At 44.0% G+C, this 288358-nt stretch overlaps 6 protein-coding genes and 2 pseudogenes across 10 annotated transcripts; 5 read left to right on the forward strand and 3 right to left on the reverse strand.

Moving 5' to 3' along the window:
• The first annotated feature begins 7320 nt into the window (after positions 1-7320).
• On the forward strand, positions 7321-22581 carry COX18 (cytochrome c oxidase assembly factor COX18). Its single transcript, XM_084857461.1, has 6 exons — positions 7321-7680; positions 12945-13045; positions 14790-14953; positions 17607-17728; positions 19228-19335; positions 20613-22581. Exons 1-6 carry the CDS (start codon positions 7327-7329, stop codon positions 20781-20783), a joined length of 1020 nt encoding a protein of 339 aa, XP_084713587.1. The 5' UTR covers positions 7321-7326; the 3' UTR covers positions 20784-22581.
• A 1449-nt stretch (positions 22582-24030) lies between these two features.
• RPIA (ribose 5-phosphate isomerase A) lies at positions 24031-55469 on the reverse strand. Of its 3 annotated transcripts, XM_084857462.1 has the most exons (9): positions 55153-55469; positions 54231-54291; positions 52308-52363; positions 45670-45729; positions 40055-40119; positions 37049-37117; positions 34767-34908; positions 28270-28369; positions 24031-25425 (listed from the first exon to the last, which is right to left on the reverse strand). In XM_084857462.1, the coding sequence occupies exons 1-9, from the start codon at positions 55336-55338 to the stop codon at positions 25328-25330; spliced, it is 837 nt and encodes a 278-aa protein (XP_084713588.1). In that variant the 5' UTR covers positions 55339-55469; the 3' UTR covers positions 24031-25327. The 3 variants fall into 3 exon arrangements, with proteins under 3 accessions (XP_084713588.1, XP_084713589.1, XP_084713590.1); XM_084857464.1 differs by lacking the exons at positions 24031-25425; positions 28270-28369 and adding an exon at positions 33138-34589; XM_084857463.1 differs by lacking the exons at positions 52308-52363; positions 54231-54291 and having other exon boundaries at positions 24116-25425.
• On the forward strand, positions 32372-33113 carry LOC146344480 (uncharacterized; annotated as a pseudogene).
• Positions 55470-63724: 8255 nt separating the features above from the next.
• EIF2AK3 (eukaryotic translation initiation factor 2 alpha kinase 3) lies at positions 63725-145838 on the forward strand. 3 transcript variants are annotated; one of them, XM_084857467.1, is made up of 17 exons: positions 63725-63793; positions 75245-75374; positions 90173-90367; positions 93796-93926; positions 99360-99594; positions 99832-99994; positions 106939-107076; positions 111394-111516; positions 112068-112288; positions 113176-113288; positions 119306-119428; positions 120753-120902; positions 132632-133406; positions 137819-137986; positions 139816-139917; positions 141187-141249; positions 144401-145443. In XM_084857467.1, the coding sequence occupies exons 1-17, from the start codon at positions 63741-63743 to the stop codon at positions 144563-144565; spliced, it is 3048 nt and encodes a 1015-aa protein (XP_084713593.1). In that variant the 5' UTR covers positions 63725-63740; the 3' UTR covers positions 144566-145443. The 3 variants fall into 3 exon arrangements, with proteins under 3 accessions (XP_084713593.1, XP_084713592.1, XP_084713591.1); XM_084857466.1 differs by lacking the exon at positions 63725-63793 and adding an exon at positions 63865-64310 and having other exon boundaries at positions 113179-113288; positions 144401-145838; XM_084857465.1 differs by lacking the exon at positions 63725-63793 and adding an exon at positions 63865-64310.
• LOC146344482 (NFU1 iron-sulfur cluster scaffold homolog, mitochondrial pseudogene) lies at positions 77186-81616 on the forward strand (annotated as a pseudogene).
• A 2568-nt stretch (positions 145839-148406) lies between the features above and the next one.
• Positions 148407-151618, reverse strand: LOC146344483 (histamine H2 receptor-like). Its single transcript, XM_084857470.1, has 3 exons — positions 151283-151618; positions 150439-150615; positions 148407-149176 (listed from the first exon to the last, which is right to left on the reverse strand). Exons 1-3 carry the CDS (start codon positions 151558-151560, stop codon positions 148504-148506), a joined length of 1128 nt encoding a protein of 375 aa, XP_084713596.1. The 5' UTR covers positions 151561-151618; the 3' UTR covers positions 148407-148503.
• A 31323-nt stretch (positions 151619-182941) lies between these two features.
• Positions 182942-211576, reverse strand: LOC146344484 (uncharacterized). Its single transcript, XM_084857471.1, has 6 exons — positions 211484-211576; positions 206158-206431; positions 187860-188006; positions 187523-187652; positions 185153-185358; positions 182942-183238 (listed from the first exon to the last, which is right to left on the reverse strand). The coding sequence occupies exons 1-5, from the start codon at positions 211562-211564 to the stop codon at positions 185190-185192; spliced, it is 801 nt and encodes a 266-aa protein (XP_084713597.1). The 5' UTR covers positions 211565-211576; the 3' UTR covers positions 182942-183238; positions 185153-185189.
• Positions 211577-249345: 37769 nt separating this feature from the next.
• Positions 249346-260408, forward strand: FOXI3 (forkhead box I3). Its single transcript, XM_084860376.1, has 2 exons — positions 249346-250332; positions 258328-260408. Exons 1-2 carry the CDS (start codon positions 249624-249626, stop codon positions 258885-258887), a joined length of 1269 nt encoding a protein of 422 aa, XP_084716502.1. The 5' UTR covers positions 249346-249623; the 3' UTR covers positions 258888-260408.
• The last annotated feature ends 27950 nt before the right edge of the window (positions 260409-288358 follow it).

Genomic DNA, 288358 nt, shown 5'->3' on the forward strand with positions numbered 1-288358 from the left:
AAAAGTGCTATTCAAATAATGGGCAGAATTGAAACAGTTACTTTAGGTACACCTAAGGACTTGGGTGACTACATTCTTTCTAGTCATGCCAAAGAGTGTTAATGTTCTTTCTTTTGAATGGCAGACCTCCTACATCATACCACAAACTGCTTATACCACTCCTGTCCTGCCTGTTTCAAAAGAGGTTTGAATGGGGGTTGGAAGATTGCTATTCAAGAAACACAAATCCAAAACTCTTTGGGGCATTTCAAATTACTTGTGCAGCTCTTTTCAGCCAAGCTGTTTACTTTGTTTTTAATGTTTCCACTTGTGTATGTCACTTCTTATTCCATTAGTAACCAGTGCTTAATGGAATTCATGCCAGAAGAGTCAGCACCACATGAATCAGTTTTATTATTATTATAAATAATAAATTGCTATTTATATAGCACAGTTCAAGTGTTCATATTACCTACTTTATCTGAAATCCACAGTTGGCCAATACCTTTATTAGGGCCAACATGCCAGCCACAAAAGGGTGTGCATGCTTTCATGTTCTCCAGAACTCTTCATCAGGCTAGATGGTCCAAAAAGGTGGCGGGGACTGGGGGGAGTACAAAGACTTGCCCTGTTTATAGTCCTGAGGACTGCAGCTTAGACTCTGTCTCAAGGTGGGGACTATAAATGGAATGAATTAGTCACTGGTAGGTGCTGCAGGCAGCATTCTGGGACAAAGAAGCAATGGCTGACTCCCATTTCTGAAAATCTAAAGGCCAGCTGTAACTCAGGTCTGTCTCTTCCCTTGATCAAAACACAGAGGTTCCTGGGCAGGCAGAGAGCAGATGTAAAGAGAAACATGCCAGTTTTTATATTTTGAAAGCCCGAGATTAATTTTAGGTGATGCACTATATAGAAAATGTCAACTGAAGCCAAATTGTGTAGTATTAACTAGTGGTTGGAGGGAATGGAACCTTCAAAAGCAAAGGCTCTTTTCAGGTGGTAGAAAATAATCTTCTGGTGGTACATTCCACCCTGAATGGCTGAATATGATATTCTTCAAGGCACATAAAAAATTCAGCCTGCAGTTTCTAGCTTGAGACTGCTTAAATTCTGCTAATCTCATGGCTACAACATCTGCGCTAATCTTTATTTTGTCTCCCCACCCCAGTTTTTTGTACTATTTAGCTTAATGAACTGTTTTAGAGAACTGAAATGCTTGCATATGCTTTTGTGGCATTTGGATTGGTCCTAATAAAGGTATGACCCAATTTTGGATATTTTTTCTAATGGATTAGCACAGCTACAATCTCACTTTTTAATGTACGTTATCTGAGTAACTCTTGCAAAGGTCCTACTTCAAGATCAGCTAGCATTATTCAGATGGTAAACTGTTAAGACAATAGGTACCTAGTGAATTTGTGGCTGAGATGCGAGGTAAGATTTGAACCAGCAACTTCCCAACTCTCACTCCTAACCATTACACTACACCAGTACTTCATAACATCAACCCTAATCCTTCACTACCTATTCATTGGAAAAATGCTGCGTATCAGATAACTATTAATGCCCAGGAGGTGAGAAACAAGGAATATATGGATGGGAATCAAAGCAAGAATAAAGAAACCGCAATTTCATTGCACAGAAGCAAAGCGGGCAAATGCTGTTGCGGAAGCAGTTCCACATGATAAGCCACGTTTAAAGAACCAGTGGTTTTTGTCAACAAATTGACCTGTACTCAACTACTGCTGTTCCTCAGCTCTTGAGCTTACATACAAAACGGGTCCATCTACATGAAGCCATACTGGGCCCCCATTAAGCAGCCTTGCAGCTAGGCTGTTCTAGCATTCCTGATAGCCAGCTGGGTGACGGGTGCACCATACCAGCTCAATAGCAATTGCTCTTATTAGCTGGCCAGGCTGCAATGGTGTGCCATGAGCCATGCCAGGGCCCCAGTTGGTCACTCAGGCAACTAGATGTACTTGCCCCTGCTGCAGATAGGGTGGGAACACCCAGGAATTCCTGCTGGGTCTTCACCCATTTCTGCTTTTTGGATTTTGTCGGTATAAGCATGATGTCAAAGCCTAGACAGAACTCTGAAACTTCCAAAGCACTAGGGGATGCTACTTTCCCTTCCATGAAGATGCAGAGCTTCCCTGAGGACCAGCATGAAACCAGGCAAGAGCCCTGTGCAGGGTCCCCTGTGGATGCACCAACTCTGCCAGGGGACACACAATCCAATTTCTGACACATGGGGGCTGAACCTCTGATCCTTGGGCAATAGCATCTTTGGTACTAGAGTTCAGACTCCTGCATTCCTGCCTCCAATGCACATCTTCCCACAGGGAGCTGCCCTGCTCTGGAACAGAGAGGTGACAGCTTGGCCTCTTGGGTGACAGCACCTCACAGGCTCAAAATGACAGGAGCGGAACCTAGTTTCCAGCCAGGATGAGTATTCCTGGACAGCCACAAGGGAAAATTTAAAACCGTCAAATGAAAAATTATGGTGGCAGCAGCAGCAAATACTAATCCAGTCCAAAAGCTCTCTTGAATCCGTAATTTATGTGCTCACTAAAAGGCAAACAAAGCGGTAGCTGCACAAGCTCTGTTGAGGAGGCCATTCCAGTCTAGGCATTGCAACTGGAAACGCCCCATCTCATGTCCCAGCCCACCAAATTTCAGACCGGAATGGGGTGAGAGACCCATCAGTAGGGCCTCATACAAAATAAGGCAATCCGGAACACAGGTGCATTGGGAGCACCTGATCGAATCGGAGACTACCAAACTGGCATTTCCCCACTTTGACTTTCATCCAACTCAGTTCTCTACCCTTGCACTCAACTGCAACTGCTCTAACAAAAATCACTGAGGATCTCACCGCAAAATCTAAATCCCTTTATTCTGCTCCCATTCTTCTTGACCTGCCGCCTTTGATACAACTGATCACCCAACTACTTGATTCCCTTTATGCCCTAGGTCCTACCTGCCTAATTATTATTTCAGTGTTTCCATAGGAGGAAGCTCTTCCTAATCCTCTCCTATTTCTGTTGGGAGTCCCTCAGGGCTCTGTTCTTGGCCTTCTGCTCTTTCTGCATGCTGTCCTTGGGTGACTTCAACACCACCTGTATACAGGTAACACCCAGTTCTATCTCTGTACACCCCATAACTGTCCCCCTCATCCCAATCCCACATCCTCAACCTGGCCAAAAGAACCCGGCCTTGTGTTTTCCAGGGACCCTGGTGCCCAACCCACACATGGCTATGGACTGCCTCTAACACCTGTGGTCTACAGAATATCAGTAATTGGTGTCCCAGGTCTCTTTCCCTGGGATCCTTGGGTAATCCATCATCATGCCGATATGTTTCTTCACCCCCGGGAGTTCTACCTGCTCACCTCATATCTTACACATCCCTTTTGCTCCCTGCCACTTCTTGCTGTTGCTGCTCCAAGGATCAGTCTACTTGTCACTTTTCAGTCCATGGTGCCAATGAGAGGGCCAGGGTGGTCTCCCTGCTTGGCCTTCCCATGCATCCAATTTAAAATGCTAGTTTGTTTCTGTGGTCCAACTGCAAATGCTGGTCTAATTGCCAACCTCTTAGAAGTTTGAGGCATCCCACTCCAGCAGGACCAGGTGTAAGCGCTCATCTACTTTTATTAAACTTTTTGCATCTAACCCTCAAGTGGGGGGGGGGAGTAACCAGTTGGGGGCCTTTTAAAGGAATTTTTACCATCCAAATGCTCCAACTTTACATGGGGGGCAGCATTGTGGAGGAAGCTGTGCAGTTGAAAAAGCAGAACCGGAAAAACAGGTGTGATTAACTTTTCCCTTGCTGGACATTTTTGTCATCATAATTCTTCCCCCACTGCTTTTGCGCGAACACGTGTGTGTAGAACAGGACTAGAAAAACATCCATGGGGTAGTGATTCCCCAAAACGACCTGCATGGAAAGAGTCAATTGCCTCCTCCTCTAACACTGCTGCTGTCCATTTTGCAGCACCTTCCCTCTCATGGCATTTTCTTCAAACAAACATAAGTTCCCCAATCTGCAGGTTACTGGACAATAACACCAAACTATACTGCAGGTTTGTCACAAATACTCTTCAGATCTCTCTCTCTCTCTCTCTCTCTCACACACACACACACACACACACACACTTTCCACAAAACATATGTATCATAACACCACAGTACTTCGCAGTTTTGAAGGGCTGGCGGAGTAAGCCACACTCTCTCAGCCACAACTCCCAGTCTATTACATCAGGATAATAACGATCGGTTGTATTAGCATTGACCTGGCAATTTCTAAATATTTAGAAAATAAAAATCTAAAAGACCTGTGGGTCTTTTCCTTGTGGGTCATGGTTCCAGATGCAGGGAAACTCCCGTGGCATTGCAATCTTAGTCGAAAGAAAGGGGACATTGTAAACGCCAGAATGGAATGGCCCCTTTATATTAAAAAAAAATGCCAAAAATAGTGGCATGTTAGAAACACTTTAGAACAATATTTTAGGCCTAAAGCCCTTGCAATATTGTATTATTATTAACCCTACAATGCCTAGAACACATATGGAACGGCCAATTCCGAATGAGCCAAATCAACCAAAGTTGCCAATCACACATTACTACATGGGACAGATATAATAAGCTCCAAAACTACCACAGAACCCACGTTTCAATAGCCATTCCAAGCCACAGTCCGTATTCTGCAAAACAGGCCAGAATGGCAACTTCATAGAATCACAGAATCATAGAATAGTAGGGTTGGAAGGGGCCTAATCAAATTTGATTAGGTTGGTTGGTCAAATCAACCAAACGTACCAGTCACACTTAAGTGCACGAGACTGATACAATAAGCCACAAAATGTCCACAGAAACCACGTTCTGATACCCCTTCCAAACATTAGTCCATATTTTACAAAATGGCCCAGAACAACAACTTCCAAGTGAGCAAAATAAGCCACAAACTCTTGTGGGGGAATAGCCCAGAATGGCAACGTCTGAGTGAGTGAAACTAACCAAATACACCGCTGTCATTTTACTAGATGGAACTGATGCAGTTAATCATGAAACATGGTTTCCATGGATGCTTTGTGGCTTATTATATCAATCCCATCTAGACCGGGGTGACTGGTGAGTTTGGTTGAGTTGGCTCACGTGGAAGTTGCCATTCCAGCCTGTTTTGCGGAATATGAACTCTGGCCTGGAACAGGTATCAGGATGTGGTTTCTGTGGATGTTTTGTGGCTGATTGCATCACAACTTGGAAGTAATGTGTGACCGGTGAGTTTGGTTGAGCTGGCTCATTTCAAAGTTGCCACTCCAGCCTCTTTGGAGGCATATGGACTATGGCCTGGAACCGCTATTGAAACATGGAATTTCTGTGGAAATTTTAGAACTTATTTTATCAATCCCATCTAGTCTGGTGTGACTGGTGAGTTTGGTTGAGCTGGCTCACTCAGAAGTTGCTGTTCTAGACCATCTGTCCTCAGTACAGACTACTGCAGGTATTGGAACATGGCTTCTGTCGATGTTTTGTGGCTTACTGCATCCCTGCCATGGAGTTATGTGTGACTAGTGAGTTTGGTTGATTTCATTAATTTGGAAGTTGCTATTCTGCTATTCAGATGTGTTCCAGGCATTATGGGGTTAATACTAATATAACATAAAAGGGCCGTTCCGTTCTAGCTTTTACACCAGGGGTCCCCAACTCCCGGGCTGCGGACCGGTACCGGTCCGTGGCCTGTTAGGGACCGGGCTGCAGTAGGGGTGTGGGAATCCCCCTCTTACCTTGGGTCCACGGGGGGGGGAGGCGATCCGTCCCCACCCCACCCCAGATTCCTCGCTGGCCCTGGCTGGCTCAGCCCTGTTCTTTGCAGAAATAGCCTATTACTGCAAAGAACAGGGACGTAAATGGCGTCCGCTACGCCATTTGCGTCCCAGCAGCCGGACGTCCTCCCCCGGCCGGAGCCGGCCAGCAGCTCCACGGTGAGCCCAGGGCCAACAAGGATTCCTGGTGGGGGGGAGAGATTGCCCCCCCGTGGACCCAAGGTAAGGGGGGTTCCCACACCCCTACTGCGGCCCACTCCCATCCCCCCCCCGGTCTGTGGAAAAATTGTCTTCTACAGACAGGTCCCTGGTCCCAAAAAGGTTGGGGACCGCTGTTTTACACCATCCGAAAAAAACAGGAGTAGAGTTAATCACGCCTCCCCTACATTTTGCTCTTAGAGAAAAACAGTCAACTGTTTGGGCCTTGGTGCTTTGAAATGTTGCAAAAAGGCATTATGTGCCTTGTCCAGCTCCAAAATGTGGTCAATTTCTGTTGGTGGCTACCAGGTGCTTTAGATTACTAGTTCAAAGTCCCTCACACAAAATACACAGAGCTGGCCCAATACATTTTGGTGCATGAATCAGAGCAGTAAATACTCCTTCCCACCCCAAGTATCCAGGGCAAGTCATTTTGGCACCCGAGGCATAACTTTCCACAAGCGCCTCTCCCCCTTCCAGCCAGAATGCCCCCTCCCCCCAATAATAACACATTTAGGGCGCAACCCTAAGCAAGTCGTACAGCTATGCTCACCGAGGAATGCTGGGAGTTTTAGGGCTTGGTTCTGTCTTAACAGAACTAAGTCCTACAAATTCAGTGTTGTCTCTGTGTAAACTGTCTGTGTGTTTTTTAAATTTTGCGTATTGTATTTTCAGGGTGCAATCCTCTGCGTGTTTAGACAGAACCAAGTCCTGCAACTCCCAGCATGCCCCAGCCAGGCACCTGGTTGGGGCATGCTGGGAGTTGCAGGACTTGGTTCTGTCTAAACACGCAGATTGTGCCCGTAATTTTTTTAACCTTTGTAAACCGCCCAGAGAGCTTCAGCTATGGGGCGATATAGAAATGTAATTAACAGTAATAATAAACATGCATAGGATTGCGCCTTAAATATCTTAACACTTTACTACCCTTTCATGACACCTCAGATCAGCTACCTGGGGCAGCCACTTTGCTCTGTGTGCCCCAGACCAGCCTTGCTCAACCTGGTGGCCCTACAACTCCCAGTAGGCCCAGCCATGAGTTGTAGTAGCCCAACACATCTGGAGGGCGCGAGGTTGAGGCAGTCTGTCTTATTATTTATTACCTTTCTATACTGCCCCATAGCCAAAGCTCTCCGGCCCGTTTACAGAAGTGAACGTCAAGGTGGGTCCCAGGAGGGCAGGGAGCTCCCGTCCACCCAGACCCTGCCTTCTATTGTGTGCGAAAGCCTCGCGCTTCACTGACTGGCACGAAGCCACGCTGCTCTTCAGCCCGCGGCCGGCGGGACCCGGGGAGCGGAGCGCGCTCGAAGGCGGCGCCTGGGCGCATGCGCGCTTTGCTGAGCAAGATGGCGCCTGGAGGTGTTTCCGCTCTCTTGGCGGTTTCTTCGGCCGCGCGCGGGCTGCGCGGCCCCTGCCGCCTCCCGCTGCGCTGCGCGGGCGCTCGTGCCCTGAGTGCGCCCGCGCCCGGCGGGGGCGGCCTCGGAGACCCCTCCGCGGGCTGGGCCTGGTACGAGGCGCTGTCGTCGTCGGTGCCCGTCGCGTGGGCGGAGTCGGGCTTGGTAGCGATGCAGGCCGCGTCGGGGCTGCCGTGGTGGGCCACCGTGGTAGCCGCCAGCGCCGTCCTCCGCACCGCCCTCACCCTGCCCCTCGCCGCCCAGCAGAGCCGCGTCCTTGCCAAGGTGGGTCCCAGGAGGAGGGCAGGGAGCGCCTGAGCATGGGCAGAGTTCCTCAGGCGCTCCCTGCCCTCCTCCACAGCGGTGGTACAAGGCGCTCCGCCTTTTGACTCTGCAGTCGCGGTAGAGTTTTCCAGTGAGAGGAAACTCTCACTGGAGCGAAGGAAAGAAAGAAATCTGATGCGGCCTTAATGAACTTCATAGTAGTGGATTTTTTACTGCGTGATCTTAGACCGTAGCAGCATGAATGTGGTAGGAAGTCTGGGATATTCCTTAGGGCTCAATCCTACGCATGTTTAGACAGAAAAAAGGCCTATAGCTCCCAGCATTCCCCAGCCAGCAGGGTTGGCTGGGGAATGCTGGGAATTGTAGGACTTTTTTTTTGTCTAAACACGCGTAGTATTTCACCTTAGCTGAATTCATCAGTGCCCGTTACTTCCCACAGGATTGGAATATTGCTCGCTTGGATTGTTTGGTGCACTTCTGCTGCTGCTTCTCTCCCTTTTTTTGGCCAGTTTGTAAAACTTCCTTAGTATACCCGTCATATCAAATTATCCTAGCTTGTCATCTTCCAGACCTTTTCACACATCCATTCAGACATTGCTCCGCACCCTGATCTTTCACAGCCTGCAACTTGCATACTTTTAGGAACCATGTATAACAGGGATGGAGAGCCAGAATGGGGTGGGGGATGAAACCACACACACACACACCACCCTCTGGATGGCATCAGTGAGTGTGGCTACAGATGTGAAAGCCCGGGAAAATTCGGGAAAAAGCCATTTTTTCCAAGGACCATTTTTGTTTTTTTTTTCTAAAAAATGGAACAGCTTTGGATGAGGAAATATCTTCTTCTTGAATTTAAGACAAAGTATTTATATATTTTTACCCATCTTTTACTCCCCCCTCCCCCGATTTCTAAAAACTATGTAATAATACTTTGTATGTCTTGAAATAATGTCTGGAAATAATAAAACCATGGGGGGGATTTATTTATTTATTTATTTCATTTCTATATCACCCAATAGCCGAAGCTCTCTCGGCAGAGAATTCCTCTCTTTAAGATTCCCAGCATAGTTATTTCTTTCATTCCTTATTAAAATTATTGATCTAAATTATATTTTACTGATATATGTTTATGCTCAGTTTCCCAGCATGTGAGTAGAGTCATCATTGTGCATTCTTGACAATAAATGTGCATGACAGCTTGGGTTTTGTTCTATAGAGTCCTGTGTTTTTGATGCTGTAGCAGTCTTTTAATGTAGGGCTAATCTATTCAGACAATAATTACAAATTTACTAACTGAGTTTACTTTTAAAAGTTTTAAAATATAATGGTAATTTTATAAGCAAACTAAGTCATACATCCCCATTATGGATCACTGCCTTGTTGTGGCAAAGGGGCTTGCGTAACTCAGTGAAGCCATAAGCTATGCTGTGCAGGGCCACCCAAGACGGACAGGTCATGGCAGAGAGTTCTGACAAAATGTGGTCCACTGGAGAAGGAAATGGCAACCCACTCCAGGATTCTTGCCAAGAAAACCCCATGGAACGTATCACAAGGCTAAAAGAGATGACGCCGGAAGATGAGCCCCTCAGGTCGGAAGGTGTCCAATATACTACTGGGGAAGAGCAGAGGGTATTTCCAAGTAGCGCCAGAAAGAATGAAGTGGCTGGGCCAAAGCCAAAAGGACACTCAGCTGTGGATGTGTCTGGTGGTGAAAAGAAAATCCGATGCTGTAAAGAACAATATTGTTTAGGAACCTGGAATGTCAGATCAATGAATCAAGGTAAGCTGGAGGTGGTCAAACATGAGATAGCAAAATTGAACATCGACATCTTGGGAATCAGCAAACTAAAATGGACAGGCATGGGTGAATTTAATTCAGGTGACCATCATATCTACTATTGTGGGCAAGAATCCCTTAGAAGAAATGGAGTAGCACTCATAGTCAATAAAAGGGTGGGAAAAGCAGTAGTCGGGTACAATCTCAAAAACAATAGAATGATCTCAGTACGAATCCAAGGCAAACCATTCAACATCACAGTAATTCAAGTCTATGCCCCAACCACTGATGCCGAAGAAGCTGAGGTTGATTGGTTCTATGAAGACCTACAACACCTTCTAGAACTAACACCCAAAAAAGATGTCCTCTTCATCATAGGGGATTGGAATGCTAAAGTAGGAAGTCAAGAAATCACTGGGATAACAGGCAGGCATGGCCTTGGTGTACAAAATGAAGCAGGACAAAAGCTAATAGAGTTTTGCCAAGAGAACACGCTGATCATAGCAAACATGCTTTTCCAACTACACAAGAGGCAACTCTACACATGGACATCACCAGATGGTCACTATCGAAATCAGATTGATTATGTCCTTTGCAGCCAATGATGGAGAAGCCCCATACAGTCAGTAAAAACAAGACCTGGAGCTGACTGTGGCTCAGATCATGAGCTGCTTCTTGCAAAATTTTGGCTTCAATTGAAGAACGTAGGGAAAACCACTAAACCATTCAGGTATGACCTAAATCATATCCCTGATGAATATACAGTGGAGGTGAGGAATAGATTTCAGGGATTAGACCTGATAGACAGAGTGCCAGAGGAACTATGGACGGAGGTCCGTAACATTGTTCAGGAGGCAGCAACTCAATCCATCCCAAAGAAAAAGAAATGCAAGAAAGCCAAGTGGCTGTCTGATATGGCTTTACAAGTAGCTGAGGAAAGAAGGGAAGCGAAAAGCAAGGGAGAAAGGGGAAGATATATCCAACTGAATGCAGAGTTCCAGAGAATAGCAAGGAGAGACAAGAAGGCCTTTTTAAATGAACAATGCAAAGAAATCAAGGAAAACAACAGAATGGGAAAGACTAGAGATCTCTTCAAGAAAATCGGAGATCTCAAGGGAACGTTTTGTGCAAAGACGGGCATGATAAAGGACAAAGAAGGCAGGGACCTAACAGAAGCAGATGAGATTAAGAAGAGGTGGCAAGAATACACAGAAGAACTATACAGGAAAGATCTGAATGTCCCTGATAGCCATGATAGTGCGGTCACTGAACTTGAGCCGGACATCCTTGAGAGTGAAGTCAAATGGGCCTTAGGAAGCATTAGTAACAACAAAGCTAGCGGAGATGACAGTATTCCAGCTGAGCTATTTAAAATCCTAAAAGATGCTGTTAAAGTGCTGCATTCAATATGCCAACAAATTTGGAATACTCAACAATGGCCGCAAGACTGGAAAAGGTCAGTTTACATTCCAATTCCAAAGAAGGGCAATGCCAAAGAGTGTTCAAACTACCGCACAATTGCGCTCATTTCACATGCCAGCAAGGTGATGCTCAAAATCCTACAAAATCCTAGGCTTCAGCAGTATGCGAACCGAGAACTACCGGAAGTACAAGCTGGGTTTCGAAGAGGCAGAGGAACTAGAGATCAAATCGCCAACATTCGCTGGATCATGGAGAAAGCAAGAGAATTCCAGAAAAATGTCTATTTCTGCTTCATTGACTACGCTAAAGCCTTTGATTGTGTGGATCACAACAAACTGTGGCAAATTCTGAAAGTGATGGGAGTACCAGACCACCTTACCTGTCTCCTGAGAAACCTGTACGAGGGTCAAGAAGCAACAGTAAGAACCAGACATGGAACAACTGAGTGGTTCAAAATTGGGAAAGGAGTACGACAAGGCTGCATATTGTCACCCTGCTTATTTAACTTATATGCAGAGTACATCATGAGAAATGCCGGGTTGGATGAATCAGAGGTCGGAATTAAGATTGCCGGCAGAATTATCAACAACCTCCGATATGCAGACGATACCACCCTAATGGCAGAAAGCGAAGAGGATCTCAAGAGCCTCTTGTTGAGGGTGAAAGAGGAGAGTGCAAAAGCTGGTTTGAAACTCAACATTAAGAAAACTAAGATCATGGCATCTGGCCCCATCACTTCCTGGCATATGGAAGGGGAAGAAATGGAAGCAGTGACAGATTTTACTTTCTTGGGCTCTAGGATCACCGCAGACGGTGACTGTAGCCATGAAATTAAAAGATGCTTGCTCCTTGGGAAGAAAGCTATGGCAAACCTAGACAGCATAGTAAGAAGCAGAGACATCACCTTGCCGACAAAGGTCCATCTAATCAAAGCTATGGTTTTCCCAGTAGTAATGTATGGCTGTGAGAGCTGGACTATAAGGAAGGCTGAGTGCCGAAGAATTGATGCTTTTGAACTGTGGTGCTGGAGAAGACTCTTACGAGTTCCCTGGACTGCAAGCAGGTCCAATCAGTCCATCCTAAAGGAAATCAACCCTGAGTGCTCATTGGAAGGACAGATCCTGAAGATGAAATATTTTGGCCACCTAATGCGAAGAGAAAACTCCCTGGAAAAGACCCTGATTCTGGGAAAGACTGAAGGCAAAAGGAGAAGGGGACGGCAGAGGATGAGATGGCTAGATAGCATCACCGATGCAATGAATATGAACTTGAGCACGCTCCGGGAGAGAGCGCAGGACAGGAAGGCCTGGCGTGCTATGGTCCATGGGGTTACGAAGAGTCCGACACGACTGAACAACAACAACAACAAGTCATACATAAAAAAAATGTTAGGAACGGTAAGGCTGCTTTATGTTCCTAAAGCCGGCCTCCTCAACCTGGTCCTCTCCAGTAGTTTTGGATGGACTGTGGTGCCCAGCATTCCTGACCATTGGCCATGCTGTCTGAGGCTGATGGGAGCTGAAGTCCAAAATATCTGGAGGGCACCAGGTTGGGGAAGGCTGTCTTAAAGCAACAAAGTGACTTCAGATCTGTGAAGAGCACTAAAAAATAAATATTGCTTATTTTTCCATTTCTCCCCAAATTCCAATTTTCCCCTGAAAAAACAGAGGAAATTGGGGGTTTTTTCCATGATCTCAAAATTTCTGGACATTTTACATCTCTAGGGGTGGCCACCCTGGCCATTTTGCCTTTCTCTGTGCTCTCAGCACAGAGAAAGTGACTCGGCCAGCACGGCTCCAATCCAAGATCAGAGGTAACAGCAGGATTCCTCCAGAGGTCAGGACATCATCCCTCATCTATGGCAACTGCACAATTTGTGTTTCTTCAGTAGTCTACTAATGTAGTGATGCTAAAAAGCACAAGTCCCACATTTTTTATGGTACTCAAGATGTCCAGGGCTAAATCAGCATTAAAGTTAAGATATGACTCTTTAGGGAAGAGCACCTGAAGAAAGCAGTACTTTATTGGTTTATAACTAAGTCTCCTGTGTCCTTTCAGCTAGTTGGAAAACTTGCAGCCTGAAATTCAAAGCCTAGCCAAGCATCTTCGCTATGAAGTTTCAGTTTGTGCAAAACAACGGGGTTGGTCTGAAAAGTTATCCAGGTAAGAGCATTTGAACAGTATCCTAATTAATCCAGCTAGAATAATTATGAAAGTTCTTTAGTATTTAACATTTGGATTAGTCATGATCACTGCAAACCACATACTGATGTGCCTGAAAGATTCCCATGTGAATGGTGGTTGTGTAGTGGGGCACCCATGAAATGTATAATTGTTCTGTGTTTTGTATTCCAGCTTAGACTTCCACTGTTCTCTGTGCTGCCCACAGACGCATCTCCAGGATATGCTCTTCCCTTTCTGTACTTTCTATCAAACCTTTGTACATACTCTAGTCACCCCTTTTAGAAATCAATGTAACCTCCTCCTTACTGTCTACTCTCCTGTTTTTGTTCAGAATGTTTTTGTTAAACTACCTTGTTTCCCCATTACTATGACCACATAATGTTTATATTTTATTTATTAATATTTATTATTTTATTTAAAGCCAAAATGGTTCCCAGAGTGGCTTACAGAACAATAAAAAACAAGACAGTCCCTGCCCTCAGGTGTACAGTTTAAAAGACATGACACAGAAGAAAAAGGGGATGGGAAGGAAGGGAGGGAGGAAAAAGGCAAGCTCAGGCACCAATTCCTAAAGTTACTGTTCTCCTCTGTCCTGTCCCTAGTATTCATCTTCAAACCTCTGTATTATTTGTCTGAGCATGATTTACAGCACCTAGCTAGGGTAGTCTTCTATGCATTGCAGTTGCCTGAAAGGGTCTTACAGCCCAGTATTATGCACATTTACTCAGAAGTAAGTCCCACTGAATTCAGTGGTGCTTATACCCAAGTAAATATGCATAAGATCCAGGATTAGGAAATGGCCCATTGGGTCAGGAACGCAAAGGCTGCAATTCTAATCAAGCATACTGGGGACTCTTTGAAAGTCAGTGAAAATTACTTCTGAGTAAAAATGTTTAGGCTGCAATCTTATGCATACATGCTATGAAATAAGTACCATTGAATTTAGTGGGGGTTTACTTCTGAGGGGATCCTGTCCTTAGGATTTGGCTGTTTGTTTTCAGTTTACAAAACTGACTTTTCTCCTGCTGGCTCCACACCAGCTCAGTGAAAAATAATGCTGTGGGAAAAAATGGGGTGAAAGAGAGAAGAGAAGGGGTTAGATGTTTGCTAATCTATCTCCTGGTTCTGCTGCTTTTCAGATCTGCCAGTGCCTTTTCTTCTCCATAATACATGTAAACTGTGCTGTGCAAAACAAAATACTTCTCCCCCCCCCCCTTAAAAATCCATGGATTTGCATGATTCTGCTCACAGTGATGAGCAGAATTATATATTTTTTCCAGTGTGGATTTGATTCTGGAACATTTAGAATGTAGTGGAGTTGAGTAGACTGGCAAATAAAACCAGTAGATTAATGTATAAAAAATAATACTATTGTGTGGGGATTGTGGGGTTAAATATAGGAATGTTACATAAAAGAAAAATACTTGAACCATGAGTAACAGGCATTGTTGCACAAAAAGTGAAAAATAGTTTTGCCAATAGGTTCCTGATTTAATTTGAATGTAGTGTCCAGTGTCTTATTTAAGAAAAGCTGTATGAGATTTACACACCAATCCTAAGCATGGGTAATGTCCATGATACTTCCGCTACCTATAAAGTCTGTATAAGACTGTAATCCTGTACTCTCAAATGTGTACATTCCACTGGACTTACTTCTTAGTGTACATATATAGGGTTGTACTTTTAGTCTACGGAATTGTGTTTTGCTTGTCTTTTCAACCAGGTTCTATTTCAAGAAGAATCTGAAAAGGATTGTTTCAGAGCTGTACGTTCGAGATAATTGCCACCCTTTCAAGGCCAGCCTGCTCATATGGATACAGATTCCAGTATGGGTCTTTGTTTCTATAGCTTTGCGTAACCTCAGTGTTGGTAGGGGAGTGTCTGAAGGTAATAATTTTAAACTTGTTTTGTAAAATAAATGTGTTTTGTCCCAAATCCCTTTTCTTAACCAGTAGTTTAACAAAAGTGACTCATTTCAAGTTTAAGACACCTTGTTAGCTATTTAACAACCTAGTGTAAAATAGTATTAATCCTGCACTAGAATAGCCTTTTCTTTGCGATGCAGAAGCTAGCAATCTGCTAAAAGGAGCTGTCATTCTATGTAAAGATACTAAATTCCGAATATAACAAATGTGATGAACTCTTGAGAATTAACCGTTTGAAAATATAATGTACAAAGTAGTCCAACACTGTGAGATGTTGACTTCGTACCCCGCAATAGATGAAATGCTTAGTCTAATCACAGAACAGCTAAGTTGTGGAAGACCAATAATGTAACACGTTGAAGTCAAGATTGGGGGTGGTATTTAAGTGGGAACATTATTCAAGTCGAAACAGTAGTTTCTTCTCCCTGTAGCAAAACAATAGAGTTGTAACAGGCTAGTGGTGGAAACTGTCTCCATAGTGAGCATGTTCCTCTTTAGACATAATGCTCTCATTCTCTTGTGTTGCAGAAGTGAGTTGTCCGAAGCTCATTGGGGACTTGGTGCCTCTTCCTTTGACCCTATGACCAGTTTTGCATATAACGGCAACCCACTGGTTCAACAATCAATGGGTTGTCATGCATGAGCAGAGATGAGTGAGCACACTGCCACCTGCATGGCCACCACTTCTGCTTTTACTGCACAACGCATGATTGGCTCCTATGTAGGTTGTGTAGTGTGGGGCTAAACAACCCAGCGGTTAACCCATGGTTTGTTGTTGTTTTAACCCCTGGGTTGTTTAGCCCCTAAACAATCAGTCCGGGTTTGCATGTTCACAACTTACCAAGGTTGTGGTTCACAGCGCCTTGCTCCCCTGTATACTTGCTATATCCCCGTCAAACTAGAGCTTCACATCCATATTGGTCTTCTCCTCTTGACCATGAATAGGAAAAGGACAGTGGTGAAATTGGCGTTTGCTACTAATCTTGGTTGTGTTCTCAATTTAATTCAACTTAATTAAATATTCATTTCTTATGAATGAACTTGATGTAGGCCTGACAGATTACTATACACAGAAACATGTAATTTCAGTGTGCATGAGGTTTTGTGGGGAAAATATAAATAATTGTGCCAACTGATGATGATGATGGGTATCTGCTTCTGTATATCGATATTATTACATGAACAATATATGATTAGCCTTGAAAACAACTTCCTGCTGACCAGTAGCCTTAATGGTAGGCTTAACACAGGGGTGGGCAACTTGTGGCCCTCTTGATGTTTGGGCCTACAACTCGCATCAGCCCTAGCCAGCATAGCCAGTGTTGAGGGATGATGGGAGTTGTGGCTCTCCAGATGTTTGGGCTTACAAGTTGCCCATCTTTGTTTTAACAGAAGGAATTATTCTGGTTGCATTCAGAGATAATACTAAATCCTGGTTTAGCATGAACAAGAATTAGCCACAGCAGGCCTCACACATTCCTCCTGCCCTTCCTCCCCAGCAGAGAGTGGGAGGGATGGGGGCTGGTTTGTAAAAAATGTCTTCCAGAAGCAGTTTGTAACAACCTTTGTTTTTCCCCTCGTATGTGAAGTAGAGCACTTCCTCGCAACACTAAATCATGATTTAATGTTACAAGTGAACATAGCCAGTGGGCTGGCTTGCACATTATAACAGCAAATCATGGTTAATTAACCTGCGATTTGCCGTGGTACAAGTTGGTTACAGTTTCAGTATGCAGCCTCTGATCAGCCTGATTGTTAGTTGCTCCATGACATGCAAACCCGGACACTTTGGATGGTGTGTGGGTTAAACAACCCAGAATTAACCTAAGAACTGATCAGAGGTCAACTTTGGATTGTTTAACTCACAAACAACCCAAAGTGTCTGGGTTCACATGTCACAGAGCAACCTATGATCCGGCCAACTGGAGGCTGCATATTCAAATTAGAAGTGGCTCACGCCCAGCACATACCACAGGAAATCATAGGTTAATTAACCCATATTTGCTACCATTATATGCAAACTGGATCAGTGTCTGTCTCTTGAACATGCAGCTTTGAATTTTGGGTGTTGGGCTTTGAATTTTCAGTGTCATACAGTTAGGAGCAGCCTCTCAGTTGGTCTTAATGGTCATGAGGGAGCATAGATAAGGGAGATGGTGTCTAAGCAAGCCAATAAAAAGCTATTCACAGGAGACTGCAGGCAACCAGTTTAATCTCTGATGCATTGCTGTACTGTGCATTCAGAAGCCCAGACATATCTGGTGTCTAGCACATTCTGCATTGGTTGAAGCGGCTGACAGAGTTTTAAGAACAGCACCAATTTCGAGCACACTGCAGGAACCTTTGCTGAGGTTATGTAGTTTATCCAAGAAGAAAGGTTGGAGCTTGTTTCACCAGCATGCGTTCTTAGCCACAGCTGTAGCCTGACTTTCCAGGTGCAATGATGGATTGCAGGGGCTGCAAATCAGAAGCTGCCAATCATTTCTCCATGAGCTGCCAATGATCTTTCCCTGTCTGGATTCAGACTAACTGCTCAGCCCTATCCCTGCCAAACAATAGCCAGATTCTATATAGTTAACAGAAATATGCCAGTTATGTGTGTGTGTCTTCAACAGGGTTTTCCATTCAGGAACAGCTTTCCACAGGAGGTATACTCTGGTTTATGGACCTCACTGTACCTGACTCAACTTGGATTTTGCCGATCACTCTTGGAATTCTCAATCTGCTGATAGTGGAGGTATTGAAGGATAGAGTTGAGACTATTATAAAATCATATCTACTACAGTTCTTTAGCTGGCTTGTAATTAACTGCATTAACTTGAGCATGCTCCGGGAGAGAGCGCAGGACAGGAAGGCCTGGCGTGTGGTCCTTGGGGTCACGAAGAGTCAGACACGACTGAACAACAATTAACTGCATTGCAAGTAGCACAGCAGTTTCTCAGTAGAAAGAGAGGACAACAAACAATTGTATATCTACACTCTTACATTTGAGGCAAAATATTGCAGTTGCCAAGATGGTGTTTAGTAACCATGCCAGTATTTTAATTTCAGTTTGGAAATTTTATGGCTTTGCTAGTGAGCACAATAGATTTTACAGATTTACTGGCACAGTTGCAGATGATGTGCCAAGATCCAAATAGCCTCGATAGGCACAACGTAAGTTTGTTCTTTTCTGGTGGAGATTATCCAGAAGTGGGTTACTCCTCTCACTTGTTTCAGAGGCAGAATTATAGAAATGTCTTCACGCTTGTTCCCTTTTCAGTTGGAGGCGATTCCCCTATTTCCAGTCCTGCCTGCTTCAAAGTAACAGGGCTTTCACAGAGCTCCAATTCTGTGAACTTCCTTTGTCATAATAGCAGCCAGCTGCAATATTTTTTTTTACCTGACAGTTTATCCACCCCTAACAAGGGAAACAACTGCCACATGTCTGCTGTATGCCCCATGGAGGAGAGAATTAAAATAGGCTGCAAATAGGGGTGGAATGAGCTCCTGATAACTGTTTGTCTCTGGAAGGCTTGATCCTGGTTTGTACAGGCCTGGTTAGTCCAGGTTGTTCCACCACTAAGTGAACTTCGCACATTCACCATCACCCCTCCCAATTTTCCTTCCCCACATTGGTGTTTGTTGTTTTGCTGTCAGTATATTTAGGATTCCAAGGGAATACATAGCCTCATGCCCCATTTAAGTTATTCATCAAGAAGGCTCAAAATGCATAAAGTAAAAGGATCTGCTGGGGCTTCATTGGCCTCCAGTTCCCCATCACAGATTTGCAGAAGGGTAGAAGGCAGCTTCCTAGTCTGCAGGACTCAACCCCATTCATAAAAGATAAGCCCTTTTCTCTCCTGCTCTGGAATATGTTACATTTGTGCTCTAATTCGCTTTCTATCCCTAATTATTTCTGTAATAAAAAGTGTATTTGATTATTCTAATCTCTGGTTCTTCTCTTGTTGCTAACTCCCCATTGGAGAGAGACCAGTTTTAGCTCCATTATTTTTCCCCACCTGGGTGCCCTGATCCTTGCCATATTGCCATGTGGCTATTCTAACAGATCCAAATATATGTTCTTGTGGTACAAGTGTATGCAGGTGCACACATGTATATGAGGACAAGTGACGGCACATAAAAAATTAGCTCATTTGACCTGAACATCCCAATTATTGAGCTTCATATTTGCATTATCATCCCAGGTGACACTTGTTTCCTTATACTTACTGAAAGTGCCATTTGTCCTTCTAGATTTTTGCCTTGCGAAAAACGGAACCATCCAAAGTTCAGAAGTATGCCACTAACTTCTTTCGAGGAGTGTCTGTACTTATGATCCCAGTTGCTGCAACTGTACCTTCAGTAAGTAATTTAGAGCAGTAGTATTGGGTGGGTAATGTCCTTTCTTCCAAGCCCCGGTGTGCTTTGAGAAACACATTGCTGATGAGCCCCTAGTTTTCCTGTATGGAGCTTGGAAATGCTTTTGTGCAGTGGCTTCCTTTTAAGATGGAATGCCACATGCAGAATAATAATCTGCAGCATAGTGTATAAATGTTGAATATTGAAGATACCCTGTGCCGTTCCTGTTGGGGAGGGGCCATGGCTCCCCATTTGAGTACATGCCTTATGTGCAGAAGGTCTCTGGTTCAGTCCCTGGCGTTCTCAATTTAAAAGGAGCAGATAGCGGGTAACGTAAAGATCTGAGGCCCTGGGCAGTTTGTGCCCGTCAGAGTAAACAGCAGTGCGCTAGATGCACAAGTCTTGCTTAGTGTAAGGCAGCTCCCTATGTTTGGATTCATTTTTTAAGCTGTGTGTATGTAAAAGTGTAACACACTACTTCCAAATGTTCTTTGCTTCCAAGACTGAACGACTTGCTCCGGAAACCTCTTACAGCAGAAAACCATGAGAATATGCCTGTTTTTCCTTTGGAAAACATGTAGGCCACATTATTATTTAATATTATAATACTACATTTGTATCCCACAAATTTGCATCAAGGAGTTCAGCGACACAATACTGGGGTGTTGTGTGACTGGGCCAAGGTCTCTCAATAAGCATGATGGCTTACCAGGGATGTGAACTCAAGTCTTCCCTGTCCCAGTCCAGGTTTGTCTGCTAGGCTGCTCTACTCTGCTCATAAAGAAAAATTTGTGCTTTCATCTGAGACGTTAAAAGTCATTGAATTGTATCCAATGGTACCAGTCCCTAGTGCAAAGCTACTATCACAGTTTTTATTCTTGCACAAGTGTGAAATTCAGTTCTTGGATTCTACTTGTGCAAGCTGTTGCAAATTACGACTTTATTAGACTAGGCGTTGCTAGCATAATGTTGGCTATAACCCATTAATCTTAAATGATCCTGTGTAAAATGTTGCTTCTAAGAGGCTTTTTTTAAGGCTTCATAAATTGTAAGAGCCAGATGTAGTAGTCTGAGTATCTGACTAAGACCAGGACGATCCAGGTTCAAAATGGAGGGAGAGTGCCTTGGATGCCATATTGAGCTCCTAAAATCTAATTAAATAAATCTAGTTTTTCATTTCTGGATATTCCTAAAACAATGGTAACATGTGTTCACTTGGAATTGTAATACCTGTACTGCACCTTTGCTTAGCTGAAAGTAGTATTTCTTTTTTATTGTAGTCCATGGCTTTGTACTGGATGTCCTCAAGTTTCATGGGTCTTTCGCACAACCTTCTCCTGCGTTCTCCTGGTTTCCGTAGACTGTGCTACATACCTCAGACCAAGTCTGATTCAGACACTCCTTACAGAGATATTGTTGCTACATTCTATGTAAAATATTTCTTGAAGTGATATATTTGTACTTTGGGAAGACCTCTGCTACAGCCTGAAGTGATTGAAATTGAGTAATGCTCCATTGAAAGATTCATATTTAATGTGGCCCCTTCATTGAAGTAATGGTAACTGGCATTATGTTTATTTTGGTAATAAAGAAGTTCGTATCACTAAGATGTGTTGGGCAGGCTGCTGACGTGTTGGCAGAGTAGGGAAATGTGTGCATCTCTGCCCTGGTAATTATTTTGTGAGTGACTACTTCAGAATCTCCAGAATGGTATGCATCTTCTAAAAGATGTTGCCCTTATGGGTGCAGTGAAGGTCTTGGATGCATAAATGTGTCGTGTCGTAAAAGCTCAAGCCTGAATAAAAATAACTCTGTGCTTAAGTAATCACAAGGAGGAATCAGTCTGCTGCTAGACTGCTAAGCATAATCCCTTCTGTAGAATGGGTACCTGAGTTGTGGAACAGTGAAGATGAGGCTGTCCTGTTTTATACTGCAAATTAGAAAGGGAATAGAGAGCAACAGGACTTTTCCCCCACCCCTCACATTCTATCCCATCTACTGTAGTCGCGTTCGGTCACCACAGTTAAAACTCTGTATGAAGAGGGAAAACTGTCAGTTGCCCATTGGTTTTTAAGAGATTCCTACCTTTGCTGGTTCTTTTGAAAGTAATATCTTAGGATTGAGATTTTATGTGGACTTTTGAGGTGGTTGTATTTATTCAGCTTGTTTAATGCACTGGCTGAAATGGTTAAATTGAGAGGGACTAGGACTAATCCCACACTTACATAGGAGCAAACCCCACTGAAGTTAGGAGGACTTGTTCTGCCAATGCACAGGGTCAGGCTGCAAATCTACTAGTACAGTAATGACACACAGCCATCAGTTAGTTTACCAGTTCAGGAGATATTAGTTACACCACTACTAAAGATTTATTTAGATTTTAAACAGTTCATATACATTATCTTCTACTTCTCAGAATAATCTTATAAGGTTGGTCAGTATTCTCCCCATATTGCAGTTTGGAAGCTGAGAGAGTGAGTAGCTTGGCTTACACTTCCTTATGAATCTATGGCACAGATGTAAGGCAAAGCACAGCCTTCTTCATTCATACCTCAGTCTCAGTCACTATGCTACATCAGCTCTTACGAAAATATTTTTAGCCTGCCTTTCTATTGAAAGTACTTAACAGTGGCTTACAAAAAATTAAAATGCAATCAACAGCAGATACAAAGGATATTTTGTATTAGGATATAGTCCAGATTAAAATGCCAGGAAAATTAAAAATGTTCAGTCTTACAATGTTTTTCTATGCAGCTTATTTGATTTGTAACCTGCCTTTCTACCAAAAATGATACTCAAGGTGGCTTACAGCCATAACTAAAATTGCCTAAAAGTACAAATAAAACAATTACAGAATTCTTTTAAAAGCACCCAACCCAACAGATTCACTTACAGGCCCAAGGCCTTGAATAAAGAGGTCTTTTCTTGACAGTGCCTCTGTATAACCTGCCAGTGGAATAGAGAAGGAGCCATCTTGCCCTTCCTGGGCAGAGAGTTAACTTGCGGGAAAGGTAAATGGCAAGGTAAGGTTACAACACTTACTAGGAACAAGGTATCAGGATGAACTCCCACGGCTAAGTATTGTAGGATTTGCAATTCCCACTAAAAATATTATACTTATTTAAAGTCCCCTCTTGTGGTCTTTTGAAGTCATCAAAGGATCAGGAGCCATGCTAATAGACAACCCAGGGGGAAAATATCTATGGCAAACAAACGGTATAAACATCCGCAGCCAGAAAATAAAGTTTTAACAAAATCAATCTGTGACCAGACCATCACTAATCCCAAAGCAAATATAGATAAGGCTTAAGGAAAGTGGCTATTGGTGCATTAGGCAAATCACTGCAGAAATGTGGAGCCTCACTTGGCCATTCATTGCTCCCTGTCACCATCTTGATAGGAGTGCTGCGTTGTTAATTATGCATAAAGCAAGCCCTCTTGCAAAGGAGCACCAGTGACTGGGCTATGCAGTGTGGGCTAAAGGCCACCTTTTACTAATACTTTAATAAGTCACATTTTTCACATTAGGGAATTGATGACTTGGGGCTATTTTAGTTAGCACTAAAATGTGGGGTTAGATCCAGGATCTGCCGTCCTTGAGAGGAAGGGCTCCACTTGATTTTTGAAGATCCCCTACCCTAACACCACAGTTTACCCTCCGGAACTGTGTGGCACATTTGGTCCCCACCTGCACATGGTGACCAATCCCTACAAGGTGTTTTGGGCAGCATCAAGTGCAATGTAACAGAGCAATCCCAAACGTGTTTACTCACTGAAAAGTCCTACCGTTCAATGTGGCTTACTATGCATAGGCTTGCACTCGAAGTGCACAAACCATATAATGTGCCTCAGATTCCTGTGCAAAATAGGGATGCTGTGGCAAACACAGGTGCTCCTAAGCAGACAGAAAAATGGCAAATACTCCTTGATTGAAAGTATATCCGTTGCCTTTCTTTTGGAAATAGGATTTAAAAGTTTATGACTCACATTTATTACTGAATTCACTGTTAAATCTTACCTCAATTTTTGAAAGCAGTAAACTTCACTTTTCTCAGGATGAAGATAGGTTTCCATTTAGCTTGTAATATGCACTGCAGTTTTGTAATGTTACCATTGAGTTTCCATTGTTTTGAAATGCCAAAAAAGAAACGTCTTTGGAAAAAAGGAGAGTGCCTTTCACTTGAGCAGCTTGTTGGTGAACACAAGCCACCCCTAAGTTTCAAACTCGCCGATTATTCAGATGTGTACATTAACGGAAGCAAAATAAATAGGGCATATTTAGATCATCCCAGAGAGTATCAAATGTAACTATTGGATTTTGTGTGAAATTCAATTCTGCTAAGACAAAAAATTGAATATTTTAAGAGGCTGCTTTGGTATGTCCCCTTAATTTGTAATTTTTTTTACAGAAAGAACCCCCCCCCCCCCAACAACTGTCAGGTCATGCATACTAAAAAGAGATTAAAAGTATAAGATGTGGTAATGGCCTTTTGCTTGGATGGGTTAAAAAAAAATTCAAGGAAGATATATCTATCCGTGGCTATATTTAGCTACCATGGCTAATATTCTCCAAAGGTAAGGTACTGATGAATACCAGATGCTGGGAATAAGCAACTGGGGATGCCAACCACCTTTATGCCTTAGTTGTGAGCTTCCAAATGTATACGGCAAGATGATAGATGAGACAGACCATGGGCTGATACAGGAAGGCATTTTTTAAAAAATGAAGTCAACTAGGAAGGTATTGTAACACACATGCACAAACAAAACAAGTACACAAAAAGGCTGACATTAGAGCTCTTTATTTCAGTGTCTAAAACAGGTAAAGCAATGAGTCATATTTCTGACTTAAAGTACCATGCAAAAAACACGTTGAAATAGAGTATGACACATTTTGAATGTGCCTTGCTCTTGCTACATTAATATATCCATCCAGGAAGACTCAATTCTTGTTTGCATTTAGATATAACATTCTGTGAATAATACAAAGAACCAGCTATGCTCAACATGAATTGGGCTCTAAATTTTGTTCAACAGTTCAGGTGGCTTGACAGAAGTGACTCTCTATGCAAATCAACTGGAATGTAAACTCTCTCACTCATTGGAAAGGGCCAACAAAAGGGTTAAAACATGTCTTAAGTACCAAACATCTGACCAAATCATACATTACCTACAGTTGTCTGGGAGACACTGTGGCAAGGCTTCTTCTGTGCCACTTAGGAAACAATTGAAAGTGGCTTGTGCACATGGGGCTGGTGCCATAGTTAACCGCCACTGTTGGCTTGGGCCAATGGTAATGGTCAAGGATGCAACAATGGTGCCGGCCCAATGCACCTGATCCCCTTCTTTCAGACATTTACCAGAGCAATGGGAATAGCTACAGTGCTGCAGAAAATGACTAGTCAGTTCTAAAAAGAACTCAACGTTCCATTCTTATTATCAATATCAACTGCACAAATATCAGCTGCACTATCTGCTGGGACAAGCTAAACATCCTCTGTTACTAAAAAGAGTTATGGTAAAATTATTAAAAGGCATAAATTATAGAACCAAAAAGATTCCAATAAGGCATTTGTGAGTACCAACTGGATGCTGGATACCCTTTCATGTAAATGCACCTTGGTTTTTTGGGTTTAAACACCACACCACAAGCTGCATTTACTATCTTCCTCCCAGCAGACACATTCTAAGCAGCCAGATGGTTCAAGTTTTGTATAAAATATTCTTTTTGTTAAATGTTTTGTATAAAAACGAAGTGAAAACAATTTAAAATGCTCAGAATGTTTGATCACTTAAAAATAGATTACATTAAAAGTAAAAAATAGATTTTAAGGTAACATTCACTTTCAGTATTACTGAAAATCTGCTGGACCTTCTACTTAATGCACTGAGATCTGTACAGACACATTTTAAGGCAACATGTCAGGTTGGCACCATGATGATAAACTGTATGCAATGGGCTGAAGGCGAAGTGGATTTGGGGAGCTGAATGTGGTCAGTGGACTGGCTTCTCACGTACACTGACAGAGCCATCTTCCATGCCAAAATAAACTCGCTCTGCCATGTTGATAAAGAGCCCTGTTTCTACCACCCCTAGAAGAGAAAAGACAAATTACTTTTAATTGCCATTCAACTACTCTGCGTAGTAAGTGCTGGTCTACCTTACAGGGTTGATATAAAAACAACTGAGATTAGTTTTCAAAGCTCTCTGTAAAATCAGGTAAAACTCCTTCCCACCTCCTTGTCCCTTCTTGAGGCAGAAACTACACATTACATTGATTGTGTAGCATGTAGCTGAGCATTACTTTAGTATAACTGCACAAAGCCCCAATTTGGCTCAGGACCACCATACACCAGGAGGGGCAGATTAAACCTCCCCCAACTCATTTGCTTCTTGAAATTTCACTCCGACGCACTGGGATTAAAAAAAAATGGGGATGGATAGATTAGATGGCATATATGGGATAAAAGGGGAGGCAGAAGATAGGTTAGGATCTACTGGTAGATCTGAGTGATTTGCAGTAGATCTCCAAGGGTTTCTAACTCGCAACAGTTTAAAAGTTGCACATAAAACTGTACGTAAAAATATCATAAGCCATATCTGAACCTTGTGCTAATCCCTTCATCCTTTGCCTCAGCATTTCTCACCTGTTCTACAACCAACAGTCAATAACTGAGGCCTACAGTTACATCCCTGGACTGCACAGCTAGACACATTTAAAATAACGTACCTTCATGGAACATCTTACAATTTGACTCCCCTCCATTTTATTTTATTGCTTAGAGACTAACTTTAAATCATTTATTCATGTGGATGCATTCCTCCCCACTTTTCCCTTCAATGTTAAATACACCCTAGTTCTTGTTTTATAAGTTTGTTTTATAACCCAGGTCCCATCAGTCCCTCCAGACCTTCCCTACCAGCAACACTGTGGAGCAATGGAAACCATGGGACCTGGGTTCATACATACAGAAATGGAGGAAGGAGAAAGATGCTGACCCCAAACTAGCATGCAGTGCCTCCAGCCTACCAGGACCCCTGTTCCCTAAAGCAGGAGGGAAAAACCAATAAGCAACTTCTAAAACAAGAACTAGGATGTATTTAACAGCGAAGGGAAAAGTGGGGAGAAAGCAAACAAAGACCCAAATGAATCAACAAGGGTAGGTGCCTGGACTGTTTAGGATAGAAGACGTCAATTATATTTGCCTTCAAGAAGTCAGTATTATTTTGAAGATGGTATTTTAAACCCCAAAACTGATTCTGAGGAGACTCTGAGGAGAGAAAAGGAGACAGAGATCCGGAAGAGAGGTTCTGAGGAAACTCTGAAAAGGGAAAGACAGAGACAGAAAAGGGAGGTCCTGGGGAGGCTGTGTAAAGACCAGGAAAGAGAGCAGCAACAGCAGCCGCTGCCTGCCCTTCTCCCAGTTACCAGACAGCAGCGGCTCTATAACCAATGGTCAATAACTGAGGCCTACAATTTCTTCCGAGTCCTGGACTGCACAGCTATGGACAGGTTTTAAGAAATAATCTTTATGGAACATATCACCACTTTATTGTTTAGAGACGAAATTGTTTATTCATTTGAGTGTTTGTTTGCTTCCTCCCCACTTTTCTCTGTCCGATACACCCTTAAGAGATGTATTATTTAGGCAATATACATATCGTATGGTATTCCATGCATGATAGTTTCAGTTGTGTAGACTCCATGTGTGTATCCCAGTGATCCGACAAATCTGGGACTACAGTCCACCATTCTGCCACTGACAGCCATCCAGCTCCAAGGTAGCGGTGACGCGTAAGATACCATACCATATGCACACAGTGTCTAAACAAGTGTTAAGAGCGTAACCCTTAGCTGCAATTTCTTGGCATTCTGGAGCTCGTGTGAACCTGGAAAGCCCTTAACACATATTAAACTGAGAAGTTTTTTGTGTATTGAATATGAGCATCAATTGGTTACCTTTTACCAGGTCTTTGTGCAACTCTCCTGGCCACTTTTAGAGTTGGTGTTAGAATCTCTGGTCTTTAGGAACTCAGATGTAGATTTGTACTTGTACATGCAGGGTCATGGGTGGGTGGGTGGGTGGGGGGGGGGTGCAGTAGGTAATTGCTTCCACCCCAAGTCACCATTTTGAATCCAGCTCTCCCCCCTCAGCCACTATTTTATACTTGTCTCTGGTTGGTAGGCCCGAGTTCTAGTAAAAAACCAAATAGATCCCACAAGCCTGAAGTCTGCCCACCTGTGATAATAGAGCAAGCAGGCACAGTTTTTTTATGCCACAGCAGTATCCAGGCCACTTAGATGCTAGATTATGTTCCAAGCTGCTGTTTAGGTTTGTAGTTGGTTTAGGCATAATAATTTCTTCTGTTAATACCCCAGGTCCCATTAGTTCCCAAAATACTCATTCACAAAATAAAATAAACAAATATTTTAGATAGTATGTAGTTCATATCATATGGAGCCAATGTCCATGCTCGCATCCTATTAAGAGTTCAAATGTAACTGCTACCAAGAAAAAAGGGGAAGCGTTTTGAACTTGTGCATTGCTCCACCAAGTCTTGCTTTGAAGAACACACTGAAATATTGCCACCTGCTGCATCCTCTAACATTTGCAAATACAGATTAACACTCTCCCCACACCACCCCAGTAAAAGGAATAATTTAAGAATTCACAAATATGTTAATTTTGTTCCTGTGTTATTCAGACATTAAGCATACTTTTATACTCATTTGCAAAGAAAATGACTAAACTCTTAAATTAATAACTTTGGAATTCCACCCTACACAATTTGAAAGCTATTAATACAACTGACAGAAGAGGCAAAAACATTGCAAATAAGTACATGTTTCTGTTAGCCTGTAACTGATAACTCAGAGACCACCATATGAACCCCTTGCAAAATTAAAATATAGGAAAATGGCATGTGAAAACTACCTGGTATCATCTTGATTGCCATGTTCACTTCATTCCAATTATGGACTTTATCAAATTTCCAGTCTAATAAAAAGTTCCCATTGTCTGTCACCACAGGTCCCTAACAAGGAAAAGGAGAAACAATCCTATTGGACACATCTCTTCCTTTAAAACCCCAGATCAAATTACACACACACACACACACCCTTGCAGATGAAAACTAAGTGACCCCAAAGTAAGCTATCATACAAACCATATATAGAATGATGGAATGCTTGATTGAAGAGGATGCCATCACATTTACATTTGATGATACATAAATACAGTGAACACATAGATAACATTACACACGCCGTGTCTGTATATCACGAAGTTGTGCCAAACTGATTCAATACAGCAACACTCAGAGCCATTTAATGAAAGATATTTAATAAAACATGTGGAAAGTTGGCAATAAGGTGCGGAAAGATCTGGAGTAACCTTTTCCACCCAATTGCTGTTTGTTTACGGAATACACATAATATTAAGTAAACTACCAAGGTCCCATTAACTGTCAGTGGTTAACACAATGTATATTGATTATCCCAATTCATTTCACATGATAAAATGTTCTCTTGGTATTACAGTTGCTTAAACAGCAGTGATGGGCTCAAGATATGCTATGTTATATCTGTGACGGAAACACTTAAGTTTTAATGATCCTCTACAGCTGGTGGTTCTGAATTTCCCACAAGCCCACAGGTAGAATAAAAATCAGGGTTTGTAACATTAAAATTTAAACATGTTAAGGTATACAGATATTAAACAGACTGAATCTTTAATTTTCTGGCTTTCATACAAGCCATGACCAATGATGACATTTTCTAAATAGAATAGTTACAGCTAAGAATCTGATGGATAGTATTGTAAAAGCAGACCAGAGGACGCACCTTCTAGCATTACAATATCTGTAGGTAAATGTTGTGTTTATTAGAAAAGCAGTAGCCAGCTCTAATCAGTCTATGATGCCTTCGTAATAAATACAAAAGAAGAGCAGTAAACCTAAGAGTGTGGATTTTTCCAGGATGAAATGGACAGCAAAGCCCTGGGGTCCAGTGCGGCATGGCAGGAGCTAGGACATTATGTCCCTTCAACAAAGACCCCAGCATAAGCAGCCTGCCTCCTGAAGCCAATTTATACTTGTGTCTTGGGCAGTCTGTGACCTCATCTATGCACTGCATAGGAACAATGGTGCTGGTGGGCCCTTTCTACTCAAAGGCCCTCTCCCTACTAGGAATGTTCCAGTGGGAAAGAGGCATGTTCTTGACTAGAGATGTAAAGTTTCTTGGAAATTTTGAGGCCATGGGGGAGGGGACGGGTTTTCAGGGGGGGGGTGGAAAAATTGGAAATTTGGGGAAAATTGAAAAATAAGCAATATTTCTTTTAGTGCTCTTTACAGACCTAAGGTCACTTTGTTGCTTTAAGATGGCCTTCCTCAACCTGGTGCCCTCCAGATATTTTGGATATCAGCTCCCATATGCCCTAGGCAGCATGTCCAGTCAGGAATGTTGGGCACCGTAGTCCAAAACATCCAGAGCGCAACAGGTTGAGGAGAGCTGCTTAAGGAACATAAAGCAGCCTTTCAGTTCCTAACGTTATTTTTAAGGAACATAAAGCAGCCTTTCAGTTCCTAACGTAATTTTACGTATGACTTAGTTTGCTCATAAAATTATCATTATATTTTAAAACCTTTAAAAGTAAACTCAGTTAGTAAATTTGTAATTATTGTCTGAATAGATTAGAACTACGTTAAATGATTGTTACAGCATCGCTGGGAATCTTACAGAGAGGAATAGTTCAATAGCTCCAATAGTTCTTAAGGCCGTTACTTTAGTTGCTTCTGCATGAGCTTTCCAGGAAAGATTTTCTGTAAAATGAATGCCAAGGTATTTAAATTCCTGGCACTAATCAATATGATGGCCATCACTGGACCATCGGAAGCGGGAATGTCTCTTTCCAAACACCATCACCTTTGTTTTAGCATAATTAATATTTAACTTTTCTTTAGTGCAATATTCACTGAGACAGCAGCCTACTTAAACCTATACAAGTGGGTGATAATAAAATGGTATCGTCAGCATATAGGAGAATAGAAACTTTTTTTGACCCAATTGCAGGAGGGAAAAATACTGGCCCAGATAATTTTAAAACTATATCATTTAAATATAAATTAAATTTTAATATAAATATAATATAAATTAAAAAGCAGTGGAGCCAGAAGACACCCTTGTTTAACCCCTCTGTTGGTGGGGATGAGATCAGTTAATGAACCAGAGATCCCCACCCTTATTCTGGCAGTTGTATTGGAATAGAGTTCCTTAGTTAAAAACAAGAGACTTTTATCAATATTAGTGTTGGCCAATTTATGCCACAACTGCTCTCAGTCAATTGAGTCAAAGGCCGCAGCTAAGTCAACAAAGGCAACGTGAAGATGCTTAGTAGGTCCTGCAATGCCTTGCTGGGCTAAAAAATAAAGAGTCAGGCAATGATCAATAGCACTTTGGCCTTTTCTGAAACTGGCCTGTTCCGATTAGATAATGCCATTATAAGACTCCCAATCCTCCAGCTTGTTTAATAACATTTTACAGTATCGCTTAGAGTCAATGTCCAAAAGACTTATTGGTCAATAATTATTGGGATCCTGCTATCACCCTTCAGCCTTACTCCCATCTCCTGACCCTAAACAACTTAAAATTGATGACTTATTTGCTCCAACTAATACTTGCTCATGCACCAGAGAGTATGCGATATCAGTGTCTAACAGTTTTGTCTAAATATAGAAGAGGCACCTTTGTATGAGCTTGACAATAATATGCCACCTCTCTTAGGAGGCCCTGCTGGTAAACCTGATGTTGTGGATTCTTCCCTCGATCTTGGAAATATTTTGGCTGACCAGTTTTGTTTGAACTTCAAAAACGGTTCACCTCAATGATATTAATGATAAGTTAGACAATCTTTTGTCTTTTAAGAAAAGTGGTAAACTTCATAATTTTCTATTTGATTCTACTCCAGGGAAGGGGCTACCCCAAGCGATGGTTAAGGGCAAGCAGAATCTCGTTGCCACTCAAATTAGCAGCAACTTGGAGGCAGGTGTTCTTCCTGGGGCCATGTACCCAGTGCAAGCCAGGGGTCAGCCCCCTAAGAGTTCCTTGGTTTACTCACAGGAGCACAAGGAAAGTCTTTTGAAACACCACAGTTCCTCAGAAAAGGTTTGCTCCCAGCTGGTGCTCAACCCGTCAGATTAGTTTGGCAGTTTTGGCAAATAGATATCATCCTCCTTGGAATGTAAAATAAAAAATAACATACTTTTTACACTCTTTTAAAATGCAACCTTTATTGATTTACTGAGTGTTCAGACCCTCTATAGCACCCTTAAAAAAAAAAAAAGATACTTGTTTACCTTTGCTATACCCACTACTCCTTCTTTGATTATGAAAATAGAGAAGTTGCTAAAGGAGAGGGGGGTAGCCTCCACCTGGGTATTTTGCAATACTGACCAACTCCCCCTTGTTGAATTTTCTCGGAAAGCAGGCTTCAGATTCAAATACAACTGTTATAACAAGACTGCCCAGGAAGTCAGAAGATCCCACCCACGACCTAAGTAGTTGGGATGAACCTGAAGTAGTACAGCTGCCCAAAAGTTCAGCTTTACCAATAGGGTGCTTTGAGGATTCCTCAGAAGAAAGGTTGATTCCTTTGCTGTTCTCCCTGTTACTGAGCAAACATCTATTGTAGATAGGCTGAGTATTTTAAGAAGCACTCTTTTGACTTTAAGAAGCTCTAGATTTATCTCTTCAGCTACAGTCGCGTCAAATCCTCATTCAAGTGATGGTCCAGCTCAGTTCCCAATAAATCAGTCCCAAACAGCTGATTCTCCTGTTACTCCTGGGGACACTGATAAATTTCAGTCCCAAGGAATATTAAGCAGTTTTCTCATGATTATACACTAGCACAAGAATGGACAGCCCAAAGCTTCTTGGAATCATTTGAGCACAGCACAGAATTACCATGTAAAAGCCCTAGTTCTTTGGCTCCGGTACAACCTTTCCTTTCTGGTAACAGGTCCATACGTAGTAATGAAGATATAGATACAATTACACCAACCTGACAATTACATATACTTCCTTGGAATATCATGGGCTGGGAAAACAAGTTTTATGGTGCAGGTTCTGCAATTTATCTACAAAAATGTAAGATTCTTTGTTTACAGGAAACATGGGCTCATGGAACTAATTTACCAACCCTTCAAGGATTTCGTTCACTTTCTTTCCCAACTGTAAAAACTAGTGTAAAAAGCCGTGGTAGTGGTGGTCTTACTATATTTATTTCAGTTGATTTGCAAGCTGATATACATTGAATAGCATTTCTCAGCAGTACATACAGGTCCTTTTTATTAAGGGAAAGGATATACATTCTTTTATCTGTATAACTGTCTATTTTCCACCTACCCTGTCTAGAGATTTAGGTCCTAATAGCATTTGGAACAGCTGATCTGAAACCCTGACCCGTCTGGAGTTCCAGTATCCCAATATAAGATTTCTGCTATGTGAGGATTTTAATGCAAGAATTGGGGTTGGCCCATTTAAACAAGTGGATGACACTAACTATGGAGGAAGCTTCCAACATTTACTTATAGAGTTTCCCAGGATAAAACTATAAATAAGTTAGGCTTGAAGTTCCTAGACATTTTATTTTTGCATAACCTACAATGCTTGCATGGAACCTGTTATGATAAGACTGTGGGTAACAATATATAAATCCTTTGTCTTAAATTCTAAAATAAAATGTTTCATAATCCAAAGCTGTTCAATCCCCCCTCCCCCCCAAAAAAACAGTTCTTAGGAAAATACCGTTTTTCCTGGAGTTTGAGTTTTTTCCAGGCCTTCACATCTCTATTTCTGGCTCTATCTACAGGTAACCCAGACCACTGGGGGATCCCAGCATTGGGAAGAAGCTCCCATACTGCTGTAGACAAATATCAATCAGCCTTTATTTATTTAGGATATTTAATATCCTTCTCTTACTTTCCAGGGAACTCCTAAAACAGTAAACATCAAAACGAAAAATATTTATTAAACAGATACAAGAAACAGTAGGGCACCAAGTAAGCCTTCTTGGTGAGAACGGGCACCACAAACAAAAAGGCTTTAACCCTGGGGGACACCACCCACCTCACCTCTGAATCTGAGAAGGTCCTCAGAGGATGATCTTAATAACCAGGAAAGTTCATGCTGAAGAAAGTTATCTTTAAGTAACCAGATCTGAGGCAGTTCAAAGCTTGAAAAGACTGAAACTAATTTTAATTACTGAATTACAATCCTATAGCCACGTAACATTGAGTAAGCTCCACTGAACTTAATGGGACTTACTTCTGAATAGACATGTATAGGATTGTGCTGTTAAAGTGTGATTCTATCCAGATTCATTCAAGTCTATGGTCTCCTGTCCCACCAGAGGTGTCATTTAGCAATGCAAGGACAATTGTGTTATCACTAGTTACAGCTGTTATCAACACTCAACAGTGACTTTGCTTACCTTAACCGTTACACAGAACTGTCACAGACTATGCTTTTCCCACGAAAGCGTATTTGTTAGACTTTAAGGTGCTAGAAGCCTCTTGGTTGGTCTTGCTTCTACAGTCTAATGCACACAGCTACCTCTCTGGAAGTTTAAAACTATGGCCAAGCCAGAAATTCACTATAGCAAACTTTCAGTTATCAGGGGGAGAGAGAGAAGTGCCCCCAAACTGCCACCACAGGTTCACCTGTGTTCCGTCACTTATTTCACAGCAGCAGTGCTCCTGCACATGTCCTTCTGAGGGAAAATAATGGCAGAAGTGAAGATGAAAAGCGCACCATGAATGACAGTGAAGAAGGGAGAGACAAACTCTGGTGCTTGAGGAAGCAGAATTTATTGTGCAATGAATTCTGTTTTCTCGAGCACCAGAGCTTGCCTCTCCGTTCCTCACCAGAAAATAATGACAACCAAGAGGAGCACTGCCTGCAGCCGGTTCCATCAGCTTTTGCCTCCCACTCACCAAGGTGGCAACATTCCACCCCCTGCAAACGGGGGCAGGGGGAGAGAGAAATGTAATCTCAGACTCAGTTAAAAGCAGCACCTTTATGGGAGCCAGTGGCATGTTTTCTGAGTCATTGCCAAGTGCTGGCACATGTAAAGTTTCAAGAATGGCCAGCAGTTTTAGTATTCTAGATGACTTCCAACAACTCCTGGCAACCAGCTGCCTTGTTGCGTCAGGCAAGGACAGTCAGCAGCAAGCACAATGTTTCTTTCTTTGGCACTTCCTGAAATGGAACCAATGTTGGAATCTCAGAAATGCTGGTTTAATAGATTAACAACAAAGGCTTGCAAAAACAGGAACTGTTCCCACACCAGTATCTTCCAGCTTATCAACACTCCTCTGCACAGGGCACTGAAGTACCATTTTCAGCACTGCAGATTTGCTCCCTCACCATACTTACAGCTTTACTGACAGCCATCCTCAGCTCTGCAATGCCCCCAAACTGCTTGGCCAAAGCCCTGGTGATGGGCACATGGGCCATTGGGATGACTTCAATAGGAATCCCTTTCTTCCACTGCTCTCCAAGGCATTTAGACTTTTTCCTACAGGAACATAGTTTAAAACATATACATCAAAATTATGGCAAATGCAACCTTACCTTAATCCTGGCAACCAAAACCTAAATAGCATGTGTGGAGCAGCAGAGAGAAGCCTGGTGGCAGATGCAGCATTTCATGTCTGTCTATCTGCCCATTCAGTCTCCTAACTAAGCGGCAGGAGGGGGGGGCTTATAAGCTGCCCAAACATCCAAGTCCTTTAGAGCATCTAAGCCATTCGGTGCAAGGCATAGAGCTGCCTCCCCCAACCTGGTCCCTCCAGATGTTATGGACTTCCACTCCCATCAGCCCCAGCCAGCATAGCCAATGGTCAGGAATCCCAGGAGTTGAAGTCCAAGTCATTTGGAGGGTGCCAGGCTGGGGAAGGCTGGCAGAGTGTGTAGGAGGCTCAGAGGAGTGAACAAGTCAGCAAAGACAGCAACAAGGCTTGGGCAGGTTTTCACGAGCGAAAGCAGCTGGACGAGTCACCGTGTTGGGGAACGCTTCGCCAGTTTCTTTTAATCTGCTAATCAGAGCTAGCAAGGATTCCAGACCGCCACCCCAGAAGGGGAGCTTTACACCATATTGAGCATGATTTCCCCACACACACAAAACTTTTTTTGGTGATGGAGAAGAGACCCACTTCCATACCTAACTCAAACTAACAGTTTACGATATTAGCAAAACTGAGCAAACACTTTCCATTCTGGTGCTTCAAACTGCTAGCCCAAGCTGGAAGGGATTGGGCAGTCAAGAAAGGAGGGAAGGAAAAAAAAAATCCTCCAGGTCAGGCACAGCACTTCCTTTCTTCGAGCCTGGAGAGGGCTGCTAGCTCAGACTAGCGATTTAAAAACTTCAGAATACTGAGATTTCTCCTCTCTTGTTTGAACAGAGACCTTGACTCATTTTAAAATGTATTTACGTATATCAGTATGAACTTTCAAACAAGAGGTTGTGGATTCTCGTTATATGGTGGCAGAGTAACCACACACTCAGCAATGTCCCACACAAAGGATCCACTCGTTCGGCAGTGCACACAGAGTCGCTATTTTGAGGCCCCTTTTCAGGATTTCACTTGGTGGGATAGTGTATCATTCTGGACCATAAGCAGGGAAAAAGTAGATGACAGCATGCATTCTCTCCTCTCCCGCATTTCCGCTGGGGCTCAGGTCCCGAGTCAGCTCCCTAACCACCACCTTCCAAATCCATTCTTGAAGTTATGGGTGGAAGGGCTGCCCATCAATAGCAGGGGAAGGCAGGCACCTTCATCCTCTCCTTACAGGCCATGTTTGTGCTATCCTACCTTGCGCCTTTGGCTGAGGCCAGTATGGTGCTGCCCTAAGGTGTATTTTAGGGTCACTGCACCACTGGTGGCCTCTAGAACATGCAGTAGTTGCAACAAGGGAGGCACCCCCCACAATGAAAGATCATTCCTGCCACTGGCACCAGGGCTGGGGAAGATTCCTTCCCTACAGCCTGCCGCTCTGCCTTGCTCCTCCTCCAAAAAAACACCTAAGCACCTTGCAGAGCTTGGCTGTTGTGTGGAAGAAGAACATTGTGATGGGCATGATCAACAGCATCTTGCCAAAAACTCTCCCCATCAGGAGAAACTGTAATAGAATCAGAGCTGGAGGGAGCTTTGTTCTCTCTCTCTCTCTCCTACTTATAAATCGCTTGATATCATAAGGTATCGTATCTCTCTTCTAACCCCCTGCTTGATGCAGGTAATTTAGAGCTAGACCATCCCCAACAGGTGGCTGTCCGACCTCTGCTTGAAAACCTCTGCAAAGTCTAGATGGCTTGGAGCAGTCTGGACTGGAACTGGCAGGGCGCCTTCCATTTGAGGGGCCAAAGCAAAACTAATCGGAATGGCCCTGCCAGCCACAGTGCGCGCAAAGAGTAACCCCACACAAGGACACCCTCCTTCTCCTAAGGAGAAACAGTCAACAGCAGCAAGTAGGTGAAGAAAAGAGGCTTGAGCAACTAGCAATTCTCACACATGTAACAAAGAAAATTAGACAAATAATTACAAGTTACATATAGGATCATCTGATTCAAGAAAGAACCGACTACTTATGGCTGAATGGAGTCCTTTTTTCTCTCCACCTTTTGGATAAAACAAGGAACAACTGCCAGCAAACTTTACCTATAATCAGCTATGACTATGAAGCTTTTGGCAAACCCAGCAACTATCTTCTCCTGAGTCAGGCAGCCCCTGGAGGGAAAAAAGAGCAGAACCTAAGCCCAATTGCACAGACTGATCAGCAGGCTGGATGCCCAACAGCTCCAATGTTGTAACAGCATGCATGTTACAAATGCATATTTAATCCATCTGAATTAATCCAATTGTAGTCAAGGACAGGGTTCGGACAATCACAGCGGGGGAAGAAGCCATGATGGCTGCTCCCACCGCCCCTGCGCGCGCTGTGGATGCGACAGCCGTTTGCATTATTCCCTGAGCTGCAGTGCGGTTGGCATTTCATCTGAACCTGGCACACGGTGCGGCAGGCAAGAGGGCTCGTTCCTACCCAACAACCCATGATGTGCCTAGAGTTGTAGGGTGGGTACGATGCCCCCCCCACACTGTGCGCCAGGTTCGAATGCCACACCAACCTGCGCTGTAGCGCAGGGAATAATGCAAAAGGCAGGGGGAGCCTGCCACAATGATTTCTTCCCCCACTGTGATTGTCTGAATGCGGCCAAAGAGCCACAAATAAAGGAGAGCATTTGCCATCAACTTCATAAAATCTGTGCACCCAGGAGGGCTTAGTACAGGCACATACAAAATAAGGTGGTGTCAACAGGGGGGACATAATTGACAGCCTCACAGGAAAGAGCAAGGGTATCTTTACTTCTCCAAAGAAATTTGGCTGCAGTCCTGCACCGACAGGGCACTTAGCTCCCACTGAAGTCAAGGGCATCCCAGTGGGCTGTACACAGGATTGCAGCCAGTACCTCCCAGACAGCCTCCCACAACTTCCTGCCCTCCAGATGTTTGGACTACAACTCCCAGAAATCCTACCCATTAGTTATGGTAGTTGGGGCTGATGGGAGCTGAAGTTCAAACATCTGGAGGGCACCAGGCTGGAGAAGACTGCTGTAGGAGCTGCAGTGAGATACTTTTCACATATTCATAGAAATTCCTAAAATCCTGTTCCTAACTAAAGACATTTAGTAAAGAAATCACTTGTAGAAGCCCGTCTCTTTCAGTTTAAAGCAAAAAGCAGCAATATTCTGTAGTAGTTTCCATTTGCCAATGGGTGAAAAAAAATAGAGATTTCAGAATTTTAAAAGCATGGCAATTTTTGTAAATATCAAAATGAAAAGTGTGGGGGGGATTTCACAGGTTTCTTTTTTGTTAAGGCCAGCTGGTCTTTTCCAACTAGCTCCACTGTTTCATAGGTCTGTGGGAAAGGGACCGCTTCCCCCACAAGAAGACCCAACACACATTAAAAGCAGCCTTAACTCACACCTAACTTTGGGTTGGGCCTCTGCTTGAGGCTCTGGAAAGCTGCCACAAGTCGTGAGTACATTGGGCTAAATGGGCCAGTGGCCCAAGTCAGTATAAGGCACCTTTGTGTATTCATATGTAAGCTCCAGGGGGGGCCACAGCTCAGGTGGGGAGCACATGCCTTACACGTCCCAGGTTCTATCCTTGAGGATCAGATTCTTTCATCTGCCTTTGAGCCAATTAGAGAGTAATCCTATGCCCACCAGACAGCATCGGGGGGGGGGGGGAATAGGACCATTCGGTTTTCTGGTTCCAAGATCAGAACCAGGGCTCCGACCTCGTAGCCAGGAAACCGCACTCCAGCCAGTGCGGAGAGAATCGTGCCGGCTACCTCTCCATGCTCAGAAAACGGAGAGTGGAGATGGGGGAAAGGGGGGTGTTTCTGGGGGCATAAATCCTATGGGCGCCCCAGCCTCCTTCCCTCTCCCTCCCTAAAGCCTCTGCTAGATGGGTAAAAACACCTGTCTAGCTTAAATGCAGAGCAGGAGGCACAAGGTACCTCCCTCTCTGCACAGGATGCTCATAAGCCTCCAAGTTCAGAGACTTACGAGTACCCAGGGCAGAGACTTACGAGTACCCAGGCAGTACTGCCTTTAAGGTGCAGTCCTTTTAAGATAGATGTCAGCCTCCGAACTCAGAGGCTGATGCCTATCCAATGGGCAGAGCACAGAGGGGATCCTCTCCTCCGCACTCTGCTCGCCCTGCATTCTTGGCTAGACGTGCGATTTCAGGAGGGGGGCAGGAAAGGGCCTGGAGATCCCATAGGAAGTAACATGAAGGGGCTTCTGTGGTCTCCCCTCCCTGCCCCTGGGAACACCCCCTTTTCACCCTCTCTGTGCTCCGTTTTACAAGCACAGAGAGGCAGCTGCCATGGTTTTCCCCATACAGGCTACAAGGCGGCAGGGAGCGTCGTTTCCTGGCTCTGAGCACTGTCTACAACCTCGGAGCCAGTAAACCGAAAAATACTATGGCCCTCTAGACAGTGCCTAGTAGCCATAGGATTGTTATCTTTTAATACATCTGCATATTCCCCCAAACTTCAATAGAGGTACCTTTGAGATAAAGACTAGAGGTACCTTACAATTTAAATAAGCACATCTTGCACACATTAGAAGGAAAAGTCTATCTTCCAGCTTCCCTTTTCATTCACTACGAATGAACACAACAGAGCCAAAGTAAGTTCAAAAAACAAAACAAATGTTTGCCTTCAACTTGCAGCACCAATTAAAATTGGTCCTCACCAATGTAGGCTGGATCCAGGATCTGCCTTCCTTGGATGGAAGGGCTCCGCTTGTGGAAGGTAACTGCCCAGTTGGGGGGGGGGGGGAATCCCCACTCCTCCCCCAACCACAGCTAACCGCATTCAGCAGGATCCCCCAACCCTCTTCGGAGCATTTTCAGGGAACAGGATGGGCTGCCTTAGGGATGAGGGGATAGGCAAGTCCCCTTGTGCCAGCCCAGTTGCACGCGCCTAAATCTGGATCCAACCCTTTAAATGTCTAATTTATAAGCTTACAGATTGCATCTTGCAGCCCTCAAAGTGTTTGCACTACTGGATATCAAGGACTGAATTTTATCTAGTCTTTCCACTTTGCCCTCAGTACTTGACATGTAAGTACAGAACTAGATGTTATTTCTTACCCTCCTCCTTTGATAAGATTGAGGTCCAGGTCAACTTCGTCAGCCCCATCAATGGCAACATTCAACTACAAAAGAAGAAAAGGAGGTTTATAGTATTTATATCCCACACTCCTGGCGTGCTATGGTCCATGGGTCACGAAGAGTCGGACATGACTGAACGACTGAACAACAATCCCACTCTTTGAGCACAAAATTCTTTTAGGAAGGTAGTCACAAACCTATCAAAAACAATTTAGTAATGAAAGCCAAAAAATACAGTGAAAACAGCTGAAGTATTATGGTGGACAACAATACCAGAACACTGGTTAAAACAACTCAGCTGCATTAAACCAGTATCATGTGAAAAAATGAGCAGAGATGGTGACTGGGTTCACACAACATGATAACTCACACTTAGTGGTTGTGTATGGGTTGAGTGCAGATTGTCATTGAACTGTGGGGGTTATTGTGTTGTCTGACCCCAGCAACATTTTCACCTTGTCTGACCCCAGCACAAAGAGCTTCAGCTATGGGGAGGTATAGAAATGTAATAAATACTAATAATACATAATATTTTTCCACAGGGTGGCTTATTTTTCTCAAACAAGCTACCGTGAGAACCCATGATTTGTTGTTGGGTTGTGAACAGTGGGGCTGTTCAAACAACACACTAACCACACTCGGTGGTTGTGTGTGTTGCTGTTGAACTGTGGGTTAATGTGTTGTCTGAACCCAGAACACTTTTCAAGGATAGCTTGTTAACCATGCACTGTGGCTTGTTAACCACCCTGAACAACCCAACAACAAACCATAGGTTCTCGAGGTGGCTTGTCTGAGGAAAAATAAGGCACCCTTGCATGGTTAACAAGCCACCCTGCAGAAAATATCCTGAGTTCAGAAAACGTACTAACTCACGGTTCAACAAACAACCCACCACTGAACAACAACCCACAGTTCAACCACTAAGTGTGGCTTAGTGTGCTGTGCAAACCCAGTCAGTGAGTTGTTTGTGGTTAACAAGCATGATTTGTTAGCATGGCTGAGTTCAGACAACACTATAACCCATGATTCAACAACAACCGACAGTTCAATGACAACCCACGCTCAGCCACTGAGTGTGGGTTATCGTGTTGTGTTAGTACTTTAAATCCATCTTCCCCAGACAGGCGCCCTCCAGATGTGTTGGACTACAACTCCCATCACCCCCAGCCAGCACAACCATGTTGCTTGGGAACAATGGGAGCTGTACTCCCAATGGGTTGGGGAAGGCCTGACTACACGGATCACGTCACCACTGTTGGAACAGTTTCATCATTTTCCCAGGCACTTGAGCCCAATTCTAGGGATGTATGAAACTCACCCTTTCGTGGAATTTTTCCCAGTGGAGGGGGAGACGCTCCGTCCCTCCTCCCAGAATCCTCGACGGGGGGGAGGTGATCCAGTCCTCCCCCCCGGAATCCTGCCCTGCCAGCTCCACTCCGTGGCAAGGCTGCAGAGCAGCTGGCCAGGCCCGTCTGCAGCCGGAGTCGGGCTGCTGCGGCCGCCATTTGCGTCCAGCCAGGTTGCCGTGATAGGCTACGTAAGTATTTACGTAGCCTATCACGGCAAGCCAATCCAAAAAAAAAAAACAGCGTACGCAAATGGCAGTGGCTACGGCAGCCGCCATTTACGTTCCCTACTTTTAGATGTTTTAGTCTACGTAAATATTTACGCATTTTGAAGCCCTCGCTCGCTCATTTTTTTCTTTTTCTTTCTTTCCCAGAGAGAAACAGCAACTTGAAATTGTCTTGAAAGTATTTCTCTTCGTCTCTCTCTCTTTGTATCAATAATAAATTTCATTTTAGAGCCTCTCTCTCTCCCTCTGCAGCGTGTGTGTGTGTGTGTGTGTGTGTGTGAGACAGAGGGGGGGGCGGGAGGGAGAGAGAGAGGAGTGTGCGGGCGGCAGGTGTGTGTGTTTGCTGCTGGGCACTCCTGGCTCTGGCACAGCGGTTGCGCAGCCAGCCATGGCTGGGCAAAGGTCCTCACAGGGGAGAGCGCGACGCGGAGAGTTGGCCCGCGTGAGAGTGCCCAGAGAGAGCCGCTGCGCGCCTGCCTAGCCGAGCCCAGGACTAGGGAAAGGGGCCGAGGCGGCAGCCAGCCTGCGCGCCCGCCTTGGTGTGGGAGAGGCTGCAGTGCCCCTAAACTCTGCCGTGTGGGCAAGAGAAGAAATCTGGAACTGTAAGTGTGCCTCTAACTTTGGGAGGGGGTGGGTGGGTCACCCTATGGGGCGGGGAGGGAGGAAAAAGGGGGAGGGAGATGGGCTCCACCAGGAGTTTCCTGAGGGGAGGCGGGCTTCCAACTTTCAACAAGTGGCTAGAAAGAACTTTTCGTAGCTGCTTTATCGACTGGGATGCATGTGGAGATGTGTGACGAACAGGAGGGAGCAGGGTGTCTTGCTACATAAATATTTTGCTACGTAAAATACTTGCAGGGAGGGCAGAGACGAGTTCGGTGGGGGGGGTTGAGCGAGCGGGCGTACGCAAATGGCTGCGGCTACGGCGGCAGCCATTTGCGTTTCCTATTTTTCACTGTTTTAGTCTACGTAAATATTTACGTAGCAAATATTTACATAGCAAGACACCCTGCTCCCTCCTGTTCGTCACACATCTCCACGTGCATCCCAGTCGATAATGCAGCCATGCCACTTGTCGAAAGTTGGAAGCCCTCTCCCTCTCTCTCTCTCTCTCTCTCTCTCTCTCTCAGAGAGACGAAGAGAAAGACTTTCAAGACAATTCAAGTTATTGTTTCTCTCTGGGAAAGAAAGAAAAAGAAAAAACAGCGAGCAAGGGCTTCCCTCCCTCCCTCCCTCCTCCCACTCCCCTCCCCTGTCCAATCCCAGAACATAATGAAACGCTTTTGTGTGGCACTGAAGAATACCAAACAAGTATTCTAATAAACAGCCACGTTTCCCCCCTCGTTCTGTCTCGGTGGTGAATAGAACTGATCAGTTGGTTTGAGAGCAGCTGGGACGCTGCTTGGAAGAGGGAGGTGGAGCTCTGTCCTTCTCTCTCTGTCTCTCTCCCCCCGCCCGCCCCTGGAAGAAATGCACTTTCTCCTCAGACCTGATCGGTCCCCTTTCTCTCTCCGGCTGTCCCACTTTCTGTGCTTGCGCCTCTGTCCTCCTAGGCTCCTGCCATCGGGTTCAGAAAGCCATCTACCTGTGTTGCAGGTAGACAGACCTCCTTGGTTATTCTTATTTTATGCTGTTTAGGATCGCAGCTTAGGTTCCCTTCAGACATCCCCTCCTCCCCACACCCAGCATTGTCCTGGCCTGGGAGGAGCGGATCACCTCGCATTCCTTAGCGCAACCTTGTGCGTAAAAGGCGACTGCACGGCTAGAGGAAAGGAGGTGTTCTGCTCACTTTTCCTGCCTCCGCCGTTTTCTCCTGCTCATACTGGTCTACAAGAGGCTTCGTTCGCCTTTCTTCCCTTTCTTTCATTAATTCCTTTTATTATTAAGGAGGGAGGCTGTCTTCCGGTGCCCTCCTACCTTTTCACTCTTTTCTGGAAGCCTCACTAATGCCTTTGGCGCTGTTTGTAATAACGTCATTGTGTGTGTGTGTCTATACACACAGAGAGATTCATATACACATACAAAATCTGGGGACTCCCTCTCCAAGACAGGTTCATAAAATGGACACCTATAGAACTGCAGGTAAAGATAAGAGCACCCGCTTTTGCTTTTCTGCTCTGTGTCACGTAATAGCTTACGTAAATATTTACATAGGTTATTACGGCGAAAAAAACACAAATAGCACCCACTATGCTATTTGGGTTCCCCTTTTTTTTGCCGTTATACCTTATGTAAATATTTACATAAGCTAAAACTGCGAAAAAAAAGGGAACAGAAATGGCAGCCACCGTAGCCGCCACCATTTGCGTACACAGTTTTGTTTTGTTTTTTGCTTGCTGTGATAGGCTACGTAAATACTTACGTAGCCTATCACGGCCTCTGCAGGGACACAAAAGGCGTCCCTGCATTAGCCGTGATAGGCTACGTAAGTATTTACATAGCCTATCACGGCTATGAAGAAGAAGCGAATGGCGGCAGCAAGTTGGCCGCCATTCACATATCAGTGCGGACGGCAGCAATTAAGTGCTCCGTTTCGCGCACCTTTCGGGGGTTGGGAGGGCGGGGGCTTCGTTCCGCCATGGATTTCGGGGGGCTGAATGCACTGGCATTCGGTCTCACCGAGATCTGTGGTGGAATTCTCTGACATGCCTACACAATTCAAGGTGCTGGTGCTAAGCTTAAAAGCCCTGGACTTGGGACCTTAAAGTATCTTAAGGGCCACCTGCTCCTGTCAAGCCAGCCCATGTTTAAGATTATTCTGGTGATGCCTTTCTCAGGGTTCTCCCGCCCACTATGTCAGGTGTGCGGTGACTAGGGTACAGGCCTTTTCAGTTCAGTGTAAATTTCTGTGCTGCTTTTCCAGAGTGGACTGTGCCCAAAGTGGCCCACAATCATCAGGATATAGCCTTACATCTGAAACAAGTCACAAAATAAATCAGCAAGTCAATGAATAGATCAAAGCATAAATTACAACTAAATGACACAACCTGCTAACCAGCTGATACTTAACTTACACCCAAGCGCAGGTCAAACGCTTTCAGTGGTGGCACACACCCTGCACAACGCCCTCCTAGGGCTGCATATGTGGCTTCTACGCTTAGAACCGTTCATTACCAGGAGATGTCTTTATTCATGGAGACATTTGAATCTCAAGATATTGTACTTTATTGCTGCTGCTTTGAACTGTTATTTCAGGCAACAGGATTTTTACCCAGACTTGTTAATCTGCTGCTTTAGTTCGTGTAGTTTTTATTTAACCATTTACCGATACGTTTACTTTTGTTTTCCTCTTGCTAGCTGCCACAAACAATTTTGGGAGGGGCACGATACAAATATATTACATAACATGAGTCAAGGGCACCGAAACCAAGCAATGTACATACACATGCGAAACAGCCGAGAGCAGCTACTAAAGAAACCCTAGGAATCTCTACAGCAACATTTCATAAGCCTCCAATTCTGGAGGAGTTTGAAGAGGCAAGCTCTGTTTATACCTGGAAGAGAGTTTATTTTTAGACTGTGTAAGAGCAAGAATTACTCCACCCTTAGAGGAGCCCACATGCTGTCTTTCTGCTTCCTGACTGGAACTAGGCCAGCTCAGGTCAGTGACTCATGCAGATACACAACGGGCACCCTCTGCTAAAGGCAGGGACTTTGGGCTAACAGGAGTCTCATTAATTTCTCATGGCAAACTAGTTGTTCTCTCACAGCACAGCACAGCACACCATACTATTGGGAATTACTGTCCTATGGGTTGGCGGATTGGGGGTGGGAGTTCACACACAATTTGTGTGTGAACTCCTAGGAGCATCAGATACAGAGCAGCTACTACAATCATATCTTTGGATGCAGGTTACTCATCCATCATGCTAATCCATCATGTATAGCCCATTGCTAGATCAGGTATGTATGCACTGGTCTTTAACTGCTACCTGCATAACAGAGGCAGACCTATCCCAACTCAAAAAGCAGAGAGAGAGAGAGAGAGAGAGAGAGAGAGAGAGAGTACACCCAACAATCTTACCTCAGGGTGTCTATCAAGGTCACTTAAGATTAAGCCATTCTGCAGAATCAACTGACGTGCCTACAGGGAAAATGAAAAGCAAGACTATTGCTCAAGGTTAAGGGGGAGAAGAACACATTAATTTCAATATTTTATTTAGGAGCTGGACCCAGTAATATAAATCTAAATTTAAGAAACTACACTGTATTGGAGTGAATGTTCTGAAAAATGGCCGTGTTCTGAAAAATATTTATCTGGTTAACAGAATATCAATTAGTTGATATTATCTTTCAACAGCAGCACATTTTTCTGATCCAAGGAAAGAAGGAAATCGGCGAGAGGACAGCATGAAAAATTCCTCTTCCCCCACGATGTGAGAAGTGTTGAAGTTTTGGCATCCTCAAGGTCGTACTTTCCTTATCAAGCCAGGCAGATATAGCACCACAAAATTCAGAGAAGGCTGCAATCCTAAACATGGTTACTTAGGAGCAGGTGTATAACCCGCTATGCAAATAATCACATTCCATGAGGATTAGAAAACAATGGAATTGCTTTAGATGCTCTGCCAGTCTCTTACACTGACCATGTTCTGAAAAATATTTATCTGGTTAACAGAATATCGATTAGTTCCAGGGCCCCCACATGCAACTACTTTGCTCCTCCCTTTGGACAAACCAAACACAAGCCAGGAAGTCTTCTGAACCTATGGTCAACAGCTTTCAAAGAAGTCAGGATATGGAGCTAAATTTAAATGCTCCCTTCATATCTCAACTTATTTGGAAGCCTTTAACCATGGTTTCTCAATTCGGAAGTAAAGACGTGCCGGCTTGTTTTTGTCGTGTGCGAGAAGGGAGGAATGAAGCGGCTGACATCTAAAGGCTTGTTCGTATCTCCGCTTCTCATCTGAACGAGATCAGTAATTCGGAATATAACCTATGACTGTGACTTTGCAAGCCAATTGCACAATTTGAATGATATGAGCAACTGATTTGGAAACTTTGGGATTCTCAATAGCACACACCTTAGTGACAGATGCACTGTGTTTACCAAGACAACATAGGCACCACCTAACTCAAGAACTTTTCATTGCCCACTGTGGGCTCCCAGCTGTTGTGGCTGATAACCTGAGAATGGGATTCTGGTCCCAGGAACCACACCTGCAGAATCAAGGCCTAGTTAAAAAAGGAGATATTTCAGGCCGCCTTGCAAATAATGAATTGATGCAGCAGACACATCAAAGCATTATTTTTTTTTCTCACCCCTGACCCCTTCCAGCCCCAAATCCTTTCTGCATGCCAGACAATTTGGGGGGGGGGGGTGTCTCTCAAATTGCTCTGGGGTTTGAAGCTGGCAGACAGAAGCAGCAGCGAACACCAGCTCCAAAGCTCAGCTGTGCAATATGAGAAACCCCTCCTAATGCTCCCCCAACTATGCTCTGAACAGGGGCCTTCACCCTAAGGCCCATTTCCCAAATTTGTGGAAGCTCCCACATAAAAATAAAGTACAATAATATTTAAAGTGATCCAAAACAGAGCATACAGGCAGAGTTCTGCTGAAACGGTATCTCTAATTATTGTTATCAATAGAAAACAATAAATACAAGTTAGTAAAACATACACAGCTGAATTTTTAAAATGTTATAAGCTTGATAAATTCATTCATTTTTAAACAAATGATAGAAGGAAGGCAATAAAACAGCTTGGTGGGCTTTCCAGAGAAGGCTACTTCAGAAAAGAGGTTATCACCACCAGAAAGGTTCTTCTCAATGCCTTAGCATGAACAGAAGGGCAGAGGAGCAAAGTCTCACCAAGGGACCTAAGGGAGGAAAAGGATAATACAGGGACTTCATACAGGAGGTTTGAAAATGTTGATCAACAGCATTTGAGGACTCCCCTTTTCTTGGTATATTAAGTCAATGAATCTAACAGGGCACCCAGCTGGGCCTTTCAATTCTACAAGCATTATGCAAGGGCTTTATTTCCATACTAGCAAATGGACCCGGTTTTGTGAGGGTTGGAATAGCTCTTAGTACGATACAGCAAACCTTCAAAGTTACATAGCTGTCAGAGTTGGACATATTGTGCCCACCCCTTCTGAGTAAAGCCACGCCTGTTGGCATCCCTAGGCATGGGCCCTGCCATGGCGCACCCCTATAGCCCCCTGAGGGAGGGGTCTATTTCCCTGAGGGAGTGCTGCCCCACAGCAAGGGGGAGGCATATAACTCTGTCCTTCAGCCTACTAATCTTCCATGGCTTCAAACTGTAGATGGCAAAGCTATGACCTGGTTAGGGAAGTCCGCCCCTAGTGGCTGAAAATGATACTGTAGGCTTCAACCACATAGCCACATTTAAATTTTAAGTGTGTCCATATGGCTGAAGCTTGCAGTAACAGTTCTGCAGTCCATACAGTTTGAATTAAAATTAATGTATTTAAAAAACAAAATAACCCCAGGGTTGTTGTTGTTCAGTCATTCAGTCATGTCCGACTCTTTGTGACCCCATGGACCATAGCATAGCACGCCAGGCCTTCCTGTCCTGCGCTCTCTCCCAGAGCGTGCTCAAGTTCATGTTCATTGCATCCGTGATGCTATCTAGCCATCTCATCCTCTGCCGTCCCCATCTCCTTTTGCCTTCAGTCTTTCCCAGCATCAGGGTCTTTTCCAGAGAGTTTTCTCTTCGCATTAGGTGGCCAAAATATTTCAGCTTCAGCTTCATTATCTGTCCTTCCAATGAGCACTCAGGGTTGATTTCCTTTAGGATGGACTGATTGGACCTCCTTGCAGTCCAGGGGACTCGTAAGAGTCTTCTCCAGCACCACAGTTCGAAAGCATCAATTCTTCGGCGCTCAGCCTTCCTTATAGTCCAGCTCTCACAGCCATACATTACTACTGGGAAAACCATAGCTTTGATTAGACGGACCTTTGTCGGCAAGGTGATGTCTCTGCTTCTTACTATGCTGTCAACGTTTGCCATAGCTTTCCTCCCAAGGAGCAAGCGTCATTTAATTTCATGGCTACAGTCACTGTCTGCGATGATCTTGAAGCCCAAGAAAGTAAAATGTCACTGCTTCCATTTCTTCCCCTTCTATATGCCAGGAAGTGATGGGGCCAGATGCCATCGTCTTAGTTGTTTTAATGCTGAGTTTCAAACGAGCTTTTGCACTCTCCTCTTTCACCCTCAACAAGAGGCTCTTTAGATCCTCTTCGCTTTCTGCCATTAGGGTGGTGTCATCTGCATATCGGAGGTTGTTGATAATTCTCCCAGCAATCTTAACCCCAGGGTACAAACCCCTAAAGTCCCCTTGGTACACATGCCAAGTTTCAGGTGGCTGGGTTTCACAGTCTTGGCATTATGGTGCAGACGGACACACAGACACACATCCTCGTTTATTACAGATGCCAAATAGATTTAGAGAGATGTGTTGCTTTGAACCAGTATCAGAATATCCCTTACATTTTGCCATTTCTACCCAACCGCACTGTGGCATTCCTGCCCAGGGTTCCACCTTTCTCCCAGCCTCTACCTCTGAAACTGAGAACCAGACACCCTAAGAACGCCTGCTTTCTGTCTTAATTCTGCTTCTTTTAACTGCATCTCTGCCCTCAGTTTCTGCCTTTCAAATTCTAAGTACTGAAGTAATATTTCTATATGTGCATGTCTTAGCGAAGTTACCTCAGCCTCTCCAGCAACTCTGCCTCTGAGGTGATCTATTAACATCCATTTTAATTCATCTACTGACTTCCCTTCATAAGGGATATTCAAACTCTTAAATTTATCTAAGAGTCCTTCTTTTCTCATGCTCAAAAACTCAATTTTCTCCTCAGTTTTCTCTTTCCCCAAACAATGTTAATACATGGGTTTTCTTGAGATAGGTGTAAGGATCACTGTTTTGTTTCCTTAGCGCACTCCTTCTTCCTTAGTGCACTCTTTCTTCCTTGTCACCTCTCGTGACTAAAAATGTCTGTCACTTTATTATTCTGTGGTTTATGAGGAAATAAGACCTCTTTATTTCTGATCCCTTTATTTCGTATCCTGCCAACGCTTGTGACCACTTCTGACATAAAACATGTTTTTCGTGTCCCACCCTGCCACCACTTGTGGCATTCCTGCCTGAGGTTCCACCTTTCCCCAGCCTTGACCCCCAGTTCATTTCGGAGGTTTAAATAGGAAAGGTGGTAAAAGGAGTCCTTTCAATAAAATTGTCCATCAGTTGAACTCACCATTTCACCTGTAAAAAAGAACCACCACCACCCCACCATCAATCAATGCCCACCCCTTTCCCCCAGTCAGGAAAAGAAAAGTATTGCTCCGAATTTTACTGAAAGGACTCCTTCACCACCTTTCCTATTTAAACCTCTGAAACGAACTGGGGTGTGTGTCAAATTCTTTCCTCCGGTTTGAAATTGGGAGCTGTAACATATGCTTGTTATATTAATGTATGTGTTTCCATTACTAAATGTGACCCAGGTAAGATAGGGTTAATAGTATGCCAGAGAGTGAACGGAAAGGTGAGAGGGGCCTGATTGTGTGTGGGGATTCTGAGGTTATTCTGTCTAAACTGACAGAAGTCAGATAGGGTTTAAGGAATGAAGATGCAACAGCTAAGTAGTGGGTTTTGTGTGGGGGATTTTAGGAGGGTTGAGGAGGTACAAGCTAGGAACAATCTAGGAGGTACAAGCTAGGAACAAGCACTGATTAGTAATAACAACTTACAACTTTTCATGTTTTAAATAAATCTTCATTTGTTTTGAAAAATTCAAATTCCCATGCATTGTTTGATTTTATACTACCTTTATTATATCTGTTTCCTGGTTACTTCTCCTGTAGTGGTTTGAGAGAACCAATTGGGCATACTGAGTTTCTCTGGAACCTAGAGAGAGTAAAAGGGCTGAAGCTTGTGGGCAGCAGGTGTTTCGGGGGGGAGTTGTTTCTCCGTTTCAGAGGAGGAGGTTGGGAAGAGGTGGAACGTCAGGCAAGAATGCCACACAAATTGACTCCAGTTATGCAATGCCTTTGACGTTTCATGTATACGAATGCTTTCCATTCATCACAACCAACAGTTATGCCACAGCTTTCTAGAGGGTTATGCCACAGTTCAAATGACAAAATAATCAACTGATATTATTGACTGATTATTTACAATTACAGTCAATACCCAATAAAACTAAGAATGCATCTGTATAATACCTATACCTAGGTGATGATCCTTGCGCACATATTTATAACACCGTTAATGTAGGAGAAGTCATTCCTTCCTCTGAACTATAACCACATCTACATTTCAAAATTGACTTTTGTCTTGTATAGGTGTCATGTATTTTTTCTTGGTTTAATTCAAATTTAAGATGATATTTGTAACTGTTTGAGTTTCTGTGGGGTCCTGGGATAAAAGCTTAGAATATCTGCATGAACAGAATTCAAGATTTTCTGTTTGTATAACATCGTTGGATATAAACAAACAATGACAATCCTGGACTTTTGCATATATGTGCAGAACAAAAATTTGTTACCATTCTAGAAAATTAATACTTTTAAGCATTGGACCAATATCTGACCGGCGAAATTGTCGAATCTACATTTTAACAGGAAACATTCTCAGACTTTAGAACTGACCTTATATTATCAAGATGCAGCATTCTGTATGACCATATGTTTATATCTCCTTTTGAAGGATAACAAAACAAGTGTATTTATGTGAGGTCTTTCAAGTAAATATGAGCACCATCCTATGGGTTGTGCCCTGGGTACCTGTAAGCCCCTGAACCCGGAGGCTTACAAGTATCCTATGCCAAGAGAGGTGCTTCACACCTCCTGCACTGCATTTCAGCTAGACAGGCAATTTTGCCTGTCTAGTGGAGGCTTCAGGGAGAGGGTGGGAAGAAGGCTGGGTGGCAATAGGAATAACCCAGCCGCCCCCGCCTCTTCTCCAGGAATTCCTCCTTTCCCCCGTCTCTGTGCTCCATTTACTGAGTAAGGAGAGGCAGCCAGCACAGTTCTCTCCCTGCCAGCTATGAGGGTGAGGGGAGCGCAGTTTCCTGGCTTCGAGCGTGGAGCTAGGAAACAGAAAAATCCTATGTTCCCCAGACACTGTCTAAGGGACACCAGGAAAATCCTATGTTCCCCAGATACTGTCTAAGGGACACCAGGATTGCTCCCTAAACAATTTTTATTTAAGAACATAACACAGCCTGATCCAGCATGGCTCTTCCTGTGTCCATCACTACATCTGGTGGTAGTGAATTCCATAGTTTAACTGTGCATTTTGTGAAGTACTTCCTTTTATTTATACCCCCACCTTCCAATCCTAAAAGGAGCCCACAAGGTGATTATTTAAGCATCCTATTCACACATCAGAATGAAAAATGCATTAGACTGTTAGTGGATAGTCTAATAATCTGGACAGTATTAGGTTGTGACTTTGGATGGGTTCTACACACAATTTAAAGATGGTCAAGAGTACTGCTGGGGTACTGTTAATACCTGTTTAATAAGGTATAGAGTTTACCAAGAAACTAAGATCTGGAGTGAATTGAATGCTGAGTCAGGTCAGGAACATATCCTGCAAATAAGCTATCTTAATTTAATTGCTGACAAATTGGCAACTACCCTGTAATCATCAAGAGATTGTTAAGAAGTGGGGATGCAAGGGGAAGACTTTACCTGAAAAGACGTAGGCACACAAATTACGTTGAGATTCTCTTGCTTCACTCTCTCAGCTATGGGAGGAAATTACTGGGTTTAATATATACTCAAGCCAGTAAGAATCATGCAAGGAAAAACACATACTAAAATATCCCTTCTCAAAATAGTCCATTTAAAATATTGCAATTACTAAGACTTAATTCGGCTTGCAAAGAGGAAAGACACCTTTAAAAAATGGTGCTACTGGTGCTTGTCAATTCATCATTTCTGTTCTGTGGAAACAGTTTCTCTGTCTCAGTCTTTAATGAAAAGTCTAATTTGAATTTTGTATCATTTCTAAGCAGCAAATGAAACAAGAATTGTGTCCAGTACAGCACACAATCTGCAAAATTTAGTAAGTGTGACAATTTTGGAGTGCCTACCTTAAAACACATTGCAAGAGGAATTATTTTTGTACTGGCATATCCAGGAAAAAAACCTTCAACAATGTATCAGAGGTTGAGAAATCTACCTTGCAGCAAAGTGACCATGATGACATAAGTGCCAATGATTGCCAATAACAAATAGTTAGAACATCTGGCTTTATGGTCAGAAGCCACCCTGGAAAAGCTAGAATATATTGTCTTTCTTCTCATGACAGACCTTTCTTCAACATTATGTTTTATCAAAGTGAACGTTTATCATGGATCAAGTAAAGAACAAGATTTTACACTCCAGATTACAAAGAGAGTCTCTTTGATGGAAAAGCATTAAAATAACTGCTACTGAAAATTGTCTTTTAACAATCGCACTGACATTTCAGAAGGTTTCATACCGTAAGGTTTTTTTTGAGATACAGTGGAAATATCCTGGATGGCACATGTTTCAGAGAACTTTTGGCCATGCAATGCCAATAATTCCCAAAAGAGAGCTTTCGGGTGCAATCCTATGCATGTTTAGACTGGAAAAAAGTGCAACAACTCCCCACATTCCTCCAGCCATACTGGCTGGGAGAATGCTGAGAGATGTTGCAATTTTTTTCTATCTAATCATGCATAGGATTACACCCTTTAGAACAGATATATGCTCCTAATAGATCCTTAGTTACTCTGCCAAAGGCATTTTCAAGGGGAGTTTTGAGGAATCAGCAGGGGTTAATTTTTCTAATTTTAAAATTGTTCAAAATGTTTTGAAAAACCTTTACACTAACTCTGCAAGTCAGTGGAGTGGTTGCCACCATTATGTTATCCTGCAGTTTTGAGGCATCTTTAGAAACCACCTTTCAGTAATTTTATAAGGTCATGGTGAGAATATACTTTAGAATATTTAACACCTCACCCTGAAATGTATTTACAGTTGGGACTTTAACCCTTTATAATTGGTCTTCACATGGAAATAGTGTCAGTGGAACCCAAATTTTTAATTAGTTTTTATGAGAATTGGTCAACAAAACTTAAAAGGATTTAAAAAAAACAAACTTGCAAATCCTCTAAAACCCAATTTGGATTAACCATGTACTTGTTATGTACGGGGGGGGGGGGGGGGGGGGAATAGAATCATGCCCTTCCACTCCTCTCAACTGCATGAACCTACTCCCACCTCTAGGCTCACCACACATCCACATGTTACTCACACAGGCCCTATACAAGTGCATCCATGATCAGCTGCATGGCTCCAGGCATTGTTTAATCCACATGAGAAATAACTGCATGGTTTGGACTACATGTGTTCAATTTTACATATATAGGCCCTAAACAAATATTATGTCCAAAACATAGATGACCAGAAGGCCTGGTCCTACACAGGCTCCACACACAGCCTCTACACGTACAGACATTAACCTGCGCTAAGTTTTGCTGTCTGGCAGATAGACAAGACTAGGCATGCTTGCACAAAGCAGACTGACCCAACAGTTTGAATAATGGTATAACCACCAGCAGAAGGAACAGTGAAAACACATACCCAACTTATGTACAGCATGAACGATTGTAGAGCCACTTCCAATTCCAAGGACTTGATTAGTCTACAAACAAGGGACCACAAATATTTTGTTCTCACAATGAACACAAAAATTACACCATGCAATTTCTACAAAGCATATCTAAAATATATTAAAAGAATAACTTTAAAAAAACATGCATATCTATACCATAAATTCGATGGTCTAATTTTTAAGGAAGCAGAAACACATTTCATGTAAAATTGTGCCCAGTGCTTCCGAAAAATTAAACGAATGTGCTTTGTTCCAAAAGCTAAACACATCTCTTTTAAAATATTAAGGATGAGAAGAGATAGGTATGAATACTCACTGGACTTTTTGTTGCGAGTAAAAACAGTATCGACATGTGAAGTTAAATACTATACTTATTACGAATAGTACAATATTCAGCTGTAGTACAATTTGATGAGTATAGGAAAGCCACGCGTTTTCAAATCTCCTCATTACTCACACTTTATGTTTCATATATGCACTTTGAAATCTCAGGTAAACCCCTGAAAAACCGACTTGTGAAGCGTTCAGTGGGACCCAGTATGACTGAAACTCTGAGCACGTTTCTGCTTTAACGAGTGGTCCAAGCTACTAACTGGACGCTTTGGGGAGTTCCAAATGAGGACTACCTGTTTAAATACCCGCCCAAGCCGCTTCAGAAGTACTACAATCGCCAGCTTTGGAGCTTTCTAAATTATTGTACAGAACCACGTACAACAACATGCACGCCAGACTTTACGTGGGATCAAGAGCAACGCCCCTACATTTCTGGCGAAAACACGCCTAGCTCCCCAGCCTGCAGCAAGCTTCAGAAGGCGCACAGAACTTTGCAAGAGAGCAAAACCCCAAATCCACAGCTGGGGCGTAGTTTTATCTGCAACAAGAGGTTCCCACCTGCACGTGGTTGTTTACTGCAGCCCAGGCGGCCAGCTTTTTCGCCCCTTCGGCCATAGTAGCGTTGCTGCTGCTGAGCTGCCTACGCTTTTGCACGTGTTCTCTACGAGGGACTCCAGGCCGAACTCTCCCTTCCGCTACCAGCGTCCTGCAGAGAAGCGCGACAGGCTCTCCCCTGTGCCGCATGCCGACGTCCCCGCCCGCCGGCCTGCCCCCTTTCGCCTCCGCCGGGCTCCTGCTGGCGCTCCAGAGAATCGCTTAGGAAGTCAGGTAATGATTAAGCCGCCCTCTCCCCACGGAGCGCGCCTTCTTCCTCTATGGTCAGGCGGGACTTGTAGCGTCACCTCCGAGGTTATGAGCACCGAGTGCACCTGCGCGACACCGCCAGAAAACTGCAACATCCACAATGCACTCCGGTAGCTCTGCTGCACCGGACGCCAGGGTATAGCTGCCGCCGCTGTAATAAAAGGCCGTTTGCTCACGTTGGCAATAAATAACGCCGGAGTAATTGCCGCCATAGGCTCAGCGGGGTTGGCTCACATAGCAATGCACGTGCTGCTTGCTTCCTGATCACTGCGCGCTGCCTAAAGCAGAGGTAGGCAACCTACTGACTTCCAGATGTTCTGGACTTCAACTCCCATAAGCCCCAGCCACCGTGTCCGATGGTCAGGGATTATGGGAATTGTTACCACAGAGAGGCGAGGCTCTTCAGTGGAGGTAGTTCCAATAATCAAGGGTATTCAAGACACTCGAGTGATGTGTGTCCGCGTGTGAATTGGGTGTTGGATAAAGCTGTGGGTGGAAATCAGGGCAGACTCTCAAATTCTGAATTGTTCAAAGTGCGAAATCTTTAATGGATAAAATCGGGTGTTCTTTGTGTTGCAAATACGAACCAGTGAACGAAAAATTCCTTTTAAAAATGTGTTAACCTTTTTCTTAAAAACACACACCCTACAATATATTAGCTGTGTTAATCTGTAGAAGTAAAAATGCAAACATAATTTTAGAACAGCACTGATGTAATGATTATTCAGGATTAAGCTATTATAACAGCCCTCCTGCAAGGCAGATAGTAATAGCATTCCCGTATGACTGCTCATTGGAAGGACAGATACTGAAGCTGAAGCTCAAATATTTTGGCCACTTAATGTGAAAACTCTCTGGAAAAGACCCTGATGCTGGGAAAGACTGAAGGCAAAAGGAGAAGAGGACTGCAGAGGATGAGATGGCTAGATAGCATCACTGATGCAATGAATACGGACTAAAGCACACTCCCGGAGAGAATGCAGGACAGGAAGGCCTGGCGTGCTATGGTCCATGGGGTCACGAAAAGTCGGACACGACTGAACAACAATTCATATGGTGGGCTGTGCTGGAAGAACAGTGATTTTGGTTGAAGGACCAAACTTTATTTGAAGTATTTTTATCTCAGCCAAAAAGGGTCCTGGAGCAGCTTACATGGAATCCTTGAAACAAGATAGCCCTACCCTCAGGCTTACAATCTAAAAATACATGACACACAAGGAAAAATGGGAAGGGAAGAGGAAAGAATTAAATCATCTTTCAGCAGGGCTGGTGAAATTCCCTGGCTTCTCCTCACATCTCCCATTGTACAGCCTGATGGAATGGCTGCTGGTGACCATATTTGTTTATCCACCTCTGTCACAGTGAAGTATACAGCATTTTTACAACAAAAGCTGTATGCTGCAGGTAGAGGGAGGTGACCACTTCCTCTTCACTGCCTTAACCCAGAATCAGCTGGGCTGTGAGGAAAAGTGCTTCAAGCCACTGTTAAGGTGGGGAAGGCTTTGGTTCCCCTTTCCGAACACCTCTTGATGTAAACCCTAGTTCTATTCCCCGCTTTAATCCTAAACAACAAATCTGGCTATACCCACCATGTCTAGTTTGACCCTCATGAGCTCAAGGCTAAGGGGAATTTTTGAACTGGAGGACATCCTTGTTCATACTCAGCAACCACGCTGCACCAGCTCTGTGGCTCCTTAAAGATTTACTGTCAGATCCATGGCCTGCTCATGCAGAAGTCTTACTGAAGTGAATGGGTACTTACTTCCAAGCAAGTGTGCTTTGGACTGAAATCTAAATGTCTGTTGTAGCATGAACTTTATTTGCTGTTTCTTTTTAGAGGTCTCTCACCTTTTACTCAAAAAGGCACCCAATTGACTCATAAACATTTAAACAAGATTAGCTATTAAAATATATGCAAACAAATTAAATTGACTATTGTGATGGTAATTATTTTATTTCAAAGGCTTGATGACTTATATGTTGTAATTCTTTCTGTGATAAGCAATTCCATACATGGCAGTTAAAATAATTCTGGGTGGGTTACAGTTGGCATTTTTATAACTACTGGAGAGTCATCCTTGTTCTGCTAACGTAGAGAGCATGAGCACAATCCACCAGAAAAGTCTCCTGCATATGTCCTGTTGAAATGTATGGGAGGTAGATGATTCCCTTCAGGCTACAGTCCTATATGCACTTTCCTGGGAACAAGCACCATTGAACACAGTGGGACTTGCTTCTGAGTAAACATGCAGAAGATTGTGATACCAGTAGGGCTTATGCAGGAAAATCTTTCTGTGGGATTGTACCCCAAATGTAGAATTAAGATGCTCACCTGTTTCTGAAAATTGCGCTAACATCTTCATTCTACATTTGATTACAAATTTATTACAAATAAATCAAAGTGAGCAATGTATGTTTAGTGTTCCTCACAATAGCCCTTTGTCTTTTTTATCTGATTGACTTTATAGAATTAACATTCTCCAACAGTAGAGACAAGGAGTTCTACCAATAATAGTGCCACTTTAAACAGTTAGAAATAATTTAATTTTTCACAGCTCAGTTGTCAGTTTCAGAATACAGAGCCTTCAAACAATGGGGTGTTCTATTTTTCAGTGCATCCTTTATTCTGGAAAGAATTCATATATCAAGCTACTCAAGCCTGTCTTCATTTATACAATATGATTTATGCTGCAACCGTATACACTTACCTGGGAGTAAGTCCCAGTCAATTGGGCTTACTTCTGAGTAGAGATATATACAGTTGCACTGTTAGATTTGCTAGATGACAAGACTTTTGTGCTGATCAGGTTTCAGTGCTTTTCTAGCTTTTCATAACAGTGGATCACTGTCCATGGTAATGCTGGTATCCACAGACATTTGGTAAAAGTATGTGACCTACACATGCTTACTCAAAAGGAAGTCCTACTCATTCAAATGGTCTTCCTCCTAAAGAAGTATGCATAAGACCACATCTTTATGTATGTTGGACTGAGACTTCTCAAGTGAATTATCAATTCCTGCACAGAATTCCTATGAATTGTATGATACATTGTGAGATGGTGCAGAGATCGCACTGCAGTCATCATCAAATCAGTAGCATCACATGGTTCTTATTTGTGATAATTTACATAATATTGATCCCATCTACTGTAATATACATTGTTAGTGCTATGATGCTATATGAATAATAAAATAGTAGTTGTAGTAGTAGCTGAATGAGAAGCTGAAATGGAATTCTTGGTACTAGTTAAAGAACATAGATTGGCACTGGGCAGAATAAAAGTGAGTTTGTTTCAGGAGCCACTCCCTATTTTTTGTTTTTCTTTGCCTGAGCTCCCTGGTTGTTCAGTCTTTTTTCTCTGACAATTGAGTTACAGAAACAACTATAATTTCAGTTGCAAACTTATACCTGCTAACTAAAAGTAAACCTCATTGCACACAATGGGACTTACTTCTGAGTAGACACGTATAGGGTTGCACTGTTAGGCTTATATAATTAGAGCCAAAACAGATGTGACAGTGGCAGACTGAGACCCACGTGCAGATTTGGACCCACTGCCGAATCCCTATACAGTGGTGGGATATGTGTGTTAAAACACAAAATGGGTGGGAAGAACCTGCATTTATTTTTTTTAGCCTTCCTTTCCCCTTTGGCGTGGCTCTATAATTTGGTTGGACAGAATTTTCATCCTGAGGGGAATATGTGAGGCTCTGGCCCAGTTCACATTTACCGGCAACCCATGAAGTCTTTAAACCATGGGTTGTCAGGCAGAGCAGCAGCAAGCACTGCCTCCCACATGCTCATTGCTCCTGCTTTCAATTAACAACCCAGGAACACCCTGTCATTGATAGCCTTTCCTCCCTGAATTTGTCTAACACCCCCACCCCCTGCTTTAAAAATGTAATGCTGGGCAGAGGGTATTGTGCTGAGGCAACGACATCGGGAGAGGGGAAGGCGATTGAGACACTTGCATGCTTTATCCCCTTCCAGTCCGCCTTCCAACCTCAGTAATTCTGGTGGCTTGCCTGCAGTCCCCTCTAGCCAGAAGGTGCCACTGATGAATGGCAGGTCGACTACTCAAAAAGGTAACATCATTTCCGAGCTTATAGCTGAAGAACATGCCGACTTGGTTTGTGTTACCGAAATCTGGTTCGATAAACTGAGAGGGGTCAGTCTCTCCCAGATGTGTCCGCCAGGATTTCTTGTGCAGCACCAAGCTTGACGAGAGGGGTGGGGGCAGGGTAACCTTGAACTATAGGGACTCTCTCCCCCTGGTCAGATTCCCTATCCAACAGTCAGCTAGTTTTGAGTGTCTGTACCTGGTGTTGGGCACCCAAGACAGGATAGGTATTCTGTTGGTGTACCGCCCACCCCACTGCCCAACAGCCTCTGTGCCTGAGCTGACTGAAGTGGTCTCGAACATGATGTTGAGGACCCCAAAGCTTATGGTCTTGGGGGACTTTAATATTCATGCCAAGGCTACTTTGTCAGGAGCAGCTCAGGATTTCATGGCTGCCATGTCAACCGCCTGTCTCAAAGCCTGTCATGCCTGCCTGTCTCAAAGCATATCTTGCCCAACACATGTGGCAGGACACACTTTGGGCCTGTTTTTCTGTGCTGGATTGGGAGAAACTGATCTGCGGGTGGGGGAGCCGTAGTGACTCCTTTGGCATGGACAGATCATTATCTGATCAGGTTTGACCTTCAGGCCACCTGTAACCTCCGCAGGGGTGGGGGACCAAATCTGATGGTCAGCCCCCGGAGACGAATGAATCTGGATGGATTTTTGAGGTCTCTGGGGGATTTTCCTGCAGGCTTAGCCAGCATTCTTGCCAAGGTCCTGGTCACCGCTTGGAATGAGATGACCTGGGCTATTGATATGATTGCTCCCAAACATCGACCTCGTTGTAGAACCGTGTCAGCTCCTTGGTATTCTGAGGAGCTGAGGACAATCAAAGACTGTGTCGATGATTAGAGCACAAATGGCAGAAGACTCTGAACGAATACGATCTAACACAGGTAAGAATCTACTTGTGATCTTATTCTGTGGTGGTGATGGCAGAGAAGAAATCCTACTTCTCTGCCACCATTGCATCTGCTCAGCATCGTCCAGCAGAGCTCTTTTGTGTGGTTAAAGGCCTCTTGGGCGTAGGCCTTGCAACACAAGAACTCAAACCCTCAAAGGCCCACTGAACCATTTCCCAGACACTTTGCAGATAAAATCGCTTGTACTTGTGCTGACTTGGATGCCATTGTTTTGATAAGAGTCTGATATGGACGGGGCTGGTGCATCATCTAGTCATGTTATGGACACCTTTCGGTTTGTGCAACCTGAGGATCTGGGCAAACTGCTTGGAGGACTGAGGCCTACTACTTGCCCTTTAGATCCTTGCCCATCCTGGCTTGTGAAATCTGCTAGAGCTGGGCTGGATATATGGACCTCTGAGGTGGTAAATGCCTCCTTGAGGGACAGTGAGGTCCCCGCAGCTTTGAAAGAAGCTGTGGTGAGGCCCTTACTGAAGAAACCAAATTTAGATCCTATGGTTCCAGATAATTGTCACCCTGTGTCAAATTCCCATTCTTGGGCAAGGTGTTGGAGCATGTGGTGGCCTCACAACTCAAAGCCATTTTAGATGAAACTGATTATTTAGATCCTTTCCAATCAGTTTTCGGGCCTGGTTATGGGACGGAAACAGCCTTGGTCGCCCTGGTTGATGACTTACACAGGGGAATGGATGCGGGGACTGCAGTCCTGCTGGTTCTCCTGGGCCTCTCAGCAGCTTTCGATACTATCAACCACAGTATCCTTCTGGATCATTTATCTGGATTGGGCTCGGGAAGCACAGTTTTAAAGCAGTTCCAGTCCTTTTTGGAGGAGCAGTCTCAGAAGGTGGTGCTGGGGGACTTTGGTTCCACTCCTTGGCCATTAGCCTGTGGGATGCCGCGAGGTTCCAGCTTGTCCCCCATGCTTTTTAACATCTACATGAAACCGCTAGGGGAAGTCATTAGGAGGTTTGGGCTGAAATGTCATCAATATGTGAATGATACTCAGCTCTACCTCTTGTTTCCATCTGCATATCCCAGGGGGGCTATGGAATTCTTGAACCAGTGTCTGGAGGCTGTTTTGGGATGGATGAGGGTGAACAAGCTGAAAATTAATCCAGACAAGACGGAGGTACTGTGGGTTGTGAAACCAACTACTTTGGATGGAGGTTTGCACTCCCCCTGAAAGACCAAGTGTGCAGTCTGGGAGTCCTCCTGGACTCTGAGCTAACTGGAGAAGCCTAGGTGGCTGCACTGTCCAGGAGTACTTTTTACCAGCTTAGGCTGGTACGCCAACTGCAGCCCTATCTGGAGAGGACAGACCTTGTCTCAGTTATCCATGCACTAGTCATGTCCAGGCTGGACTACTATAATGCGCTATACATGGGACTGTCTTTGAAGATGGTTCAGAAACTCCAGCTTGTGCAGAATGCAGCCACTGGGGTATTGGTGGGGGCGAGGTGATTCGATCACATAATGCCTATACTGCGCCAGCAGCATTGGTTACCGGTGCATTTCCAAGCCCAATTCAAAGTACTGTTTTTGACCTTTAAAGCCTTAAACGGTTTGGGACAAAGTTACTTGAAGGACTGCCTTCACCCATATCGGCCTGTCTGCACTTTAAGATCAGAAAGAGAGGCTCTTCTCATTTGCCCACCCGTGAGAGCAGTCACGTGGGTGATCACAAAGGAGATGGCCTTCACTGCAGTGGCCCCACACCTTTAGAACAAGCTGCCATTGGAGGTCCGCCATGCTCCATCATTGCAGACTTTTAAGAAGGCCTTGAAAATATATTATTTTACCTTGGCCCTCTTGATATGACTGCTATTATTGCTATTACTGCTGCTAACATTGTTGCTGGTTTTACTGTTGGCTTCTGTTGTTGGTTTTATCACTTTTAATATTTTAACTGTTTTTATGTATTTTATTGCTGTAAGCTGCCTTGGGAAGGCTTCTGCCCTGAAATGTGACCTAGAAATATTTTAAATAAATAAATAAATTAAAGCCATCCAAGTTGGTGGCCATCACTACATCTTGTGAAAGGGAATTCCATGGTTTAACTGCACTGTGTGAAGACGTCCTTCCTTTTATCTGTCCGGAATCTCCCACCAATCAGCTTCACGGGCTGACCCTGGGCTCTAGTATTATAAGGGAGCAATCCTATATCCACTAGACTGTTACTAAGGGACATAGGATTTTTCACTTTGGGGGCTCCGACCTCATAGCCCAGAAACCCCGCTCCCCACCTCCCCTCGTAGCCAGCGCAGTTATCTTCACACTGGCTACATCTCTGCTCTTCCAAACGGGGCACGGAGATAGGGAAAATGACCCTGGGTTCTAGAGGGGGTGAAAAATGCCTCCCTAGCCACATGCATCATTTTGTACACCTCTACCATGTCTCCCCTCACTTGCCTTTTCTCTAAGCTAAACAGCCGTTGTAACCTTCCCTCATAGGGGAGTCACAGAATCATAGAATAGTAGGGTTGGAAGGGGCCTATAAGACCATCGAGTGTTCCAGCCCCTTGATAATTTCAGTTGCCCTTTTCTGCGCCTTCTCCCGTAGTATTCCAAGATGTGGCCCCATCCCGCTCCTGCCTGAAGCGGGACCGGTCGTGCACCACCACCGCCTTTTCCATCCTGTCGCCTCGGGACTCTCACATCTCACCCTGCTGCATGCCGGAATCAGGTCTAGTTGCCCTAACCCAGCCGTGCTCTTCTTATATTTTGAGCTAAAATGCACACGGCGATGCGGCAAATCCTCAGCTGCTCCCTGGTGGCGCGTGGAAGAGCGAGCAGACTGTACCAGGCGCGTTCTCGACACTTCCCCCTCTTGCCAACGCACGAGCAGGGCTTCCCCGCTGCGGCCCCTTTAAGGCTCTAGGCAGCGGACGCTCTCCGCACTGGGGAACGCTTTCGACACTCAGAAGCGGCCACGTAGGAAGCATTGGCGTTGCCCAATCACGAAGGGGCGGGAAAGGACAGCAGCCAATCGCTCCACTCCAACAACCGCTTCCAAACTCTCCAATCAAAGAGCGGAAATTAATTACTACTTAACCCAATCCTACGGAAACTTGGAGACACGAGCTTTTTTATTGGCGAGAGAAATTTAGAAGCGTCCCTGTCATTGGCTGGGTCTGCGTGTTGACAAACATCACGCGTTGCTCTCTTTTCCTGAATAGGGGTGGGAACGTGGGGGAGGGGGCTCAGCCTGAGTTCTGAGATTGGACAGACACGTAAGATGACACAACGTCCATTAAAGACAAGCGGGTTCGGTTGCGAACGAATGCACCGGTACGTGGCCAAAAGGGGGCGGGATTCGTAAATCATTCGCGAGTTAGGTTGTAGTGTGTCAGCGCGCGTGCGCAGTGGAGCGCTCGGGCTGCTGAGGAGAACCGACCGAGCCCTTTTCGGAGGCCGATTGACAGGTGCGGCGCGTGAGCCCGGCGGGTTCGTATGCCCCAACGACGTGGCTGAGGCGACGCGAGTGGAGGGAGGGCCGCTTCATGCCAGGGCCGCGAGGCCCGAGCGTTCGGCCCGCTCCTTCCGCCGCCGCCCTTCCCGCCGCCGCCGCCCTGGTGCTCCTCTGGCTGCTCCTGCCGCTCTGCGTCTCCCTGAGGGAGGCGGCGGCGTTTTCGGATGGGGACAGCCAGCCCGGACTAGGACTCGCCGGCGCTGCAGCTGCCGCACTTCCGGTGATAGCCGACGTGACTGTCGAGGACGATGAGGCCGGCGGGGTGGCTCAGGCGGCGTCGTCCGGGGAGCAGGAGGAGGAAGCGGTGGAAGCCCCCGCCCGGAGTAGCAGCTGCAGGTGAGGCGGGCGGGCGTCGGGCTGTTGGGGGTTAAAGGGCGCTCCAGCATCCTGCTCCCCCCCATCCCCTTCCTGCACGGGTGGTCTGATGTGCGTGTTTGGAACAATCGCAGGCGTCTCTCGCGTGACAAAACTGCCTTGCGTGAGGGGCAGGGTGCAGAAACTTAGCTACCCGGTGGAGAAGAGTTTGGGGCTTCACTACGTTTTTCAGCCTTCCTTCCCAAACGTTGCGTGCGTAGAATATATTGCTCTTCTCTTTCCCCTGTTTTATCTCAACAACCCGGTGAGGTGGGTTAGGTTGGAGAGGAAACTGGCCCAAGGTTCCCCAGCGACCTTACTGCTTACCCCGGTTTGAGTTAAAGGCCATCCAACGCTAACCGCCACACCATACCCGCTAGATTTTAACTTCCCCGTCTCTCAGCATTGGTAGCTGTCTCGTTGATCCAAGCTTGGTCATACGTGGTATTTTGTTGATGTTCAGTCGTGTCCGACTCTTCGTGACCCCATGGACCACAGCACGCCAGGCCTTCCTGTCCTGCACTCTCTTTTGGAGTGTGCTGAAATTCATATTCGTTGCATCGGTGATGCTATCCAGCCATCTTATCCTCTGCCGTCCCCTTCTCCTTTTGCCTTCAATCTTTCCCAGCATCAGGGTCTTTTCCAGTGATTTTTCTCTTCACATTAGGGGGCCAAAATATTTGAGCTTCAGTATCTGCCCTTCCAATGAGCAGTCAGGGTTGATTTCCTTTAGGATGGACTGATTGGACCTCCTTGCAGTCCAGGGGACTCTTAAGAGTCTTGTCCAGCATCACAGTTCAAAGGCATCAATTCTTCTGCGCTCAGCCTTCCTTATACGCCAGCTCTCACAGCCATACGTTGCTACTGGGAAAACCATAGCTTTGATTATACGAAACTTTGTCGGCAAGGTGATGTCTTTGGTTCTTACTATGCTGTCTTGGTTTGCCATAGCTTTCCTCCCAAGGAGCAAGTGTCTTTTAATTTCATGGCTACAGTCACCGTCTGCGGTGATCTTGGAGCCCAAGAAAGTAAAATCTGTCACTGCTTCCATTTCTTCCCCTTCTATATGCCAGGAAGTGATGGGGCCAGATGCCACGATCTTAGTTTTTTTTAATGTCGAGTTTCAAACCAGCTTTTGCACTCTCCACTTTCATTCAGTCCTATTAATTTCAATGGGTATCTGACGTCTGGAAAACTATATGGAGGCAGAATATTTGTTTATTCTATTCTCACCCTATTTTCGTGCTCTTAGAGATCTTATATGGTGTAACGGGATGGTACCTTCCTTCTTTGGTATATTCTTTAGGGATCAGTTCTTTATGTTTTGGTAAACCTTATATATTTGGTCATTCCAGTAAAGATTCATTGAGCTAGTTAATTCAGTAATGGATCTGTTGGCAGTGATGGTGGCAGCAAATGAGTGTGTTGTTGCCTTGGAGAGAACATGAGAGCCAATCTAGGCATTACTTCACCCACATGCTGAATGTGGAAAGGCCATACTGAAACTTAAGAGGGATTATAATTTTTAAACCAGAATCAGGTTCTTTGGTGACTGTAGCATTTGCATTCCTCTGGTAGTGCTGGTGATGTGAAGGTGCTGCATATGCAAGGCACTGCACAACCAATAAAGAGTCCCTAAAGCTGCAGTTCTATGTGAACTTTTTTTGGAGCAAGTACCATTAAATTCCAGGGGACTTGAGTCTAGAATATGCATGTATAGGGTTAGGCTGTCTGTATACTCATTTCAATATATGCCAGAAGCAAAAGGATTTTTCTTCAGCTTGTATATGGTGTGGGTAACTCCTAAGCTGACTCTTAAATGCAGAGTGGGGAATGATACAGCAGTAAAAATACATGATTAAAAATGAGTCTTAGGGCACAGTCCTATATATTATGCCCTCACTGATCAGAAGCCCCCAAACTTGGAGGCTTTCGATCATCCAATGTAGGCCAGGAGGAATGGCAGAGGTGATCTTCGCCTCCCTATCCCCCTGCCCTGCATATTTGGCTAGATGGGTTTTTTAGCCTGTGGAGCAGTGGCGTTTCGGGGGGGGGGGAAGGAGGCCGGCAGAGGCACAGGATAACTCATACCCTGGCCTCTCTGGTCTCCTCCCCTCCCTGCCCACCGGAATGCCCCTTTTCCCTCTCTCCTAGGTCAATGTTCCGACCTTGGAGGTCAGCTAGCATGGTTTTTCTATACTGGCCGGGGTGGTGGTGTTCAGATCTCTGGTGTCAGGGTGGACACTGAGCCCATAGAATCCCAGAATAGTTCTGATGCTGAGGAAGAGCAGTCGCTCCTTCTGGAGAAGAGCATGCTCCTTTTTTCCCAGGACCAACAGTTGACAGAGATTCCTCCCACCCACATCCCTAGTTTAGAAAGCAGTCCAGGGAGTGACTCAGCACAGATAGCAGACTGGGGGGGATGTGCGGCACAGACGCAGAGAGTGGCGCCAAATGGTTCGCGCTCAAAGAACAGTTGCGCCCAGAAGATCCAAAGGAAAAGGGGAGGGATTCTCCCTAGTCCTTATATTCAGGAGCCTGCCAGTAATTGCCTTTCAAATGGGGACCAACTGTTCCAACTTAGGGCATAGGGATGCTACTGCTCAAAGCTAGTTGCTACCTATAAAGTTGTTAAGTTATAAAAAAAAAATAAAGCTTTGAAAAAAATCCCTTTGTCTGCGTCTGAACTTGGCTACTAGATTAGACTGAGAGAGCCTTCCAAAGAGCCCTTGACTTCTGGCTCCCTCTTCTGAGGTTGGAGTGCTGTCTCCAGTGTTGGAAGAAGGGGGATCCCCACTATCCTATGGTCCCTCAGACAGTGTCTAGGCACCATAAGATTACTCCCTCCTTCACTTACAGGAAAAGACTGAATTGCTCCTAAGACGCTAGTCGCTGCAGAAGCGTTCATAATACAAGAAGTGGGCTTCTTGTATTAAGAACATAAGAGCCATGCTGGATCAGACCAAGGTCCATCTAGTCCAGCATTCTGTTCACACAGTGGTCAACCAGCTGTCGCCTGGGAACCCACAAGCAGGACATGAGTGCAACAGCACCCTCCCACCCATGTTCCCCAGCAACTGGTGTACATAGGCTCACTGCCTTTAGTACTGGAGGTAGCACATAGCTAGCAGTACTAGTAGCTTTTGATAACTTTTTCCTCCAGGAATTTTCTAACCCCCTTTTAAGCCATCCAAATTGGTGGCCATCACTACATCCTGTGGTAGCAAATTCTGTAGTTTATTATGCCCTATGTGAAGAAGTATTTCCTTTTAATTATCCTGAATCTCCCACCAATCAGCTTCATAGGATGACCCCGGGTTCTAGTATTTTGAGAGAGGGAGAAAAATGTCTCCCTATCCATTCTCCACACTTGCATAATTTTGTAGAAAAAAGTCCACTTTCTCCACACCATGCATAGGTTTGTACACCTCTATCATGTCTCCCCTTACCCTCCTTTTTTCCAAGCTGAACAATCCCAGCTGTTGTAACCTTCTCTCATAGGGGAGATGCTCCAGCCCCTTGATCATTTTAGTTGCCCTTTTCCAGCTCTACAATATCTTTTTTAGGTGTGGTGACCAGAACTGGACACAGTATTCCAAGTGTGGCCGCACCATAAATTTGTATAGGGGCAGTATGAGATTGGCAGTTTTATTCTCAATTCCTTTTCTAATTATGCCTAACATGGAGTTTGCCTTTTTTACAGTGGCCACACACTGGGTTGACATTTTCATCAAGCTGTCCACCACAACCCCAAGATTTCTTTCTTGGTCAGTCACTGCTAGCTCAGATCCCATCGGGTTATACTTGAAGTTGGGATTTTTTGCTCCAATGTGCATCACTTCATTCTGTGCTTCTTTGCTCCATTTATTTAGATAAGAGACTTTATAGCATTTAATTTGAATTTCTGTGGAAGGGCTAATCCATTATTTGGACGCAATATCCTGTTTAGAATCTAAGTTAGGGTTGGCCCTAAGACTGCATGCGGCCCTTGTGAGAGAAAAGAAGTGGCCCTGCCAGCATGCGGCCACTGACTCCTGGGGGAATGTGGCCCTCAACAGAAGAAAAGGTTCCCCAAACCTGATCTAAGGTTTCTGAATTCCACGTTTGTGGAGTCTATATCTTTATCTGCTGCCACTTGAGCTGATAGCTTTCTATCAAATGAATAAGGAGATAATCTAATTGTGTTTTTCTTTCCTGTGTTTGTGAAATGTTCTGAAACTGGCAAGATCTGGATAAGAAACACTGGTTTTCCCCAGTTCATTTTATTGTTTTTGAAAACATGACTGAAGGTACACAAGTAGGAAGGCAATTTTCCATTGTTAACAACACAGTCCTGTTCATATTTACCCATAAGTAAATCCCACCATGTTTAATGGGGCTTATTTCCTAGTAAGTGTGTTTAGGATTGCAGTTTAAAACTTGCATCAATAAGTCTAATGCTCCTCAGTAAAGCCACTTAAGTTTGATTGTCTGTTCTTTTAGTATAAAACGAAATTGCTATTACAGTCTGGGTTTAGTGATCAATGAACAATTGCTGAGATTTGGCCCTTTTTGCTGGGAGAAGATGAATGTACTACCATAGTACATTATGCAAACCAGGTTCAAACCATGGTTTGCAATCCTGGTTTGGAGGGCAAGTACAAACAGTACTTTACCGCAGTGGTCTCCAGACTTTTTTCATCATGCATCCACCCCATCAGTGAAAAAATTTTGAGCATGTATCCCCAATATATATATGTGTATATATTTATAAATTATATACATGTACTACTGTACTAATATATTGTGTACATTATAAAACATGCACAAAATAATAAAAAGATGAGATAAAGATGAAATAAACAATATTTTTAAAATATTTTTTATTTTATTAACGGTACAAAACCCTTTTTGCTCTCACTTAAGTATCATTAGTAATATTAGTCACTATTCTTTTAGTGAGAGCAGTGTGATTGAATATGCTTCATTATTTTTGAAAATCTTAGTTTAACACTTTGATACAGCGATTCGAATGTCTGGTTCAAAGTTCAGTTTATTTCAGTACTTGGTTTTAATGGCTTTCATAGCTGAAAAACACAAAGATACGTAGATCCAAATGGAAGACATGCATTGTTGGCTGCGCTTACTGAATCATGATACTCATTTTTCAATCCCATCCACCAATTATAAAAATGTTTTTGTTGAAATTCAGCTAGTAAATTTCCATCTTCCCTGATGTCAATCAGCTGTTCTTGAAAACTAATCAGAAGGTGTTGCATTTTTATATCTTTAACAAATGGGTTCAAAACCCACTGAAATTCTTCATTTGGAATATTTTTAAACAGGTTAGGAAGGTTTCTTTACCTTGTAATGTGGCTGACGAAGAACTCATACTAGGAGAAGGAGAAATGTCAGCTCTGCCATATTCGTGTCGCTCACATTAATATTATATTCAATCCATGGTTTCTTTTCAGGAATCTTTTAAAGCCACTAGGACATTTTGTGAGGGTTAGTTTAGTTAAAACTAGATAATATAATCTGTAAATACACTTAAATGAGCACATGTCACTGTGATACACTGATGATTGAGCGAGGGCACCGCTGTCAACTTGCAAGGAGAGGAAAGGTCTCCTTGCAAGGAGGGGGAAGGCATGCTTGGCCAGGCTCCTGCTGTAGCCAGGAGTCCTGGTCACCAGCCCCACACCTTGCACAGAGTTGACATATGATACCTGTGTATGCAAAACAGTATTTAACAACAGCTTCATATTCTGAGAAAAAATAAAGCTGTTAATGTGCCACAGCATGCTATCTGTGTGAAATTGTCCACAAGAAACAAATGTACATGTAATATTTAACTCCTGCGCGAGATAATTATTTTGTTCCTGCTCTAAATATATGTCCCTTCAGCCTTGGACACGTTACAGCGCTGTCTTGTACTACTTGGTTTGAACAATTATAGTCACATTTTGGCTCTGGAAGGAATTGTCTGCTTATGAGTATGGTTTATGAAACATATTGTACTATTAGTAGTATTGGGGGTCATTTTTTAAAGAAATGAGCTGTCAAAGATTAAGAGCATTGAGAGAACACATTGGAGTGTAAGGCTAGAATTCAAAGTTATTGTCAAAAATAAGAGATCATATCTAAAACTTCAAAATTTAACTGGAACAAATTAAAATAACTCCAATTATGAGTAGGGCAGTGGTTTGGCACATTTGTTGGAGGAACTTGGTGCAGCAGTGAGATCCAGGAGGAACTAGGGGATGAAGGTGCAAATGTTTCCAATTGCCCAAATGGATTCAGGGAGTGAATAGGCCATGAGCATATGGTGAAACATAATAGCCAGTCAAAGCAGCCTAAGGGCCATAGCAGAAGATGCACACACCAGAGATGTCTGGGGAGGGACTGTGTATAGGTGTTGTGCTAATGCTAGAAGCCTCCAAGCCCGGACGGGAGAATTGGAGTGCCTGGTTATAAAGGGGAACTTAGATATAGTGGTGCTTTCGAACTGTGGTGCTGGAGAAGACTCTTACGAGTCCCCTGGACTGCAAGGAGGTCCAATCAGTCCATCCTAAAGGAAATCAACCCTGACTGCTCATTGGAAGGACAGATAATGAAGCTGAAGCTCCAATATTTTGGCCACCTAATGCGAAGAGAAAACTCCCTGGAAAAGACCCTGATGCTGGGAAAGACTGAAGGCAAAAGGAGAAGGGGACGGCAGAGGATGAGATGGCTAGATAGCATCACGGACGCAATGAATATGAACTTGAGCACGCTCCGGGAGAGAGCGCAGGACAGGAAGGCCTGGCGTGCTATGGTCCATGGGGTCACGAAGAGTCGGACACGACTGAACAACAACGAGATATAGTGGGCTTAATGGAAGCCTGGTGAAATGGACAGAACCAGTGGGATACAGTCATAGAATCATAGAACAGTAGGGTTGGAGGGGGCCTATAAGACCATCGAGTCCAACCCCTATCTATAGATATAAACTCCATAGTAGTATTTCTCAAAGTGTGGGTCGGGATCAACCAGTGGGTCTCAACCAATCTTCAGGTGGGTCTCAGTGCTGCAGTCTGCCCAGTGCCATGGCCACACCATTCACACTGCATAGGCGGGTGTGGCAGCAGGCTAATATTTATAATAATTTAAAAAAGGAATAAAGAGGAAGAGGATAAGAGAGGGAAGCTGTTAAGGGAGGAAGTGAATGTAAAAGCAACAGGAGGGAGGAATGAAAGAAACTGGCAATTGGGGATAGGGTACAAGTAGCAAAGGAGAAGGGGAAAAGAAATAACAGGTGTTGGGTAAGAAGACATTGAGAGGCATGTTGGGGGGAGAACCAATATAAAATAGTTTTCTTTACTTAAAGCATAAGTTCCTAACCTTTTTGAGTTAGTGGGTGTATTTGGAGTTTTGAGTATCATGGGTACTCATGGAGAGGCTTGCATGTTCATAAAATGACTGCCATAATGGGCATGGCCAGTCACAAAACTCTCATTTCCCATAAGGCAAACTGGTGAGAACGCTACAAAAATAACTAGCTCAAGAACTGAAGTACAAGGCAGAGATGGGTGTCTGAACTCCAAACTACAAAACCACCCTTTTCAACCCAAACAAAGGGTAGCACTTTGCTTTGCAGCATGGTAGTCTCTCAATTAAAAAAATAATTTAAAAGAATCTTAAGAAATCAAATTAAAATCAGGAGAGGAGGGAGTCTGGTGGACACCAAGAGCTGTGTCTGTGAATGCATTGGTGCCAGTGGGAACTATATTGGTAACCCAGACTTGGAGTCTCTGGATCAGTAAATTCTTCCCAAAATGGAGAGGCCCAAATGAGAAGAACAGAAAGGAGCACAAACTTGCACAAAGGAAGAGCAAGCAGACAATAAGAGATGCAAAAAAGGCATTTTGAGGAGCGCATCGCTGACAACATGAATGCCAACAATAAAGAATTAATCACACGCAGGAAATGAGCTAGGGAGGCAGTGGGACCCATTGCATGACAACAGAGTTAAAGGAGTACTAAAGCACTTTTAAGAATTCAAATTAAGCAGACCTTTGCAGGAGGAACTTTGAGAACTGCAGGGGGGCAGTTGGACTGTTGGATGACAACAGAGTAAAAGGAGTACTAAAGGAGGATAAGGAGATTGCAGGAAAGGTCAATTAATTCTTTTCATTTGTCTTCGCTGCAGAAGTTTCAGGACCGATACCTGTGCCTGAACTGATGTTTTCAGGAAGGGAGATTGAAGAACTGAGGCGAATAGCAGTGAGAGAAAATGAAGTTCCCAGACTTACTTACAAATTGAAAATGAATAAATCAGCCAGATGATATCCATGCTAGAGTTCTTAAAGAACTCAATATGAAATTGCTGATTTAATAAAAATATGTAGCATGTCTCTAAGATCAGCCTTCCTACCAGAAGATGGGAGAATTTTTTCAAAAGGAGCCAGTAGGATGCAGGAAATTTCGGGCCAGTTAGCTTAATGTCTGTTCTGGGTAAATTGGGTGAAAGCGTTATTAAAAGCTAAAATTGGTAAGCACATAGAGGGACAAGCCCTGCTGAAAAATAATCAACATGGCTTCTGCAAAGGTAAGTCCTGTCCCTCTAACCTTTCAGAGTCCTTTGAGAGTGTTGATAAACATGTGTGCAGGGGTGGTTTTGTACATATTGTTTACTTGGACTCCCAAAATACTTTTGACAATGTCCCTCGCCAAAGGCTCCTGAGCTAACTTAGCGATTGTGGAATAAGATGAGTGGTCCTCTTGTAGATCAGCAACTGGTTAAAAAACAGAAAGAGTAGGAATAAATGATAAATTCTCCCAATGGAGGGATATAAGCAGTGGGGTCTATAGAGATCTGTATTGGGACCAGTGTTTTCTAACTTGTTCATAAATGATGTGGAATTAGGAGTGAGCTGGGAGATGGCCAGTTGTACTGATGATACCAAATTGTTTGGGGAGGTTAAAACAAAAAGGGATTGCAAACTGGGGGAATGAGGATCGAAATGGCAAAAACAGTTCAATGTAAGCAAGTGTGAAGTGATGTATTGGGGGGCAAAAAAACGCAACTTCACAGATAAGCTGATGGGATCTGAGCTAGCAGTGACTGACCAAGAAAAAGAACTTGGGGTTGTGCTGGATTGCTCAGTGAAAATCTTGACCCAGTGTGTAGTTATTCTGAAAAAGGCAAATTCCATATTAGGCATAATTAGGAAAGTAATCTAAAATAAAATTGCCAATATCATGCAGCCCTTATACAAATATATGGTATGACCACACTTGGAATACTGTACACAATTCTGGTCACCTCACCTTTAAAAGGGGTATTGTTGAGTTGGAAAAATTGCAGAAAAGGGCAACTAAAATGATCAGGGGACTGAAGCAGCTCCCTATGAGGGAAGGTTACAACAGCTGGGATTGTTTAGCTTGGAAAAATGGAGAGTAAGGGGAGACATGATAGAGGTGTACAAACCTATGCATGGTGTGGAGAAAGTGGACTTTTTTCCATCTCTTAGGGCACAGTCTTATGGAGATAGTCATTGGCCTCCAAACTTGGAGGCTGATGGCTATCCAATGTGGGGCAGCCAGAGCATGGAGTCGATCCTCTCCTCTGTGCTCTGGCCACCCTGCATTTTTGGCTAAACAGGCAAACTCGCCTGTCTAGTCATGGAGCTTTGGAGCAGGACATGGTAAGGCCACACAGCGCATAGAAAGCTGCATAATGCAGCTTCCGTGGTCCCTGCCTTGCCTCGGGACCACCCCATTTTCCTTATCTCCGCACTCCGTTTCCGAGTGCAGGGATGTGGCTGGTGCAGAAAGAATCATGATGGCTACGAAGGGAGGAAGTGGGGAGCATGCTTTCTGGGCTGCAAGGTCAGAGCCCAGAAACCGAAAAATCCTATGTCCTACAGTAACTGTCAAGGGGACATAGGATTGCTCCCTTATAATACTAGATCCCAGGGTCATCCCATGAAGCTGATTGATGGCAGATTCTGGACAGATAAAAGGAAGTACTACTTCACACAGCCCATAGTTAAACAATAGAATTTGCTACCACAAGATGTAGCAATGGTCACCAATTTGGATGGGTTTAAAAGGGGATTAGACAAATTCATGAAGTATAAGGCTATTGATGGCTACTAGTCTTGATGGCTATATGCTACCTCCAGTATCAGAGGCAGTATGCCTATGTATATAAGTTGTTGGGGAATATGAGAGGGAGGGTGCTATTACACTGATGTCCTACTTGTGTGTTTCCCCCAGACAACTGGTTGGCTATTGTGAACAGGATCCTGGAATAGATGGACCTTTGGTCTGATCCAGCATGGTTTTTCTTATGTTTTTAGCTTTTCTGGAGCTTTGCATTAAGGCACAATACAACTACCTCATTAAAAATGTGTGGATCTGGGTCTAGTAATTAATCCTAGTCATATTGTGCCATAAAAGTATATCATACTCTGGTTGCAGCCCTGCCAGTCTTAACCTTCTTGCCCCCCCCCCCAAAAAAAAAGGTTTGGAAGGACAAAGCAATATTTGATATTGGCTTTGGAATAAAGTGTGAGAAATTAGGAAGAAAGGAACGTTCCCACAATGATACATGCATTATTTTATTATGGATTTCTTATAATTGCCATGTAGAAATTTCTGTGTTGCAGAATGGTTTCAAATTAGTTTAGATAATTGGTCTTCACCTTGTTAGTTGGGACCCACAAGTTGTATTGCTCCTTGATCTAGGTGGTTACATTAGTAGTACCACTAGTTCTTTGTCCAGGATTTGTTTAGACAAGGAGAAAAATGGTGGGGGAAGGAATTAGAATAGAGCTAGAAAATGCAGTTGTATAGAGTAACAAATCCAATGTGGGTTCCACTTTTCATGTTGGTGTTAGGTGGTTCTTAGTAGTGTTATTCTCACTTGTGGGCATATCTTTTCTTTGCAGATCATTAGTCATTATAAGTACTTTGGATGGCCGAATTGCTGCTCTAGACCCAGAGAACAGTGGTAGAAAACAGTGGGATCTGGATGTGGGATCAGGTGCTCTCGTCTCATCAAGCCTCAGTAAACCAGAGGTAAGATTATTGTGTGTAGTCACCAGATTTGAGAATTTGTAATTTTCTTTACTACATCTTTGCTTCTGTGCACGCTAAATAGCAGTAAGAATGGTAGGAAGCTTTCAAGAGACTCTTCTACCTCAGTCATAAAGATGCTTACTCGGAAAATGTTGTCAGTTTCAGTAGAACTTATTTAAACATTAGTATTTTAAGCAGGGCTCCTCTAATTGTGGCTGGGCTTGGTATCCAAAAAACAGCAGGAAGGAAAAGATCCCAAAGTGCCACTATAACGTCAACATATATTTTGGTTAGTTATTGCGGATCGAAACAAAGGAGTCAAACAAGGTGATCATATAAACAAAACTTCCCTTCTTGTTGCAGCCTAAAGAACAAATTGTAATATTTCCCCTTGTAATATGTTTCATCCTTAAGTAAAAGGTGTATCGCCTGCAAGTTGATTTGATCATAATAAGTCAGAAGGAAACTTTGTTCAAGACATTCTGAAGTTTGTACAGTTTACGGAACAAATGATGAGCTAACTCTTCCATTTTTCCTGAATTGCAGATACATAGCTTATTATCATAGCTAATATTATTCAGTCTCCCATAAAGCACCATAGTATTCATAGATTACAATCTAAAAGATATAAAAGTATTTTGAAACCTATGTCCAAGCAGACATGCTAAATACTCAGGCCTATGACCCACTCATTGAGCAAGTTGCATGGCAGATTTTGAGTTGTTGGCTATGGATTGGGTCCACATTGAGTTATCTACATTTGGTTCCCATTAAAATCATTGGGACTTAATTCTAGGTCATCACAAACTTATCCCATTGATTTCAGTGGCCATGTTCACATATAACAATAAGCCCGGATTCCTGTCTTACTTTGAACAAGCAGGATGCTGATCTACACACCTTATTTGTTCTCCCCTTTGTGCAAGCAGGTAAAACTAACTAGGAAGGGATAACTTTTTGTGACATCTAAACTTGGAATCCTGGTTTGTTGCTCCCAGAAAAGCCAGGATTCATAAGCCAGAAACGTATTTGTTTCTGGCTAATGAATTCTGGCTTGTTTGGGAGCAACAACCCAGGAACCTAAGTTTGGACATCCCAGTTAGTTAGACTACTCTAATCTGGTAATTAAAAAAACTCGTGGCTTATTTAGAATAGAACAGAGGGTAAACCAGTTTCTGTGTGGACCATAGTTGCCAATGTGTATAGATGCATAGCTAATAAGCCTCCAAATAACTAATCTTGAAATCGTTTCAATAGTGCCATTAAATGTAGGCTCCATACTTGGGCATTGTGATGAACCAAACTCTTCCCTTCATCTCAACAAAGATCTCACCAGGGTGCCATAGACCCTAAAATCTTCATTTTGTATACCTTCAACTTCCATCTGGCCGATGGTCAGAAATGCTGGGAGTTGTCGTCCAAAATATCTGGAGAGCACCAGACTGGGGAAGGCTGAACTAGTTCATGGGTAACTGGAGCCAGGTGCTGCCACTCCAGATGGAGCCACAGCTGGCATACACATCTCAGCTGATGGAAATAATTCCTGACCACTGCTATTACCTGTGCTTCTCCAGAGAGTGATAAGTTCAAGAGCCTTCCCCCCCCAAGCTGTGTCCCTAGCCCCTCAGGGGGAATACAAGCTCATCCAGAACAAGACTATCATCTCTGTCCTGATTGGCAGACCTCCCTACCCACAAGACCTCAGTTTATCTTGGGTTCAGCTAGTTTCCTCAAACAAGGATTTGTTTTAAGAGCAGCTGGAACCCCTCTCTCCACTCTTCAATCCCCCCTGGCTGCTTTTGTAAACCATGATGGGCAAGGATCCAGAGATTAAGTGTTGGGTCACAGACTTCCAGGTAGCTTGTCCACATCAGATTGCAGAAGCTGAAAGGTATCCATGACAGTCTGACTAGATGGTGCTCTAGTTATCTCTGTCTTCTACCCTGATATAACAATAGCATTCAACTCTATGTGAATCTGACTGGTGTTAAGACTGAAACAGCCTTCGTTATTCTGGTGGATGAGCTATGCTGGGAGCTAGACAGGAAGAGTGCATCCCTGTCGTTTTTGCTGCGCCTCTCAGTGGCTTTTGATAGCATCAGCTGTGGTATTCTTTTGGATTGCTTGGCCAGGATGGGGCTTGTATGCTTTGTTTTGCGGTGGTTCTGGTCCTGTTTGGAAGGCAGCTCCAAGAAGGTGGTGTTGGGGAACTGCCGGTCAGCCCCTTGGTCTTTGGCTTATGGGACATGGGGATCCACTCATAGGGGCAACTGCCCCCTCTAAATTCCAGTCATTGCATCATTATGAGAGGTGACAGTGCCTTGCCTATCACTGCTTTCAGCTTCCAGCCACACGGGCAAAGCTCAGGATAGGACAGGAGGTCAGTAAGTTAAACATGGAATTTGGGGATGCCCTTGAGTTTAATCAGTACCATGAGTGTGCCGCCTTGTGAGGCAAAGAGATAATAGCAGGCAGCAGCATGACCAGTCTCCTCCACACTGAAGTAGCTACATTCTGAGAGTAGCAACAGCACCTCATGCTACGCATGGCTGCCCCATCTATCTCAATTCTCCAGTTCCCTGCAACACAGGCAGGGGAGGTCAGTAAATTAAACTTGGAGGTGGGAATCCATCGAGCTCAGTTGAGAGTGGCTGCGATATAAATGGTAGCATGTAGACCAGGAAGGGGCAGTGAGGCTGGCTTACTGGCAGACTCAGCCAGGCAGCACTGCAGCCTGTTAGGCCCTTGGTTTAGTAGCCTGTGGGAATGCCTGCCTTGTAAAGCAAACAGGCAGTAGTATGTTCTTCCCATCCTGTTCCATCTCACATGGGACCTTGGCTGAGTTCACTTTAATTTAAATGGAACCAGTGAGTTGTTTTCCAGCCCACAGGTGACGTGAGAAAAAACACAGGAATGTTGCCAATCTGCGAAGTGTTGGCCGGATGTTGCTTGTAAGGACAATCACTGCCCAGTCCCACAATCACAAGAGAAGATTCACCCTTTATGTACACTGGCTTTTTGTAGCTTAACACCCCCCCCCCCCAATAAACATGCATAGGATTGGGCCGTTAATGTTGGTATGTGAAAGCACCTTAAAGCCCTATGCTTTCACCCACAAAGACTGGGGAAGTGCTGAAATAGAACATAAGGGAAAGGGAGAGATGGCTAACTGTCACATTATCAGGATAGCCATTCCAAATGTCATCTGTGCTCATAGGCATCTGCAGGAAGGGGCAAGGAGGGGTAATTGACCCCCTGGAGATGAGCCATAATTTCCAGATTCCAGACTTCCATTTTTTTAAAAACTGTTTTGAGCCCTTATAGAATCTGAGGTATGAGGCAGCCACTATTCTTCCTATTTTGTGAGAAGCTAGCCTCCTCCCACCTTTTAGTGTTTTTAGCCAGTGAATGAGTCACAGCAATGATTAACGCACCCACTATCTGAGTGTGTTAAGCCTTTTGGGGTTTTCCCTGTTAGGAAGTAATTGAAGACCCCATAAAAAACAATTTAGAAATCCAGAAGTTTCGTGTAGCGAGGTTTGGGCCAGTAGTGTCTCTACCAAAAAACAAAAGGTAGCAGCAAAGACAGGACTTCATGATCTTTCTAGTTCAGGTGGTGGTAACATTTTTTTCTGGGTTTATAAACATTTTAAAAAATGTCTTGACAATGTTGGAGATAAAGTTCATCATTATTATACCCATATTGCAGGAGGAAGAGCTGTGGCTGAGAAACTCTGGTTTACACAAATCCTGCAAAGTAGCCCAGTGTTTCCATTTTGCGGAGGGATATCCATATGACAACACCGCAGCGTAGTCCAGCGTTGTTGGTGTTCTAAGGAAATGCAGATGGGGCTGTGAAATTGAGTGCAATTTATACATACACTCTCTCTCTCTCTCTCTCTCTCTCTCTCTCTCGCACGCATGCACGCACGCTATGGTGCAGCTCTCCCCCCACCCCCCAGAAAAATTCTAAAGGATTCTATCTTTTCCTCAATTACATTGTGATATTACTGATTTTATTGTGTATGCTTTTCGTACATATCGTAAGCCACCTTGGCAGCTCTTGTAGCCAAAGCATGGGGTATAAATCTTATAAGTAAATAATGGCCCTCAGAATGGTGAAGATTGATTTTTTTCTTCAGCAACATGCATGACACATGATATACCAAAACATTATTGCAAGCTGATACCATTTTGCTCTTAATGTCTCCTGGGTGAATCCATAATTTGGGAAATTGTAGAGCTAATTTACATGGGTTATCAGCAGGGTTTAATTCATCCAGAAGCCCCACATTTTTATTTTTTAAAAATTGGGTAGAAGTCTCCATTCAAAAGAGGATGAAAATCTGCTGTGCTGTATTCCAGTGATAAAACCCTTCAAACTGTTCCCAGCTGCAAACATCTACTCGGAAGCATATTTTTCTAAGCCTGCAGTCCTATGCATTTTTACCTGGGAGTAAGCTTAATTGACCTCTGTGGTATTTACTTCTGAGCAAACATACATAGGTCCAACATAAGTGAGCATTTGCTTAACAGGCTGTTCAGCCAGCTGAAATGCAAGCTTTGTTTAGCATTCAATTAACAATTTAAAACTGGAATATAATTTTAGGGCACGATCCTATCTTTGCCTCCCTAACCTCCTGTACGACATATTTCAGTAGACAGGCTTTTTAGCCCATCTAGTCACTGTGCTTCGGAGGGGGAGGGAGGGAGGCAGGAAGAGGCTAAGGATAGCTCATACCCTGGCTTTTCCTGTCTCCTCCCCTCCCACTGGAACTCCACTTTGTCCCCCTCTCTTAGGTCAATTTTCCGACCTCGAAGGGCAGCTGGTGCAGTTCTTTCCTCGCCACCTATGAGGGTGGTGGGGATTGGATCTCTGACACCTCCTTCTGAGTCGTTGTGCTGTCTCTGACCTTGGAGGGGGAATCCCTAGTATCCTATGGCCCTTCAGACAGTGTTTAGGAGCTATAAGATTGCTCCTTCCTCATTTCAAAATAATTGCTCTTCTTTTCTAAAGATTATAGCTACTGATCTGAACTAGGAGCCCCATCAAAGAAAGGGAAATAAGCATCCCCCTCTGTTTGGTATACAGATTTCTGAGAAGCCAAGTCTCTGAGATGTGCACAAGAAAAAAAAGTAAAGTACTTCTCTTCCCCTCCCCCACCCCCAAATATAGGTAGTTGTTCTGGGGGAAGGGGAAGGACAGGGAAAGTGTCTAATAGAACCATGGTATTTCATCTCCTGGCAGTCGTGTGAGTTACTCATACTTTTTAAAATCTCTGTAAGCTTAAACTGCCATCAACATTCTTGAAAGCTCACCAGTCTTTGTTGGACAATTTTGGTTGTTGTTGTTTTTTAAAGGCTTTAAATGTATAAACTCATTTACTTCTGGCAAGGGCAGCCCAGCAGGAAAGGTCCTTCCTTCCCTGCCCCTCCAAAATGGAAAGGAGTTAAGATAGCAGTTGCAAAACAGTTGCTGCAGGGCTTGGTGGTTATTTCTTTCACTTGGGATTAAAAGACATTAATGTAGCAGCAAAATAATGCTACATTTTGCTGCACAATGGAAGCTGCTCCTTCATCCTGAAGTACTACAGATGACAGTGAGGTCTGTGTTTATTCAGACACAGGACTCTCCAAATTTATTCCAGAGAAACCAGTCCTGGAGTCTAGAACTACAGAATTCACCTCTCCAGCTTCCACATATTGGTCGCCCTTAGTAAGACAGCTCTTCAAGACTGAAGGAGTTGAAAACAACTTGTTTGGGACAAATTTCATTACTGTCAGAAAGGAATGTGAGGCTATGCACTGCAACTTAATGAAATCAGATATTTATGTGGCTATTATGAATTTCTGTGCTTCTGGTTTACCTATCATTACTAAATAGGCACCTTGTACAGAAACAGCTCCATCTGAAGATGATGTTGCTTTAGTGATAAAAAGCCAACAGACCAGGAAGATGGTGGCAATGTCACATTTAAGGGCATTGAAGTTGGGATTGTGCAGTTAAAACTGCAAGGGTCATACTCAAGTTGTCAGAGTTCCATCATAATGCAGAGAAATGGGATACAAACTTGCTGTGGTTCTATGTGCTAGAAGTTGAAGATGTGAAACAGGTGGTTGATAGTAATGATAAAGAAGAAAAAGAAGCAGACTCAACCTCAATCAAGAAAAGCTAAATTAGCTGTTCACTGTAGGGGAAAAAAACACCTCAGCTGTCATCACCAGTTTTTTCAGATGCTTCTCAGTTGGCTTGCTTTCATCTCTACTTTATGATTGTAATGAAACAAGTGAAAAGTATAAAGAGTAATTGTCAATCTTTTTTGAAACAAAAGGAAGAAAATGTACAGGTTTGGACAGAATGTGACATTATAAAATATTTTCTTTCTCCCTTAGATTTAGGCAACTTCTGCAGTGACCTAAATATTCTGCAGAACAATCCAGTAATATTGATACAAATTACTGATTATGTAGAGATCTTCCTGTTACTCAGGCTATGAGCTAATCAAGTTAACCTTCACTGTAGTTGTTTAGAGTCCTATACTCAATGCATATGTATTTTGCCGCTACTTAATGAGAAACACTGTAGTGAACGGAATTACCAGATTGAATCTTTTAATTGTGCCCCGGGATCACGACTTTGTGTTTTGGCTATACAGTTTCCCTTTTTTAAAACTTCTGTTGATCCAATAAAACATCATCACTATATATCTGTGTACATAAGGAGTCCCTAGCATGTATAGAAACCACTACTTTATTTTTTCAGTGATCTCATTTCTCTTCCAAACTCAGCTGCCTGAGTTTGGTATTAGAAGGAATCATGATGATTTCTGCTCAGTGAAGTTGAACAAACGGCTCTTTACATTGACAGTTCATGAGGCATGTGTAAGTACCGTGTGGGTAACCTACATTCTGTGTATCGACATAATTGCAGATGACTGCCTGGATGACTCATTCTTGTATTAGAAGGTGAGGTAATGGTTTAGCAGAAAGGCAAAGGGTGATGTCATTCCTTTAACTAACTTGCATGCATTTGCCAATTCTTATTGCCTCCAGTGAAGTCTCCTCCTACTTCTTCATGGTAGGAGACATTGTTTGCATCTTTTGCTAATTCCAGAGGGAACATATGCCCCCAATTTTTCTGGAGTCTGTAGTGATCTCATCACTTAAGTATTTTTTTAATCTTCCCATGGGCAATGTGGAAAATCAAATTGGATCAAATAATGGGATTCTCCTAGCCTTTATCGCCCCCCAAAAGTCTGTTTTTTAACTTCTCGTTTCTTCTGGATCTCTAAAATGTCTCCAATGGCATTGATTTCGCCTAACCACAAGCAATTGTATAATCCCTCCAGTTTATAGTCTGGGTTGAGATATGCTCTGGATGACAGGAATATCCCCATTAAAAAGTTCTAAAGCAATATAATCAATTATTTTTCAGAATACTTGCATTCTTATTTTCCCAGAAATTTACTACATAGATTAAAAGTTTGGAGTGTTTATAAAATGATTTCTTTGGCTTGCTTTTGCAAAATATAATTTTACATTAAGCTCCGTGTAAACTTCGTAACAGTGATCTTGGTGCCGTCTTTTTCTGTCTCCCATCTGGGTGTGTGCCTAGATACAGTAACTGTACACTTCTATCTTCACACTCCCAGCACACAAGCCATGTATCCCATCATTCATTTCTCATCAGGATCACTCCCACCCCCCAAACACATGCATTCATAGTCTCTGACTTACACTCTCTCACTCACTCTTCGGCTTTCTCCATTCCTGTTGGGTTGCCCCACAGTCCTCTCTTAACTCTTCCCATTGCTCTTCGCAGCCCTGATCTTCCAACTACTTCTTCCCTCTCCATTGAGTCACCCAGCTGTCCTCTGGTTCACAACTGGTTAACCCACTGTGATCACCAAGCTTCCTCCTTTACTGGACAGAGGTAATGGGGCCCACCCCTTTCTTCCTTCTGGAGGGGTGGTGGTGGCCAGGAGTGCTTCAAAGTGAAGTACTGACCTGTAGTCACCCACCATCTCTTTAACTAGTAAGAATGACTCGGGGTCAACATGGGCCCCCCAGATGTTTTATTTAATTAAAAATGTGAATTAAAAAAAAACAGGTATCAGCAGGGCACTTGGTAGATGCAGGGGAAATGTCCACAGACAGCATGTTCCCTACCTCCAGCCTGAGTTGGTTAGTGTGCAGTTGTTGCTCACGTCTCAGTGTCCCAAAATATGTTTCAAGTAACAAAGAAGCAGATCTCATGATAGCTGGTTTACAAATGCACCTGAAAATAAACAGTTAAAAAACAGAAACAAACCTGTATTAACTTAAGTGTTTAAAAACTTTGCCCCTTATTTAGTCTACAAGTGTTTCGGCATGGCTCTACCTCTCTCCTTTTGCTGCACTACACCTCTGAATGCGGAGACTGATTCCTTCCCTCAGCAAGGTTGGTCATTCACCTCTAGACAGGCTGGGATTTGCTCAGTAGAAAATCTTGCTACTTTGAATGTCCCCCAGTGCAAGAATATGGAACAATCCTTTCTACAAGGTGGATATTTCCTTCCTAATTTGCTCTATAGATATGTCTGCTTCAGACTTTCAGACCACTATCCGAATTCTGTGTTATGCCTACCTGTTAGATCCTATTATCCATGACCATAAGGTTGCCCAGTGGTGTAGTGGAGCAAGAACATGGGGAGCAGAGCTCCGGCACTTTTTTCAGGTGATCCTAATAAATAGAGCATTATGCTGTTGTTAGTGCTGGTCTTTGTGGCGAGTGTATGATCAGTGCAGCTCACAGCTGCCTACATTTATTGACTCTCCTTCAGGGCATGTGTGTGGCTGTTAGCTTGTGGGGTGCCGCAAGGCTTCATTCTGTCCCCCATGCCTTTTAACATTTACATGAAACCCATGGAGAAAATCATCAGGAGGTTTGGCTGTGTCATCAGTGTGTGGATGATATGCAACTCTACCTCTTGTTTCCATCTACACATCCCAGGAAGGCTGTGGAACTCTTGAACCAGTGTCTGGAGGCTGTCTTGGGGTGGATGAGGGTAAACAAGTTCAGACTTAATCCAGACAAGGTAGAGGTACTGTGGGTTGGGAAACCAGCTACTCTGGATGGAGGTTTACAACTGGTCTTAGATGGGGTTGCACTGCCCCTACAAAACCAAATACAGAGTCTTCCTGGACTCTGCACTAACTGGGGAAGCCCAGGTGGCTGCAGTCTCCAGGAGTACGTTTTACCAGCTTAGGGCAACAGCTGACGTATAAGTCTATCTGGAAAGGATGGACCTTGCCTCGGTCCATGCACTAGTGATGCTCAGGCAGGACTACTGTAATGCGCTATATGTGGGGCTCTCTTTGAAGATGGTTCAGAAACTTCAGCCAGTGCAGAATTCTTCTTCCCAAGTGTTGGTGGAGGCGAGGCAATTTGATCAGATAACGCCTATACTGGGCATTTACCCTCATTGGCGGAATAGGCTGCTACTCCCGCAGTAAGTACACCTGTCTTCCCCAGCAGTAATTACGCCAGCCCCAATCACTTTGTTCTGAGCTTTCAGAGTTTGGGGTCAAGGGAAGTGCCAAAAGTGGGGAGGAGACTGGCAAGTGTCAGTTCAAGACATAATAGGGAGAGGATGAAGTTGACAAGTGGGAGTTATCCCCCCCCCCTTCACAACTCCCTTTTGAAGCATTTACTTTGCAACCTCTCTTTTTTTATTTGGTGGTTCTGAATTGCACAAATGGGTTCATATTTTCTTTTATTATCATTTTTTCTCAGTCCTTAGCAAGTGTATGCAGATTTGCCAGTCCACTATGTGCTGTCAGTAGCAGTACAGCCATCTTGTCAATTTCCTTGTAAATTACCTATTCCTCTCCCATGCTTCCTTTGACAGAGGAAAGAGGAAACTTCTCTAAAATGAGGGAACTGGTTAAAAGGGGGAGAGTCAAGAGGATTAAATCCCTTCAGAATGCTTGGAGATTACTCAAAACCACAATAATAGAAGCCCAGCTGAAATGTATACCACAGCTTAGGAAAGGTAGCACCAAGTCCAAGAGGTCACTGGCATGGTTAACGAGCAGTGTTAAGGGAGCTATTAGAGAAAAGAGGGCTTCCTTCAGAAAACGGAAGTCTTGCCCAAGTGAGGAAAACAGAAGGCAGCACAAGCTTGCACAAAGGCGATGCAAGCAGACAATAAGAGTTCAAAAAAGCATTTTGAAGAGCATATCATTAACATCAAGGCCAACAATAAAGAATTCTTTAAATATATCAGAAGCGGAAAACCAGCTAGGGAGGCAGTTGGACCATTGGATGACAATGGAGTTAAAGGAGTACTGAAGGAGGACAAGGAGATTGCAGAGAAGCTGAATGAAGTCTTTTTATCTGACTTCACTGTAGAAGATATAGGACAGATACCTGTACCTGAACTGATGTTTTCAGGAGTCCAGGGAACTGAGGCAAATAGTGGCAACAAAAGATGAGGTTCTCAACCTTATTGATAATCTGAAAGCAAATAAATCACTGGGCCCAGATGGTATCCATCCTAGAGTTCTCAAAGAACTCAAATATGAAGTTGCTGATCTTTGAAGCAAAATATGCAACATGTCCCTAAGATCAGCCTCTATACCAGAGGACTGGAAGATGGCCAATGTAACACCAATTTTCAGGAGGGGATCCAGGGGGGATCCGGGAAATTACAGGCCTGTTAGCATAACATCTGTTCCAGGTAAATTGGTTGAAGGCATTATTGAAGATAAAATTAGTAAGCATATAGAAGGACAAGCCCTGCTGAAAAAGAATCAACATGGCTTCCACAAAGGTAAGTCCTGTCTCACTAACCTTTTAGAGTTCTTTGAGAGTGTCCATAAACATGTAGATGGGGTGATCTGGTAGACATTGTTTTCTTGGACTTCCAAAAGGCTTTTGACAAAGTCCTTAACCAAAGACTCCTGAGCAAACTTAGCAGTCATGGAATAAGAGGACAAGTTCTCTTATGGATCAGTAACTAGTGAAAGAACACAAAGCAGATAGTAGGAATAAATGGTAAATTGTCCCACTGGAGGGATGCAAATAGTGGAGTCCCACAGGGGTCTGTATTAGGACCAGTGCTTTTCAACCCATTAATAAATTATCTTGAATTTGGAGTGAGCAGTGAAGTGGCCAAGTTTGCAGATGACCCCAAATTATTTAGGATGGTTAAAACAAAAGGGGATTGAGAAGAGCTCCAAAAGGATCTCTCCAAACTGGGAGAATGGGCATCTAAATGGCAAATGCAGTTCAATGTAAGCAAGTGTAAAGTGATGCACATTGGGGCAAAATATCCCAACTTCAAGTATAGCCCGATGGGATCTGAGCTAGCAGTGACCAACCAGGAAAGAGATCTTGGGGTTGTGGCGGACAGCTCAATGAAGATGTCAACCCAGTGTGCAGCCGCTGTTAAAAAAAAAAGCGAACTCCATATTAGGCATAATTAGAAAAGGAATTGAGAATAAAACTGCCATTATCATACTGCCCCTATACAAATTTATGGTGCAGCCACAGTTGGAATACTGTGTCCAGTTCTGGTCACCACACCTAAAAAAAGATATTGTAGAGCTGGAAAAGGGCAACTAAAATGGTCAAGGGGCTGGAGCATCTTCCCTATGAGAGAAAGTTACAACAGCTGGGATTGTTCAGCTTGGAAAAGAGGAGGGTAAGGTCTACAAAATAATGCATGGTGTGGAGAATGTGGATAGGGAGACATTTTTTTCCCTCTCTCAAAATACTAGAACCCAGGGTCATCCTATGAAGTTGATTGGTGGGAATTCAGGACAGATAAAAGGAAGTACTTCACACAGTGCATAGTTAAACTATGGAATTCGCTACCACAAGATGAAATGATGGCCACCAATTTGGATGGCTTTAAAGGGGGTTGGACAAATTCATGGAGGAGAAGGCTATCAATGGCTACTAGTCCTGATGGCTATGTGCTACCTCCAGAACCAGAGACAGTGAGCCTATGTACACCAGTTGCTGGAGAACATGGGTGGGAGGGTGCTGTTGCACGCATGCCCTGCTTGTAGGTTCCTGGTCAGCAGCTGGTTGGCCACTGTGTGAACAGAATGCTGGACTAGATGGACCTTTGGTCTGATCCAGCATGTCTGTTCTTATGTTGTTACGACAGTTTTGGGAATTTGGTATCAAGGGAAGTATGGAAGTGGGGTAGGTAATTCACAGGGAAACTGAGAAGGTGACTGGCTGCAGTCCATATGTAACAGACAGGTGAATCTGCATACTTGTGAAGGACTGGGGAGAAAAAATGTGAGTAGCACACTTCAGAAGCACCAAATAAATAAATACATATTATGGACATTCCAAAGTGCCATTTTGGTGTCAGTGGAGATGCAGATGTGACCTGGAGGTGGCACTGAGGAGGTCGTGAGGAACAGCCTGTATTTGTCTCCGCTCTTGCCAGGAGGTTCTAAAACCACTTGGGACAAGCCACACTGCTAGGTTCACTCTTGTCAACAAGTCACCCTCAACAACCCAACAATAAGACATAGGTTCTTGTGGTGGCTTCTGCATGGTTAACAAATCATGCTGAATCATCCACAGCGGGTTCATATGTCATATAAGCCATGCTGACAAAAAAAAAGGCTCACAACCCGCCATGGCTTATCGTATTATACTAACCCAGTCAGAGTGCTGCTGCTTGTCTTCACTCTACTTGTGTATTTGTAACTACAGAGATATGATATTTTTGTAAGAAGTCTCCCGTGTGCTCTTCTCCAAAGGAAATCAAAAACTCAGGATGTACTGCCACTTGAAATTTTGGACTGCTTGAAGTGGAGAGCTTACAGCAATAATGAAAATTCAATAAAATGAGCGATTGGAATGTTAGTCCTTTATCAGGTTTCATCCGGCCTGCTAATTAATCCCCTTCCTCCAGATATTCCAGCTGCTGCTAAATCTCTGGACTACAGCTTGCCTCATAGCAAATAACTGGCCCCAGAAATGGTTGCCTCAGCAGCCAAATATTTTGACTCCTTTGCAGGGCAAGGGCTTTCTCACCCAGATTGTTAATGAGTGTTCCTGCTCCTGGCCTTGGATGAAGAGGGAAGAGGGGAGCAGAAGGTGTTTGCAAGCCTTCCCTCACCTCAATTTCTCTTTAAACTGATCATGTACCACACAATACGTCTTTCAAAGCAGTTGATGAAAGAAAGGTGGGTATTCTGTGAGTCTCCTGCAGGAGTATGTCCCCCCAACTCACAAGAACATTAATTTGGCTTGTGCACCTTTTACTAGACTTGCATAGGTGTGGGAGTTCTCTCCTTTTGACTGACTTAGTTGTAGCAGGAGTTGCTGATGCTGCAGTACAGAAGGCAAAATTCCCGGTGATCAGTAGACTTGACTCTGCCTCACTTGTACTGCTCTATCTCTTACCACCCTTCATCCAGGGCATTTTTCCTGTCTTATAATCTGGGTAGGTAGGATAAACTAAGAGTAATTGGACAAAGTTCACTTAGTTCACTTCCTGGCTAGACATGGATTTGAACCTAGTCTGTTGACTGTGATGATAGTTGAACTCTTTCAGAAAGAAAAGCTTGTCTCTCCACTCATTTCCTTCCTCTCCTCCTTTTCCCAGCCACCTTTTTCTAACTTCACTTCAGTCAGCCATTATTGAATTAGTTTGAGTATTGTCCTTGAGTAATCTGCACTGATGTTCTTGATATGTTTGGATGAGAAACTTATTCCATTCAAAATATATAACTTCTGCATTGTCTGATGCCAAGAATAAGTTTCTGGAATTAAGGAACATATTTATTAGAATACTGTTTGGCATCCACTTAAAAAAAAAAGCTAATAGAGATAATGGACAAAATACAAAATATTATAATTCAAATTATTCTATTAAAGGACTGACTTTAATAGATTATACAAAATTATAATACAAAAGATTATAATTCAAATTATTCTATTAAAGGACTGACTGACCGATGTTGCACAAAGGGACTTCTCATCACACATGTTATGGCCCCAGGCCTGTAAACAAGTCACCAGTAGTTTTAGAGGGGCCTAGAGATCCAGAATGCTTTCTGCTTTGGTTCATTATTAGGGCAATTCTCTTGCAAGGTGGGTCTCTTGGCTGGTAAGATGAGTCAAAGGTCGATATCGCCGCCTCAGCACATTCCATGCTAATGAGCTCTGGTATCTTATCAGAGTCTTGGATGTGCCAGGAAGTGAAGCTACAGGTGTCTGTGCTGGGAAAGTTCTGATTGTTTTCCTTCTGAGCAAGCACTGTTAGTCTGTGCTGGGAAAGTGGCAGATGAACACTAATTAACGCTTGCTTCTGTCATCTTGCCTCACTGCTAACATGTATGGTATAAAACCCATTTTACCCCTTGGCTCTGGGCTCAGAGAAGCTGTCTGATCCAACCATTGGGTACGCCTGTGCATTGTAAGTACTCAATAAAGTATCCTTGTAAGCAAACCTGGATCTGGCTTATTATCTCGGCACCTCTAAATTCTGGAAGCCCACTGCAGGGGCATACAGCGCAGTGGGAGTTTCCCTTCCCCTCCTTCTCCCTGCACAGCCAAATCTCAAATCTGATCCAGAGGACCACCAACCATTCAGAGAAGATTTGGAGGTTGTACAGGGAGGAGGGGTAATGTCAATCCACTAGTGGTGTCTATTCTCTTGGCAGAAGAACACTGTTGGATACAACCCATTGTGCTCCATATTTGAAATGATTTCTAAAGCCTGGTTGGCATTGTATCCTTTTCCCCCAAAATGTTACAACATTTCCATTTTAATTCTTTGTAGGTATTTGGAAATAAGATGATAATTCCCTCCTTGGATGGAGACCTTTTCCAATGGGATCGTGATAGAGAAAGCATGGAAGCCGTTCCTTTCACTGTTGAATCTCTTCTGGAATCATCCTACAGATTTGGAGATGATGTTGTTCTGGTTGGGGGAAAGTCTTTGACAACATATGGGCTGAGCATATATTCAGGAAAGGTATGGAGTTTGACATGTTTCAATAGACTTTTTGTTTGTTTTTGTTTGTTTTCTGAAAATTAAAGTTTTTTTAATTTGAGAGAGCCCCAAAGTACAGCAGACACCATATAGGGCACAAATTGCTGAAAGAAGCTATATGCATATGGAAATTTGTATAACCCCCAGAGACACTGTCATACAGACCAAATGGATCAGGTAAGTCTCGCCAAGATCATGGAGACTATTTATGGATAAATTTGCTTAGTTGCATCTAGTTAATGAAAGACCTTAAGCTATTTACCAAACATATCTTCCAAAGAACCTTTGGTGCATAGGGTAGGCAAGTCCCATCGCTAATAGCACTATTTTCACAGGTGGCAGGGGTGGAGAACCTTTTCATTCCAAAAGCTACGAAGTGACCATGTCTGGAGGAACGTGTGCCCATGAAGGCGCACCCACCCACCCCTCAGTGCGTAGCAGTTAGGGTTGAAAAAAGCCTTCCACTGGCAGCTATGGAAATCTTTCTTGAAGCCTACTAGCATTGCAGTTGAATGTTAATCCCACCCCATGCACTGCAGTTAGGTTTGAATAAAGCCTCCTATTGTTAATTGCCACAGGAAATTTGGGGGAGGTTTTAGCATGTGGGAAAAGGAGGGTTAATCTTTTCTTCCCCAGCTTTGTGCCCCCTGAATTCATCCCTCCCCTGTTGCATTTAGGCTTGAGAGGTGGGACAAAGAGGTTCCCCATTCCTGGTGAATTGTATAGCAGCTACCCTCTTCAAAATATACCCTCAACATTGTGAGAATTAAAAAACCTGAGATGAACACAAGAAATTGTGTCATGCAGATTCATTTCATTGACGAGGATTTCTGGGGCTAAGAGCTGAGATTTGGAATTATAAGCAAATTTGACAAGATGCTATAATTTGAAAGCAGGACATGCACACTGATAACTGGTCCCCACAGAGTTTGCCAAGAACTGTTCTCCATATTTGGGATTTTACCTCTATGTACTTCTAATTTCCATAAAGAATTCCACATAACAGCATTTGTGATAATTTTCTTCTGAGGAAACTGCCACTGTATGTGCGTGTGCACGTGTGTGTGTGTGGGGGGGGGACAAAAGTGAGTGCTAGTGCATGCACTAGTTTTCTTTGGCTCCTTCTTCACAGAAGATGCATTTGGAGGCATCAACAGAACCAATCTAAAATAACTTGTTGAATTTTTCCCAGAACTTTAAGAAATAAAGTTGGTTGAGAGGTTGTATTTACTCATGTAGGAGATCTCCATAATGCAATGTGCAGTGCCTGGAGAAATAATGCCATCAGTGATAAATCAGTAAAGATTCTTGACATTATCTTTAACTTTCCCAAGTCTGAGTGCTTTCTCTAAGCTTCTGCACTACAGGTCTCTTCATACATCTGATGTAAAAAAGCTCATGCTGCAACAAATACATTGGTTTTTGAAGTGCCACACGACTCTCTGTTGTGTGACTATTGTGCTAGACTTGCGCTTTGATCCAGACACATTTATTTCATTATCTGCAGCATTTTTTCCTATGAAATAGCCATTATTGTGGCTGATGTCATTATTTCTAGATCAGAGGTGGCTCTGACATGATTTGCTTCTTAACTGAACATGATTTGCAGCCCCTGCCAAGGAAAGAATAATTTGGATTTGAAATATAATCCTGGAGATGACACAGATTTTGTTTTCTAAATCAAAGAACTAACCTGATCCTTTTTATGTTATGAATGAAAGTTAAGAGATTCTAAAATTACCTTTATGTTCGCTCTTTTTTCATCTTCTGCTGATGTATTTATTCTTATGATATCTTGTGTTCAGCTTTTTCCATGTCCACGGCTTAGACATACTATGGAAGCAGTACATAAGAAATGAAGTAATTTTAATCAGAGCTTACTGCTCACCAGAACTGGGAAACAAAATTCTTAAAGTAGTTTCCTTCCACATATATCTAATTGGAAAGATTGGATGCAAGAAGAGGAAGAGCTACTAGAAAGCAGTTGGAAAGAAGGCACACCTTTGGGTCTTTGTCTAAATTGCCTTGGAACAGCTTCATATGTGGACACAAAACCTACCATGGCTGGCTGTGAGCTATGTTAAAATACTCCTTCGTGCATTGCAATTCTCCAAAGTCGCTAGAGAACAGTAAGACAGAAAATAGTTACACCAGTTCTGTTTCACTTACCACTTTAATTTAAAATAAAATAATAACTTTGATTTTTAGCAAATGTTCTGTAGTGAGCTGTGAGCCAGGCAGTCCCCAGTTCAAATGTTACTTCAGCCACAAAGTTGGGTGGATTTAGGCAAGCCATTGACCTGGTTTGCACATAACGGCCTACCATGGGTTATTTAACCCGTGGTTGATCAGGGCTGCGTGTTGATTGGGACCAACAACAAACCATCAGTTAAAACTCTTCAGTTGTTTCTCCCTGAACAACCCAGTGTTCAGAGTTTGCACATCTCAGAGCACAACCCAGGAATGGAGCGTTCCTGGGTTGTTTTGTAAGCTGGAAAGGAAATGGAAGCATCAAGCGGGCAGGAGGCAATGCGCTCACTCCTGTGTGGCCCTGACAACCCATGAGTTGTCAGTACATATGAACTGGGTCTCTCTCTCTCTCTCTCTCTCTCTCTCTCACACACACAATTTCAGCCTGCTCTCTGATATGAGGTAATAACATTAACCTACCTTGTAAGGTTTTGTAAAACTTACCAAAGTTGAAAATTTCTATCCTGCTTTCAAGCTGTATTTTTATTTATTTAAACTTCTTTATAGCCCTTCAATTCAGTAACTTTGAGGCTGGGTTTGGACAATCCCCTCCCTGCATGTGATGCTTGCACGCACTCCATTTCCCTAATTACCCGCAGCTCAGGTTGTCATGTCATCCAAACCCAGCGAGGAATGGTGCGGTGACTTCCAGACCACCCTGTAACCCTTACAACAAGCCATGGGTTGCGGCGTTGTTTGGAAGCTATCTCCGCCACATGCCTCACCAGGTTTGGAGACCCCACACCATGGATAATTAGGGAAATGGCAGGCGAGCGAGTGACACACGTGGGGTGGGGAAAAGAAGCCATGGTGGCTTCTTTTCCCCACTGATTGTCCAAACCCAGCCTGAGGGGGGTTGCAGTAAAAGCACAATTGTAATTTTACAGTGGTAATTCTAAAAGCATCTTGCAGTAAAAATACATCAGCATAACAGCATACTTAAAGCACACTGGATACTTTAAAACTGACTTTTTAATGGATTTTTTTATTCATGACTTTTCTTTAGTACCATTTTTATATGACTTGTGGGTACAAATATAGAAATTGGGGGTAAGTACAATGGAGGAGAGTCACCATTTCTGCATAATTAGTGAATAGAAGGCTTTACTAAAAAACCAGAGAGACGTTCTTCAGATGTAAGACTTCCCTTCTTGCCCCAGGTGAAGTACGTATGTTCAGCAATGGGCTGCCGCCGCTGGGATGAAGACGAGATAGAACAGGAAGATATTCTTCTTCTGCATCGAACGCAGAAAACGGTCCGTGCTGTTGGGCCCCGCAGCGGCAATGAGAAGTATGTACACAAATACTATATCTCGTGTCTTCAAACATAAGCAAGTAGTTTCTACACGTAGAGGCGTGCTGTCAGATTATTAGTGTTTGGAATTTTCATATTTTTTATCTTCATTAATTAAAAAGTCTGAAATTCGATAGGTTTAGGTTTTTTCTGAGGATACCTGAATTTGGTGTGTCTTCTTGAGATAGTCCTATCACACCTGCTCCATCTACCTAACTAATTTTTGACACCTGAGACAGGTGCATCCTGTGCATGACCAGGATTGAAATTGTGATTATATGGATGGTCCCCAGTCAGATACAGATTTATATATCATATTAAATTGTTCTGGGTATCAAAATATAATAAAAATGAAACAAAACACAAAAAGTTGGTACCAAAGAATATATTTATTGCTCAAACAAATTTTAGAAAATAACATACTTTTATCACAGTGAGGAAGATCACAAACATCCCTAAATACATGCAGGTTATAGTCACTAAATATAATCACTAAATAGAAGTAGTAGTAAGCATATTCTTAATGAAGTAAAATCTAAATTCATCTCAATCCAATAATATCAAAAGTTCTTATTCACCTAAATAGAAGGCATGACTGACATAGTTAACATAAGCATTTTTGATGGGCTTCTCATTCTTCCATGATCTTTCTGCTCAACCATGCCAAACACGTACTATTTATAATATTCTGCCTATCATTAGCCCCTTCATAGATCACTGCCTTGTTGTGGCGAAGGGGCTTGCATAACTCAGTGAAGCCATAAGCTGTGCTGTGCAGGGCCACCCAAGACAGACAGGTCATGGCGGAGAGTTCTGACAAAATGTGGTCCACTAGAGAAGGAAATGGCAACCCACTCCAGTATTCTTGCCAAGAAAACCCCATGGAACGTATCACAAGGCTAAAAGATATGACGCTGGAAGATGAGCCCCTCAGGTCGGAAGGTGTCCAATATACTACTAGGGAAGAGCAGAGGGAATTTCCAAGTAGCGCCAGAAAGAGTGAAGCGGCTGGGCCAAAGCCGAAAGGACACTCAGCTGTGGATTTGTCTGGTGGTAAAAAGAAAATCCGATGCTGTAAAGAACAATATTGTTTAGGAACCTGGAATGTAAGCTCAGTGACTCAAGGTAAGCTGGAGGTGGTCAAACATGAGATGGCAAGATTGAACATCGACATCTTGGGAATCAGCGAACTAAAACGGACAGGCATGGGCGAATTTAATTCAGGTGACCATTATATCTACTACTGTGGGCAAGAATCCCTTAGAAGAAATGGAGTAGCACTCATAGTCAATAAAAGGGTGGGAAAAGCAGTCCTGGGGTACAATCTCAAAAACGATAGAATGATCTCAGGACGAATCCAAGGCAAACCATTCAACATCACAGTAATTCAAGTCTATGCCCCAACCACTGAGGCCGAAGAAGCTGAGGTTGATTGGTTCTTTGAAGACCTACAACACCTTCTAGAACTAACACCAAAAAAAGATGTCCTCTTCATCATAGGGGATTGGAATGCTAAAGTAGGAAGTCAAGAAATCACCAGGATAACAGGCCAGCATGGCCTTGGTGTACAAAATGAAGCAGGACAAAGGCTAATCGAGTTTTGCCAAGAGAACATGCTGATCATAGCAAACACGCTTTTCCAACAGCACAAGAGGCGACTCTACACATGGACATCACCAGATGGTCAATATCGAAATCAGATTGATTATGTCCTTTGCAGCCAAAGATGGAGAAGCTCTATACAGTCAGAGATTAGACCTGATAGACAAGAGTGCCTGAGGAACTATGGACGGAGGTCCATAACATTGTTCATGAGGCAGCAACTAAATCCATCCCAAATAAAAAGAAATGCAAGAAAGCCAAGTGGCTGTCTGATATGGCTTTACAAGTAGCTCACGAAAGAAGGGAAGCGAAAAGCAAGGGAGAAAGGAGAAGATATATCCAACTGAATGCAGAGTTCCAGAGAATAGCAAGGAGAGACAAGAAGGCCTTCTTAAATGAACAATGCAAAGAAATCGAGGAAAACAACAGAATGGGAAAGACTAGAGATCTCTTCAAGAAAATCGGAGATATCAAGGGAATGTTTTGTGCAAAGACGGGCATGGTAAAGGACAAAGAAGGCAGGGACCTAAGAGAAGCAGATGAGATTAAGAAGAGGTGGCAAGAATACACAGAAGAACTATACAGGAAAGATCTGAATGTCCCTGATAGCCATGATAGTGCGGTCACTGAACTTGAGCCGGACATCCTAGAGAATGAAGTCAAGTGGGCCTTAGGAAGCATTAGTAACAACAAAGTTAGCGGAGGTGACAGTATTCCAGCTGAGCTATTTAAGATCCTAAAAGATGATGCTGTTAAAGTGCTGCACTCAATATGCCAACAAATTTGGAACACTCAGCAGTGGCCACAAGACTGGAAAAGGTAAGTTTACATTCCAATTCCAAAAAAGGGCAATGCCAAAGAGTGTTCGAACTACCATACAATTGCGCTCATTTCACATGCCAGCAAGGTTATGCTCAAAATCCTACAAGCTAGGCTTCAGCAGTATGTGAAGCGAGAACTACCGGAAGTACAAGCGGGGTTTCGAAGAGGCAGAGGAACTAGAGATCAAATCGCCAACATTCGCTGGATCATGGAGAAAGCAAGAGAATTCCAGAAGAACGTCTATTTCTGCTTCACTGACTACGCTAAAGCCTTTGATTGTGTGCATCACAACAAACTCTGACAAATCCTTAAAGAGATGGGAGTACCAGACCACCTTACCTGTCTCCTGAGAAACCTGTACGAGGGTCAAGAAGCAACAGTAAGAACCAGACATGGAACAACCGATTGGTTCAAAATTGGGAAAGGAGTACGACAAGGCTGTATATTGTCGCCCTCCTTATTTAATTTATATGCAGAGTACATCATGAGAAACGCTGGGTTGGATGAATCACAGGTTGGAATTAAGATTGCTGGGAGAATTATCAACATCCTCAGATACTCAGACGATACCACCCTAATGGCAGAAAGCGAAGAGGATCTAAAGAGCCTCTTGTTGAGGGAGAGTGCAAAAGCTGGTTTGAAACTCAGCATTAAAAAAACTAAGATCATGGCATCTGGCCCCATCACTTCCTGGCATATAGAAGGGGAAGAAATGGAAGCAGTGACAGATTTTACTTTCTTGGGCTCCAAGATCACCGCAGACGGTGACTGTAGCCATGAAATTAAAAGTCGCTCACTCCTTGGGAGGAAAGCTATGGCACACCTAGACAGCATAGTAAGAAGCAGAGACATCACCTTGCCGACAGAGGTTCGTATAATCAAAGCTATGGTTTTCCCAGTAGCAACGTATGGCTGTGAGAGCTGGACTATAAGGAAGGCTGAGCACCGAAGAATCGATGCTTTTGAACTGTGGTGCTGGAGAAGACTCTTACGAGTCCCCTGGACTGCCAGGAGGTCAAATCAGTCAATCCTAAAGGAAATCAACCCTGAGTGCTCATTGGAAGGACAGATACTGAAGCTGAAGCTCAAATATTTTGACCACCTAATGCGAAGAGAAAACTCCCTGGAAAAGACCCTGATGCTGGGAAAGATTGAAGGCAAAAGGTGAAGGGGACGGCAGAGGATGAGATGGCTAGATAGCATCACCGATGCAATGAATATGAACTTGAGCACACTCTGGGAGAGAGCGCAGGACAGGAAGGCCTGGCATGCTATGGTCCATGGGGTCATGAAGAGTCGGACACTACTGAATGACTGAACAACAACAATCTACCATTAGTTATAGTTCCTTATCTTAACAAACATCTATGTAGCTTGACTGAAACAGGAGCCCCAGACCCGCTTATAGACATAACCTTAAGAGGGCTTCCCCCTAATGCAGCCAGGCTTATAGCTACCTTCAGAAGCACCCTTGTGAAGGTTCATCCCCTCCTGAGTTAAGGAGGTTTTATTTTTTTTTATTTTATTTCATTTCTATATCGCCCAAGAGCCAAAGGCTTTTACTTCCAAGGATTAACCAAGCCACCTGTGGCAAGCTCCCTTGCCCCAGTTGCAAAAGCATATTTTTGCATTCAACCAATCACCTGTACAAAATACAATAAATTCTTGCCAACCCCACATTTTACAATGCATATTCCATCACATTCTCTTATACTCAAAAGACATTGGACTCTTATAAATGCTACTGTTTTGGTCATTGTGCAGAAATTAGGGAGAGCTTTTCCTAGCATACAGATGAATTCTGCAGGTACAGAGGAAGGGAAAACTGGAGGATATACAGCTTGGTAATTCCCAGCATTGATTGCCACAGGGCAATCTGTAAGAACCAGCAGCAGATCGTAAATGCTGTTGAACTTAAGGAAAAGTGGTTGCTTTTAAAACACATTATTGGTTTTGTCTTTCACTGGAATAATTACTATAGTAATAGTAAAGTGTGTCAGTTCATAATGCTGAATTATTCGTGTTCATTGGGGGGGGGGTGCTAGAATTAACCTCTGGGGCCACTAATCCAGCTTTTTAGTATATCTTAAGATCAGTGGTTGGACACAAATGCCATCTCTCCTAAATATGTATATGCCTTGCTTTTAGAATCTGTAAATAGGTCAGTAAATCTGTTCAGTGACCAACTTCTCCATCTCGGAAAAAGTCTGCAGATAACGGGAAAAGCTGGACATAACATGTTTTTGGCACAGGACACTTTTCCCTTTATAACGGAGCAATCCTATGGCCCCTAGATGTTGTCTGAGGGACCATAGAATAGTGGGGATTCCCCCCTCCCGAGGTCAAAGGCAGCTGTCTGACCTCAGAAGAGGGAGTCGGAGATCTGACCCTCCCCCCCACCCCTTTGCAACCAGCATGGAAAGAACCACACTGGCTGGCCTCTGAGATCGGAAAATGGATCTCAGAGAGGGGGAAAGGGGGTGTACCAGTGGGCAAGGAGGAGAGGAGACCTGAAAGGCCAGGATATGAGCTGTCCTGAGTCTATTCCAGCCTCCTTTCCTCTCCCTGTGAAGTGTTGTCGCTAGATGGGCAAAAAAGCCCATCTATTGAAAAATGCAACAATCAAAGGACAGGGAGGCGAAGATCATCTCTGCTGCTTCTCCCACCCTACCAGCTTCAGCACAGCAGGGCACTGGATACATGGAAGCTTCTGAGTTCAGAGGCTTCTGTTTCACGAGGTCGCAACTCATAGTATTGCACCCTAAATCATTTAGCCCGTGGAAGAATTACGTGTTAACTTAAAAACTTGCATACTACATTAGAAGATCAGTTGGTTCTAATAAATGCTAGTGCCTTACTCTTTTTAGTACAGTCCAGGATATTAGGCTTGCATTACTTCAGAAATGGCATGACATCTTCTGTTCTGTTTTTTAAAAATGAGATTGATTTGGAGTCACAATCTTGAATTATTTATTTGCTTTGTTGTGTGCTTTTTTGCTTTTAAAGGTGGAATTTTAGTGTTGGCCACTTTGAACTGCGCTATGTTCCAGACACTGAAACGAGAGTAGGATTTATTGAAGGCAATTTAAAACCAAATCTAAACAAAGAAGATTCTAAAATAATTTCAGATGTGGAAGAGCAGGAGGCTGTAATGAAGGATACACTGATAAAAGTCTCAGTAGCTGACTGGAAGGTTATGGCATTCAATAAGAAGGGAGGACACCTGGAATGGGAATATCAGGTACTGAAGATGGAAACATGTTAACACTCTTTGGAAATATTACAGCATTACCAAAAAAATCTTTCATTTTGTATTAGAGATCATTGTGGAATTTGTGATTTGTCTTTTTAATAATGACTATCTTCTCTTATAAATTCCTTTTTGAATTCTTGAAAAGCTGTGCACAAAAAAGATCTTCAGTATTACAGAAAACATGCATTGAATTGATTTTAAAATACCCTATTTACTTATCTGCAGTTCTGCACTCCAGTTGCTTCTGCCTGGCTGGTTAAAGATGGCAAAGTAATTCCAATTAGTCTCTTTGATGATACAAGCTACGCCTCAAGTAACGATATCTTAGAAGATGAAGAGGACCTTGTGGAAGCTGCCCGAGGAGCCACAGAGTCCAGTGTCTATTTAGGTGCAGTGTCTACTTCAATATATAACATAAACTTTGCCTTGCCCAACCCTCTGTACACAAATTCTAGATTTTGTATTTTCAGGATGATGGTAATTAAGTTCAGAGTTTCTGCCCCACCCCAAAAGGACAAATACAATGCATGGGGTGTGTATGTTTTGCTTTGGCAGTTAAATGTTTGTTGTTTCAAACCCTCACAAAAGGTTTGTGCATTGCTATGAACAACGCATTTTCATCCTAATCTAATAAGTGGTTACTCAGAAGTAAATCTCATTGAGTTTAGTGGGAGCTCATTTCTAGCAAGTGTGCTTAGAGGGCAGGGGTCGGGGGAGGGGAGGCCAGGTTGCAGCCTTTGCATTATTAGCACAGTTATACATAAAGAGAGTGTAGTTTTGACTAGAGATGTGAAGGCCCAGAAAAATCCAGGGGGGAAAACCATTTTTTCCCAAGGACTGTTTTTGTTTTTATCCGAAAATTTGGAAAAATTGAACAGCTTTGGATTGTGAAATACTTTCTTTTAGAATTTAAGACAACGTATTTATATATTGTTACCCAGCCTTTACTCCCCCAAAACGATTTCTGAAAACTATGTAATAAGCATAGTTCTTTCATTCCTTATTAAAATTATTGATCTAAAGTATACTTTACTGATAGACATTTATGCTCAGTTTCCCAGCATGTGAGTAGAGTCCCCACTGTGCATTCTTGACAGTAAATGTGCATTCTTGACAGTTTGGGTTTTGTTCTATAGAGTCCTGTGTTTCTAATGCTGAAGCAATCATTTAATGGAGTTCTGATCTATTCAGACAATAATTACAGATTTACTAACTGAGTTTACTGTTAAAATTATGATTATATTTCAAAACTTTTATGAGCAAACTAAGCCATACATGGCATAACTTTAGGAACAGAAAGGTTGCTCTGTGCTCCTAAAGCAGCCGTCCCCAGCCTGGTGCCTTCCAGATGTTTTGGACTACAGTGCCCAGCATTCCTGACCATTGGCCATGCTGCCTGAGGCTGATGGGAGCGGAAGTCCAAGCTGGTGGGCACCACATTGGGGAAGGCTGTGTTAAAGCAACAAAGTGACTTTAGATCTGTAAAGAGTGCTAAAAAAAAGAAAAGTATTGCTTCAGTTTATTCAACATTTCAGAGGGAAGGGGGGGACTGGGTTTTTCCATGGCCTCAAAATTTCCAGAAATTTTACATCTCTAATTTTGACTATCCCTGGAGGAGGCCCTAAGACTTAATTAGTATGACATAGTCATATTGTTTGATAGGCTTGAAAAGTTATAAAGTCTCTGTCCTTCTCTGACTCTTTCCAGAGTTTCTCCTGCTACTATAGTGGGAGGTTTTCAAAGGGTTTTTCTCCCCTTTTGTGAGTTCTGGTATTTTGAGATACATATGGATCCAGACACAAGATGTGGACTCACACCTTGTTCCTATTCAAAAGCATTTGTCTGATTTCAGCCTTCCACTACTGTGTATACATTTCTAGACGTTAATAAATAAGTCTGCTGGTTTTGTTTTTTACTGTCTTTGCCATCTGTCAAAATAATGTATTCACTCTTCTGGCTGAAACATGGAACATTGTACCGCTGCTGAGATTCTTCTTAGTGTGCTCTTAACTAATGATTACCAACCCTCAGAACTCATGAGCCATAAAGTTGTAAGCTCGCTGATAACTGGTCTTTGGAGGACGAGATCCTAGATAGGATGATTCCTCTTAGTGGACTCCAGAATCAGGACTTACTTTCAACTTATCATTTGAGTAGGGAGAACCCCAAACAATTTTTTCCCTCAGCGATAGGAGAGCATTCAAATTTGGCTTAGGTTTCACTTCTGGGACTGCCCTCTTTTAGATAGGGAACTTCCCAACAATCCCTAGATGATTATACTATGTACAAGGATGACATATCTGCAAGAAGGAAAAAACCTAAAAGATTCAGATGTTCTCTACCCACCCCCACCCCCCACTGCATATGGAAGGCAAGCTTCAGGTCTTATAGGCACCTCAAGAATAATTACTGCGGAAAAGTGGGTTTTGCAAACCATTCAAGGAAACTACTCCAGATGATTTCATTCCCTCCCACATATCGGCAATCTGGAACAGCGTGCCAGAATCTCCAAGGCCATCCAGCATCTTTTGGAGATCACACCCCCAAGAGCATTCTGCAGCAGTGTTTTCAAGTGCTATGCAAAGGCAATTTTAGACCTGACAAGGGTGAACACTTTCACTGAAATGAAGCTTTTTAGAGTGGAAACCTTGCATTCCATTCTGGCAAGGCTGAAATTGTGTACATCTTAGCCTAAATAAAAAGTATTGGAAGTTTATTTGCATATGCCAGTTCAGCTCAGTCATTGCTGCTTCTTGAGATTCAATTTTGGGATTGGCTGGTAGTGGATTCTTCCCTTTTGGTGTCACCTCAGCTCCCAGGGTCTTTGCAAAAGTCCTGGTAACCTTGGTAACACTCTTCTATTCACTAGGGATGCATTTATAATTGTATCTGGATAACCTGATTAGGTTTCCAACCTGTCGCAGGAAATCTGAGATGTAGCAGGACTTGGACTACCACAGTCCAAGTCCTGCAGTATCACAACTCTTTAATCAACAAAGTGAAGAATACCTGCCATTCTTCAGATAATCCATTATTTGGGGGTCCTGTTGGATACCAGCAAGGACACAGTTTTCTCTCTGAGGAGAGAATTTCAGTTCTGTCATCCATGGTACTGAAAGTCAGAAAAAAGATTTATCTGCCTTCAGTTACTAATCCATCTATCCAGGCTCCTTCAGACAGTGCTGCTTCCTTCCAGGACTAGAACTCCTCATGGTTGCACCCATAATGTTTGTCTTCCTTTATCTGTTTGCAAGTCCCTGAGATGGTAGTCTAGGAAGGATGCATTTCTTCAAGAATTCCATCTAGTAGCTCCAAACAGGAATGTGGTGACAAGATGCCAGCCTGTCCAATTAGGTCACCCTTCCCCAACCTGGTGCTCTCCAGATGATTTGGATTGTATTTCCCAACATTCCTGATGATGTTGGCTGGGGCTGATGGGAATTGAAGTCTAAAATATCTGGAGGGCACCAGATTGGGGATGTTTGCATTAGTAGGCTTCCTACAAGGAGGCCATTGTTCAGGGGACTTGGACCCACCTGATACCTTTTTTCAGCATACACTTCTTGAAGCTCTGAGTTATAAACACCATCCTCAAGGCTTTCACCTCAAAGCTAGAAGGAAGAGATGTTCTAGTTAGCACCAACAACATAAGGCCAATCTGAATAGACATGGAGAGACTTGCTGTCACCAAGTACTCATGAAGACAACCTCTCCTCTATTGGGCAGGGTCATGTTTCACCTTAATAATGAAACATCTAAAAGGGGAGTTGAGCATCCAAGCCAACTGGCTCAACCAAGCATCAGTAGGCCAGTCCAAATGGGTCCCAAGCCAGAATGCTTTTCAGCAAATATCCAGATTTCCAGCTGCTTTAGTGAATTTTACAAGCAAACTACAAGTGGCAAAGGCCACCTTAGTGAATGTGATGCACTGCAGGTAAATTGGTCTCTTTATCCTTTCCTTTCCCTTCCATTGATCCCCAGAATAATTAAGAGGATCAGGGAACTGACATAATTTTGGTTGTGCCTAGTAACTCAAGCACCCCTGATCCCCTGATATCTTTACGCTTTCCATCCAAACTGCTCTTCCAAAATCGTCCTCAAACATTCCATCTACTTGGAGGTTGAAAGCTAGTTCCTCCTAAGCATCAGTTGTTATCTCAGGGTGAGATGTAATCTGTCATGGTGTAATCACTCAGAAGTCAGTCCTCAGAGCTGGTCTGCATCCTGACACCTTGAGAAGACAGGTGTCAGCATTTTATTAGCAGCATAGTGGAGTCACCTCATTTCTTCTCATCTCCTCAGGGAGTTGCTTTGGGATATCTCCTTGATCCCTGCGCTTTTAGTCATGTAGCCTCAATCTGGTCTTGACAGCATTTCTTTGGAGACAGTCTGAGCCAGAAAATTTTCCTTGAAACACCATTCCTGGTTGCAATGATTCTTCACACAGAGTTCTCAAAATCAGAGGCTATTGAGCAGGAACTTTGTGTTATTCAAGGCCAGTTTTGCGTCTGAGGATTTGTTATCCTCAAACCTTACCTGCCCTTTATTCCCAACATAAATTCTGCCTTTCATTATGTAGAATAGAGATTCTGATCCTAAAGTGTCTACTTACTAGTATTCTTACAGAGCAATCCTACAGATGTCTATACAGAGTAAATCCCATTGATTTAAATGGGGCATACTTCCAGGAGAGTGGGTATAGGATTGCAGCCTTAGTGTATGTATTTGTATATAGATATTCTACTAATGAACTGCTGAGTGGGGCTTAATGTATGCTTATCTGGGTGTGGGAAACTGCATTTTAGTTTTACTTTTTTAATGCTTATGCTGAAGGGAAGACTAAACATGCTTACTTGTAGGAAATCTGTTTTGCTCATTTTCAGACATATCAATACCCTGGTATATTTGCTCTTTTAAGAGGAGTTCTATACCATTTTAAGCTGTTGGCATAAGGGTTATCAATAACAAGGTATTTTAAAGAATCTTTTTGTTCTACTTTATTAAATTTATTTCCGGAATGCTTTAAATTCCTGCTCAGCTTTCCATTCATTGGATGCATTTAGAGGACAATAGCGAGAATGAATTATGTCCTTGACACTTAAACCGTGCTGTAGAAAGAATAATAAATCATGTGTATCAGTAGGTTGATTTATTAAGTATCTCCAGTAAAATCTTCCTTGCTGATCATAAATTTGACTTTTGTAATATGATGGTCGCTGCATGCGTCTTAAAAAATGAGGAATGCATAACACTAGCTATTGCCATGTGGACGCATCCTGTTTTAGCAGCATGGCCCATGTTGGTGGGTGATGTTACCAACTCCTACTGCTGAAGTTGATTTTTTACTGATTACTTAGCAAGGCTGCATATTAGCCCCCCTGTTATTTAATTTTTATATAGATTCACTAGTTAGAGTCCTTAACCATCCTGATTTTCATCCACCTAAGTTTACTAACAGGCACATAACTGTGTTATTATATGCAGATGATGTAGTAATTCTCTCACAGTCACCTGTTGGCCTGAAGAGCATCACAGACTTTGGCACAACATTGCTATAATGAACATCTTCACATTAATTATCAAAAAACAAAAGTAATGATGTTTGCCAAAAGACCAAAGCTATACAAGTGATCTATCAACAATCACAAAATAGAGCAGGTAAAGTTCTTTAAATATCTAGGAGTTGTCTTCCAAGCCAACAGAGGACAGAAGGCACATGCAGACTTTGTCAGCCAGTCAGCCCTAGGAGTGCTCATGCTATATTTAAAAAAAATTGCATTAGAGGCAACCACTACGTTCCGGTGGCAATAAAGCTTTTTAAGGCCAAAGTGATAACCCAACTTTTGTACGGTGTACAAATTGGACTATACTCCACTTTTTCCACCCTCAAAGTAGTTCAATCCACATTATTGAGGGCCATCCTCCACGCACCACGGTGCCTTTCCAATGCAATTTTGCGCTTGGAGGCTGGGCTTCAAAAGGTTGAAACCAGGACCTGGCTCGCAATTTTTAACATCTGGCTGAAGTTTATTTTTTTCCCTGTGGGCCTAGCCCCACTAATTCATTATGATAGTTTTCAATCCACATGGTCCAGTAAACTATATCAAAAGCTACTGTCCTACAGCTTTCCCCCTGACACCCCCATCCCGATGGGATACTAAGTAGGGAGCTACTTAGACAACGTCTCACCAACATACACCATCAACACGATTTAGGATCAATCCCCAATCCCAGCCTTTATGACAGAATGCTCTGGCCTTCTAAGCCAGCAAAATATCTTGTTACACTCCCAGTTCAAAGATATCATAGAGCGTTCACATTAGCACAAGGTAACTCACTTCCCTCAGCTGTCCTTGAATGCAGATATAGAAAAGTTCTTTATCATGAACGCAAGTGCTCATGTGGATCAGGGGAGATCGAAACAGTCTCATGTTCTCCTATATTGTTCTTTTTATTGGGATGCACATAAAAGTATTATTGAACCATTTTTAGTTAAATCACCAGGACGTCCAGACACTTAATATTTATTTACTTCTTTCTGATGTAAAAGCACATATCACTCTTAATGTTGCCAAATTCTGTGCAGTAGCAATTAAAATACGCCAGGCCTTAATTTGAGGTTTTATCATGCATAACTTGTGCTATGTGCTCTTCCTCGGTTTAATAATGGTTATTTTCTATGGACTTTGTATAATGTTGTAAATCTATTTTGCTGGTCAATTGACCATAAGAAATTATTACTACTACTGCTGATTACTTTGAAAGGTGTGTGTTCTTACTACTACAGTTACATATTCACCTAAGTCAACAGTTTGCTGTAGGAAAGACAAAAATTAGACGCTGGCCAAAAGGCTTACAATGTAATAAGTTGGAGAAAAGCAGTTTGGGAGATTGACAATTAGGGGATACAGAATATCCTGAAGGCTCTCAAATGTTATTCTTCTAAAATTTATGTTGTGTAAAAAATACATGTTGCAAGAATGCTGAATAGTTGAAAGGGGATGTAAATGATGTTTTCTTGCATAGTTTAATATATAGTATGTGTTTTCAGATTCCTAGCTAGGTAGATGTACTAATGCCACCACTTAAGACAATGCATCTTTTGCATTGCTCTAGCAGTCTCTGCTTATATATCTGTAATATCTTCCTCTCTGTTCCTGAGAGTATAAAATAGTACACATTTTAACTAGTTCATTTTTGCAGTGATTTTTAAAACATGTGAAGTGCCAGTTTTGTCCTTTGGGAAAACTAAAGGTTTCTGAAATACCTCTGTGTTGCTTAGAGGAGTAAACTAATCAATTCTAAGATAAATATATTTGATATATTATGCAGGAATGTTCAGAGGCCAGCTGTACCTTCAGTCCTCAGTCAGAATTTCTGATAAGTTCCCCACTAACCCTAAGGCCTTGGAGTCCAGAAGTGATAGTGCAGTTATACCTTTGCCCATGATCAAGTGGAAACCTTTGATTCGTAAGTACCTGTTCTTGAGATTTTTTTTTTCCAAGTTGGAAGATGATGGAGCGTAACTTTTGATAGGAAATCGTATTACTGTTGTTTGATTAGAACAGCCTTCCCCAGCCTAGTGCCCATCAGATGCTGTGGACGACAACTCCTTTCAGCCCCCAAAAGCCAGTGGTCATGGATGATGTGAGTTGTAGTCCAAAACATCTGGAGGGCACCAGATTTGGGAAGGCTGAACTAGAAGTTTGCGTTAACATATTGATACTTCTGTGCGTTTTATATTTCTTAAGTTTGCACCAATGAATTTTGGGTATCGCATCAGATTTTCAAAGAGTGGTAGTCCTGACCCCTATCAGGAAAAGAAGAAATGGTTTGCCTGCCACTTATGGAGCAATATGATGCAGGGTTTTTATACTGCAGCAGTAACTAATTTGTTTAATAAATAAATGAGGGTTTTCTGGAAATCTTTGAGTTGGAAAACTTACTGGGATTATATCCATTCGTTATGTTTCTAATTTTAGTAAACAGTACATTTTTTAAAATGGATTTTTTTCCATAGAAGACCATCACTGCTTATTGGCATTTCCCACTGATATTAATGGAGCCATTTTAACATTTAGTGAGTGTTGAGTTTTGCAGGGATAGTATGTTTTATATCTTTAGAGTTATAAACAACATCTTAGGGGGAGCTGTGAGTTTTAGGACACAAGAGGGGACAAAAGGGCAACTTCTCCAACCTGTTACTCTCCAGATGTTTGGGACTTCAACTCAAAGTTTGGGACTTCAACCATCAACCCCAGAAGAGCCAACTGCCAGGAATGCTGAGGATTGCCGTCAAAAACATCTGGAGGGCACCATTTTGGATAAAGCTGCACGAGAGGTTTTACCAGGAACAACTGCATACCATTTCATAGTTTTGGTAATAACAATGGTGACCAGACCCTGAGTGTCTCCCCTCCCCCCCCCCCCGGACAATTCCTTCTATGTAGCCCATTATCTTAACAAAGGACAGACAAAAGTAACACCACTTCCATTGCTTTGGTGCTTTTGGAAAGAGGCAACAATGGTGAGCAACAGAATGTTAGATATTTTATCAACCTGACCATCAGTGGATTGTTGTTCAGTCATTAAGCCGTGTCCGACTCTTCGTGACCCCATGGACCATAGCACGCCAGGCCTTCCTGTCCTCCGCTCTCTCCCAGAGTGTGCTCAAGTTCATATTCATTGCATCGGTGATGCTATCTAGCCATCTCATCCTCTGCCGTCCCCTTCTCCTTTTGCCTTCAGTCTTTCCCAGCATCAGGGTCATTTCCAGGGAGTTTTCTCTTCTTATTAGGTGGCCAGAATATTTGAGCTTCAGCTTCAGTATCTGTCCTTCCAATGAGCACTCAGGGTTGATTTCCTTTAGGATTGACTGATTTGACCTCCTGGCAGTCCAGGGGACTCGTAAGAGTCTTCTCCAGCACCACAGTTCAAAAGCATCAATTCTTCGGCGCTCAGCCTTCCTTATAGTCCAGCTCTCACAGCCATACGTTGCTACTGGGAAAACCATAGCTTTGATTATACGAACCTTTGTCGGCAAGGTGATGTCTCTGCTTCTTACTATGCTGTCTAGGTTTGCCATAGCTTTCCTCCCAAGGAGCAAGCATCTTTTAATTTCATGGCTACAGTCACCGTCTGCAGTGATCTTGGAGCCCAAGAAAGTAAAATCTGTCACTGCTTCCATTTCTTCCCTTTCTATGTGCCAGGAAGTGATGGGGCCAGATGCCATGATCTTAGTTTTTTTAATGTTGAGTTTCAAACCAGCTTTTGCACTCTCCACTTTCACCCTCAACAAGAGGCTCTTTAGATCCTCTTCGCTTTCTGCCATTAGGGTGGTATCGTCTGCATATCTGCGGTTGTTGATAATTCTCCCGGCAATCCTAATTCCGACCTGTGATTCATCCAACCTGGCGTTTCTCATGATGTACTCTGCATATAAATTAAATAAGCAGGGCGACAATATACAGCTTTGTCGTACTCCTTTCCCAACTTCGAACCAATCGGTTGTTCCATGTCCGGTTCTTACTGTTGCTTCTTGACCCTCGTACAGGTTTCTCAGGAGACAGGTAAAGTGGTCTGGTACTCCCATCACTTTAAGAATTTGCCACAGTTTGTTGTGATGCACACAATCAAAGGCTTTAGCGTAGTCAGTGAAGCAGAAATAGACGTTCTTCTGGAATTCTCTTGCTTTCTCCATGATCCAGCGAATGTTGGCGATTTGGTCTCTAGTTCCTCTGCCTCTTCGAAACCCCGCTTGTACTTCCGGTAGTTCTCGGTTCACATGCTGCTGAAGCCTAGCTTGTAGGATTTTGAGCATAACCTTGCTGGCATGTGAAATGAGCGCAATTGTGCAGTAGTTTGAACACTCTTTGGCATTGCCCTTCTTTGGAATTGGAATGTAAACTGACCTTTTCCAGTCTTGTGGCCACTGTTGAGTGTTCCAAATTTGTTGGCATATTGAGTGCAGCACTTTAACAGCACCATCTTTTAGGATCTTAAATAGCTCAGCTGGAATACTGTCATCTCGGCTAGCTTTGTTGTTACTAATGCTTCCTAAGGCCCACTTGACTTCACTCTCTAGGATGTCCGGCTCAAGTTCAATGACCGCACTATCATGGCTATCAGGGACATTCAGATCTTTCCTGTATAGTTCTTCTGTGTATTCTTGCCACCTCTTCTTAATCTCATCTGCTTCTCTTGGGTCCCATTCTATTGTTTTCCTCGATTTCTTTGCATTGTTCATTTAAGAAGGCCTTCTTCTCTCCTTGCTGTTCTCTGGGACTCTGCATTCAGTTGGATATATCTTCCCCTTTCGCCCTTGCTTTTCACTTCCCTTCTTTCCTCAGCTACTTGTAAAGCCATATCAGACAGCCACTTTGCTTTCTTGCATTTCTTTTTCTTTGGGATGGATTTAGTTGCTGCCTCTTGAACAATGTTACAGACCTCCATCCATAGTTCCTCAGGCGCTCTGCCTATCAGGTCTAATCCCTTAAATCTATCCCTCAACTCCGCTGTATATTCATAAGGGATATGATTTAGGTCATACCTGAATGGTTTAGTGGTTTTCCCTACGTTCTTCAATTGAAGCCGAAATTTTGCAATAAGAAGCTCATGATCTGAGCCACAGTCAGCTCCGGGTCTTGTTTTTACTGACTGTATAGAGCTTCTCCATCTTTGGCTACAAAGTGCATAATCAATCTGATTTCGATATTGACCATCTGGTGACGTCCATGTGTTAGAGTCGCCTCTTGTGCTGTTGGAAAAGAGTGTTTGCTATGATCAGCGTGTTCTTGACAGAATTCTATTAGCCTTTGTCCTGCTTCATTTTGTACACCAAGGCCATGCTGGCCTGTTATCCTGGTGATTTCTTGACTTCCTACTTTAGCATTCCAATCCCCTATGATGAAGAGGACATCTTTTTTTGGTGTTAGTTCTAGAAGGTGTTGTAAGTCTTCATAGAACCGATCAACCTCAGCTTCTTCGGCCTCAGTGGTTGGGGCATAGACTTGAATTACTGTGATGTTGAATGGTTTGCCTTGGATTCGTCCTGAGATCATTCTATCATTTTTGAGATTGTATCCCAGGACTGCTTTTCCCACCCTTTTATTGACTATGAGTGCTACTCCATTTCTTCTAAGGGATTCTTGCCCACAGTAGTAGATATAATGGTCACTTGAATTAAATTCACCCATGCCTGTCCATTTTAGTTTGCTGATTCCCAAGATGTCGATGTTCAATCTTGCCATCTCATGTTTGACCACCTCCAGCTTACCTTGAGTCATTGATCTTACATTCCAGGTTCCTAAACAATATTGTTCTTTACAACATCGGACTTTCTTTTCACCACCAGACACATCCACAGCTGAGTGTCCTTTCAGCTTTGGCCCAGCCGCTTCACTCTTTCTGGCACTACTTGGACATTCCCTCTGCTCTTCCCCAGTAGTATATTGGACACCTTCAGACCTGAGGGGCTCATCTTCCAGCATCATCTCTTTTGGCCTTGTGATACGTTCCATGGGGTTTTCTTGGCAAGAATACTGGAGTGGGTTGCCATTTCCTTCTCCAGTGGACCACATTTTGTCAGAACTCTCCACCATGACCTGTCCGTCTTGGGTGGCCCTGCACAGCATAACTTATGTCTTCACTGAGTTACGCAAGCCCCTTCGCCACAACAAGGCAGTGATCCATGAAGGGGATCAGTGGATTAGTACTGATAAAACTAGGAAAGTGTATTAATGAATAGCTTTAACATCCTCAGCTTGGAAATTTTTGCTTTCTTTCTAGATTCCCCTTCTAGAACTCCTGTGCTGGTGGGATCTGATGAGTTCGATAAATGCCTCAGCAATGACAAGTTTTCTCATGAAGAATACAGTAATGGTGCCCTTTCAGTCCTGCAGTATCCCTACGGTGTGTGTGAGCTATGCTTTGTTTTCAACTGTTGCTTGAATAGGTTATTGTATGTATGTGTGTGTGTGTGTGTGTGTGTGTGTATATATAGCAAGGGTTTTCACCTACTAAAATATGTATTTGTATGCTTAAATCTGTGGAACCCTAATTATTAATCTCTACATAAACTGACGAGGTTGCGTTCTCAATACGGAGGACTGTGTCTCTCCGGTGGAAAACTTGAGTCATGGAGGCTTTCTGTGTCATTTTGATAGAGCAGCTCCCATGCCACAAGGCAAAAGCACTGTTGAAAAGAAGGAGGTTTCCAAAATCTGTTTCTAGGATGGCTTGGAAGTGTGTTGTTCAGAGAGGAAAAGTCAAAAGTCTCACTGGATGTGCCTAAAGCTGGGCAAATTCTTTGGACTCCAGCCAATGTCTTTGATCACTTGGTTTGCTTTTTAATATGTAGCTATTTGGAAAAGACAAACTTATTTATCCAAAAAGAAGTGCTCGATAAGTGGCAAATATAAGAAAACAATCTTGTAACATTAATTCTTTTCTTTTAAACATAGATAATGGCTATTTTTTGCCTTACTACACACGAGAAAGGAACAGACGAAGCACTCAGATCACTGTCAGGTTTTCTGACAACATGAACTACAAGAATATCCGTAAAAAAGATCCAGTTCTTCTTCTGCACTGGTGGAAAGAAATAGTTAGCACCATCTTATTCTGCATTGTGGCCACAACTTTTATCGTGCGCAGACTTTTCCATCCTCATGCTCGCAATCGAGTAAGTAGAGTGACTTGAATCTTGAAGTGTAATTCCCTTTGAGGACTTTTTTTGTTATGGGTAATGTGTTTTTTTGTTATGGGTAATGTTTTTGCAGGTTTCTTAATGAAATGTAAGTTTGGTTTTCTAGAATCAGTAGGTTGTCGTAGGAACTTTTTAGTGACCGCTAAAGAAAAATAGATCTTCTCAGAGTCTGGCCAAATGATCACCTTTAACACAAGAAACGCATAACCCAGTTATGTGTAAAGCAAGAATTTCCCCTTTTTAATTATAAGCCTGCTGGTAGGGCTAAATTGATAACAACAAACTGTTGTACAGTGCCTAGAGTATAAAGTACTTTATAAATAAATAATATATTGTTACCTCATACTGCCCTGATACTGTGAATGGTGACGCCACTCCTTCCCTCCATACCCATACCATCTTGCAAATTCTTAATTTTATTTTTAATGTTTTCAAGGTTGAGCAGTCCTGTGCAGGCTCATTGCAGGCTCAGAGAGCTCATCCTTTAATAGAAAAGGGTGAAAAAGTTGCATAGGCAGGCCTATTTTTTCTCCCCACGCGATGTTCTGTTATGTTGTGAACTTTTTGCTTTTAAAAATATATACCCTTTATCTTTTTTTTGAAGGTCATGCCCTTGTTCTCTCTTCTCCCCCACCTCCGGCCCCTGACTTTGTGTGGTAGCCTGGATGTAACCCTGTTGCTCTGGAATGGGGACTTGTGGGGCTATCGCACAGAGTGTAAGATACAGCTAGGGCCCAGATACCCTTACCTGGACAAGTCCTTAGACAGCATTAGCTTTATGAAAATGACTTTCTTCCATACTTGTGAATATAAGCTGGTCTCAGCCTTGCTTAGTTGTGAATGAAATGTTCTTTATCTATCAGCAGCGGAAGGAGTCTGAAACCCAGTGTCAGACAGACAGTAAATATGAACCTCTATCTGGACAGACTAAAGATAACAGCTTGGTTGACTTAAAGAACTCTGGATATGTGTCAAGGTAAAAGCAACCCCATTGGATTTCTTTCTCAATTTTTTATTGTGAATTTTAACCAAACAAAACAAACAAAATACATTAAAAACAAAAACATTAAAAATATAAGAACATATTCTAAAAATCCTCAGTTTCAAATATTACAATACTCTAAGGAGAGAAGAAGAGGAAAAGAGTGTTTATACATAAACTTCGGTAAAAGCAGACCAGATATCCAAATATAAGTCCATTTGAAAGTTACACCTACATATGACTCTTTGAAATGTTGCTAGCGTTGTTAAGTCTTCAGTCCATTGCATTATAGGCGGTGAGCTTTTATCCTTCCAGTATCATAATATCAGTCTTTTAGCAACCACAAGGGTACGAAAGATCCATTTATGCTGACTATGTGTCACATTCCAAAGAACAGGTAAGTAATTTAAGAGAACATTTACATCAGTAAATATTAAAGAACTTTCCAATACAAAATTTATCTGTATAATAACTTCCTCCCAAAAGGAGGTGACTATTGGGCATTTCCAAAACATAGGCGTTGATTACATCACACCTCCAACAGTTAGCCAAATTCATAGATTCATAGAATAGTAGGGTTGGAAGGGGCCTACAAGGCCATCGAGTCCAACCCCCTGCTTAATGCAGGAATCCAAGTCAGAGCATCCCTGACAGATGGCTGTCAAGCCTCGTCTTGAATGCCTGCAGTGTGGGAGAGCCCACCACCTCCCTAGGTAATTGGTTCCATTGCAATATCAGTCAGGAAGTTTTTCCTGATGATCAGCTGGAATCTGGCTTCCTGTAACTTGAGCCCATTCTTCCATGTCCTGCATTCTGGGATGATCGAGAAGAGATCCTGGCCTTCCTCTCTGTGACAACCTTTCAGATACTTGCAGAGCACTATCATATCTCCCCTCAGTCTTCTCTTCTCAAGGTTAAACATGCCCAGTTCTTTCAGTCTCTCTTCATAGGGCTTTGTTTCCAGTCCCCTGATCATCGTTGTTGCCCTCCTCTGAACCCTCTCCAGCTTGTCTGCATCCTTCTTAAAGTGTGGTGCCCAGAACTGGACACAGTACTCCAGATGAAACCTAACCAGTGCTGAGTAGAAGGGAACTAGTAGTTCCCGGGATTTGGAAGCTAATGCAGCCCAAAAGAGCATTTCCCTTTTTTGCAGCCACATCACATTGTTGGCCATATTCAGCTTGTGATCGACAACAATTCCAAGATTCTTCTCGCTTGTAGTGTTGTTGAGCCAAGTATCCCCCATCTTGTGGATTTGGTTTCTTTTTCCTAGGTGCAGAACTTGGCATTTATCCCTATTAAATTTCATTCTGTTGTTTTCAGCCCAGCGCTCAAATTTGACAAGCCTTTGTTAAAGAGACATTGTGGCATCCAATAGACCCGTAACAAATGTTTTTGCTGAATAAGGCATAACCGAAGATTGAAAATAGACCTCCACCCTCATCCGCGCTGCCTCAGAGGCAGCACAGAGAAGCTCCATCCTCCATGCTCGTAAGAGGAGCGCGGAGCAACTGAAAACGGGCGTTCCAGGGGGGCGTTCCGGGGCGGGTAGAGCGAAGCTGCACGTAAGACACATCCAATGTGTCGTACACCAGCTTCCTCTCCCGGTCAGGCCCCCTGCCACTAGACAGCTGAAAACAGTTGTCTGGCGAAAAAGGGCAAGGCGGGAGAGGCGCGGAGGGAACAATCCCCCCCTCAATGCCTCTCCTGCCTTGCTTTGGATAGGCGGTCGCCTCCAAGTTTGGAGGCAGCTGCCTATCTAGTTAGGATTGTGCCCTAAATCAACGACTAATCTAAGATTATCAGCCCCCTGTCTATTTTTAATCAATCCCACCTGGACTGGTCTAACCAATATGGCCATAACTTGTTGCAATCTATCCGCCAAGATTGCTGTTAATGTGTTGATATCGACATTAATTAATGATATAGATCAACAGTTAGCCCAATAAGTATGATCCATGCCTGGCTTAGGAATCACGGTAATATAAGCGTCATTTAACAATGAAGAAAGGGAGCCCACCTGCCTCAGAAATATGGTTATAGAGGCTATACAACTTTGGGGCTAAAATACTGGAAAATGTTTTATACCATTCCATTGGGAATCCGTCCAGACCGGGTGATTTCCCAGTACTCATTTTCATTATTGCATTAATAATTTCCTTTAAACACAGAGGAGCTAAAAGGAACTGTTGTTGTGAAGAATCTAAACATGGAAGATTCATCTGAGAAAAAAAAATGCTTCCATATCTTGCTCTGGTAGCTTGTTAACAGTAGTATAAAGATCAGAATAAAACTTTAAAAATTTTGAGTTTATGTCTGTAGGAGAGGTATATACTTTGCCACTCTCATCTTGGATAGCTGAAATGACATTTTGATGTTGATGCTGTTTATGACGATGTACAAGAATCTTACAAGGATGTTCACCATTTTCCCAATATTTCTGTCATAGACAGGTCAGAGGAAATTCCGCCTGCTGTGAAAGAATATTAGTCAGCTCTTGCTTAGTATTCTGTAGCTCTTGATAAAGTTGTGCTGTAGGGGAAATGACAAACTGAGTTATAAGAGATTTCAGCTTCTTGTTTAAAAACATCTGTTGAGTTTTTTAAAGTTTCTTTTAATAAGAAGCATAAGAAATAATTCTGCCCCTTATAAAAGCTTTACTGACTTCCCACTCAGTGGCACACGAACCCGCCGTACCCTTATTAGTATTAAAATGTTCTCTTAGTTCAGCTAACATCTGAGTTTTAAACTTCTCATCATTAAGAAGAGAAACATTTAAACACCTAGGAATATCAGAAAATTGTATACTAGGGCATGATCTGACACTACTAATGTGTCAATCTTGCAGTCTTTAGTTTGACATGCCAAAGGTGTAGAAATAAAAAAATAGTCTAATCTAAAGCAGTTATGGTGAACTGCTGAAATAAAAGTATACTGTCTGTCAGCAGGATGTAAAATCTCCAAGCATCAATTAAACCATATTCCATCATATAAGCCTGGAGTGCCAATCTCACAGCAGATTGGGTTTTAGGAGAAGGTATACTCCTATCTAACAAAGAATCTAAGACCTTGTTAAAGTCCCCACCCACAATCAAATAACTGTAAGCAGTATCAATCAATTTAGCAAAACAATCATGAAACAACTGGAGAATCAATATTTGGCCCATATACATTGATCATAGCAATTAATTTACCCATATACTTCCCTACCAGAATAAAAAAAACACCCCTCAGTATCAATAATCACCTGTTGAACTAAAATAGAAAGTCGCTTATGTATTAAAATCACAACCCCTTTACACTGTGTTGAAGTATCTGTTATGTAAGCCTCACCAACCCAGTCCTTTCGCAACATCTGTTGAATTGCAGCCATCAAATGAGTTTCTTGTAAAAAAAAAAAAAAAAAGCCATGTCAACATTAAGCTCTTTTAACTTAGTAACAACTCTTTTCTGTTTGTTTACATTTCTCAGCCCCTTGACATTCCATGAAATCACATTAGGCATTAAAAAAGCAAAAATACATTATTTGCCCCTCCACCCAAACACATCTTTCCAAATTTACAAAAAAAACTAAATTTATATAACATAAGTGGTATAACAAATACATCCTTAGTTTACATTTAGGACTAACCATTTCAGACATTATTAGAATAGTTCTTATTGCATAGAAACTGAGAAAAAAATAAACATTATTAAAAAATATAAACAATAATTGAAAATGTAAAAAAAAAATAAAAATCAAATCTAATTTGTGTCCCCATCTTTTACCTGATACCAAAAAAGTGCCGCCACCCCCCAACAAACCAAACCAAACCAAAAAAACCTCTTAACAAAAACAAAAAATAAAACTTTTGCCTGTCATTTGGATCGACGTGCAACCATAATGCTCAGCTAGGCCCCTCCCACTTATTGAATACATACACAGAGAAAAATTACAAACAAGCAAATTTAACCAGCAAGAAATAATAACTTTAAAAAAAGAATAAAACAAACAAACAGGTATTTTAAGTAATATTTTATCTGGAGACATATGCATATATATATATATATATATATATATATATACACACACACACACACACATATGTACACACATAGCATTAATGTGATAGTTACATATAACCTATGTTTAATCAAAATCTGTAAACAGACACACTCGAGAACATAAATTATATATACATGGTTATGGTTATACATATGCAAAAAGAAAAGGGGGGGCAAGAATAGAAAAAGAAATCTATTTTCTAAGGCGGGAAAAGAAGCAATGGAATGCGATACAATTACGTTTGTCATGTCACCCAGACTTGATATCAGTGGACGCCAATATGAAAACAAAACAAAACATGATGCTGATAAGCAACTAAAGAAAAAAGAAGGTGGCTGAATTCCAAATTCAGAGAGCTGAAGAAGACAAATCCTTAGTTTTAATTTTAATGCCAGTGAGACATGATTCTGTAGCATCAGAACTTAAAAACTTCATCCGGCCTTCAAAAAAAAATGCAAAATGTAGCAGGATATTTGATGTGGTATTGCAAATTAATTTGCTTTGCCAGATTTCTTTCCTTGGTAAATGTTCTTCTATCAGTGATTTCTTTAGTATAATCAGGAAAGAGCATAATCTTGTTGTTGGCTGGCCCCCACCGGAGCTCTCCTCTCTTGCGCGCTGTACACTGCAGATACTCTTTAGCGGAGGCCTGTAGAAACTGAATGATAACTGGCCCCGCTCTAGAATCTCGTGTAGAACCAGGAACATGATAAGCCTGCTCAATACCAAGTGGAAAATCAGAAGGCAAAGCCAATAACTCACGCAGAAATTTATCCATAAACTCAGCAAGACGGAGATCTGTAGCCAGCTCTCTGAGGCAAAGAATATGCAAACCCCATTGGATTTTGACAAAACGCATATAGTGCCCTGGCCGTTAATAACTCAATCAGGGTTAGTTTTCATGAAACAGTACTGTGGAGATTTTATCATTTTTGAGTTTCTCTTTCCAAACATAATTCTCCCTACCACCCAACAAGCCATGCCCAGAACTCTCAGGAGTTTCAAAAGCAGCTTCTTAGAGAGCACAAGGAGCTGCAATTGGGAGAGAAGAAGTGGAAAACATCTTCTGTATGCTTCAAGTGCTTTCTGGATTGTAGTCCTCAAATCAAGAGACGGTCTTGACATTTTAAGGTGATAAATACAATGGGGGAAATTAACTTATTTAAAATGTGCCATGTCTAATACAGAATGTATCATTAGCATGATTTGTACGTGACTTTCATGGGAAGTGTTTTCTTAGGGAGAAAATGCCTTAATTGCTAAAAGGCGTTGCATTGGGATGCAAATGGTGAAGGGCCATAGCCCAGTGCCTGCAAAAGGTCCCAGTTTCATTCCTTGTCATTTCCCTGTAGGGCTGGGAAAGACTCCTGTCTGCAACTGCTTCCAGTTAGAAGTGCTGCCAGTTAAGGTTGACAGTACTGAGCTAGGCGGACCAGTGGTCTGACTTGGTAAAAGGCAGCTTCCTACATTCTCAAGTTTCAAAAGTTAAAAGGGAACGTGGTCTAAATGTGTTAAACCAGCCTTATAAATACGCCCACGGAAGTTACTAGTCTGCAAAATATTTTACTAGCCTGCTAAGAGGCTAGTAGCCTGTATTTCCATGTCCCCTCCTCTGAACCCAGCGTGGAAATGCTTGCTAGTTTAAATAAATGCCTTCTACTAAGGGGACTAGGAGAGGAGGGACAGAGCGATCCATGCCACCTCCACCAGCCCTGCTACGTTTCTACAGTCACAGAAGAAGGGGCTTTCTTCTGTGGCTAGCATGGAAACCAAGCAGGCTGGCAGAGGAGGGACAGAGCAATTTGTGCCTCCCTTGCCAGCCCACCCATTTACCTGCATTGAATTCCTGGTCAGGTGTGGTTAGTAGGTGAGTTGTTAAATGCAAAGCTGTGTTAAGCCAGTGTGTGCAAAAATAACATTTCTTTGAGCAGGTTATCAGATTGTAATTGTGTGTTTTTTCTTGCAGATATCTAACAGATTTTGAACCAATCCAGTGTCTAGGTCGTGGAGGATTTGGAGTAGTGTTTGAAGCCAGAAACAAAGTAGATGATTGTAACTATGCTATTAAAAGAATTCGTCTACCAAATAGGTAAATAAATAGCTTTCTAGTTACCTTCACTCAATGCACCTCTAGGTGGCACTGTGGTTCACTTTTTGGTTATCATTATTTATCCCCTCTTTGTCCAGTGGCCTTCAAAATTGTAAATAGCACAATATCAGACATAATAAACAGTTAAAATTACTAATATAAACCATCAATTTCAATATCAGTAACCAATATCATACTTAAGTAAATCTGTAAACCTTCTCCAAAGCTTTCTGTAAATGGAAAAGTTTTGGGTTGCTTTTTTAAAGATTGCAGAGTCACTGCTTCCTTTGGCCAGGTCCTAAAAAGGCTCATGCTGAAAGTATTTATGTGTATACACGGGGAAGAGAGTAGGGGCTGGTTTTTCCTTCCAACGGCAACCCTTTGTGGGATGCCGCTCTTTAAGGTTAATTGAAATGGGAGCGGGGGCATCAGCACAAGCGGTATTTTTGGTTTGCTGAACAGGTTTAATTCCAACCTGTGCTGTCTCCTTTTCAGCCAATTTGTGGATGTTCCATAGTTGTTTCTACTGAACATGAGCTTCCATTCTGTGTTTGAATCAGATCCATTATGTCCCATTTGGATAAAGTTCCACTTTTATTTTTTATTTTATTTTTTTTATTTCATTTCTATACCGCCCAATAGCCGAAGCTCTCTTTTCCACTTCTTTTCTACCCTACTTTACACTTACTTGTTCCTCCTTCCAGTTTTTCTCTCCTGGTTATCACTTTGTTCCATTGTTTTGCTTCCACAAATTCCACTTTTCTTTCAACCTTAGGTGATCATAATAAACTGCTGGACTGTTCTAAACAGAATATGCAGCTCTTCCTTTTAATATGTCAACGATAGAGATTGCTTCTAGAAATTGTTCTCTATAACATGTACAGGCAGGCCAAACTCTGTTAGGGCTGACTATTCCTTACATATATTGAACTGGTGGACAAAACTAAAGTACTAGATGATTTAGCCATTCCAAATGCATACTTCATTTTACCTACAAGGTGCTTGTGATATTGATGTCTTCGGTACTTTTCCCCTTTCCAAGGAAGCAGAAAATTGTTTATCTTGGTAATAGCTTGTTGCACTTAAGTATTGATTTGGAAGTGTGTAAGCAGGCCCTATGTGCTAGAGCATGACACTTAAAGGAGAATTTTCTCTTCTACAAAGTGAAATGACCATGCCAGGTAGAATCATAGAATCACAGAATAGTAGGGTTGGAAGGTGCCTACAAGGCCATCGAGTCCAACCCCTTGCCATAGTTATCCTACTTTATTGCTCACAGAACTGCCTTTAATGGCTTTTACTTTGTTACTCTCTCAAATTTTAGGGAGCAGGCTCGTGAAAAAGTGATGCGTGAAGTTAAAGCATTAGCGAAACTTGAACACCCTTGTATTGTTCGTTATTTCAATGCTTGGCTGGAAGCACCACCTGAGAGCTGGCAGGAAAGAATGGACAAACTGTGGCTAAAAGATGAAAGGTATGTTTCAGTTCCTGGAAAGTTTGTGTTTACTAAAAGGCTCTGGAGATACTGTCTTGTATTGCAGAAGACCTAGCAACTCTATGTTTCTACACTGTAACTTCTGGTTTCTATATTAATGGTGTATGATTTTATGAGTTATATGGTACCTTGAAGACTGTCAAATTTATTCTGGCATAAGCTTTTGTGAACACTGTCCACTTCATTGGATACAAGTGTTATCCTCAATTGGCAAATGTATATATATATATGCATGGTTGGGCAGGTGGGTTGTAAACAGCGAGGGTCAGAGGGAATTGAAATCAGAAAGCACAGACAACAATAATTTAACAATGGCCATTCACGAAACAGTTGTTGGATGATAATACAGCTGTCCTTGCATTGGTGGATGCCCTTGCATTATCACATGTAGTGTGATAAAAAGCCTTTACCCCTGTTTAGGCCACAGGAAATGGAACTGAATTTCTTGATTTTTTGTAGCTCAACAGTTTCATGTTTAAATGTGTCTTTGAAGTTCCTTTGTTCAAGAATGGTCACCTTAAGGTCATTGGCAGAGTGTCCTTATTTGCTGTTCAAAAAATAATTTTTGAATATTGCCATTTCTGATGTCAGATTTGTGTCCATCTATTTTTTGTCCATTTATTGTTTTGTGTAGAAACTGGCTTGTTTGTCTTAATGTATAATACAATAGAGCAGGATTGGGGAGAAGGTAGATCTAGATCTACTGGTAGTTCTCAGGGTGATTTGCAATAGATCAGCAAGGATTTCTGACTCCCACTTGTTTAACAATAGCAGCAATAGAATGTTCTCCCACCCTATATTATATTGCTGAAATGAGGAAAGGTTAGGATAACAAGGAATGCATTTTTGTGTGGAAATTCTGTGAGCTCCATTCAGTTCTGGTACTCAAATTCCTGGGCTCTAAATTCCTTAATTCTAAGACCTGGTTCACATGTGGACAACCTAGCCTGTGGGTTGAGTATTGTTGTTGTTGAATCGTGGGTTGTCGTTACATGTGAACCCTGCACTACGACTTAACTATAGGGGTTTTTTTTATTTCTGTGCCACCCAGTAGCCAAAGCTATTGTAAACAGCGACAAGGAGAAATAGAGCTGAGTATCATCAGCATACTAGTGACACCCTACCCCAAAACTCCTAATGACCTCACCCAACAGCTTCATATAGATGTTGAACAGCATGGGAGATAGAATAGAACCCTTTGGCACCCCACAGTTTAATAGCCATGGGGTAGAACAGGAATCCCCCGATTCCAGTGTCTGGAATTGGCCCTACAGGTAGGAGCGGAACCACTGTAACACAGTGCCCCAAACTTCCATCCTGCACAGCCAATCCAGTAAGATACCATGATCAGTGGTATCAAAATCAGTGCGAGATCCAGGAAGATCAACTGTACTCTGGCCTGAAACCAGACTGAAATGGGTCCAGATAATCAGTTTCCTCCAAGAACGTCTGACACTGCCCAGCCACCACACACTCAAGCACTTTGCCAAAAAAGGAGATATTAGTGATGGGGCGATAGTTCTCACATACCTCTGGGTCCAGGGAGATCCTCTTCAGGAGAGGGTGCACTACAGCCTTTTTCAAGGTGTCAGGCACCACCCCCTGACAGAGTGAAGCATTTACCATGACCAATCAATCCACTCCTGCTAGATTGTATCAGCTAAGATGAGCAAGGGTCAAGCTTACATGTGGTGGGATGGACTGATTTAAGCGTCTTGCCCACATCAGGCTGCCGCAACTGAAACTGATCCCAGGAAACACAACCAGACAGAACACTGGGACCTCCCGAGACTCTGCCATGACTGTGGCGTCAAGTTCTGAGCGAATATGAGCAACTTTATCCTCAAAGTTCCTGGCAAATGTATTACAGCATATGACCGAGGGTTTCAATCCCAGTTTCTCTGAGCCTGAGCCAGATCCCAAGAGGGTCTTCACCACTTGGAACAATTCTCCTGTGTGGCATTTTGAGGATGCAATAATAGATGTGTAATAAGATTCCTCACTGCCGCTTAATAGGCACAACAGAGAGTCTCTGCTAATCTTTGATTGTACTCACTCTGAGACCTGCACCACCATGATTCTAGCTGTTATCCGGCCTGTTTCATTGCCGGCAGATCTTCTGTAAACCAAGCTGAATTACAGGCTGCACAGCACCAGAGCAGGCACTTGAGAACGATTGTATTGATGGCTTTTCCCGTCTCACCATTCCATAGTGAGACCAAGGCCTTGACCAAATCACCAGCCCTATCAGCCAGAAAATCCCCCAGAGCATTCAGGAATCCATTGGATCCCATAAGTCTCCATGGGCGGACCATCTTAATCAGTCCCCCACCCCTGCAGGGAGGACCTGCTACCGCCAAACCAAACTTCACAAGGAAATGATCTGACCATGACAACGGGGTTGTTGAAAACCTCCTCAAAACCAGATAGTCCCTCATCTACCCAGCATCAAAACCAGGTCTAGGGTATGCCCCGCCACATGTGTCAGGCCAGTGATATACTGAGACAGCCCCATGGTTGTCGTGGTTGCCATGAAGTTCCAAGCGGATCCTGTCAGGATAGCCTTGGGGTGGGTGTTGAAGTCCCCCAGAACCACAGTCCTAGGGTTCTCCAGCACCACCTCTGAGACCACCTGAGCCAGCTCAGGCAGGGAAATTGCTGGGCAGCAGGGTGGGCAGTACACCAGTAGCATACCTGTTCTGTCTCTTTGCCTCAACACAAGGTAGAGATCCTCAAAACTCATGCTAGGATGGATGGGTTTCCTCATGAGGGAGATGGAATCCTAATGGATGACGGCAACTCCCCCGCCCCTCCAACCTAGGTTGGTGCTGCACAGAGTACCCAAGTGGACAAAGCTGAGACAGATCCACCCCGTCCAGGTCATCCACCCAGGTCCCAGTAATGGATGATATTTTAAGTTCCTGTAATAGTGTTGCCAAAGTGGATATGGGAACAGCTAGCATCTGGGTCTGGCACAGGATCTGGTTCCTATGTTTGTATCTCTGTTATATGGTTTGTTGCTGGTAGGTAGCTGTTTTAGGTGACTATCTGCAAACAAGCAGAGGCCTGTGAGATGGAAGTGTCATTGGCCAGGATGGGCTAGAGATCATTGTAGATACACTTGAATGGTTTTAGCTGGGACCTGTGGGTGACAACAAGTAGTGTTCTCTTGTTTTTTTCTTTTGGGTCTGTCCTGTAGTAGAGTATTTCTGGGTACCAACCAGTCTGGCCCTGTTCATCTGCTTGTTGTTGATTTTTTTCACTTCAGTGGGTTGGTATTAGAGCCTGAAAATGTCTGGTTTTACTCCATAAATTGTGAGTCCTTGTCTGAGTTTGAGCAGATACGGTTGTGTTGTAGAGATTGCCTTTTGACAGTGGATTTTGTGGTACGTTCTGGATGGAAGTTGGAGGCCTATAAGTATGTGTAGCAGTCAATAGGTTTCCAATGTAAAGTGGTACTTATATGTGTATTATGTAGTTGCATAGTAGTGTCCAGAATGTGAACCTGTTTCATGGAGTGGTCTAGGCTCAGGTTAATGGTGGAGTGAAAGTTATTGAAGTCTTTGTGGAACTTTGCCAGGGCCTCCTAGCCATGAATCCAGATTATAAGATATTATCAATGTAGCTCAGGTAGAGGAGAGAGAGGCTTTGGGGACAGATACAGAAGAAGTGTTGTTCTAAGTCAGTCATGAAGATGTTAACATACTGTGAGGCCATGCAAACCCCATGGCAGTGCATTTGATCTCAAGGCATCTGTTCTCCCCAAAGCTGAAGCAATTGTGGGTAAGTGCAGTGGCAGAGTCTGTTGTTGTAGCACCATCAGGGATGATATTTCTAATAGTCCGTCTTTGTGCAGGATGTTGGTGTAAAGGGCTTCAACGTCCATCGTAGATAGGATGGTGTTTTCTGAGAGATTGTCAAGGATTGGAGTTTTCTCAAGAAGTCATTGGAGTATTTGGTGCCACAAGACTGTTTTTACTCAAACAGACTAACATTACTCCTCTGGAAATTGTTTTTTGAGTATTTGTTTAGTAGAATTTGTCTACAGGTTTTGTTCTGTAGTAGCTATTAAAATATAAAATGTATACTTGGAAAGTCTCTTATTCTGGCTAATCTTACTCCTTTACTTTGTTTCCAAACTTCTGTTTCTTCTTTATGGTTTCTATGCATGTGCACGTGTGGAAACTGCATCTGTGCAGAGCAACATCTGCACAGGAACTGGTGCATGGCTCCAGGCACATGATCTAGCCACCTTCCTCAAGCTGAGCAAGCCTGGGTCTGGTTAGTGCCTGGATGGGAGACTATTTGGGAACCCCATGTATGCTGCATTGAGTTCCATAATGGAAGAGAGGCTGAATATAAATGTACTAAATAAATAAACATCTCAGAAACATGTAGAGTTAAAAAAGGTGCACACTCCTCTCTCAGGAGAAGCCAGTGCACACTCCTCTCTCAGGAGAAGTCTTTGCATTATGCAAGGGCTTGATCCCTGCCTGAGCAGCATTGTGGAGAACTTTCTCTTGAGTTTTGGGGAGCCTTTTTCCTGTAGTTAGTTGTTCCTTAGTTAGGTCTTCTGCTCATCTGCCCCATCCATTATTGCAAGTATTTCTCAGGCTTCAATAGCCACGAGGGTTGTTTGGTCTCGTATGGCACTATGGCTTTTTTTTTTTAATGCCTTGGCTTCAAGGGAAAGATCCTCATCTCCAGACATGAAAACGCATCTCCTCTGTTTGGGAAAGTAGCACAAGTCATGCATTTTCTGTCTTAGATTTAACGAACAGGCTAGAAGATGTCATATGTTGCACCTTAGACCATCTCTCTGGGAACAGGCTTTAGAAATCTGTGATGGGATATATACTGACAAGTAGATGGCTTTGGTAGAGGGTTTGTCTCATGCTGCCCCCAGGTGCTGGAATTTTGCTTCTTTGGGTTCAAGGACTTAATTTCCTATGACCACTTTAGTACTGTCTTCAGTTTCAAGGTTGGATCATCTAATAGCACCATTGACTCTGAAGTTCTCCACACATTCATTGGGCTTGAAGGAATTTTCAAAGAGCCATAAGTCAAAGCCTAGGGACTTGACTATGTTATGACTCAGACTACCAGCAGTGATTTGGATACTGACTTGGAAGGAAAGGGGCTGCTGAGTCAACAACGCCACCCACAGAAGCACCAGATCTGGGCTGTGCCACTGAACCTGAGTCCAGCAATTTGTGAGTGCCAGCATCCAAGACCCCCAAACATCAAACCCCTTAACCAGGACCCCAGGGGTTGCAACCCATGAGCCCGAGGAACAGCACCTTTGCCCCCCAAAGCCCCACATGTCAAATCTGCTTAGTGCCATAGGAAGCAAGAGGCAATGGAGAGCTGATGGAGTGCCAGGCTCCAGGCCAGAGACCTGTTCCTTTAAGGATCTCCATTCTCCAGCAAGGGGTGGAGCCTGGAACAGGCAGTCAAGGTGAAGGATTATATAAGAGCTCAGTCAGCAACCAGTCCTTTTTCAGAATAAGTTACCTTTACCTGGGACCTGTCCAGGTTACTGAAAGACCTGTCTCTGACTACTCTTGTTTTCTGGTCTTCAAGTGGATACAAACCCCTTGCCTGTGAGTCCCCTCTTCCAAACCCCTGCCTTACCTGCTTCCTCAAGACTCCACCATAAGCTTATCCTTGCCAGGACTTGGAGGTTGAGACCTCCATAAAACTGAAAAGGAAGAAAACCAACATTCAGCCAAGACAGTGCCTCTTCCTTCTACCCAGACAATATGGTAGAGCAGGGGTAGGCAGAAAATAGATTTCCAGATGTTTTGGATTTCATTTCCCACCATTTCTGAAAACTGGCCATCTTGGCAGGGACTTCTGGATGTTGAAGTCCAAAAAATCTGGAGATCTACTTTCTGACCACGCCACCTGTGATGTTAGCTAAGCAGCAGATAAATATCACCTACCACTTGGTTGGTCTAAGTCTGTTTCTAGTTAAGTTGCATAGTGAAAGTATACCTGGCTTCAGTCTGCTGCCCTAGCCCCAGATACTAATTCATGAACTAAAACACTTCTGGTACCCAACAGAATGATGTGCTGTAATGAGTGAGAGAGATAAAATCTACCAGTCAGGCCTTGTTTTTTTTAAAAAATATATATTTTTATTTATTTTATTTTTATAAATGAAATAAACAATACCAAAATTACCAACAACCTAATCAATACTTCAATTTCCCAACAGTACAATATTCTGATGAGGACACCACAATAACAGAGAGAGAAGAAAAAAGAGGGGGAAAAGGAGAAAAAAGGGGGAAAGGGAGGAGGAAAGGAAGAAAAAAAAAATTCCCTCCCCTTTGCTCTCCCTCCCCCTCCCCCTTAAAGAATTGAGTTTAAACTCCAGCATCCCCCAGCCTCCGATGCCATTCTATTTTAAAAACTATATAACCTTAACAATCTTACAGTTTAATAAACAACCTTACGTTTCTATATCATATCATCAATCTTATATCAAAGAAACAGGTCTACAATTCATTCCCAAAAGCCTATATTAGTAGTAGTAGTAATAAAAATAAAATATAGTATTATATAATAATAAAACTTAATATAAACCTTCAACCATCAGTAATCTATTTTATACTAGATATATTATCTATTTTGAAATTAAAAATATAAAGAAAAGCAAGAAAAAATAAAAGATGTAAGATAAATATAATCATTTATCTTCTGAATTAGCCTGGATCATGTAGACTAAACACAAACAGTTAACAAAGCTTGTTTAAAGATTCCAGTTCATGGGGTTGTAACAGAATTCTCATGCATTTTTACATTAAGTCATGCCTCCACCATTTCATGATTTAGAAACTTCTTCATCTGACCTTCAGACACAATACAAAGTGTAGCAGGATATTTTAAGTAATATTGTAAGTTCATTTGTTTTGCCATATTCTTTGCTTTGATAAATTGCCTTCTTTCATTCGCCACCTCTTTGATGTAGTCTGGAAATAACATAACTTTATCTTGTTTCCAGGAAAGGCTTCCAGCCTCCCTTGCCAAACGCAGGATATAATTCTTTGTGGAGACTTTTGCAAATTGAGCTATGATCGTGTAATCACTCCTTTTAGCATTTGGCACACGAAATGCCTGCTGAATATCAAGTAAATAATCAGATGGAATAGGGAGCATCTCATGCAAAAGTTTATCCACAAAAATAGGCAATTTTACATCATTAGGCAGATTTTTAATCCCAATCATACGTACATTGGATCTTTTCATGAAGGTCTCCGGTTGAGAGAGTCTATCAGAGATATTTTTAAAACAAATTTGTGTCGTGGTTTCATTTCCTGCCACTCGGTCTTCAAGCTCATTAATTTTATCTCCATTTTTTGCCATGACGCATTAATTAAATCTACAACTCCTTGCAGGGCGGTTATGGAATTTTGGACTAAATCCAACTTTTTGACTTGTTCCGTAAATTGCGAAGATAAAGTCTTTATCAGCATAAATAATTCCCTTATATCTTCTGTTTTCGACACTTTTGACACAGAGGATGCGGGGGGAGTAGATGCCGGCTCCCTTCTTCTCCTTGGCACAGACATGTTTCTCTCAAACAGATCTTACAGGTCCTCAGATGTTCTCAGATATTGTTAAGGTTTCTTAAATCATCCCTCAGAGGTTGTTGATATTTCTTAAAGCATTTATTATTATGGAACACGTCAGCCCTGTTTTCTTCTATAAAATAGGAGTCTCCGTACAGCTTTTTGCGTTCGTAAAGCTCTGGGAAGATAATCCTGGAATCCAGCCCCCCCACTATCTCGTGGGGGTTACTTTTCTCCAAGATGTTGTCCAGAGCATGCCTTGCCCTCCTCTTTCAATTCCAAGGGGGAGATTAAAAAGTTTTTCAACCTTTTAAAAAGCTGTTTGAGAAAGCTCCCACGGAGATCCGTGGGAAGCTGCCAGAGCGACATTGGTCGCAGCCGGAAGTTCCAATCCTTGTTTCCTAAGAAAATAAGAAGAGCCATCTAGGTCCATCTAAGAAAGGGCCATCTAGTCCACCATTCTGTTCATGCAGTGGCCAGCCAGCTGTCTGTGGGAAAGGCACAAATAGGACATGAGTGAAATAGCACCTTCCTGCTCATGTCCCTCAGCAACTGGCGTACATAGGGATTTTGCCCCTAATACTGGAGGCAGCATATAGCCATCAGGTCTAGTAGCACTTATCCTCCATGAATTTTCTGATCCCCTTTTAAAGCCATCCAAATTGGTGGCCATCATTTCATTTTGTTGCAGTGAATTCCATAGTTTAACTATGCGCTCACTGTGTGAAGAAGTACTTCTTGTATATGTCCTGAATCTTCCAATAATCAGCTTCATTAGATGGCCCCAGGTTCTAGTATTATGAGAGGAGGGAAAAAATCTCTCTCTATCCACTTTCTCCACACCATGCATAATTTTGTACACCTCTATCATGTCTCTCCTTACTTACCTTTTCTCTAAGCTAAACTGTCTCAGATGTTGTAACTTTCCTCGTAGGAGAGTTGCTCTAGCCCATTGATCATTGTAGTTGCCCTTTTCTGCAAATTTTCCAACTCAACAATATGTTTTTTAGGTGCACTGACCAGAATTGTACACAGTATTCCAAATGTGTTCATACTATACATTTGTAGAAGAGCGATATGATATTGGCGGTTTTATTTTCAATTCCTTTCCTAATTATGGCTAACATTGGATTTGCCCTTTTGACAGCAGCCACATATTGAGTAAACATTTTCACTGACTATTCACCACAACACCAAAATCTCTTTCTTAGTCAGTCACTGTTAGCTCAGGTCCCATCAGCATATATGTGAAGTTGGGATTTTTTTGTCCCAACATGCATGACTTTACATTTGCTTACATTGAGCCGCATTTGCCATTTTGATGCCCATTCTCCCTGTTTTGAGAGATCCTTTTGGAGCTCTTAGCAATCCCTTTTTATTTTAACCACCCTAAATAATTTGGTGTCATCAGCAAACCTGGCCACCTCAAAGCTCACTCCTGATTCTAATTCCACATCATTTATGAACAAATTGAAAAGCATTGGTCCTAATACAGATCCCTGTGGGACTTCACAGTATACATCCCTCCATTGGGAGAATTTACCATGTATTCGTACTCTCTACTTTCTGTTCTTTAATCAGTTATTGATCCATAAGAGGACCTCTCCACTTATTCCATGACTGCTAAGTTTGCTCAGGAGCCTTTGGTGAGGGACTTTGTCAAAAGCATTTTGGAAGTCCAGGTAAACACTATGTACAGGCTCACCCCTGCACACATTTTTATCAACACTCTCAAAGGACTCTAAAAGGTTAGAGGGACAGGACTTACCTTTGCAGAAGCCATGTTGATTCTGTTTCATCAGGGTTTGTCCTTCTATGTGCTTACGAATTTAAGCTTTTAATAATTTGAGGCAACCCTCAAATAATAGGCCATGGGTTGTTTGGGGGTTGTTTCCCCCTTATGTGGGCTGTGCTGCCCATGTTTGGGTGACATTGTGTGCCACGCCCGGCAGGATGATTGGGTGGACTATGCCCTGCACACACCGAGGACTGAACAAGCCACGGTGGCTTGTCTGACCCTCAGGGATGGAATGAACCAGCCTGTTGTCCATTTCTTTAAAGCTACAATCATCCTTGACCAGAATATCTAGTATCCATAGCCAACTTGGAATACTACACATCTTTCCCAAAGCTTCCAGATCCACAAAACAGGAAGGTTTTTGATCTATCAAGTCTGCCAAAGATAGCCAAAGCCATCTCCTTTTTAATTAACACTTTTCTAGCCTCATGTCTTAGCCCAAAAGATGATAAAAGGTTTTTCTCTAGTCCATCTCCCAGACCCAAAAAGGTGAGAAGGTGGTCTTCCTGCATGCATGTCACTCCCCTGTTTGGTGAAACTCTGGCCACATAATAAAATGGAATATAGTTCTTTATTCTTTTGTCACTCTGGCATCCTCTGACCATCAAAAGATGGTATGCATGCTGAAACTCCCCAGGTGACCCTTGCGTTGTATGTACTTCCAAGTGTTAGCATAGATTAGCATTTAGCATAGATTAGCAAGCTTTTACTCTTTGGGTACTTAAAAATATTCTGCTTTCCATTTTTGTTCCTTATTATTTTCCTTTAATAACTATCTTATTTCAATCTGGACCAGATATTTGTGCATGAGTTTTTGACATTCCCCAAAGAGTCTTCTCACCTGCCTAGCCACTCTGATTCACCTATTTGGAGATACTTGTGCCTAAGGGGAAATAAGGGGTAGTATCCAATGTTGGTAGAATAAATAATAATGCATTCAACCAATTTACCCAGAACAAATGTTAAGCTAACTGGTCCGTAAGTTCCCGGATCCCCCTGGATCCCTTTTTAAAAATTGGCGTTACATTGTCCATTTTTCAGTCCTCTGGTAGAGAGGCTGATCTTAGGGACTTGTTACATATTTTTATTAGATCAGCAACTTCACATTTGACTTCTTTAAGAGCTTTACAATGGATACCATCTGAATGATTTATTAGCTTTCAGTTTGTTAATAAGTTTGAGAACTTCATCTTTTGTCACCACAACATCTTCTGCAGTGAAGACAAGTAAAAAGAATTCATTTGGCTACTCCTACTCCTCCTTTAGTACTCCTTTAACTCTGTCATCCAACAGTCCAACTGCCTCATACATTCAGTCCCTTGCCTTTTACCTGGCAAGACAGCACCTTTTTGGTCTATTCTGCATGCCTGTATTATGATGGTCCATCATAATAGTCAGTCATCTCCCACAGACCTTATCAGTTGATGACCTTGGCAGTTGTACTCTCCTAAATGCCATACCAGGACACTTCACCAGGGCCATTTCTGTTTCTGCCTAGAACAACATTTAATTCCAGATCTGTATCTTGGCAATCAAGAAGAAACTGAGTGGGAAGGCAGTCATCTACCCTTCAAAGCATGGGCATAGTGTAGGGACTTCCCCCTCAAGGGGAGAGGCAGGCATTACTTCCCACTTTTTTTAGCCATTTCTGATATGTTGCTCTATGTAAGCACAGATCCTATTATGTGCAACAGCACAGAAGATCACTTGAAGAATGTAAGTTACAGATAAGTACCCTGGCCTTATTTCAAATAATCCTGAATGATTTGGGGAAGAAAGTAAATATAGAACATTGTAGTCCTTTAAAAATGGCATATAAAGAACTAAGTGGCTTATAATGAATCATATATAGAATGGTTTAATGGCTAAGGTTAAGCAGTTATGAGGTATCTCCAACTTGTTTTAGCATAGTTAAATTTGGCATTTATTGGATTACGGTGGGTTGTAAATTATGTTACCCACTCTAGGCCCATTAAAGCAAGAGATTAGAAATGGGCTTGGGAGAGGGGACAAGATCTGATGTTCTGTCTTGCCCATTCAAGGATGTGGGTTTTCTGGAAAATTTGGTGGTAGGAATGCCATCTCATAGGAAACCTTGAGATGTTCCTGTTAAAATGTTCAGAGGGATATTCCTTATAAGGGGACTTTGTAGACTGAAAAAATATTTGGTGGATATTAGTAGGTAATAAAAATTTGTGTTACTTGAATTAGTCTGTCTTAGCTATGGATTTTCAGTAGGAAAATCCAAAGCTATGCAGATATTGTTCTGTAGACAGTGCATTTTAAGATGACCTAAAGTTTTATAATATCCTGTTCTGCTTTTTTGTTTAAAGTATTGATTGGCCACTCAGTTCTCCCAGTCCAGTGGAAGTGCCATCATTTAAAATTAGAACTGAACCATTCTCTGCAAAGGAACACATTGAAGTTATTGCTACATCTGTAGAAAGGAAGACCTTGCTTTCTGTTGGGATACCTTGTGGCCAATCGGATTCATCAGAGAGCCAGTTTTCCCCACTGGAATTCTCTGCCATTGATAATGGAGACCTGAGCCAGTTGGCAGATCCTGTGTCACACATGCAAGACAGTTTCCTCACCGACTGTGATATAGATGGTAGTACTGTTGATGAAAATGATCCTGGACACTCCTTTGAACTTTGTCTTCCAGCCATGCCAACAGTAAGGGTGAGGGAGAGGACCTCTTCATCTATTGTTTTTGAAGACTCTGGTTGTGATAATACTTCTAGTAAAGAGGATAACACCAATGATTCACTTCATGATGGCCACTGTGAGGATAAAGCAACAAGCACAAAAGGATCGAATAACAGGATGTCATCTTCAGCAAGCCCTTTGTCCGCTTCTCCACCAAGACCAACAAGCTTAAGTTTGGACTTTTCTAAGAACTCTGTACAAAAAGCCATACCTACCACACCAAAAGTGTACCTTTACATCCAGATGCAACTCTGTAGGAAGGAAAACCTTAAAGACTGGATGAACAGAAGATGTTCAATAGAGGAGAGGGAAAGAACAGAGTGCCTGCTGATATTCCTACAGATAGCTGAAGCAGTTCAGTTCCTGCATAGTAAAGGGCTAATGCATCGGGATCTCAAGGTTTGTATTGTAAATAACACTATAAAATGATCCTTCAGCTCCCTGGTGCAAGCTGTTAGACTGCATGTACATACTTGGAAATACCATGAATATTTTGTTTATTTAAAACATTTATATCCCACCCTATATACAGGATTTTGGGTTGTCGTTACATGCGAACCCTGCGCTATGGTTTAACTATAGGTTTTTTTATTTATTTCTATGCCACCCAATAGCCAAAGCTGTCTGGGCAGTTCACAAAAACCACAAATAACCCAGAGTTCACAACCCAACAATAAACTATAGGTTCTCTTCCTGGGTTCTTAACAACCCATAGTTAAACCATAGTGCAGGGTTTGCACGTAACAACAACCCATGATTCAACAACAACCCAAACTGGGTTGTTACGTGCGAAGCAGATCATATTCAACTTGTACTCTGGGTCTCAGTGTATATCTTTTGTACCAGGCTCCAGTTGTTGGATCTCAGGCTTTGGGGAAAAACAAAGGTGACCCCTTAGGCCTGAAGTCAGCAATGTCCTACTGTAGGAGTTGGCAGACCAGTGATGAAATATATCATATTGGAAGATGAGCACATGTATGAACCTCTGATGTTGTGGATTTATTTTTATTTTATTTTACTTGGAACATTTGTATTACTTGAAACATTTGTATCATTAAGATCTCAGGGTGCCATACAGATGAAATCACTTTAAACAGTATAAAACAATAAATAATTTAAACAGCTAAAAACATATTAAACAAGCTAATACCAATTAAAATCTAAAACAATAAAACAGTGTGATACTTTAGGGAATGCATTTAGCCCTCAAAGGCTAAATCCATGTTTTTACTTGTCACCAAAATGAAACCAATGTACACACCAATCAGGCCTCCAAGGGGAGGGCATTCCACAACCGGGGTGCCTCAGCAGAGAAGGCCCTCTCCCACATCCCACCATAGTGTATGTCTCGCACTGGTGGGATGCAGAGGAGGGCCTCTCCATCAGATCTCAGTCCTCAGGCAGGCATATATACAGAGAGGCGCTCCCTCAAATATCAAGGTCCCAAGCCACTTAGGGCTTTAAATGTCATCACCAGAACCTTGAATTCCAACTGGAAGTGTATTGGCAGCCAGTGCAATTCCTTTAAAAATGATATTATGATTTTTATGAGATGTTCCGGTCAGCAGTCTAGCTGCTGCATTTTGCACTAGCTGCACCTTCCGAGTCATCTACAAGGGCAGTCCGATGTAAGGTGCATTGCAGCAGTCTAGTCAGGAAGTTACCAGTGCATGTACCACTGTGGCTAGGTTATCCCTGTCCAGGAAAGGCCGTAGCTGGCAGATCAGCTGAAGCTGGCCCCAAGTACTCCAGGCCACGGAGTCCACCTGGGGCTCCAGTGACAAGGATGGATCTAGGAGTACTCCCAAACTATGCACCTGCTCCTTCAGGGGGAGTGCAACCCTGTTCATGACAGGTTGCTTACCCAATTCCAGGGCTCGGGAACCGCCAGTCCACAGAGCTTCCATCTTGTCAGGATATAACTTCAGTTCATTGGCCCTCATCCAGCCCATTATAGCCTCCAGGCACTGGTTCAGCACCATCACCACCCTGGCTAACTCCGACAACAAGAAAAAATAGAGCTGAATATCACAAGCATACTGGTGACACCCCACCCCAAAACTCCTAATGACCTTAGGAGCTTCATATAGATATTGAACAGCATGGGGGATAGCATAGAACCCTTTGGCACCCCACAGCTTAATAGCCATTGGGTAGAACAGGAATCCCCCAATGCCACTTTCTGGAATTGACCCTGCAGGTAGGAGCGGAACCACTAACACAGTGCCCCCAACTCTCACCTCGCAGAGCTGATCCAGTAAGGTACCATGATCAGTGGTATCAAAAGCCACTGAGATCCAAGAGGATCAACAGGGTAGTGCTTCCCTGTCTTTCACCCAGAGTAGGTTGTCAGTCAGAGCAACCAAGGCCGTTTCAGTGCCGTACCCTGGCCTGGAACCATACTGAAATGGGTCCAGATAATCAGTTTCTTCCAAGAACGTCTGAGCTGCCCAGCCACCACACGCTCAAGCACTTTGCCAAAAAAGGGGATATTAGCGATGGGGCGATAGTTTTCACATACCTCTGGGTCCAGGGAGATCCTCTTCAGGAGAGGGTGAACTACAGCCTTTTTCAGGGTGGCAGGCACCACCCCCTGACAGAGTGAAGCATTTACCACCCCCTGACAGAGTGAAGCATTTACCACCCCCTGGACCAATCAATCCACCCCTGCTAGATCGTATTAGCCAAGATGGGCAAGGGTCAAGTTTACATGTGGTGAGATGGATTGATTCAAGTGTCTTATCCACTTCATCAGGCTGCTGCAACTGAAACTGATCCCAGGAAACACAACCAGAGGGAACACTGGACACCTCCCCAGATTCTGCCATAACTGGCGTCAAGTTCTGAGCAAATATGAGCGACTTTTTCCTCAAAGTGCCTAGCAAATTTTTTACAGCAATTGTCTGAGGTTCCAATCCAGTTTCTCTGAGCCTGAGCCAGATCCCAAGAGGCTCTTCACCACCCAGAACAATTCTGCTGGGCAACATTTTGAGGATGAGATAATAGAGGTGTAATAAGATCTTTTTGCCATCCTCACTGCTACATAATAGGCACAGTGAAGAGTCTTTGCTACACTTCGATTGTACTCGCTCCAAGATCTGCGCCACCTGCACTCTAGCCATTGTCCGGCCTGTTTCATTGCCCGTAGATCTTCTGTAAACCAAGCTGAATTACAGGCTCCACAGTACTGGAGTGAGCACTTCAGAGCGATTGTATCTATGGCCTTTCCCATCTCACTGTTCCATAGTGAGACCAAGGCCTCAACCGAATCACCAGCCCTATCAGCCAGAAAATCCCTCAGAGCATTCAGGAATCCATTGGATTCCATAAGTCTCCGTGGGCAGACCATCTTAATCGGTCCCCCACCCCTGCAGGGAGGACCTGCTACTTCCAAACCAAACTTCACAAGGTAATGATCTGACCATGCATGACAATGAGGTTTTTGAAACCCCTGCCAAAACCAGATCATTCCTCATCCACCCGGCAGCAAAAACCAGGTCCAGGGTATGTCCTGTCACATGTGTCATGCCAGTGATGTACTGACACAGCCTCATGGTTGCTATGAAGTCTCGAGTGGGCCCTGTCAGGACTCAGCGTGGGTGTTGAAGTCCCCCAGAACCACAGTCCTAGGGTTCTCCAGCACCACCTCTGAGACCACCTCAGGCACGAAGACTGCTGGGCAGCGGGGTGGGCAGTACACCAGCAGCATACCTGTTTTGTCTCTTTGGCCCAACACAAGGTAGAGATCCTCAAAACTGATGCTAGGATGGATGGGTTTCCTCGTGAGGGAGATGGAATCCTTATGGATGATGGCACCTCCTCCCCCTGACCTTCCAATCTAGATTGGTGCTGCACCAAATACCCAGGTGGACAAAGCTAGGACAGATCCCCCCTGCCCAGCTCATCCACCCAGGTCTCAGTAATACACACCAGGTCAGCCCTTTCATCCACAATTAGATAATAGTAATCACTGCTTTGTATCCTTAAGCAGAGCTTCATATGATTAAGGATTAGGATGGTACCAGATGGGAAGGTATTGAAGGTGTCATGGGGGATTTGTGTGGGTGATTCAAAATCCAGTTTGGCAGAGGTAGTACAGTACTCCCACACTAATTGATACTGTGGTGTGATTTCCCCACTTTTGGTTTAGGATACAGCTTTTAAAGGAAATTGCTGTTCTGATGCAGCCCTAACAAACCATTGTTCTCTTTGAAATGTATTAGATAGGATGTTAAGCTCTTGGTCACAGCATTCTCTATCATAAAAATGTTCCTTCTGGCACCATTCACTGTGTTTCTTTTTTCCTTGTGTGTGTGTGTTAGTTCTAGATGTGTTACACGTACGAATTAATCCTTTGCTTGTTAAACTTATATATTTTCAGCTCCCTTCACTGTCCAGGTTAGCATGCTTATCTTCCTGCCACCATCCAGATGTGTTGGATTGCAACTTCCATTATGGGAGTTGCAGTCAAACACATCTGGGGGCAGCACGTTGGGGAAGGGTGTTCTAACATGTCTGCAAACTGAAAAGAACTTGAGGATTAATATCAGTATCCTCTTTGGGGCAGTCTGATTTAAGAGTGAGTTTGATGGCTTTCAGGATGTTTTTCAGATTTGTATATGTGTATTTACATTTTGGGAAAGAGTGGAAGCAGGGATTCCTTCCACAAGTGTTGTGAAGCTTGACAGATTTGGAAAAGGTAATGCTACAATTGTATAGCCATTGTGAACTAGGAGATTCAGACAATATCCTATCTACTTTAATCTCTTGATCATAATCCTCTTCGTGTTCATCTGATTGGTTTTTTCTAGCCTTCCAACATATTTTTCACAATGGATGACATAGTAAAAGTTGGGGATTTCGGGCTAGTGACTGCAATGGACCAAGATGAAGAGGACGAATCTGTTCTAACACCAATGCCAGCTTATGACAGGCACACAGGGCAAGTTGGGACCAAGCTCTACATGAGCCCAGAACAGGTGCGCTCTATTCCTCATCTTAATCATCGTTCTTATATCCGTCACTCTAGCTTTTAAAGCCTAGATGCTAGTGTAATGAATTGGCTGTGAGTATGAACTGTGAGCCTGTTTCAAATCTTGCCTTAGCTACAAGCTGACTGGGTGACATTGGCAAATCACGATCTTTCAGTCTCAGCCCCCATCTGTAATATAGGGATAGTACTTCTAACCTGTCTTACAGGGTGATGGTAAGGAATATTGAGAAAAATGCATGTAATGTGTTTTTAACACATGGGGAGAGCAATCCTATCCTATGACCCCTAGACAGCTTCTGAGGGGCCATAGGATAGTTCAGATTCCTGGATCCAAGGTCAGAGTCGGCACTCAGAATCCAGGATTCTGACCTCCCCTCCCTCAGCAGCCGTTACAGAGAGTACTGCACCGGCTTCCTCTCCAAAGGCGACGTCGGAGGGAAGATAATGGGGGTGTTCCTATGGGCGGGGAGGGACCTGGAGAGGCCAGCTTATGAGGAATCCTCCAGCCTTCCCAGCCTACTTTTCTCCCCATCCCTGGCGCCTCAGCTAGACAGGCAAAAAAGCCCATCTAGCTGAAATGCAGAGCGGGAGGAGTGTGGAGGCAAAGATCGCCTCTGCTGCACCTCCCGCTCTGCATTGGATGGCTGGAGGCCTCCGAGTTCAGAGGCTTACGGCCATCTCCATCGGTTTGCAGCCTGAAGTGCCTTAATCATGATGTGTGTTTGTTATTAAACTATGCTTTAAGTGGCATTGTTAAAGTTCAGGGTGGTTTTTTAATCCAGAGCACTGGAGAATGAAATGGCATCAATCTTTTGTAGAAGGTGAGTATTTAGACTGAAGAATGTTAAAAAAATATTTCTGAATGTGTTCAGATATTAGAGTAGCCCTCCCCAGCTTTGTGTCCCCTAGATGTTTTTAACTTCAACTCCAGTGAGTCCCAGCCAGGAATGCTGGGAGTTGTCATCCAATACATCTGGCGAGCACCAGGTTGGGGAAGCCTACAGTATCGTGTATGAAGAGTAGATATTTCCAAGTGAGCATGCAAATGTTGAAGTGTTGAGTGCTTCTTGTCAGTGTGGAGGCCATCCAGCCATCCCTGCTTCCAGGATACTCCATTCCATCCCCCCACCTCCTGGCTTACTGTTATCCTTCCCCAACAGATGCTTGGCATTCTGTGGTCACTGAGTATAAACAGCCCTCGCTGAGCTGTTTTGGGGAGGGTTTGCTTCCTTGGGTTTTTCTTCCCTAAATTCTTTTAGTACTTCTGCAAACCTTGGGGTTTCCCCAAGCATACAGATACCTCCCTGTTCCTCAGTGACCCCATTTCAGCTGCAGTCCTGTCAGCATTTACCACCTATTTCACTATTAGAGGAAGTGACTAGTGTTGTGAATGATGTTTTAATAGGAAATACTCACTCTCCCTTCCCCCCCCCTTTCATTCTTAGGCTAGTTCACTGTGTGAAGGGGGGTTCCCACATCCTTCCGTTTTGTCACATGTAGTACTGGCTGCTGTGATGAGGTTGACATTTGAGTTAGAGACATAAGCATGTACCATTTTCAGACTCTTCCAGTAATTGGGGTGCCTTGGACTTGAATTTTTTTCTAAATTTCATTTCTTTTGATACCCAAGTTCCAAACATTTTGCTATAAAGTTGCATGAATGTTTAATAAACCCAATTAAAAAAATTGTTTTGACCTTAGTTGAGACAGAATTTTCTCTTATGGGCTTGGGCAGAAATAAGAGTAAGAAGGAGTAAGCGTAGCTTGTATGAACTCTGAAGAGTTGTTCAGTACTTTTTATCTTGAATTTTCTAGGTCTATGGAAATGCTTATTCACACAAAGTGGATATCTTCTCTTTGGGGCTGATCTTGTTTGAGCTCCTTTACCCTTTCAGCACTCAGATGGAGAGAGTCAGGGTAGGTATTCTGCTAGAAACTATACTTCTTCCTCTGCCATTGAGAAAATGATTTACAACTTAGTAATAAGATGAAAGTTGAATATACACCATTGAGGTGCAAGCAACGTGTAGGCCGTCACCGACAGAACAGTTGGCATGAACACCATGGCATGGAGTTGTGGGTCTATAACCTCCCTGGAGAAGCTTTGATGTTAACTAAATACTTCTCAAGAGTTCTAGGGACCCCACGAGTACACACTAAAAAGTTGTTGCTATGTAAAATGGAAGTTATCCCAAATTATTCTAACATGCTGAAACTGAGCACGAACTGGGGCAGAGTTTCATATTGGTTTGTGGGGGGTTTATATGTTAAGATGTGTACATACAAAAGCTAATTCATTTTAATTTAATTATATAGTGAGTGGTAGTGAAAATACCTGTTTGGTCCCAATGCACATGTTGTGAAGCTTTCTTGTCTTGTATCAGCTCCAAAACAGATGCTTGCATAATTATTCTCACATTATATTATAAATACCTTTTGCCCATGAATGAGTATCTCTACACCCTCCAAAAAGGAACATAACAATTTACATTTCTCCTGGTAATCATTGGCTTTGATTTTGTAAATGCTTCTTTTAAGGTATGTTCTTCCTGTCAATCAGCTGTTTTAGAAATCACCAATGGAGACACAATGTGTTATAAACTGAATGCTAGCTTCCATTGAGCCTGCAGTGTGTAATAAACCCAGAAGTATTAAACAAAGTTCTTAGTGGACATTCAGTTGCTGGGATTTTCTACACTCAAGGCATCAAAGCTGAAATATTCATAGCAAAGTATCTTATTTGCTATTTTGTTTGCAGGGAATCAAAAAGTTTTACCTTAGAGCTAGGGACTAATAGATCTTACAGAATTTTTAACTTTGCCATAACTAGGCAGGTGAAAGTGTTGGTAATTTTTCATCACTTCTCCATATTCTGGAAGATTCCAAAAAGCATTGCAGTGGCAGGTTGGACTCTGTTACCCAAGGAACGACAACATTCTGACAGTCCCTGCTCCTATGGTTTGCAGTCTAAAAATCAAGCTGTGGTGGGATAATAGAAGTATAACTTCAACATACATAGTATCAGATGTTAAAAGAAGAAACTGAAGCTTATTCATTGTGAGGCTGCGGTATAATCTGTACATTGTGGAAAGGGTTGAGTTCTGCCTCTGCATCTGAAGGAGTACAATTTAGTGTGATTCATGGAGGACACTGTTTCAAGTTACAGCAAATATCTTTTTATTACAGACACTGAGTGAAGTCAGGACCTTGACTTTTCCCCCACTGTTCATTCAGAAATATAAACAGGAGGTAAGTATACATTTAGATTCTCAGTCTAGAGTTGAGAGTCATCAGCTTTTCTTAGACTAGGATTTCATTTACTTTACTGTTGAAAATCATCTTTTCGTTGTCATGTTTTAGATTCCCAGTGGTTGCTTGCTACATAGATAGAAGGAATATCTATCTATATACACCTATTCCTTCTCCAACACCAACCTGATCTTTTCCTTTTTAAAAAGATTCAGTGGAGAATGTCCAGAGAGAGAGATGGCAATAGGAATTGGACTTCCTGGGGGATGGGGCAGCGGCAGGGTAGGCACTGTCCAGTTTTCTAGTCTTCCAGCTGCAGCCATCCAAGCTGTCCTGCCAACCTGACTGCTGTTTGATGCCAGATTAGTCACTGAAAGAAGAACATCCTTATTTCACAGTTTTGACAGTGGATAAGAAGGCTAACCTGGCTTCTCTTACCAAGACATGATCAGATGAGCTGAAGGAAGAGTGGTTCCCTCTCGGCTATGTCCATCTGGGTACATGGTACAGCACCAGCTCAAGGTTGGGGGGGCGGGGGGTGAAGTTGCCTTAGTCTATAAGGATTCCATTTTCCTCTCTAGGCTTCTAGTCTAGATAGGTTCCAGTTTTGAGTATTTGTCCTTGTTGGGTTCATGGGACAGATTGGGGATTTTGTTAATATACCAACCGCCCTGCTGCCTAACAGCCTCCCTAACTGAACTGACTGAGGTGGTCTCAGAGTTGGCATTGAGAACCCCACACACTTTGTTCTGAGGGATTTCAACATTGTGCCAATCCTTCTCTAGCACAGGATGTCACGTACACCGTGACAACCATGGGACTGTCCTAACATGTCGTTGGCCCGTCATATGTAGGAGGTCACACTTTTGCCTGATTTTCTCAGCTGGTCTAAAGGAGAGTGGTGGGGTGGGGATATTTTCTCAACCCCATTGTTATTTGGATCACTTCACCTTGAGGTTTAGGCTGGAAGCCATTCCCCTCCACAGGGGTGACTTATCCACCCCCAGAGGCAAATGGAGTCTTAAGGGATTCTTAAGGGCTCTTGACGACTTTACAGGTGGCATAGCTGGTGCCCTCTCAATGCCCTGGTCTGTGACTGGGATACATAGATGATTCGGGCTGCCCTAGCATTGTTTTTACATTGGAAGGCAGGATAGAAATACATTAAATCTATAAAAGGGACACTGTTTCTCCTATATACCCTCTCCTGCCAGACAGAGCTCAGTTCACCCCTTGATTTACCAGGGAGTTGAGGGTGATAAAGTAGGAAGGGAGATGGGGACTAATAGAACATAGGTGGCAGAAAACTTGGAGTCTTATTGAACACAGGTAAGAAAGAGCTCATTATTGAGCCTAATGTCCCACCATTGCATCCATGCAGTGCCATCCAGCAGTCCAAGTGACTCAGGGTCTGTTGCAACCTGATACCTCCGGGAATGTTAAGGAACCTTCTGAGTCACATTGTGTCATGTTTGCTAAATGCTTGGAGGGTAAAATCCCTAATATTCACCTTAATGGGTTGCCTTTCTTTTTATAGTTCAGTCTGGTAGAGTTCAGAATGACATCAGGTCTGGTTTGTTAGATGGTTTTCAGGTAGTGTGCTGTAAGGGCATGGAGAAGGTGCTTGGTGAATTCTGGCCTAACACCTCTATGTTTGATCCTTGCCACTAATGGCTTCTAATGGTGAGTGAGGAAAGACTGAATAGCTGACTCCAGGAGGTAGTGAATGTCTCCTTGTGGGCAGGAGTGGGCCTGGCTTCCTTAAAGAAGGTGGTTGTGAGACTGCTCTTGAAAAAACTCTTCTTGCACCAGAAGGATTGTAGCAGCTGTTGGCTCATTGCTAATATTCTCTTCCTGGGCATTGTTAGTTGGGTCAACTGTCTTGGGAGGCAGTGGCTGGCCAGTTCTAGATACTTGTGCTCCCCCTAAAGGAGGAAGGATGCTCCTGTATCTAAATTGGTCACTGGAGGCCCTAGTGGCCTCCATGGCATAGAACATGTTTTGCCAGCTGACGCTGGTGCACCAGCTGCAATCCCTCCTAGACAGAGACAGCCTGACCGCTGTTATCAATGCATTAGCAATGTTCAGGTTAGACAGCAATACTGTATTGTACATGGAGCTGTCTTTAAAGACTGTTAAAAAAAACCTGCATCTGTTTAAAAAACAAAACCCCAGCTCTTAGGTTGCTAACAGGGACCAGACAATGGTAACATATCTCACCAGAACTTAAATAACTGCATTGGCTGTCAGTCTATTTCCAGGCACAATTCAAAGTACATGGTGCTTGCCTTTTAAATGTGTAAATGGCTTGAGGCCTGAGCACCCGAAAGATATTTTCCAACACAAGCGTGCCAATACATTGAGTTCCTCTTAGGAGGCCCTCCTCTGGCTGTCACTGCCACCTGACATGGGTGGTACCTTTTGGGTTGTGGTGCCCTACTGATGGCACTGGGCTGGTGCCTACTATGACCTCCTTTCAGTGCCATGGAAGACCTTATTTTTTCATGCCTTTTAACTCAGTTTTATTTAAGTTGCTGCTTTTATCTGCTATCTTTTGATTTCATTATGTATTTTACTTAGTATTTTACTTTGAAATTGCCCTGAAAATACATTTATTGAAAATATGAATTCTTAAGATTAAATAAATAAATTAGCTACCCTGGGCTCTTTATGAGGAAGAGTGGGATATAAATCAAATAAATAAAAAGAAATAAAGAATCTCACCATGGTATTTCAAATTAGTTATACCTGCATCTCCCCTTAATTCTGCTTAGAGTGGCATATGTGATTTTCACAGGCAGTCTCTTGTCCAGTAATAGGTTAGCTTCAGTGAAAGAACAAGATCAGACACCTTTAAACTATGCTCTAAGGCTAAACCTGTGTTAACCATAATTTATTCCAAGGGAAATTATATTTTTAATACATTTTTAAAAAATCTTTAAACAGGTTACAGTGAGCCAAACAGGAGTTACAATGAGCCAAAATGTCTACACTCAGCTGGTGGACAGAGAAATACTTTGCAATTGGCTGAGATTTCCATTTCCTTTGTAGTAAGGAAATAGTGCCTAGGCTATTATTATACAATTATAAAGAGAATAATTGTAAACGTTTTCACTGTCTGAAATCACATAGTGCATTATTTTCAATTTAGTATGCAATGGTAAAGTACATGCTCTCTCCAAGTCCCACGGAAAGACCAGAAGCTGCAGACATTATAGAAAACCCTTTATTTGAAGACTTGGAATTCCCATCAACACCAGTGCTCAGGCAGAGGTCACGGACAATGAGTTCATCTGGAATGAAGCATTCAAGATAGCTCAGGAAATAATTTGGCACAACTATTATGAGCACACTAACAGGACTTAAGAGTGGCCATTCAGCAGGAAAATCTTAACATCAAGCAACATCTCTGGAATAGTAACATTCTGCGCTTCATTTTCTCATGTGAGATTCATGCACAAAATTATCATTGGATGAAGCTAAGGGTGTAATTATTTTCTGTCCTTTTGAAGCGAATGACTTTCACATCATAACTTGGCCTATTTTAGTTCTCAAACGTTTTTGTGTTTGAATCTTGTAAATATTTTCTGGGAAATTGGAAAGGATGCCTATTATGTAAATAGAATTAAAATCTGTATTTTTATAGACCCAGTCTCTAACCCTGATACATAGGTCCTGAGTACATTAATTTAACATATGAAGATGATCTTAAAAGGAAGCTAAAATAAAAAAACCTCTCTTTATTTTGTCCCTGGAGGATAACTTGCACAATAAGAATACTGTCATTAGCCACTTTTAGAGCAAATTGTGATATGTTTCTACACAGTACGGGGTTATTGAAAACTGTTAGATGAAGATGGAAGAAGATTTGGCAATTCAAAAAATGGTTGGATAGAGGCCTGAATTGCCACAGTAACAAATGAAGCATTTATTCAATTTTTTGTAATTCCTGGAATGTAGTCTCTAATATGATCTTCCAAGCTTGTAGTAATCAAGTCTTACGCATTTCTTTGATAGGATGTTATTGCTTAATAACACCTTTTCTCACTGTAAATATGTTAATTTTTATTTATAAAATTGCAAGATCAATCCTTTTGGGTTGGTGATGTACAGTATGCACTTGGAACAATTGTTAGGTGCATTTAATTACTGTGACTTCTTTCAAGTCTGATTTAATAAAATCTTTTTATTTAGATGTGGTGGTTCTTTCTTAAAGTTATAAACTGCATAACAGCTTTAGTTTTGCTCTCTCTCAGTGCCTGAGATCCAAAGAGCCATATTTCTGGATGAGTGTGGGGGGGGATTACCGATTTCCCCCATACACAGAAATGTACACACAGGTCGTATCCCCATCATCACATGGCACACAGCTTGTGCAAAGTCCTCTGCCCCTTAGGAGTAGCTTCTGGGTAGACACAAAGGAACGCAGTGGGAAGGAGGGCTGAAAAAATCCCAGTGCACATATGGCCCTTTGTATACCAGCTAATATATTCTGTTTTTTGCTGCTGTGTACTAAGTATAATGCATATGATGTCTGTTGAATGCCACATGAAAGGAAATCTATCCATTAAAACGGAGGGTCTGAATGGAAAAGTCTTCATCTTGTGGTTAATTCTCAACCACTGATTCCCAAAATGTACTGCACTTTTCCCTTTGGAGCTGTAGGCAGATGACAAGTGAGGGTTGCGGGGGCAGGGGGTTGGAGACAGGCTGTACTCTGTTTTTGTTCATCTATCTGCTCCCTACCTACTCATCTAAATGTCCATTTAAACTGGAAACAATATATGAGGTAGCAGTTGAGAAACAGTGGCAATATAGCGATAACATTGATTGGGGGAAAGCAAGGGTGAAGGGTTCCAAGGCTATAAGGAGGAGGTGCTGCCCAAGCAATGTGATAGGTTGCAATACGATAGGTTGCAATACTTGTGACTAGGGATGTACAAAAGGGACTTACCTTGCCCCGCAGCTTTTTTCGCAGTGGGGGGGAGGCGCTTCGCTTCTCCCCCCAAAGTTCAGGCCGGGGGGGGGAGGCTTCCCGCCTCGCCCGGCCGAAATTCAGGCTGGGGGAGAGGCTTCCCGCCTCGCCTGGCCGAAATTCAGGCCGGGGAGAAGCGCCCCGTCTCCCCAGCCGCGAACTTCAAAAGTTAAAAAAAAAAAAACGCCCCGTGATAGGCTACGTAACGATTTACGTAGCCTATCACGGCCAGATCTGCAAAGTCACCCATGATAGGCTATGTTAATCGTCACGTAGCCTATCACGGGTGACTTTAAAAAAAAAATGCGTACGCAAATGGCAGCCCCCATAGGGAGCCGCCATTCACGTTCCTTATTTGGTCCCTGTAGTCTACGTAAAGATTTACGTAGACTATGGCGAAAATAAGGGCAACGCTATTACGTTAATCGTTACGTAGCCTATCACAGGGGCGTTTGTTTGTTTTTTTACTTTTCTTGTAATGGCGGCGGCGGCAGCCGGTCAAAAGACCGGCTGCCGCCCCTGACGAAGACCTGCCGAACCGACGCCGGGAGCAACATTCGTAAAAGGTAAATCCCATCCCGGGGGCGGGGGGGCGGAGAATTTCTCCCCGAACAACCTTCGTAGGACCAAATGCGTTGGCACTCAGCCCCCCGAAGTTTCGGGGAGAAATTCTCCCCCATCCCTACTTGTGACAGGGATGTCTTGTTGGAAGACTTAATATGTTGAAGCATGCCTCGAGGGGAGTAGAGAAGTGTTCTACACAAACTGCACTGGCTGCCAGTAAATTTCCAGGCAAACATCAGGACTTACCTTTAAGGCCCAACACACACACACACACACAGCCACTCTTCATATGATCCCAGAGGCCCTATTGAAAATATATTTCAGTACAGATGCCACTTCTGTGATGGGACAAAGCAGAGCCTTTATAGTTGTAACATCAGTTCTGTGAAACCTGCAGCCTAGGATGCAGGGAAGGAATTGTGAGAGGGAAGAGACCAACTGGAGCAATTCTTTACTGTAAAAGCTAAACTGTCTCAACTCTTCCGTTAACAAGTTCATGCCCTTATAACATAAGGATTTTAGGTATTTTACATCAAGAATAGAGGAACAGATAAAATTTGAAGTATCTCTAAAAATGCAAATGATAACATTTGACTCTAGCCGCCCCTCCCTTGTATTTATGCCAGCACAGAGACAGAGGAGCCTTTGCTGGGAACGTCTTAAATTGCCCAAAATACTTCCTTGCCTGAACTTCTTGTGAATCCTGTACTGCTGAGATCCTGACTTGAAATCTGGAAGTGAACTCTGACTTCATGTGAATTCTAGCCTTGGAGCTTTCTGTTGAACAAAGCAATGTGCCAATAGCCTCTGCTAGGCTATTTGATCTATAAACACTAAGTTTTGCCATGAGCTCTGGAAAGCTGGTCTGTGTAACCTGATCTTCTGCAATAAAGAGTTTTGCTGTTACTTGTGTCCTGTGCCAGATTGCCAGAGGATGATAGAAAGCCAGACCTGATCATTTTCCCAGCTCTACAATATCCTTTTCAGGTTCAGCAACCAGAACTGCACACTGTATTCCAAGGATCATGCAGCAATTGATGTGAAACACCTCTGCCTGAGACCCTGCAAAGCTTCTGCCAGTCAGTGTTAGTGGACCAAATACATTTGGATCAGGGGGAGGAGGATGAACATTTGGCCCCTGTGCCAATTCCCCAATGCAACTCCCACACGCACACAAACTGTTGTTAGCCACTGGGGGGGGGGGAAATAGCACAAAATAGTAGCATGTATGCTTTCTTCTCTGTGGCTAATAGACGCGGGGTAGAGTTGTGTAGTGTAATCGGTGCAGGGGGAGATGCTATTCCTCCCTCCATATCCGAATTGCCACCTGTCCAAATTGCTATTCTCACCACCACCACCCAAAATGTCAGAAGATGCATACAGACATGTATAACTTCATTCTAGTTTGGTCTGTACCGAAATGGTCATGTGCTCTTCATTTGTAGGTAAAACCCCTGTTACCATGAAATATCTCCTGTTACAGATAACCTATCAGAATGGTTGGGTATTGTAGAAATGACCAATGGCCTCGTCTTTGCATATTCTAGCTATTTGGCTAGAAAATCTTCCCTATACATGTATCTTGTAATACAACTACATCAAAACATGCATTTTATAACCATACTGCATGGGGAAAGTGTTCAGTGAATCTGGTTTTTATCTGCTTATGTGAGGTGCCTGGGGTGCCATAGGAACTGCAAACATGCCTTTCATGTTTATGTTTGCTCTTCAGGGGTGCAGAAGATAGCTGTTCTTTCACATTGTACTCTGGGGTCTTGAGCAGTCTTTGTAAAAGTGGCAATTGAAACTATGTCCTCACACATGTCCACCTGAGACCTGTGCCTGCAAGCAAGCAGTTTCTTCAGCGCTCGTTGGAAGTCACGATTGAGGAAAGCATAGAGCATAGGGTTGATTGTAGAATTGCAGTAACCTAGCCATGTGATGATCTTGAAAGTGTCGACCAAAACTTTGCTGGTAGAATTAGCACCTTTGGTGGCCAGCCATACATTGAAGACGAAATATGGCAGCCAACACAATATGAAGACAGAAATGAGGATGCTTATTGTGCGAGTGGCCTTGTTCTCCAGCTGCAGGTTGTTCTGCCGTTTGCTGTGTGGGTGGTAGTGAAGGTCAAGGGCCTGAGAAGCAACCCGAGAGGATTTGAGCCGCGATGCACGATAGATGAAGAAGTACATGCTGCACATGACTGTGAAGGGGATGAAAAATGCCAGGGCTGAAGCTATAATGGCAAAAATCCAGTTGGTTACAAAGATGCATTCTTTGCTGGCATCAAAATCTATGCCAGGTATCTCATTCCAGCCTTTCATGACAGGTAGAAAGGAGATCAGGGAGGAATATACCCAGACAATGCAGGTCATTATGATACACCTGTGAATGAAAGGAGATGAATACTGGGACACCTGTTTTTGTGACCCACTTGCTATAACTTGTGTGAAGGTGCTGAAGATGTGCCAGATGCATTTTGATCATACCTCAGATGGAAGACAGGTAGAGATCAGGGGTGGGTGCTCGCAACTAAACATTTTCGGATTTATGCTTCAGCCCTATGTCTATTTGTGTGTTCCAGAACTGGTTAGATTACCAAAAAGAATATAATGTTTATAATTAGGTTTGGCATTATCTGAGTGTGCTTCCAGACAGATGGCTCCTACTACCAATTAGTTGGATCCAGGACCTGCCTTCTGTTGACAGAAGAGCTCCACTGCCTCTGCCCAATTTGAGGGGATCCCCCTCCTCCCCAAACCACAGCTCACCCCGTTCAGCAGGGTCCCCCAACCCTCTTTGTAGCATTTTCATGGGGCTGTTGAGGGGAGAACAGCCCAGATATTCAGGGGGCTGCTAAGGGGAGAACAGGTTCCACCAGCCCAGTTGCACACAGCTAAATCTGGACCTAACCCAAAAGGCACTGTGCAGCTATTCTGTCTTTCCCTTGTTATTGGACATTTTATAGTAAGGGGGGGAAAATGGAAGAAGCATTGGAAAACACGATGGTTACAAGTGGAAGATGATGTCTGGATCCCCTGTAAAATTTCATGAATGAGGCAAGGATATTTACAATACAAACCTCAACTAGAGGTACCCTTAGTGAAGTTTCTATTACAACTGATAAATACTATTATCCATATATTGCAGATAGGAGAGCAAGGCTTAGTTGGTTGTCTAAAGCCATCTACTGATTTCTTGGCAGAAGTTAAATTTGAAGAACAAATGACCTGCAACCCAGGAAAGTCTCTTGGCCCCACTACTCTGGCATTAGGATTCACGTTTTTATAAGATTTTGAAGCTTTTGTACCCATTCCAGCTGTGACCTGCAGCCCATTTCTTAGCCATATTTCAGTTTTAACGTAATAACTGAAGGGCTATACCAGCTACTGTAGTATGCTGGTGGTGAAAGTAAATTGTATTCTATTCACTTTCGAATGCAAGAATGCTGCCTGCTCCAGCACTTAGGCTGAAAGATATTAATGAAATAGCTCTTAGCTTCTTGCGTCCTTTTGTGCTGCAAAAGTAACAGTGAGATTACTATGTCTGTGAATTAAGTTTCAAACCCCCAAAAAAGATTTTATAATGGAAGGTCTGTGAATAGGCTGCCAGAGCAATGCTCCAACAAGAAGACAAACTACACTTACCTTTGCCATGACATCCTCTTAGAATAATAATAGGGGGTTACTACAGAACAGTATCTGTCAAGGCTGATAAAACACAAGGTGACAATAGAGGCGGTGCAAAACATGACATCAAATGAGATCCAGACTTTGCAGAACTCTCTCCCAAACAGCCACATGCCCGTCACTTCATAAACGATACTGAAAGAAGAGATCAAAATATGCAACTTAGCTAGAAGACCGATTCCCCCCCACCCCCCATGTTTGGATCCCAGTTCATCCATAGATAAGTTCATCTATGATAAGTCCCATTGATTGCAGTGAGTCTGCTCTTAAGGATGACTCAGTCTGGATCCAAGCTAATAGTACTGGCACCAGCATTTTCCAATGGCACTGTTCTAGAGCCAATCCAGTCTTCCAGCATGCTGTTACACCCAATTTATCATGTTTTCCAATTAGCTAAATATTGAGTTGCTCTTTTTAAGGCAATACTTGTCAAGCCTTCTACCTTGAAGGAACAGATTCCACCTTGATTTGTCTGCTGGAAAAATGCCTGCATACCGCAGAATATTTTGGGGCATGCATTATGGCACACTGGGGTGCTGGCTGGACCTTTTGTTGCCCTACATGAATGCAGGATATGCCCAAACCATCCCATCCCATGTCCACTAGGATATGCCCAAACCATCCCATGCCCAGCTGCAAGGTGTTAACAGCTGCTTTCTTACAAATCTGTATTTCCTGCTTTTTGTGTCATTGGCATAGGTTATACCTTTCTATAGAGTAGCAATAGCAATAGTGACTAGTTTTTGATTGAACATAAAAAATGTACACCACAGGAGCTGCTCACCTTTAGCAGATTCCTTACCTAAATGGCATCACCAGACAAGCCACAAGAAGATCTGCCATCGCTAAGGACATGATAAACATATAGGTGATGGTCCGGAGCCTCTTCTCCATCAAAGGGCAGATAAACACCACTGTATTTCCCAGAAGGGTCACTAAGTCTATAAATGTGAGTACCAGTCCAACTGCCACCTCCTGGAATCCAATCCCTGCTTCTGTCTGGTTCCTGCCTCCTTTTACCAAGGACAAGGTTGCTGAACAGACATTGAACACCAAAGATATATTCATATCCACTGTCATCTTCACTACTAAGGCTTAAAGCAGAGGAAATATGAGAGTGAAAGCAAATTAATCTAATTCTGTGAAAAGGGGGGAAAGAAGTAGTAAGATACTGTTAGGAACATAGGAAGAGCCATGCTGGATCAGACCAAGGGTCCATCTAGTCCAGCATTCTGTTCACACACTGGCCAATCAGCTGTCGACCAGGAACCCACAAGCAGAGCATGAGCACAACAGCACCCTCCCACCCATGTTCCCCAGCAACTGGTGTACATAGGCTCACTGCCTCTGGTACTGGAGGTAGCACATAGCCATCAAGACTAGTAGCCACTGATAGCCTTTTCCTCCAGGAATTTCTCCAACCCCGCTTATAAAGCCATCCAAATTGGTGGCCATCACTGCATCCTGTGGTAGCAAATTCCATAGTTTATGTGCTGTGTGAAGAAGTACATCCTTTTATCTGTCCTGAATCTCCCATCAATCAGCTTCACAGGATGACCCTGGAGTCTAGTATTTTGAGAGAGGGGAAAAATGTCTCCCTATCTGCATTCTCCACACCACGCATAATTTTGTAGACCTCTCTCATGCCTCCCCTGACCCTCCTTTTTTCCAAGCTAAACAGTCCCAGCTGTTGTAACCTTGTCTCTTAGGGGAGATGCTCCAGGCCATTGATCATTTTAGTTACCCTTTTCTGCACTTTTTCCAGCTCTACAATATCCATCTCAAGGTCACTCTGAACATTCTGGTCTGGGGGACAATAGCATGTTCCCAGTACTAAATTAGTTTTGGAGCCTGGTATTGTCACCCACAGAGCTTCTGTGGAAGAGACTACCCCTTTTAGGTGTTCTAGCCCGCTCGACACTATGCTGTCTTTGATGTTCAGGGCAACACCTCCCTCAGTATGCCCTTCCCTGTCCTTCCTATGAAGCTTATATTCAGAAATGACCGTATCCCACTGGTTCTCTCCACTCCACTGTTGTTTGTTCATTAACCGAGGTGACTAACTTTACTGTTAGTTAAACTTTACTGCCATCATTACGTCATTGTTATCTGTTAATATTGAGTCTGCAATTCTGGAGGTATGAGAAAAAGAACTCTGGGACATAGCAATAAATGAAAAGTTGACACAGAAGCTAATAGTGCACAGAGGAATAAAGAAAAGAGACACCTTCAAGCAGGATTGGGAAAAAAATGTATAGATTTTATGAAAAAAGTTGAATGGAACAACTTTGATAGAAGCTTATAGAAATCTATGGGACTCATGAAAAGAAAAAGATAATAAAGGAATGAAATAGGATGAATTAATATATTACCCTGGAACAAAGAAAATAAAGGAGGGGAGAAGAGGAATCCTGAAACTGTTTGAGCTGGGGGAGGGATTGGGGAGGGATTTTGAATTAATAAGAATGTGGGGGTGGGGTTGTAATTTCTTTTGAAAAATAAATAAAAAATTTATTAACATTCTGGAGGTATGAGGAAACTGCTTCAGGATTTGTTTCAAATGAGAAGTGGTATACAAACATTGTTAATAAATAAGGAGCAAATGCTGAATGATGTTCCTTGTGAATGAGGCATTTCATTCATTAGGTAAAAGGGTGAAAGAGCACTGAAAACAGCATAGTAATAATAAAACCAACTAACAGAAAATTACAGCACATCTACTCAATGGGAACCAGTCATCTCATCTGTTGGGCAAGGAAACATTTGTTTTCCCATCCGTCAACGTCAATGTGGATGAGATGGAATACCTATGTTTCTGAGTGCTTGATGTCCCACATTCAGAGGACACATTATCCAGAATGGGACAACAGGCACGACATTCAAGGAAAAATAACACTTAGAAATAAGATACATCGTAACCATATCAAAGAGGGAAAAATCAACTCAAAATATGGCTATCACAACTAGAGCTAACTAAACTGAGACTGTTGCCAGGTAGTAGACGGGGGGGGGGGGGATTCTGGCAAGTCCACAACCCCCTGCCCCAATTACTGGACATCCTGGTTCATATTGAAGGGTGGTGTGATGGATGGCTTCCACACTAGCTGCTTCCTTTGGCATTTACATAATTTGTTCACTTAGTCATTTTATCAGTAGTTCAGAAATTCAGCAGCAGTCATCATGCTGAGTAGTCAAGAAGAGATCCACATGCATGTGTGAACCAGCCCAAAGGCATTTGATCATTCTTTATATTCCAGACAGGGGGCAAATTAACCCCAAGATTTTAAGGATTAAAAGAGAAACACATACATGATTCTGCCTTTGGAATGACATTCCCCTGGCTGTGCTAGTGAGAGGCTCATGAAAAAATCAAATGAACAAAACCCCTGGACTCAAGTATGTATGCTTCTAGTTTTGCTTTTATACTTCTTTCTGTCTTTATGTGCCTGCTTTAGAAGTTATATGTTTACCCAATCCATGAAATGCAGCCTTTTTTACACTGACATTCTTTTCAGGTAGCTAAAATGTCCAATATTTTGCAATATCCATTTTAAAATGTACAGTGCTGTCCATCTTCCATTTTACATTTTCAATATGTAAATCTATGTTGGTATTATATACATTTATTTCTGTATTATATTGCATTCCTGCTATTAACCATTGGCTAGTTTTCTTCTCTGCAATAAATCAAATGGAATTTGAAAGAAATGCAGGATTGAAGTCAACACACATCAGGATAAAATCAGTACGGAACAGAAAAAATACAGTGACACAACTACAATGAAGGAAGCTAATGCAAGTGCACTCACCTTGTTTCTTTTTGCTGTTTAGTAAGGTATTGTTTTTTACTTATTTCAGCACTGGGCTGACATTGAACTTGCCAGAGAAATCAGAATCTCCCTCAGGCTGGTGAGCATGCTGGATTAATCCACCTCCTCCCTTCTGCAACAGATTTCTAAACTGATATCTTTCTCTGAGGCCTCATTTAAAAAAAAGAGGAAAAAAAAGCATCCTCTGCCTACACTTCCTATTCTGACAGCAGGATCCCAGAGACCACGAAAAGGATGCCTGGTGGGTATAAATACAGGCATCTCTGTCAAGTTAAAAATGCAGCACCTTGCATCAGATCACCTTGCCAGGGCCTGCTTTGGTCAGCGGAATGAGGGGAAAGTTTCCCTGAATACATTTTCTGTTGCTAACCATAGGACTGCTAGTGTGTTGCTGCTACCCGATCATGCTGAGCCGAATTGCTTTCCAGCTTTTTCACAAACTTGCTCTCCCCAACCCTTGCATCACCTTTTCCACCACTGCTGTGTTTAGTCTTGGTGCAGGAGGCAGTGATGGTGCTCCCAGGAGTCCCAGCAGGCCCCATTTTTATTTCCCAGTAGTGCCTTGAGTGAAGGCAGCAGGCAGGATTGCTCTCACCCCAATTGGCTTCAAGTTGATGTTGTGTGATGACCCATGGAGCTTGCTATTAAATTTTGGCAGTGGCTGAGGTAACAAAGGCAGGAGAGTGGAGTATTTTTTATAGATATACCACCTTTCTGCCAAAGTAGGCAGGTGATAGGGTTTTTTTAATGGCTTACACTCTTAGAGCCATGATACCAAAGGAATGAAGCAGACATTATGCAAATTCAAGTACTCTTTCCTATTGATTCCCAAGACCTCTCCTCAGGGCTGTTTCCCTTCCACCTGGGAGCAATCACTGGTTAGTTCTAAAGTGCTACAGAGTTCAATCTAAGGCACAGTAAAAACAAAACAAAAAAACAAAACAAAAACTGAGGTAAATGCAAGATCAATCAGGTGACAAGACATGAAGTCAAATGGCCCAGTCTGATAAACGAAATACTGCAGAAAAATGAAAAAAGGCGGCCAAGGCTGGCCCTCCCAGGAGACAGGGTGAATTCCTTGCTCAAGTGGCAGTTCAGGAGGTGTGGCAGATTGTGCCCCATCCCAGCTGCTGGGGAGGGCCCCCTTGGGCACTTCCATCCCCACCCTGGCCCTGCTCCCCCACTGTGGCAAATGCCACAGTAGGAGCATGGCAAGCAAGCAGGGCTCCTTGAGGAGCAGCCCCCCAGTCTCTCACTGTGAGCCCTCTCCCAAAGGGAGAGACCAGGCAAGAGGGCTCAGAGCAAGAGATCGGGCAGGCAGCCTCTTCGGAGAGCACAAAGTGGCTAATACTGCTCTCTGGGGAGACTGACCGCCTGATCTCTCATTCAGGGGACTCTCCCAGACTGAGAGAATGGGCGGGCAGGTGGCCTTTCCTGCTAAAGAAGCCACGTATCTCAGGAGGCCACCAGCTCCAGGAAGCTCAGGAGAGTAGCTAGAGATGACGGCAGGGGCAAGGGAGAAAAACCTGGGGGCCCCTCGACACCAGGAGGCTTTCTCTGATGCTGCTATGGCATAAAGTCATTAGGGACACATGACATCGTGGCCACCCCAGAGTTTGCCTGTGGGGAAGCTGCATTTTTGCAGAGTACCTTTACTCCATCGTTTTTCTTTAATTTGGCTCCTCTGCGGTTGTGCTGCTGTGTGCCCATCCCTCCACTTTAAATTCCGTATGATCGGGGCATTCTGAGGGGTGTGTCTTTCACCTGGCCAGTGTGTCTTTCAGTAACCTAGGTAACTGGAGCAACTTGTCTTCCTTTTCAGTGCATCAAAGCCCTAGAGTGCTATTGCAAGCCTTCAGAATTGCCCTGCTGTGTCCTTTCACCAGTGGGAGTAATTAGCCTCAGTGATTATGCACTTCTCTGATGTTTGCGTTACTTCTCTTCCCCGATGTTGTGTTAAATTGCCCCTCCAATGTTGCATTAAGTTGCTTCTCTGATGCATCAGAGCTTTATTGGAGTAGTGATCTGGCACGATCTCAGGATTACTGGAGCCTGTCATTGTGAGCAGGGAGAAAGTGCCCAGAGAAGGAGAAACAGGGGGAGGGAGCTATAACTCCACGACAGTTTGCTGGAATGGGGCAAAATTGGGGTGGTGGGATACTCTCATGGGAAGCCTTCAGATGCTGCACTGGATAATCAGGGGTTTTGGCTTTTGCAAGGAAATCTGTGCATATTGGCAAAAATGGGGTGGGAGAAATAACTACATAACAGTTTGCTGGAATGAGGCGAAATTGGGATGGAGGGCTGCTCTCATAGGGAGCCTTCAGATGCTGTACTGGATAACTGGGGTGTTTCTAGAGAATTGTGAATTAGTTACTCTCCATTCATAATAATGTAGTAGCAGGGGGGAGCCTGGACATAGGCTGGGAAACAAGCATCTCTCATGGGTTGAGCAGCTCCTGCACGGTTGATAACATTCAGTTCTACTCCTCCCACCTAGGGATGGCGGAGAATTTCTCCCCGAAACTTCGGGGGGCCGAGCGCCAACGTGTTCGGCCCCCCGAACAAGTTTCGGGGAGAAATCCTCCACACACACCCCGCACCCCCCCCCCGGGACGGGACTTACCTTTGCCGAATGTCCCTCCCGGCGGCGGGTCCGGCCGGCGGTTCGGCGGGTGTTCGTGTGGGGCAGGAGCGGCAGCCGGTCTTTCGACCGGCTGCCGCCGCCGCCGCCACCATTCCAATAAAAGAAAAAGAAAAACGCCCCCGTGATAGGCTACGTGACGATTAACGTAGCCTATCACGGCTAGATTTGCAAAGTCAGCCGTGATAGGCTACGTAAATCGTCACGTAGCCTATCACGGGTGACTTTAAAAAAATTTTTAAAAGCACGTACAGATAATGGCGGCCCCCATAGGGAGCCGCCATTCCCGTTCCTTATTTGGTCGCTGTAATCTACGTAAAGATTTACGTATACTACGGCGAAAATAAGGGCAACGCTATTTGCATTGCCCTTATTTTCGCCGTAGTCTACGTAAATCTTTACGTAGACTACAGCGACCAAATAAGGAACGCGAATGGCGGCTCCCTATGGGGGCTGCCATTAGCGTACGCACTTTTTTAAATTTTTTTTAAAGTCACCCGTGATAGGCTACGTGATGATTAACGTAGCCTATCACGGCTGACTTTGCAGATCTAGCCGTGATAGGCTACATTAATCGTCACGTAGCCTATCACGGGGGCGTTTAAAAAAAAAAAAAAAAACTTTCAAGTTCGCAGCCAGGCGAGGCGGGAAGCCTCCTCCCCGGCCTGAATTTCGGTCGGGGCGAGGAGGGAAGCCTCCCCCCCCCGGCCTGAACTTCGCGGGGGGAGCAGCGAAGAGCCTCCCCCCCACCGTGAACAAGCTTCGACGACAGGTAAGTGACTTTCGTCCACCCCTACTCCCACCAAACCTGGAAATATGGTCCTTTCAAGCACCACGTGACCTGTGAAAACTAGATGTTAAAGTTACGGTACTCTCGACTTTTCTTGCTTCTTGTGTCCCTGATGGATGAAAGCCAATTCCATGAAAATCTGGATAATACTCCAATGCACTTCTCATTCTATTGTCATGAAGACCCCTTCCATCCGTCTTTCCACATCTGCTGCCTCCTCTCCCACTGATTAATGTAAAGCTAGAGTGGTGAACTGGGCTTCTAGGTGCTGACAAATGGAATAAAAAGGACGCCCCCTCTCTGCTTGAAAGAATAGGGGGTGGGAGTGCTCTGAGACTTTTATAAGCAGGGAGGGAGGTTTGCTTGATGCAGAGTTGCACACTTGCTTAGAGACTGGAGTTCTGGTGTTGTGAGGGCTTTACAAGCAGGTTTTATAGTTTGCACCAAGCGCTATTCTAATGTGTGTGTGTGTGTGTGTGTGTATGCATTGCTCTCTGTGTGTGACACAGACACACAACATACTCAACAAATAACACTGCTTATTTCCTAGGGCTGTGCAGGGTCCCCCCCGATCTGACTCGGAAGTCGCTTCATGGCTTCTGAGGTGGGCCTGATCTGGCTCTGGCAGATTCGGGGGGTCCCTGACCCACCTCAGCCCCAAACCCAAAGGGGGTCCCCCCATGACGCCCCCACGCAACCCCCCAGCTCCTTACCTGGGCCGCCACCTCCTCTGCCACCGCTGCCTTCTCTGTTGCGTCGCCTTTGCCGCTGTCACCTTCACCACCGACCGCTGCTGCTGTCTTCGCCGCCTCTACTGCCACCACCACCACTTCCTCCTGAGGCCTCGACGTGCGGTGACTCTTCTTCCAGGGAGTCACCATTTTTTAAATGGCAACTTCCTGGAAGTTCACTCATCTAGACCTCAGGAGATGGTGGCAGGCTGCTCTTGCTTTCGCCGCCGCTGGTGCCACCATCTCCTGAGGCCTAGATACGCAGCAACTCTTTTTGCAGGGAGTCGCCATTTTTAAAATGGCAACTTCCTGGAACTTCCAGGAGGTTGCCATTTTAAAAATGGCGACTCCCTGGAAAAATAGTCGCTGTGCATCCAGGCCTCAGGAGGCAGCATGGTGGCGCAGCAGCAGAGGCGGCGGCAGTGTGGTGGCAGAGGCAGCGGTGGTGAGGAGAAGGTGGCTCAGGTAAGGACCTGGAGGCACCGGGGCGGGGGGGCTGAGCCAGGGGCCAAATTGCACCAAGCCCCCGGGCCACTTCGTGCCCCCTCTGCTTTGCCTCGGAGGGGGCACAAAGTGGCCCAAAGCAGCCCACTTCAACTCTGGGTTCAGGCCTCGGGCCAAAGTGGTGCACAGCCCTCATATTTCCTTCCTTCCTCATAACTCCCTAACTGCTGTACCTATCCTTCTGAAATTTTGCAGGGAACTTACCTTGGGGTACCTCTACATTGTACATCATGTTCATAAGTAATTGAGCATGGAACCACAGCAAGGGGGAATGGGGCCCCTTAAAAAAAAACCTTTTTAAAGACTCTTCTGTGTGCACACACGCACAATGCTCTGCCCCTGTATTTGGCAGATTTCATCCCCTCAGAAGGGGCTACTATGCTTGCAATTTCATTCAGTTATATTTTCTGCCCGGAAATAAAAGAGTTATAGGTATTTGTGATTTCCCCTTTATAGTCAATGGGGAGACATTTGAAGGTTTTAGATTTTCTGAAATAGGCTGTGCTTTGGAGCCAACCCCAAAAGAGATGTCAGCCTGAAGCACCAATCCAAAGTGACCTGCTATCCAAAGCTGGTTCTGGAGTGATTTTGTTCCTCTGCACATCCCTATTATACAGGAACAGTTGTGCCTATATAGTCATGATGAGTCAAATACCATTCTACCATTGCGTGGCACAACATCTAATTGCGTCCATGCCGTGGATGAAAGGAACAAACCAAAGACACCAACTTAAATGGGTTATTAACTTGGCCACAACTTTCTTAATTTTTTAATATGATTGGCGGAGGCATAAGGCATGGATCCCCCATTGGGCAGCCCAACTGCTGTCCAATTTTCCTTCCTGGCCCACCTGCCAGGACCGTGGGTGGTGGGTGGAAGGGTCAGAGGCCCACCATGGCGCAGTCCGCTAATGTGAACCCCTTCCCTCCACCCTGGCTGTGGCACGCTTGCAGCCTCCATGCTGGCCTGGTCTTGGTGCCACACTCACCCAGATCCCTTAAGGGGATCCCACCTCAGGGAAGTGGTGGGATCCCCGATCCTGCTCTCCCCCCCAAATTGATCCAGCCCAATGCTATTCATGCCACAAGAGGTGGCTGTGTCTTACCATTCCCCTGCCTCCCCACCAACCTATTCCAGTCATCGCCAATTTTTGATGCCATATCGGGTATCATCTAACCAGAGCTGATTGCCCATGTTGGAGAGGTGCCCGCCATCTGGCCCGTACAGCTCTTCCCAGCTAAATGTGATGCTGTGGTACCTAATGACCCGCCCACCTCAGGCTCCCATGAAACGCCGCATGGCCTTGTTCATTTTCCTTCTGGCCACATCTACTTTTGTCGGGTCTTCAGCCCACCTCCTGATGAGCCTTCCCAGGAGTTCTCACCATATGGTTACACCTGGCAGATGATGCTGCGCCTCCAGAATATCTCTCAGAGCTGCATTGATAAAATCAAGCCCTTTACATGCCCTCAGATCATTCTCACCCAATTGTATGGGGATGGCATTGGGGTGGCATTGCATTGTGGCATGTCCTACACCATTGGTTTCAGTTCGTCCCAGACCATGCCCCTCCTGCACAGCCAGGTAAGCTTTATCCCTTGATGTAGGCTTAAGCTCCCCTTCATGGATCACTGCCTTGTTGTGGCGAAGGGGCTTGCGTAACTCAGTGAAGCCATAAGCTATGCCGTGCAGGGCCACCCAAGACGGACAGGTCATGGTGGAGAGTTCTGACAAAATGTGGTCCACTGGAGAAGGAAATGGCAACCCACTCCAGTATTCTTGCCAAGAAAACCCCATGGAACGTATCACAAGGCTAAAAGAGCTGACGCCGGAAGATGAGCCCCTCAGGTCGGAAGGTGTCCAATATGCTACTGGGGAAGAGGAGAGGGAATTTCCAAGTAGCGCCAGAAAGAGTGAAGCGGTTGGGCTAAGGCCGAAAGGACACTCAGCTGTGGATGTGTCTGGTGGTGAAAAGAAAGTCCGATGCTGTAAGAATAATATTGTTTAGGAACCTGGAATGTCAGATCAATGAATCAAGGTAAGCTGGAGGTGGTCAAACATGAGATGGCAAGATTGAACATCGACATCTTGGGAATCAGTGAACTAAAATGGACAAGCATGGGTGAATTTAATTCAGGTGACCATTATATCTACTACTGTGGGCAAGAATCCCTTAGAAGAAATGGAGTAGCACTCATAGTCAACAAAAGGGTGGGAAAAGCCGTACTGGGGTACAATCTCAAAAACGATAGAATGATCTCAGGACGAATCCAAGGCAAACCATTCAACATCACAGTAATTCAAGTCTATGCCCCAACCACTGAGGCCAAAGAAGCTGAGGTTGATCGGTTCTATGAAGACCTACAACACCTTCTAGAACTAACACCAAAAAAAGATGTCCTCTTCATCATAGGGGATTGGAATGCTAAAGTAGGAAGTCAAGAAATCACCGGGATAACAGGCAAGCATGGCCTTGGTGTACAAAATGAAGCAGGACAAAGGCTAATAGAGTTTTGCAAAGAGAACACACTGATCATAGCAAACACTCTTTTCCAACAGCACAAGAGGCAACTCTACACATGGACATAATGGAGAAAGCAAGAGAATTCCAGAAAGCAAGAGAATTCCAGAAAAACGTCTATTTCTGCTTCATTGACTACGCTAAAGCCTTTGATTGTGTGGATCACAACAAACTCTGGCAAATTCTTAAAGAGATGGGAGTACCAGACCACCTTACCTGTCTCCTGAGTAACCTGTATGAGGGTCAAGAAGCAAAAGTAAGAACCAGACATGGAACAACCAATTGGTTCAAAATTGGGAAAGGAGTACAACAAGGTTGTATATTGTCGCCCTGCTTATTTAATTTATATGCAGAGTACATCATGAGTAACGCCGGGTTGGATGAATCACAGGTCGGAATTAAGATTGCCGGGAGAATTATCAACAACCTCAGATACGCAGATGATACACCCTAATGGCAGAAAGCGAAGAGGATCTAAAGAGCCTCTTGTTGAGGGTGAAAGTGGAGAGTGCAAAAGCTGGTTTGAAACTCAACATTAAAAAGCTAAGATCATGGCATCTGGCCCCATCACTTCCTGGCACATAGAAGGGGAAGAAATGGAAGCAGTGACAGATTTTATTTTCTTGGGCTCCAAGTTCCCCACAGATGGTGACTGTAGCCATGAAATTAAAAGATGCTTGCTCCTTGGGAGGAAAGCTATGGCAAACCTAGACAGCATAGTAAGAAGCAGAGACATCACCTTGCTGACAAAGATTCGTATAATCAAAGCTATGGTTTTCCCAGTAGCAACATATGGCTGTGAGAGCTGGACTATAAGGAAGGCTGAGCGCTGAAGAATCGATGCTTTCGAACTGTGGTGCTGGAGGAGACCCTTACAAGTCCCCTGGACTGCAAGGAGGTCAAATCAGTCAATCCTAAAGGAAATCAACCCTGACTGCTCATTGGAAGGACAGATACTGAAGCTGAAGCTCAAATATTTTGGCCACATAATGCGAAGAGAAAAGTCACTGGAAAAGACCCTGATGCTGGGAAAGATTGAAGGCAAAAGGAGAAGGGGACGGCAGAGGATGAGATGGCTAGATAGCATCACCGATGCAATGAATATGGACTTGAGCACACTCCAGGAGAGAGCGCAGGACAGGAAGTCGTGGCGTGCTATGGTCCATAGGGTCATGAAGAGTCAGACACAACTGAACGACTGAACAACCACAACAAGGCTTAAGCTGATGCCTAGTCCATTCTGTAAGCATGCTGCCATGCCCACTGTAAAATGCTGTGCCCGCAGATCCAGATTGATGTAGTGTTATGCTTCGCAGCTATAAAATAGATAAAATCAATGATGAGAGGTCTTTACTCAAATGTATGATCTGAAGGCCAATGACTTCCAACCACTAATTGCCTATATTCTAGTCCCCAGCATTCCCCACTCCGCCGCAGTTGTGACTGCCCCAATCCTGAAGGAATGTGAGCTGAACTCATGAAGTGGGAAGCCCAAAGCACTGATACCAGCCCATAGCGTGCTCACTAATTGGTATCTGGTGAGTAGAGCTAAGTCCTGATGTATCAAGAACAGACCTGGCCTTCCAGACCGCACAGTTAGAAAGGGCCTAGCTGCCCTTAGGGGGCAAGGACCCTCTGATGGAGATTCCTTCAGGTGAACTTGCCAGTCCATCCCCTTTTGATCAGTCTTTGAATGTCTGATCTTAGGGTGTATGCCCTGTGACAGTATTGTCACGTCCTGAACATCTAGGTCCTGTCCCGAGCTATCTGACTTGGATGCAGCCACCAGTTCGCTTATCCATAATGCTTCAAAAAAGGCCAAGGTGAAGGCTGCCCTAAAGAACTTGGCTGCATCCTTGTCAGCTTGTCAGCCTTATGGCACAGCTGGGCTAACAGATTAAATATTATGGGCCTCCTCCCATCAGGAGTTGCTGGTCTCTCCTGGCACCAGCCCTCTAATGTCCTTCTAGCCCGAAACGAAGTGCAGGGATCTGCCACCCCGCCACCCCATATGCCTTACTGAAGAAGAAGATGGCTGCTAAATGGATGGACATGGTTTTGGGCACAAGGCCCTGATCCCATAGGGATGCCAGTTATTGTAGGACCATTGCTTCAGATGGGGGCCAGCTGCCCTTTCCTCCCCTGCTGATGGCAAAGGCATGAAATGTGTTGGCTGCCGATGAATATGAGCACAGTGTAGATTTTGAGACCGAGTTAAATACTTCCTGCATTATTGCTCACTCCCAAGTGCCCGCAGCTCCTCCAGGAATGGGTCTGGACAGTTTCTCACGTCTGGTGCCAATGACCAGAATCTCTCCTCCTAGAACCGAGAGAGGGCATCTGCAATCTTGTTATCCACACCCAGGACACGTTCGTGCCGAAAACAGGATATTGGCCAACAATCATGCCAACACAAATTTTCTGACAAGTCACATGACTCTGTCTGAGCGTGATGTCTGGCTGTTAATGATTCTGACTACTGCTTGATTGTCACAACAGAAGTACACCCGCTTGTCCCTGAATCTTTCTCTCCAGATATACATTGCCACCAGGATGGGAAAAAATTCCAGGAAACTGAGATCTTGTGTGATGCCTGCATCATGCCGGTGGGTTGGCCATCTTCTTGCACACCAATGCCCTTGGAAGAAGATGCCAAACCCCAAGGAACCTAAAGCATCTGACTGAATTTGTAACTGCACTCCTGCCTCAAGATGATCTTGCCAGAATGATATGCCATTGTACTCAGACAAGAAACTCAGCCATACCCCCAAGTCCTCCTTTGTGCCCTTTGTTATTCTAAGATGATGGTATGGTGACGGGATTCTGGCTGTTGACCTTGCCAGGCGGGCACAGAAGGCTCTGCCAGGTGAAACTGCTCTACATGTGAAATGGAGGTGGCCCAGGAGAGCCTGCATTTCCCTCAAGGTGCATTTCTGGCGCTGAAGCTGCAGCTCTATCATGCGCTGCAGGGCAGCTGGGTGGTCTGGTGGCAGGCAGGAAGAGCCTGTTACTGCATCCAGCTGTATGCCTAAGTAGACCAGTTTTGTGGCCGGTCCTTCAGTTTTATCCTGTGCAAGCGCGACCCCTAACTCGTGGGCCAGGCTCTGAAAGGCATGCAAGAAAACTCGGCATTCACCCATGTTTGCAGCCCCAGCACAGAGGAAATCACCCAGATAGTGTGTGACCTGAGGATGGCCTACCCTGACTTTACTGCCCATTCCAGGAAGGTACTAAATGTTTCAGATGCTGTGCAGGCTATTGAGCATCCCACTGGCATGGCCTTATCCACATACCAGTGGCCATCAAACTTGAAACCTATCAGGTTGTGGTAGTAGCGGGTGCACTGTGGGTGCACTGGTAGCAGCCTGAAGGCCAACTGTATGTCACACTTGGCCATCAAGGCGCCCCTACGACAAGATTTCACTATTCTTACTGCCTGGTCAAAAATGAAGCATACCGAACCGAGCAGAGCTCAGTGACCAAGGCCCCTTCCGGGTATGATAGGTGATGGGCAACTCTAAACTCTCCTGTGGATGTCTTGGGCACAATTCCTAGTGGCGAAACCCTGAGATTCCGTATTGGAGGTGCACAGCCTGCCTTGTGCTCCTTCTCTACCTTGGTTGCCACCATGTCTGGCTTGTCCCTAGCAGTCTTAAGATTTGGTGCATCTGTGGCTATATGTTCCCCTGAAAATGGGATGTGGAAACCCTGTGTGAAGCCCTCCCATAGATAATGTGCTGCCTCCCTGTCCGGATGGCAGTCTAGGAGGGGGCGAAGGGCATCTAGAATAATTGCTGAGTTGGCCATCCCCAAGGCCCTTGCCTCCATCCCTGGCTCACTATTTCTTAGGAGCTGTGGCCAAATTGGGGGTGGGCGCAGGTAGCAAGCACCATCCCTTTTCCCATAGCTACCCCCTGATCCTCTGGCACCTGGAAAGGATCCTTGGCCCCATCAGGTCCGTGGGCAAAAGGCCTGAGGTGGGAGCCCAAGCAGATTTCGCAGTCATGGTGGAATTTGCACCGTGCTCTTTGGCACTTGCCCTGATTGAACTCCCAGCACACCTTACAAAGGGCATCTCATTTTGACAAGGGCCTGACTTGACGACTCTGGCCAATCCCGTGTGTGTGGTCCCCCTATCAATAGCCATAATTTATCATTTACGAGGACCAACCGGGCCTTGGGGTTGTGGGATGCTCTTCTGCAGAAGGCCTGGTCATATTCAGGGGCTGCACTGTCACCCGCTAATGCCTGAGCCCTCAGCACTGTGCAGTAATGATTAGTCAAGTGCCAGGCCCTCTCTGGATAGGCAGATGCTACTCCCCCATGTATACACCATATTCTGCGAGCCAGTTAAAGAACGACCTCTCCACCTCACCTCTCCTCCCAGCTTTGCTGCCCTTCTTCCCTTTTGTCTCACCTTTCCCTTCCTCCATCTCTGGTTTTAACAGTGAGAACATATCTACATAATCCCCATCCGAGATGTGCTCCCTCACCTTTTGTGAGAGGTGAATGCCAGGGGGATCTTCATTGTCCCCGTATATAGAGGTGATGGGCTTGTCATCTGCGGTGCTCTATCCTGTTGCCCACACCTCCCCAGGCTTTCCCTTTCCCCTTGCATTCTTTGCCCTGTGGCACAATGCCCACCCAGGGAGGCCAGGAGTATGAGCTCCCATTGCCTAGTAATCCATGGCTGGTGTTGGGGATCCCTCCTCCGATGAGGAGGGCTCACCTGGTGTTCCCCCGATGTCTGTCTCTCCTCTGTGCCTCTTGGGCACTCTTGTCTTTTCAACTCTTCTGGGTTTTCCTGGCCTTGGCCCTGCCCACCCTGGAGGTGGTGGGATCCTCCTCCTCGCTTGACTCTCCTGCTGTTCCCTGGAGCCCCCCCCCCCCCCGGCCTATTCACAGAGGGCTGTGCTGTTGCGCTGCATGGTGCAGAAGGCCATGTTGCCCTCGTGGGCTGACTAGTAGGAACCCTTGGAACAGATGTTGCCATCTGCTCCATGTGCTCATTGAAACAATTCAGTGCCTGCATTAGGCCTTCCATCAGTGCACTGTTGTCCTGTCCCTCCACATTATTACAAACCTGCTCGCCCTGCCCCTCTTTGGGTTCACTGCCACGGGGGCTTGCAGCTGGGCCTTCTGCTGCTTATGCTCCTGGCGTGAGGCAGAGAGTACAGTGCCACTCTAGCCCTCCCTCCCCCCGAGCTTGCTTTCTTTGACAGCATTCTGTTGAATAAATACTAAGAAAGAAAACAACAGGAGCGACGTGTGCCCTGGCCTTTGCAGTCCGTCCTTTGGGCAGTTCCTACCCCCCTGACCCTGCTTCATGCCTCTTTTCTGGGGGGGACAGGAGATGGACCTGGGTTCTGCTGCATGCAAACAGGTACTGCCCTCATGTACTGTTCCCCGGCATGTGTACGCCATTATACCTACTCATGTTCAATTTATTTATTCATTCATTCATTTATTCATTATATTATATTATATTATATTATCATTATCATCATTACCATTATTTGCATGTTGTTATGTTTCCATGGTACCTTCTGGGTAGAGCTGGGCTTGAGCCATAAATGACCCATTCCATATCCCCCTCTATGCTTTCCTTCTTTCCTCCTTTGCCTCCCCGCCTTAATTAATTAATTAATTAATTACTGTATTTCTTTATCAGATTTGGTTGCCTTGTCCGTTATGCCTGTGTGTGTATGTGTGTGTGTGTGTGTGTGTGTGTGTGCACGCATGCCTACACACCCCCCATAGCCCCTACTTGATTGTGCCCTTCCTGAAATTATGTTGGGGGAGGGGCTGGGTCCTACTCACAAGGTCTGTTCTCCCATCCCTGAGCCTCACACAGACTGAAGGCAGTCATGAAATTCATAGAACAAACGAGCTACAACTAACTCAACGAGCTACAACTAACTCATGTTGCTTTCAGCAGGACATCCCACGCCTATTTATTCAGCCTTACGGGGCAAGGACTCTGGGAATACTGCATGGAGTTATAGTCACCACCTCTAAAGGAATATTTTTCCTCCCTTGCCTTTGAGGATGGGGCCTGGGCCTGACCCGCAAGGCCTGCCCTCTTACCCTGAGCCAAGTGCCCTCCTGACCATGGAGGGAAGCGCCCTGTGTTAGCCCTCTCTCTTTTCTGAGCTCTATGGGCCTGCTGAGCTACGTCCTCCTTGCCCTCAAGCCCTGCTGCTCTTGCCCTGTACCAAGGGAGGTGTGTGTTTGATGGGAATGCTATAGAAGTGTCATGTTGCCACCATTACCTCACAATTGCCAACCCCCTGGGGTGGGGTGGGGAAAAATGCTACCCCTCACTCTGCCCAAACTGCTGACAGTCGCTTCCTCCCCCAGTGTGTGGGCGGGTGGAAGTTGCCTTCCCCCATCTGAGCCACCACCAACGTGCTCCCCCCTGCAGCTCCAAACTCCCCACGGGGGGAAGGGAACATGCTTCTTCCCCCAGCCCCCCAATCCCGCAGCCATGCTACCACACTACCAATCTATCTAGGCCACCAGAAGGAGCAAACAACAGCACAAGAGCCAAGGCAGCTTTCAGACCTTTTTTGAGCCATCTGCTGTTGTTGCCATTGCCGCCACCGCTCCTTCCCAGCTTCTGCTTTGTTGGGGCTCGGCTGCTTGCTGGTCTTCTGCCGCTGCTAGTTGGACTCCCGTGCTACGGTCTTCGCCTCTGCTGCTGCTTCTTTCTCTGCACGGTCTCCTCTGAACCCTGCCGGCTAACTCACGAGGCCCCGCTCCTTTATGAGCTGGGCGGACCAGAGAGGAAACTGCCTGCCACTATTCCCATTTAGCTCATCTCCTCACGGCCACACCCCAGCTGAGCCAATCAGCCTTTCGACTGGCTTGGTGCTATTGAGGCGCCGCCGCCACACGGCTCCCTTCCTTTCCCACCACAGGACCCGCACGCACCCACAATGGTGCCCCCCCACCCCCCAGTAGGCGGGGAACTCAGTTTATAATGCCTGAATATTCCAGTCATTATAAATCAGGATAATGCATCCCAACCATCTGAAATTTGGCACAGAGCATCTAGATGAAGAACATGATATGCCAGCTAGATATGCTCTGATAACTTCTCGTCTGGATTACTGCAATGCGTTATACGTGGGGCTGCCTTTGAAAACGGTCCGGAAACTTCAGCTGGTCCAAAATAGGGCAGCAAGATTGTTAACAGGGACTGGCCTGCGAGCTCATATTACGCCAGTACTTTTCCAGCTGCACTGGCTGCCAGTCCATTTCCGGGCCCGATTCAAAGTGCTGGTGTTAACATTCAAAACCCTTAATGGCTTGGGGCCAGGTTACCTGAAGGATCGCCTCCTCCCATATGTGCCTGCCCGGACCTTAAGATCATCATCAGCGGCCCTTCTCCGTGAGCCCCTGCCTGCCAAAGGAAGTGAGGCAGGTGGCTACTAGGAGGAGGGCTTTTTCTGCTGTGGCACCCCAGCTCTGGAATGAGCTCCCTAGTGAGGTTCACCTGGCGCCTACATTGTATTCCTTTCGGCGCCAGGTGAAGACCTTTTTATTTTCCCAGGCATTTTAGCATTTTAGCTTTCTAAATTTTTATCTTTGCTGTTTTAAATCTGTATTTTAAACTCTTGCACTGCTGCTAGGTTTTATTGTGGTTGTATTGTTATATTGTGGTTTTAATGTTCTATATATTTTAAATTGTTTTATAGTGTGTTGTTTGGTTTTAATTTTTGTGAACCGCCCAGAGAGCTTCGGCTATTGGGCGGTATAGAAATGAAATAAATAAATAAATAAATATTTAAAAGACCTGATAAGAGATGGCTGATTTGTTGTTGTTCAGTCGTTCAGTCGTGTCCGACTCTTCGTGACCCCATGGACCATAGCACACCAGGCCTTCCTGTCCTGCGTTCTCTCCTGGAGTGTGCTCAAGTCCATATTCATTGCATCGGTGATGCTATCTAGCCATCTCATCCTCTGCCGTCCCCTTCTCCTTTTGCCTTCAGTCTTTCCCAGCATCAGGGTCTTTTCCAGAGAGTTTTCTCTTCGCATTAGGTGGCCAGAATATTTGAGCTTCAGCTTCAGTATCTGTCCTTCCAATGAGCACTCAGGGTTGATTTCCTTTAGGAAAGAGATGGCTGAAGTGCACTGTTTGAGACTATACCTTCCATTTTTCATTTTGACAGTTAATTCTCTCAAACATTCAAGGAAATTGCAGGGACTTACTCTTCCTAGTTTGGGGAAAATCCATTGTATATTCATAGAAATATCAGGTTTTTAGGGTCCCACTTAAATCAGTAGTTTTATGTAAGGGCAAGTTATATTACAATACATGCTCAGTGCCATACTGACTACCAGGATGGATCCTCTTCCCAAAAGAAAGATGGCTGCCACCAGACCCTGCAGCTGTTGAAGCAAGTAGGTCAGGAAAAGGGAAGCAGCATCCCATGTGTGTGTGTTTGTGTTTATTGCATGCCTGTGAGTTGTTGTGAAGTGCTTGTGTGTTTATGGGTTATTGTGTGCATTAAAGGGAAAAGCATGATGAACATCTCCCAGTTTTGCATGAACATGCATCCCCCATGAAAGGGGGGATATTCCGGGACAATTTTTAGAATTAAGAATTTTCATGGCTGTGGTCTTACCAAGGGCCAAAGTTTTTTCTCCCTCCTCACTTCTTCTTCTTCTTTTTTTTTTTTTTAACTAAGAAGACCTAACCACCACTTTGTAGTTTAGAAAGCAGCATTCTGGGTAATGGCACCATGCAAAGAACCTTCACAGAGTGGAGAATAACGTAAATGCCAGTGTTTCTGAAGAGTAGCATGAACTGAAATGGAATAAATCCAAAGAGATGCAATAGAAATTGGAGCACAGCAGGCAGTATAATAGCTAATGCACACAGGATGTTAGGAATGAAAGAAATCTAATTGTCAAAATGGCTTCAGAACTTGGCTTCTTTCAAGGTTTGCAATTAAAACGGGATCTGGCAGTGCAACAAAACAAATGAAACAAAGATGTAGCAAACATTATGGGGTTTTTAAACACACACATGCTATCTCTGATGGGCTGCTTAATGCTAAGCACACCTACATAGGAGCAAGGCCGACTGAACACAGTGGGATTTCCATCAGAGTAAACCTGAATCAGATTTGTGCTGTGTGTCAGTACAATTTATTTGCCTGTAGTGGCTTTGACTTTGTGCTTACTGCTTACAGACCAGTAAAATTAAATCATAAGAGTTCCTTATGATGTTGGAGCTGATTATGGCTCAAAACTGGAGTCTAAAAATAGCACCATTTTAAAGATGATAAAATGAATGTACCGAAAGTTACTACATGCCGAAATAATGGTACTGCTGGAAACAACCCTTATGTTGTTTCTAATTTAGTTGAGCTCAATGGCAAAAATCCAGTTAAAAACCAGTCCACATGTCACATTGGGTGCGGGGAAAAGTGGAGCCCTATAGAGTGCAGATACCATGCAAGAGTCAGGCCTCTTCCATTCAGTGGGTAAATGGTTATCCCATTTCTAGTCCAGAATGTACATGACCCCAATGTGTGGGTGGCTGAGAGCAGGGCAGGCAAGGGATGTGATGGTAGGGCCAGTGGGCATCGCCCCACTTCTTGATGGGATTGTTATTGTTGGCTCCTGTTAAAAAGGCAGCTAGCAGAGAAAATGCAGAACAGAATGAGCATTTACCAGTCCCACGTGCACACAAAAGGCTAAAAAAAAAAAAAAGAGGCTGCATCTTTCTTTAGTGAAAAAAGAAAAACAGCTTTACTCACAAGTACTCTTGCACATACATGCAGGCACAGCGTAGGGTTTCAGATGGGTTTGTTCAGTCCATTTTGTGTTCCTTTACACAGGCAGGCAAGAGAGAGAGCAAGCCACATGCTTCCAGCAATGGAGGAAAGCAGAGAGTTAAGAGAGAAGATCAGGGAGGAAACCACACACTGTTGGCTATAGAGATCCTAAGGCTAGCTATGCCCAGAGTTCTCACACGTTAACTAACTGCAGCGCTGCCCCTGTCCTGTAATTTGCAGACGAGGTTGCAATATTCCCAACAGCCCCCGCCCTCCAATGAGAGGAACACCTGCAAAGGGCTTCGGTATGAGTGGTGTAAATAATGCGATTCAAGCCCCTCTGTGCAAGGACTGTTAGAGTCTCTGAGCTCTTGCAGGCTGTACCACAGTGGTCCATGCAGCACAGGGGACACAACGGTGCCTTGTCTTTGACAGACCATATGTTATGTGTGTGTCGAGGTAAAGTTGCGTGGAGCTTTCCCCATTACTGTGCTTAGACTGACTTTATCTATGTTTACCAGACATGGGAGTGTCACTGACATGCCACTCTGTAACTGGTCAGCGTTGGTGGTTTAGACATCCTTGTGCTTTTTCCTCGACTTTTATGTTGGGAGCGCAACTATGTTACGTTGATGTTGTGCTGCTGTAAGGTGGCTGCCAGCTTGCCAGGAGATGGTTAGTACTCACTGGTGACCTATTGTCCTATTCTCTGGAGAAATGCCTTACCAAGAAGGCCTCATGGGGCTGCATATCACTGATACTTTGGATCAGAAACATGAAGTAAACACTGGTAAAATGGCTGTGTCACATTCCCACAATGGCAACTGATGCTTTCAGTCTTCTGGCCAAAATACCACACTACTTTTGTGTTTTATTCTTTGTTTGTTTTTTAGCTTTTTTGCTTTTTACTATAAGAAGAATATTTGTTAATAGCAAAAAGGATTATTGCTGAGTTACATATTTTGGGGAGAGAACAGGATGATTTGTTTTTCTTGGTTTGCTTTAGATTGGGGGTGTTGAACCTCTTTCAGCCTGAGGACCAAATTCCATTTTGGAGAAGCTGTCGGGCCGCATTCCAGTGGTGGGTGGGGCTGAAGACAAAAAGGGCAGGGCCAGAAATCCCAAACTACCAGTGTACTTTTGCTTAAAGCCCTTATTGCCAGTAACGGAGCCTTAGGAGAAGCATTTTAACCATTTGGAACGGGGGGAGCTGCGCAAAAGCCAGGGAACAAACAGTGGTTGGGGGAAAGGAATGGGGCCAGGAAAGGGTGCGTGGCAACCCGGGAGGCCTGAATTTGGCCCCCAGACCCACACCCCTGCTTTAGATATTGAACTGATAATAACAACAAAATAGGCCTTAGTGGTATTTGTGAAGCTGTTGTCGCTGTTCTAAAGAGTTTGGCACAGGCCTAGTGTGGCATCAAGTCTGGAAATAAAACAGGCAGAAGGTCATGAGTAGCACTTCCTTCATAAATGCACAAGGTGCTTCCCAGATGTTATTTCCCCAATCATAGTCTTGCAAGGAACACCAGTAACCTCGTATTACAGAGGCATGGAGACAGTTTGCCAGCCAGACAAGTACTTTACTGGTTTGTTATCACAGTAACATACTGGTATATGAAAAAACAGTGCACCCCAGGTTCTGCCAGACTCAGCCCCTTTGCCTACCAGATGGCATCATGGCTCTGTCCCTAACCCACCAAACTCCCATCTCTCTCTGCCTCCTCTAACCTACCAGATTTCATCTTGGCTCTGCCTGTTTTACCTCCACACAATTAAGGCTGGCCACCTAAATAGCAGTTTGCTGAAGGCCACCCTGTGAGTTTATGGCTGAGATGAAGTTTGAAGCAGGGACTTCCTGGCTCGCAGTGCCTTCTCTTAACCAGCACACTGCACTAGCTTCAGATCTCTGTAGGACCAAGTCCTTCTTGTCTCATTTAAACTACAGAGAGAGACTGCGTGTGACTCAGCTGCCTGCCAGATGGCACCACTTGATCTTAGCAAAGCAAGTGAGTGTGGAGGTGGCTTCTGCATGAGTAAGGAGCTCCAACACATGGAAAAACAGGTGGTCTGATCCTGTGTGATTGCTAGGAACACAGCCCTTGCACACTTGAATCCTGGTCCTTCCCCTTCTCTGATTTGTGATCTGACTTGGGGCCAAACTGCCCTTCTACCCACCCACCACCAAAAAACAGCTAGAGTTTGTGGGGGGGCTAAACATTTCCCCCCATGCTGATTCCCCAGTATAAATCTCTCTCCCTACACACTCACACTGTCAAATGTAGAGGAGAAAACACAACTAAGCGCACCTGTATGTTGTCTTCTCTGCAGCTAATAGCTGCGTGTATGTGCCCACGTGTGCAGTTTGCATCAGGGAATGTGCATGGGAGGAGAGGGTTAATCTGCTCCCTGATTCAAATCTCTCTCTCTCTCTCTCCCCTCCATTGCTGTTTTTATAACAAAAAGATGTTGGGAGATCCAATTGTGGATGTACCACGTAGTTCTTTCTACCTGCCTATGCGACACCTCTTTTGTGCCAGTTTCATCAGCTACCAGTGTGTTTCCAGCCTGATTTCAAAGTGTGAGTGTCAAGAATAATGGCCTGTTTTCCACCATGAGATTAGGCTGTGTTGTCACGTCTAATGCAACCACCTGAAATAGTATGTTGTCCAGAGGTTCCTCGCCCCTTTGCTCAAGGCCAGGCACAGTCCCTGTTAATTGGGGAGTGATAGCAGCTGGGTTTGGTGGGGAGTTCCAGCCTCTCGGAGGCCAAGGTGGTCCCCCCAGGGGCCGAGCTGGTGACTGGCTAAAGGAAAATCTGCCCTGGGTTGCCAGCGCTGGGCTTTTAAAGTGGGCTGAGGTAGAGGCAAGGGGTCTCCCTTCATCCTGGTAGTTCTTTGCTCTCAGTTCTAGCACTTCAGTGTAATGTGGAGTTTTGGCCATCGTGTTTGGAAGGTTTTGAAAAGGATTGCCTTTACATTTAACATTCTGTCCTGTCTCAGATTTTTCCTCACATTTTCTCTGTCCAACTGAAATTCTTTCAAAGGCATCACTCAGGGTCTCACTAGTCCTGCTTGCAGATGTTATGGCCAACTGTTGTAGACCAGAGTGAAGCCATCTTGAGGCCAAGCGAAGGTTGGGCCTGGGTATCTTCACTGTGGAAATTTCAAATGTGTACATGACCACCCCCACCCACCCTTTCTTCTGAAAAACACAAGGTTTGCAAAGTTTGAGAAGCAGTTTGCCTGATCAGCAAGAGTTTTTAAATGAGTAATACAGTATGTTGCCACCCTCCCAGACAGACTAGCCAACGATTTAAGAACTTGTGGTTAAACTAGACTTTCTTTTTAGTAAACAAGCATTCTGTGCATGATCAAGTTGCTGTAACAAATTTCCTAATAAAAGCTAGCTGTGTCTAGCATGCGGAGAGGACTTTATTTCACTTGCTTCACTGCTTCCGCTGCAGCGTCGTTCTCTTTCAGTAAAGGTGTGTTGTACCTGAAAGTATCTCTGAGTGTTAGGCCAGGACACAGTGCGGGATTTTCAGTTTTGACTAGAGAAATCTGTTCAGGAGCCTTTGAAGCATGTCTTGGAAGCCTGGCAGCAGATTGCTGTTTCCTGGTTCACTGGAGCTAAGAGATCTCTCTCTTACCTCACTCTGGCCAGGGACTTCTGAGCTGGACAAGTGCTTCTCAGAGCAGCCAATCACCCCCACCTTAGGCTGGGCTGCGCTCGGTCTCCTTTTTGCCAGCTTCAGGCAATCTCTTTTTCGGTGTCCAATTACTTTGTGATAATAACAGCCAACAGCCTGGGGGATGGAAGCATTTTGAAGCTGCTGCCTTTTTTATTCTCTGTCAGCAGCATATGGAAACCAGCCACTAGATTTAACTTTAGCTGGTTTCTCTCCTCACCCGACCCTAACAGTACTACAAAGTGATGAACATGATGCCAATACCCGCTCGTTTGGTCAGCCAGGAGCTCAGTGTTTCTCAGAGTCCTAGGTAGGGATGGTAGGGGCGGCCGATTCAGTCTAGGAATCCAGCAGACCTGCTCCTGCCTGCACCCCTGAGCCTGCTCGCCGAGCCCCTGCCCCTGCTTGCCCCCTACCCATGCTTGGCGAATGGCCTGCATTCACCCCGGCAGCCTCATCAAGCTTCACGGTCGCCTTTTGAGAAATAAAATGGCGATTGCAAAAATGCCCATATTTGGACACACACAAAAATGTGCATGTTTCCAAATGCACATATTTGCATGTGTGTGAAAATGCACATTCTCCAAAAATGCATTTTCACACACTGTGTGCCTTTGCAAAAATGTGCATTTCGCACATGAGAATACGTGCATTCGCAAAAATGAGCATTTTCGCGCATACAAAAACATGCACATTTTTGTGATTGCCATTTTATTTTATTTTTAAATGGCGACTGCAGAGCTCGACAAGGCAGCTGGGGTGAGTGCAGGCTGCTCACCGAGCATGGGAGGGGCTCGAGCATGGTCTGGGGACCAGCAAGCAGGGGCAAGGGCTGGGCGGGCGTCTGGATGTGAGTTCACACATCCCTAGTCCTAGGGTTCCTGTCCCCAGCCAGGGCAGCCATCTCATCAGGAAGGACAGAGGAAAATTGGTCCCCCAGGGAGCATAACTCGAGCCCCAGAATTTCAGTCTGGAGCTTCACCAGTCTTTCCTGACGTTCATAAGCTTCCCACAAGGCACGCCCCCAGCTCCTCACACTCTCCTGTCTGCTGCCACTGTCAATGCCAGGCACCACACTCCCGTCTCCTCCTTGCTGGCTGATAATCTTCAGCCATCGTGACAGCCACAGGAGCCAGAACATCACTCTCCTCCAGTCTGGAGGCAGAAGCATCCAGCCTCGGCAGCTGGGATGAAACTTCATGATCCTGCCCTGGACCTGCGCTAGCTGGAGCCCGCATGATTCCTAACTAGCATAACAACAAACCTTGGGGTGCTGTTCAAAAACTCACACCTCACTCTCTCCAAATCCCCCAACACCAAAATCAAACCTGAATAACCTCAGTGTATGATCCCACCTCCCCCACCATGTGAAGGATTGCTGGAACTAATTCCAACCTTCCTGCAAGGTAGGACCACTCTGGAAGTAATTCCAACTCTCCTGCAAAATAGGACTGGCCAAACCAGGTCTTCCAGTCCCCCAAAATACCCAGCAGCCACCCTCCTAGGCCAAGAGGCACTGAGATTAGCACAGAGGTTATGCAGAGAAAATCACACCAACTAAAGGTTGGGTAAAGGTTTATTAAGGTAAAAATAAAGTGGTAGAGGGAAAGGGAAGAATGGAAGTAGCAGGTTGCACAAAAGGGTACAAAACCAAATTACTTAAACATACACAGAGAGTCTTATAAAAGCTACCTGGCTTATCCTTAACATACCTAAGTACAGGCCTCCCAGAATAGCATCCAGCCATCAGCAGGTCCAGAACCACCAGGATGAAGGGAGACCCTATGCCTCCACCTCAGCCCTCTTTTAAAGCCCAGCCCTGGAAACCCAGGGCAGATTTTCCTTTAGCCAGTCACTGGCTCAGCCCCTGGGTGAATCGCCCTGGCCTCCGAGAGGCCGGAACTCCCCGCCAGACCCAGCTGTTGTCACTCTCCAGTTAACAAGGACTGCACCCAGCCTTGAGCAAAGGGCTGAGGAGCCTTTGCTCAAGGCCAGGTAGCATGCAATTCCAGGTGGTTACATCAGATGTGGCAACACGGCCTAATCTCATGGTGGAAAACAGGTCATTATTCTTGACAGCGGGTTATTACCTTTAAAGTCTTAAATGGTCTGGGACCAGGTTACCTAAAGTAACCTTCACTCCTTCACCCATATGCTCCTGTCCATATGCTTACATCATCTTCATGGGCTTTGCTCATGTGCCCACCAGTTAGAACTGCAAGACTGGCAAGTACAAGGGGAACGGCTTTATTGGTGGAGGCCCCTCAGCTCTGGAACTCCCTTCCTGCTGCTTTACATCTTATGCCTTTGCTGCAAGCCTTTAAGAAAGCTTTTAAAACTAATTTGTTCAACCTGGCATTTCATAAATAGGTAGTTGATACACATGTCCCCCTCTCAACAACCTCAAGCCTGCTTTAATGATTTCCGTTTTTATGATGCTGGTTTTATATATTTATATGTGCTTGTGTCCAACTCTTAATTATTTGTAAGCCATTTGGTGAGGGTATGGCCCTGAAAAGCAGGATATACATGTATTGAATAAGTAAGTAATAAATACTCAAGTGATCAGGGCCAACGTGCATATGCTAATGTCTGTTGCAAATATAGAAATAAATACCATAATTTAAATTGAAATATATCTCACCACAGAGAGAAAGACTGTGACCAGGTGACTTGTGTGCTTTCTCTGTTTGCTGTTGAGGTGCTAACTGTTGATGGGCAACTTCAAGGCCTGACCCAACTCTCCCTGCTTATCGTTCATTATCTTTAAACTAGAATTGGACAGCCCTTCAAATAGAGGATGCCTTCAAACAGAGGGCTGTCCTCTGTAAAGAGGACACGTGGCCAGTCTACACATTCCTTCCCTGTTTAGCATTCCCAGTGTGTGTCTTGCCCTACAATGAAAATATGGTTGGCAGTGAGGCGAAGCATTGTTAGTTCTGGTACTTAACTGCTGAAGCAAGTTAGAGCAAGAGAAAGACCTTTGCAGTATCCGCTCAGTTAAACTTTTTCTAACTCAGGTTAACAGTATTTTATTTATTTATTTATTTATTTATAATATTTTTATCCCGCTCCACAGCCAAAAAGCCTCCGTGAGCAGCTTACACACAATCAGTAAAACAAGATAGTCCCTATTGCCCACGGGCTTACAATCTAAAAAGACATGGCACACGAGGAAAAGGGGACGGGAAGGGAAGAGGGGAAAAAAATTAGTAGTCTTTCAGCAGAGCTGGTGGAATGACCCTGCTATGCCTCTCATCTCCCTCTGTACAGCCTGTTGTAATGGCTGCTGGTGGTGACAGTTGATGGAGGAGGAGCCTTTTGGTACATAGTAACTGCAAAGGAAGACCTGGTCTGGACTGGGGCACTGGGGGAGGATGGTTTAAGCCTTTACCCCATGTCATTTTCTCAATAAAAATGGCCTCCTCCATTCCCTGTCTAGCCTAGCTGTTATTTGCCATGTTATGAAAAATGTATGTGACTCCATGCTGGCATGCACACATTTTCTCCAATGGGGCAAGTAACAGCTTCAGGAGCAGCCAGAAGTTTTTCATTGGGAAAATACCATAGGGGCAAAGGAATAAACCTTCTCCCGCCAATGTCATGTTCCTGGTCCTGATCGCTCTCCCCTTGCAGCTGCTGTTTGCCAAAATCTAAAGAAATGGGTGTGCCAGTTAGGGGTCTCTGTTGTCTTCTCTAGTGTGGCCCAAAGAGCCTCTGATTTGCCTGGAAACCTGTAGATGGTTCTTGCTTAGCAGCCTCTGTGGAAGTGGCTGCTTATTATAGGCAGCCAAGAAAATACATTAATTCTGTTGAAAAAGCAGGTTTGGAATTCATTTCAAGATCTGTTCCTTCTCTCTCTCTCTCTCTCTCCAAATTAAGACCACTGAGGAGGCAAACCAGTGAAATGTATGGGACATATCCAAGGTTTACACAATATAGATTATTTATCATCAAAAACTTTCTCTCTTAAATACTTGCTTTTATTTTGTAGAATCAACACATAAACAGCACCACCTGCAGGAGGGAAATAGCAAATAGATTTCTAGGAATTATTAAAGGGGCACAGAAGTGCCCCTTTAGTTCAGGTGAGTTGCAAACAACAACAAAGTTCTGCAATTAAAAGCCTCAAAATGCTACTGCTTATAAAAATGATACTAGTTGAGCTAATAACTTGAAATTTGGCATCCATGACCTGCCTGATGAGGAAATTGGAAGCTAAGGCTGATGCCTTAACAGACATGCCCCATGATCAGTAATGATGTTGTGCAATGTCACAAATTATGCTTGCTTACAAGCAACAAACAGGCATGGGTCAACAACTCACAGGAGGATTCCTCTAGCAATACAGTAAGATTCAGATGCTTCATAAAACAATACAGGACCAGGACAATATGGAGCATCTTTGCTGGTCCCAAGCATTCCATCCTCCGCATCTAGATTTGGGCCTGAAAGACCTAGGAACAATGTGGGTGCATGGGGGTAAGTTGTAAGCAGGCTCAATTTGTGACATTGCACAATGTCAGTACTGATTACGGGGCATGTCTGTGAAGACATCAGGCTTAGCATCTAATTTCCTGGCATTGTGGAGCTTGAGCCAACATGAGATAGCCTTAAATCTGGTCTTAAACTGGCAGGTTTTATTTATCAGTGAATATTAGCAAGCCTGAAGGCCATGAAAGAGCACCAATACATTATTGTGAACCAATTTTATAGATAGTATAAAACACTGTTCAACAGCTACTCTGAGTGAGACCCACTCGAGGGCTGGTGTCATTCCTCTCCAGTTCCAGAGGCATTGAAGGCCTCTCCTGACACACCCTGGAACGCCTCCTTTTTATGCTGTCCATTGCTCTGATGGTAGAGAAGAAGCACTATCTGTGGACCTTTCCCCACCTCACAAAGGAGGCTTGAAAGGTCAGGTCTCTTTTTCTCTCCACCTTTGGAAGGGAGATCTGAAAAATGCCATCCTAGGGACCGTAGGGTTGCAGCCTTATTCATCTCATTTGGTGTTAAATACCAGCAGTACAGTATGTTGTATGAACATAAAATTATTATAAGTGGGCTTTGTTGCTCAAACAGTTTGTATTGTGTTCCATTTCCATGACTGTTAAGGCTAGCATTGTGTTTAAAATGATTTCTACTCTATATCCTCGATTACAATTAACAGGTAAAGTTTTGAATACAATCATTTTGTTCTTTCAATGGTAAAATCAGGGCCAAACTAGATATATGTCACTTGGAAGCATGTCCTGGCCTTGATTCGTTTTATTTTATTAATAGCAGGTGTAAACCCCATCACCACCACCCAATTTTCATCAGGACCCCAGCATGTAAGGAGGGGAGACCTAACCCTTCCTTCCCCAGCCACGATCCCAACAAAAATCCCCCCCCACCTGCTGCTATTAGATCCAGAAAAAAGCTGTCATTGGCCTTTTTCTCTCCCCATGAAAGAAAAGCCTCCTCTCCCTCTGTGCTGCCATCTTCATGAAAATTACTCCCCCTCCCATCTGCTATTAATTAAACAACAAAGCCTGACATGCTTCCAAGTGATACCTTTATGGTACAATCCTATGCACGTTTAGACAGAGGAAACTCCTACAATTCCCAGCATGCCCCAGTCAGCCATGCTGGGTGGAGAATACTGGGAGTTGTAGGACTTTTTTCTGTCTAAAATAGCATTGCACCTTTCATGGTACACCTTGTTTGGCCTTCCATCTTCCAAACACAGACATATATGTTCTTAGAATGTTGTTTCTAATTGCATGGTTCATAGAATTTTTCAGTTGAAAACATGAACTGTAATATGGGGTCTGAACACTAATACACCTTTTTACATTCATCTTGCAATATTCATCCTTTAGAACATATTTATTTGCCATGTTGAATTTTCATGATAAAGACAGGAAGTCCTGGGGGATACTGATGAACTTTAAGTCCAACCCAGACTTGCATTGTTGCAGAACTTAAGCAGTTCGTCTATCTCCCTGACTGTCTTTTATTGAAACTCCCCACATATGAACAAAGCAAATGACTATGGGCACAATCCTATGGGTTGTGCCCTTGTGAGACGGAAGCCTCTGAGTATATCCAGTGCCCGTCCAGGCTGAAGTCAGCAGGGCAGGAGGAGCAGTGGAGGTGATCTTCGCCTCCTCATCCTCTGATTGTTGTTTCTTGCTAGATGGGCTTTTTTGCCTGTCTAGCACTGCTGCTTCAGAAAGGTAGGGAAGGAGGCTCAGGAAAGCTCATATTCTAGCCTCTCCAGTCTCCTCCCCTCCCTGCCCCCTAGAACGCCTGCTTGTGCCCCTCTCTGCGGTCAATTTTCTGCAATTCATTCTGCACCAGCTGCAAGGGGGTGGGGGAAGGGGATCAGATCTCCAGCTCCCCCTTCTGAGGTTGAAGTGCTGTCTCCGACCTCGGAAGGGAAAATCCCCACTATGCTGTGGCCCCTCAAACAATGTCTAGGGGGCATAGGATTGCTCCCTATTTTATGTTACAACTATCTTTATTGAAGAGGTACCATCATTTACTGCCATGAGAAAAGAACTGTTTAAAAACCAAATTCAATCTCATAGTGTGAAAGTCAAATATTATGTTCAGACATGCAAGTGCCACTTTTGTATTTTGGTTTTGCAAAATTGTATGATTCATATTTTAACAGCTTAATAAAGACTGAAATTTGGATAAAATAAGCATTATATACCAGTGACTTTACCAAGCCAAGGAAGTTTGAGACTGGGCCACTGTTTATTTTTTAAAGAACTTATTTTATCCCAAAAGATGGTACAGTTACTACTTATTTAATCCCCCATACTTAATGCAAAATAGCTATGTAAATGTTCTGTGGGTTTAATTGCATATTTTAGGTTGTAAAGCTGTGTGTTTTTTTACATCATTAATATGAATGCCTAATTATTCTGTTTTCACTGTGTTGATTTTGTAGCCTGATACTTGATTATATCCTTCAATAATCCTTAAGATAGTGATTCCATTGGGCTTTAAAATTACAAAATAATGTTGTCTACATACGGACCAATTTGAAATTCACTGTGTCCTTTTTATTTGATTTTTAAAATATTCTGCATAGAACTTACAACAGAGGTTGTAGTTCGTTCACCTCAACGTCTGCGCCTACAGCCTTTCCTACTGGCTATCTCCTTCCTTCCCATCCTTCCAAAATTTACCTGGGGGTAAAGAAAACTGTTGCCAAGAAATTCTGGGGACACCAGAGGGTTCATCTTTAAATTCTTGGTGTTCTTCATGATAAAATGGTGCCTTCCAAGCATGTTTGAAAGCCTTCATCACCATCATGAATGCTGGACACATCGTTTTTAATTTATGCCTGGAGGAATGATAACACCCAGAAATCCTCCTTGTGGCAGCAGCTGCTTCTGAGCATACTCAGAAACTCCAGTTTTATCACTGAGTACACTGGGAAGTTAAAGATGGCGTATCGCTGGCCCCAGTTTTCTCTGCTACTAGTTTCCTTCTGTCTGCCCCTCCCCGCTCTCACAAGGGGAGTTTGGAGAAGGAGGAAAAATGAACAGCAGGAAAGACTGGGGTCAAAGGGGGGCTGGGGGCTGGTGGGGGGAAGCATTCAGTATGAACCAGATCTTTCTGCAGTTTCAGAGGAATCTTAGAAAAGGGCCAGTCTTTTCCTGGGAATCCCCAAGGAGCGCAGAAAGCTTGCTCTAAATTGAGATTGGTGTGTGTGTGTGTGTGTGTGTGTGCGCGCGCGCGCGCGTGTGTGTGCGTCTGTGTGTGTGTGTGTGTGTGCGTGTTTCTCACCCATTTCTAAGACTGATTTGGATAGTATAATATGCAAGAATTCGTAGAAGAATGCTGGATGGAGGGGAGGGGGCATCAAAAGAACCTTTCATTGAAAAAAACAAAACAACCATGAAAGATAATCAGATTCTTATCTGAAATAAGTGCAACAGCAAATCCTTGTTGTTGTTCTTGTCGTCAATTGTTTATTTAAAAAGCACAACAACATGAAGAATTCTATCTGTTGATTATTGATTCTACATTATATGTACTGCACAGTAGCACTGTCCATTTCCATACACAGTTCAAACCAGGGCTCTGGTTTTGCTTTAGTAAAGAAGTATATCATCAAAACCTAGCTATGCTATATACTAACATATGAATAAGCAAAATATAAACAGTTGCCTGTGGTATATAAAACGCCTCCAGGACTCTGTAGTCCCATGCCAAAATTTCCATGGCTGGTATCCTATGTTGCTTGTAGAACTATGCTGAGAAAGAAAAATATTGGTTTACATAGGATGCATTTCAGTAATGAATACTTTCAGATGCTTCAGCAATGGAAATGAATGCCAAGTTCTTTATAGGAAAGAAAAGCCGTTCTTCACACAATGTATAATAAACTTATGAAATCCATGGCCCCAGGATGTGATGGCCATTGTCTTTAAAATGGTCAAATTCGTGAAGAGTATTAGCCATGATAGCTAAATAGAACTAGGAGCGGATTAATCAGTCTACTCCTGGTCTGTGTCACTTTCGTATGTGGACTGGATGGACATCCGTTTGAACCAGCAAGCCATATTCTTGAACGTCAAAGAACCCGCTTGCTGTTTCTCCCACCTATGATCAAATCCAACAGAATGAAGTGCCAGTCTTTAGTCCCTACTGTAGCCTTCTCTCATGCTGGGATTTGCAGTCCAGCACATCTGGAGGACATCAAGTTGGGGAAGGCGGCTCCACTGCTTATATGCCTGGTGCCGTGTGCCTTCCTTTTGTTGTCGTTGTTGGGAGCTGTGATCTGCTGAGACCAATCTTGATGTTTGTTTGTTTGTTTGTTTGTTTGTTTCGTTTGTTTCTATACTGCCCAATAGCAGAAGCTTTCTGGGCAGTTCACAAAAATTAAATTAAAAAGACATCGTACTTTTTAGCCTAGTTCAGGTAAATAAATAATAAACATTGCCAGGCAGGAAATGCTTCTAACTTTTAGACACAATCCACAGGGAAGTTCTCCTGTGCAAGCTTGCTCACATGAAGAGAAGATGCACAAGAGCACAACTCCTGTTAATTTCAATGGGATATGTGTGGTGGATTGTGCCCTTAAGTATTAACAGGAGCTTTTCCATAAATGCCCCCCTTTTTTTGGCTTTTAGGAGGTGGAAACTAAAAAGGGGAATATTCATGACAATGGCAACACTTAGCATTTATAGAACACTTTCAGCATTCAAAGCACTTACATACAATAGCCCAATAATTTGTACAACAGTCCTGTTAGGTAAGCCAGTGGTATTGCCCCAATTGCGGGTGGGGGGCGCTCAAGTTGAAAGAATACTGATTTGCCTAACTAAGGCCACCCAGAGAGTAGGTGCCAGAGGCTGTTGTTGCCTCTTCCCTACTTCCCTTTAAGTTCCCGTCTGAGATTGAACCAGCAACGGCAGATGTCCCATTGTTTACAAAGAGAGGAGAATTTGACTCTGCATTCCTTACTATCCCTAATACAGAGAAAAGAAGGGGATTGTCCTTGCTTCTCTTAAATCGTGAAGAATTATGGCTGGGATCTGAAGAGTCACTTTAAGGGTACCTAAAGCCTTGGATGTGCCCAGTGGGGTTTTGACTTGTCAGCAGCAGCCCCCACGTCATCTCTCAACTGCTTTTGAAAAACCCTCCTCGGTATCAAAAGCACGTGGCAGGGGTGGTGGCAGGTAGTGCTCTTTGATAAGTCCAAATCTCCCTTGGACAGATATAACTAGTTCATAAGAATGAAAGAGCTATACTGGATTAGAGCAAAGGTTCATCTAACCAGCATCTGAGAATCATAGAATAGTAGGGTTGGAAGGGGCCTACAAGACCATTGAGTCCAACCCCCTGCTCAGTGCAGGAATCCTGGGTTGCCCTCAAGGAAGCAAGTCTTAAAGGCAAGACTCTCCTGTTACTCTTTTCCTTCTGCAACTTGTATCCAGTGTGGCATATTGACTCTGAGCCTGGTTCTGTAAAGCCTGGCCTATATTTTCAAATTCTAAATTTCTAATAAAAAAAGCTTCCCATCATGACTTGATAATGAGGAGAAATCACTGGTTACTTTTTCTAAATTCTTTGTGTATTGTGAAATTTTAAATTACTTATGTTCCCAAAATGTTGCATGATCATCTTGCAACGTATAATACTATGGAGACAACTTTAACACGTACCATAATTGTTATGGCTGCCAGGCATCTGTGTGCATTTTCAAAGTGCTGTGTTCACTGCTATTGGCGTCTGCGAGGGCATCCCATGGGAGAGATGGGGTATGGGTCTTATTGCTGAGCAGAAAGATGACACAGGGTTCCGAGACTTCCAGTTCAGCTTCCTCAAGAAAACGTTGTAGTTGTCCATGTATTCTGACATCCAGGGGTTCCTGTATGGGGGAAGGGGGAAGAGAAGTAATGACTAGATAATTCTGGGGGTATCCTCTTAACTGTATAGCCATGTGGGCAAGTCAGAGAGCTGCATCCCCTTGTTCTTAGTGGCATGGCTTGCTGGTGGAATTCCCTTCCCAAGAAGACATGCCAAACAGCATATCTCATAGACTTAGCAAATGTCTATGAGCAATTTCTGAAAGTGATGTATTTGGTTTGTGCTGGCTGGGATTAAGCTTATATGACGGTTGTGTTTTAATATTACTTCTTTTATTTCATGTTCACTGTTTTTAACATATTGCCATCCTTCTAAGAGTGCTTCCAGACAGAGGACTCTGGGTTCCAGCCACTCATTGGTCTTCTGCTGTAAGCTACCAGCGGGATTGCAGTTGCCTTCAAGACTATTCTCCATGTACATCTTGCTGTGCTCCATCCACACTAGTGGGCATGACATAGCTGTGTGGAAGAGGGAGGGGACGGTCCAGTTCACCCAAGCTGCAGAAGTGTAACCATTTCTGCCCTCCCATCACCTTTTGAAATTGAGTTCTTACGTTGTGGTGTAGTGCTGGATTATTTCAGCAGTATTTCAGAGCACCAGCACCTCTGGTGGTGATGGGTTTTATTCCCACCAAAAAGGCAGCGCCAGTAGACTCCTCACATGGCTTTGCAGCGGCCCTTAAGGCACCTCCCTCCTCCGCCCTGGCAAGGTGGGGATTCGCAGCCCCATTAAAAGGAGGAAGGCAACAATCATCTCAGGCACCTACTCTCTGGGGAACTACAAAGGCCAGCTGACCCTTCCACACCGGCTCTTGGAGGGAAATTAAGAATAATAAAAACTCAGGAGAGGGCTGGCATTTAAAAGTAGTTCTTTCTCCTTTTTGTCTTGTGTGGAGCCAGCCAGACAAATTTGGTGGGACTCCACAATGAGGAACAGCCAGCAAAGAGCCAATTCTGTCTTCCCACGCCCTTTTCTCTTTCTGACAAACTGCCAAGTTCACCTCCATCATTCGTGCCCTCCCTCAACATCCCCCTCCCCCTCCTCCTCCCCTCTGTCCCAAACCACCTCAAACTACCCAAAAAGAGGAGAAGGGAAGGTAGTAATTAATCAGCAGCTTAAAAATAATCACTGAGGCTTCCTACTAGACATAGACAAGCTAGGGGTGGGGAAACCATTGAAAGGGGGCTGATAACATAACTGAGTGGATTCCTCTCTCCTCTCAGCAATACAACCTCTCTTTTTTTTAGTTTTACAGTTCTTGTGCACTTCTGTTTTATCAGAATTGTGCTAACATACATTTACTATTATTATTTTTAAAAAGAGGTAACTACAAAGTAGAATTCTGTAATTAAACAGGCAATTTCAGTGCTGGATTAGAAGACAACTCAGTTCAGAATCAAACAAGTTCAGGAAATAATTAATTGTGGCTGGTAACGTCAAGTGGGATAGCCAGGAGCAGGACTACCAAATGCATGCATACTTTTCTTTTTAAGAAGAAGCAAATGATGACTAAAGATTAAAAGCAAAAGGCAAAACTCTTTAAGAGTAAAGTGAGTTGCAGGACACAAACTGGCTTTGCAACAGGAAGTGCAATTAAAAAGGAGGATTGTCTCTGAACATCATCCACCTTCCAAAGGGATTCCTCCCACCTTGCCTTGATTCCACATTTTCCTGTCCACACCTTCAAAGACATTGTGCTGCAGTTCTGCAGCATTTTTCTTGTTAAGAAAAATGTTGGGAGAATTGCTGGGAAAACACAGAAGGGGTGCAAATGAATGATGATGTCGTGTGGACCACCCCCCCCCCCCGCCACCCATAAAATGTGAGGGCATTAGCCATGGGAATTTCACAATAAATGCTCATCTGGAAGCAGCCCAACAAGAAGGATGCAAATCTAGTAAACAAAAGAAGTCAAGGAGCCTTTGTCACATGTGACCAGGACCACCCTTGGTTTGGTACAAATCTGTATGTCATCAATTCTGACCTTCTTGTTAATTGTTTAGTAGATACACATCATGAATTTGAGCTAAGGAGTCCTTGAATTATACTGATCCCAAGCCATTTATGTGACATGTAAGTGTAAATTTTACTGTTCTGTGACATCATCCTTATGCCCTCGCCTCCTTCAGTGCTTCCCACCATAAAGTCCCTGCAATAGCTCTCACTCATTATAGTAGCCATCTTGAAATATAAGGTTGGAGAAATTCCGATTTGCTCGACAATATCCACTGTTGACTTTGGGCCAGTATTTGTAATCTGCTTGGTAAGTACTTGCTTCCGTACTGGCGATGAAATCTATTAAAAGATCAGATATCAAGAACTAAACAGAATTTGCACAACTTACATGTCTTCTGTTTGTCACTATGGGTTTTACACATTTTTCTTTATTTCTTTTAGAATATTTACTTCGTGGTTTTTAGTGGTAATACAAAAGGGATTGTGGGGGTTCAAAATACCATCAATGTTCTAGCAACTGTGTGTATTTGACTTTATTCAACTGACCTGCTGGAGACAGAGAAGATCCCAGGTTCAGTTTCTTAATTTCGTTAAGTTGTGCTTGGTTAGCTCTCCGTGTTTCCAAGATAAATTGCTGATAGGTGTTCCAGTTCTGGCCCAGTTCCTGCTTGATGCAGGGAGCATCTGTTTTACCTGGAAAAGGACAAGTCCATTGCAAGACAAGCAACATTTACTGAAATATAATTTTTCTTCCACTCATGCCCAAAAGGTTAGTCACCGGAGAAGAATTATATATCCAGAGGAATGATTGGCTGCTTTATCAACCCAGAAACATCTGCTCCCATTTACAGTAAAGGCAAATATTCCATGCCAGCTTATTCAATGGGTATTCACCAGCAAGGATATGGATGGTATAAAATATTTCTGCACTTCCTCAGCTTAACAACCATTGTGTCAAAGGATACCATGTGTGCGGTGAACATCCATCATGGAAATAGGCTAGTTTTGAACTAATCTGAGACCAATTTGGGCCGTATGAAAGAATTACTGTAATGGTGTTTTCTTAAGGGTGAATTCATCTTTCTGATATTGGATACTTGGGTCAGGGAGCAGACAAACATGGTTTAGGCAGTGTGCAGGTGTCCCTACAAGCAGGAGTGGGTGTGGGTTTTGATGTTGCTGGGTGAGTTCTTCTCCCTGCCTTCCATTCTCAAAAGATACACAAGTACAACTTCAGGATCAAATGCTAATTGCCTCTTTCTCTTCATCTTGTCCTCTCCATTCTGAGTCGCCGTGTGCTCACCATGTGCTCCTGAGAGCTCCAATTGCATTGAAGGGGCGTGGCCTGAGAACTCCCAGCAGCTGTGTGGGCGGGGAGTTTCAGTCTGTTTCCCGCCTCCTAGCTGAGCAGAGCAGAGGAAGCTGCTCCAGCTGGTCTAGGGGCTGTAGAAGCAAGCAAGCTCCCAGAGAGTGACCAAACAGGGAGAGCAAACAGGAGTTTGCCAGGGGAGGTCAAGGGAGAAGCCCCTAACATTTTTTAAAATTATTTTTTCTTGTAACACACGCTTCCATACTAGTGGGACTCTGTTGTTAACCTCCAGTGAACAAAGGACAAAGCACAGGCTATCCCAGTACCATCAGAAAGCTAGAAACACAAAGGGAATAGAGACAGTGGAAGGACAAGACTCTCCAGTGGTGGTGATCTGCAAGGTGTGTGCAATGTTTGTTTTCTTGCCTGAGATCAACATGGCCTACACGTGCAACAAGTGCAAGTTGATCACGCTGTTGGAAGAAAAGGTAAGAGGACTGGAGTGGTGCGTGTCCATGATGAGGAGTTCTTAGACAGAACGATGGAACTACAGCAGCAAAGTGAAGAACAGAAGCTTAAAGAGCAACAGCAAGCTGAGGCAGAAGAGGAAAATGCTGAGGCGAGGAAAAATTAAGTAGAGGACACTCCTTGGAAAAAGGTGACAGGAGCAGAAGAACTAGAAGCCACTCTGCACCTAGTGGAAGCAGTGGAACTATGTAACCATTTCCAGGTACTTGAGGATGAGACTGGAAGACAGCTTGCAGAGGAAGAATTACAGGGGGGGGGGCCCTGTATGAGAGCGTGCAAGAGGCTGAAGGTCAGTCAAGCAGAGGCAATGAAATCAAGGCCTACAACAAGATGAGAAGAGTAGTAATAGCGGGAGACTCCTTGCTGCGTGGGATTGAAACCCAAGTATGTCACGAAGACCCATAGACTCGCCAGGTATTCTGTCTCCCAGGAGGACGGATTAGAGACATGACTGAAGGGTTGCCTGCACTCATAAAGCCCACTGACAGGTATCCCTTTCTTCTCATCCATATGGGAACAAATGATACCGCCAAGCAGAGCTATGAAGAAATCACATCAGACTTTGAAGCTTTGGGAGGGAAACTCAAGAACTTTGGGGCCCAGATAGTTTTCTCATCCATCCTTCCTGTAGTTAGAAGAGGGTCAGAAAGGGACAGAAAAATACTCTGGGTGAATGACTGGCTGCGAAGGTGGTGCCGGCGCGAGAGATTTGGATTCTGGGACCACAGGCTATACTTCCTAGAGGATGGACTGTTGGCAAAGGATGGGTTGCACCTTACAAGGGCTGGGAAGAATGTGTTTGGCCACAGCATGAAGAACTTCATCAGGAGGGCTTTAAACTGCATCCTATGGGGGAGGGGGACGTAAAGTTGGGGGTAACAATGGACGAAAGGTCATGCACCACAGACACAACGACAGCTCTAATAGCTCCCAATAATAGTCTTCAGAAACATGTAAGAAGAAAGCCAGCCTATAAAGCATATGGTATTTGATGTCTATATACTAATGCCCAGAGTATGGGAAACAAACAGAATGAACTTGAACTCTTAAAACTCTTAACAGAAAATTCTGGAGCAGATTATGAAGTGATCAATCTGTAAGCACCTTGAAAACAATGCAGCAATTACTCGAAGCCAACATGGATTTGTCAAGAACAAATCCTGCCAGACGAATCTGACCTCATTTTTTGATCAGGTAACCTCCCTTGTGGACTGTGGGAATGCTGTTAACATATATATCTCGACTTCAGCAAAGCTTTCGACAAAGTGTCCCATTATATCCTGATGAGCAAACTACCTCAAAGTAGGGATGTTGGAGAATTCCACCATAGACTCCAGTGAGGCTGGATTCTTTAGAATCCAGCCCCCCGGAGTCCGTGGCGAAACGGGGCGATCCCTACCACCACCCCGCGGAATCCCCCTGGGATGGAGCCTACCTGGAGGCGGTGGCAGCTCCAGTGGTGGCGGCTCGCCTTCCGGCCGCTGCTGGGCTGCAGCCGCAAATGGCATCTGCTATGCCAGCCGCCATTTGCAACCCTGCCAAGCTGTGATAGGCTACATAAGTATCTACGTAGCCTATCACGGCAAAAGGCAGGGATGCAAATGGCGTAGCGGCCGCCATTTGTGTCCCTGCCTTTTGTCGTGATAGGCTACGTAGATACTTACGTAGCCTATCACAGCTTGGCAGGGATGCAAATAGTGGCCGGCGTAGCAGCCACCATTTGCGGCCGCAGCCTGGCAGCAGCCAGAATTCTGGCTGCAGCCGGCCCTGGCCGGTGGCTCCACGGCCTTGCCTGTGGAGCGGAGCCAGTCGGGCAGGATTCCAGCGGGAGGGATGGATCGCCTCCCCCCCACAGCAGATGCCCCTGAGCGGAGCAAGGTAAGGGATTCGTACATCCCTAGCTCAAAGTGGGCTAGATGAGACAGCTATCAGGTGGATCCACAGTTGGCTACAGAATCGGACTCAAAGAGTGCTTATCAATGGGACCTTCTCAAACTGGGGAGAGGTAACAAGTGGGGTACCGCAGGGCTCAGTCCTGGGCCCAGTGCTCGTCAACATTTTTATTAATGACCTGGAGAAGGAGGTGCAGGGAATGCTGATCAGATTTGCAGATGACACAAAATTGGGCAGCATAGCTAATACCTTGGAAGACAGAAACAAAATTCAAAGTGATCTTGATAGGCTGGAGTGCTGGGCAGAAAACAACAGAATGACATTTAATAGGGATCAATGCCAAGTTCTGCACCTAGGAAAAAGAAACCAAATGCACCGTTACAAGATGGGGGATACTTGGCTCAACAATACTACAAGCAAGAAGGATCTTGGAACTGTTGTGGATCACAAGCTGAATATGAGCCAACAATGTGATGAGGCAACAAAAAAGGCCAATGCTATTTTGGGCTGCATTAATAGAAGCATAGCTTCCAAATCACATGAAATACTAGTTCCCCCTCTACTCAGCACTGGTTAGGCCTCATCTGGAGTACTGTGTCCAGTTCTGGGTACCACACTTTAAGAAGGATGCAGACAAACTGGAGAGAGTTCAGAGGAGGGCAACGAAGATGATCAGGGGACTGGAAACAAAGCCCTACGAGGAGAGACTGAAAGAACTGGGCATGTTTAGGCTTGAGAAGAGAACACTGAGGGGAGATAGGATAGCGCTCTTCAAGTACTTGAAAGGTTGTCACAGAGAGGAAGGCCAGGATCTCTTCTCAATCATCCCAGAATGCAGGACACGGAATAAAGGGCTCAAGTTACAGGAAGCCAGATTCTGGCTGAACTTCAGGAAAAACCTCCTGACTGTTAGAGCAATACCACAATGGAACCAATTACCTAGGGAGGTGGTGGGTTTTCCCACACTGGAGGTGTTCAAGACGAGGCTGGACAGCCATCTGTCGGGGATGCTGTGACTTGGATTCCTGCATTGAGCAGGGGGTTGGACTCGGTGGTCTTGTAGGCCCCTTCCAACCCTACTATTCTGTGATTCTATGATTACCAACCAGTTGTGTGGGATGATACTCTTTGGATGTGCCTTCAAAGCATATTTGTGTATACTGTGCTTTAAAAAAAATCTAATTCACTCAGGCTGTCCAAAGTCTGTGCCAAGAAAATCCAATTCTGCGACCTGAATAAACTGTGCAATCAAACAAATTGGCATATTTTCCCTTATTTTGCATAATTTAGTCTTGATAGTCATAGGAGGAAAAGGACACTAAAGCTGTATCACAATAATTTGATATCTTACTCAGCTATGTCTCTGGCTTTTGAGATTCCAGAACATTTTATATCCTCAACCATATTGTAGTAGCCATAAGGGCTAGAAGCTTGCTCATATTTAAAGCACATGAGTCTACCCAGTTATCCAGATCTTCCATGAAGGCCCTTCTTTAGGTCTCCCCCACCTTTGGAAGTAAGATGGGTGAGGACCTGAAAGAGGACCTTTTCAATTGTGGCATTCTGTCTCTGGAACTCTCTTCCCTCAGGAAGGCTTGCTTGGTGCTGAACCTGATGTATTTCTGGAGCCATACAAATAATTTTTAAAATTTGCCCAGGTCTTTAGTTGCTGTGTTTGTAAGCACTCTTTTTAACCTTGCTCGTGTTGCTACTTGTATTTTTACCTTGCTTATTTTTTTTTTTTAAACAACGAATGGCTGTTTTGCAAACTGTGGATCAGTTTCTCTTCTGCCTGATAGAGCAGTGTAAAAAAATGCAAATAAATAAAATGAATGCTGAGATTCTTGGTTCTGGGTTCACATGTAGTAACAACCGAAGGTTTAAACAACCCAGAATTCACAGCCAAACAATAAACCATGGGTTCTTTTTCGGTGTTGTTCATATTTAACAAATCATGGTTTGTTAGCGTGGCCTTGTTCACATATCACGACAATCTAAAATTCAACAATCCGTAGTGTGGGTTCGTGTTATACTAAATGCAGGCCACAGCTTTGCATTTAAAGTTTAAAATTCTGCCTGACAGCATTTGACCTGTGGAAAGTACTGAATATGAAGAACACGAGAATCCTGTTCTCTCTGTTTCTTTGTAATATATGAATTAGAACTTGTACATCTCCCCCACTTGTGAGTTCTGCATAGTGCCTTCTTATCTCCTAGTGATGATGAAAGAAATGCAAGCTCCAGTTTAGACATTATGGGCATCTTTTCTCTACACCAGCCTAAAATCCTGCATTTAAAACGGGGCTTTTTGCTTCTGTTTTAAATGCAGGATCACCACTGACTCCCTTTACATGCACTTCCTTCCCCCCTTCCCCCCTTCTCCCCTTATCTGAGTCTTCCATTATCTTTCATTGATCTCGCTCCTCTTCTTGACACTTTAACTATTTACATGGAGGAAACTGAACGGAACACAACTGGGTGATTTGATAGCTCATTATCTGCGATCTATTTAAAAATGGAACACAGGGCAATTTAGTGCAGGAGATGCCCTGGAGGGTCACAGCAGGGTGACGGTGTCATGTAAAGAGCCTGCAAAAGGAGCAATCTCAATCACAGGATAAAAGCTCCATGTGAAGGAGCCCTATGAACAATCATGGATGACCAAAAAAAGCAAGTAAGGGTGCAATCCTGTGCATGTTCAGACAGAAAAAAAGGCCGACAGTTGTCCTAAACATGCATAGGATTGCACCCTAACTTGTTCTTCCTGTATCTGCCGCCACCCCTAATTATACTGTCTGGAGTTGCTCTGAGAGTTTTTAGTTGAGCAAGTAAGGGCGCAATCCTATCGAGATAGGCGGCCGCTTCCGAACTCGGAGGCGACCGCCTATCCAAAGCAGGGCAGGAGAAACACAGAGGGGATTGTTCCCCCCGTGCTTCTCCTGACCTGCTTTTTTGGCTAGAAAGCCGATTGTGGCTGTCTAGCTGTGGGAGCACGGAGCGGGGGCAGAGGATTCTGTACAACACATAGGATGTGTCATACAGGCAGTTATGCAATCCCCGCCCCGGAACGCCCCCAGCCATGCCCCTTTCCAGACGCTCTGCGCTCCTCTTGCGAGCATGGAGGATGGGGCTGTTCCGCGCTGCCTCCGAGGCAGCACAGAAGTGGGGGGAGATTGGTTCTCCAGACCGCAGAGCGTAGACTCCAAGGTTGGTTCCCAGAAAACGGCATATCCTATGGCTGTCTAGCCACTGTCTAGCAGCCATAGGATTGCTCCCTAAAAGGCAGAAAAGGGTGGAAGAATGGAAAGATTTACTCTGTTTTAGAGAATGAACCAGAGAGTGATTTTCAAAACATCACATTAGATGTTTGTAGTAATGATTTAGGTACCAAACACTAATCCCTTTATTCCAAATTACCACTGTTTTAGCAGTTAATGTCTGGTATGAAGATACTGGCCAGGGGAAGGATCCGTCAGTACGCTGAAATAGTGGTGTATTTCATCTATTTGTTAAATGCTCTTTTTGTCATATGGCTTGCTGGAAAAGAGTGAAATGGAATAGAGACAAAAAATGTGATCATTTGTGGAGGCTTGCTTTTCTCAAATTCTGCTTACATATGGTGTGATTTTCCATGATAAATACAACCTAAAGTTTAACGCTGTTGACCAGCAAAAAGAAACACACTATAGTCCACAAGCCACTTACTCCAGAACTGTTCTATTGAAGTAAACAGAACAGTTGCAGAACATATCATTTGCAGGCTATAGTCTCAATTCTCAAGAGAGTACTTTGGGATTAAACCAGAGCAAGGGGTTCGCAAATTTAAACCTCAGTGTCTTTAGGATAATCTCTGTAGCTATTTTTTTAGTTTACTGGAGCATTCTCATGGAAAGACCGTCTTTGCTTTGGACCAAAATGCAGATGTTTTGACTATTTTCCTCTAAACAAAGCTTCCTCCATACTGGAAGCTATTCAGTGTAAATGAACAAATAAATGCGCACTTTATCAAGCACACTCCCTGTATCCTTTCTAAGACAGATGATCTCTTCATGGCTGTGTTTCACATAATGCAACCCTAATATAAGGCAGGAAATAAACACCCCTTTTCTGGCCTGCTGCTCAACTCACATAAAAACCAAATAATAACAAATAATCACATCAAAGAAGCAAGCCAGGGCCTCATTAAGCTTTGGCATCGCCCAGCCAGTTGACTTCCAATATCTTGTAGGGAAAAAAATTCACCTGGGGACAGCATCTGTTTAGTTATTTGTAACCTTTTGCTTCCTCCCTCCCTTACCGTAAGCTGTTCTGACACCTGGGGCTTGTTAGCTTAATACAGTGGATCATGTCAGGCCTCAGTAATACAAACTGATGCATGCTGAAAACAATTGTGTAATATGGCTTTGTTTAGTGGTCATGCAACAGCCGTTTTTGGCATTAATCTGGCAATTTAAATTGGTATATGCATTTTATTATATGTATATGTGTATAGTTTTTGTTGTATTAGTGATTTTGTTGTTATTAGAAGCCGATTAAAGAGCATAATGGGGCTAATTTAAACAGGGTATAATTACATATATAACTAAAACACAGAGATGGGTGAGCTCTCTGAAGTTTTCTTTGGTTTGGCCCCCCAGAAAAAAATTGAAATATTTCTTGATCCAAGTCAAGGGCTAGAAAAGATGTTTCTCCTCCCACCACACTGAAAGCCCCCCACTCCCAAACACACTCCCTCCCTTCACTCAGAGGTTTTTATTTAGACATATTTTTATGCCACTCTTCAGCCAAAAAGGCTCCCAGAATGGCTTACATGTAATTAATTAAATAAGATAGTTCCTGCCCACAGGCTTACACTCTAAAAAGGCACAACACACAAGGGAAGGGGAAGGGGAGGGGGATTAACTCTTCCAGCAGGGCTGGTGGAACGGCCCTGCTTCCCCTTCTCATTTCCCTCAGCATAGCCTGCTGCAATGGCTGCTGGTGCTGACAGCTGAAGGAGGAGGAGGAGCCTTCACGAGGGAGGACTTTCGGCCGGGCTGGCGGAACGGCCCTACTCTCCCTGTCATATCCCTGTACAGCCTGCTGGAATGGCTGGTGGTGGTAACTGTTGAGGGAGGAGGAGCCTTCATGAGAGAGGTCTTAATTGGACGCAGCTGTGAAACAGCATGGGGAAGAGAAGGGGTCCCCCCCTTCTCTTTGTCCTTCTGGTGTGCTGGCGAACAGTGTGATGGGGGTATGGGGAACTATGGGTGATGTAGTTTCCCAAGGGCTACTGCATAGTCCTCTGCAAAAAGGCTATGGCTTGTAAAACTTGGCTGCCCTTCTGAGGCAGGGTTTCTGGTGCCCCAAAGTTCATTTCTGAGCCCAGGTTTTGGAGACCTTCATCAGCATCTCCACTAATTTTCCATTAATTTCAGTGGGGCGTATCCAGGAGCCTCAGGTACATTTTTCTTTCTTTCTTTCAGCAGGAAGAGTCATTACACTGACGTTAGTCTCTTTGTACTAATTCTACTTTTTTGTTGTTTTTGTTTTTGTAAAAACACATTTCATTTATGATTACTGCCCAGCAATAGAGTAATCCCTTGGTCGAAACTGAATATACCCTCTTTAAAGGAGAAAATGTAACCCAGATGATGAATTCATTTCTTGTGCAAGTACAGATGTGTTGACAAATTATATTTAGTTTTGGTTCTTGATTTTAATCATGATATCACATGAAAAGCGGCCTCTTCCTGTTTTCCTGTGCTTTCTAAATCTTATCAAAGACTTGGCAAATGTCTCAGGCATCAATAGAGCATGAGATATGACTGTGCGATGCTGTGCATTATTTTAAGGAGGCTGCAAAGACAATGGTTGCTGTATATCAGGAGTATCAAACAGAAGGCCTTGGTAGAAGTCTCCAGTTTCTGCCTGTGGCATTCTACTGTGCAGATTATTGGATCGTTTTCAGAGCTGCCTCCACCCTAAATCCCTCAAAATTACCAGCCTGTATAGTATAGTGGAATGGAATGTATTGGTCTTTTAGAGGAAAGAGTGGAACTTGCAGTGTGTGAGCATTTAAAGTTGGGGTCGGGGGAGGAATGGATGGTGGTGGTCTCTGGCCATTGGGGAAAAGAGCATTGACTGACTAGTGGCTAACTCAGGGTGCCACATTCTAAAGGGTTTAGAAGATGGTGTATAAACTGGTTGGAGAGCTTTAATGGGTGAGGGGAGCAGTAGCGGGACTATTGGTTAACTTCCAGAAAGAGAAGTGCTGAGGCCCATCCCTGCCTGGGAGCTGGCACAGAAGTACTGCAACCTAATTCTAGGTATATGGGTGCTTGGTGAGGTTAGTCGGTAGCGAAAGGTGTACTTTCAGAATGTGTCCTTTTTGGTTCCACCATATGATCCATTCAGAGGTGATAGTTTGATGTCCAGTGTAGTTGTGGGCATTTGGTCCCTGAGCAAAGCCCGTTGAAGTTCACACCTGTGTTTAACTACTTCTACAAACCCAAAGTGCAATTTCTTTGATAACATTTCCTCTGAAAAGTGGCTTCCTGATGTGCATTCATCAGTACTTTGGGCAATATCCAACTATGTCATTTCCCTAGTGCAAATGACGTTGCACTAGCCGAAAGTAGCTTCCAAACTATGGTCAAGACAAGAATCCACTACAGTTACATTTGCACAAGTGCCGTTGCACATTACACTTGCACAACTGCTTGCATAAGCATAATTCACACTTGCTTGTGCAATGGAAAGAAACTGGTGGAGTTTCACTAGTGCTGTTTGAGTCTGTGGAATGATACCATTAGATAATGCCCTCCATGTATATTCACCTCAGATGCATGTAGCCCTTTGTGTACTGAATCAAGATAAAAATTCCAAAAGGGTACCTATTTTAGGGTTCCTTCACACATAGCTTTTATCCTGCTATTGAGATTGCTCAGTCACAGAAGTTTGCAGGTCCTCTTCATGATGTCAGCAACCTCCAGGGCACATCCAGAGGTATTTCCTGGTTATTCCATCGTGAAAAGTTCTGGAACTAATGAACTATCTTTTTAACTTGGAATGTTACATGATGAAAACAGCCACTACATGGTGCTGTTTCATTGAGTTCTATGGAACCTTGAAAATTAAAGCTTCCCCTCTCAGCAATCACGTGGTTGCTGTTTGGGAGCTCGCGGTAAACGCGGAAAGGCTCCAGAACGGAGGACTGCATGGGTTTTCTTTAGTGTGAAGGCAGGCTTAGTCTCTGTTGCAGCCTAAACAACATACAGCCCTCCACGGCTGAAGTGCACATAAGCAAGAGTCTGCTTCATTAGATGCAAGAAGATGAAAACATATAATTTCTTAGAGCATCTCAGTAAATCAGCATATTGGGTTTTTATATAATGATAATAAAAGTTATAAAGAAGACAGCCTTGCAGATGACAATGCATTGGTGTGACATTTCAGATGTTTACCAGCTGATGCCTATAATCAATTAGTTAAACCGTATTATTTTATAAAAGTATTTGATCAGTAGAGAAGCCCTAATGTTGTTCAGTCGTTAAGTTGTGTCCGACTCTTCGTGACCCCATGGACCATAGCATGCCAGGCCTTCCTGTCCTCCGCTGTCTCCCGGAGCATGCTCAAGTTCATATTCATTGCATCGGTGATGCTATCTAGCCATCTCATCCTCTGCTGTCCCCTTCTCCATTTGCCTTCAATCTTTCCCAACATCAGGGTCTTTTCCAGTGACTTTTCTCTTCACATTAGGTGGCCAAAGTATTTGAGCTTCAGTTTCAGTATTTGTCCTTCCAATGAGCAGTCAGGGTTGATTTCCTTTAGGATTGACTGATTTGACCTCCTTGCAGTCCAGGGGACTCTTCTCCAGTCTTCTCCAGCACCACAGTTCGAAAGCATCCATTCTTCGGCGCTCAGCATTCCTTATAGTCCAGCTCTCACAGCCATACATTGCTACTGGGAAAACCATTGCTTTGATTATACGGATCTTTGTCGGCAAGATGATGTTTCTGCTTCTTACTATGCTGTCTAGGTTTGCCATAGCTTTCCTCCCAAGGAGCAAGCGTCTTTTAATTTCATGGCTACAGTCACCGTCTGCGATGATCTTGGAGCCCAAGAAAATAAAATCTGTCACTGCTTCCATTTCTTCCCCTTCTATATGCCAGGAAGTGATGGGGCCAGATGCCATGATCTTAGTTTTTTTAATGTTGAGTTTCAAACCAGCTTTTGCACTCTCCTCTTTCACCCTCAACAAGAGGCTCTTTAGATCCTCTTTGCTTTCTGCCATTAGAGTGGTATCATCTGCGTATCTAAGGTTGTTGATAATTCTCCCGGCAATCTGAATTCCGACCTGTGATTCATCCAACCTGACATTTCTCATGATGTACTTTGCATATAAGTTAAATAAGCAGGGCAACAATATGCAGCCTTGTCGTACTCCTTTCCCAGTTTTGAACCAATCAGTTGTTCCATGTCTGGTTCTTACTGTTGCTTCTTGACGCTCATACAGGTTTCTCAGGAGACAGGTAAGGTGGTCTGGTACTCCCATCTCTTTAAGAATTTGCCAGAGTTTGTTGTGATCCACACAATCAAAGGCTTTAGCGTAGTCAATGAAGCAGAAATAGACGTTCTTCTGGAATTCTCTTGCTTTCTCCATGATCCAATGAATGTTAGCGATTTGATCTCTAGTTCCTCTGCCTCTTCGAAACCCAGCTTATACTTCCGGTAGTTCTCGGTTCACATACTGCTGAAGCCTAGCTTGTAGAATTTTGATCATCACCTTGCTGGCATGTGAAATGAGCGCAATTGTACGGTAGTTTGAACACTCTTTGGCGTTGCCCTTCTTTGGAATTGGAATGTAAACTGACCTTTTCCAGTCTTGTGGCCATTGTTGAGTGTTCCAAATTTGTTGGCATATTGAGTTCAGCTCTTTAACAGCATCATCCTTTAGGATTTTAAATAGCTCAGCTGGAATACTGTCATCTCCGCTAGCTTTGTTGTTAGTAATGCTTCCTAAGGCCTACTTGACTTCACTCTCTAGGATGTCGGGCTCAAGTTCAGTGACCGCACTATCATGGCTATCAGGGACATTAAGATCTTTCCTGTATGGTTCTTCTGTGTATTCTTTCCACCTCTTCTTAATCGCATCTGCTTCTGTTAGGTCCCTGCCTTCTTTGTCCTTTATCATGCCCGTCTTTGCACAAAACGTTCCCTTGAGATCTCCGATTTTCTTGAAGAGATCTCTAGTCTTTCCCATTCTGTTGTTTTCCTCGATTTCTTTGCATTGTTCATTTAAGAAGGCCTTCTTGTCTCTCCTTGCTATTCTCTGGAACTCTGCATTCAGTTGGATATATCTTCTCCTTTCTCCCTTGCTTTTCGCTTCCCTTCTTTCCTCAGCTACTTGTAAAGCCATATCAGACAGCCACTTGGCTTTCTTGCATTTCTTTTTATTTGGGATGGATTTAGTTGCCGCTTCCTGAACAATGTTATGGACCTCCGTCCATAGTTCCTCAGGCACTCTGTCTGTCAGGTCTAATCCCTTAAATATATTCGTCACCTCCACTGTATATTCATAAGGGATATGATTTAGGTCATACCTGAATGGTTTAGTGGTTTTTCCCTACGTTCTTCAATTGAAACCGAAATTTTGCAACAAGAAGCTCATGATCTGAGCCACAGTCAGGTCCAGGTCTTGTTTTTACTGACTGTATAGAGCTTCTCCATCTTTGGCTGCAAAGGACATAATCAATCTGATTTCGATATTGACCATCTGGTGATGTCCATGTGTAGAGTCGCCTCTTGTGCTGTTGGAAAAGAGTGTTTGCTATGATCAGCGTGTTCTCTTGGCAAAACTCTATTAGCCTTTGTCCTGCTTCATTTTGTACACCAAGGCCATGCTTGCCTGTTATCCCGGTGATTTCTTGACTTCCTACTTTGGCATTCCAATCCCCTATGATGAAAAGGACATCTTTTTTTGGTGTTAGTTCTAGAAGGTGTTGTAAGTCTTCACAGAACCGATCAACCTCAGCTTCTTCGGCCTCAGTGGTTGGGGCATAGACTTGAATTACTGTGATGTTGAATGGTTTGCCTTGGATTCGTCCTGAGATCATTCTATCGTTTTTGAGATAGTACCCCAGTACTGCTTTTCCCACCCTTTTATTGACTATGAGTGCTACTCCATTTCTTCTAAGAGATTCTTGCCCACAGTAGTAGATATAATGGTCACCTGAATTAAATTCACCGATGCTTGTCCATTTTAGTTCACTGATTCCCAAGATGTCGATGTTCAATCTTGCCATCTCATGTTTGACCACTTCCAGCTTACCTTGATTCATTGACCTTACATTCCAGGTTCCTAAACAATATTGTTCTTTACAGCGTTGGATTTTCTTTTCACCAACAGACACATCCACAGCTGAGCTGAGTGTCCTTTTGGCTTTGGCCCAGCCGCTTCACTCTTTCTGGCGCTACTTGGAAATACCCTCTGCTCTTCCCCAGAAGTATATTGGACACCTTCTGACCTGAGGGGCTCATCTTCCAGCGTCATATCTTTTAGCCTTGTGATACGTTCCATGGGGTTTTCTTGGCAAGAATACTGGAGTGGGTTGCCATTTCCTTCTCCAGTGGACCACATTTTTTCAGAACTCTCCGCTATGACCTGTCCGTCTTGGGTGGCTCTGCATGGCATAGCTTATGTCTTCACTGAATTACGCAAGCCCCTTCGCCACAACAAGGCAGTGATCCATGAAGGGGGGAGAAGCCCTAATATGACCCTTTAAATCATAGGCTGAAAATAGATGTCTTGGCTGTGCCTGGAGAGAAGGCCAAGGTTATTGTTCCAGAACTGAACTGGGGGTGCTTTCCCATAAAGCAGTCTGGTGCCCTCCAGATGTATTGGACTACAACTCCCATCATCCTAAGCTAGCATGGCCATCTGGGGGGTGCCTGGTTGGGGGAAGGCTTCCAGAAAGATTGTTTTTGTTAAAAACAAAACTGCTATTCGATGGACTAATTTCCCCTTTTTTCTTTTACAGCAAGTAACAGGAATAACCTTTGGTGACAAAGATTTTCAGTCTGGATTAGAAAATGGTGTTCTGCTGTGTGAGTAAGTAATGTCACAAGTTGAACTATTCATTTTAAGTTCACTTTGTGAAGTCTACACAACTGTATTTGTTACATTCAGGCTATCTGTTGCAGTGGAGATAGAGTTAAAGAAGATTCCCACAATCATTTTTTTAATACAGTTTGGCTTGTCGAACTGGATTTTTTTGGGAATGTTTCACCAGCTGTCTAGACTGCCTCTCAGCATGTGCTAAAAAGCAGATTGTGGTAGGACCTGCTAAGAAGAAAAGTGACTTTCCCAGGCAGTGTTGTAGAGACCTGCTGTTAGGTGTCAAGTAACCTCGGCCCAGGGAAACCTCTTATGTGGAGTCCCTCCAACCTAAACAAGTGTAGCAAAAGCAAACAACTGAGGCTCATCTTCGGTTGCATGTTTAGGAACTGGATGCTCATGGTGTGTTGTCCAAGCATCCCCAAAGTGTGCATGACATCTGGTGGGAACTCTGCCATTCTTGATGTAATATATCTGTATGTTTGGAGACCACAAGGGAGAATCTCAGATATCATCCACTATTATTTAATATACAGGCTTCTCCTCTTGCTTAGGAGCATTCTTCACAGCTCCGCTCAAGGAATTAGCCTTACTATGACCAGATTTCCACCATCATCATCCCAGAGTGCAGGACACGGAATAATGGGCTCAAGTTACAGGAAGCCAGATTCCGGCTGAACATCAGGAAAAACCTCCTGACTGTTAGAGCAATACAACAGTGGAACCAATGACCTAGGGAGGTGGTGGGCTCTCCCACACTGGAGGCATTCAAGAGGCTGGACAGCCATCTGTCAGGGATGCTCTGACTTGGATTCCTGCGCTTAGCAGGGGGTTGGACTCGATGATCTTATAGGCCCCTTCCAACCTTACTATTCTATGATTCTATGATCTCTCTCCCCATGAGAGAGATCCTCAGATAGGTTGCCTGCTTTTTTAAAGTGCCTTGCACTTAACTCATCAAACATTGTTTCTGTGCTTTTATGGATGGGGTGGTGGTGGGGCGGTGGAGGGGAAGGAGTGGTGATGGCACAGGCTGTAAGCTGCATTATGATCACGAGGCGAGCAAACCTGCTAACTTAATCCCCCCTGTGGTCCTCACCGCTGCCAGAAAGTGAAAATTTTTATTTTCCTGCTGCCTCCACTAGAACAGCCTTTAACTTTTGTACCTTACCTACTGAACCAGCCAACTAATTGTACTGGGTAGTATGGTAAGGCAATTTAGGTGTGACATAAAAATAAAGGCTTCAGACAGAGGTTACATAAACAATTTTGATTTACTAAAGATTTTGAAAAAGCAGCAGTTTTGCAGTTATTGTAATATTTCTACGGGGGAAAACAGATTTTAAAAATAGTTTGAGAGTGTGATACTATGTCCCCTAGACAGCGTCTGGAGGACATAGGATATTTCGGTTTCTGGGATCCAAGATCGGAATCAGGGTTCCATACTCTAAGCCCAGAAACTGCGCTCCCTGCCCCCTCCCCCGTCGTAGCCAGCATGGTTCTCTCCACACCAGTTACACCTCCATGCTTGGAAACAGAGTACGGTGACAGTGAAAAAGGAGCAGTCCCAGGGGCAGGGAGGGAAGGAGACCACAGAAGTTGCTTTACACAGTTTCCTATGCGCGTCCCAGCCTCCTTCCCTCCCCCTCCCCAAAGCCACACCTAGATGGGTGAAATCGTCTGTCTAGGAAAAATGCAGAGCGGATGGAACATGGAAGCCAGGATTGCCTCCACACTCTGGCTGCCCTGCATTGGATACTCGTCAGCCTCCGATTTCGGAGGCTGCTGAGTATCAAGATCGGAATCTACACTTACTTAGCCATTAAGCATAAGAGCAATAGGGATATGAAAATAATATGGAAATATGCATCCATCTAAACCTAGTTTACACTGTTTCCCTCTTTAAGCCAAGACTAATAATAAAGCCATTTTAGCTCATCCCAGTCAATCCAGCCTTCTTGCTTTCAGGCTAGTTTCTTTTCTCCTACAGTTTTGTTCCTTTGTGACAATCTCCATCCTGACTTCTGATTTCTAGCTCTTTTATTCTTTTGAATTCCCCCACAACACTGTCTCCCTATTTCACATATGCATTATTCCAACTTGCTTGATCTCTCAGCAGCCTTTCTCAACCCATCTGAGAAAACCTCTAGCTAGAGACCTTCAAGAAATATTGAGCCTTTCTACACGAGGCTTCTATTGCTCACTCGCAGTAGTTTGGAGGTCCTTTACATGACAGTGTCATCCTCCAGGGCCTCTCCTCTGCTTTACAGCCATTATCATGGGGTATTTTAGATCGAGGAAAGTGCAGTATTTTTCTAAATGCTGTTATACTTATAGCATGTAATTGCACAATTCTGCTATACCACAGCACCATCTAGTGGCTATATAGCGAAACATATAGAAAGGCAAGGAACTGATCTTAATCCCACAAAGAATCCAGAAGCAGAAGCCCAGGTAAAGGTGCAAGATAAAAGCCTCATGTAGAAATAGCCATTATGCAGATGCCCCAAAGGGACTCTGGCAGATAGGATACCACAAATAGGATTGGGACCTAACAAGATTCCCCAAGGTGGGGATGGAGAAAGACATTTAATATAACTGAGCTGGCTGTTGGAGAAGCAGGACTGGGAGGCATCTGAGAAAGCCCAACCCCCTGAAGCTCCCGGGCTGCTAAAGATCCACACCCCTTTTGCCCTGGGCTAACTGGCCCAGGAAAGGTTCCTTACTTTAAGAAGAAGGTGGAGGAATCCCAAGTCAAGGAGGACAAATAGAAATTCATGTTATGTTTCAATACATCACTGGTGCTTAGCAACATTCTGATTCCCATACCTTTTGGGTCCAGCAAGTACTCCTGCCATGCCCGCTGGAGCTAATGACAGACACCCCCACCAAACATTTCTCTGCACATTGAAAACTGCTTTATCAGAAGGAAGGGTAGGCTGAGATGCTCGCCCTAAAATGTTACTTTTCTATGTGCATGTAATACTATTAGGGATGTACGAAAGTCACTTACCTTTTCGAAGGGTGACATTCGCGGTGGGGGGGAGGCACTCCATCCCTCCCCCCGAAATTCTCTCTGGCCGGCTCTGCTCCATGGAGATTCCATGGAGCCGCCGGCCGGGGCTGCCCGCAGCCGGACATCCGGCTGCTGGGCAGCCTGTACAGGGACACAAATGGCGGCTGCCATAGCTGCCGCCATTTGAATCCCTGTATTTTGCCGTGATAGGCTACATAAATATTTACATAGCCTATCACGGCAAAATTAAGGGAATGCAAATGGTGGCAGCTACAGTGGCCGCCATTTGCGTTCCCTTGTTGTTGTTTTTTTGCCATGATAGGCTACGTAAATATTTACGTAGCCTATTACGGCAAAAAAAAAAAAGGGGGATGCAAATGGCGGCCACTACGCCATTTGCACCCCTCTCTTTTGTCATAATAGGCTACGTAAATATTTATGGCGTCCATATTGTGGCGTCCATATTTATGGCATAAATATTTATGGCTACGTAAATATTTATGGCATAAATGGCGTCCTTGCGTTAGCCGTGATAGGCTACGTAAGTATTTACGTAGCCTATCACGGCTATATGGAAGAAGCAAATGGCGGCCACAGATGCAATGCAGCGTGGACGGCAGCAGGTAGGTGCTCCGTTCCGGGCTCATTTCGCGGGGTGGGGGGGCGGGGGGCTTTGTTCCACCGCGGATTTCGGGGGGCTGAATGCACTGGCATTCAGCCTTACCAAGATCCTTGGCGGAATTCTCTGACATCCCTAAATACTATTGATTGGGAGAAGTTTCCAAAGACGTACAGATGCATTGCCTGCAGCCTGAACTGGTGCATCTGGGAGAAACTTTGCTACTTTGTTGGGCTGACTATATACCTCAGCTGCCTCATCTAGTTTTGTATTCCCTGTGACACATAACGTTAAATTCTAATCACATATACATTCTCTTTTCTTTCAAGGGCTGAGTAGCTGGACCCAAACGGCAAAGGATCATCGGCTTGCCCCCTTTACCTGGCACGGCAAATGCATCTGTTTGCTGAGCTAGTCTCTCTGCTTCCCTCTCCTGGACTGTAGTTGGCTCAGCAGGAGGAGAGTCCTTCCTTTGATCTTGGACTTGCTGGAATGCTGGCAGAGCTTCCTGGGCTTTTGATAACCTCCCATCCATTCTGATAGGATAAGGCGGCTGAACTTCTTGACAGCTTGGTGCTTCCGCATATTTTACAGGTTCATTCTCCACGGGCCTTGCAAACTCCTTGGCCTTCAGCTGGGCTTCCAGTTTCAGTTTCTACAAAAACAAGTCACACAAGCAGTGGATGTGCTGGGGAAGATTTCCTCGAATCCTACATGCTGTAAACACAGGGCCTGATAGCCACAGGCAGTGCTGATGAAAGAGCAGTGTTTTGTACCTCGCAATGTTATAGACTGTCAATGCTATGCAGCCGTCCCCCAAGACTCACAGCATCACTAAAATTCAGTAGAGGTGAACTAAAAAGCCACAACTACCACAACTGAAAGGATCATGACTGAAAACTGGAAAAAAAAGACAGGTGGGACGGGGTACACTGTCAAACTGAAGAAAACCAGTCCAAAAGATATTACAAAATTGTCTTTAATGAAGTTGCTTACAATTCATCAGCTCTATTTCAAACGTGTGCAACTCTTTATCAGGAAGCTGTATATTATTTTTTTAAATCCATGCAAAAATATCTAAAAAAGCATAGAACCATTAATTTTTATTTTTTTAAATTTATTTACAACATTTATATACTGCTCCACATCTAAACAGATTCATTAGAAGTGAACAATAAAATATTTTTAAAAATAAAGGGAGCAATCCTATGGGGATGGCCATAAGCTTCCAAACTTGGAGGGTTACGGCCATCCAATGCAGAGTGTGAGGAACGGTGGAAACCATCTTCACCTCCATGCTCCCTCTGTTCTGCATTTTAGCCAGATGGGGAGGGAGAGGGAAGGAGGCTGGGGAAGGCTGGGGACGCTTGTTCCCTCCCTGCCCACAGGAACACCCCCTTTCTGTCCTCTCTGAAGTTGCCAGCACTGTTCTCTCTGCGCTGGCCATGTGAGAGAGCAGGAGCTTGACATCTGGGTCCAAGGTTGGAGCACTGTCTCCATCCTCGGATCCAGGAATCTGAAATATCCTATCCCCCCCCCCACACACACACACACACTTTGTTGGGGCTATGGGATTGCTCTCAAAAGAATAAAACATCATATTAAAATTTGTTCATTTTTAAAACAATACCCGTAAAAACCGTGGCTGGTCAGTCAAGGAAGGCTTCCTGAAATAAAGATGTTTTCAGGAGGTGCTGGAAGCAACACAGTATTGGTGCCTGCCTGACCTCCAGAGGCAGGCCGTTCCATAGAAAGGGGGCCACCACACTGAAGGCTCTTCTCTGGGTGGACTCCAATCAGGCCATAGATCCATGCAGAACCACCAGGAGCATGCCCTCTGATTACCTCAGTGATAGGGCCAGTTGGTTGGGGAGAAGGAGCTCTCTCAGATATCCTGGTCCCAAGTTGTTTAGGGCTTTATATACTAGTACCAAAACCTTATACCTGGCACAGTAGCAAATAGCCAGTGCGGTTCCCTCAGCAAAGGAGTTACATGATTAAAAGGGGCAGTTCCTGACAACAGCCAAGCTGCTGCATTTTGCACTAGCTCCAGCTTCCAGACCAGCCTCAAGGGCAGCCCCCATAAAGCGCATTGCAGTAATCCAGTCTTGAGGTTATTAATGCCTGTACCACCATGGCCAAGCTATCCCCGACCAGGAGAGGCCGTAGCTGACAAACCAGCCAAAGCTGGTAAAAGGCACTCCGAGCCACTGCCACTTGGGTGTCCAGTGACAGTGATGGGTCTAGGAGTACCCCCAAACTATGAACCTGATCTTTCAGAGGGGCAGCAACCACTTCCAGAACAGGCAATCAGCCTATCTCCTGGACTCAGGAACCACACACCCACAGGGCTTCTGTCTTGCCAGGATTCAGCGTTGGTTTATTGGCCCTGATCCAGCCCATTACTGAGTCTAGGCACTGATCCAGGACTTGCACAGCCTCACCAGATTCAGATGTCACAGTGAGACAGGGCTGTGTGTCATCAGCATGCTGGTGGCATTTAGCTCCAAATCCCCTAATGACCGCTCCCAGCAGCTTCATATAGATGTTGAACAACATTGGGGACAAGACGATACCCTGCAGAACCCCATAGCTTCATTGCCAAGGGGCCGTGGAGTGGTCACCCAATGTTTATCTCTGAAATCAGCCCCTTAGGTAAGACTGGAACCACTATAACACAGTACCTCCAGTTCCCAGCTCATGGAGTCGATTCAGGAGGATACCATGGTGATGAGAGATCGAGCAGAATTAAGTCCCCCTGTCCCTCTCCCAATAAAGGTAATCCATCAGGGTGACCAAGGCTGATTCAGTCCTGTAACCAGGTTGGAACCCAAATTGGGATGGGTCTAGATAATCGGTATCCTTCAAGAGTGACTGCAGTTGCTCTGCCACAACCCTCTGAAGTACCTTTCCTAAGAAAGGGGTATTTGCGACTGGGTTGTAGTTATCAAGTACCACTGGGTCCAGCGTGGGTTTCTTCAGAAGTGGTTGTACCACTGCCCCCTTATGGACAGCAGGAACTACCCCTTCATGCAGTTATGCATTTACTACTCCCACTCAGTCATACCCCTTCAGCCAGCTTTTATTAGCCAGGAGGGGCAAGGATCAAGAGGGCCTGTGGTCAGTCACACTGCTACAAGCACCTTGTCCATTTCATCAGCCACAGCAATTGAAACTGCTCCCCCAAAATTGGGCAGATAGTGGCGTAAGGCACCTCAACGGGAACTGCACTAACAACAGCGTCAAGTTTGCTGCAGAGATAGCAATTTTATCCTCAAAGTGCGATGCAAGAAGGTCACAACGGGGCCTTGAGGGGACCAGGGCCCCATTAGCTGGGGACAGTATTAGCCCCTGAACCACCTGAAAGAGCTCTGCTGGATGACTACTCAAGGATGCAATGGAGACAGCAGAATAAGCCTTCTTTGCTGCCCGCACTGCCGCACAATAAACACAATTATGTGCTCTAGCAAATGCTTCGTCATCTTCACTTCCAGTCTTACACCATTTGCGCTCTGTTGAACATCCAGCTTGCCAGTATACCAAGGAGCTGAGCGAGCTCTACAGCACTGGAGAGGGCACTCAGGTGCAATCAAGTCAATGACCCTCCACATTTTACTGTTCCACAGTGAGACTAGGGCCTCAGCTGGATTACCAGCTCTCCCCACTGGAAAATCTCCAAGAGCTTTCAGAAATCCATTGGATTCCATTAGTCTCCTGGGAAGGACTATTTGAACCCCTGTAGGAAGGAATCATAGAATCATAGAACAGTAGGGTTGGAAGGGCCATCGAGTCCAACCCCCTGCTCAATGCAGGAATCCAAGTCAGAGCATACCCGACAGATGGCTGTCCAGCCTCATCTTGAATGCCTCCAGTGTGGGAGAGCCCACCACCTCCCTAGGCCATGGTTCCATTGTCATATTGCAACAATGAAGTGATGCCATGAGTTCAAATCTCACCAGGAAATAGTCTGACCATGACAATGGGGTTACGTGGACAAATCCCCACCCCCAGTTTTCAGACTACTCATCTCACACTTGGAGCAAAGACCAAATCAAGGGTGTGCCCTTCTTCATGTGTTGGGCCGATGACAAACTGAGACCGCCCCATAGTTGTCATGGAGGCCATGAAGACCTGAGCTGGTGCTCCAGAGACAGCCTCAGCAAGGAAATTAAAGTCACCCAGAACCACTGTCCTGGGTTCCTCCAACACCATATTCATAATTATAAGATTTCTCTCAACATACGGAGTATAATTCTGATCTTAAAACCGCATTGTTCTCTCATATTTAATTAAATTTAAAGGTATTATTAAATTATTAAATTTTATTAAATTTTATTATTATTATTAAATTATTAATATTAATTATACATTTAATTCTTATTATTACAATATGCCTAGAAATCATGTGTTCCTTGTTCCAAATGACATAATAGTAAATCAGTAGTTCTATGTGTATTGCCTTAAAATACTAATTTAAAATCATGTTTCTAGGAATGTATACTACACAGAATCTCGTCTTTCAACTTTGTTCGTTTATGTCTTGTTTCTGTTCTTCTGTGCCAAGGATTCAAAATGCCGCATAGATTTGTTTGGTTGCTTCCCATTAAAGCCCTACTGCTAAGGCATTGCTTTTCCACAATTACCCATAAGAGGAATTAAAATGAAGGTTCTACACAAGCACTTAATAGAGTGCTGCATTATACAGTAATGCTCTTCTCCGTGTTAAAGTTTCCTCTTTGTAGGTTCAGCCCCCTTCACTGCTTCCTGATGCATCGGATGGAGGATTAATGATGAAAAGCCTATGAGTTCCCCTGTCTTAATTGCCCCAGTGTCATTCTGTTTCTGCCATAACACTGATAAGGAAAAATAATAACAAGAAGAAACCAGTAGTTAAAGCCCCATCTCATGGGAAGATTGGGGGCAATTAAGACAGGCTGTTGAATAGCCTATTAATTGCCTCTGGATCATTAACCTCATACTGGCTTCAACCGCCTGCAAACTAGAAATGTTTGTTTAAAGACATTAGACATAGGAGCTCCTAAAACCTCAGCAGCAGTTTGCCGGGACACACTAGACTGCAACTGCATTGGATGATTTTGAACTACCACCACAAATCAGGCCTCACGCATGGAAAATGCCAGAATGCAATGGGCAGACAATAACGTCTAGATCAGGGACCCTGGCACCTTCCAGATGTTTTGCATTACGGCCAGCTAGCATGGCCAATTGTAAGGGATGGTGGGAGTTATAGTCCAAAACATCTGGAGGGCACCAGGTTGCATACCCCTGATCTAGATGCTCTGTAAAAAGTGGGTGAAGAAAAGATGGTGGTGATTCCAGGACCAAGGGCTTCTCTGGAAGCAACCATAGATATTCCAGGGACGTGTACTTGCTTCTTCTCTTCCAGCCTGCTGGATGCCTTCCTCAAAGCTTACTTACAAACTGTTATTTTTCTGTCCTGATAAAGAGCCGTACAACCTTGAAACATGTCACCTCCTTTGTAGGTGATTTTATTAGGGGCATTTTCATAGCCCATGGGGCTAGCCTCTTTTGATGTCTGCAGGACCAAAAACAGACCCTCACTATGAGATATTGGAAAGAAACCTTGTAGCAGTTGTACATATCCACCTTCAGTTCTTAGCTATGAGAAAGTGATAGCTGTGGCCAATGAACCCTTACGTGAGAACTAAGAGCAATATTTTCATACCTGTGAGAGATCCATTGTGGGTGGCTCCTGGATACACTCTGCATACGGCTTGTAATCCATCATGTACAAGGTTCTGTACATACCCTGGTTCACAGGGGGCTGAACAACGGGAGGGGAATGGAGAAATGTACCATTTAGATTATTACAATTTCTGTTGTCACATTGCTCACTATAGCAGCGGAATGGAGAAATGTTCTAACTTCTTGAGGGTGACACATCTCCTTTTATTCTTAAAAGCTTTGCAAAGAGAATAGAATGTCAGCTATGATGCATTTCTGGGCTCAGTCTCAAAAGGTTTGTGTGCTGTGGACTCCTCCCCTCTCCATGTAGGCCACAAATGTGCCTACAGGCCTGTAGGCCACAAATATGTACGGCATATTTGTGGCCTACAGCACACGCTTGGCTTTCCGAGCTCTGATGCAATTTACATGGGCCAGATAAGGCATGTGAGACCTGTTCTACCTGTGGATGTTCTCCACTAATTAAAAGTTTCACTTTGGGTGTATCTTTTTTGTATATGCTCTAGTTTTATGTTACAGATAATTATATTCAGTCATAATCTGTTCTCAATAGTGTCTTGTGACAATATTTTCTCTTTTGCAGTGGCTTCTGTGTCACCACAGAAGCCCACAGAGGCTTGCCAGGAAATTCTGGTCCAACAGCCCTGAAGGTTGCTGAAACTTCAGCACTGGTGCCCAAGGCTGAGTCATACAGTCAACTTGAGGTCAGGTTTTCCTGGCATACTGACACTAAAGCCCATAACTCCCAATTCAATGGATGCTGAAAGCAGGGTGCAAATGGAGACGGCTGGGTTGGAAGGGACATAGCACCAAAACATTACATCAGTGCTTCACTTTGTTATTTGTAACATTGTTCTTATTTTTACATCTTTGTTTTTCTAAAACAGAGGCTTCTGTCCAACCAATAGTTGCACTTTGATTTTTAATTTATTATTGAATCACCATGTGGATTTCTTTCTTACTTACTTTATACGTCTGAAGATCTTTTCTTTAGCTTTGAACTGTTTGAATCCACTTGCGCTGGTCAAATGCAAGCTCCTAGTTTATTGTGCAATTTAATTTGTTTAGTGCTTAATTCCATAACGAGCCTTTCTACACAAGGCATTTATTGTGCACTCACAATTCCTCACTCATGGATGTTTGCGGGTGCTTTACATGGCGATGTAATTTTCCAGGGCCTTTCCCATGCTTTGCAACGATTTTGGCTTTTTTGTTTTTCTAATGAGGAAAGTCTGGTATTTCTGTGAATGGTGGCATGAAAACTTGGTGTGTTTGTGCAATTCTGCTATACCACAGCACCACCTAGTAGTTGTGAAATGGTACATATAGAAAGGCAGAGAAAGAAAAAACCCAGAAAAAACATGTGTAATCCCACAAAGAATCCGGAAGCAGAAGCCTCGGTAAAATGGCGAGTTAAAAGCCTCATGTAGAAAAGCTCTACATTCTGATGGGCAGGGTTGATAGTTATATCCATTTTATACATGGGAAAGACTAGCAAAGAGTTTAAATAGCTTGGCAGTGGGAGAGTAAACCGGAAACTAAAGAAGTCTCCCCACATCTTTAAATTCCTGCTTTGACATCCTAACCTGTGGGCCACCATCCAGTAGCTTTCTCCCACTTGTTGGAAGGGAAACTGTAAATGCAACGAAACCCTTTACACATACATTTACCAGCATAGCTGCCACTGTTTCCACAGTTGCTTCTGCACCAGCACAAGTAGATTTAAAGGGTTGCATCTACATTTTCCCCCTTGTGTGTTTTTGCATAACTTGCAAATGATGCCCAGTCCCTTAGGAGATGTGCCACTTGCAGGTTATATAAGCATGCAAAGAAGATAGAGGCTAGAAGCCCTTATACATGCCCAGACTGGTGTGCAAATGGACACGGAGGCAGCGTCAATGGCAACGGCAGCCATGTCAATTAAACTATATATAATGGAATTATTTTTCCTAACATATTCAGACAAAGAAGAGGTAAGCATATCTAGAACATTATAACTGCTTGCACTAAAATTTCTACACACACGTTACTTTTTGACACACATTAATTTTACATTTCTCCTTTCCACCAACTACCTGTACACTTTAAAGAATTGCTGTCAATCTTGTCTTATATTTTAAATCAGGAGTGTCAAACATAAGGGCCCTTAATATAGCCCACAACACAACTTCCACACTTACCACAAATTACTGAGCCATTTTCAGTCTACTCCCCTGACACACCCTTGTCATCCAATCCATCTAAGCAGCACCCCCGTTTCAAATAAGCACATCTAAAAAGCATTTAACCTTTAACCTTCCATGTATAGGTTTGGGGATTGCTTGTCAATGTAACCATCATATGCAAGGAAAAGGGAAGGTTAGTGAAACAAAAACACAAATCCATGCCTCACCTTGGAAAGGGAAATTCTCTGCATTATGTCTGCCATGTTGCACTGGTTGCCTGGCACAAAGAAAGATGGCAACTGAGTCATTAATGAGTTGTCTCTACAGTACAACCTACTACAGTTCAAGGGCTGGATCCAGGATTTGCCTTCCATGAGAGGACGGGCTCCCCTTGTGGAATGTCCATCCACTGGATTTTGAGGATCCCCCCACATGACAGCTCACCCCATTCAGCAGGGTCTCCTGATTTTCTGTGTAGCATTTTCAAGGGGCTGGAGGGGCTGCCATGGGAAGGAGGGGTGGGGAAGTCCGCTTCACGTATGCTGGATCCAACCCCAAATGCGTTTGGCATTAGTTTACAGAACTTTACAGGTGTGATACCTGAACATGCATTTCCTATAACCATGATGGGAACTCTTGGCAAAGCTTAAACTTTCATTTCTGTAGAACAATGGTAGAGGCTTCCCCCTGACTGCTACTACTGCATATTTTACCTGATCTAGGGATTAAAGCTTGGTAAATATAAACATGTGATGGAAAAGGAAAATTTTCTCCAAGGAAAAACACAGTCACTCTACTTTTCCAGATTCCTAATGGCAGATTCCTGAGGGGCACCTTAAAAACTAACAAATTAATTATGGCCTAAACTTTCATGGACTTGAGACCCCTTCATCAGATACATTAAGCGCTATCCTAAGCTACAGGTATGGTTTGGAGGGCAGGGAGTTGTAAACAGTGAGATCAGAGGGAAATGAAAGGAAGAAACTTCAGACAGTGGCAATTATTTAAAGTTTAATGGTGTCCTTTCACCAATCAGTATTAGTGATAACACAAACATCCTGGCACCTGTAAGCCAATTAAAACATGTAATTTGATTTTTAAAAAACCACATTAACCTGATTGGAGCCATAAGTGATAGAACAATTTTTTCCCTTGCATGTAGCTCAGGATTATCTCTCTCTCTCTCTCTTTTTTTTTTTTTAACTCTAGAGTAAATGCTTGTGGCCCAGATTTGGATTGGGACCACCACACACAGACATGGGAGGATTAAACCTGCCCCCACCCTGTTTACATCCCTGAAATTGTTCTCCCCTGCACAGGGGTTTTAAAAAAGGGCAATTGAGACTTCTCCCTTTTTAAAAATCCCCACATTGGGATGGGGATTTGGGGAAGCAAATTGTGGAGGAGGAGGGTTTAATCCTCCTCTCCCAGTGCAAGCCACACACACTTACTTTAAAAAGGCACACAGATGACTTGTGCAATTAATGTATGTGTAGTTTGACCCTTAGATGTGGGTGGTTCAATTGGTGCTTGCTACTCTCATGTGAATAGCCCTCTCAAAAGTTACCAAGTGTGACTCCCAATGGGACAAATTTCTGTACAGTCTCTGTGACCAAGTGAGCCGTAGCACCTCAGAGAAGCTAACTAAGGTAGTATTTATGGTGGCTATAGAAAACAAGTTGAGAAGTTATCATGGTAACAAGTCTCTCACACTGATGACCCCTCACAGCACATGGAACAGGTAAGCAGGCCTGGGGTATGTTTCATTATCTTGTTATTAACCAGTCATTATGTCCTAAGAAAACCAAAGGACTGTTACCTCTGAGCTGGGATTTCGACTGTTGTTCTGGCATGGTGGTAGTATTGCTTGATGGGACTACAGTAGGCTTAGAGTATGACGGTTTTCAAGGAAGCAGAAGAACATTCCACCCTTTATGAGGCATTGGAACTTTAGCACATTCCAAAGGAAACTGATGTCAGGGAAATGGTCCTGGATCTTTCCCTCTCAATGTTTCCTCAGCATCTAGCCAGAACAGAATACAGGACACCACCTAAAGTCAAAGTTCTCCTACTGTGAGTATTTGAAGGAACAGAGGAGCTTTATTTTTGAATGAAGTTGGATTTAAGCATGCATTTGATACATAAAATGGCTGAGATTCAAAATAACTATTTTAGGCATGCCTAAGGGCTTAGGCACCATGAGCGGGATTTTTGGCCTTTTGGCTTTTTGCCTTGGAGTACTAAGACTCCCCATGCTCCAGTATAAACCACTTTTCAAACTTCCCTCTTCTTTCAAAAGATGTTTGCTATGGCACACTAGGGACTGCAGTTCAAGAAATATTTGTCTGAAACTGTCTTGGGCACATGGAGCTAGTTGCACAGTTGTTTGGATACAGGCCAATATATCATAGGCCAGTAATCGGGGGGAAAGCAAACAAAGAGAAAAAGAGTGTTTCAAGGTGAGCATTTTATTGTGCAATTGTTCTGTCTTATCCACAGAATTTTTCAGAGGTCCAGATGATATCTTCCACTCATACCTCTCCCGTGTTTTCTCACCTTGTCCGCCTTTTTTTTCTTTTCTTTTTTACAAAAAAATCCGTGAAGGAGGAAAATACAGAATAGCTGCGTAATGTCTTTTAGTTGGTAGTACTAGGAGCCCTCCATCTGGAAGCACCCAAAAGGAATGGGGATGGAGGAAAGATGGAGATATTTATCAGGCCTTGTCAGCTTTCTTTTGAAAGAAGGCACTGTAACCTTGGAGAAAAGAAGAAAACCCTTGAGCGCCAATTTAAAACGCTATATTACCTATTCTGTCATCAGTCACTGTGCATACAAATTGCCTGTACTCAAGACTGCTTACAGCAGCAACCTTCCCCAACCGGGTGACCCTGAGATGTATTGGACTACAACTCCCAGCATGCTTGGAGTTGTATTCCCAACCCATCTGGAGGGCACCAAGTTGGGGAAAGCAGGCCTAAAGGACCTACTTCTTCACATGACAAATTCCTTCACCAGCCTGCCAGGAGCAAGAAGAGCTTTCCCTACTCTGGAGTAAGGGTGAGGACATGTCTGTCCCTCTTCGTGAGGTGTGCCTGCCTGCTCAGAAGCATTCTGGGCACTTCATGGGCTAGTGGGGCAGGGCAGCTAACAGCAAGCAGAGCCAAGGGGGTCGCAGTACTTATGTTCAGGGGACACCCCCCCAACACACACATTTCCTCTGCCTCCCATTCCTCAACTTGGGAGAAAGCAGCATAGTACCCAGATATGAACGGAGATTTTAGCCTTTTACTTCTTTTAATAATATTGCCACTTACAATGTAAGACTCTCAATCACAGACGTGAAATAATAGTAATACTTTCATAACTAATACATTATTTTATTCATACTAGATTTAACCAAAAAAATACAATACATCCATGGCTAGATTCTGATGAAAATAACATGTTCCAAAAATCAACACATTCCAATTTAAAATAAATCTCTTTATACTAATAACCCATTTCCTGCCTTCTCTAAACTACACTAAGTGTAGATGCTTTACCATATGCAACATATTCCATACTCTGTTCAGCCAGTCTTTAATTTGGAAATCCTGTGTTTTCTTGAACAATAGTCCCACTGATGTCAGTGGAATTTACTTCCAAATAAACATCTAGCATTGTAGAACTAGATTAATCGCATTTCACTGTGTGCTTTATTAATGTTACTTTACCAATAATAATCTGCTTCTAGTAGCTCTCACGCCCACATTTATGTAAATGAAAATTCCTGCTATATTATAGGATGTTCAAATCAACAGGAGTTGATTTTTCTTTCTCCCAAAATGTATATCTCTAGGAGAACTCTGCTCACATTAAAAGGATTACAATCTACTTCCTTCTTAATCTAGCTAATGCTCCTGGTGGGAAACACTCAGGCCCAGGATATAAATGTTAGGAATAAACCCCTGCTTACACCAAAAACACCCAATAAGGAAGCAGATTCTCTTCTTCTACCTGACTCCAAGAGGCAAGAGCACTGTCTGAATTCCCATGTCAACAAAACAGATTTCTTTTTCTTTCTAAAATCATATGAGTAGCCCTAAATCACTCAGATATCAAAAGCAGCAGTGAGTTCAGCACTTGTTACAATTATGGGTGTTGTTGGTGTTGGGCATCAAGTCCCACAAACATTAAAAGAGAAGATCTGTTGTCTCCTGGGGGGGGGGGGGGTGTCTCCAAGGAGGATTTGCTGTGAGCTGGCTGCGTTTGGAGGTTGTTCAGGGCATGTGACATCGTAGCCATCCCGCAACTATCCCAGAGGTTTTAGTGAAAAAAAATGGTTTTTCTAAGACTACTTTTAGTCCAATTGTTTTTCTTAATTCAGCTGTCTGCGCTTCTGTTGCAGCGTGGAGAGCAAACTAAACCCGTTGCTGTGGAGACCTCCCCCCCCCGGTGACCATAGCTAGATGTGTGGTGGTGGTGGTGAGGCCTAAAGGCACATTGGGCAGGGAAGTGCTGTATTCAGGCACAGTGAGTTAATTGTGTACTGTCCTCTTCAGTACAACCCAGCCTCCAGCCTCCCTCGCTTCCCTTAGCTAGGAGAAGTCTGCATTTGGAGGAGCTCTGCCTAGGAGCTGTGTAGAACTTTGTGAATAAATCACTAAGGGTGCAATCCTATGAATGTGCCTTTGCACTCTTTGGCCAGAACACTGGAAAGCAAAGGCAGGTTTGCTGAACAACTGGGTAGAATCCTGCCTGCATGTTTTCCCTTTTATTTCTTAGCAAAAGGGTTTGAGTTTGAATAATAATTATATATAAAGAGCCCCCTCAAGAATATTCTAGCTCCTTTCCCTCAATTTTCAGTGTTGTCTTCTTTCTTTCAACCTCTGCACCATCAACTGTGTGTGTCTTTCAACCTTTAGACTTTTAAGGTCTAGAGGTTGAAAGAATGAAAACTGAGGGAAAGGAGCTGGAATAGTCTTAAGGGGGCCTAAGCGTGGAGCCTATTCCCCACTCTGTGGCTATGGCCCTTTTCTGTCTCTTAGAATTTAAATTTACCTCAAGTGCCTCTTTGCACAGATGCAAACCTTGTCCTCCATACTTTACTCTAACATTACGGCCTCAGCTGCCACACTGGTAAAATGAGGACAAATCCATTTGCTTTCTCTGTGTTTAATATTTGTAGAGTTTTGTTAATGTTTCGCTCATTATTTATTTTTTTATTATTATTATTACATTTATATCCCACCTTTTTTCGTCTTTGAGGAACCCAAGGTGGCGTACATAATCCTCCTCCTTTCCATTTTATCCTCACAACAAGAACCCTGTGAAGTGGGTTGGGCTGAGAGTCTGTGACTGGCCCAAAGTCACCCAGTGAGCTTCCATGGCCGAGTGGGGACTAGAACCCAGATCTCCTGGCTCCCAGTCCAACACTCTAACCACTACACCACACTGGCTCTCTTTTTTTTACATTACCCCAATCAAGACAACTGAAGACACTAGAGGTATTAAAAATCTGCCCACCATCTTTTTTAAACAGATGTCGTTCCAGATGGAAATAAGGGCATGTTATCCTAATAGTATGTTTATTATACTATTATAAAACGCTGAAAGAGACGAAGCAACCAACACCCCTGTCCTGAGCCATGAGGCCGTATCGTACAGCCTGCACATCTGTGGAATAATATTTATTTATGTTATCACTGCACATATAGATTATTTCTATACAGAATAATCTGTAAAGAAAGAATCTGTGGCAGTGTTGACATATTATTTGGGCAGCACAAGGTCAACCGCTTATTACAGCTTAATAACAAAAACTGAGAGATGTGCCTGTTGTGATGGCTTGTGGCTAAAACACTTGCTGTTTATTTCATTTGTTGTTTGGGTTCAAGGGGTAAGCAAGAGAATTTCTAAAGGCAGCTCTTGGGTTTGAGTACTCTTCATGTTTGCCCAGGGAGGGATCTTCACGACAACAGAATGAGAAGCGCGTTGGAGCATTATCCGGATTTTCATGGAATCGGCTTTGGTATGTCAGGGACACACAGAGCAAGAAAAGCCAGGTGTACCGTACCTTAAAAATCCGCTTTTCAAGGATTGCACAGTGCTTGAAAGCAACACACTTCTGGGTTGGGTTGAACTGAACGTCATCAAACCCACAGGTGCTGCTCAACCAATGACAGAGGCTTGTTTCCTGCCCCTGTCTAGGCTCCCCTCCCCCTGCCTACCCATTATTATCCCCGAAAGCATCTGAAGGCTCCCCATGAGAGCACCCATCAGCGCAATTATGCCCCATTCCAGCCAACTGTCAGGGATTTAGAGCTCCCATCCCTTTTCTCCTTTTCCAGTAAATATAGTGATCTAGCTGCTTCATCCATTCTCAGTATACAGCCTCTGTTGCCTGCTTTCCCCCCATTGAGAATCTGTAGAGTCTTTTTCCCATTGAGAAAATTGGAGCCGTGCTAAGTACTACCTATCTAGCAAGAGGAGGTGGTCAGAGGAGCAGGAGCCTGCAGCCGGGTATTTCATTGTATCTATAGGCTGATAGTGAAAATGAAAGAATGCAGGAGAGGGAGGAGAGGATGCCAGCAGAGGCAGCAGCAGCGCTAGCAGAGGGAGGAAACTCCAGCCATCCCTTTCCCTTCATGCAGAGAAGTAACACAAGGATCAGAGAAGCACATAATCACAGCTCTCAAGGGAGACAGGCTGGGAAATGGAGGCTAGTTACTCCCACTGGCAAAAAGGAAGTACAGTGCGATTGTGAAGGCACAGAAGAGCGCTCTAGTGCCTTGATGAGTTAGAAAGGCAGGCTAGTTACTCTAGTTACCTAGGTTACGGAGGTCATGGCCAGGTGAAAGACACCCCCCAAGGAACACCTGATCATACCAAATTTAAAGCAGAGGGTTGAGCACACAGCAGCAGAACTGCAGGGGAGCCAAATTAAAGAAAAACAATGGAGTAAAAATACTCTGCAAAAAAGCAGCTTCCCACAGGTAAACTCTGGGGTGGCTGCAGAGTGGCCACAATGTCATGTGCCACAAAGGACCTCCAAATGGTCCCAATCCGCAGCAAGTCACCCATGAAGACAGCCCCAGTTGTCTTGCTGGCTGAGAGCTGTCTTTTCACACATTTTACTTTGCAGCAAGCCCACGTTTGCCATTGAAAGTACACTCAGCAGAGAGCCACAGCCACTCCTAATGAGTGCAAGTACACGCTGCATGTGTTTGCAATGAACACTAAATATATTAGGCCTGGTACTCTTGATACATTTTGAGGTGGCATGAGCAGTAGTCACAATGAATCTCTGTGTGTACATTATCCTACTCTGCAGTTTTGTGGCCACACAGCCACGGTATACATATATTTTTAATCCCATTTTTCACTTTTGCCTTGCTTTTGTGTTTTGCTTTCATGCATGGTGTTTTATTCATCATGCAAATACTCATGTATGGTCACAGGTCATCCTGAGGGAGGTGAACACTACTTTCTCTCCTTCTCCACCAAGGGATGTTCATAAGGCAAGGTAACAAAAGCCTCCTCCATGGACTGATGCTCAGGTAAAGTGCTTTGTCGTGGTATGGAGAGATGCCACAGTCCGAAGTGTTCTTTCCATGCAGGATAGAAATGTGGAGAAATTTGCATGGATTTCTCACTGAATGTGGGAAAGAAGATTGTTTTCACATTGCTGTAAGTCTCTAAAACAAAGTAAAAGAACTTTCTTAAAGCTAGATCACAAAAGATTGCAATAATCAGGAAGCAGGTGTTCCCCATGCCCTTCTCTGATTTTCTGAATATATATATTTGTGTTTGTGGAGAATAATCTAGTTCATCCTTCTCCAATTTATTGCTTTCCAGATATGTTGGACTACAGCTGCCATCAGCTCCAGCCAACACAGCCATTGACCTGCTGGTTGGATATGATGGGGGTTGTAGTCCAACACATCTGGAGGGCACCAGGTTGAGGAAGGCTACCCTAGTTAGTTCCCAGATTTATCTGTCTGCTTCTGACATGGTTAAAAGAATAGGCAAGCATGGTCAACCCATGAGAATGCCTATGGCTGTAAATTCTACTTTAAAGTCATGTAGCAATCCTGCAGCAATTCCTGCCATGGTGGACTTGTGCAGCCCTACTTCAGTCACGAATACAACTGTCTACTGGAGAAGATACAGCTGATGAGTTATTCATTCACTGAAGACAGCAGCAAATAATAATATCTAATATATTAATGCTGAAAATTATAGGCCTGATGTTAATAATAAAGATATTGTACCAAAGAGTACTCCATCCTTCAGTTATCTACCTGAAGGTGAAGAAGATAGCAGCTAATGTGAAGGTTTGTCTTATGGCTGGCTGTTTGTTACCATCCTTGCTCTGGACAGGCATCTCTATAAATGTCTGAAACTTATTATTATTAATTACATTTCTATACCACCCAATAGCCAAAGATCTCTGGGCGGTTTACAAAGATTAAAAACATTTAAAATAAAATATACAGAAATTAAAAGCCATTTACATACAAAACACATGAACAGACAATATACACAAGAGAACATATATCTAAAACAACTTCAAACAAGCAATCTCAAGCAAACAACCATAGCCATAAGACAATCCAGAATCTATTAAAACTTATCATATGCTGCCAAATGCCTGGGAGAAGAGAAAGGTCTTAACCTGGAGTCAAAAAGATAACAATGTTGGTGCCAGGTGGGCCTCATTGGGGAGATCATTCCACAATTGGGGGACCACCACCGAGAAGGCCCTCTCCCTCGTTGCTGTCTTCCGAGCTTCCCTCGGAGTAGGCAGCCAGAGAAGGGCCTTAGATGTTGAGCGTAGTGTACATGTAGGTTCATGCTGGGAGAGGTGCTCTGTCAGGTATTGTGGTCCAGAGCCATGTAAGGCTTTATAGGTTAAAACCAGCACCTTGAATCGAGCTCGACTTATTTCTGTGTTCAGAAAGTAAGCTGTACAAGAACACGAGGAAATTTAGACCTAATGTTAATAGTCTAATGGTCTCTTCCCTCTGCAGCCTTGCTCTATTCCTTCTGAATGACAGGCTGCTGTCAGTCTGGTAGAGCTGGCCCAGAAACTAGCTTGTTTTACCAAATCAAGAACATAGCGTGAGTGATAATAGGAACTTTGATCTGGATAGTGGAGCATCCAGCAGGGGAACAAAGATGAGATCTGAGTTGTTGTTTTTTTAAGGGGATTTTATTGGTAGAGCAAATAAAAATCAAATTACAGATCAATTACTGAAGGTTGTCCCAGATTTGGGGGCAGGGGGAGGTGGCGGCAAGCCAAAGGTTCCATGGTGATGCAGTGTAAGGAGGAAGAGGAGAGGAGAGAAGGCTGGAAGAGTTGATGAGAGAGGGAGAAATTGGGAGAGAGGGGGGAAATTTACCTATCCTTCCTCAAGATCTGTCAAGAAGCATGAAAGAGGGAGTGGGGACCTTAACATCAGGCAAGTCCTGCAACAAACAGAGCTGCTGTTCCCAGGTCACAGCAGAGCTTTTATCTAGGCAGAATCAATAAGTGTGGGAGTGCAAAAGTAGACCTCAAGCCAGGGCTTACAGGAGCCAGCTGGGCAGGGAGCCTGCCAACCAGGCCACTTACAGAAAGCACACAAAAATCCAAAAGGGGTTCCAGTGTCCCCACAGGCTGCAGTAAGACTTCACTGGGCAGCAACGTGGGTACTGAGTGGGCATCTAGAGAGGGAGGGCTATGGCCAGCATCGATGGCCAGCAAGACCACTCCAAAACCCGCACTACAATCAGGGGTCCAAGACCAGGTTTTTCCCACCTCCCAGCAGAGCAGAGCAGAGCAAGCTGCTCCAGCTGGTCCAGGGACTACAGAAGCAAGCAAGCTCCCAGAGAGCAAGCGAACAGGGGGAGCAAACAGGAGTTGGCCGGGGCATTGCAGTGGTAGAAGAGACAAAGGAGACAGAGGCTAAGAGGGAAGTGGGCTGCAGGAAGCCCAGGGGGCTGCCCTTTATCCTTCTGAGTGGCTGTGAGCTCACCAGGTGCTTCTGAGAGCTCCAACTGAATTGGGGGTGTGTGGCCTGAGTACTCCCAGTGGGCAGGAAGTTTCAGTCTGTTTCCTACCTCCCACCTGAGCAGAGCAGAGCAAGCTGCTCCAGCTGGTCCAGGGACTACAGAAGCAAGCAAGCTCCCAGAGAGCAAGCTACCAGAGCGAGCGAACAGGGGGAGCAAACAGGAGTTGTCCAGGGGAGTTGCAGTGGTAGAAGAGACAAAGGAGACAGAGGAGACAGAGGCTAAGAGGGAGGTGGGCTGCAGGAAGCCCAGGGGGCTGCCCTTTATCCTTCTGAGTGGCTGTGAGCTCACCAGCTGCTTCTGAGAACTCCAACTGAATTGGAGGTGTGTGGCCTGAGTACTCCCAGCAGCTGAGTGGGCAGGAAGCTTCAGTCTGTTTCCCGCCTCCCACCTGAGCAGAGCAGAGCAAGCTGCTCCAGCTGGTCCAGGGACTACAGAAGCAAGCAAGCTGCCAGAGAGTGAGCGATCAGAGTGAGCGAACAGGGGGAGCAAACAGGAGTTGGCCAGGGGAGTTTGGCAGGGGAGGTCAAGTGGGAGGCCCCTAACATTTTTTTTTTTAACAACCCCCCCCCCCATTTATTTGTCTTGTAACACACACTTTCACACCAGTGGGACTCTGCTTTTAACCTCTATTGGGTAGAGGAGCAGGCACAGGCTAGTCTAGAACAATCACAAAGCTAGACACAAAAAGGGAAAAGAGGCAATGGAAGGACAAGACTCTCCAGTGGTGGTGACCTGCAAGGTGTGTGCAGTGTTTGTTTTCTTGCCTGAGAACAACATGGCCTACACCTGCAACAAGTGCAAGTTGATCACGCTGCTGGAAGAAAAAGTAAGTGGACTGGAATGGTAATTGTCGACCCTCTGGGGAATAAGAGAACACGAAGAGTTCTTGAACAGAATGGGGGAACTACAGCAGCAAAGTGAAGACCAGAAGCTTGAAGAGCAACAGCAAGATGAGGCAGAAGTGGGAAATGCTGAGGTGAAGAAAAATGGAGTAGAGGATACTCCTTGGAAAAAGGTGACAGTTAGGAGAAGAAGAACTAGACACCACTCTGCACCAGTGGAAGCAGTGGAGCTGTGGAACCGATTCCGGGTACTTGAGGATGAGACTGGAGGATAGCCTGCAGAGGAAGAATCACAGGGGAACCTACATGAGAGTGAGCAAGAGGCTGAAGGTCAGTCAAACAGAGGCGATGAAACCCAGGCCTACAACAACAAGAAGAGAAGAGTGGTAGTAGTAGGAGACTCCTTGCCGCGTGGGATCAAGACCCAAGTATGTCGCGAAGACCCGTGTACTCGCCAGGTATGTTGTCTCCCGGGAGGACGGATTAGAGATGTGACTGAAAGGTTGCCTGCACTCATAAAGCCCACTGACATGTATCCCTTTCTTCTCATCCATGTGGGAACAAATGATACCGCCAAGCGGAGCTATGAAGAAATCGCGTCAGACTTTGAAGCTTTGGGAGGGAAACTCAAGAACTTTGGGGCCCAGTTAGTTTTCTCATCCATTCTTCCAGTAGTTAGAAGAGGGATAGAAAGGGAACAAAAAATACTCCGGGTGAATGACTGGCTACGAAGGTGGTGCCGAAGAGAGAGATTTGGATTCTGGGACCACGGGCTATACTTCCTGGAAGATGGGCTGTTGGCAAGGGACAGGTTGCACCTCACAAAGGATGGGAAGAATGTGTTTGGCCACAGCATGAAGAACTTCATCAGGAGGGCTTTAAACTGAATCCTATGGGGAAGGGAGATGTAAAGTTGGGGGTAACAATGGACGTAGACTCATGATGCACTGCAACGGACAGAACAGCTCTAATAGCACCCAATCATAGTCTTCAGACACATGTAGGAAGAAAGCCAGACTATGAAGCACATGGTCTTCGATGTCTATATACTAATGCCCAGAGTATGGGAAACAAACAGAACGAACTTGAACTCTTAATACAGGAGGGAAATTATGACTTGATAGGTATAACTGAGCCTTGGTGGGATGACTCTCATGACTGGAATACAACAATTGAAGGATATAACTTGTTCAAAAAGAGCAGGAGGAACAGAAAGGGAGGTGGGGTTGCACTGTATGTGAAAAATACATATCTCTGCACAGAAGTACAGGAAGATGAGCTTGGTAGCCCCATTGAGAGCATCTGGATCAAAATAAATGGAGCAAAGAATAAAAGGAACCTGGTGGTCAAAGTCTACTACCAGCCACTCAATCAAGGAGAAGACGTAGATGAAACTTTTTAAAAGCAAATAGCCAGTGTTTTAAGGAAGCATGATGTAGTAATGGGGGACTTCAATTTCCCCAATATTTGTTGGGAGACAAATTCTGCAAAACATGGCCCCTCCTGGAAATTCCTGACTTGTGTGGTGGATAACTTCCTCCTACAGAAAGTAGAGGAAGGAACTAGAGGATCGGCTATCCTTGACTTGATCCTAACCAACAAAGATGACTTAGTGGGTAAAGTAGCAGTTACAGGAACTCTGGGGGAAAGCGACCATGTTGTACTTCAGTTCTTGATTCTAAGGGAAGCAAAAGCCGAGTGTAGTCAAACACGTACCCTGGATTTTAGGAAAACTGATTTTAATAAACTCAGAACAATGATCAGTAAGGTCCCATGGTAAGCGACGCTAACGAGAAAAGGAGTCCAAGATGGGTGGGAGCTTTTAAAAAAGGAAATTCTAAAGGCACAATTACAAACAATTCCAACAAAAAGAAAAGGTGGAAGACATCAGAAGAAGCCAATGTGGCTTCACAAAAAGCTTAGAGATGACCTGAAAACCAAAAAGGACACAGATAGGAAGTGGAAAGAAGGCCAAGTAACAAAGGAAGAGTACAGGCAGGTAGCACAGAATTGCAGGGATGGTGTCAGGAAGGCTAAAGCTGAGAACAAGCTGAGGTTAATGAGGGATGCTAAAAACAACAAAAAGGCTTTCTTCAGCTACGTGCATAGTAAAAGGCAGAGGAAAGAAATGGTTGTTCAACTATTAAATAAGGATGGCAAGATGGTAACAGATGACAAAGAAAAGGCAGAGGTGCTCAATTCCTACTTTGGCTCAGTCTTCTCCCAAAAGAGGATCTATGACCCCCCTGGCAAAGGCGAAGTACAGGCTGAAGGGGCAGGATTGCAGCTTGAGATCAATAGGTATATGGTCAAGGAACACCTAATTACTTTGAGTGAGTTCAAATCTGCAGGGCCAGATGAACTGCATCCTAGAGTAATAAAGGAACTGGCAGAAGAACTCTCAGAACCACTGTCTATTCTCTTTGAGAAATCATGGAGGACGGGGGAAGTGCCAGATGACTAGAGGAGCGCTAATGTTGTCCCTATCTTCAAAAAGGGTAAAAAGGAGGAACCTGGGAAATACAGACCAGTCAGTCTGACATCAATCCCTGGGAAAATTTTGGAGCAGATGATAAAGCAATCCATCTGTAACCCCTTTGAAAACAATTCCGTGATTACTCGAAGCCAACATGGATTTGTCAAGAACAAATCCTGCCAGACAAATCTGATCTCATTTTTTGATCAAGTAACCTCCCTTGTGGACTGTGGGAATGCTGTAGACATCATATACCTTGACTTCAGCAAAGCTTTCGACAAAGTGCCCCATGATATCCTGATGAGCAAACTAGCTCAAAGTGGGCTAGATGAAACAACGATCCGGTGGATCCACAGTTGGCTACAGAATCGGACTCAAAGAGTGCTTATCAATGGGACCTTCTCAAACTGGGGAGAGGTAACGAGTGGGGTACCTCAGGGCTCAGTCCTGGCCTGGGCCCAGTGCTCTTCAACATTTTTATTAATGACTTGGAGGAGGAGGTGCAGGGAATGCTGATCAGATTTGCAGATGACACAAAATTGAGCGGGATAGCTAATGCTTTGGAAGACAGAAACAAAATTCAAAGTGATCTGGATAGACTGGAGCGCTGGGCAGAAAACAACAAAATGACATTTAATAGGGATCAATGCCAAGTTCTGCACCTAGGAAAAAGAAACCAAATGCACAGTTACAAGATGGGGATACGTGGCTCAACAACACTACAAGCGAGAAGGATCTTGGAATTGTTGTCAATCACAAGCTGAATATGAGCCAACCATGTGATGTGGCTGCAAAAATGGCCAATGCTCTTTTGGGCTGCATTAATAGAAGCATAGCTTCCAAATCCCGGGAAGTACTAGTTCCCCTCTACTCAGCACTGGTTAGGCCTCATCTGGAGTACTGTGTCCAGTTCTGAGTGCCACACTTTAAGAAGGATGCAGACAAACTGGAGAGGGTTCAGAGGAGGGCAACAAAGATGATCAGGGGACTGGAAACAAAGCCCTATGAGGAGAGACTGAAAGAACTGGGCATGTTTAGCCTTGAGAAGAGAAGACTGAGGGGAGATATGATAGCGCTCTTCAAGTACTTGAAACGTTGTCACAGAGAGGAAGGCCAGGATGTCTTCTCCATCATCTCAGAGTGCAGGACACGGAATAATGGGCTCAAGTTACAGGAAGCCAGATTCTGGCTGAACATCAGGAAAAACTTCCTGACTGTTAGAGCAATACCACAATGGAACCAATTACCTAGGGAGGTAGTGGGCTGTCCCACACTGGAGGTGTTCAAGACGAGGCTGGACAGCCATCTGTCAGGGATGCTCTGACTTGGATTGCTGCATTGAGCAGGGGGTTGGACTCAATGGCCTTGTAGGCCCCTTCCAACCCTACTATTCTATGATTCCAACCCTACTATTCTATGATTCTATGAGGTACAGCAGGGAGACACAACCCAGTGCCCTTCAGATGTTTTGGACTACAGCTTTAATCAGCTCCACTCAGCATGGCCAATTATCAGGCATGGTAGAGTTGTAGCCCAAAATATCTGGAGGGCACCAGGTTGCCTACCACTGAGGTGTAGTCTTAGAATGACAAAAACTAGGGTGTCTGCTGAACGGGATTTTCCAGGGGAACAAAATGCATTGTTGGTTTGTCTGTACTTGTGCTGAATAGCTGCTTGGTGGGGATGGATGTTAGGTGTAAGGTCACACAAGAACGCAGGGCTATTTTCCATTGCCAATTAATGAGTGGCTGGGTGATGCCCTCCTTGAATTAGGATTAGTGGAAACTTGGTTCGGCATGTCAAAGGCTCCAGAGCCCAAGGCATAGAGGTTTAGCATATTCTCTCTTTTCAATGCGAAGGTGGTGACAGGCCTTCTGATCCCACCCTCCCTGAACAGCCAGCTCTTGCCAGATAGCAGTTACAGACAAGCTGGAGACTGAGAGACAATCTGGAAGCACTCTGATGCTCTCTAGCAACATATTTCTCTTCTCTTCTATTGTGGATGTGTCTGATGAGGTGTGCTCTGGTCCAAGAAAGCTTATGGCAGAACAGATCAACTAATCTTTAAAGATATTTGTGCTCAGAAGTGCAGACTATAACCCCTCTGTAACCCATCTATTGTGTGCCTGTTTCCTTCCATAATAAGACAGCAGTACTGCAGTCCCAAGGGTGATACTCCCAGATGCTGACTGAATGAGAAATCTGAGGAAAAGGGACCACAAACAGAGCTTTGAGATCACACAATATTTTGGAGAACACCAACGCTGCTGCTTGTGACTTTGCAACTATGAAGAATCTGTACACCAGTGACAGATGCTTGAAAGAACAATGAAAAGAGGCATTTTAATAGTTAAGCAGTGCAAAGGAAAATCAACGTGAAACACTGGCGCAAAACAGAGCACAAAGAGTTGAGGACACAGCTGCCCTAAGTTCTATAGGGCAAGCTACTCATGACAGGAAGGTACAAGGGGAAGCGGAACTATTGCACTGGAGTTTTGAAGATTCAGCATCCATCAGCAGCGTTTATGCCGCCAATGCCTTTCAGTTATGGATAGACTGATGCTTTTCAGATGACAGATGTTTCAACTTGTCCTCCTGCAGTTGTGCAATCTCAAAGTACTTCTGACAAATACAGAAGAAGGAATTAAAAATGGTGTACCCAGACTACATGCCCAGTTAACCCAGTGTTGTTTTTTTGCATTCAGGTCCCTGTAACGCTCATTTACTTTCGGTGGTGGAATACTTTCTAGTGAAGGAATGCTTAGCCATTTACCAACTTCCAAGAAATGTACTATGCTAAGAAGAACACTTATCTTATTATTTAATTCAATTTTCATACTTTAATTCAGTTTCAGTTTCACAGCTGCAAAATCTGTAATTTATTTCCACTTTTTCAGGGAGGAAATCTGTAAATTATTATTTATATCATGAATTTCTAGTAAATCACCCAGGGTGGCATTCAGTATAACCATTAAACCATATAATATAATTATAAGATTACAACTAGTAAACCATTTCTAAAAAGCAAAAACAAAAAATCCCATATAATTCAATCAACGCAATGAAAAAAAGTCCTAAGCAATCAAGGTAAAAAATGTTACACATTTAAACTGGCAACAATAAAAACAGATCAAAAGCCTGTTGAAATAGAAGTTTCTTCAGTTTCTGCTCAGAAAAGGCCCAGACTCACATGCACATGATGAATATGCTGAGATGGCAGCAAGAGAAAGCCACGCATGTTGATCTTATTTCCCAGGCAGGCCTTTATGGGAAAAAAATGGATCCAATGGATTTCAATCAGGAGAGCATTCCAGAGTCATGGCACCACCACAGAAAAGGCCCTCTCATCCACACTTGAGGAATATGCTGAGATGCTCCCAAGAGGAAGCCACCCATGTTGATCTTAATTCCCAGGCAGGCCTACATGGGGGCAAGCAGTCCCTAAACTAATCTGGTCCTGAGCCATTTAAGGGCTAGAAGCAGCACTCTGAATTGAGCCCAGAAGCAAATAGGAAGCCAAAGGGGTTGACGTAGAATTAGCTGTCTGCTTCAACCTGTGAGCATAAGACAAAAGTCTGGCCATCAGATTTTGGACTAATGGAAGCTTCTGGACTGTCTTCGAAGGCAGCCCTATGTAGAGTGCATTACAATACCCCAACTAAATAAAACTTTAATTGTCAAAGCTTAAAATGCATTGCATTATTAATACAGTGCCATCAACATGCATGGTGCTTTATGAAGTATAGGCATGGAAGGTGGGGGAGGGGTTGAATTTCAAGCACTCCTCTTTCAGAGGCACACACCATCTCTAGTACTATGTTGTGTGCAACATCAACTCTTTTCAGAATAATTCTCCAGTGGTGGTTCATGGCCAAACTAGATGTGGCATTTGTCATGTGGGTTACCCTTACAAAGCTATTTTAAAAAAACAAAAAACAAATAGACATCGTATGGTGGGGAAGCAGGGGCTTGAGGTGGATCAGGGGCTGCCTCACTGCACCTGATCTTTGCAATGGAAGGAAAGCTCCCACTGGTGCCAATATTCACATGATAAAATTTAACAATGTGTTTTCTCTGAAAAGCATAGGAAATAGTACAGTGGACTATGATCCTTCTGCACATGCTTACTCAGAAGTAAGTCTTTCATCAATGGGACTGACATTGCTCATTTTTAGGTCAGAACACATGATGGGATAGTGGCTGTTTGAAGAGAGATTCAGGGGCCATAATGGAGAGGAAATTTATTAGTTTTTCCATCCTATGCTGATTCTCCACTTCAAACCCATGACACCTTGCTAGATATTCATAACCATTTTTTTTTTTTTTAACCACGTGGAGACAGAAACCTGACAATATTTGCAGGGTGGGGGGGATACTTCAGGAGAGATGACATTTCAACAGGAGAATCAGCATGTGACTGAAGATGCTTATTTAGAATTCAAACAAATTACTTAATAATTGCTCTGGAGTAGTGATGCATTAAATAGAATAATTTTGTCATATACACACATACATACATATATATATATATATATATGAAAAACAGCATGCAAACCTGCCATCGCACAGCCTAGAGCAGTCCCCAGTTAAGGGCCAAACCAGATATTACTTTTATTGTGTGGCTACCAACCATACCTGTAGCTTTAAAAAATGTAATACTCAGGATGAGGCTCCTCTATTTTAATCAGGGCCACTTTGTGTAGGAAGAGAAGTTTAACTCTTACCTCCCCAGCCATGATCCTGACAAAAATTGCTCCCCCACTCTACATGGTGATGCCAATGGGAGCATTTTCCTAACACTGATTGCCATGGTGGGAGAGGGGGGAAATTTTCATTGGGATTGTGGCTGGGGAGGAGAACGTTAAATCTGGGAGCTCCATGCCAAATTCTATTTTGTGTTGTTTTTAAATCCAAGGTGAGGTTGCTAACCATGCAATGACAGTAACATCTGGTTCGGCCCTAAGACGTTCAAAGTCCTGACAAGTGACAACATTGTGTTGACATCAACTGCTGAGCTGTACTTTGCACAATGAGATACAGTTTGGTTGCCCACATTCCCCAAGTGATCAACATAGAAAAAAGGAGGAGCGTGAAAATCCACAGCAAAGGAATTAATAGTCAGATCAACATGTTTTGCAAACAACTGACATGGAAAGAAACAACATGTGCAGTTGCCGTGTGATCATCAAATGGGAGTATGGGGCCATAGGTATACACTTAAGAGCATAAAGTGTAAATTGTCTGTGAACAAAAGTTGCTTGTGTGTTTGCAGCTCTTCATTTCATGTTACTTTATGAAATAGGGGTTGTTTTTTCCATGTAGACAGAGGTTGTTTTATTATAGCCATTCCATCATGAAGGTTTAGGATTGGCAACAAAACGATACACACAGAGCATTTCATCGAATTTCAGAGAAACTTGTTCCAAAGGTGTGGGGCCACTGCAAAGAGGGCCTTCTCTGCAGCGGCCCCACACCTTTGGAACAAGTTGCCACTGGAGGTCCACCTTGTTCCGTCATTGCAAGCTTTTAAGAAGGCCCTGAAAACACATTATTTTACTGTGGCTTTCTCCTGATATGACTGCTGCTGCTGTTGTTGTTAATATTTCAGATGGAGGCATCTTTATTCATTCCTTTCAAGCAAAGAAATAGGTTTACTTGCTTATGCTTAATAATACTGGCTTTATTCAAATATGTTATTTAAGATCACTTGTGAACCAAACAAAATGTATATTTAAATAATATACATAAATTAGAAACTATAATTTTGGGGAGGGGAGGGGCTGTTCAAGTTTGCCATTAATGGCATCTCTTTTCCCCCTCATTATGTTGGAGGGAAAACAGACTTTCTTAAAAGGTTTTCAGTCACTCAATCTAAAGTAAACATACCTGTGTGAAACAATGCTTCTTTGTATCAAGTATCCAAGGCTTTGTTAAGAATCTGAAGACTTGATGTATCCTTTCCGTCATGTTTAACTTTTGGGGTGATGAAGGTTCAGAGACGTGATCTCATGTCAGCCCTAGGAAGGCTGAACACTGAATTTATTATTAGCTCTTCTTCTACAACACCTGTCCTTTTCCTTCCTCCATCTTTCTCCCTACTTCTCTCCTCTAAAACTCTGAGCATATTGGGATGTCTAATCTCGGTTTTGTTACCTACTTTAGGTATTTGTTTTTCAAATTGAGGAGAGGCCAAAACTATCCAGATAGATAAGTAAAAAAATAATAATCCCAAGAGCCAGAGCCAGAAATTCTAAGCAACAAATTTCACAAAGAGGAGACCTAGGGTTGGATTGAGATTTACGCTGGATCAACTGCACTGATGGAAGTGGACTTCCCTATCTCCTCCTTTCCACAACAGCTCCTCCAGCCCACTGAAATGGCTTCACAGAGGGTCAGAGGACCCTTCTGAATGGGGTGAGCTGTAGCACATGGGGCAGGGAAGATCCCCCCAAATTGGACAGAGGGACCTTTTACAAGCAGAGCCCATACTCTCCTGGAAGGCAGGTCCTCCAACCCCTATTATGATACAACAGTAATTTCCATAATGGCTTGCAATTTAATAGACACTACACAAAACAGGGAGGAAGGGATAGCAGAGGGAAGAAGGGTATCAATGGCTGAAGGATGAACTAAGTAAGGTAAAGGTGTCCCCAGCCAGTCGTGTCCGACTCTAGGGGGTGGTGCTCATCTCCATTTCTAAGCCGAAGAGCCAGCGCTGTCTGAAGATGCTTCCGTGGTCATGTGGCTGGCATGACTGAACACCAAGGTGCACGGAACGCTGTTACCTTTCCCGCTGAAGCGGTACCTATTTATCTTCTTGCAATTTCTTGCTTTCGAACTGCTAGGTTGGCAGGAGCTGGGACTGAAGACGGGAGCGCACTCTGTCACGTGGCACTCGGATCTTAAACTGCTGTCCTGCCGGTCTGCAGTTCAGTGTCTTAACCACTGAGCCACCGCGGTCCTGAACTAAAATCAGCACAAACAAAATGAAATCAGACAGACGAGCTATCTCTGCAACACTAATGAAATATCAGAAGAATGGGGATGCATACAGAGACTCTTAGAGGTTTTCTACATGAGGCTTTTAACCTGTACCTTTACGAAGGCTTCTGCTTTCCAGATTCTTTGCTGGATTAAGATTGGCTCCTTTACATGTTTTTTTTTCTGGGCTTTTTTCCCTTTTGCTTTCTATATGTTCCATTACACAATCACTAGGTGGCACTGTGGTATAGCAAAATTGCGTGATTACCCTAGGTTTTTATAACCCCATTCAGAAAAAATACTAGACGTTCCTTGTTAGGAAAAAAACTGCGATAACAGTTCAAAGCATGGGAGAGGAAACTCCCGAGGGATCATGAGCACACAATAAAAGCCTCATGTAGGAAGGCTATCAGTGGTTTGTTAAAAGAAATAATTGCCCATGTGTGTGTTTGTTTGAGCAGAGCTCTTCAGCAGGGGCAAAATCCCTCATTTTGTCCTTCACTCTGACTTAGCTCCTAATGAAGAGATCTGCTTCAAACACTGCAGTGTCTATTTTCTAAATAAACCACTGAGAACCCTTGCAGCTTTTGTTCTTCTGTTGCTCAGTTCATCCAGCCATCTAATTAGATTTCCTGAGATTGCCCATGGATTTTTTTGGCTGGAAACTGGCTGGAATTTTTTAAAGCGTTCAACTAACTTGCCCAACTCCATGTTTTTAAGGCCAGGAAATCAGAGCGGTCACTTCCCCCATTTATTGCCCCATTTGTGGGTGACAAATTGAAAAGCATTTTTTTTTAAGTTGGGGGGGGGACGGGGGGACATTTCGTTAGAGGTTCATGGGGGACTTGCATTTGGTGAGCAGGAACAGTTGCAGTGTGTTTCTCTTTTATTTAAAACAATGGGTTTGTTTGTTTTGCCATCACCGAGATAGTGAATAACTCTGTGCCCCCAGTTGCCACATTTCTCCACAGGCCATGTAGCCATTCAGCTGTTTTAAGCATGTCAGGGGATATGAAGCAAGCTGCAAGCCACCTTTTTTCCAGTGATAGAAGCTGAATGTGATCTGAGAATTCAAAAAATGTAATGAGCAGGATCATATCACTTGCAGGTCTTTCCTTCCTTTTGATCATTTTTTCAGAGTGATGGATATTTTGTGGCTGTGTAGCTATTGGAGGAGAGGGTGTTCTAGAACTATCAGGTAAATCGAACATTTTATTCTGCTCTGCTACGAGTTCTGAAGTGTTTGTCTTTTCCAGTGTGATCACCTCCTCCTCCCTCCTCCTCATTGCAAACCCAGTTTCTCCAGTTCCCTTGGGATATCTTAAAGATCCTTGTTCACCATCTTGACCGTTTCTTGGAGTCCACAAGTTTTATATTTAAAAAATAAGATTTAAATTTTCAATATGTCCCGGATTTTGGAATATATATTTGATTCCAATAGCTTTTTGCCTTCTTTGCTGGTGCAACTATGTCACTAAAAGTGCAATCCCATGCATGTTTAGACAGAAAAAGCCCTACAACTCCCAGCATGCCCCAGCCACTACAGTGAAGGCCCTGTAAGCCAGGGAATGGCTGGCTTAATTTTCACTAAGCTTTCACCTCACGAGATGGCTTTTGGCAAGTCTCAGCCTCCTCAGCTACAATATGGGGATAATACTGGCCTGTACAGGATTGAGATAACATGAAGCACTTTAAACACCTGGGATGCACTACATACTATAACTGCAAAGTAGTATTACAATGATTATGATAGTAGTATCACATAGGACTAGAACACTAGTGCATTAGGTAATGTACAAATAGCTAACCAATGGGGATCTCTTAGGGTTCAATCCTACACGTGTTTAGACAGAAAAAAGTCCTACAACTCCCAGCATTGGCTGGGGAATGCTGGGGGTTGTAGGGCTTTTTTCTGCCTAAATTTGCATAGGATTGTGCCCTTAATAGTTGTTCAGAGGCAGCATGCTGAGCCACCACTGCCAATCTCTTTTTACAGGAGGAGAACTGAGGCACACAGGTACAATAAGGGCCTGTTCTAACAATGCTGTCGGAACTCTGGAGATGATAATTAAAGCATAATGTGACATCTACATGTAGAGGAATCTACCTGTGGACAAAATGGTTGTGTCCACTACTAGCTTCAGACCATCAACATGATTTCAACTAAGGCCGAAATTATAAGAATCCACTTAAGATGCATGTCTCCTGAATTTATCTGCTGTGGCATCTCTGGAGTCTACCTTGTAAGATTTTATATATATATATATATATATATATATACACAAACCTAGAGCAAAGATATTACATTTTCAGCCTTAGATGTCCAAAGCCAGAATTGTTGTGATGAAGCCTAAGGCATTGTACATGGCATGGTAAAGTCAACACAACACAAAAACAGTAAAAACCCTAAATGCAAGTAATAACTAATATATTTAAATAGAAGTCATTTCACAAATAATGTTAATAAAACGTTTAGAAACGTCCGAAGTGTCTAAGAGCTTATCAGTTATCCTAGTGCCTTTATATTCATTTACCAGAACACCAGAAGCCAGGATCACGTTTAATTAATTCTGAGTAACTAAGGACCAAATTACACATGATATAAATCATGTTTTATTTCTCCTCCAAGGTTTTCTTGTTTTTTTCTTTCTACCTAAAGCAGCCATGGCTGTATCCATGGCTGTGATGTCTAAGTGAGATGTTGCTTGTGGTGGCTGAGCATGTATTGACTCAGGTGAAGGTTCAGGATCTTTATGAAGTTGTTCACCATCAGGTAGGTCTAGGTTCCTGGTGTCCCTTCTGTCTTCTGGCAGGGATGAACCCAGGCTAGGCATTTGTGATTGTGTCTGAGTGCATATCCATTCTTTGCACTATGTACAACCTGGTTTTCAATTACATCTCTCTCTCTCTCTCTCTCTCTCTCTCTCTCTCTCTCTATTATACTTGTATACTGCTTAACATAATAAAATCTCTAAGTGGTTTGCCTATAAACTAGAGTTTTGCATCATCATGTTGGAATGTCTTTCAACGTGTTTCAGTTTTGCATTTCTGTCATAACAACAGTTTTCTTGTGTTACTTCGGAGATCAATCTCATAAGATTCCTCCCCCTAAGCATATCATCCTGATAGGCAAAACCCCATCAGTAATTGCAATTAGCTATCTTCTCATCCATTGTTTCAGTAGGACTTTTGTCTCTTTCATATAAAACTTTTCTCAAGGCATTTCTGTTCGGGTTGCAGTGGGCTATTTATTTATTTATTTATTTATTTCACTTCTATACCGTCCAAAAGCTGAAGCTCTCTGGGCGGTTCACAAAAATTAAAACCAAACAGCACACAATAAAACAATTTAAAATATATAGAACGTTAAAACCACAATATAACAATACAACCACAATAAAACCTAGCAGTAGTGCAGGAGTTTAAAATACAGATTTAAAACAACACAGCTAAAATTTTAGAAAGCTAAAATGCTAAAATGCCTGGGAAAATAAAAAGGTCTTCACCTGGCGCCGAAAGGAATACAATGTAGGTGCCAGGCGAACCTCACTAGGGAGCTCATTCCAGAGCCAGGGTGCCACAGCAGAAAAAGCCCTCCTCCTAGTAGCCACCCACCTCACTTCCTTTAGCAGGGGCTCACAGAGAAGGGCCACTGACAATGATCTTAAGGTCCGGGCAGGCACATATGGGAGGAGGCGATCCTTCAGATAGCCTGGCCCCAAGCCATTAAGGGCTTTGAATGTTAATACCAGCACTTTGAATCGGGCCCGGAAAAGGACTGGCAGCCAGTCCAGCTGAAAAAGTACTGGCATAACATGAGCTCACAGGCCAGTCCCTGTTAACAATCTTGCTGCCCTATTTTGGACCAGCTGAAGTTTCTGGGCCGTTTTCAAAGGCAGCCCCACATATAACGCATTGCAGTAATCCAGACGAGAAGTTATCAGAGCATGGATAAGTAATGCAAACAGTCAATCTGGGTCTTTCCTGTCTGCTTCAGTAATCTTTCCACTGGGGACTCATGCGCTACCCTTCAGGCCAATGCATATAAGAAAATGAACAACTTGGGGGTGGTTTGTTGTTGTTGTTGCTGCTGCTGCTGCTGCTGCTGCAAACCATTTATCTGACTCTGATCCTGCACAAAAATAAGCTTCACTAACTCCTTCTATCCAATCCAGTTCCTGAAATATTTCCAATTTCCAATTCCATAGGAGGCACATTTCTCATAATGGGCTACGTGGAAGTCTTCCCACTCATATGTCCATTGAACCTTGACTCATTCAGGCTCATATGGGTGTCCTCAGACTCCAATAATTCAATACATGAATTTCATCCCATAAAACAAGACTAGATGGTGCTCTGAACACATCCCTTGAGTGTACTGCAAAACAAGTGGCATCCAGGTAGAGGCAAATACAACACAGGTACCTTGAATAACTTGAACAAAGTTCCTTGGGTGTGTGAGAGCCAGGTATTCACTTCTGTCATGATCTCATATAATTTGCCTGCCATGCTGTTTTATCAGTTCTATAACTTAATCCCTAGAAATGTGTCAGCTTGCTTGCATTAGTGAAACATTTGGTAAACCAGTAAGAATTGAGCAGGCCAAACATAATATTACTTCAGATCAGCAGACTTTTGCCATCAACTTTTCAAATCAGATGTTAAATTAGTTGTATCCCATGGTGCCTGTTTAGCCAAACCTCTCCAAATATTTGGTTCAAATACATTCTCAAGTTTTAAGAAAACAGAGTCCATGTGGTTATGACTCTGAGCTTTACTTGTAGTGTGAACAAGAAATGACATCATGGGGAACTAAGAAACCCCTCTCAGGTTACGATACAAACTGATGGAGGCTTCTGAAAGGATTACAGGGCAAGAGCCTTCCTAAGTACTGAGATGCTGTTACAGCCAAATCAAAGGTAACCTGGCAAGTAACTGTCAACAGGTGAGAAAAGCAGTAGGTCAAAGAAAGAGTTATGTATCAGGATTAAATTCAGACTTATTTCAGCTGAAAGGATCAGGTAAAGAAACCCTCTCCCCACTGGTTTATTTAGTTTTTGGTGGGACAGCTGCTGACATATTTAGAGGAAGAAGGAGGGGACACATTGGCCCAGAGCCATGGAGCATCCTTCTTGCTGACAGACTGATATTGTTGAAGTGACACCAGGAAAAAGATGAGGGAGAGATAAGGAACTCTGGGTGCCTCTTCTGAGTGAAAATATGGCACTTACAGCTATAAGGTTAGAGCACCTTAAAAGAGGAGTCAGTCCCTTCCAGCCTAGATCAAAGAGCATTACCCACATATGCATCAGGTAGCTGAGCGCCACTTATATTATAATTTGCATGATCATTCTAAGTGTGGGTTTGGATGCCTGTAGCAAAGATCAAGGTTAGCAGGGTCTTGATGGCTACTCTCTTCTGCATTTGACTTTCCCTGTATCACTCATTGCCTCCAAGTGAGGCCAATTTAAAGATGAGGCTGTGGCTTTTAAAAAAAATTGCTCATCCAACAACCCATACAGTTGTCATCTTGTTTAAGATAGGCCCTGATTTTCTGGTGGTGTCTACATGAGTTGTGGATTCCTAGGATGCTATTATTGTATGTATAGGCAAGGCAATTGGTTTAAATGAGACACCAGCCATGTGGAACACAACATAAGGGAATTTTCTTTACATGTACAGTGTCACTGTTAAATCAGGCCTCAAGGATGTTCAGTTTCACCAGTGTGGTGTGAGTTAGGTGCAAGACTGCTTGAGCAGGGAGCCTCATGAGCCAAGCACGAGTCCCTTATTCCCGTGCCATTGGAACTGCGGATTGAAGGAGAAGACTGCAAGCATTTCAGACTAGGCAGCAGACATGGCCGAGTGTCTGAGTCGTGCGTTGCTGCAACATACCTGTACATTTTCTTTGTGTGGACATGCATGCTTTGATATTTAAAGCAGCCCTCCCCAACCTGGTGCCCCCTGTATGTTTTGGACTTGAACTCCCATCAGCCTCAGCCAGTATGGCCAATGGTCAGGATTGCTGGGAATTGTACTCCAAAACATACAGAGGGCACCAGGTTTGGGAAAGCTGGCTTAGTGTCACATTCCATGACATTTAGTAGCCTACCCTGTAATAGTCAAGCTTTACACAAAAGCCAACAAAAAGATGGCCAATGGAAAACACGAAGAAGTTCAAGATCTCAGTGTGTGTGTGTGTGTGTGTGTGTGTGTGTGTGAATATGCAGTTTGTATGAAATGTTAAAATAAAACTATTGATTTCCTGTTGAATGGAAGGTTATTCTGTAAAAGAAAAAGGGATTTGGACTTCAGTTTGGTTTTTTTAAAGAGAAATCACCATGTGAGGGTGGGGGCATGACTTATCTTATGTAAGAAGACGTACTAGAGCAGCCTTCCTCAGCCTATGTGTTGAACTACACCTGGAGGGCACCAGCTTGAGAAGCCTGATCTAGAGTGAAGCCGGTTCTTGGGAGAGCTGAGAACTCATAGTTCCCAAGAATATGTCTGAGGTCAATATATCACTGACTTCTTATTACAGTGATAAATCTAAATAGAAGATATCTCTCTTCTTGAAGCTCAATAACTTTGTATTTGGCAGAATCTTTGAATAGCTTCAAGGGTGTTTTTTCACCGGGACTAGACTGACTGCTGTGTTGTGATGCTACTTCCAGACACAAATATTCATGCAGCTTTGCCCTAATAAGGATCCTGTCAAGTATGGCATGTTGCATATTTTCTGGCATCACTGGCGTTATCATAGGAACAACATTTTAACTCAATTTTTGGCAGAAAGGCAGGATATAAATGTAATGAATGAAATACCAGTATCTGTAGTAGGGAGAGGAGAAATGGGTATGGTTTGGAGTTCTAGGGAGGCCTGGTCTGTTCACTTTACTTTTCACATTGTTCTTATTCACTATTTACATCAGCCAACATAATGCAAATTACACATTACTTTAATTTTTGAATTGCAGAAATGTTCTCTTTGAACTGCAGATTTTTTCTAGAACTGCACATTTTGTGTCTGGTTGCACATTTTTAAAAAGCCTTGGTAAAGTGGAGTGGAGGGACGGGGGTGTCCGCTACTGTTGTGCCTGACACTACCTTTCTATCAATCACATTCCCCTGCTAGGCCTGCTTCTGATCTCAGAGCTGGGCTGGAAGAAACACGGTATAGGTGAGGGAAGGATTGAACACCCTTCTTTTGCCTGCTACTTAACTTTAAATCACCTCCACATCCTGCATTACTGCTGTGTGGCCCAGCCACATTGTAGCACATGGGTCTGCCAGTATCACATCTAGTAAGGGAACAATCGAAGTTGTTACTCTCAGAACCATGTGCGTAGTGGCTGATACAAAGAAGGAGTTCCACACCATCTGTAACAAATAGTGATCATGCAGCCAACACTAATATAGAAAATAGTGAACATTCTCCTTTATGTTATGGCTGGACTGGGGCACCATAAAACAAAATTAGATACTCCAGTTCTTCCAGTTGCCCATCCTGGCCCTAACATGGCTATAACATGTTCATTGCTCTACGTGCTGCTTGTAAACCTCTTTGGAATTCCACCACTGCCTCTTTCATCTGCCACCAGGAGAGACCTCAGCAGCAGTCTGGGTGAGAAAGCCCTGACCTGTGAGGGAGGCTAGCATCTGGCTGCTTTGGCATCCATTTCTGGTTTGGGGTTATTTACTCTGAGACCACTATGACCCAGAGATTCAGCAACAAAATGGTCATTGGAATATCGGGGGTGGGGCAGGGGGAGAGAAGGAAGCAGCTTGTAAACAGCTTTGCCCCCCAAAGTAACTTTTGTATTTGCCAGCAGGAGCAGACATAACTGGGAGCCCAGTAAGGAACTCTTAACATTTCAATTATATTTTACATACATCATAAACTGCCTCAAGACTTTCAGTTAGTAAGCAAGGTATAGATATCACAAATAAATACATCCTGGTCAACAACTAGTTTTGCTCTAGGGTTGCTTTAGAAAGGGAGTGGGGAATGGCAGGCCATCACTCCTTATACCCTTCCCTGAATGTCCTGTTGACAAGCCTTGTTACTGCACACCCTCTTTTGCATCTTAGTTAGTAGCAGAGAAGCATACACCCTTAGGCAGTGGGGTTTGGTTCAGGGTTATCCCTTCTAGAAGATATCAACCTGGTTCGCATGTAATAACCCAGAGTACAGGTTGAATATGGGTTGTTGTTGAATCATGGATTGTTATTGAATCATGGGTTGTTGTCACATGCGAACCCTGCACTATGGTTTAACTATGGGTTGTTAACCACAAGCAATCCAGAATTCACAACCTAATAACAAACCATGGATTCTCTTCCTGGATTGTTTGTGGTTAGCAATCCATACATAAACCATAGTGCAGGGTTTGCACATAATGACAATCTACAATTCAATGACAACCCATACTCTGGGTTGCCATTATGTATGAACTAGGCCTATGTGAATGCACTGGTTCAGAGCTGTGACTGGAGGTGTTGCATGTGTGTTTTTAAGTGACCCTACTGTAACAGCAGCAGCCTAATATTCAGGTTAAGCTTTTCTTTGTATGCAGATGAAGTGGTAGGAAAAGCTTTACCTGCTTAATTTACGCATGACATTTATTTGGGCCAGTACAGGTAGAGACAATCCTTGAATGTTGTGTGTGTGTGTAGATATAGTAAGATATAGTATGTGTATATATCACACACACACACACACACACACACACCCCTTGGCTATAGAGTGATCACCCAAAGGGGACAAGCAAAAACTCTGTAGGTAGTTGAATTTATTAAGGCTAGCAAGCTCTGGCTGAAATTGGAGACAGTCTTTCAGGAATACCATTATTTGTCAATCTCTCTGGCTAATCTTCTCTTCTGGGGATGTTCACCCTTCAGAAAAGAGCCAATTAGGATATCTGTGATCATGATCAGCTGACATGGACAATTTGCTGTGAGCGCTTAAGGTGAAGAGACAGTTGCAAGGTTTTCAATTATAGAATGGCCTAAACTCTGATTCAATAGCTCAGTAGCAGGAGAGCCCATTGTTTGATCTTCTAGAAATTATGCATTTTAACAGATTAAGGGATTTGCTTCTATTTCACCCCACCTTCAGGAACTGGGTGGTGGTCCTGTTCTTAACAGATAGAAGTGGGATATCACAGTGTCTAATTAAAAAGAAATAACCTCACAGAGAGAAGCAACTGAGGCATCAACTTCACTTCTGAGGAAATTCACATTAATTGTTACCCTTTGATGCTGCTTCCCTCTTGCTCTCCTTTACACCAAAGATCAAACTAGTTGCTCTTCTCCTGCTCTCACCTTTCAGCCTTTTACATTAAGAGGATCCATCCAAACCTTCAGCATGTGAGATCATAAATGTAAATTCTCTACTCTGCTGAAATCTCCTGACTTTCATGAGAGTACAGATTAGCCCCACCACCTGCCCTTGGCACGCTTCTTTGAACCTTCTGTTGAGACCATGTCTAGTTAGTCACTTGCAGAGTTGTGGTTGTGCCAAGTTTCCCTTATACATGATAGTTTTCCTACATGGAAATAAGCATAGAGTGGTTTCCAAGCACACACAATCATGCCAAAAAATGCATGGCCATTTTCATGCTTCTGCAGGCAACATCAATTGAAGTATTTCTCAGCCACCTTACAGGGTGGCCTATGCAATGAGATGAGAAGCACAAGTACATTAGAAGGGCCAGATTATAAGAATACACCAGCCCTCCCCAACCTGGTGGCTCCCAGATGTGTTGAACTGCAATTCCCATAATTCCCAGCCAGGAGGGTCAAAGGAGGTCACCAGCTGGGGAAGACTGGAATACACACTTGCAAGGCAGGTCAGGGACCAGCAACACGCAGAAAAAAACAATGTTAAGGAAGGGGCAACCTGGAACACATATGTTTTTCAGGCCTGTTCAAAGGCCTGCTCTGTAGGGCGGACATGCAGCTCCATATCCGCCCTACAGAGTTAGATCACAGTTTGTTAGACCACACAATTCATGGTGACTGCATGTATAGCCCTCACGTGAACTACACACTCCTAGTTCAAATCTTGCCACTGCCACAGACACACAAGTTGCTGCCTCTCAGTCCCTCATCCACAAATGAGAATAATATTGACAGGATCTCTGTAAACATTACTGAGATAAGGAATGTGTCACCATTTTGTGCAAGGTGCTATGTAAATTCTCAGTACATTTTTTTCTGTTGTTTTTAAAGATTTTAAAAATTTGCTTTGCTTGTTTTTTACTGTTGATTCTATACTGTCAAGTAAGAAAGAGGACAATCAAGATGAAATTAAGGACTTTCAGATCTAATCTCCTGGCTGCAGGTATTTAAAGAGAATATACAACAGAAGAATGTTTAACTAAATTGATATCAAAGATCCTGAGAATGACATTAGTGGCATGGAGGTTGTGATCAAAGACCCCCTCTCCCACCCCACTCCACTCCTTATTTGGTACATTTTGAGGAAGCAAGCAGACAAATTCATAGTTTTGAATCAGCCAGTAACATTCATACATTACATTTCTTTAAGGTGTACACCTATGATACTTGAAGTGTGCACTTGAAAATATAAAATGTGAGCGAAACCATGGGGTCAAACTTATATTCACAGAGATGTAATGAATACCTTCCCACAGTATGGGCTGGTTTACATATGTGTGTTCATCACTTAATGCCTTCAGCCTTGTTATAACATGCATTTATGAACAGGCCATCAAAGAACTTCCACTGCAGATACACTTTCATATCATCCAATACCACCTCAAATGCAATGTTTTACAATGGCATCAGTCCACACAGAGTGGAGGACGGGAAGGCCTGGTGTGCTGTGGTCCATGGGGTCACGAAGAGTCGGACACGACTGAACGACTGAACAACAACAACAGTCCACACATTCAGCCACCATTCCTTAAAGGATGAGTAGCCATGTATCAAGTGATGTACAAAGCATGTATGAACCAGTGTGCTCATTAGAAGGCCAGCTAAAAATAGGTTCAGCAGCTTGGATAGCTCCTTTAGAGTTCTCGCTGGTTCTGGCTGAAACCCAGAATGGATTCACAGCCCCACTGAAATCAGAGTCACCAGCCTCAACTGAGGCCAGGACTATTGTGGTCTCAGTGATAACTCTGGCTTGCTAGCGTGTCATGTGTGAATAGGATAGAGGGTGTTGTTTAGGATAGAGAATGTATATTGGTTTCAGCCAAGCATTCCTTCTGATCCAAACACACCACTTGAATTCTGTTCTTTCTGGTCACTGTTGAGTTTAAGTAGAAGGACAGAAGTACATGCATAAGTAGAAACAGCGTTTTCAGAGATAATGGGTTTTTCTACATGAGGGTTTAACGCACCACTTCACCGAGGCTTCTTTGTGGGATTAAGCTTGGCTCCTTTACATGTATTTTTTGTCAGGGGGGTTCTTTCTCTGCTTTTTATATGTTCCACTACACAACCACTAGATGGTGCTGTGGTATAGCAGAATTGCACAAATATACCAGGGTTTCATGCCACCTTTCACAGAAATATCATTCCTTGTTAGCCCCCCCCCTCCCCCCCATGCTGTAATGGCTACAAAGCATGGGAAAGGCCCTGGAGAATGATGACATCGTGTAAAGCACCTGCAAACTACCATGTGCAAGGCATCATAAGCACACAATAAATGCCTCATGTAGGGGCATTTCTACATGAGGCTTTTATCCTGCACCTTTACAGGCGGTTCTATTTCTGGATTCTTTGTGGGATTAAGATCAACTCCTTCATATGTGCTTTTTTTCCTGAGGTTTTTCTTTCTCTGCTGTGCTTTATGTGCAATTATACAGCCAGTAGATGGCGCTATGGTATAGCAGAGTTGTGCAAATACACAAGAGTGTTTCACTGCACCGCTCTGGATATACCAGACTTTCCTTGATCTAAAGAAATCCATGGGAGAGGCCCTGGAGGATATCAGTGCTGTGTAAAGGACCTGCAAACTACCATGAGTGAACAATCACAAGTGCACAATAAAGGCCTCCTTTTGAAAGGCTCCAAAAAGCTCATTATTTCTGAAGATGAAAGAAAAGGTATTTTCCTACTTGTGTATTTGTACTATTCCCATATAGCATAGTACCACCTAGAATTTATGTAGTGGAAAAGCAGGAAAGGAAAAGCTCTGTGTAGACCTGGGATGTCAGATCTCACTTCTGGGAGGAAGCCAAAAGAAGATACAGTGATGAACAGCCTCGTGCAGAAAAACTCTCCATCCAAATTGCAATGCGTGGAAAACACCTCTAGGAGGCCCAAGGTGATTTTCCAAATGGAAACAGACTCTTGCCTGGACTGGAGTCTCCTTTGCCAAATGCAAGCCTTGGAGCGGCACGATGCCGACTGGCGCCCGCCCCCCATCTCCAGAGTTATGAACAAACAGTGATTTGCGCCCGCCACCCTGCAGCAGCAGCAGCAGCAAATCTGCGCGCCGAATCTTCAGACAATATTCTTCAGCGCTCTGGCGTTCGTAGGAAAGGGAGGCTGCTTGTGTTTAAGAGAGTTGTCTGTTGCCTCGCTATTAATTATTTTTCTTTATTTTCTAACCCGATCTTTACTATAGTAGTTTTGTGCAAACGTTTTCCTATGGGAATTATTTCAATGTACTGAGGCTAAAGTAAAGTACGACGAAGGGAACCATTTTCGGCGGGGTCTTTAAAGTCAAGGGGCGGTTGGGTGGGGGGAGATACAACGGGGCTTGGCAACTGGAACTCTTTCCGTCTCAGCTAATACAAGAGGAAAGGGCACTATCCAACCAATGTGAAGAACTTTTTTTTAAGTCTCTGGGCTTTCAGTAGGAGAAATGTGCAACGCAATCTTATGGATGTTTACTCTGAATTCCGTTCCGCGGTAGGGAATGGGCCTTACTCCTAAGTGTGTTTATGAGTTCCTTAAATGGATCGTGTCCCAAATTCTCCTCCCGTTTCACTGCGCTGAAGATGTTCCCCTTTAAAAACGGCGGAACACTCATACACCCTTGCTCCTAGACATATTTACTTGGAAATAAGCCGACGTTTTAAATGGAAATTACTTTTCGAGGAATCGTGCCAAAAAACAGGCTTTACATTAATAAACTCTGTAGGACTTACAACTTGGCTGTTAAAACGAAGGCGCTTCCCTTCCCCATGGGAACATTTTCAATAAATATCCCTCCCAAAACAGCAGGCATGAAATATGTAAGTTCCTTTATAAGCAATTACTCTAGGTGTCTTCAGCGAAGGTGTCTTCAAAATCGGTGTTCAAGTAATTGCTGGAGGGACGGTTTTGTTTTCCCTCGAAATCTTTTCCTGAAAGTTTTGCGTGTATTTTAGGGCACAAAATAAAAACGGGTATTTAAACTGCGTGGATAGAAAGGCATTTATCTTCAAAAGGTTATCACATATTGACCAAATTCTTCCAACAGTCCTGAGATGCGGTGTGTGGGAGGGAATAACAAATCCACGATCCAGACGCTGTTAAGCACTACCATTAACATCAATATCAGTAAAAAGTGGTTAATTTTGGCTGGATCTTGGTTTGAATATGGACCAATAAAGTAGTTCACGAAAACAGTGTTCAGTTACATGTCTTATTTGTTTGTGTTCCATATTAAAGGCGTTTCCAGATCAAGGTGTATTGTGGTCATCTGGGATTAATGTGGATTCCTAATCATGATTACTTAAATTTACTCTCATGTGAATGTGTAGTCATACTGTGTATAGAAATGGCTTCTTTTAATACTCCGTCGCAGGAAAAATAACGAAGAGTCTTGCAATACCTTAAAGACTAACAAGTTTATTTTGGTATAAACTTTCTAAAGTAGCCCTTCTTTTAATAGTAATTCCAGAATGAAGTCCAAATATTCTAACTACATACATATTTATCTTAAATATTTAACAAATAAGGAACATTGAAACGATCGAACTTTTTAATTACATCTTTAAAGAAATCTGTTCAAAGAATCATTCTGATTTCCCCACCCCCGTGTAATATAATTTGATGAAGCAATTTTTGTTTTTGATTTTCAGGGTATTTCTTATGTGCATCTGTTGACTATGATCTATCGCTGCGAATAACTGAAGCCAGTCAGGAACAAGTTAACAGTATTCATATATCTTGGACGTTCAGCCAGGGCAGCGGTGTTTGTTTTATTATTAATGATAATAAATGATATATCTCTTCCTAACTGATGGATTCTGGTGTCTTAATGTACTTATTCCTTTGCAAGAATTCGTAATATTATTTCCCTATGATAATCTATGTTGTATCCTAATTAAAAGAATAGGCATCTTAAAGGAAGAACCTGAGAGCTAATCATTTAACGGGGACTCTTACATATCAAGAGTTAAAAAACAACAACACCCAAACCTTATGGGCCCAAATAATAAAGGCATCCACTATTAAGCAAATGAAGTGTTTCCAATCAGCTTATGAACTTTGAACTGCAGCGTCCATCCTCGAAAACTGCAGTGGTGGGGTTGGATCCAGACTTAGGCATATTGAGAGTAGACCCAATGAAAACAATGGGTTTAAGTTAGCTATGGCTTACTTGCCCCGTTACTATCAATGCGTCTGCTCTAAACATGACAGTTTGGATAGAACCCGTGAATCGGGTTTTGGGGGGTGGGGTTATTTGGGGATGTACTTCTAAAAAGAACTGATCAGAAGCTGAAAATGAAAACTGAATCAGGGTTTGAAATAAAATTAACGGAAGTTGAAAATAGTTGGTTTTGTCCTTTACCAAAGCAAGTTGTATGTAATACCATTTTTCCCTCCCCCGTTTTCCAAATGGGACGGTAATGGGACCGGTTCCCAAGCCATCCCATTGGCAACCTGCGTAAATTCCTTAAAATCCTTGTGCCATACTGAATGGGATTCCGCATCGCCACTACGAAGAGTTATTTCGATCAACTACTGATACAAACTCCCAGGTAGCGTTGGCCACGTGCGTTCGTAAGGATGCTCCAAAGATCCGCATAAGGATTCTGTTCCCACCTCCAGGGCGGTTGCACGGGCAAACCTCAGTAGCCGAGTGTCTACATCAACCTTTGACGCCCGAGATACCGCTAACACTGCAGCGCTGTTGCTCGGGAGGCGGCCCCATCGAAATCAATGGGATTAATTTCCGAGCAACGGGCATCAGCATCTCGGGCGCGAAGACGCGCTTTGCTTGGCGGATCCCCCAAGCCGCTCTTGGAAAGCGAGTCGCGCTGAAAGCAGCGGGGCTCGTTCTTCCTGCGAGAGCTTTTTGCGCCACACGCCAACTTCGCTCGCCCCCCCATCGCAAGCGAGCCCCGTCGAGGTGCAGGCGCCGCGCGGAGAGGAGGGGCGCCGCAGACGGACGGACAAGATCGCCTGTGCGGCGGCGCCTCAGCCGGGCGCTGCCGCCTCGTTTTGCCACGCCGCCCCTCGACTGGTTGCTGGAGGAGCCGCGCCCCACCTCCTCCTCCTCCTCCTCCTCCTCCTCGCCGCCATCCCTGGGCCACGGGCAGGGAGGCCGGGCAGAGATCTGGGCGCTATAAGGCTCGGGAGAGCGCGCAGCGGCCGCCCCCGGGGAAGAGGAATCTGGGCGGGGACTGGCCACCTGCGCCGCGCCGCTGGGCGATGAGCTCGAGCGATCTCCAGCCGCCGCAGCCAGCGCAGTCCGCTCCCTGCTCGCCCCCGACGGCTGCCGCCAGCCCTTTGGCGCCTTGGTCGTGCGGCGGCGGCGGCGGCGGCGACAGCAGCAGCAGCAGAGCCCGGGAGGCGCCCGCCATGGCCGTGTACTGCAGCGAGGCCTTCAGCGTCTACCCGCAGCCTGCCGCCGCACCCGCGGGCACAGCGGGGCAGAGACCTTCCGCCGCCGCCTACGCGCTTGGTGACTACGGCGCGTCGCCGGCGGCCGCCGGCTACCTGTGGGGCGTGAGCGGCGCGGGCCCCTACGTGCAGGGCGGCGGCGGCGGCGGCGGCCCCGGGGGCTCGGGCGCGCCCTTCCTGCCCTACGGCTGCCCGCCGCGGGGCGTCGGGGGGCCGCAGCTCTTGAGCGCGGCGGGGGCTGCGGCCGGCGCCTCGCCGGAGCTGGGCTGGCTGAGCCTGGCGAGCCAGGAGGAGCTGCTGCGCCTGGTGCGCCCGCCCTACTCCTACTCGGCGCTCATCGCCATGGCTATCCAGGGCGCGCCGGAGCGCAAGCTGACGCTCAGCCACATCTACCAGTACGTGGCGGAGAACTTCCCCTTCTACAAGCGCAGCAAGGCCGGCTGGCAGAACTCCATCCGCCACAACCTCAGCCTCAACGACTGCTTCCGCAAAGTGCCCCGCGACGAGGACGACCCCGGTGCGTGCCTGGCGCCTCCCTCGGGAAGGGGCGGGTGGGGCAGGCGCCTTCCCGAGGCGAAAGGGGGCTTCTGAGCATGGGCAGACCGCTTGGGCGTCCTCGCGCGGCCGCGTTTGGGGATGTGTCCCAAGACCCCTCCTTTCTAACCCCCACGCCGACCCGCCCCCCACACGTAACTTCTGCTGGGAGAGGAAGATCTCCAGACAGGCTCCCGAGCCTGCACGGATGAAACCGGACGGCAGACGTCGGGTTCTCCGGGGCAGGGGACACTGAAAGGGACGCGCAGGTTGTGCGTACAGATTGTGGGGAAATGACAGTGGACGTGGCTCTCCCGCGAGACTAACCAGGGTTGCACGGAAGTAAGCCCCCTTGATTTCAGGGGGAACGGCTTCTCACTAAGGCCACAGGCAGCCCTCTGAGACCAAGTGGGCCTTATTCTCAGCTAAACGGGTAGGAGCATCCATGTGGCGTAATGCTCTGCGCCTTTATTCAGAAGTAAGTTCCACTGTGTTCAGTGGCGTTTATTCCTTGGTCCGGGTCCTGCACTCATTTACCTAGAAGTAAATCCTATTGAACTCAGTGGGGATTACTGCTGAATAGACAAGTACAGGATTGTGCTGCTAGTGTCTTTAGGATGCAATGCAGCTCCTCAGATGGCTTCATTCCAAATCACTTAATTCAAATTAGTGATTCCTCGTAACTATTCTTGGTTGCTGTGGCATATTGGCAACAGTGGTTGCAAAGTGGCAAAATGGAGTTACTTCCCCCCCCCCCCGTTACTTTTGGAAAGTGAGGGTTCCCAACCTGCGGTAGTGAGGTGGAGGTTATTTTGTCTTCGTGGAGGCAGAGTAAAAGGGCATCATCTCTGTGTGGCATGTATTCAACTCTGATCCTAGATGCTGCCTTGGAGTTATGCTCTAATCTACTGAAAGTGAGATTAGTTGAATCTTGGAAGTGGACTTCCTTTCAGATCAAATAAACTGTACACTCTCACACCCTATTCTAGGCTATTTAATCCACAATAACTACCATCCTTGTACATGTCATAGATCATTAATTTGAATTGGAATTTTTACTTGTACACGCATCTGCACTGAATGTGTTTTAGCCAACCTCTGTTGTAAGCAGCCTCTGTTATGTATACCCTATTTTGAGACTAAGATATAAGGTTGTATATTCAAGAAGCAAACTTCCACATTTTAATTTCCGCTAATGAAATGGCTCCTAATAATAATCTCCGTGTCCAGATGCCCATGGGAATATTGGGTGGTGTCCAGTGTTAGTCGTAGGTAGAGTAGACACATTGAAATGAATGAGATGGAAGTTAATCACAACTAACTCGAGTCTCATTCATTTCAACGGGTCCACTCTATGTAGGGCGCTTACAGGATCCTACACATAAGCTATTATTTATTTAGTACTATGATATCTATCGCTCTTTTCAGTTTTAGATTAAAAAAAATCCAAAGTGGTGTACAGTACACATTAAAGAAATTGAATTGTTCCCAGTTGTCTCATGAACTTTGGATGAAGATTTGAAGACCGTGTGTTGATAGAGAAGCGGTTGCTCTCTCAGCTATATGTGTTCTGTTCATTTAACTGGGAATGTTGGCATATGAATTTTGCCATTAGGCATAGTTTAGCAACCTTGTGAACAACCTGGATAATTCGTGTGCACCACACGCAGGGACAACAATGCAAAGTTGGACTCTCCCCAGCTCTTTCAAAACCTGCTCATCTATCCGCATCATCCCTGATAATTGCCGCCACTCTACAGAATGAGGTGGCGCCTCCTTCAAAAGAGGAAAAGTTTAAAGCAGAGGTGTTTCTGCACCTGGTCAGTGCCCCTCCACTGAGGCTGCCCCCACAGGTGGAGGATAGGTAGGGATCCAGGAGGACTAAGTGGTAGCATGTCACACCTAGCCCCTCACGCTCCTTGTGTGGCCTGCAACCTAAGATGGCTTTACAGATGACCACGTTGCTTCTAGTGGTTGTCAAACTGTGGGCTAAACTAGGTGTCCCAGCAGCCTTCCCCAACCCGGTGCCCTCCAGATAGATTGGACTACAACTCCCAGCATCCCCAGAGTTTTAGTCCAACACATCTGGAGGTCACCAGGTTGGAGAAGGCGCTGTCACAGCGTTCAAGCTTTTAGCAATTGCATGAATGTGTTGGGTTTTTAAAGAAGGAAATAGTGGTAGAGAGCTGGGGTGGGGGAGAGGGTGTGAGCCCTTCGCCCCTGCCTTAGTCCTGATCCCCCCCTGCAGCTGCTATTCACATTTTAACAATGTTCATACAATTGCCGAATGCGTGAATAACGCTGCCTCTCATTTGGTCCGGAGTCCCAGGGAGCTCTGGGGATCCTCAGAAGCATATTGGCGATTCCTCTGTGAGGAGATCAGCAATGGCAGGCCAGCTGTCCTGAGAAGTGCTGCCCCACCATGACTGATGTTCCCATGTGAAGCTTAGCCGGAAGAGACTGCTGTGTACATTCTACTACACAGTCTCGGGGCTGAACCACATGCGATGGGAGCAGCCACATTTTTGCCTACATTTCTGCCCTCTTTACATAGAAAGTGGGGGACACCTGTCTGAGGCAACCTGAACTCTCCTCTGCCTTACCTAGTGGTGCCCAGTTGCTTCAGGCACTCTTATCTGTGAATCACCCACAGAGCTTCAGCTGTGGGGTGGTATAGAAATATAAGAAATGAAATGAATGAATGAAATAATGCCAGCCTGGCTCACTTCTGGTATTGGAGCTGGGCTGGGGAAAATGTACCTGGAGTGACAGACCACAGGAAGATAAAATTAAAAAGAAAAAAAGGGGGGGAGTTCAACTTCCCTCACCTGTGTGCTCCTTTCAGTCTAAAAATTAGTCACATCCACCCTTTTATACGTGGAGGGGCAGACAGGGGCATACCAAACATGGCTGCCCCGTCACATCTAGTTTGACCCTCCATTTGCAGCTTTGCATTCTTCTAATCTTGTTTTCTCTTCTGCTTTATTTTTATTGTAAGCTGCTTTTTGAAATTACAGTATACAGAAATGCAGGTTATATATAATAAACCAAGGTGAGGGTGAGCCGAATCCTAGAACATGCCCCAGAATTTGCAGCACAGGGGGTTCCTGTTCTGCAGAATGGTGCCATTCCAGGGTTGTTATGCAGCTGAGTGAGGCAGGGAAAGACTTGGACAAAGGGGTGGAGAGGAGGAGAAACTCACTGAGGTGCTCCGACTTGCAAGCTGACCTCGTGCTGCTACTTGAAGTTAGTAGTGGTGAGGGAAAGTAGCAGTACAGCATTTTCTGGTGGGTTTCTCTTCCTGGAAAATGCCAAGCAGCCTGGTGGGCTGTGACTTAACTGAAGATCAGAGATCCCTCCCTCTCCCTCAGGAGTTCGCATCCCTGTGGTGTGGGAGTGAGGGCTGCTCTCTTCAATTGCCCCCCTTGTGTTTGCGGTTTCTTGAAAGCTCTTAGAGGAGGAGAGAGAGTTGAAGCTTGCTCAGAATAGAGGAAATGCCGGGGAGTTCCTTTCAGAATAGTCAGGGGTATTTTAGAAGTGTGCCTGAGATTTGGATAGGGGAGATGTGCAGGATGGGATGGAAGACAAAGCCCTGGGTGCTACGATCTCGTGAGAAGGGAGAACCTGGGGACACCTTCAGGGGGGAAAGCAGCTGACCTTTTAAAATACCACATCTGTGGATGAGTTCTGATTCAAGTCTCAGGAGGACTTGAAGCGCCCATTCCAGTTTTGCGTGCCACATAACAGCAAAGCTTCTTGTGCTTGTAGAACAAGGAATGTGGCTAATAGAATCCCTCCAGATGGCATAAGCAAGTGTTACAAAGGAGGATCTTGTGCAAAGACAGTTTGCAGCCCAGAACTACTCATGTTCCTGTGAATGATGCATGGATGTGGGAGACAGCGGGCAGCCCGAGCTGGACACTTGTGAATTTGAGGATTTCTAGCCAGCTTTAATAGTCCTTAAAATATTGTCTTTCACTTTAAGGAGCAAGCTGAAACTGAAAGGTAATAGGTGGTATTTATCTTTTAAAATGCAAGTTATTTGGAAATTGACTTGTAAATCTAGTAGCCTGACTCCTGACCTTTTGAGCATTTGCATTGCTGATAGGCAGAGATTCTGGAAGTGTTGGTTGGCAAGAGGAGAGAGAGACTCTCTAGTTCGTAGATCAGGGGTGGTTAGACATCAGGCTTGCAGGATCTACTCTTTTTTTTAATTAGAATCCTGCGATCCAGCTGCAGCCTGGTGCAAAAGACGTACTTAGAATTAATTGAAGAATTCTGGGCCCAGAAATTTGTTTTGAGTACCAGAACTGAGCAGAACTCACAGTCCTTCCACACAAAAATCCGCTCCTGCTTATCTCAAGCTGTCTTCATTTCAGCAGCATAAATCATACCGGCAGTATAATTTTGCTGCTATTGTTAAACAACTGGGAGCCAAAAATCCTTGCTGATCTACTGCAAATCACCCAGAGATCTACCATGGGATCCAGATCTACTTTCTGTCCACTGCTGTCATAGATAGCATTGCAGGGGGAGGTGGGGGGGGGGCAGGCTGGCTCAAATCTTTGCTCAGCCGAGACTGCTACAGCCAGAATTGCCAGCCTCTGTCACCCGGGATTGTTTTTAGGATAAATGACTCAAGGATTTTATTGCAGCCTGTAACCCCTGCCCGCTGTCTCCTATCTGCATCTTGTACATGGCTGGCTAGGATGCAAGCCCACAACTGCAGTGGTCAAAATCACCATCCAGTTGCTAAGCAAAAATACTTCCCATTGTTCTGTTTGTTTAGAGATAATGTAACGTTGATATGTGAGGCTTATGTCACCTTTAGAGCATCTATTCCCATAAATGTTGGATCATTGTTAAAGCAGAACAGGATGCTGAGGAGAGTTATTTGTGAAAAATTCTGACTGGTGTATGTTGGCCTTTCTCAACCTGGTTCCCTCCAGATATGTTGGACTGCAGACCCCATCTTTCCCATGATGGAAGTTGCAGTCCCATCTGGGGAGGGGAGTCCACATCTATGGAGGTCACCAGGTTGGGAAAGCTGGTGTAGGTTTTACGTTCGCCTCACAAACTGACACTTTTTAGGCTTCACGTGTGAAAATGCTTCTGGTTACAGTCTTTACTGGGTTTTCATGGCAACAGGCTTGGAGCGGCAGTGTTGAAAAAAGTGTCTTTTTTATTTTAAAAAAAATATTCTCTCCAGTTGTTCACAGACTGTGGCCACTAACTTTGCTTAGCACAGTAAAATGGTCACTTCTCATCTTTCTCCATGTCAACCTGACTCTTTAATTGGAGATCCATGCAGAGGCTGGTCTTGTGAATACTCTGATAGGGTAGAACTGGACATTTAATCCAATGTGCAAAGTGGGGAGGGCGGCACATTTGTAGCAGAGAAATGTGTCTGGTGGGGAGGTGGTGTTCTTAATCTTGCCCCGTCTTCCTGATTCTCCCGTTCCCCTCCAAGCATGTTTCTCCATATGGCCAGGAAACCTGGTGTCTGAGCAGAGGAAAAGCAACAGGTGAGGGAAGGGTTAAGCATCCCCACCTGCTGCTTCTCCCTTGCTAATGCCTCCCCCCCCCCACTTTGCATGTTGGATGCTAAGATGATGGGACGGGGGACCCTGTCTTTGCTGCCAGGGTCTAGTCTTATAGCCCAGTGGTTGCGCAGGTGTGGCTTTTGAGACTTCAGGCCAACATGGTTTGAGCTGCATGATTACAAACCTGAGACCTGTGATGTGGATCACCACAATGCAACTGCCAAAGAAAAATAATTTTATATCCCAGTGGATAAAACTATTGCTTACATCATTTTATTAGAAGTGACTTAGTTTCAGAACCCAAAGAGGACACACCGATTAAGGAATGGATTTGTTTCATGTGTAATATTTCTTTTGTTCGGCTTCTAATATCCTACCCTTTGCAGAACAAAGGATATCCAGTTTCATGAGTCACATGCACATGTTGGAGGCTGCGGATTCAGTTATGCGGAAGAGATTGGGGCTTGGGTTGTGTATAGTGAGTGCCATTCAAGGGGCGTCTGCGTATGCACTAGAATTTTTCAGCACATTGAGTTTGCAAAAAGCCAATCCTGAAGGTTGGGAGACCCTCTGAGGCCGCATCAAGTGCAGTGCAAGTTACTGCATTTGAAAATGAAGTCTCTGTGTGTGTATGTTTGCAGGCATGCGTGTATTCTCCGTGTACACATGTAACTCTTTGGATCCCAGCCAGTAACAAAGATTATGAATGTCTTGCATTTACTAATGGAGCTTTCACAGTTGGTTCATGTAGAAGTCAACATTGTCCAGTACAGAAAGAGGTTCTGCTCATGAAGTAAAAAGGAGCTGCCAGAAGTAAAGGGCTCAAGTCTGAAACTTGCTGAAATTAGTAATCTTGAATGTGCATCCACTGACTTTGTATGCATGTATTGCTCCCTGGTTACAATGTTCAGACCATAAAGCTCCGTTTGTGGGGATGAGAGCGGCCACAGTGGGTTCAGGCTTGGAAGTGGAGGGAGAAAACGTTCAGCTGTTGTATGGGCCCAAACCATGATAATGGTTTTATATCTCCTTAGCAATATTATCCCGATGTGGGATCAGATACAGGTCCAGGAAGTGAGATACTTGGAATAACTAGCAAATGTAAAACTATACTGTCAATAAAAATGAATTCTATAAATTGTAAACAAAAACATTTTAAAGTACTGTTTAATAACAGAAGGACTAAAGTTTCCATTATACATGGAAATTTCCTGAAGATAGTTTTAAGTAGAAACATGGCTACAAGAAAATAGCTTGATGTTAAGTTAGTCATTTGTCCATTTTTTGTTTGTTTAAAAAAGTTTCTCAGAAGCCAAGGGCCACATGAAGCCTTAGCAACCTGTATTTCCAACTTCCTATGCTGATATCTGGCAACAAATACCAATGTTTCCTAGCATTGACTGCTGACAGAATACTTGGATTATGACCTATCACCTCCTGCTCACATTGGTGGGGATCGTCACAGTTTTTCTAATTTAATTCTGTTTAGCTCCCTCCATCCCCTGGCAAGCGCACAGAGTGCTGCGAGCATTGCATTGCACCCAGCTGCTATGCATCATGGGAGACTCATGCACACCTCTGATATGTGAATGTGGCAGCCCCCCTGTCTTCCTGAGGGCCTTGATAAAGAGGGAATGTAAATATCATCTGTAGCTGAAAACTGTTTAATATCTTGGGAGCCACAAAGCATAGGAGGAAATGGGCCAGCTGCCATTTATTTTCTTGGAGCGATATGTGGACTCTTCAGTTACCTTCAGAACGGAGTTCTTATATAATGGAAACTTGTTCTAAGAGCCGGTCCTTCTGGCTGTAATTGAATACCATGTTTTCATATATGAATTGTGGCATTCATTTTTTATATATAATTGATTAGAATTGCAGTGCTTAATTGGTAGTTCATTAATCTAGAACCAATTTTAAAAGGCATGCAGATGTACTTTTGGAAGGGGGAGTATTTTGGTTCGTGTAACTGTAAAAGAGAATGAAAAAGAAAATATTAAAAATAGCCTTTCCATTTGACAAAGATTGATAAATATTTGTTTATTACATGGTCATTTCTTATACTCCCTGCAGAGTCCACTGTGCGCCCCCCCCTAGTTGGTAATACACAAGTTTACAAAAATTAATTAATTGATCCTCTAACTAGTTAAAAGACAGATTAATCAACACAGAATCCTTTAGTTGACTGACAGCCCTAACTTTATTTTTTCTAGTTTTATTCCTAGTATGTCTATTCTTTTTCTAGTTTAATTTTTAGAAGGGTAGCCTCTCCCCGCTCGCGCGCTCTCTCTCTCTCTCTCTTTCTCTCTTTTTGGTATGGCATTCTGATCCAAGCACACAAACCATGGCTAAGATCCTACTTGGGGAGTGTGCAATTTTCCGCTGTTTTCAGGAAAAGATTCCTTTTTCAACCCCTGTTCTCTGTCATCATTCAGGGAAGGGGAACTACTGGACGTTGGACCCAAACTGTGAGAAAATGTTCGACAACGGGAATTTCCGTCGCAAGCGTAAGAGGCGCTCCGACCCCAGTGCCTCCGCAGTGGCATCCACGGTTTCCGCCTTGGGGGCTCTGAAGACTGAGGACGGGCGCCCCCTCTCTTTGGCGCCGGGGAAGCCATGTGGCGAAAGCCCCTCCTCCGAGCTGGAGTCCATGGCCTCCTTGAGGGACCATTCAAAGAGCACCTCTCCGCCGGTGATTGTCTCACCTTCCCCCAGCTGCCTCAGCACCTTTTTCAGTGGCATGAACTCGCTGAGCAACGGCGGTCGCCTTGGCAGCGAGCTGCATCACAGAAATGTCCCTGCTGGGCCGCTGAGTGGCAGCAGCTTCACCCAGGAAGTTCCTCCTGTCGAGCAGCTGCAGCGCGTTTCAGGGCCTGCCGGTGCCTATTACAGCCCGTTCCATCCTGGCAGTGGCGGCCAGTCAGGCCAGTACAACCACTTATACAACTTCACAGTCAACAGCCTCATCTACTCCCGGGAAGGCACGGAAGTGTAGGGCGTTGTGCAGGCAGCCCTGGTGACACAAGGCAACCAGAAGGCCAAGTTTATTATTCTGTATCCAGGAAGACAGTGACTTTTTGTTTTCTTTTTAAAATCAACTCCATGCAGGACACCTATAATGCCCAGGAACAAAAAGCTTTTGAAACTCAATATTTGAAAAGGAATTGTATGGCATACCCCGTGTTTCAAATATTTCTGCCTTTTGCAAGCATGCCCTCAAGTTCTGTAATGAGGGTCATCTGGCTTGAGTAATTGAAAATGTGTTGAAATTTGAAAAAAGAAATGGGTAGAAAGGGGACCAAATATAGAAAAGTAGCTATGGAAGTAAGTACATTGCTTGTTGGCTGGGTGTTTGTGTTTTTTGAGCCTCTGTTTACAAGGGCCATGGTGTAAAAGAAACAGATGAAGAGATTTTGAAGTGCCTTGACCAGTGTAAAAAATCAAGTTGCCTTTGCCAGCAACAATTTATTTGAAGCTTTTGTTAGGTCCTAGAGCTGACCTGCCAAGTGCTTGGCAGTCCTTTCCCCCAGCCTTGTTTCTGTGGTCCAGAGAGAGGCACCAAACCCAGGTTCTGCTGAGCCCCTGGTGGGCTGGCAAACACAGCTTGCATTTGATTTGACGAGTCGCAAGTGCAGGCCTGTCCTAGACCAGGCTTGCCCACCCTGGGGCCCTCCAGATGTGTTGGACTACAGTTCCTATCATTCCTAGTGATTCCCATGGCGGTAGTCTGACACATCTGGAGGGCCCTAGGTTGAGGAAGACTGTCCAAGACCAAACTGTGATATGGGCGCCGTAGTCTTTTATCTGTCAAAAGTGTTGTGCACTTTTGTGGGACTTCTATGCAAGCTTAGCTAACCCCATGTTGTATGTTGATGTCAAGGCTATTAGCATGCTTGCCACTGACCTTGGTGGGCTCAAGACTGATAGAAAAACCATGCAGTACAGCTCCCTTGGGACTGTACTACTTCAGAGTGCAGTTGGGGGATCACATATTTGAATCTCTGCCATGACAAAAGCTCCCTGCACATAGAAAAGGCTTGTACATCCCAGAGAAGGCGTCTGCCATGCTAGTTTTTCTATGTGCAGGCATGTGTTCTGCAAAGGAGTATGGAAACATGCAATTCCACATCTGCATTCTGAAGTTGAAGTCCTAGGGTAGCGTGACACGATGAGGTGGATGAGCATGTTGTGTGCTAAGACCTGGCGCCAGATCAGGAACTTGTTTTCTGGGGCAGTCACTTTAATGCAGCTTCATACCAAAGACATACATTTTTAGCCTTCTAGTTTTTAACAGAACAAACACCTTGGGTATTTTTATACATACTAATTTGTAATATGCCACTCTGTAAATTTATTTTTACAGGAGTCTTTATTTGTAAATTATTACCATGAAACTGTACTTATTTATATTGCTTTGGGAAAGTTTTATGTTTCTCTTTGGTAGTATATTAAGGAAATCTAGAAATGTTGGGAATAAAAATTTAAAGTTGTTACGTTTTTAAACATTTCTTCACCTTCCATTGTTTGTGTTTTTGCTTTTGTAAATATGACACACGCTCTTGGCATATGGGGTTGGGGAAATTGTGTTGATTCATCAGAGTAGGGGTGGACAACATGTGGCCCCCACAACTCCTCCAGTGTGGCCCCCACAGCTCCCTGTTGAAATTTGCAACGGTAGAAAAATTGGCCAAATTTAGCTTGTTTCCAAGCTTAAATTCCACAGGGTGGTGGCAGCAGGAGTGTGGCCCACACAAGGCTTAGGACATGGGGGCCAAAAATGGCCCCCAGACCTCCCAAAGTTGCCTAGCCCTGCATTAGAGTTTTAGGACACAATTCACTTAGGATTGTTGAAAAGTAAGAGGAGGAAGTTCAATGATGTTGCAGAATGTCCTGGTGAATTGTGTCCTTTTAACCATCATACCAGTTTAGCGATGTCTCTAAGCACAAAAGCTTTCATGCGCATTCATTCATAGCCACAGTTTGCCCATTCATTCATTCATTCCAGTGGACGAAATGGATCATGGGCTCATTCATAATGCACAGATCTGTTTGTTCCATTGATGCAAACAAGAAATCCAGTAACACAGAGATCCCTGCATCAAATAGGGATGTTGGAGAAATCCACAACAGGTTCAGATGAATTTGGATTTCTCTGAATCCGGCCTGCGATTCTGCAGCAGACCAGCTTTCATGATTTCAGATTTTGTGGACTTGCAGACTGGTTTTTCACCGGGGGCAGGGGGCGGTGGGTGGGTGCTATTATGCATGTGACATTAGTGCTAATGTGCTAATTCGCATTAGTTAATGTGTATTAGTGTTAATGTGCACTAAGTAATGTGGATTACTGCATTTTCACAAGTGTGCATTAGCTGTAGAACAAAAATTCTGGTAAAGAGATTCCGATTCCATCCATGAGTGGATGATGGAAAGAAGGACGCCCGACAATCCATGAAACACAAGACAGAACAGATTTAACAAACTCTGTACGTCCCTAGTTGGAAGCAGTGTCATTCTGTCTTTGGGTTCAAGCAAACTCAGGGACAATGTGACCTTTTAAATAAAAATTGAAATGAAGGGCCAAACTGCACATTGTATTAATCACACTTTTAAAAAAGCATGCTTAATGCTGGCACTTTTTATATTGAAGGAAAGGCAGTTGCTGGGACTGGCTGTGTTTTTTTGTTTTGTTTCTGCTGAAAATACAACCTGGCTCCTATTTGCCCCCAGAGTTATTTGCAGTAAAATGACACCAGATCAGGGCCCTACAAGGCCGCATTTTCATCAACATAGAAATGGTGGCGATAAAGATACTTTTAAAGAAAGTTGCGCTTAACATAACATGTAGTTTAGCCCTAAATTCTCATCCCAGTGGAGACCCAGGACAGATGTTGTTTATTAGCTCTAGTGATGGTAATTTCTATGACTTGTCACCCATGGAACAGATGATAGATTTTAGGGACAGGCAGAAGCTAGACTGGGATCTGCTGGTAGATCTCTGGGAGATACTGATTGTCAAGCATTTAACAAGAGCAGCATCAAAAAGGCTTTTTTTGAAGGTTCTGAATTAGGCTGCTGAAACTAAGAAAGCTTGGGGAAAGCGGACCGAGGGTGGAGTTCTGTAGAAAAAAACTGTAAGCTCAGTTCTGAGACAAAAAACAATGTTCTGGGATGAGCATGTCTCAGAGTTACTCGGTTCCTTAATTCTAAACATTGTAGAGATACATTTTGATATGATAAGCAGTAAATAAATTCATTAAAGAAATAAATCACTCCTCCTCAACCTGGTACCCTCCAGATGTGTTGGAATTCACCTCCCATCATCTGCAGCCAGCATGGCTATGATGGGAGTTGTAGTCCCAACACAGCTGGAGGGCACTGGCTCGAGGAAGGCTGTTCTCAGTGTGTGTCCGGTCAGCACCACTAGTTTGTACCTGGCTTTGGTTGGACTTTGGGGTTTTAGTAAAAACACAAGGCCTGGTCTGTCCACTCCTGGGCTAGTCTATACATACAAAGACTGAGCCTCAGAGGCCTCTGGGCTATTTCTCAAAAAGTCCTTATTGTGTTTCCAACAGAGGCCCAACAAAAGCAAGTAGTGAACTATGAAGACAGTGGATCCCCTAGAGGTACACTTTGGGGCCCAAGTCCAGGGCCCTACAGTACAAGCCCCCCGCTGCCTCCTGGACAACCACCAGAGGAGGATGTGGTGACATGATGGGGCAAGGTTGGGGGGAGGCAGTGTCAAGAAACGACAATGTCCACACCCGGCACGGGCATCCCTGCCACCGCACAGGATCCTTTTTCAACATGTAGTTGGGCCTCTGGGCAAATGAAGATGGTAGGCACAGCTGGAGCCTTGGCAAGCAGGCACTTCATGCACAGTGCACCTTCTGACTAAGGGTGAGAAAAGAGGCTGCTTCGCACTGCTGCTTAGAAAACCAGGTGGGAAGGAGCACAGATTGGCCATGGTGCTGGGGGAACGGGCAGCAGAAAGTGTGGGGAGAAAGTGGGCGTTCACCAGTGGAGCATCAGGAGTGGCCGGGGAGAGCGAGCAGGATGGCATGTGCTGCAGAGGTGTCCCAACAGGGCACTTTGCCCAGGGCCCCCTCAAACCTGGCAAAGCCACTGCGTAAAAATGTAAAATACATATTTATGACATTTTATCCTGACATTTTGCGCCAGAAATGCTCTTCCTTTGGGGATATGCTAAAACAATTTTACAAGTGTCTAACTAGTATATAAAAAATGAATAGAATTTAAGTACTGTTAACTGGAGCAAAATTCTTATGGATCAACCCCCAGTAAAATAAAATAAAAATCAGTCTAGATAAATATAGACACAGAAATCATGAACCCATCTGGATAAGAAATAGCATAATAACAATCACCACTAAAAACTGTCCCACACCAAAATCTCACAATTATACCAAAATCATAAGAGAGACTAATGTTACAGCATCATAATAAAAGAGGATGTGTGTCTGTCTGTCTGTCCATCCGTCAGCACCATAGCACCAAGACCGGAAAACATGGACACCTAAAACTCGGCATGCATGCTAAAGGGACCCTAGGGGTGCATACCGTGGGTTGATTCTGTTTTTTAAATGCATTAATCACTTTTAATTCATTTAAATGTGTCCATGTGGTTGAAGGGTGCATTTTTTAAATGCATTAATCACTTTTAATTCATTTAAATGTGTCCATGTGGTTGAAGGGTGCAGAAACAGCCACAACCATTAGGGGCAGACTTCCCTAACAAGCACATAGCTTTGCAGTCCATAGAACAGGGGTGGGGCTAATTCCCCCCCCCCCCGACCCACTGCAGGCTGCACCCTCCCACATGGGCAGCAAGAAGAACAAAAACAACAAGAAGAAAGCATCCCTACCAGTTTGCTGCCAATTTTTATGTGTGTGTTTAAAAAACAATGGGGGACAGCAGGGTCCACTGGCAGCCTGTGTTTTCCACCCTTGCCATACAGTTTGAAGCCAGGGGAGATTAGTAGGCCAAAAGAAAGAGTTATATGCCTGTCCTCCCACCCCCCCGGTCTGTGGGGCAGCCCCCTCTCAGGGGAATGGGAGTGGGTAGAGCCCCCCCTCAGGTTATAAGGGCGTGACATGACGTGGGCCATGCCTAGAGAGTCCAGCGGGCCTGGTGTTACTCAGATGGGGCGGGCACAATGTGTCCAACTCCAACAGCCATGTTAAGTTTGCTTGAAGGCTTTGTTGTCTCAAACTAAAAGTTATTTCAACACATGCAAAGCTGAGTTCGTTTGCTAATACAGAATAATACCAATGCTCTAAAATAATACCAGGGGGCCAAGTGCTATGTTTTCATGAAAGCAATACATTGTTAAAACATGCCCATGATAAAATATGGCTGTCTGATACGCTACACCAGGGTAGGCAAACGGCAAATCAGGATCTACTGGTAGATCTCTGGGTGATGTGCAGTTGACCGACTGGCAAAGATTTCTGACTCACAATTTGTTAACAATAACAACAATTAAAATGCATCCTTCCTCCTGCACAAAGTGCATTCTTATGCACCTTTACTCCAAAGCAAGCCCAGCTGTGTTCAGTGAGGCTTGCTCCTAGTTATCCTGCATGCTGTGTAGGATTGTGATGTCTGAGAGGCTGTTAACATTGAGAACCTGCAGGGTACAAGGAGTGGAACTTTGAATGATAGAACTGTGAGTTCAGTTCTCACATGGGAAACCAATTTCTGGGCTGAGCACGTGCACACAGCCACCCTCTTCCTTCATTCTCAGCATATGTTTGACCCCCTGAGCTATTGTTTTGCACCTGGTACTGGATCTCAGGGGTTTAGTAAAAATAAAGTAGATCCCACAAGTCTAAAGTCTGCCCACCCCTGCAGTACACCTTCAGATAAATAAAAAATAATGTGATTTAAATGGTTCAAAGTCTGATTTAACATCTTAATATTCTTTTTTTCGTAAATTACAGAATTTGCTCACACCTTGGAGGTAATCTTAAGAATGACGGTCACTGACTATTATTTTTATTTATTTGATTTGTACCTCACTTTTCTAGCAAGAAAACGGCACTCAAGGCAGTGTGCAAAGACTAGGGAGTAGGTACTGCTTTATATATGCCTGATTTCAAACTCAGCTAGTCAGAACTGGTCCCAGCTCCCAGGACTTCATTTCTGCCTTTGGGAAGGCTGCAGCTGAGAATCCCTGTTGCCTCCCTCTTAAGTGAAATCTTGTCATTTGAGCCTATCTACCACCGAAAAGATACAGCCCAAAGGGAATATGCCAAAAAGTGCTTAATCAAAGGCCCACCCTTTTCTTCTGATGTTACTCCGATGGCCAAAAAGCAACTAAGAACCTTGTGGCGCCTTACAGATGAGCAAAGGCCAGGTCAGCTGTGCTCAGAGCCAGTGAATACATAGAGCGGGGGTGGGGAACCTCTTCCAGCCCAAGAGCCGATTCAGTCCTGGAGAGGCTCTCGGGGGCCGCATGCCACGGTTGGGTGGGGTCGAAGGCAAAAGGGAGCCAATCCATACATACCAAAAATACCCATGTATTTAAGCTTGGAGCTCTTATTGCCAGTACCGAAGCCCGGGGGGGGGGGGGATTTCAACTCTTTAGAAAGGGGGGAGTGCTGCACAAAAGCCAGGAAATGACCAAAAGACTGGGGCCAAGGGGAAAGGCATTGGGGCCAAGGGAAGGGTGTGTGGCCCAGTGGAGAATCCTGGTGGCTCATACGGGGAGCCCAGCCTGGCTTTGGCCTGTAGGCCTGTGCCTCGGCACCCCTGATCTAGAGGCACTATTTAAGGATGGCAGAGGAAGCCATCCCTTCCTGCACCCTGTATTTCAAACCTCCTGGGGTCATTCCTCAGGAGAACCTGTACGTTTCTGCCAACTCACTGGCTGTACGCACTGAATAACCATTGCTACGGACAATTAATGGGCATCTGTTACAGGCATACATCTTACCATGACAGAAAGTTGGGAGGGGTGAAATAAGAAATGTGTTGATAACATTACTGTAATTTTATGAGGCATCAAAATAATCACAATTCATAACGCTTTTAAAATACTGCTTGAAGAGTGTGTTACTAGATAAAAGAATAAAAAGGAACAGCAAAAATAGATGCACATGCCATCTTAATTTACAGCATTAAGAAAAAGCCAGTGTGGTGTAGTGGCAAGAGTGTTGGACTGGGAGCTGGGAGATCCGGGTTCTAGTCCCCACTCGGTCATGGAAGCTCACTGGGTGACTTTGGGCCAGGCACACACTCTCAGCCCAACCCACCTCACAGGGTTGTTGTTGTGAGGATAAAATGGAGAGGAGGAGGATAATGTAAGCCACCTTGGGTTCCTTGCAAGAGGAAAAAAGGTGGGGTATAAATGCAATCAATCAAATAAATAAATAAATAAAGGTGCAAGGTCGTAAATTGTCCTGAACGTTTGGTGCAATTTCATCTTGAATAGATTCAAGCTAGGGGCCGGGGAGCTTTGAATCTTTCTGAAAATCTTCCCTCACACGGACTGAACTGTGAAACTGAAATGCTGCCCTTTGAATGGATCCCAGTCTGTTGAATGAATGGCAGTCTTTTCTTGGGGTTTCCATTGGACCAGGATGGATATCTTGGGATCCCTTCCCAGTATGCCACAGAAAGCAATTCATTCACGGCAGGCCACCTCTAGGATTGTGAAACACACAACCATGAGGGAAAACATTCTCTGTGTGGATGGGGCTGAACATGCAGGAGCCAGGAGCCCCTTCCATGGGCCTGGCTGTACTTTTCCGTCAGCTGCAATAGCAGAGAAGGCTCCACCTGCTTGCCTGCACACACCAGTTCACTCTAGCCTTCCTCCAGGCACTTGGGTATCTGCTTGCTGTAAAGTGGTAGGATCTGTCCCAAGGGCTGTCTGTCTCAACAGCCCTTGCATGTCACTACTTGGAGGGAGTGCCAAAGGCTGCCATTCACTTGGAAGGTCTCCTCAGCATGCATTCTGCAAACGTAATGCACACAGAAAGTTTCCATTTATTTCCCATCTGTTTGCGTGGGGGATTTTCCTGGTGGAATGTGCTGTTTAAGTCTAACAGCCAAACCAGACGTTACTTTTGCAGTTACAGTCAGGGCCAGAATATTGGAACAAGGATAACTGTTTTGGCAGTTGGCCTCTGTACACCACCACACTGAAATTGAAAGGAAACACACCCAGATGGGAGTGAAGTCAGGACTTCCAGCTGTAATTCAAGGGGTTTGACAAAAGTGGGGCACTAACCATTCAGAAAGGACAGCCAGTGGCATACACACACACCCATCGTTGGTGGCTCATAAGTAATGGAACAAACCAACATCATTTCAAACTTAAGGGTCGCCTTTAATACCTGGATGAAAATCCTTTGCAGTCAATGACTGCAGAAGTCTGGAACCCATGGACATGACCAAATGCTGAGTTCCCTCCCTCGAGATGCTTTGCCAGGCCTTTACTGCAGCTGCCTTCAGCTGCTGCTTGTTTGTGGGTCTTTCTGCCTTCAGTCTTGTCTTCAGTAAGTGAGAAGCATGCTCTAGTGGGGTGAGATCAGGTGACTGACTTGGCCATTGAAGAACATCCCACTTCTTTGCCTTGAGAAACTCTTGGGTAGCTTTTGCTGTATGTTTTGGGTCTTTATCCATCTGCAATATGAAGCGGCGTCCTATCAGTTTGGTAGCATTTGGCTGAATCTGAGCAGAAAGTATAGCCCTATACACTTCAGAATTCATCCTGCTGCTTTTATCAGCAGTCAGGTCATCAATAAACACCAGTGACCCGGCTCCATTGGCAGCCATACATGCCCATGCCATAACACCGCCTCCACCATGTTTGACAGATGATGTGGTATGCGTTGGATCATGAGCTGTTCCTTTCCTTCTCCATACTTTTCTCTTCCCATCATTCTGGTACAAGTTAATCTTGGTTTCATCAGTCCAAAGAATCTTATTCCAGAACTGGGCAGGCTTTTTGAGGTGTTTGCTGGCAAAGGCTAATGTGGCCTTTCGGTTCTTGAGCGTTACCAGTGGTTTGCACCTTGTTGTGAAGCCTCTGTATTTACGTTCATAAAGCTGTCTCTTGACTGTAGATGTTGACAGTGACATGCCTACCTCCGCAAGAGCGTTCTTGACCTGGCTAGATGTTGTGAAAGGGTTCTTCTTCACCATGAGCAGAATTCTGCGGTCATCCACTTTAGTTGTCTTCCGTGGTCTTCCAGGCCTTTTGCTGTTGCTGAGCTTGCCAGTTAATTCCTTCTTTTTCAGGATGTTCCAAACTGTTGTGTTGGCCACTCCCACTGTTTTTGCTATCTCTCTGATGGGTTTATGTTGTTTCCTCAGCTTAGTGATGGCCTCTTTCACTCGCATGGACACCTCTTTGGGCCTCATTGGGAGTTCAAGTGAACAGCTACCAAATGCAAATGTCACACTCAAAACCACCTCCAGGCCTTTCATCTGCTTGATTGATCATGGGGTACCCAGGAAACAGGCCACACCTGGCCATGCAGCTGCTTGTCAGCCATTTGTTCCATTACTTATGAGCCACCAACGATGGGAGTGTGTATGCCACTGGCTGTCCTTCCTGAATGGTTAGTGCCCCACTTTTGTCAAACCCCTTGAATTACAGCTGGAAGTCCTGACTTCGCTCCCATCTGGGTGTGTTTCCTTTCAACTTCAGTGTGGTGGTGTACGCCAACTGCCCAAACAGTTATCCTTGTTCCAGTATTTCTGGCCCTGACTGTACTTTTCACACACAGTTAGCAACCATGTCTGAGTTTTTTCTTCGTTTGTTTTTAAATTAAAACCAAACTGGGGGTGGGATTTTCATTGGGACCACAGAGTACAAGGAGGTTTAACTCTTCCCTCCCCATCTGTGATTTTGATGACCCCCCGCCCCCACCCCTGCGTAGCAATTAACCTTAGGGGAAAAAATCCCACTTCCTAAGGCAATTGCAGAGAAGGCTGCCACCCACCTGCCTCTTCCAACCAGTTCACTCTACCAAGGGTGTGTGTGTGGGATTTTCATCGACATCACGGTTGGGGAGGGAAGGTTAAACCTCTCTCCCCGCACACCTGCATAAACTAATATGCATGTGTAAATACGTTTTATCTTTCTATAGTTAGCACAAGCTGAGGCAGATCTTTTCTTGTTGTTGTTGCAGATATATATATAATAAATATAAACAAAACAAAGGGTCAAGGGAAACACGATGGGTTGAATATATATCCCTGACCCCCTGTTTTGTATTTTTATTTATTTATATATACACCACCACCCCCAGAAAACCTATTAATAAGAAATTATATTATCTCACATCAAGAATCGCAAATGGTGTTAGCTCTAATCACCAAGGTCCTTTTAGCAGCTGTCCCTTTAGGTGTCACACAAGTTTAACAGCAAATATTAAGGAAAAGCCAAAAAACATATTTTTGGCATCTACCTGAATTATATTAACTTGAACCAAATTATTGTATTGCATAATCATTTCTAAAAAAATACTCCCATCATAGCAATCTTTGCTCACTCGTTGTATGTCCACTATGATTTGGAAAGACCCCTTAGAAGAGATTTGTTACTGGACCTTCTGTTTCTCTGAAGGTTTTTTTTTCTGCAAGCTGCAAGAAGGAGGATTAAGATGAGAACTGCAGTGCTGGGAAAGTGAGGTTAACCCTTCACCCCACACCATTTACCTCATGAAAATAGCACCACCACAACCCCACTGCTCTTTGCTTCCCTGTCATCTCATCTAGTTTGGCCTTAACTGGCCTAATACAAGCTACTCTCCATTCAGACTCAGGTCCCCATCCTACATATGCAAATAGTTATACTGGCCTCCCTTACAGGGATGTTGTAAGCCTTACTGAGATAGGAGAGTAATTTACTGAAACCTTTAAAGCCAATATAAGAGCCATTAGAGGCAAACCCAGGCAAGTACAGCAGGCACTCTGCTGCAGAAGTTCACCCAGCCACATGGGGAGAGCTGCAGAACTGAGCACTGTGATGTGACAGAAGAGGCAGAGCTAGCGAGCGCAGCCCCACTCTCCCCACTCATGCGATGGAGAACCCCTGAGTTCTAATGCCGGAACAGGGCTATTGTGTGTGGGATGGATGTACAAAGCCAGGATCTCACATGGAACGTACCCATGATCAACATCATGCAATGGCCATTCAGCTCAGGATGGATGGCTAGCCTGCCCTTGGCACCACGTTGAGAACCAGCAATTTTTATATCTAATGGGAGAAAATAGTGGACTCAGGCTTCTGCACTCCAAGTTGTGGCAGATGGCACAAAGATTGGGCTGAGGCTCCTGCACACACTTCTGTTATGCACGTGCCTGACTTGGGGCATTCCCAAGGACGGGCGGTGGGTTGGCTCATGGTTTATATACAAATATCTTTTCATTGTCCCTGTGGTAAAGTGGGTGGTGTGTATCCAGTTCTACCTGATGTGGGAAATTCCAGACAGGTGGGAATCTCAAGTTACTTGCACACCCATCTCCTCACACTCATAAAAAGCCTTCAGCATGTTCACAGGAGCACCTTAGAAACACTGCATCCATCAGATCAGCACTTGCAGCTGTCTTGGTGCCAGTCTGTGGCACAGAGCCTGCTTGAGAGGGATCTCCGATAATGGCGTCTGACAGATGGCAGAGGGAACTTTTTTCGGGCCTATTTCATTCGCGGAGGTTAGACACTGGGCAGCAGTTCAGCAGGTCATTGGAGTTGAGTGATGGTTTCCTTCATGTTGTATTTTTAAACCTCAGGGCACTCAGTCAATTTATTTGTTAGTTTTTCCAATTGTCACAAACAACATTTTAAAAATCCGGTGGTCTGTCTTCCTCCTTCTCAAAAGAAGTGCTGAAAATCTCTGTCTTCTACAGATTCTGAGATTGTACTTGCTCCTTTTTCACCTTTCAGGAAGTGCAAGGGGGTGGCTTGGGGGGGAAATATAGCCCCAACGATGGCCACAGTTCTTACTGGTATTTTCAGGCCCTCATTTTGTGGAAACGGAAGGGGATTGGATTTCTACAATAAGCTGAACATTCTCTTGGGCAAATTGACACTGTGTCTAGAGCAGAGTTCTGCTAATAAGAAGAGGACAAATATTTCTGAATCTGTGTATTCTATAAAATACTTTAAGCAGTGTTCCATTCCATATTTAAAAGGGCTTTTGTAAGTCACATTTAGGGTCTTTTCTTTGTTCATATAATAGCATATTAAGATGTATTATGCATACACTGGAAACCACTAAGGTATGCTATGAATAAGTTCTTCAAACCATACCAATGTTGATTTGGAATTGCCGTGAAAGGAATTTCCCGATTCAAAGCACGTGTCTGCCCATGTAAAGGAACTGATCTTAATCCCACATGATTTGCGAACAGGAACAAAATTCCCATACATCCATAAGAATCACACACTGAAGACTTTGGTCCCTCTGTTCATTTACTCTGTCACTGCTTGTCCTGCTCTAGCTTCTGAATCGCTACAACAGCTTTATTAATATTTTAAAATGTGGAATCATTAATAGAACATTTAATCTTGGATGGATTTGGTTGTACTTGTTGCAGAAGAGCCACAAATGTAACCTTGCAGCAACATTTTGCAAGACCCTCAGGCTGTTACAGTGGGGGAGATGGAGCAGGTACACAAATGTGCACAAGAGGAAAGAGCAGGGTGGCCAGGTGTCCCACCTTACAGTCCTCTGTTTGAAGGTCTGATCCAAGTCCGTTTTAAATATAACGAACCCTAAGACAGGAGAGCTGCAGGGGCCTTGAAGTTGTCCATCAACAGTTAGCAGTTGGATGGCAGACTGAGGAGGCACACAGGTCACCTGGTCACAGTCTACCTTGCTATGGTGAGATGGATTGGGTTGGATCCAGGATCTGCCTAAATCTGGATCCAACCCAGTGTATTTCTAATTGAATTATAGAATTATTTCTAAATGTGCATCTGTACATATACATTAGCAACTGCGAATTTTATGCAAACCTGTGGTCTCTTTTGCCTTCTTTCTTGGCAATTCATCTTTTTTTTGGTGATGTGTAAGTGCCCACCCTAAGAAAGGAGCATTTGCTGTCTCACCCCCTTGCCTCCCTCAGAAATTTAACTTCTAGAGACTTGGGTCAGGGGGCAGAGTGCTGAAGAATTCTAGTGCATGTTAACCACATTCCTAAAAGGCACCCCAACATCTCCCCAAAATGCAAAATGTGTTAGCAGGGATGGGTACCAGAAGACAGAGGCAGTCCTTGAAAAATGGGGGCAGCTGTGGTGCAAACACCTGTGTTACAGCTTGCACCATTGCTCCAGATCAGTGAGATACTCTGGGCATATGTATACTACAAACATATTTTACATCATTAGAACTAGTGGTGTACTGGAAAAGATTGATGACAGGAGCTCATCATGACAATCCTCGTACCTACACCCCCAAGGAGAGTCCAAAAATGCAGGCAGCTTTGTTGATCCATATCTATATATGTGTGTATACATGTGTGCGTACACACACACACAGCATCCCAGACTGGGCTCATGCTTAGCCCTTCCTTCCATGAAGGTTTGCTTCCTGATCTGAACTTGCTTTGTGACTGAGGAAACCCACTCTTCATCAGGCTCGTATTTTCTTGTAACAATACACAGTGGCAGAATTGATACATGCCAGCTTCCTCTGTCACTCAATTAAATGGTTCGTTTATGCAACAGGCTGCCTTTTTGAATCCAAGCTAGGTCACTCTTAGGCTGAGGTAACATTAATTATTTTTCCGCTTGTCAGATCCCATGAAAAGGATGTGAAAATGGCCTGTTTATGAAAGAGAGTGGGCAAAGGCTGTGAGCTGATTATGTCAAACATATTCAAAGCTTCCTCAGCAAAAGGGATTGTGATCAACAAAGCATGGCCCACACCTGCACTCTTTTTCCACAATGTGAGCTGGTTGGGCTATGACTCTAGTTACTGAAGGAAGAGAGAGAGAGAGAGCTTGAGGGAGAGCTTCTGTTAACCCTTTTGGGGAAATGAGCTTCTTCTGCTCTTTAAAGGAGAGGAGCCCAGTTGGTTGACTGCTTGCTTCATATTCTCCAATACTTTACCAAGGAAAATAGGGGTGCTTGTGTTTGTAACAAGTTATTTTTCCATCAAAAATCACTAGAGATGGGTGGACATGCCATATTCGAGCTTTCTGAGGTTCTCCAAATTTCTCCTTGAAGCTCAGTTCGCCGTGTTCACGTTTCTGAATGTGAGCGTCTTTTTTCTCCCAATCAGGAAAAATGTGCATTTTTGATTAGGAAAAATGTTCACTTTTAAAAGTCTGCATTTTTCCTGATTGAGAAATGCACATTTTTTCCCAACTGAAAATGCATATTTCCCTCCATAGGTTAAAGTGTGAAAATGCATATTGCGGTGGGGAAAGATGTGCATTTCTGCATGGACATATTTTTGGAAGTGTGCACTCGTACAAATGCACACTTTTGAACACAATTGCAAGTTCAGGAAATTTTGAAAATTTCCCAAGAACTGCGTTCCTGCTCGCATTTCCATTCTGGGTTGCGGATGGGACATGTTCACAGATTTGCTAACAGGGACGATATCCCTAAGAATTACATACATACACACCTGAAGACTTTGCTCTCTCCATCCATTTACTCTGTCACTGCTTGTCCTGCTCTAGCTTCTGAATCACCACAACAGCTTTATTAATTTTTTAAAATGCAGAATCGTTAATAGAACATTTAACCTTGGATGGTTTTGGTTGTACTTGTTGCAGAAGAGCCACAAATGTAATATATGCAGCAACATTCAGCAAGACCCTCAGGCTGTTACAGTGGGGGAGATGGAGCAGGTACACAAATGTGCACAAGAGGAAAGAGCAGGGTGGCCAGGTGTCCCACCTTACAGTCCTCTATTTGAAGGTCTGATCCAAGTCCATTTTAAATATAACGAACCCTAAGACAGGAGAGCAGCAGGGGCCTTGAAGTTGCCCATTGACAGTTAGTGCTTGGACAGCAGACTGAGGAGGCACACAGGTCACCTGGTCACAGTCTTCCCTGCTATGGTGAGATGGATTGGGTTGGATCCAGGATCTGCCTAAATCTGGATCCAACCCAGTGTATTCCTAATTGAATTATAGAATTATTTCTAAATGTGCATTTGTACATATACATTAGCAACTGCGAATTTTATGCAAACCTGTGGACTCTCTTGCCTTCTTTCTTGACAATTCATCTTTTTTTGGCCATGTGTAAATGGCCACCCTAGGAAAGGAGCATTTGCTGTCCCGCCCCCTTGCCTGCCTCAGAGATTTAACTTCTAGAGACTTGGGTCAGGCGGCAGAGTGCTGAAGAATTCTAGTGCATGTTAACCACATTCCTAATAGGCATCCTAACATCTCCCCCAAATGCAAAATGTGTTAGCAGGGATGGGTACCAGAAGACAGAGGCAGTCCTTGAAAAATGGGGGCAGTTGGAGTATATGTGCTCTTTTGCGCTCGCTCTCTCTCTCTCTCTCTGAGCATTTCTACACTAGCCTAAAATCCCACAACTTTACCAGGGCTTTCTGCTTCCATTTTAAATGCAGGATCACAATGGGTTCCCTTTACATGAGCTTCCCTTCCCCCTCCTTTTCCTTCTTATCTGCATGTTCTGTATGTTTCATTATACAGCCACCAGATGGCACTTTTCAGGAGGGAACTTAATGTGCAGTAATTTGATACCTCATCATCTCCAATCTTTGAAAGAATGGGATAAAGGTCATTTAGTGTGGGAGATGCCCTGGAGGTTGATGATGTCACATAAAGGACCCATAAACTTCCAAGAGTAACCAGGCTTAATAGCAGGATAAATGCCCTGTGTGGAGAAGCCGTCTCCCTCTGGCAGTCTTAAGTGGCCTGAACCAGAGTACTTAGAGGAATAGCTTGCCTCAGTGGTGCGATGGAGGGGGATACAGGGGCGCATGGCTCTGGGCCTTTTTTCAGAGTAGCAGCAATGTCATCATCTGCCAGAGTGCCTGAGGAATGGACAGACCCTTCTTGCTCTTGCAACTGAATCGGGTGATAATGGCTTTCTGGTTTTACAGATCAGCACAGAGAAATTCAGAGAATGAGGGAAACGTTCAAGATGAGGCTGGATACTTCTTTCCTGTTCTTTGATGAGGTTCCTACTCCATGCCACAGTTCAAATGGTGACACTTCTTTGAAAGATCATTTGCATTTTTAATTTAGAAGCTACAAGTTGCATTTCAGCTGGCTGAAGATCTTTTGTTAAAGCTCAATATGTTTTACAAGTTTAACCCATGCAGTCAGGATGGCGCACCACTGAGTTTAATGAAGCTTACTCCCAGGTAACTATGTACAGGATTGTAGACATGCCCTGTAAACTTAATTGCAAGATTTTATTGGTGATTGCTTCTTTTCAATGTCTGTGTTTTATTATGGTTTTTAAAAACCAGTATGTGGGTTGGATTCTGACCGAGGCACGTGCAACTGGGCTGGTGGAACTGGACTTCCTTGCCCCCCTCCAGCCCCTCCTCTGTATGCTACACAGATGGCCAGGGGACCCTGCTAAATGGGGTAGGCTGTGGTATGGGGAGAAGGCAGGCCCCTGAAAACTGGGCAGAGACACTTTGAGGGATCCTCCCTTCCCTCCAGCACCACAGCTTACCCAGTTCAGTAGGACCCCATGATCCTATGTGTAGCATTTTCAGGGGGCTAGAGGGGCTGCTGTGGGGAGGAGGGGGCAGAGCAGTCTGATTCTGCCAGCCCAGCTGCACACATCTAAATCTGGATCCAACCCTTTGAGTATAAATAATAGGGAAAAAAACCTCTGCTGCTTTCTTCCTTGGGAGCATGACTCATGGTCATGCTGAACTTCTTCACTTCAAAACACACTGCTACACCCCTGCTGGAGTCTGTTCTTCAGCTGTTCACTGCTTTTTGAGATTAGACAAGCAGCTACAATGAACAGGGCCTTCTTGGCACAGGCACCTTCCTTGTGGCACTCCTTCCCTAAGGAGCTCTGCCAAGACTGTTTGCTTCTGTACTTTAATAGGCTGGCCAAGGCCTTTGACTTTGAGAATAATTGTAGACATGGTTTCGTATTTTATTTTGACTGTTGACCGCTGGTGTTCTGAAGTGCTTAAAACAGCTTGCTCTTTTAATATTGTATTTTTAACTGCATTGTTAACTACATTGAGAGCCCTTTTAGGAAGATAAATGTTTAAATGAATCCCACTTTCAAAACTGATCTCCAAAAGGTGATCAAGTTGACAAGATCTTCTCATTGTGACTGTTTCAGCACTGGCTTGATTGAAAACTGGAACTATGATGCATTCCTAGACTTCTTTGCTAGTTCCCAGAACACACATATGAGGGAAGTTCTCAATAGTTCATATGGTCACAGACAAAAGACAGAGTAGGCATTGCCAGAAATCCATATGTACCAAACTTACTAAATTTAACCTGCAAAGTACTAGGATCCCTTTGATAACATCAATCCCAGGGGCATAGCTTCAGACTGGTGTCTTGACAGCCCTGCTTCTCTGGAGTATGATAAGCACCAAGTAATTGGGGCTAGTTTATGGGTGTCTAAGCAAAAGACCCACATCCTTTCCATGGCTTTCTGCTTTCACGGGATTATGATGGGCTCCTTTACACAGCAGACACGTGGTTTGCATAGAGGAAGCACTTCCCTCCCTCCCTGGCATGTATGCAAAGGAGCAGTACTGTTTCCCTACAGCCCTAGGCACACTTACGTGGGAGTAAGCCCCATTGAAGTCAGTGGACTTACTTCTGAGTAGACCTAAGATTGTGCTGTAAGTCTGCAACCCTCGGCACACTTACTTGGGAGTAAGCCCCGCTGAACTTAATGTGGTGCACTGAATCAACAGAGGATGTTGATTCTGAGCTTGGTGGGTGTGGGATCAGATCTGTCTCCATTGCAGGGAGGCATTTTGCTCTCTTCTCTCTCCAATCAGCAATTGAGAGACACGTGGTTTGAACTGAGGAAGGTCATTCCTCAGCAAATTCATGGCGCTAAGCCAGCATTACACACTGCTGATACGGTGCCATTAACTCCGATCGTTTTGAAAGCTCAATAAAGGGGAAAATGTGCGTGAGGCGTCCTGGAGGTTGACGATCTCATGTAAAGGACCCGCAAAATTCCATGAGTGACCAATCACGAGCGTGCAATAAATCTCTGGTGTAGAGACACCCTATATGTGCTTTGGAATCAAGTTAAAACTTTAAGGGACTGTGCCACTTCAGGATGCAGGCGGGAGACATGTTTGAATGCTCCCCCTTGTTGTGGGGGGGGGGAGAGAAAGGAACCATCCATGAACATGGGAAATTTGGATGTCAGTGTGAAGAGCTTAGCCTTCCCCCAAATGCTTCCAGTAATGAGTTATACTTGGGCATTTGATAGGACCAACTTCTCCCATATGAACCTACCTAGTCATTAAGACTTTCTTCAGAGCAGAAGCCTTTGGGGTTGGGGCAGTTGGTAACCAGGCTTAAGCCTTGCTCTTTGGTGGTGCCCCATTTATGGAAGTCCTTCCCTGAAGAGGTTTGCCTAAGGTACCAAGTTTACAAAGTTTTAGGAAGCAGATACAGTCCATACTTTTATTAGATGGTAATATCTTCTTCCTGATGTCATGATATTTCACTGCTCTGTGGTTTTTATTTTAATCTGGTTCTGAGCTAATTTTGCCATTTTATATTCTTGAATTTTGAATTATTTTTGGAAATTTTGGTAATTCTTTTATGCTGCTTCGTGTTTTATTCTAATTTGAAATCCGCTTTAGGAATCTTCTTGTAAGTCAGAAAGTGGGGTAACAATACTGTAATTAAATAGAATTTGTTATCAAGAAGAACATTTAATACATTATAAATTGGGAGGAATTATTGGCTTAGCGGGTTTTTCTTAGTAACAAACATTTGTTTTTCTTTTTGCAAATATGGAGTTTAGTGCTTTGAGAGTATTGCAGGGGGTGGGGACATACATGGTCAGTTGTGAAATCACTAAGGGTTGGGGGGAAGTGTCTGCAGACTGAATGGCAGATTTCACACTATATTCAGAAATCCATAGCTTTTTTGTGATGCCAATTTTTTTTAAGATTCTGTTGGTAAGACTTTATTGGAATTCCATTTTCATTCGATATTTATCTATTTGTACTACTTAAGCTGTTATATTTGTATGGCATAATTGAATTTGGCCATCAAATAGACATAATTCTAAAAGGAGGGTTTTGTGTGTGTGTTTTTGTTTTGTTTTTTACCTCAGGGCCTAGACAGGCTCTGGGTCCTCCCTCATACATCACAGAAATGTCAAAACCTGACAATACTGAAACAGCCATGATGGGAATACCTGTCCTAATCTCAGTGGTGAAGATAGGGCTGGACTTTGGGGCTGAACTCCAGAGCTCCACAGCCCAGCCCCCCTCCACAAATGACTTCCCAGAGAGTGGCAAGTGATGGGGCAGCCGCAAACAGGCTGGATGCTGTCATGCCGGGCCCTACCAGGACGGATGCTGGTCAGCAACACCCTTTCTTTCCTATTTTTAACAGCATTTAATTTATAGTCAGGGAACAGCCAGCCGGGTGTGCACATGGTCACAGATGCTTATTTTATTATTTTTACTTTAAACATTCTCTTCTACAACAAAATGGTGCTTATTCCCAAGTAAATGTATTTCTCATCAGGGCGGCAGACGCAAACTCCATATTATTGCTTTAGTTATGATGGAGCTATGATTTGAGTTTAAAATGCAAAACTGCACATGCTCAGAGTATTCATCATTATCATCATCAGGGCTGGCAAACAGTTTTGTTTTTTGCTTATAAGACCATATGGTCCCTAGCTGCACCGCTGCCTAACTTGAGTGTTGTTTTCCACTATGATGCATGGCCACACATTTGCCTATCCAATAAGCAAAAAGTCTCTTGGCCACTGTGAAGGTTTGAGGCCTACTGAGGCAAGGAAAAGAAAAAGTTCTGGCCTAGAGGCCTGGAGTTTTTGTTGGGAGGGGGTATCCCTGAAAGGAATAGTTTCATTTCCCCAGTTAAGTTTCATTTCTTCAGGTTTGAAACAGTACTTTCGGTTTGGGGGCAGGAGGGTATAAGGAGAGCAGAGTCAGGGAGACCAGAGCCTGAAGAGGAAGCAGGAAGAAGCTGCCTGAAGAAGTCTAAGTATAACTAGGGTAAAGGAACTTGCATTTTGCAACTTCTATTTTCTTTTAGTGCGTTTTGTATTGTGTAAATACCTTTAGTTGTAATTTGCTTGCTTTAATTTACCAGTAAACTGTTGTGGTTAAACCCTGTATCTAGAGTGTCAATTGCCCCGCGTCTACAGCCTAAACCCCATATTATTGGGAAAGGAAAGGTAAAAGAAGGAAGGTGGGACTCTTAAAGAGGCAAGACAGAGATCCTTAAGGAGTTGCTCAGGGGGGCCAGGTCATAAAGGGAACCCTGTCATCTATCATATGCTTGATCAGGCAGATATTTTGCTACAGCAAGTACTGGGGAACATAATTTTGCATCCAGAACTTCATCATAAAATTTTATAGAAACACTGAGAAATAGTAGTGACCTGTGGAAATTACTGTGGGAAGAGGAGGAATTCCAGTATCTCAGAAGAAGGTAATACACTGACATGTTATTTTAGGGTTGGAGCCATAGGTAAAGGTGGAGCAAACATTTTTCATCTAGAAGGTCCCCGATCCAATCCCTGGCATCCCCATCTAAAGGCTGTCAGGTACCAAGGCTAGGAGAAAACTCTGCCAGAGGCCCTAGAAAGTCAGAGGAGACAGTACTGGGCTAGGTAAACTTGAATCAGTATAAGGCAGAACATTATACCATAGAACCAAAATGAATATTCACAAATATTCAACTTCTGCCAGAACTGCAAATTTCACCATCTGAACTTCAACCATGAAATCTGAATTTGCATTTTGAATGTGAAGTTTTATCTCAAAATATGAGATATTTGAATGCTTTAGCCTTGTTGGCATCTCTAGATGGTTTTGATTTTGACAAGCATCAGATATGAAATTTATAAGCTGTCATCTGTCAAATAAAAAAACAGCATGGCAGGTCAGCTGTTGTATACAGTCAAATACTATTGCATGCCAGCCAGATATTAAATGATATTACAGATCAGCTCTCAAAAATGATCAAACATCTTACCTTCTTCCACTCCAGTCTAGCTTAAAACACTGAAGTCGTACTTCCCCATACTAGATGAGCCTTAATAACTTATACAGTGAGAAATGATGACGATTGTAAATAGAGGTTCAAAAAAGAGCAACCAAAATGATCAAGGGGCTGGAGCAATTGAGGAAAGCTTACAATATCTGGGACTGCTTAGCTTAGAGAAAAAGCGAGTGAGGAGAGACATGATAGAAGTGTACAAAATTGTGCATGGTGTGGAGGAAGTGGATAGGGAGACATTTCTCTCCCTCTCTCATAATACTAGAACGGGGGGTCATCCCATGAAGCTGAACGGTGGGAGATTCAGGACAGGTAAAAGGAAGGACCTCTTCATACAGTGCAGAGTTAAACTATGGCATTTGCTACCACAAGTTTTAGTGATGGCCATCAATTTGGATGAGTTTAAAAGGGTATTAGACAAATTCATGGACCCTAATGGCTACTAACGATGGCTATTTATTTATTTTACATTTCTATACTGCCTTTTTGCCAAGCCACCAAAGCTGGTTTACATTTTTAAATAGAGAAACAAAGAAGCAAATATGCTACTTCCAGTATCAGAGGCAAAATGCCTCTGTATACCAGTTGCTGGGAATATGAGTGGCAGGGTGCAACGGCACGCATGTGCTACGAGCGAGCTCTCCACTGTGATTGGCCGCTGTGGGAACTGAAGACCTCACTAGATAGGCCTTTGGTCTGATCCAGCATGGCTCTTCTTATGTTCTTAGGGGTGTCATGTTAATCCATCGCATAATAAATCAACCTGATACGTTCATGACAGTAGATCATTTCATTAAAAGATAGGACTTGATTATTCAGGTATTGCCCCTACCTCATCAACCCCCACTTCATCCTCCTTCCAAAAGCCAACTTTCAGTCAGGCATTGTGGCTCTCCGCTGTGCTGCTTGGCCTCCCCTGGCCTGGAAGACTGACCTAGCAGCGGGTGGTGACAATGGCGAGTGGAGGGGCCAGCAGCACTCTGATCAGGGCCAGATGCCTGCCTTCGAGTTCCCAACGGGGCACCCAGCATAGCATCACTCCAGGACATGGTGGGAGATAAAAATGGCAGCCACGCAATGCTGATCACAGTGCCAGTTTTAAAGGGGCCAGGGTGGCAGCCGTGGGGCCTGCCTGAGGGAGCTGGTGTGCTGGTGTGCCACAGCTTGGAAACTACTGAGCTAAAGAAGGAAACCGAATTTTATAACAGGATTTCTATGAATATGTATAATGATTTCACAGGGACAATCACCTTACCTTGCTTTAAAAAACAAAATCATTTTGATGTACTTAAGCTGCATATACTGACCAGGATCAAAAGATCTGGTTAGGCTTGTAGTAGCCTCACAGACTGTTTGGCTCTTTTCAGTGAACAACGGACTCTATTGCCACTGCTCATTCTATATCCCAAAGCGCTTCTGAAATTCCTCTCTGTTTCCAAAGCAGTTTGCCACGCAGGCTGGGTGGGGAGCTCCTGCTTGAGGAAAACAAATCTAGAGGCACCTTCAGCTCACAGAACTGATTTGCAGTTGTCATTTAAACATTTAAATTCCCTGCAATATCCACCACTGGGAAAGTGGTGGGAAAATGTGAGAATGTTATTGTGTTTAAACAACAACAACATGTAACTGGAAAGTTGTGAACAGCTCTTATTGTGAACAGACACACACCCTTCTATATACAGGAGTTCAGCATAGCTCAAAGGCATAGGCATACATACAACACATTAACAGAAGTTTATCCAATAAAAAGCGTCATCATAATTTTTTCTCATTTTCTGGGATGTGTGTTATTTAGCTGCCAAGTGAAACGGGGATAAAATGTGTAGTCATTTGCCTGGCAGCCAGCCATGAGAACTGTTCCTTTGGTTACTGTATATACTACCCTTGCTTCAGATCTCATGCCAGAGAATATAGATATTGACAGAGAGAAACATCAGTTTTGCTTGCTAATGTTACCTCCGCAGAAACATGTTGCAGACCTCAGAACTGTATAATAAGTTAATGCCACCAAGGATAACATACATCCTGTTCCAGAGCTTCAGTTCATATAAACTCCAGTGTGCATACACAATGTGAATGCATAATATATACAGTGTGTGCATATACAGTGTGCAGACATCCTGTTCCAGAGCTTCATATACACTTCAGTGTGCATAGGCAATGCTCCTGGATAAGCCGGCTTCTCCTTTAGCTTCAGTGAATAGTCCATGTGTGCGTTGAGCTGAAGTTAATGGGGAGCCTTTGTGGGCAGGCACCCCCATGTGCATATGAGAGCCCAGCCCACACACCCACAGGAAATTGCTGGAAAAACTCGAGGTGGGATTTCACATGGGGTTTTCCCAGCCTGTCCTCACAAGAGCGAACCAGTCTGTGAGGCAGGAGCAGCCCTGACCTTGTCGCCTGGATGTGGTGAGCCCCTCTGCTCCCTGATCTAATCGGGGGTGGGGGGAGGTGCTTCTTGGGAGTGGTTGCTCTTTCTCAAGGCCAAGGTAGCCAGAACCGCTACTGACATCAGCGAGGGAGGAGGGCAACTCCCTCAAGCACCCTCCTGTGAGGATTTCAGCGGCTATCAAGTCCACTGTCTGAGGGAAGAACTGTGTGGCAGGAGCAGCCCTGCTGCCTTCCTGGCCTGGTCATTATCGGACCCATTCCCAAATGTGGGTTTTGGGGTGGGGAATGGGTGCTTCCAGGGAGGGGTTGTGCTCCAAACAGCCAGAACCTGCATCGACAATCAGGTGTGAAGAGAGGGAGCCTGTGCTTTTGTTTGAGGCTGGGAGATTTACATATGAAATCCCGCCCCTGCTGAGACTATAAACAACTTAATTGAAAGAGGTTCGTAAGCCACCTTTTTACTGTGTAAACCACTTTGAGAACTTTGTTGAAAAGTGGTATATAAATATTCCAAAGAAATCAACAAATTGAGAGAAAGTGGCCCAGTTTGCATGACAAGCCAGGCTCACTGTGGATTTTTAAACTCCAATGAACCGTGGTGTGTTCCAGGCACCATTTTGAATATACAACCCCCAATTGGGGAGATCAGTGGTTTGGCGTGCCAGGTTCACACAACATGGCAACCCCTCGATTGCCCTGATCAGGGGTTGCATATGCAAAATGGCACCCGGCATGCACTGCAGCTCATCAGGGGTTAAACAACCCACAGTGAGCCTGGCACGTCATGCAAACCAGGTCAGTGAGTAGCTCAAGGTCACAATGAGCAACATGGCCGAGAAAGGATTTGAACCCAGGTCTCCTCATCCTATGTGTGACAACTGATCCACTAACTGTAGTGAAATAATTTGAAATGCCAATTTGGTGTGGTGGTTAGAGTGTTGGACTTATTCTTGGGAGATCCAGGTTCAGATCCTAGATAGTGGGTTAACTATCTCTCAGGTTAACCTACGTCACAGGGAGTTTGTGTAGATAACAGAGGGGACCATATATTTGGCAGCAATTGGAGAGGAAAGAGCCTTGGGGGGGGGGGCAGGGGAAATCAGTAATAGAGGTTCCTCATACCAACCTTGCTAGTTTCTTCTCCTACATCCTCTGCAAATTTTGTTGTAAAAAATTGTTCTGATACTGCTCTGAATAACTGAATATTTGATATCTGTATCTGACGTGTCATTGCTTTTCACATTTGGTATTTGATAAATGGCATGCTATAGTATTTAGTATGTTGTTACGAAGGAGCTCTCTTTTGAGTGAACAGTACTGACTCCATTTTGAGACACAGCCAAAGAGCCAGCATCTTCATCCCCAACCTCAGTCAGCAAAGGTGGGAGAAAGGTACAGGAATGGGATTGAGAGAATCATGCAAGACTAGAGCAAACCATTCAGTTTCTAATGGACTGCTGAAAATGCATTCCCCAAAAGCAAAGGTGGGGGTAGGGATGTTGGAGAATTCTGCCATGGACCCCCGGAGTCCGTGGTGGAACGGACTACCCCCCCGCCACCCCCTGAAATCCCCCCCGGAACGGACCTACCTGGCGGTGGCAGTGGTGGCTCCGGTGGCGGCGGCGGTGGCAGCTCCAGGTTGTCTTCCAGGCTCCAGCTGCTGCCGCTACGCCAGCTGCCATTTGCGTCCCTGCCAAGCCGTGATAGGCTATGTAGATACTTACATAGCCTATTACAGCAAAGAGCAGGGGCGCACATGGGCTGCCATTTGGGTCCCTGCCTTTTGCCATGATAGGCTACGTAGATACTTACGTAGCCTATCAGGGCTTGGCAGGGGCGCAAATGGCAGCTGGCATAGCGGCCGCCATTTGCAGCCGCAGCCTGGCAGCGGCTGGAAGTCGGGCTGCGGCCAGGGAGGATTCCGGGGGGGAGGGACGGATCGCCTCCCCCCCCCCCACGGACTGCTGGCTGGAACGGGGTAAGTGTTTCGCACACCCCTAGGTGGGGGTCAAAATTCAACAAAACCTGAGCCTGCAGAATAGCAAGAGTGATATCTGGTAAGTTACCTAGTCAACTACCTGCTATATGCTCCCATGGTTCAACTCCAGGCTTGACACCTGTCTTTAAGACAGCCATCAACATGCAAGGTCATCTTTTGTTAAGGGAATAAGAGACAGCAAATAGGACTTTTGTTTCCAGCAAGTACAGCTACCATCCCCAAGCACCCTCTTTTGTTATATGGGTGGATGGCCCACTCAGTCTTGATCCCATAGCAAGCAGTACCATTTCAGTGCCTCTGAACAGTGTCTGGCTCATCAGAGTTGTGATGTCACCGCCTTTCTCCAAACTGTGTAAGCAGCCTCAGGTTGGGGCAGGCTCAAGTCCCTCTCTTCCCAGAGCTGCCTGTGGGGCCAAGCTACTGAAATCAGTAGGTGCCTCACCCCCGCAGGGGCATGGTGCCACACTGCTGCTGAAATCACTTGGAGTCTCTCCTGCCAGAGGAAAGACTCTATGCTGAAATCTCTGAAATCACTAAGCTCCTTGCTTGCCAGAGCAAGGTGCCAACAGCGGGTGCTTTGCCTCCCCTCGTCAAGGCTCTCTGCTCTCCTTCCGCTTCACCTGACACCAGGAGTTAACGTGCACTCATTCCTGTCTGCAGGAAAGGGCTTCAGCCCAAGGAAAGGCATATTGCTTTTGGAGGTTCTTAGTTCAAATGGTATCCTCCACCCCTGCTTTCCCTTCTCTTTCTCTCTCTCTCTCTCTCTCTCTCTCTCTGTGTGTGTGTGTGTGTGTAGGCTTCAGGCCACAGTCTTGAAAACTGCTTTTAGGCCTGGAGCTCAGCTTCATCAAGAATGCAGCTAATTTTCCCACCAAAGCATAACTTGGTGAAGGCTGGAGCATCCCCAATTGGTCCTAAGTGTTAAATCCATTTGCTCAGCTAATTCCCCCCAAACTAGCCTGTATATTTGAATCTTTGTAAACCTCAGTAAATGTGCCATTGTGGCATTACCCTCTCCAACAGTGTCTGAGCGTGGATGTCTTTGGGTGGGAATCACCTTCTTAGTCATAGACACTCAATTACCAATGTCTAAAGGTTCCTTATAAGCAAGTGTGTGAGTCTCGTTAGAACATGTGCAAGTTTGTACATGGGTCTAACTACAGTACATCACATAACAATCTGATAGCATTTGATGGTTGGCATGCAATAGTCTCTAGTATTTTATAGTTGGCATGTAGAGCCCAGTCCTATCCATGTTTAGAGAATCTATGCATTCTCACCTGGGACTTTCTTCCAGGTGAGAATACATTGGATTGCAGCCTTAATAGATGATATGCAATGATATTTAGCTGATGAGACCTCATGTTTCATGCCTGCCAAAACAAGATGTCAAGAAGTCTAAAGGATTAAGGCTTTGAATTCTGAAGTGAAATTTCACATTAAAAATTTCAGTGTCAATATTGGAAGATTCGGAGAATTTTGAATATTTGTAAATATCCATTTCAGCGCTAAAAGGCCAAAACTCAAAGCAGGGTAGCTCAGAGAAGGGTTATTTTTTAGCCCAACCCAAGTTGCATTACATAAAAAAGAGAACACTAATAATAACTCATCTTTAAAAGTCAAGCAATGGCATAGTAGAAGCAAAGAGGACTTTGCCTGCAATTGAAGTCATCCTCAGAGATATTACTTCATACACAAATTGGCATAGACCTTCAAAGGGCAATTCTACCCATTGTGATCCCCACAATTCTTCTTAATGATCCAGTAAGGGCTATACATGTGTGAGACAATGAATGTAAACACTGAATGTAGAAGAGAGCTGCAATGCAGGTAACAATTAAGCAGGATAAATGCCCATTATCACGGAGGCCTAATGACTAGTGGCGATTGCTATCTGTTCAGGAACTGCTTCTTTCCCCCTCCAATTAGCTTCTTGAGAGATTCTGTTGCTTTCTTCAGCATTTGCAAATGACAGAGTAGAAAATCTCCTCACTAAGAGGTGGCATCCAAGAGAACTGCCAAGGTCTCTTTCCTGTCTTTACCCTCCATCTGCCAGTGGGAGCTGTAATTACATGCCAGAGTTCAGGCAGACCAGGGTGGGCACACATACACATTTCCGGAGCTGGCACTGAAGAAGTATCTTCATAAGCAGTTCCCAATATTGCTGGGAGGAAAAAACCAAATAGGTGCAGAAAATGTGTACAGAAATATCAGCAGAAAATCCCAATGCATTTCAAACAGTAATGGGTCTTTATAAGGGGAACGCTTTTAAGAAAACACAGTGTTGTTTATCACAATTTCATTTTATCCTTCATTGAAGGAGCTCAAGTTGGTTCACCTGAAGGTATTCCATTCTGTCCTGGTAACACTCCATAAAAGACAATTACTTCCCAAAGCCATTAGAGGAGTTTCAGACCACATAATTAAATGATGGAATTTGTGAACACAAGACATGGTGATGTCCACCAACTTAGACAGCTTTAAAATAGGATTAGACAAATCCATTGAGGATAAGGCTGGTCATGAAGGCTACATGCTACCTTCAGGATCAGAGGCAGCATGCCTCTCAATCCCAGTTGCTGGGGAACAACAGTGGGAGGGTGCTCTGGCATTCATGTGGGCTTCCCAGATGTACCTGGTTGGCCACTGTGGATGCTGGACTGGAGTCGACAGGCCTTTGCACTGATCCAGCAGGGTTCTTCCTATTTCCTTAGCTGAGTAGGGATTTGAATTCAGACTCTGTCTAACCCTTTTTCTCTTCACCAGAGTGCAAGGCATCTGTGACCCACTGTCCGGGGCAGAAATCGTATTTTGCTCCCCCACCAAATATTCCACATGGCAGATCATAGCTGCAATAGAAAATCAGTGGGAGCTTTTGAGAACAAAGTCTATTATTTTCTGCACAACCCTGTTCCTTGGTCATGCTAAGTGTGACAAAGACATGGAACCCAGGAACTGGCTTGATGGGTATAGAGACTGATATGGCTGTCAAAATTAGAGTGATCCACCCTAAGGTTGTGCTACAGCATTATTGTTCAATATCCCTAAGGGCACAATCCTAATTAGATAGGTGGCCTCCTCCGAACTCAGAGGCGGCCGCCTATCCAAGGCAAGGCAGGAGGGGGGGGGGGTGTCGTTCCCTCTGCACCGATCCTGCCTTGCTCTTTTTCACTAGACAGCAGTTTTTGGCTGTCTAGCAGCGGGGGGGGGGGTGACCAGGAGAGGAAGCTGCTATCATAGAATCATAGAATAGTAGGGTTGGAAGGGGCCTACAAGGCCATCGAGTCCAGCCCCCTGCTCAATGCAGGAATCCAAGTCAGAGCATCCCTGACAGATGGCTGTCCAGCCTCGTCTTGAACGCCTCCAGTGTGGGAGAGCCCACCACCTCCCTAGGTAATTGGTTCCATTGTCGTATTGCTCTAATGGTCTGGAAGTTTTTCCTGATGTTCAGCCGGAATCTGGCTTCCTGTAACTTGAGCCCATTATTCCGTGTCCTGCACTCTGGGATGATGGAGAAGAGATCCTGGCCTTCCTCTCTGTGACAATCTTTCAAGTACTTGAAGAGTGCTATCCTATCTCCCCTCAGTCTTCTCTTCTCAAGGCTAAACATGCCCAATTCTTTCAGTCTCTCTTCATAGGGCTTTGTTTCCAGTCCTCTGATCATCTTTGTTGCCCTCCTCTGAACCCTCTCCAGTTTGTCTGCATCCTTCTTAAAGTGTGGTGCCCAGAACTGGACTGTCAAGGGCTCCTTGGAGGCCTCTCTCAGTCTAATCCAGTAGCCAAGTCCAGACACAGACAAAGGAATTCCTTTCAAAGCTTTATTCTTCTTTTACAACTTAACAACTATACTGATTGCAACTAGATCTGAGCAGCACAGTAC

The sequence above is a fragment of the Heloderma suspectum genome, chromosome 5, assembly GCF_057233095.1.
Source record: "Heloderma suspectum isolate Gila_16-S chromosome 5, 16-S_ref, whole genome shotgun sequence".
NCBI classification, from domain to species: Eukaryota; Metazoa; Chordata; class Lepidosauria; order Squamata; family Helodermatidae; genus Heloderma; species Heloderma suspectum.

Coding starts and splice junctions, on each gene's coding strand:
- COX18 (XM_084857461.1), top strand. CDS start 7,327: ATGCGCGCTTTGCTGAGCAAGATGGCGCCTGGAGGTGTTTCCGCTCTC. Junction 14,954..17,606: donor TGGTAGGGGAGTGTCTGAAG/GTAATAATTTTA, acceptor TGTCTTCAACAG/GGTTTTCCATTCAGGAACAG. Junction 17,729..19,227: donor TCAATCTGCTGATAGTGGAG/GTATTGAAGGAT, acceptor TTGTCCTTCTAG/ATTTTTGCCTTGCGAAAAAC.
- RPIA (XM_084857462.1), bottom strand. CDS start 55,338: ATGCGGCACAGGGGAGAGCCTGTCGCGCTTCTCTGCAGGACGCTGGTA. Junction 28,370..34,766: donor GGATGGCTGTCAGTAAAGCT/GTAAGTATGGTG, acceptor TTTCCTTGTTAG/GGACCTGTGGTGACAGACAA. Junction 25,426..28,269: donor GGCAATCAAGATGATACCAG/GTAGTTTTCACA, acceptor TTTCTCTTCTAG/GGGTGGTAGAAACAGGGCTC.
- EIF2AK3 (XM_084857465.1), top strand. CDS start 64,006: ATGCCAGGGCCGCGAGGCCCGAGCGTTCGGCCCGCTCCTTCCGCCGCC. Junction 99,595..99,831: donor ACCTGGAATGGGAATATCAG/GTACTGAAGATG, acceptor ACTTATCTGCAG/TTCTGCACTCCAGTTGCTTC. Junction 119,429..120,752: donor AGAATTCGTCTACCAAATAG/GTAAATAAATAG, acceptor CTCAAATTTTAG/GGAGCAGGCTCGTGAAAAAG.
- LOC146344483 (XM_084857470.1), bottom strand. CDS start 151,560: ATGACAGTGGATATGAATATATCTTTGGTGTTCAATGTCTGTTCAGCA. Junction 150,616..151,282: donor TGTCTGGTGATGCCATTTAG/GTAAGGAATCTG, acceptor CTCTTCTTTCAG/TATCGTTTATGAAGTGACGG. Junction 149,177..150,438: donor AAGAGGATGTCATGGCAAAG/GTAAGTGTAGTT, acceptor TTTCATTCACAG/GTGTATCATAATGACCTGCA.
- LOC146344484 (XM_084857471.1), bottom strand. CDS start 211,564: ATGTACAGAACCTTGTACATGATGGATTACAAGCCGTATGCAGAGTGT. Junction 206,432..211,483: donor CCACAATGGATCTCTCACAG/GTATGAAAATAT, acceptor TTGTTTTTGTAG/AAACTGAAACTGGAAGCCCA. Junction 185,359..187,522: donor CAAGATGGCTACTATAATGA/GTGAGAGCTATT, acceptor TCCCCCATACAG/GAACCCCTGGATGTCAGAAT.
- FOXI3 (XM_084860376.1), top strand. CDS start 249,624: ATGAGCTCGAGCGATCTCCAGCCGCCGCAGCCAGCGCAGTCCGCTCCC. Junction 250,333..258,327: donor CCGCGACGAGGACGACCCCG/GTGCGTGCCTGG, acceptor GTCATCATTCAG/GGAAGGGGAACTACTGGACG.